The 266704-nt window shown below is 55.6% G+C and overlaps 2 protein-coding genes and 1 long non-coding RNA gene across 8 annotated transcripts; 1 reads left to right on the forward strand and 2 right to left on the reverse strand.

Moving 5' to 3' along the window:
- Nucleotides 1-16598: 16598 nt before the first annotated feature.
- On the forward strand, nt 16599-75949 carry PPP1R1A (protein phosphatase 1 regulatory inhibitor subunit 1A). 3 transcript variants are annotated; one of them, XM_075902083.2, is made up of 7 exons: nt 16599-16791; nt 46082-46142; nt 67348-67385; nt 67925-67988; nt 68436-68642; nt 73393-73520; nt 75039-75949. In XM_075902083.2, exons 1-6 carry the CDS (start codon nt 16711-16713, stop codon nt 73518-73520), a joined length of 579 nt encoding a protein of 192 aa, XP_075758198.2. In that variant the 5' UTR covers nt 16599-16710; the 3' UTR covers nt 75039-75949. The 3 variants fall into 3 exon arrangements, with proteins under 3 accessions (XP_075758198.2, XP_089630710.1, XP_089630709.1); XM_089774584.1 differs by lacking the exon at nt 16599-16791 and adding an exon at nt 16833-17048; XM_089774583.1 differs by lacking the exon at nt 16599-16791 and adding an exon at nt 39751-39879.
- A 9815-nt stretch (nt 75950-85764) lies between these two features.
- On the reverse strand, nt 85765-223014 carry PDE1B (phosphodiesterase 1B). 3 transcript variants are annotated; one of them, XM_006131134.5, is made up of 17 exons: nt 222915-223014; nt 220138-220216; nt 219281-219417; nt 110398-110511; nt 108503-108685; nt 107890-107956; nt 107193-107309; nt 105108-105248; nt 104373-104473; nt 102884-103009; nt 99194-99295; nt 98379-98499; nt 94074-94155; nt 93858-93978; nt 90106-90242; nt 89441-89559; nt 85765-87206 (listed from the first exon to the last, which is right to left on the reverse strand). In XM_006131134.5, the coding sequence occupies exons 3-16, from the start codon at nt 219403-219405 to the stop codon at nt 89462-89464; spliced, it is 1635 nt and encodes a 544-aa protein (XP_006131196.3). In that variant the 5' UTR covers nt 219406-219417; nt 220138-220216; nt 222915-223014; the 3' UTR covers nt 85765-87206; nt 89441-89461. The 3 variants fall into 3 exon arrangements, with proteins under 3 accessions (XP_006131196.3, XP_075758197.2, XP_006131197.3); XM_075902082.2 differs by lacking the exons at nt 220138-220216; nt 222915-223014 and adding an exon at nt 219521-219692; XM_006131135.5 differs by lacking the exons at nt 219281-219417; nt 220138-220216; nt 222915-223014 and adding an exon at nt 148446-148668 and having other exon boundaries at nt 85771-87206.
- Nucleotides 223015-247607: 24593 nt separating this feature from the next.
- On the reverse strand, nt 247608-257247 carry LOC112547133 (uncharacterized). 2 transcript variants are annotated; one of them, XR_012896764.2, is made up of 4 exons: nt 256714-257079; nt 253834-253976; nt 253275-253407; nt 247608-248265 (listed from the first exon to the last, which is right to left on the reverse strand). It is a non-coding gene; the product is annotated as an uncharacterized LOC112547133 (long non-coding RNA). The 2 variants fall into 2 exon arrangements; XR_012896765.2 differs by lacking the exon at nt 256714-257079 and adding an exon at nt 257119-257247 and having other exon boundaries at nt 247609-248265.
- Between the last annotated feature and the right edge of the window lie 9457 nt (nt 257248-266704).

The following is a 266704-nucleotide window of genomic DNA, read 5'->3' on the forward strand; positions in this document are numbered from 1 at the left end:
CATTGCAGGCTCGTACCCCATTCCTCCCTCACCTCCTTCCACTTACCCTTCCCTAGCCCCTCTTCTTGATGTACAAAATAAAGGAAAATTGTGTTCAAAAATGGAATCTGTCTTTATTGAACAAAACTGGGGGAGACTGGGAAAAGGAGGTGGGAGAGGGGAAGAGAGAGGCTGGGAGAGGGGAGGGCAACTAAAATGATCAGGGGTTGGGAACAGGTCCCATATGAAGAGAGGCTAAAGAGACTGGGACTTTTCAGCTTAGAAAAGAGGAGACGGAGGAGGTACAGGATAGAGGTCTCTAAAAGCAGGAGTTGGGTGGAGAGGGTGCATACAGAAAAGTTCTTCTTTAGTTCCCATAAAGAAGGACTAGAGGACACCAAAGGAAAGGAATGGGTAGCAGGCTTCAAACTAGTAACAGAAAGTTTTTCTTCACAAAGCAAAGAGTCAACCTGTGGAACTCCTTGCTGCAGGAGGCTGTGAAGGCTACAACTAGAACAGAGTTTAAAGGGAAGTGAGATCAAGTCATGGAGGTTGGGTCCATGGAGTGGTATTAGCCAGGGGGTAGGAATGGTGTCCCTGCCCAAGATTTGTGGAAGGCTGGAGAGGGATGGCACGAGACAAATGGCTTGGTTACTGTCTTCGGTCCATCCCCTTCAGGGTCCCTAGGGTTGGCCGCTGTCGGCAGACAGGCTACTGGGCTAGATGGACCTTTGGTCTGACCCAGTACGGCCATTGTAAGCTCAGGGCTCAGGGTCGGGGGTCTCAGTGGACCCCCTTGATTCTCTTGCACACCTGCTCCTGGGTGGCCAGGCTGGCAGCTCTCCTGCCCTAGACGGCCACTTTCCTGTGCCTAGTGCGGACGTCATGGACAAAGTCCACGACGTCCGCACTAGCCCAGGCAGGTGCCCACCTCTTGAGGTCCCAGGCAAGCTCCCAGGAGCCGCCAGCCTGGTCCCGGGAAGAGGGGAAGGGCTGGGGGGCATCGGGTTGGTGGCTCGATCCGTGCCAGGTGCAGGGTTTGCTGGCTGGGTGCTGGCAGGCTTGCACCTGGCATGGGCACCGTAGCCAGCCCGTGCCCCTTTAAGGGGTCCGGGGCCGGGAGGGGGGCAGTAGAGTTTCCCTGGTGTTGGCCAGAGTGGCCACCAGGGAAACCTGGGGAGGGCTAGCCTCCCACTAGTTTGAATTAAGGGTCTACACAGCCCTTAATTCGAACTAGTAAATTCGAACTAGGCTTAGTCCTCGTACAATGAGGTTTACCTAGTTCGAACTAAGCGCTCCGTTAGTTCGAATTAAATTCAAACTAACGGAGCGCTAGTGTAGTGCCTATGAAAGTTAGTTCGAACTAACTTTGTAGTGTAGACATACCCTCAGCTAGGAGAGCAACACTAGCTGACAGTTCAATTGAACTCCTGTGTGAAATAAACACAGAAACTGATAACTAGGGAAAAAAACCTCCTTGAGCACATATTGAATGTCATTCTTTTTCTTTCTGAATGGGGATTGGCTTTCTTTGGTTCCAGTCAATGAACCAAAGACTCTACAAATGGAAACTTTCTTAGTATACTTGAGCTTCTTAGCAAGTATGACCCACTTTTATCAGGCCATGTTAAGTGTGTTTGTGACTCATAAGAGCAGAAAACACATGCAAGAATACCAGAATACAAAATGAGTTTATTGAGCTGCGTGGGACACTCTTGAAGAGATACAACATGTGAAGTACTTTTCAATTATTATTGATGCAACTTCAGCCTCATATTGACTCAATTATTATTGATCCAACTCATAAAGAACAGGCGTCCTTGGCTATTCAATATATTAAAATTACAGGAAGTTCAAAGGTTTCAGTTGAAGAATGATTCATTTTGTTTGATAATTTCATGAAAAAAACTGGAAAAGAAATTGCCACTCATGTATTAGAAATTCTGGAAGGCTTCAAATTAAATGTTCAAGTCTGCATTGGCCAAGCCTATGACAATGGATCCAATATGGCTGGGAAGTACAATGGAATACAAACAGTCCTTCTTGAGCAAAATCCAAAGTATTTTCTCCAGTTGTGGTGCTGTAAAACTTAAAACAAAAGTTCAGTTTTCTCCACATTTCAGTTGTGTTGACATACCCTCCCAGACTTCTCTCAGGTACCCCTAAGGGTACTCAAACCATTAGTTGAGAAACACTGCTCTAGAGACACCGGGGACCACAGGACCAGGGGAGTGCAAAGGCAGCCCTCTCCTGGGATCCCACACCCAACGTCAGGGATCCGGATCGTTCTGTGTCAGTATTTGCCAGGTGGGTTGGATGCTCAATATTCAGCCTGACTGTGAGTCAACCGCAAACCATCTGCTTCGAACATTTGCTATACACATTGTGGCTATGTCTAGACTGGCATGATTTTCCGGAAATGCTTTTAACGGAAAAGTTTTCCATTAAAAGCATTTTCTGAAAAGAGCGTCTAGATTGGCAGGACGCTTTTCTGCAAAAGTACTTTTTGCGGAAAAGTGTCCGTGGCCAATCTAGACACGCTTTTCCGCAAAAAAGCCCTGATCGCCATTTTCGCGATCGGGGCTTTTTTGCGGAAAACAAATCTCTGCTGTCTACACTGGCCCTTTTGCACAAAAGTTTTTCGGAAAAAGACTTTTGCCCGAACGGGAGCAGCATAGTGTTTCCGCAAAAACACTGACAATCTTACATGAGATCGTCAGTGCTTTTGCAGAAATTCAAGCGGCCAGTGTAGACAGCTGGCAAGTTTTTCCGCAAAAGCGGCTGCTTTTCCGGAAAAAGTGGCCAGTCTAGACACAGCCTGTGTGATTGGCTCCCTAGGTCAGGCAGTTCTGTTCCTGACTGGATGGCTGGTAGTTTTGGAAATGGGGTAACAGCTATGGACAAATACTATTGATGAATGACAAACAGAATTGGCTGGGGTTATGGGTTCCACTGGTATGGAGCTGGTTTGCACCAGTGTGGAAGCTGTGTACACCAATAGACAAATGTGAGAACATGCTGCCTGGGGCCTACAGATCCCTGGTGCTGCCTTGCCTGGCAAAGAACATGAGCCTGTGAACTGTAGTGGAATCAAATGAGCTCCCAGGAACACAAGCCCACTTTACCTGGAACCTGACCCCTCTCCCTGTGACTCTTCCCCTTAAAACCTTACCCAGCACCCAGTCTTAGCGGGCACCCTCACTTCTCTCCCAGGCAGATTGATGGGGTCAGCATAAGTCCATGAAATGAAGGGAGCTGTGCCCATTCACACCCGCTGGGGAGCGGTCCCAATGTTTATGCACTTTATGGCATGTGGGCACAGAATCTGACATGTGAGCATCCTTTTCCTGGTGCTGGAGTTACCCTTGGATTTCTCCATTGTTATATCTGGAACAGAGCCCTGGCTGGTGTAACTCAGCCCTGCTCCAGTGACTCTAACAGAGCTGTGCAGGAGACAAAGCATTCCGTTCAGATATTGATCTTCCTTCATCAGTCTTTAACATCCTCCTCCATATCTGGGGCTTCTGCTTTGTCAGACAAGTCTATCTGGGACAGGGACCTGCAGTATGTCTGTGTGCAGCCCTGGGCACGTCGTGCTGTGGATAATAAAGAAGACAGACTCAAGGTTCATTTCCCCTCTGACATCTTTTCAGCTACCACCAGTTGCTGCTTGATCTATTTGGAGGATTCTGGCTCAACTTCCAGTCTGCTGCCACAGCCCCAGACAGCTGGAGATTAGCAGGAGTCGGTCATTTATCCACTGCAGGGCTTCTGCCCCTCTCATGCTGAAAAGCTGCCGTTAGTCACTTTAATTGGAGCCCAGTCTCTGCTTCCCGGGGGGGGGGGGGGGAGGGGATGACTAATGTGGGGGGAGATCAAATCTGAAAATCAAATGAAAATTTTCAGAGGAAGGTCCCTGAAGTCAAACTGAAATCCTGATTTGTCACCTGAATCACCAGTCTGCTTTATGCTGATCTGCACCCTGAGCCCCCACTGAAGGCGAGAGGAGCAGTGGGGACTCAGCGCCTTTGGAAACAGGCCAGGTACTTAGGCACCCCAGAGTGGATGTAGCTATCTGAGTTTGAAAATATGGATTATAAATCTTCACCCTTCTATAGTCACCTCTATTCAAGGGTCTTCTACAGCACGTTTATGTAGTAACCCTACAAAACATCTGTTCCTACACACATCTCTCTGAGGCTACATCTAGACTGCACCCCTCTGTCAACAGAGGGATGCAAATCAAGCACGTCGAAATTGCTAATGAAGCAGGGATTTAAATATCATTAGCATAAACATGGCCGCCGCTTTTTTTTTCTAAATTGAGCTTTTTCGAAAAAAAACAGCAGTCTAGACGCAGATCTGTTGAAAATAAACCGTTTCTCAACAGATCCTGTATTCCTCAAAAAATGAGGTTTACAGGTTCCTTCTAAAAAGGGTTTATTTTCAACAGATCTGCGTCTAGACTGTGGGGGTTTTTTTTCAAAAAAGCTCTGTTTTGAAAAAAAGTGGTGGCCATGTTTATGCTAATGAAGCAAAGAATATTTAAATCACTAGCAATTTCGACGTGCCTAAACTACATCTCTCTGTCGACAGAGAGGGGTAGTCTAGACATAGCCTGACTGTCTCCAAGGAACTGGATCTACCTTTCTTAGGTGTGTAGGAGTTTGTACTCTGCTCAGACTGTAGTACCTGAACACCCGTTATGTCTGCACAATACTTCACATTATGCATAGTTCAGCAGGGCCTTGGAGTCTGAGAGTCCCCTACCAATTTGCTCTAACTGTGAGTTCAGCTATGAGAAGTAAGTGAAATTTCAAGGCATATCACAATACCCTGTAACATAGGGGTGGGCGATAATTTTCAATGGGGACCACTCCAAGATGTTGGAATGTGGCCGAGGGCTGCACTCTTCCACGATATTAATGGAGGAGGTGCAAGGTCTAGGACAGTGGTCCCCAACCTTTTGGGGCTGCCGGGCGCCCAGGGGCGGGGCCACTCACACACTGGGAACCCGGGGGCGTGGTCACACATGCGCCCAGAGGCGGGGCCGCTCACACAGTGGGCACCCGGGGGTGTGGTCACACATGCGCCCAGAGGCGGGGCCGCTCACACACTGGGCACCCGGGGGCGTGGTCACACATGCGCCCAGAGGCGGGGCCGCTCACACAGTGGACACCCGGGGGCGTGGTCACACATGCGCCCAGAGGCGGGGCCGCTCACACACTGGGCACCCGGGGGCGTGGTCACACATGCGCCCAGAGGCGGGGCCGCTCACACAGTGGGCACCCAGGGGCATGGTCACACATGCACCCAGGGGCGGGGCCGCTCACACACTGGGCACCCGGGGGCGTGGTCACACATGCGCCCAGGGGCGGGGCCGCGCACACGCCTGGGGGCGGGGCCACCCATACGCTGTATGCCCGGAGCTGGCGCCACCCATGCGCTGCACTCCCGGGGCTGGCGCCACAACTGTGCTGCATGCTCAGGGATGGGGTTGCCCATATGCTGTGCGCTCAGGGCCAGAACAGCCCATGTCTCATGCTCCCAGGGGCGGGGCCGCCACCGCCCATGTGCTGCGTGCCCGGAGCTGGCGCCTGTGCTGCGCGCCTGGGGCCGGTGCCGCCCCTATGTCGCGCACCCTGGTCGGCGCCGCCCATACACTGCAAGCCCGGAGCCGGCACGGCCCTCGCGCCGCTCACCTGGGGGCGCGGCTGCCCATGTGCTGCGCTCCCGGGGCCGGCAGAGACCTCGCGCTGCTCACCCGGGGGTGGGGCCACGTAACCGCCGTGTGCCCGGGGCCAGCACCGTCCATGTGCAGCACGCCTGGGGGCGGGGCCGGCCCCGATCACTCGGCAGGCGCACAGAAATGGCCCAGAGGGCGCCATGGTGCCCACAGGCACCACGTTGGGGACCACTGGTCTAGGGAGAAGGCTGGTGCAGAAGAGACCTTGGGGAAAGAGATTGGGGTACAGGAGGGAGAGTGGGGTCTGGGAGGGAATTTGGGTGAAGAATGTTGTGACCTGGGGCACTGAACTGGAGTGCAGGGGTTTGGGTTGTGACCTAGGACAGGAAGGGGTTGTGACCTGGGGCGTGATGCTTTGTGTCCTGCCTGTTATTCAAATAGGCAGCTCCCGTTGTCTGCCAGTGGGACTGTGCTGGGGGTGGGGGCAGCGCCTGAATCCTTCCCCACACCCCGCGGGGCTCACAGTTATGAAAGAGAAACGGCCTGGCAGCCACTTTTCTGAGCAATGTGCGGGTAGGGCGAGGCCAGCAGGGAGTCTGCCTGGGGCTCCCCACAGCGTTCACGGACCAGATCCAGTGGCTCGGTGGGCCAAATCTAGCCCAGTGGCCATGCTTTGTCTAAGCCTGCAGTAACATCAACTATTGATGGGGAAAGGTGCAAACGCCAGGTGGCCAGACGGCATTGGCACAAACAAAAGGCCTGCCGGCGAAACTCACGTGCTCAGGTGTGGACTGGCAAACAGGCGTGTCGGACCGGACAGAAGTCAACGAATCAAAACTGGTGTGTCAGAAATGAAGCCTGGCTGGGGCACAGACTGACAAAGGGGTAGGCCAGTCCACCCACCACTCCCTTCTGGAAAGAGACCTGGCAGCTGGAGTGAGCTGCACCATCATTTCCTGAGACCCTGCTCTTTCATCGTCATGAGCCTGAGAGATGTTGTAGCCAGACCAGGCCGGAGAGCGGGAGCCGGATGACACTGCCACCTGCACTAGCTCCAGCTGACTTTGAGACTCCTCCTGGGAAAAGAACCAGGGATGTGGGGACAACAAAGAGCTTATGAACGCGGCATGTTTCAAAAGCTTCCCCGGTTCTTTCTTCTCTGGATCTTTGGGGAAAGGCTCAAAGGATTCGAATGGTGAATTTGCCAGGGCACTGAGCAGGCTGCCCCTGGACGTCAACACTCTTGAACACTGGACAGGAGGTTATGTTACCTCCTCCTCCAGCTAAATCCGTCCCACACCTCATGGGCTGTGGGGAGAACTCACATCGCTCTCAATATGTTTGTTTGTAGCAAGATACTCGCTACAATCCAGTCTCACGCTTCAGGCCTTCAGCTGCTCTCCCGCCAGAGGCAGGAAGGGATTTCTTCTCCAGGCCCAGCTGCTCAGGTGGATGCCAGAGCTGCTTTTGTTGCTGTTGGTGTTGTTGTTTTCATCTTCCTCTGTAGCATCAGGGACTGGCCCCAGCTGGGCGGAACGGGCCAGAGCCCTGAGCTGAGCCGGACATTCCTTCCTCTTATGCTCAGGGTCACTCCGAGAGTGGCCAGACTTGGGGTCAGGAAGAATTTCCCCCCAGATGAGCTTGGCAGGGACCCACCAGGGGGAAGTTCACCATCCTCCACAGCAGCAAATGTCTGGGCACATCCCAACTACTCCCCTCCCTGCCATTGCAGGGGCCTGAGGCATTGGTGACACCTAGGACTCTCCTTTGTTCTGCTTGGGGCACACAACAGTTTAATCTCCTGGGAACTGAAATGTTTTAGTTTTAACCCAAGTTATTAGGCTCTGGACAGGGGCAATGGGTGGACTGTAATGCCCTGTGTTGTACACGAGGTCAGACTAGGGACCCTTCTGGCCTGAAACTCTATGGCTATGTCTACACTTGCAGCTTCTTGTGCAAGAAAACGTCCACACTGCCACGTGCGAGCTGTGCTTTTGCGCAAGAGTGCCCATGGCAGTGTGGACGCTTTCTTGCGCAAGAAAGCTCTGGTGGCCATTTTAGCCATAGGGCTTTCTTGCGCAAGAAATCCCTGCTGAGCGTCCACACTGTCCTCTTGCGCAAGATCTCTTGCACAAGAGGGCTTACACCTGTCAAAAAAGAGCATAGCTCTTGCGCAAGGAGCCCTCTCTTACCACGCCGTACTGTAAATTTACTTGTGCAAGAGTGGGCGGGCAGTGTGGACGCTCTGCAGAACGACTGTACTTGCGCAAGAAGCCGCGAGTGTAGACATAGCCTATGAAACTATCCTATTAAACCCACTGTACAGACAAAGAAACTGAGGCACTGGGAAAGAAAGAGACTGGCCCAAGGCCACCTATTGCATCGGTGGTAGAGCTGGGACTATTCAAGGATCATGTCTAGACTCTGCCACGTTGAGATTGTGTTTATTCCCACAATTCCTACAAATGGGGCTCGCTTGTCTCCTCCAGTGTGCTGGCTGGGCAGGAGAGAGCCCAGCTCGGGACTCCGGCTGAATCCTCTATTCTTAGGCTACATCTACATTGCATCCCTCTTGTTCAAAAGCCTATGCAAATGAAGCGCGGATTAGCATATTGCCACACTTCATTTGTATAATAAATTAGGGGACATTTTTGCGCAAGAGGCTTTCGCTCAAAAAGGAGCCATCTACACAGCTCCTTTTTGCCCAAAAACACCCTCTTGCGCAAGAGCCGTGCTTCCTCATTTTTTCAGGAAGAACGGCTCTTGCGCAAGAGGGGGGGTTTGTGCAAAAAAGAGTTGTGTAGATGGCTCCTTTTTGCACAAAAGCCTCTTGTGCAAAAACGGCCCCTAATTAATTATGCAAATGAAGTGCAGCAATATGCTAATCTGAACTTCATTTGCATAGGCTTTTGTGCAAGAGGGATGCAATGTAGATGTAGCTGGTGTGGTAGGAGTAGGCACAAAGCAGAGGCAGCAGGTTCACCCTTCTGGGTGGCAGCGTGCCCTAGTGATAGAGATCTGGGCTCAGGAGACCTGCTTTCTCTTCCCTGTTCTGCCACTGGCTGGCTGTGTGACGCACTGCCCCCAGGGGGTTTCAGTTTCCTCATCTGTGAAATGGGATCAGTGACGTGGTCTCCTTTGTGAAGTGCTCTGTGATTTGCTGGTGACGCGCATGCGGGGGAACCAGCTGCCTTGCTTTGCACTGGAGAAATGACCCTTTGAGCCCCTCTCCAGGCCCCAGGGCAGAGACAAGAGTCCTCCCCTGTCTGGCCTGGTGGGAGCAATCCACAGTGATTAATGAGATGCCCGCCAGGCCTCCCTGTGGGGGGAGTGCCACACAGCTGCTCTCCTGGTTCCGGGCACAGATCAAAGCAGGGAGCAATCAGCAGCACAGCCTGGAGCGGCTTGTCAGACAGTCCCTTGCACATGCCAGGACACATGTTAAGTATCTCCCCCTCCCCTGGTCCCCAGCCAGCAATCTACCTCCCTTGGAAGGAACGTTCAAACTAAGCTGCAAAGCGGGAGCTGAAGGACGATGGCTCCAGGGGCTGCGCCCACAGAGGCTGCGGAGGAGGATGAGCGTGGGCATAAAATGGCAGGCGGGGCCTCCCTCGGTCCAGGTTAATTCCTAGATCTGCTGTGATCTCTGTGCCCAAGTCTCAGTGACCCCGTGTAAGGCAGAAATCATCTGCAGGGCCAGAGACTGGGCCCCGAGAGAGCTGCAGGGGCCGTGCCTGCGTAGCAGAGACAGACTGAACTGCTACAGGCCTGTGCTGGCGTGACGTCAGCCCGGGATGCCCCCTTACGGAGGACCCTGGCTGTGGGAAATGGGGCTCCTGTGAGGAAGGGGCACAAAGGAGCCTGAAGCGAGAGGGTGAAGGTACCATGGGCCTGAGTGATGCAGCAGCAGCGTGGCTGGGATCTCTGTAATGGTTAACACAGAGAGCTGCTCCCTTCTGGGCTGCCCTCCCTCCCCACAATGGAGGTGTGGAGCACACGGAGCCCGCTGGCCGCTCAGCTACGGCGCTGTTCTCTTCCTCCTGGAAGGGCGGCAGAAAAAGAGGCAGAGAAGGGCAGCGCTTGGATTCCCCAACCATGCAGCCGGCTGGGCGCTGGGCTCAGACCTGCTGCCAAGCAGAATGACTGGGGTACGGCCAGCAACCAGCACACCCGACAAGTAACACTAGAGGTGAAAGTCGGCTGGGCGCCCTGGCTGGGGTGCTCCCCTGCAGGAGGCGGTGGGCGCGCTCCCAGCCGGCCCCGGGGCTCTCCTGCAGGCTGCTGCACTAAGCAGCAGGCGGGTGACAGGGGCTGGGGGCGTCCCGCGCTGGTCTGGGACGGCGCCAGCCCTGAGCCCCTTCCCCAGAGCACCCTTTAGGGAGGGCTGGGGGCTGGAGCCCCACTGCCATTCCTACCAGCACTGCCTGTTGCTTGCTGTTCCCATCCAGTCACTGTCAGGGAGCCAGAGGAAAGCTCAGAGCGTCCCTGCCTTCCTCTCCCCCCTGGCTGGGGGCAGAGTGCCGAGGAGTGAGTGACCCATGCTCTGCACTTCCCTCTCACTCCCTGGGTGTGACAGAGGGGAACAAGCAGCACGATAGAAATGGGGGGGCATCAGCCCCCCACCCTCCCTAAAGGGTGTCCACACACCCCTGCACTCTCCTCACCCCCAGCCCCTGTCCTGATTCCTGCACCCCACAAACCCTAACCCTCTGCCCTGCCCTCCACACTCCCAGCCCCAGTTCTTTCACCTCTCCACACACCCCAATCCTCTGCCCTGAGCGCCCCCTACAGCTCCCAGCCTTGACTCCTGCACCCCCCGCCTCCTGCCCTGAGCTCCTCCTCAGATCCTCAACCCTGTCTCCTGCATCCCCCGCACCCCAACTCTCTGCCCTGATCCCCTCTCCACAGCCCCCAACCCTGTCTCCTGCACCCCCTCCCCACATCCCACCCCCTTCCCTGAGTCCTTTGCACCACACTCCACTCCACTCTTAATTTCTTACAGACTCTGTCATATCACACACACACCCCAATCCCCTGCCCGGGGGGTGCAATACAACAGTAGCTGTAAGAAATGTGAGTTACTTTCACCCCGGTTCACTCCTGAGACGTCAGCAACAAGGAGACCGACATTAAAACGGACTTTGGGCATGTCGAGCAGGGTGCCCCAAAACGGAGACACCCAAATCACCGACCACTTTTGAAAATATGGAGCCCAGTCTAGGCAGTGCCATCGCTGGCCAAAGGGCAGCGGCTCCGCCCGGCCTGGCAGCGCCAAGGACCATCACAGACCAGAGGGCAGAGCAAAGGGCAGTGGAGCCTTCTGAAAAGTGGGGGAGCCAGGCTTCCCCTGAAACCTTTGTGGCCCTGCCCCCTTCTCCTTGAAGACCTGCCCAGAGCAAATGGAGGGTCCCCGGCTCCCTATAGCTGTCCACGTGGCTCTTTCTCTAACCTAGCCCTGGTCAGGGGACAGGGCCTCCGAGCCACAGCCCAGCCACCACACAGGCAGCTCTGAGGTGCCATGGCGGGGTGTGCCGTAGTGGGGGTACCTGGCTGGTTTCTATGCTGCTGGCTCTGGGGTAATCCCACTGGCTGCCGTGGGTACCACGACCCAGCAAAACAGGATGAGTCACTATGCAAAGGGACCTCTCAACCGGTATGGCCAGACACCCCCCATGGAGAGGAACAAAGGAAGGTGGAATGCTGCCCTGGCTGGGGGGCAGGGCTGGAAGAGGGTTAGTTAGTTGCTGTCTGTGAGCATGGAGGAGACAGCCTAGGGAGAGGGGCTGGAGTTTAGGGGCCCAGTCTCCCCCCAACTCAAGGGGGCCTGAGGCATCCTAGCCCAGCTCTGTGACCAGATTCCATCTGTGCTGTGCTGTATCCTGGAGAGGCAATAAACTTCCTCTATTCCACTGGCTGGTGCGGTCTGTTTGTGCCATTTCGGGGTGCAGGAGACGGGGGACCCCCAACGCGCCGTCACACGGGGAGCCCAGGGAGCAGGGACGTGGGCCAGGTCTGCTTTCAGATCCCCCTACCCTGGACAGGCAGCGGGTACTGAAGTGAGGCTTATGAGCCTGTAATTGCTGAGATCGCCTCTGGAGCCTTTTAAAAATATCGGCATAGCATTAGCTGCCAGTCACCTGGTCCAGAGCCTGCGTACAGCAGCAGGTTGCATCCCACCGCTAGTAGTTCTGCACTTTCATTCTGCTGGCAGAGCTACAGCTAAGCATGGTAGCGCCCAGGGAAAGCAATCATATGTGTGCCCTCTAGAGGCAATGTGTGAGGTGGCACAGAGTCACCGCTTTCTGCCTTCCCTTACTCCTATTGGCTGCCCTGGCCCAGCCCTGTGGCTGCTGGCTTCTCGGTCACACAGCCTGAGCTGTGAGCTATGCCATGCAAGTCCAGTGCCCAGCCATGTGCCAGGCGTAGGCAGCTGCTGGCAGGGTGGACTCCTCTCGTCCACCAAGGGGAACCAACACCTTGAGAACCAAGCAACTCCGAGGAATACCACCGTTCATGTTCCCACAGAGAGGACACTGCTGGAGGGAGGAGGAGATGATAGGGACATTTAGGGGGTGCTGCAGGGGTGTCTATGCACAGGGAAGGATAGTTGGGGGGCTGGTGGGGTTACCTGATGCAGGAGTACCCAGGGGAGATGGGCTTCCAGTGCTGGGGGGATGGACTGACTTAATGCAGGAGCCCCAGATGCTACTGCTGAGGGGCACCAGCACCTGCTGCCCCCATTCTCCAATCCCCTTCTCTTACTCCTGCTCCATCCAAACCTCTTCCTTCTGCCTGCCTCTTCTCCCATCCCTCCAAGTCCCTTGTTACAGCCCCCCCTCGCCCACTCTATCCCCCCCTCCCCAGCACTCACCATTGTTCAGAAAACAGGATGGGCTCTATAGGGCACCCAGCACACAACACCACCTGCACTAGGACCCAGGAGGCAGCAGCCTGCTGCAGAGGCAGGAGAGGAGAAGCAACTCCAGATCATCTCTTGTGCTCCTACCTCTGGGAGTTGCTGGGGGAGGGGAGGAGGGAAAAGTCCCCCTCCCCTCAAAAAAACTACGCCATGGACTCTGGGGCTGGGTCCAAACCTGCAGAGGGAGGGACCGACGCCGGCTGGCCCAACCCTGCACTGCCCTGTACTGGGAGGCTGCCCTTCTCACCCCGCCCTAGTTACAGCCCTGCCATCTGGTCCCCTGGCTTATCACTGCACAAATGTATCAGTTTGCTGCAAAAGCTCCTCTACGGACACCCCAGTGTGGGACAGTGCGTCAGATCGGCCGTCTGAACAGCCCGGCTCGGGCGTGGAATCCTCCCTCACACCCCCTGCAGTGACGAGGGGTAGAAAGAATTCATGTCGTTTCTCCACAGCCGCCATGCCTTCTTTCAGTGCTGCTTTAGCACCTCAGCCATCTAGTGCCAGGCAAGGGGTTCTCTGCCACCGTGGGGCCTCCTTCCGTTCCTCCCTAGTGCACGTATCCGGGCTGAGTGCCTCTGGGCCTCGTCCTCTGGCTCCATCGACAGATTCAAGGAGCAGTGGGAGCTGTCCGGAGTTCTCTGCTCGGTATCCCCATCTGCTTCCCTCATTTTAAACCTGTGACCCGCACCCCCTGACCCTGTTTTGTCATTATTTGTCCCCCGACATTAGTTGGGCCCTGGGTCTAATCATCCCTCCTGCAAGGCTGGGGGAGGGGCTTTGAGAAACACCCCTAGGGTTTCAATTAGGCCCACCCTGTGCTTGGCAGGCTTCCTGTGTCGGATGGAATCAAAGAAACTGGTGTTCGTTTTTGTGCCCTTTGCTAGTTGCTGTTTCCTTTCTGCCTGCCTAATTATACTATTACACATTGACACACCAGAGCGGTGCACCTTTCTGTTTCCCTCAGTAAGCCTCTGACCTCCAGTTTTTAAAGGAAATCTTTTTCACTTTGTTTAGTTAGCCATGGTGGCTTTTTTTGGGGGGGTGGGGAGCCTCTGTTTGTTTTTTATTGGAGACATACATAATCTTTCAGCCTCTTTTTATGGTGTTTTTGAATAGCTTCCATGCAGCTTGCATGTATTTCATTCCTGTTATGGTCTCTTTTAATTCATGTTTAACTATCTTCCCCATTTTTGTGTAGTTCCTTTGTTTACTGTTAGAATCAAAGAATCATAGAATTATAGAATACTAGAACTGGACGGGACCTCCAGAGATCATTAAGTCCTATCTATCATCAAGACTATTTAGAAAAGCTGGACATGCAAAGGTTTCTAGGGCTGGATCCAATGCACCCAAGGGTGCTCAGAGAGTTCGCACATGGGACTGCAGAGCCATTGATCATTATCTCTGAAAACTTGTGGCGACTGGGGGAAGTCCTAGACAATGGGAAAAAGGCAAATGTAGTGCTCATCTTTAAAAAAGGGAAGAAGGACAATTCAGGGAACTACAGAGAGTAGTAGTCCCTGGAAAAATCATGGGGGGATCCCCAGGGAATACATTTTGAAACACTTGGAGCAGAGGAAGGTGATCAGGAACAGTCAATATGGATTCACCAAGGGCAAGTGATGCTTGACCAACCTGGCTGCCTTCTATGAGGAGATAACTGGCTCTGAGGATATAGAAAAAGCCGTGGATATGATATACCTTAACTTTAGCATAGCTTTTGATAAGAGTCTCCCACAGTATTCTTGCTAGCAAATTAACAGTGTGTGGATTGGCTAAATGGACTGTAAGGTGGCTAGAAACCTGGCTAGATTGCCAGGCTCAATGGGTAATGATCAACGGCTCAAAGACTAATTGGCAGCGAGCGGATCTCAAGTGGAATACACCAGGGGCCAGTTTTGGCCCAGAGTCTTGGAGCCAGTTTCATTCAGCTTCTTCATTAATGATCAGGATGATGGGCTTGTTTGCACCCTCAGCTAATTTGCAGATGACACTAAGTTAGGGGGAGAGGTAGGGAGAGAGTCCAGAGTGACCTGGACAAATTGGAGGATTGGGCCAAAAGAATTCTAATGAGGTTCATCAAGGACAAGGGCAGAGTCCTGCACTTGGGACGGAAGAATCCGAAGCATTGTCACAGGCTGGGGACCAACTGGCTAAGAGGCAGTTTGGCAGAAAAGGACCTGGGGATTAGTGTGGACAAGAAGCTGGATAGGAGTCAACAGTGTGCCCTGGTAGCCAAGAAGGCTAACGGCATATTGGGGTGCATTAGTAGGAGCATTGGCAGCAGATTGACAGAAGTGGTTATTCACCTCTATTTGGCACCGCTGAGGCCAGAACTGGAGTATCACATCCTGGTTTGAGACCCCCTGCTACCGAAAAGATGTTGACGAATTGGAGAGAGTCCAGTGGAGGCAACAAAAATGATTAGGGGGCTGGGACACAGGACTTGTGAGGGGAAGCTGAGGGAACTGGGCTTATTTAATCTTCAGAAGAGAAGAATGAAGGGGGACCTGAAACCAGGTGGCGACATGGTCCAAAGAGGAAGCAGCCAGGGTCATTTCACTGGTGGCAGATGGCAGAAAAAGGAGCAATGGTCTCAAGTTGCACTGCGGGAGGTCTAGGTTGGATAGTATGAAAAACTATTTCCCTAGGTGAAGCACTGGAATGGGTTACCTAGGGACGGGGCAGAATCTCCACCCGTAGAAGTTTGCTCATCTTGACAAAGCCCTGGCTGGGATGATTTAGTTGGGGCTGGTCCTGGTTTGAGCAAGGGGTTGTCTCTTCCACCCCTCATCTTCTATGATTGTGTGACATACCATGTGACTGGATAGCACTAGGACGCCGCGATGATGGGGGCTGCACTGTAGCTAGACTGGCCTGGATGAGGATGTCCCAGGATGCCAGCAGGACTCACCAATAATGGACTTTTCAGCTTGGTGCCCAAACCAAAATCTCCACCTCCCCCCAATAAATTTTGGTTGAAAGAGGTGAAAGAGGTGGTTTGTTCAACTTCAGACTAAGGGGTGTCCATTGTTTGTTTTGGACTGGGTGTATTTGGCCTTTGCTTTTTTCAATAATTTGGTGGAATTTCAAAACAAAATCTGACCCTTTGAAGGTAAAAAATCAGAGAAAAACACTGGCTGGATTTGATCCGACACAGCATTTTAAAAAATTGTCCCTAAACAGCACTTGACTTCTCAGGGCAGTCCTGGGGCTGCTGTTCCCGCTCCCCAGCTCTGTGGCTGCTGTCCTCCACCAGTTCTGGGGCTACTGCCCCCCAACTCTTGGGTTGCTGTTACCCTGATTTTGGGGTGCTGCCTGCCCAACTCTGGAGCTATTGCTACCCAAGCTCTGGAGCTGCTGTCACCCAACTCTGGGGTGTCTCCTAGCTCTGGAGCTATTGTCACACTGGCTCTGCTGCTGTCCAGCCCATTCTGGGGCTACTTTCCCTCTGGCTCCAGAGCTCTGTTCCCCGCTCTAGGGCTGCACCCCCCCCCCCCCGCAGCTGTCTCCCCCACACACACTCTGGGGCTGCTGCCCCCCAGCTCTGGGACTCCTGTCTCCCCTCCACACACACTCCGGGATTGCGGCCCTCCCCTGCTCTGGGACCTCTGGTGCTGCTGCCCCCCTGGCTCTGGGGCTGTGATACTACCCAGCTCTTGCCCCGCTGCAGGTCCCTGCTCTTCCTCCGCTAGGCCACCGCCTCCGCTGATGTATCCCGAGATGGGAAGAAGCGGAGGATGAACCGGTGGCGGTAGGGCCTGATCCTCCACCCTGCGCCACCTGGGAACGGGATCTGACCCGTCTGCTCCGGCCGACCCCTTACATCGCGCACCCACGCCGGGGTGATGAGCGCCCCCTCGGAGATGCTCCGCACCCTCTTCCCCCGCCCATCGCGCGGAGCGGCCCGTCCCTCGGGCGCTGCGGGGCCGGGAGGCGGAGGGTTAACGCTCCGGGAAGCGAGTGTCAGGGGGAGGGGGGAGGGGGGCGGCGGGCCGCGCCCGGCCAGCCAATAGGCACCGGCGGCTTCGCCAGCTCCCGGAGCAGGGCTGAGCGGAGTCTGGCAGGGGCGAGCGCGGGGCGCGTCCTCCGCTGCCTGCCTGTGTCCCCTGCGCGCCCGGCCATGGAGCCCAACAGCCCCCGCAAGATCCAGTTCACCGTCCCGCTGCTGGAGCCACATCTGGACCCCGAGGCGGCGGAGCAGGTGGGTCCGGAGCGGAGCTTTGTTCGGCGGGCGGCTTCGTGGCCAGGGGAGCCACCATGCGGGCAGCGGCCGCGGCAGGGCGCACGCACCGACCCCCTGCGCGGGGCTGCCAGCGCCCCCGCCCCGGCCGGGGACTCTCACCGGCCTGCCGCAGGGAAAGGCTGCCCGCCTGGGCCCCGGGCCCCGTAACTGGGGGCAGGAGGCTCCGGCTCCGAGTCGCGGTCTTGTGGGGGTCGCTGGGTGTTGGGGTGCTGGTGGTAAGGGGCGTCTGGGGTGCGGCGGGAGGCGGAGATGTTGGGCGGGGAGTGGGGGTTCGGGTGTATGGCGGGGTGTTGTGGGGGTGCGTGGGGCGGCGTAGTAGGGGTGTCTGGGGTGCTGTGCCGAGCGGGGGTGGTTCGGGGTGGTAGGGTGTGTCGGGTGGGGATGCTGCGGGGTGTGTGGGGGAGGTGTAGCGCGGGGTGGTAGGGATATATGGGGTACTGTGGGGGAGAGGAAACTGGGCGGGGAGTGGGGGTGCGGGTGTATAGCGAGGGCTGCGTGGGGCAGGGTGGTAGGGGTGTCTGGGATGCTGTGCCAGGCGGGTGAGGAGTGGTAGGGGTGCCTGGGGTGCGGTGCCGGGTGGGGTGTGTGCGAGGTGTTCGGGGTGTCGGGGGTGCCGTGCTGGTGCGGATTGTATGATGATCGGTGCAGGGTGGTAGGGGTGTCTGGGGTGCTGTGCCCGGTGTGTGGGGGGATGCGAAACGTGGGGGTGTACGTTGTCTGGCCGGGTGTTCGGAGCACTTGCCGCGCGTGGGGGTGGGGGTGGGCGCGGGGGGGGGGGTGTTAGGAGAGCTCCCCCTTCCTCGCCCCCCCCCCCATGACAGCTTCCCTCAAGTGCACCTTGTGAATTGTGACCGGTGCTTCCCTTTGGCTGCCCCAGCCTGGCCTGACCAGCAGCCCCGGCTGCTCCCAGCGCCCCCGCCCAGGGCTGTCCGGGACGCGGGGCGGTCTCACTCCAGCTCCGCAGAGCAGCCCTGGGCTGCCCACGCCAGTGAGCCCAGAGCGGGCGATGCCGAGCCACGGGCTAGCCGCTAGCGCAGCACAATGCGCCTGTGAACCGCGGGTCAGGGTCTAGACCGGAGTAACGCCGCCCACGTGGCGCTGCTCCCCCCCCTTCCCCCCCCGCTGGTGAAACTCCAGGGCTTGAGCCCTTTTCACTCTTGCTCAGCGGGGGCGGGCTCTGTGACCAGCCCCCTTGGGATTTCTGTGGGGAGTTGGTGGCAGAGGCAGGGCTGGCACAGCACCTCGTGGCACTGGCATGGCAATGGTACAGCCATGGCATGGCTCCAGCATGGCACGGCACGGCTGTGCCGACCTACGGGTCCAGCACCGAGGGGCAGAGAGGTGTAAGACCCTAGCTCATTCACAGGGCTAATGGCCTCACCCAGGCAGCTGTCCTGTGACTGCCTTACAGCAGCTTCTCAGCTCCCTTGGCCTGCAGTCCCCTTTTGGGAAGCAAGAGCCGCAGGGATTGTGTGTCAAGGGAATGAAATGGCAAAGGTCAGGCTGGGGCTAAGGTGCATTGGCAACGCTGGGATTGGAAAGTCTAGCACAGGCATAGCTGGAGGCAGTGGCCCAGGATCGGGAGGCACTAGCAGAGCTAGGGGTGTGGCAGTCGGGGACTGCAGGTTGAGGACCAGTAGCAGCGCTGTGCGTGGGATGTTCAAGGGCTAGAATAGCCGGGAGCTTCTGAGACTCCTGGTTGTGGAGAAAAAAGCTTGAAAATGTGACTTGAGCATAAGCAAAAGGCTTTGGAACCCAAAGCAACAAAACAGCAAGCAAGGGTCATTCAGTAAATAACCCAAACATGATTTCTAAGGCAGTCTCCCTCTTTGGAGACTTGGGTGGGGCCCTCTCTCCTGGGACTTGGAGGGGCAGAGGTGTGGGGCAAAGAGGGCTGCTCTGACCTCAGATCTGCAGGACATTTGAGAAGTTGCAGAGGCATCGCGGAGTCCAGCTGAGCAGTAGCTACCAGCCTGGGCCCCTCTAGTCCTGCCTTCCCTGTGGAGAGAGTGGAGATTTTTTCCCGGAGCTCCTTGCAGTGCAAGAGCTCTCCCTGTGCAGGGCTGAGCATCTTAATAGGTTCCAAGGCTGAAGCTCATGTGTCTTCCTCTTGGTTCTGGGAACGGCAGCCCCAGCGCTGCCCCTCTGTGGCCTCCTGTTTTCACCAGCAGGACCATACTGGGGAGCCCAAAGAAGTGGGAGCCCAAAGGCCAACACAGGCTGTCCCAGCACCAGGTGTCTTTCTATCCCTTCCCAGAGGCGTGAAAGGCTGTCAGGCCCCATCTGTGTCACTGCCACCCAGCTCCTTAGCAGAGAGGCTCTCCGGCAGAGCCCTGTAGCATCTTGCCCGCAGCAACTGGGTTGGGGGCTGGGAAACTGATGCAGGGGGTAAGGCACTAGGCAGAGCAGTGGAAATAGCACCATCCTCACCCACCCTCTTGTGCAGCTGCTTTGCTGAGCTAGGAATAGGTGCTTCCACCCTCCCACTCCTCCGCACCTTCTGGGCTGAGAGCCTTCCCCAGGAGGGTGAGAGCTGGAATTGAGAGTCGAAAGGACCAGTGTGATCAGAGTGTGAGCTCCTGCCTAGAACTTCCCTGAATTCGTTCCCAGTGAAAGCAGAACAGACCTTTTCTAACAGCATCCAGTTTTGATGTAAAAGTTGCCGGCGCTGGAGAACTCACAGCAGCTGGTGGGAAATTGTTCCAATGGTCCATCTCTGCTACAGATTTGTGCCTTTTTTCCCACTCTGGATTTGTCTATCTTCAGCTACCAGCCTTTACAGCCCGTTAGATCTTTGTCTGCTAGATTGGAGAGCCCATTATCAAACAGCTGCTCCCCAAGCAGGTGCTCACACACTGTGACTGAGTCACCTCTGTGAGTGGGTTTAGTGGGTTAGAGTGAGGTAAGTGGGAGGCAGGACGCTTGGGGTCTATTTCCAGCTCAGTGAGGTCTAGTGGGCTCAAGCAGGGAGGCCTGGAGTCAGGACTTGTGGCTTCTATTTCTGGCTTGGCCACAGGCTTTCTCTGTGATGCTGAGTGAGTCCCAGAGTGTACCCGTGCCTCAGTTTCCCTGTTTGTTGCTTGGGTTCAGTGACATCACAGTCAGAGCTCATAGATGTGAAACATCTGGCACTACTGCTTGTGCTGTACCACGGAGGTGTCTGTCTTGCGGGTGGCTGTGTCTGACAGTGTGGGCTTCCATGTGGAGTCAGCAGTACCGTGCCAGGTAACCCCGCCTCATGCATGTGTCTGTGCAAACTTCCCAGGCACTGTGCATTCATTCTGGGAAGTGCAGCATCTGAAAGCATCAGACAAGGGCAGGGCAGGGCGACGAAGCTGGTGTGATGCAAGGAGTCCAGCACCAAGTGGCCAGCCCCTTCGGGTGCCTGATTCCAGAGCCAGGGTCATCACAGGCCTATTCACAGCCCTTTGAAGATGTGAGACTCTCCTGGGGCTGCCGTCCCAGGCTCTCCTCGAAACCAGAATGACATCTCTAGCCCTCGTGGGCTATGAGATGCCCCCAAAAAGTGTGACCAGAGTGTTGCCAAAGCAGTGATGTCTGCCAGAGTGAGCAAAGACCCCGGCACAGTTGCTCTGTGCAAGCTGAGCCTGTTCATTCCCGAGAGTGTTGCCTCTGGAGCGTAATGATGGCGCTTACATGTCAGCATTGTTCATTGCTGGCCAAAGGGGGAGAATGATTTTGTTGTGGAAGGAGGTCCCTGGGCATCATGGGGGGATGGGACCTTTGTGGGCAAAGCCTGGGGCATCACCACGGCCTGAGTTCTCAGTTTGGCCCCCAGCTTCGAAGACTCGCGGCAGAGACTCCACTCAGGAACCTCCTGGGGTCCGTGGGGAGCTAGTCTACCTGGAAAGCCAAAGGCAAGGCGAGAGGCAGTGACTCGCTGCGGAGGAGGAGCTGGCACATGGACTCCCCCCACTGGTAACTTAGGTGCCAAGAGCCCAGCCCCCGTGTGAACAGCTCTTCTGATGAAGGAGCCTGGGTGCTGAGCTCCTCTTGCAGAACAGATGCAGCCCAGGCAGGAGCTCCCAGCCACCCACAGCTCCACTCTGAGCCTCCCCCTGGGGCTGGCAACACGCCCTCTCCCAGCTGGAACCCTGAGCTGCGTTCAGCCCACAGCCTCTGCCTGCTCTTGCTGACTGTGGTGAGAGAGGACGTGTAGCAGAACCAGGCTGAGACCTGTCACAACTCGCTTCAGGTCAGGGGCACCAAGCCACTGTGGAGGTGGAGGTCCTGGGCTGGGTTGGAACTGGTGCCTTAGAGAGGCCAGAAGTGGTCCAAGTGCTGTCGACTGGCTTTGTGATCTGTGGAGTGCGGGCCTCCTGAGGTGAACTGAGCCCACCGACATGGCTGAGTTGTGGCTTCCCTGTGTGGCTATTTAAGCAGCTGCCACTTTCCACCCCAGAGGTGGCTGCATCTTAGTGCCAGGTGCTGCAATTACTTGGGGGCAGAAGGCTGCAGAACCTGATCAGTCCCATTCTGGATGCCATCTCCATCTGCCTCCCCCAGCAAGGATTAATGAGACGCATTCCCTCCCAGTGTTTCGCTTAGTCCCATCTTGTCCTCCTTCCCCTGCTTAGTTCATTGTTTGGCCTTCTTTGTGTGTAACCAACCCTCAGATCTTTCCAGGTCACAGCGAGCTCCGCTCGGCTCCAGCCCAGAGGAACATTGTACAGGAAAAGGAGAAGTTCCTGTACAGAGCTCTAGTCAGGCAGCTTTTCCAGCCATGGAGGGGACAGTTCAGGGGAGAAGGCTAGAACAAGGGAAGTGGATGAGCCTTCTCTACTTGCTTGCCACTAGCATCTTGTAAGAGCTTCAATTTATTTCTGAGCCCCAGCCCTGCTTGGGGTAGTGCTGTCCACTGGCTAAAGCACAGGGTGAGACTGGGAAGATCTAACTTCTGTTCCCAGCTCTGCCACTGCATGGCTGTGTGACCATGAGCCCTTCCTCCTCTGTAGCATGGAGAGGACAAGCCATTGAAGTGCTTTGAGATCCACAGAGGGGCCTGTTCTGTAGGGGCTGAACAACACAGACAGGAGCAGTCTGTGGGGGATCGCTCTGAGAATGGGGTTAACACCCCAGGCTTGTGGGTATTTTGGGGGCCAAATAAACTAAAACTGCAACAGGAACCTCAGCTAGTGTTGCCAGATGGTTTCAACAAAAATACTGGACACGTTTGACATTACATCACAATCTACAGTACATCTTATTTAGAAAATACCGGACATTTCTATTTTCTTAATTTGTTTCCCGAACAGAAATCTCAACTACTGGATTGTCAGGTTCAAAATCAGACACCTGGCAACCCTAACCTCAGCTCCTCCCCCAATTCTTCCCCTCCCCCCATTTGGCATCAGATGGAGTTTGGGGTCTTGCTCTCTCTGGATGTTTTCACAGCCCTGTGTGCTCCCTGCTGCCATTTAGAGTCAGAGCACAAACCTCAAAAGGCTGCTTGTTTTCTGCAGCGTTTCCAGGGTGGGTGGGTTCTGGGTTCAGCTGCCAGGTAAGATGGGCTCATGAACGGCACGTTTGTGGCCAGGGAAGGGAAGCGTTTCAAAAACCTGCTCCCCTCTAAGCAGCATCCCTGGCTCTGTGTGTGCAGGCCTGTCTAACATGGGCTGCAAGGTATTTGGCACCCGGGAGCAGGCAGGGCCGACAAAGTTTTCAGAAGTGTCCAGCACACACCGAACTGTCCCAGTGGCACAGGGCACACGGGCCTAGGTATTGCTCCAGTCCGGGGGGGCAGCGGGCAGGGATTTTGAGGAGCAGCGGCGGAGCTGTGTGTGTTGGAGGGCAGCCTGGGTGGGGCGGGGGGCCTAGGCGGGGATTTTGAGGAGCAGCGGCGGAGCTGTGTGTGTTGAAGGGAGGCTGAGGCGGGGATAGCAGGGGCAGTGGTTTGGGAGAGAGAAGAGCAGCGGCGGAGCTGTGTGTGTTGGGGGGGGCGTAGGCGGGGATTTTGAGGAGCAGCGGCGGAGCTGGGTGTGTTGGAGGGCAGCCTGGGGGGGGGTGTAGGCGGGGATTTTGAGGAGCAGCGGCGGAGCTGTGTGTATTGAAGGGAGGCTGAGGCGGGGATAGCAGGGGCAGTGGTTTGGGAGAGAGAAGAGCAGCGGCGGAGCTGTGTGTGTTGGAGGGCAGCCTGAGTGGGGCGGGGGGCCTAGGTGGGGATTTTGAGGAGCAGCGGCGGAGCTGTGTGTGTTAGAGGGTAGCCTGGGGCTGAGGGAGCAGGGGGAAGTGGTGGGGATTGAGGGCATTACACAGCAGTGTGTGTCAGATGTGCCAGCACTGCACTACACCTGCCCTTCCCCAGCTCTGCTGGCCCCTCCCTTTTATGGAAATTAAATGCAGCAGGAATCAGGAGGGAGGTGAATGAATAGTTTGGAAGTGGCTCCAGAGAGAAACTCGTGTCCCCTCCCCACTCCTGGGCTCCGGGATTGCGCCCAGCCCCAGGTGCCCTGCGCTGAGTGAGCCAAGGAGGCAGTCAATGAACAGGCGATGGGTTCGGTTCCATTTGCCAGCCTCTGCACAGATGGGCAATTCCCCAGCTCCGCGCAGGAGACGTCTCATTTAGCAGGTGCCGCGCTGGGAGCAGACTCTGCGCAGGTGCACGTTTGCCAGCGCCGGAGCTGGGAGAGATCTCGCTGCACAGTGGGCGCGGTGCCAGCACCGGCAGCTCCCCTCCCCCAGGGTATTTTAGTTGCAGGTTTATTTTTATTTCACCTTTTTCTGAGTGGATTTGCTGCTGAGGGAGCTGAATGGGCTGGCCCTGAGCTTCCAGGCACTGCAGAGTGTCCTCATCCTTCAACTGCTGAACCTTCCAGTCCCAGGGCCGGGCCTGCGCCCACGTGCTCTGCCCTGGACTGGTGCCGAACCTTTCCTGGCTGAATATGCCTTCTGCCGCCATAGACCCTGCCTGGGCGTAGCACTGCCTGGGCTGCTGGCCTGCCCCCTCTGCACCTGCACTACCCCCCCCCCCCCCCCCGAGGCCTGGGCGGAACAGGCCCGCAAGGCCAAGGTCTGATACTGGTTGGGCCTGCAGTCCTTGTGGCCTCACTCCTTGGCCTCTCTGATGAGGGGCCCCCTGAGGACTAGTTCTGGGGGTCGGTGACACCTGGGAACTGCACTGAAACCCCAGGACTGTTCTCACAGGCTCAGTGAATGACCTCACCTAGGCAGGCCGGGGACAAACCTGGCCACATGGGCTGGGTTAAAACTGCTGCCTGACGGACCCAGGGGGTGGGGAATTCAACCCCCTGCACCATTTGCACTCAGCCCATCCTGCCCCAGCCCGAAGCGAGTTTCCTCCCCCCCCCCCCATCCCCTGCATTGCCCCAGTGCTCTCTGGCCTTGCCACTTTGCCCCGCCCCCCCGGCCAATCAGTGTCTGCTACGGGTCTAGGGGAGGCCACAGACGTGCTGTCCCCTCTGGGAAGCCATGGGATTCAGGCCTCCTTGGGAGCAGCGCCCAGACCCTCCTTCTTGCCAGTGCACCTGGTCCTGCAGGGCCTGTCACTAGCCTGGCCAGCCCTGTGCACTTGGGGTGGTGCAGCTTGGCTGGGTCCCTGAACCCCACATGCCTCTGAACAGCACCACTGGGTCCCCCCTGCACTGCTCCGCTCTTGCAGGGAGGCTGCCACCTCGTGCACTTTCCCTGGGCCCTCTCCAGTGTTGCCAGGCTGAGTCTGGCATGGCTGGGGGCCCAGGGCCACGACCTCCTCCCCTTCCCCCCGCCAGCAGCGCCATGGGGCCCTGCTTGGAGATTGCAGAGCATGGCTCCCGGCAGGGGTGTCTCCTCACCAATTCCATGCACCCCTGCAAGGAAGGGAGAGCCAAGGCCTCCAGAAGGGCCCGCTCTGATCCCAGCGAGGTGGGAGCTGGACCAGGCTGTACAGTGAGGCCCATGCCCTTTAAACTGAACAGCTCTCCAGAAATCCAGGGTGTTGGCCCCGGGCCCCAGCTGTGCCGGACTCAGCCCGGACACCCAGCCCTGGTGTCAGGGGAGAGAGGATCCTACTGAGTGAATCTGGTATCACCCTCTGGGCCAGAGCCCCATGTGCGGCAGGTCCCAGCCCAGGTCTCCCCATCCCCATGTCTCTTGGCCCTCCACCACCCTCCTGGCTGGGCAGCGGCCCTTCCCCTCCCCTCCCCACCTTGCTGCTGGCTATTACCCCCATCCCCGCCTGCAGCCCTGAGCTAGTGGCCTCCTGCCCTAGTGTAACCCTTTCCAGTCCTCAGTGCTGGGCTGACTCTCCCCTGGGGCTTTTTCCTTTATTACAACACCAGCAGCTGCTCATTAATCCCAAGCAGGTAACAGCTCCCCCTCCCCTTCCCCCGCGGCTGAGTGGTGGGGAAAGGCCCTGCCCTGGGCCTGCTGCAGTCAATGCCAATATGCCCAATGGACCCCCCCCTTCCTCCAAGGGAGGCATTTAACAGTCCCCCGTCCCCTGCCGGTTGCCAGGCAGCACTTAGCCCATGTGCCCAGCAGGGAAGGGGTAGCAGAGGCTCGGCTGCAGGGGGATGGGGAGCCGTGTACAGTGAGACCAGACTGCCCGGGAGAGGGTTTCTGGCTTGGTTTTGCGAGGCTTTGCAGTGCTCCTGGCAGCTGATCCCATGAGGCTGGGCCTAGCCCTCTGCTGCTTGCTGCTACGCTGGCTCCCGCTGCACTGCCTCACGGCTGGCGCGGGCCTGGTGCACGGGGGAGCTGAGTGCACAGGGTCGGTGTTGCTTCCCATCACCCCGTCCAGGACCGGTCTCCTGGCACTGGCCGCAGGTGGGGGGATCTCCCCCCGCTTGGGGCTTGGCTGGGCGGCCAGAGGGAGGGCTGGGGGAGGAACACCCAGCTGGCAGGTCTGTGTTTGGCGCCGCGCTCTGCTGAGGAAGGGCATTTGAATGTCTCCTGACGCTGAGAGCTGCTGAATCTGCAGCCCAGCTTAGCCTGCGCGTATTCTGTGTCTAGCCACGGCTGCTTTCTGCCTCTGGGCCCCATGGCGCCAGCGAATCTGTCCAGGGGCCCACCTGGCCTGGGGCCCCATCTCTTAGAGGCCCGACTAAAGCTGCCCCGTCCATAGAAACCCAGGCTCCGAGCTTTGAGGGGCCCAGCAGCAGCCACCTCGTCTGTCTCATGGACGGGATGGTCCCCATATCGATGTGAGCCCGGGGGTGGAGGGCAGCCTGGGGGGTTGCTTGGGGGCACAGGGCAATGGCAGGGGTCAGACCCCCTGTGCTCACCATGGCGCGGGAGCTACAGGACACGGGGTGACCCAGCAGCCTGCTCCACTCCACCGCCGTCACAGAGTACAGTGGGATGCAGAGTGACCCGTCTCTCCCCTCCCCTGAGCAATGCGGGGCTCGGGGGAGCAGCGTGGAGAGGCTGGGGCCAGGTGGGGCGCCCTGCTTCCCGCAGCTCCTGGCTCTGTGGTGAGAGTGAGGGGAGCAATCCCTGGTGCCGCGCCATGCCAGGCCCCCCAATAACTCCCCGGCTTATGTCTCTTGGAGGAAAGGGGTGCAGTGGGGGGAGAGGCCAGAGCAAGGCTGGGGCTGGAGCAGGGACAGGAAGGGAGTTGCTCCATGCCTGGGGAAGGGACGCTGTTGCCACAGACCCCCGCACCCTCTAGCGATGGCCCTGGTCATGACCACCCCTTGCTTCACAGGCAGGTGGAAGCAGGGACAACGTGGAGGGCTCGAGGGGTCACATGACCCCCAGAAGCATGGGCGGGAGGGGCTGGCCAGCAGCTGGCAGGGGCATTAGCGGGGCGGGGGGGCCTGGCACCTGCAGCAGGGGGCTGGCCCACCCACTCCCCGGCAGTGGCGGGGGAAGCAGAGCAACGTGGCCCAGCTCGCTCTGCTCTCCTGGTGGCCCCCCCCCAGAACCCCTCTGACCAGTCACCTCCGGGTGTAGGACAGGAAGGGGATCCTGGGATACCCTGGGCCAGGGACAGTTCCCGCCCAAGCCCTGTTAGCCAGGGTTTGACCTGTCTGAGGTACGGAGCCTGTTCTCAGGTGGATGCAGAGAAAGGTCCCTCTGAGCCTTGGGCCTCACTGGTGTGTGGCAGCGAGCACCACAGGAGAGGGACCGAAGGGACCTGCGGGGGATCTGCCTCGTGCTGTGCGGCCCCATCCCGCCTGGCAGCGCGGCTCCGGCCAGTAAATACTGCGATCCAGCTGCCCGCACACCTTCCGTTTCAGTCGGCTCTCGGTGAGGGGCCGGGGCAGGGGCTCGGGGCAGTGACCGGGGAGCGGGTTGCTCTGTGGTGGCTCCAGGAGCTTTGAGACGCGGCCGTGCAGTGGGAGCAGGCAGGCCCTGGTTGGGGGTCTAACAGAGATCGCCCTCCCCTGCTGCGGGAGCCAGCCTGGCATTGCAGCGGGGCCCGGTGCCAGTGCTGGGCTGCGGGGTGCTCAGGGCGTCGTGGGGTGGGCGTCACTCAGCATCACGAGAGCTGGGGTGTCTGCTGAGTCCTCCCCTAGCACAGATGGGCTTGCAGCCCTGGTGGCTTTCTGTGGCCTGATGCTTTGCCCTGACCCCCATAGCTCATTCAAACCTGCCATTGGTTGCCAGCCAGCTCCAGGATGTGCTCCCTGCAGCCAGAGGCGCCCTCACACACACATGAGCGCTGCCCCACGTGCACATGCATGGTCACACAGACACTGTGTTTTCACTAACACACCTTGGGTATGTCTACACTACAAAGTTAATTCGAACTAACGGATGTTAGTTCGAATTAACTTTGATAGCCGCTACACTAGCGCTCCGCTAGTTCGAACTTAATTCGAACTAGCGGAGCGCTTAATTCGAACTAGGTAAACCTCATTGTACGAGGACTAAGCCTAGTTTGAACGAACTAGTTCAAATTAAGGGGTGTGTAGCCCCTTAATTCGAACTAGTGGGAGGCTAGCCCTCCCCAGCTTTCCTTGCTGGCCACTCTGGCCAACACCAGGGAAACTCTATTGCCCCCCCTCCCAGCCCCGGACCCCTTAAAGGGGCACGGGCTGGCTACGGTGCCCGTGCCAGGTGCAAGCCTGCCAGCACCCAGCCAGCTGACCCTGCACCTGGCACGATTCGAGCCAGTCACCCGATGTCCCCCAGCCCTCCCCCTCTTCCTGGGACCGGGCTGGCAGCTCCCGGGAGCTTGCCCAGGACCGCAAGAGGCGGGCACCCGCCTGGTCCGGTGCAGACATTGTGGACCTCGTCCACGACCTCCGCACTAGGCACAGGAAAGCGGCCATCTAGGGCAGGAGAGCTGCGAGCCTGCCTACCCAGGAGCACGTTTGCATGAAAATCAAGGTGGTCCACTGAGACCCCCGACCCTGAGCCCTGAGCTTAGAATGGCCATACTGGGTCAGACCAAAGGTCCATCTAGCCCAGTAGCCTGTCTGCCGACAGCGGCCAACTCTAGGGACCCTGGAGGGGATGGACCAAAGACAGTGACCAAGCCATTTGTCTCGTGCCATCCCTCTCCAGCCTTCCACAAACTTTGGGCAGGGACACCACTCCTACCCTCTGGCTAATACCACTCCATGGACCCAACTCCAAGACTTTATCTAACTTCTCTTTAAACTCTGTTCTAGTTGTAGCCTTCACAGCCTCCTGCAGCAAGGAGTTCCACAGGTTGACTCTTTGCTTTGTGAAGAAGAACTTTCTGTTATTAGTTTGAAGCCTGCTACCTATTCCTTTCCTTTGGTGTCCTCTAGTCCTTCTATTATGGGAACTAATGAAGAACTTTTCTTTATGCACCCTCTCCACCCCACTCGTGCTTTTATAGACCTCTATCATATGCCCCCTCCATCTCTTCTTTTCTAAGCTGAAAAGTCCCAGTCTCTTTAGCCTCTTTTCATATGGGACCTGTTCCAAACCCCTCATCATTGTAGTTGCCCTCCCCTCTTCCACCCTCTCTCTTCCCCTCTCCCACCTCCTTTTCCCAGTCACCCCCAGTTTTGTTCAATAAAGAGAGATTCTATTTTTGAACACAATTGTCCTTTATTTTGTACATCAGGAAGGGGGGCTAGGGAGGGGTAAGTGGAAGGAGGTGAGGGAGGAATGGGGTACGAGCCCCCGATGGGGAGGACTGGGCTGGCTCTGCGGGCTTCTGGGGGTGGAAGCTCTCCTGCAGCCCCCCAATTGCCCCCTCTCCCTAGATGGCAGCCTGCGGCAAGTGCAACCGGTCTGATGGCCGAGTGCTATTATGTGTGGGTGCTCCGGGCAATCCAAGCCAGGACTGCCTTGCAAGCGGGGTACCCCTGAGAACTGTCTGTCCGGGGTGGGGGGCGGGTCCCTTTAAGCACAGCCCTCGGCTAGCCTGAGACAGCAGCTCCATGCTCTTAAGTCCTCATCTGATGCCCTGCCGGCACTGCTTCTGGCCATCCTTAAGACTGGTTCAGGGTTCACTCTGTGTGGACATGCTAGTTCGAATTAGCAAAACGCTAATTCGAACTAGTTTTTTAGTATGGATGCGCTAATTTGAATTAGCTTAGTTCGAATTAGCGCTGTAGTGTAGACGTACCCCTTGAGACACACACGTGTTGGCGGTCACACGTGCATGCACATGCACACAGACACGCACTTTGAGCAGTCTGTTGTGCCCATGGTTATTGTTCTCCATGGCAATGGTCAATCCATGGTGGAGATTGATCTAGAAACAGCAAAGAAAGGAAAGCGGCAAAACGCCCAGCGCCAGCACCTCTGGGGCAGAGGGCAAAGAGTCCTGACTCGGGGGCAGGGAGCAGCAGCAGCAATGGGGTAGTCTCCCCATCAGGGGTACCAAGGCCAGGTGTGCCGTTCCATGATTGGAGGCCCTGGCTCTGGCAAAGGAGTGTCATGTAGCAGTGAGAGCGGAGGGGCCTGGACTCATAGGTTCTATCTTTGGCTCTGTATGGGCAGTGGAGTCAAGTGGTTGCAGGGAGCGACTAGCTGTGTGATCTTGGGCAAGTCACTTCAGTACTCTGGGCTAAGGTTGCCAGGTGTCCGGTGTTGACCCAGACACTCTGTTATTTTCGCCTTTTGTCCGGTGAAAAAATTCGGAAAATACCGGACACCTGAAATGTCCGGTATTTTCACCTCCTGGCCGGGAAAAAAAATCAGAAAATACCGGACACACTTGGCTACTGGGCCCAGCCCCTGGCCTCCCCTCCCCCGGGCCTCTGACACCCCCAGACAGCCACCCCTGGACTCCCTGCTTACCTGCTTCCACATGGAAGCTGCTTTCTGGCTTGATCAAGAAAGCAAAATGGCTGCAGCTAAAAGCCTAAAGACCAAGGGGAAGCAATGCCTACCCTGGGTCTTAGTGCTCAACCACTCCCCTGTTCCTATCCCTATTCTGACTGTGCACGCACTCTGAAAGGGGCCATGCTGTTTTAATTTTTTTTTTCTCAACAACTTTGGTCTCTCCTGCCTTTTTTTCTCCCCTCAATAGAATTTTTTTCCCTGGTGTGTTTTTTTTTCCGGGGGGCGGCGGGGGTGGAGAGGGGTGTTTGGTATTTTTGGTTAAACCATCTGGCAACCCTACTCTGGACTTCCATTTCCCCATCTTGTCCCATGGAGATAATGACACTGATCATCTCCCAGGAGATGAGCGGGGCTAATTCACTGCTAGCTGTAAAGTGCTTTGAGATCACTGAACTTACAGCAATAAAGACGGTATCTCATAAGAACAGCCACAATGGGTCAGACCAGAGACCCATCCAGCCCAGTATCCTGTCTGCCGACAGTGGCCAATGCCAACGCCCCAGAGGGAATGAAGAGAGCAGAGAATCGTCAAGTGATCCGTCTCCTCTTGCCTGTTCCTAGTTACAGGCAAACAGAGGCTAGGGACACCATCCCTGCCCATCCTGGCTAATGGCCATTGATGGACGTATCCTCCATGAATGTATCTAGCTCTTTTTTGAACCCCAGTATAGTCTTGGCCTTCACAACATCCTCTGGCAAGTAGTTCCTGTTGCGTGAAGAAATATTTCCTTTTTCTCATCCCAAAGGCAACACTTTTAGCCTCTTCTGTTATAAACTATTTACAGATTTACTAAATGGGGAAATGAAACCAGAACATTATTTACAAGATTGAAGCAGGTAAATACACACACGTGAATTATAATCTTAAATTTCAAAAGGTAATAAAAGCTTCTATAATAAGCAAGTGCAGTATGTCCCTTAGGGCTATCCCAGGCTAAGCATCTGAGGATCCCTGGCTTATGCCTGGAAACTGAGGCTACGTCTAGACTACATGCTTCTGTCGCCAGAGGCATGTAGATTAGGCTACCAGACATAGGAAAATGAAGCGGCGATTTAAATAACCGCCGCTTCATTTAAATTTACATGGCTGCCGCGCTGAGCCGACAAACAGCTGATCAGCTGTTTGCCGGCTCAGCGCGATAGTCTGGATGTGCAGGTGTCGACATCAAAGGTATTTGTCGACCATCCAGGTAAACTTCATCCCAGGAGGCATACCTGGGTGGTCGACAAATATCTTTGATGTCGACACCCGCACATCCAGACTATCGCGCTGAGCCAACAAACAGCTGATCAGTTGTTTGTCGGCTCAGCGCGGCAGCCATGTAAATTTAAATGAAGCGGCGATTATTTAAATCACCGCTTCATTTTCCTATGTCTGGTAGCCTAATCTACATGCCTCTGGTGACAGAGGCATGTAGTCTAGATGTACCCTGAGTGTCCAGACAGCAGGGAAATATGGTTCCTCTTTGTTATGGTTTTATTCCTTTACTCCTTGGCTATGTCTAGATTGGCATGATTATCCGGAAATGCTTTTAACGGAAAGTTTTCCGTTAAAAGCATTTTCGGAAAAGAGCGTCTAGATTGGCATGGACACTTTTCCGCAAAAGCACTTTTTGCGGAAAAGCGTCTGTGCCAATCTAGACATGCTTTTCCGCAAAAAAAGCCCCGATCGCCATTTTTGCGATCGGGACTTTTTTGCGGAAAACAAAGGACTGGCCCCTGAAAAGGACTTTTGCCTGAACGGGAGCAGCATAGTATTTCCGCAAGAACACTGACAATCTTACATGAGATCGTCAGTGCTTTTCCGGAAATTCAAGTGGCCAGTGTAGACAGCTGGCAAGCTTTTCCGGAAAAGTGGCTGATTTTCTGGAAAAACTGGCCAGTCTAGACACAGCCCTTGTGCTTTGAGTTGCAAACCTAGCTGGTGAGAGGGATTCACCTCCGTCAGAGGGGTGAGAGAATAAACAACAAGGCCTTTTGTCTTCTTTAAGGTCTTGTGTCCATGGACTTTCTTTGTTGGGCAGGATGTGACACCTTCTTCTGGAGACCAGTATGTCACACTAGTTAATGGCTCTGATTTACGCAGTCCCAGAGGCTTATGCAAATGTGCAAATATTACCTTGCACTATGGGAGAAAGCTGCTGTGAGTGAGATTAGTGCAGGAGCAGCTCACAAGTATTCAATGGAGTCTAAGCACTAAACACATTCTTATACTGAATGCCCACTGTAACTGTGCAACACCCGGAGTCCAGCTCTGGGCATGGGGACCATGGCATGCCCTGGCACCTGGCCTGCCAGCGTTGTGGCTCTCACAGGGTTAAACAGCTGGACAACAATTGTGAATAAAACTCCATAATGGTGCTGGATGCAGGCACCATGTGCCACGAGCAGCAGAACTGGGTGTCGAGCTCCTGGGGCAGCTGTTGCAGCCTGTCTCCTGCACCCCTGTCTGCAGGGAGAGAAGATCTGCCCTCGAAACCAAAAAGCAAGAAGCAGGCGCTTGGCTGGCAGCACTAAGACAGTCCCATTGCCCCTCTTTCCGCCTCCAGGCCCCTGAAAAGGGAGATTCGGTTCCCAGCCCCCCAGCTATGTTCGTCTCCTGCAGGGGCAGTCGGGCTGGCATTGCTAGGTACCCTGCGTGTCATGGCCCCACTGCTGTCCCACAGAGCAGCCCCAGAGACGCCAGTGCATTACACCAGTGGGAACAAGACCAGAGCCTGACCCTGGGTCCCGCTCACACCATCCCTGCTCAGCAGAGCGGGGGGCCAGTCCCGCATGACCCCCCCCCACACACAATCCTTGGCTTTGCACTGGGGGGCGTCAGTCTGGCTGCGCAGACCTGGAGCAACCACTGTCACTGCCTTTTGTTCTGGGTTTTGTTCCTGTCCTCTCAGTGCCTCTGATCAAGCATCAGGTGCCAAGCGTGTGGCCGTGGGAGCTGCGGCGTGCCGCGATGGTGTCTGATGCCATGGCAGATGCAGCACGGGGAGCGCTAGGATCTGTCTGTGCTGTCAAGCCATCACCCCCCTCCCTCTAGCCAGCAGACAGGCTGGGCCAAATCTCCTCCTTGGTGACACCGCAGCCTCTGCACTGGGAGCGCAGACTGCTCCTGTTGCAAGATGCTCTGATGCCATGGTGACAGGGGCCCCATAGCGTCTCAGAGTGGAGAGAGGTAACTAGTGGTGTCCCCCAAGGGTCTGTCCTTGGACCAATCCTATTCATCTTATTTATACATGATCTGGAGAAAGGGTAAACAGTGAAGTGGCAAAATTTGCAGATGATACCAAACTGCTCAAGATAGCTAAGAGCAAAGCAGACTGTGAAGAGCTGCAAAAGGAACTCACAAAATGAGGTGATCAGGCAACAAAATGGCAAATGAATTTTAATGTTGATAAATGCAAAGTAATGCACATTGGAAAACATAATCCCAACTACACGTATAAAGTGATGGGGACTAATTCAGCTATAACTATTCAAGAGAAAGATCTTGGAGTCATTGTGGATAGTTCTCTGAAAACATCCATGCAATAGGCAGTGTCAGTCAAAAAAGCAAACAGAACATTAGGAATCATTACAAAGGGATAGAGAATAAAGCAGAGAATATTTTATTGCTTCCATATAAAACCATGGTACGCCCACATCTTGAATATTGCGTACAGATGTAGTCACCTCATCTCAAAAAAGATACATTGGCATTGGAAAAAGGTTCAGAAAAGGACAACAAAAATGATTAGGAGTTTGGAATGGGTCCCATATGAAGAGAGATTAGAAAGACTTGGACTTTTCATCTTAGAGAAAAGGAGACAAAGTGGGAAGATGACTATAAAATCACGACTAGTATGGAAAAAGTGAATAAGGAAAATGTATTTATTTGTTCTCATAATATAAGAACTAGGGCTCACCAAGTGAAATAAATAGGTAGCAGGTTTAAAACAAGAGGAAGTTTTTCTTCACGCAGTGCATAGTCATCCTGGGGAACTCCTTGCCAGAGGATGTTGTAAAGACTAGGACTTTAGCAGGGTTCAAAAAAGAGCTAGATACATTCATGGAAATTAAGTTCATCAATGGCTACTGGCCAGGATGGGTAGGAATGTGGGCATGTCTAGACTACATGGCTCCGTCAATGGAGCCATGTAGATGAGTTTACTAGACATAGGAAAATGAAGCGGCGATTTAAATAATCGCCACTTCATTTACGTCAAAATGGTCGCCGCGCTGTGCCGATCAGCTGTTTGGTGGCACAGCGGGGCAGTCTGGACGCGCCGTGGTCGACAAGGGAAGCCTTTGTCTACCGCTCCATTATGCCTTGTGAAATGAGGTTTACTGGAACAGTCCACAAAGGCTTCCTTTGTCGACCGCAGCACGTCCAGACTGCCCCGCTGTGCCGCCAAACAGCTGATCGGCACAGCGCGACGGCCATTTTGATATAAATGAAGCGGCGATTATTTAAATTGCCGCTTCATTTTCCTATGTCTAGTAAACTCATCTACATGGCTCCGTCGACGGAAATGGAGCCTGTTTGTCTGGAAATGGATAACAGGAGAGGGATCACGTTGTGTTCCCTCCCTCTGGGGCCTCTGCCATTGGCCACTGTCGACAAACAGGACACTGGGCTAGATGGACCTTTGAGCTGACCCGGTGTGGCCGTTCTTAGGTTCTTAACCTTGTTCCTGGGGGAGCCCAGTCTCTGCAAAGTCAAGTTTGCAGCCAGATCCCCTTTGGGTGCTAGTTGATCTTTGGAGTCCCTCTGGAGCTGGCCTTTGCCCTGCAGCCTGTTTCTCCTGCCACCTCTCCAAGCAGAGCAGAGCTGAGTGCCTGGGGCAGCTCTCCTGGGGGCAGGGGAAGAGATGCGGAGGGTGATGGAGGCCCAGGGCAGGACGGATCCTGCTGGCTGACAGAGCAGGCATAGTGTAGTGAGCCTGGGGACTGCTGGAGGCTGCAGAGAGCGTTCAGGCACTGCTGGGGAAGTGCTGGTCCTGGAAGTGAGGTGAGCAGTAAAACTCAGCCTGCAGGGGCCATCACTGCTCACTCCCCTGCCCAGTGCCCAGGCCATGTCCTCCCCCAGCTCCTCACACCACACCCAGGTGTGGGACCAGACCAGGAGGAGCTCTCCCCTGGCAAGGGGCTGCAGCATCTCTGAGGGCCAGGCAGGCAGGAGTTCCCATCCTTGTGCATGTCTCCCATGAGCCCGGAGTGGCAGAGGGGAGCAGTTCAGACCCTTTGGGCCTTGCAGGGCCTGGTCCCCAGTAGGGATGTAAAATCCCATTTAATCAGTTAACTGGTTACATGTTAGGTTTGACTGGTTACTCGTTTAGACAGGATCCTGGGTGGAGACCATTCCAGCCGGGCTGCCGAGGGGCTGCCGGCTCTCCTGGCCCTGCGCAGGGCTGCCCGCTCCAGGCCTGGCCTCATAGAGCAGCCCTCCACCTGCATTGGGCTGCAGGTGGGAGGTTGCTCCCAGGCCCCGGTTAACCATTACCCAGTAAGCATCACCTGGTAAGGTTAACCGGTTACCCATTCACATCCCTCGTCCCCACGGGGCCACATGTCCTCCTCTCCCACTGTGGGTGTGATCTCCCATCAGGACAGAGAGTGTCAAGAAGGGGGCTAGTTAGGTGATGGAACACAGAGACGTGCCCATTGCAAGCTGGAAGGAGACCTTCCAACCATGGCCCTCACACAGCTGATGAGCCTGGGGCGAGGGGCATGGCTCGGTGACAGCCGATATCGAGCAATTTAATCACTGGGGAAGAACCCATTTTTGTACCTTTTAAATCTCTGCTTAAAATTCAGATACTGGGTTTCTATGGCAACTAGTCCAACAAGAAGAAGCATGAAGGAGGCTAGTGGGGAGGCAGGGAGCATCCAGATGACTGCTGCATAAGGACCAGAGCTGCATAAGGACCAGACGTGTTTCCCTCGCCACCCCCTCCCTTGGTCTCACGAGCATCCCTTCAGGGCACTGAAGAGTAAAGGATTCTCCTGGAATTGGCATGTGGAGAGATTCCGGGTTAGGAGGCCAGGTGCTTAGCAAAGCAAGCTGTGCTGAGGAGGAGAGGGAAGGAGAGGATGAGTGCTTCAAGTGATGATCTGGGAGATCTTTCCTGGCACTAGCACCCTGGGTGGCAAGATTTGTAAGGGGTTCCGAAGGCCCTTAAAGATGCAGGGAGGTGCCTTGTGGGGAGCTAGGTGCATATGTGCATCTTTACAGGCCTAGCTACCTTTAATATCCAGCCCTCTATGCCTGTGGGCCTCAGTTCCCCCCCGTGTTCTGTGGATAACAGCCGTGTTCTGCCCCACAAGGGGTGTGAGGAGGGTAAGACATGAGGTACTGAGATACTCCAGTGATAGGCACCAAGGACATCTCATGGGTGCAGTGCAATCTAGCCCCGACCAAGCCTTACAAACCAAGGCATTTCCACCCCTTACTGGTTTGCAGTTGCTCCCTCAGGTTATTGTGCACAAAGTAGGTTCCTCTCGTCTCTCTCTGCTCAGCAGAGACTTTAAGTCTAACGTTTCCCTCTTCCCCTCCCGAAGGACTGCTTCCAGGAGGACTTGCCTAGAGCTCCACCTGGCCCAGTGCAGCATGCACCATCCCTGGAGAACCTCCTGGCCACCAAACTGGGATTAATTCTGTCCTTGGAGGTCAGACAGTGTTGGGTCTTGGGAGAGGGACTGGCCCTTTGGAGGGAGAATTGGGTATGGATCCAAGCTGACCCAGGGCTGTGATCAGGCAAAATTATAAGCAACATAAAGCAGGTTCTTATAATGGGAAATGCCAGGCAACCTTATCTATGCCTTTCAGCTTGTCCTGTAATAGCTTTCTGCTCCCCAGCCCCTCGCTACGCCATGAGCCCTGAGTTAGCTACTCGGACAACTCCAGCCCCGTTTTGCCTCTCAATGGCAAACCCGCATGGAGGACCATGTGCTTCAGCATCTCTCAGCTCACTGCCCTCCATGCCCCGCCATCTTTAATGGATGCCCTTCCAGCCGTGGAAGAGCCTGATGCACCCGACTCAGCAGTGCTGCTCTCGGGTGGGAAAAGAGACAGACTTACCAGTTTGCTCCATCAGCTGGCTGCAGCAGGCTCTGGCAATGCCATGTGAGCAGCTATCTGCTTAGGTCTTTAACACCATCTCGCCAGTGTGGAGAGAGCAGGAAGCTTGTGTCCATGGGGGCTCTGAGGAGACAGACACTTCCAGGCCCACACTGCACAGCCAGGAGGGGGAATCTGGGGGGCACGGAAGACAAGTCTGAGCAGGTTGTGTTTCCAGCGCTAACATGCCTGCGCCTCACCCCAGCGCATGCATTGGACTCATTAGCAACAATTTCAGTTTCACCCATTGCTCTTGTGGCCAGGTGTTTGGGTCTCCCCACACCGCACCCCCAGCTGGCAGGACAATGGCAGTGCACAGACCTCTGGGACCTTGCCAAGAAATCCCTCTGGGCTCTCTGGCCCTGGTCTGCAGCCTGGGTGTCCTTCCCAAAGACAGCTGAGCCAGCTGTCACTCCCTCACAGTCCTCCGAGCAGGAATCGCTGGGAAATTCTCTGGCTCGTATTCTGCAGGAGCTCAGACGAGATGATCATATCGAACCCTTCTCCCTTCTAGACCCGTGAGTCTCTAGGCTGTGTCTACACTTAGACAGCCACGGTTTTGCCATGGCAAGTGCATGTGGGAATGCTGCTTTGTCAGCAGGGATACTCTGCTCCCAAAGTGAAACCCACTCCTTGGCAGGGGAAGTCTTTTGTTGGCAAAAGTGCAGACAAAAAGCATTCACGTGCTGACGGCCTTGTTGCTAAAATCTGCGTAGTGTAGACACACCCGCGGAGGGTATGAATGCGCCTTGGCTCTTGACACAGAAATGCCACTGGGTCCCACTTGGCACAGGGCACACTATTGTTATGCTGATTGTGATGTATTTCTCTGCTGCTTTGTCTCCCTGTGCCTGACCAGGGACCACTCATCCCAGGCGGAGCTGACTGTGCTGCAGAGTGAATTTTGTACCCTCCCTACTCGGGATGCTGAGCCCAAATTAACTTCCCCACTATCTACCTCAAGTCAAGGGATCTGTAGCTTTTGCTGATTGCAGCATAAATATATGAGAACAGTGCATGCTGCGGGAGGGTTCAGTGGATTGGTGCTGGCCTTGGGGTCAGGACAGTTCAGTGGGCATGTCACTCCGTGTGTTTGGGTCTTAGTTCCCCCACCTGTAATGTGGGGCTCAGAAGAATCCTGTCCTGGCTCCCCGGGGAGGCGGAGATAACTGTATTACAGATGGTGAAGGGAAGAGGAGCAGCCATATCAAAATGCTCCCTCTCGCTCAGGTAACATTCTGGGTGGCTTGTGTGGTGACCTGGCTCTCCTTGCCTGTGGACACGGTCACAGCTGATCACTAGGCCCTGCAGACCCGGAGTGTTCATTGGTCCTGGAGACCCTCCTTGGCATTTCCAGGTGGTCTCATTGGAAAGAGCAGCTGGCCCCAGAGCCTCCGATCGTGCCCTACAGAAAGCAGGGGATGGCGTCTGCTGAAATCCGGGGGGATTTCTGCTCAGCGGAGCGGGATCGCTGTCAAAGCCACCTTCATTTCCCCACAGAAATGGACACTTTGATTTTATTGATTCCAGTTTCCAAGCTAGACTCCACAGTGAGCGGCGATCGGCCATGCTCAGGGCAAAGCGACAAGGCCAGCAGGTGCCAAAGTACCCTTGAGATCGCTCTCCCGGTTTGGCTGCAGCACAGCAGCTTTTCTTAAGCACCGAGGCCTACTTTCCTCCATCACCCTCCCATCGCTAGCAGGTCTGGCTCAGAGCTGGGATCCGGCGGCCCAGAGTTCCCTGAGAGCTGGGCGATGGCCCAGACTGGCTCTGATCGCTGGCAACACGAGCCCAGGTTGTTTGGTTTGCTGCAGAGAGTGAACGCCAGCCCCCCTGGAGAATCCAAAGGTCTCACTTGGCAGATTGGCGCCAGAGACAGATGCTGTGAGCTTGAGAAGCTCTCTGCACAAGGGGCAGCGATGGTGGATGAGAGAACCATCCCCACCTGGGCTATCGCTGCCAGGGATGGCCTAGCTCTCCCCATGTCGCCGTGGTGCTGCGTGAGAAAGCACAGGGTTTGGGGAACAGGAAGTGTAGGGATCTCATGGGGGTTGCCGGGGAACAGGCTGCATCAGGCATCGAGCAGGGAAGCCACAGGAGGGGCAAGAGGAGACGCAGCCCTGTGAGAGCAGCACGTGGACTCTCTTGTCCATGTTGCATTCCCCCAACCCTCACCCAGCCCTGCTCCCCACCTGTAGAACAGCTGGGCCCTGGGCCAGTCAGCTGCGGATTATCCCTGCAGACTTTAAGCGTCATGCTCCTGCCTTGTTCACATGGGCAGTTTGCTCCCTGTCCCGGGGTGTGAGTGCTCAGCTGACTTCACTCCTGTTTGACAGGGAAATGGCTTTGGGCGGCAGAAGGAAAGTGGCTGGGGACTAGTGAACACAGCTCTGTCCAGTTTCAGCTGTCACTGAACGGCTGAGGGGTGGGAAATGATTCTGTGCATGCCCGGGAGAGGAGGGGGGGGTCTGGCTCATTTCTGGGAGGCGCTACAAGGACTGCTCTTCTAACCCAGCTCTGTCTCGCTCTGCCAGGGACTCACTCGGCAGCCACCCTTTTGCTGGGTTTGCTCATCGCATGCTGCGACCTCATGCGGGGGATGGATGGCCCAGGCCCACGGGCCATGGAAATGGTTCAGAGCACAGGAGAGGAATCCTCTGCCACGTAAATCTTTCCCCCACCTCCCTTGGAAGCAGGAGGGACAGTGTGGCCAGAGGGTGTGTTGTTCGCCAGGACTCTGCCCTGCCTGGCAGCCAGACCGTGCTGAAGTCATTTGGCGCCGTCTGCCTGCAACTTTGCCAGTGAGACCCCCACACGGCTGGCAGCAAATCTGCCAGGGATCCCAGAGCAGCTCATGGCTGCTGGGGGCAGGTGGGGGTGCCTGTGCGTGTTGTATCAATGCGTTAGGCCCTGCAGTGCCAATGGGCCCTGCTCCACGTTCCCCACCGCTCTGATCGATACCGTGGCTCCTCCTGCTATTGATGGGAGGCAGGCAGCAAAGTGGGAGTAGCCGGGAAAGCAGGAGCAGCCTGGGCAGCTCGGGGCAGCGATGGGCGCAGCCACTGCTCAGTAACTCCTTCAAATCCCGTCTGCTCAGAGCAGCCCTGGCTGGAGTTACTGCCTGGCTCTTCCCTCCCAGCGTCAGCCTCTAACACACAGCAGGCCCGTCTTCACACAGGCTCCGTGTAGCATCCTCCTGCCTGAGGCTGCCGAGCCTGCCCGTGAGCCTCTTGGAGGCCTGTACAAACGTGGGGCAAGAATCATCCAGAAGCCAGAGAGATTCAAACTGCCGACTAGGCACAGGCATGGAGCCGGGAGGGCGATTAACCCTTGGAACAACTTGCCAAGGGAAGGGCTGGAGCATGGGCGGTGGGTGAGGGTAGGGCTGGGGGAGGCAATCCCACATCCTCACCCCCAGTCCTGCCCCTTCGACCGAGGCCCCGAGCTGAGCCATCCCCCCCCCCCAGCACGGGGAGGGCAGGCAGGCAGGAGGACGCACGGCCCCAGCCTCCCCAGCCTGGAGCACGAGGAGGGCGGGTGCCCAGTGGCAGCAACACTCTGCCCCCACCAGACAGGTGGACTGTGGGCAGGGCCAGGCTGGCTGTTTGGGAAGGCAAAGCCCTCCCCTGCCTAGTACTGTATAGCCGCCGCCCGTGGACTGGAATCGCTGCCTCCTGCTGGCTTCAGAGCCAGGCCAGAGGCCTTTCTGGGAGGGTTTCAGCTAGACACGAGTTACTGGAGTCAGGGTCACGGGGGGGCATGGAATCTGGCTTTAAATCCCACAAATTTACAGTCACCCCCGTTTGCCAGCAGGGGAAGCCAAGGGACAGACCCGGGGAAGTGACTTGCACAGAGCCAGACAGCACGACAGGGGTGTGACTGCTAGGCCAGGCTGCCCGGCGAGGGGGTGAGGTTCTGCATCCTGCCAGGCCCTGCGTGCCGCTGAGGGGCATGGCCCTGGCGCAGGGCTGAATGGACAAGCGCCAGCCCTGGGGTGCTGGGGCAGGCTGGCCCGGAAGTGGCAGCCCAGCTGTGGGAGGAACCGGGGCTGTAGGGGACTCTGCTGTGGCAATTCTGGGTGCTGCGGCTGCCCACAGGAAGCTTGGCCTGCCTCCAGCAGGGCTGCCAATCTTACTGCAGGGGCGGTCAAGGAAGAGGAGAGAGAAAGGTCCCTTCCCCTCCCTGTGGGCAGCACAAGATTAGCCCACCCAGGCTGTGCTTCTCCTCCAAACTGCATGGTGCTGGCTGTAGGCCCTGACGGGTTGACCACAACTTTTTAAACAGTGCACAAGATGCACCTTGGGGGGAGAAGAGCAAATGTTGGACGTGGGTGGTGAAACCCACTGTCCTAGGCATTGGCACTAAGAACAGTCCCTTTCCCCCTCCTCCTGCGGGAGCCAAGATCCCTTTGCAAAGATGTCTGCAGGGGGAACCTGCTCAATGCAGAGACCCACAGCTGAGATCAGGACCCTGCAGCATTTGTGCCGGCTGGTTGGCTGGGCATTTCCTGTGCTAGGCGCTGCCACTGTTCAAGGCAGACAGGGTTCAGACAGTTGCTCCATGGCACACATGAAGCACTGAGGCCCAGGTGCACTAAGCCCTGGGTCCACCAAGGTGTTTGGATTCCTAAGTTCCACTGGGAGCAGTCTGAAATCAGGTGACGTTAGGAACCGAAATGCTCCGTGGCCATGGGCCTACGGGATTTGCCCAGGGCCACACAAAGCAACTGGGGGGAGATCCAGGAATTGCGCCCAGAATTTCTGAGCCTCAATCCAACACCTTAAGTGCACAGCTGTACTCCTCTCCTAGTTAGCCACCCCCCTCCCGTAGTTGTCATGAGATTCAACCCAGGATTCCCACCTGGAGCCCTGCCAGCCAGCCAGCTGTCACCCTAACAGCACAGGTGGGCTCAGCTCTCTCTACGGTGCAGTGACCAGCCCACGGCTTTTGTGTGATCAATGGGCCCAGGTAGTTAATGGCTGTACCGTGCTTTGAACACAGCAAGCGCTCGGATTAAATGATTAATTAATTACCCTTGCTGAAGTGCTCTGGCAATGAAGAGTGCTATTAATAAGAGGCAGCCTCATTGGAGGAGGAAGGCTGGAGCTAAAGAGGACCACAAAAGAGCCCAGACATCGCCAAGTGTTTATCAGCACCGGGTATAATTAGCCCACGCACCTTATTATAGTCAATATTTTCCATGCTTGCCAGGAACTGTTTAAGGCATCGATTGTAAAGGACATCTGCATCCTGCTGAGCTGCTTGGAAGCTGCCGAGGCTCAAAGCCACCCAGCCACAGCGAAACGGATGGCGCTAGACCGGCATCAGGGAGCAGCTCCTTAGCTGGAGCGCCGCTGATTTGCACCCTTGCCTCCAGCTGCACCATTGCAAGACTCTCTGCATTCCCATTGCACCCCAGTGCCGGGTGCTGCCCATACACACCACCTGCCCCAAGGCGCTCCCGACCTAGCAGGCATGCAGAGGGCCGGGGGAAGAGAAGGCTCCTGATCTCCAAGCCCCAGCTGAGGCCCAGGATTATGTGATTAACTCAAGGTCACACCAGGAAGCTGTGGTGAGCTGGGAGCTGGGCCCCTTCTCCGCAGCCCCAACACCCTGCCTACAAGCATTCCTCATATCCGGCATTGCCTCCTGAGCCAGATTTCGGAGAGTCCTCAGCACCCGATGTGGGCCAGATGTTCAAAGAGGAACATACGGGTCCTAAACTCTAGCAGATAGAAAGCCCCAGCTCTTGTCTAGTGCTTTTCATCAGTAGGTTGCAAAGCACTTTACAGGGTGGTCAGGATCATTATCCCTATTTTACAGAGGGAGAAACTGAGGCACAGAGCAAGGAAGTGGACTTTCCCAAGGTCACTGAGCTATCCGTTTCTGCTGCCTCCTTATTTCTGTGGCCCAATGGATCTGCAAGCCTGCGGCCCTGGGCAGATGCAATGATTGTATCAGTTACGTGCAGTTCCCTTGTCACTTTAGGCAGCTTTTTCTTAAAGAGACAGTGTTCTTTACTGTCTGTGCCCTGGTCTGCATGACAGACTTTTCTGTCTGTCTGTCAGGACATGCCCCTGGATGACAGCGACACTCACCTCACTCCATGTAGGTAGCTACTTCACTAAGAGCTACACAGGCAGCGCTGCATTAGTGCTTCGACACCGCTGAAGCTCTGTAAGGGTACGTCTACACAGCACAGTTATTTCGGGATACCGGAGGTATTCCAAAATAGCTACCCACGTATTAACAAGCTGTTCCTTATTTTGAAATATTTTTCAAAATAACGGGTGCATTCCACGAGGGTTAAGGGATGTCGCAAAATAGTGTGTTATTTCAAAATCTGGCATTGTGTAAATGCACCAAATTTCAAAATAAGCTATTGTTTTAGTTGGGATTGGTCCCAGCTAAGCTGTGTTTTAGTCGGGATTGGTCCTGCCTTGGGCAGGGGGCTGGACTTAATGACCTCGTGAGGTTTCTCCCAGCTCTATGATTTCTCAGATATGCAATTTGCGTAGCACAAATTGCATATCTTATTCCGAGTTTAGAGTGCTGTGCAGATGCACCCTCACAATGGGCAAGCCCTGTGCTCCACGAGGAAACAGCAGTGTTGACTGGAAACCATATCCCCACCCTGTGAGAAGCTTAGAGCTATTCTGCTGCAATTTTCCTTTGAGAAATAGTTTTGCTTCTGGTGAAAAATGGGGAAAAAATTGATTTCAACTAAAATCTCTCAGCATTTGTATTTTTGACAAAACTCCACTTTTTGATGGAAATGGTAAAAACTGTTCAAAAATTCCATCAAAAGCCATTTTTCATCAAAATATTTATGGGAAAATTTCGACAGCTGTAGTCAATATTGCTGCATGTGTCATGTTAGAAATACCAATGCGGAGCAAGACTCTTCTTGTGGCTGAAGACAAAGGACCTAGACTCTGTATCCATGTTTGCCATCCTTTTTGTGTTTGTACGGTGCTTTGGGATCCTCACTTGGGATAATACAGAACCAGAATCCCAGACCAAACACTCACGACATTGCATCTTTATGGGTATATGAAATCCTCCCCCAGATACTGGTTTTGGGGCTCGAGCCATCTCTAATAAATTCAGTGCTAAATATCAGCCCACGTGTAACTGGCATGCAAGAGACAAGTGGCTGGGGGTAGCAAGGACAGGAGACCCTCAGCATTACGAACACCTCAGGAATGGAGGCTGTTTGTAACTTCGAAATGTTCATTACTTTGAACAAAACGTTCTTTCCAAAGTTCACAACTGAACATTGACTTAATACAGCTTTGAAGCAGAAGAAAAATGCTTTTAACTATGTTAATTTGAACAAAACAAACACCAAAACAGTTTCCTTACCTTGTCAAATCTCTCTTAAAGCTTTCCCTTTATTTTGTTAGCAGTTTATGCTGGACACAAGACTGTACTGTCCAGTGTTCCCTTTTCTCCCAGGCTGCCTGATTGTATAGTTCTGATTCCAAATGAGGTGTGTGATTGACAGGTCCGTCTCTAACTGCTGTACCATAGACAGGGAGCACCATAGAATCCTAGGGCTGGAAGAGACCTCAGGAGCCATCAAGTCCAACCCTGCTGCCCAAGGCAGGACCAACCCCAACTCAATCAACCCAGCCAGGGCCTTGTCAAACCGGGACTTAAAAACCTCTAGGGATGGAGATTCTACCACCTCCCCCATTCCAGTGCTTCCCCACCCTCCTAGGGAAATAGCTTTCCCTAATATCCAACCTAGACCTCCCCCACTGTAATTTGAGACCATTGCTCCTTGTTCTGTCATCCGTCATCACTGAGAACAGCCTCTCTCCATCCTCTTCGGAACCCCCCTTGAGGTAGTTAAAGGCTGCTGTCAAATCCCCCCTCACTCTTCTCTTCTGCAGACTAAATAAGCCCAAATCCCTCAGCCTCTCCTTGTAGGTCATGTGCTCCATCCTCCTAATCATTTTTGTTGCTCTCTGCTGGATTCTCTCCAGTGCGCCCACAACCTTTCTATAATGGAGGGCCCAGAACTGGACGCAATACTCCAGATGTGGCCTCACCAGTGCTGAATAAAGGGGAATAATCACTTCCTTAGATCTGCTGGCAATGCTCCTCCTGAGGATAGGACAAGAAGCAATGGGCTTAAACCACAGCAAGGGTGGTTTAGGTTGGACATTAGGAAAAACTTCCTAACTTTCAGGGTGGTTAAACACTGGAATAAGCTGCCTAGGGAGGTTGTTGAATCTCCATCTCTAGAGATATTTAAATGCAGGTTAGATAGACATCTGTCGGGGATGGTCTAGATGGTGCTTGGTCCTGCCGTGAGGGCAGGGGACTGGACTCGATGACCTCTCAAGGTCCCTTCCAGTTCTAGTGTTCTATGATTCTATGCCATTAGCCTTCTTGGCTACAAGGGCGCACTGTTGACTCGTATCCAGCTCCTCATTCACTGTCATCCCCAGGTCCTTTTCTGCCAAACTGCTGCTTAGCCAGTTAGTCCCCAGCCTGTAGCAGTGCTTGGGATTCTTCCATCTTAAGTCCTGTCCTTGTTGAACCTCATCAGATTTCTTTTGGCCCAAACCTCCAATTTGTCTAGGTCACCGTGGACCTATCCCTGCCCACAAACTTGCTGAGGGTGCAATCCATCTCCTCTTCCAGGTCATTAACAGAGACGACCAGGCCAAGCTCTGCTCTGAGCACTGTGCTGCCTGCCCTGCCCGCGCCTGGGACAGTGTGGGACCCGGCCCGCTGTGCACAGCAGAGTCACTGACAGAGGGACGCTATGAAACGAGGCAGGGGCTGGTTTCAAACCGCTTGCTGCACCTGGGCAGTGCCAGTCAGGCTCAGTCGCTGGGGTGCTGCCGCTTTGTTTTGTCTCCTGTTGCACGACTGAGCTGCTTTTTGTTCCCTCTCTCTGTCTAGATCCGGAGGCGCCGGCCAACTCCTGCCACCCTGGTTCTGAGCAGCGACCAGTCGTCCCCAGGTGAGATTCGTAGCCAGCGGATGATATTCAGGATTGGTCTCTCTCAGGGGATCCTGGGAAATGTGTTTCCCTTCTCAGATCTGGCCCTTAGTACAGGCCCCTATGCCAGGGCCCTCTCCTGACATACGGACTTTGATTGGCCTGGGTAGGTTTCTAGCCATGCCCAGTGGTCAATCTGTAGGCACCACTACCCCACAGTACAGCTCCACAGACTCTGGGAGGAAGGTGGTTTGCTCTCTCATTGGGGGGGATCTGTCCCTCACCTTCCAATGAATGAATATAAGCAAACAACACAGGGATGCAGAGGCAAGATTAGAAAGACAAAAGCACAAAACAAGCTAAATCTAGCTAGAGACGTAAAAGGTAACAAGAAGATGTTCTACAAGTATATTCAGAGCAAGAGGAAGACCGAGGAAAGAGTAGGCCCATTGCTCAGTAAAGAGGGAGAAACAGTAACAGGAAACTTAGAAATGGCAGAGGTGCTTAATGACTTGTTTCAGTTTTTGTCATGAAGATGAATGGTGACAGGATGCCTAAGAAAGTGAATGCTAATGGAAATGGGGTAGGTTTAAAAGTTAAAATAAAAGAACATGTTAACAATTACTTAGAAAAGTTAGATGTCTTTAAGTCATCAGGGCCTGAGGAAATGCATCCCAGAATACTCAGGGAGCTGATAAAGGAGGTATCTGAGCCTTTAGCTATCATCTTTGAAAAGTCATGGAATTCGAGAGAGATTCCAGAAAACTGGAAATGGGTAAATATAGTGCCCATCTGTAAAAAGGGAAATAAGAACAACCCAAGAAACTACAGACCAGTCAGTTTAACTTCTGTGCCAGGGAAGATAATGGAGCAAGTAATTAAGGAATTCATCTGCAAACATGTGGAAGATAATAAGGTGATACGTAACAGCCAGCATGGATATGTAAAGAACAAATCATGTCAAACCAATCTGATAGCTTTCTTTGATAGGACATCAAGTCTTGTGGATAAGGGAGAAGTGGTTGGATGTGGTATACCTAGACTTTAGTAAGGAATTTGACACGGTCTCGCATGACCTTCTTAAATAAATCAATGCATTAGGGAAATACAACTTAGATAAGGCTACTATAAGGTGAGTGCATAATGGGCTGGATATCCATTCTCAGAGAGTAGTTATTAACGGTTCACAATCATGCTGGAAGGGCATAACCAGTGGGGTTCTGCAGGAGTCCATTTTGGGAATGGTTCTGTTCAATATCTTCATCAGTGATTTAGATGATGGCATAGAGAGTGCGCTTATTAAGTTTGCAGATGATACCAAGGTGGCAGGGGTTGCAAGTGCTTTGGAGGATAGGGACAAAATTCAAAATGATCTGGACAAACTAGAGAAATGGTCTGCGGTAAACTGGATGAAGTTTAATAAGGACAAATGCAAAGTGCTCCACTTAGGAAGGAACATACAGTTTCACACATACAGAATGGGAAGTGACTGTTTAGGAAGGCAAGTATCAGAGGGGTAGCCGTATTAGTCCGTATTAGTCCTAATCTGCAAAAACAACGAGGAGTCCTGTGCACTTTATAGACTAACAGATTTATTGGAGCATAAGCTTTCGTGGATGCATCTGATGAAGTGGGCCTTTGCCCATGAAAGCTTATGCTCCAATAAATCTGTTAGTCTATAAGGTGCCACAGGACTCCTCGTTTAGGCAGGAGTACTGCTGAAAGGGATCTAGGGGTCATAGTGGACCACAAGCTAAATAGGAGTCAACAGTGTGACACTGTTGCAAAAAAAGCAAACGTGATTCTGGGCTGCATTAACAGGAGTGTTGTGAGCAAGACATGAGAAGTCATTCTTCCGCTCTACTCTGCACTGATTAGGCCTCAATTGGAGTAGTATGTCCAGTTCTGGGCACCATATTTCAAGAAAGATGTGGAGAAATTGGAGAAGGTCCAGCGAAGAGCAACAAGAATGATTAAAGGTCTAGAGAACATGAGTTATGAGCGAAGACTTGAAAGAATTGGGCTTGTTTAGTTTGGAAAAGAGAAGATTGAAAGGGGACATGATAGCGGTTTTCAAGTATCTGAAAGGGTGTTACAAGGCGGAGGGAAAAAAATTGTTCTCCTTGGCCTCTGAGGATAGATAGGACAAGAAGCTGTGGGCTTAAATTGCAGCAAGAGAGGTTTAGGTTGGACATTAGGAGAAATTTCCTGCCTGTCAGGGTGGTTAAACACTGGAATAAATTGCCTAGGGAGGTTGTGAAATCTCCATCACTGGAGATATTTAAGAGCAGGTTAGATAGACACCTGTCAGGAATGATGTAGACCAGAGCTAGTCAACTTTGGAAGCCCCGGGGGCCACAATGATACTCACAGCACATGCAGAGGGCCACAACTTAATTGTGGTTGCAGATACATGCAAATATATATGCAAATATATGCAAATAGCTTCTTTCACACTGACGGGCATGAATACAAAACACTTCCCACAATGCCCCAATGCTCCCAGCACCTCCTCCCAGAGGGCTAGAAATACCGACACCTGTACCCGTCTGTTCCAGCCAGCCCATCTGCTTGCGTCTTTCAGTGCTCACCCTGCCTGGGAGATTCCTCGCCATTGTGGAGTGCGTTCAAAGGATCCCACCTGCGGGCAGGAGTGGCTTAAGGAGAGCTGCGGCAGCTGGCACCCTAGGCGGAATGTTTAATCAGTCCCCCTGACTCCATAGCCCTCAATGGTGTGATGTCATCATTGGGCACCGTGTTAAACGCGGCGCCTAGACAACTGCTGAGGCTGCCCCTGCCTGCGGGACGCATGTGGACTCCCATGTAAACCCAAACCACACCGCGGGCCACAAATAAAACGTGTTGAGTAGCCCTGATCTGGGCGGTGCTTGGCCCTGCCGTGAGGGCAGGGGTCTGGACTTGATGACCTCTTGTGATTCTGTGATTCCCTTCTGCCTGCTTCTCCACCCCACCAGCACACCTTGCTCCAATCCAGGCCATGCTGCCTGTTCTGCTTCCAAGGCTGAAGCTATCACAGAGTCCCAGGGGGCTCAGTCCCCTACCTCACCCTGCCAGTCTTTTGTCTCCCTTGGACACAGCTGCCTCCGGCATCCAAGAGGCCCGGCATGCACCATCCTATCCCAGGAGCCCTTTGGCAGCTTCTCCCTGCACCAGGCAGCGGATGCCTGGTTGAACTCTGATCTATCTGTCTGTCTGCGAAAATGTCAAGGGAGCTACCTGTCCTCTGCTTGTACTTTACAAGGGCTGCATCTGACCTGCAACGTGCAGACTGAGAGCAGCCATGGGGAAAGGGGGTCAGGTTTGTACAAGTAGAAAGTTGGCCTCCCTAGCATTTCCTTTCCCCTGGGATGGGCTGGCTGTGTGCCCCAGATACAGGGAGCGAGTCAGCAGAGAGGCTGGCGCAAGCCAGGCCAGAAAGCAGCAGGACTGCCCTGCACAGGCCAAAGACAACACTTTCCAATGCGGAACCCACTGCTTGGCCCTGAATCCCATGTTGAGGCTCCAAAATACGTGGCCTGATTGTTCTGGCATCTTGTCTTCACAGTTCTTGTTGATCTAAGAGGGAGGGGTGAGCAGGGCTTTTTGTATCAGGCCACGGATTTGGACCAGGCTTGACTTAAGGGATTTTGCGACGCGCATCTGTTTTGACAACCATACAAGTTTACACAAAACTGTCTGAAAAATCGTTTATTTTGTTTTGATCCAGGGACTCTGCCCCCTGTGTTGCCAAGTTTCCCACAGTCATCACGGTTAGGAAGGTTTGGCCAGTGCTGCCATAGGTCGTTAGAGGTCAAGGCTGAGAACAGGGCCCCGTCACACAGGGCACTGCGCAGACAGGTGGTAGACGGTCTCTGCCCCCAGCTGTTCTCTGTCAGGCATGCATCACAGCGGTACCTGTAGTGTAGAAGCTGGAATGGGGATTTACCAGACTTATTTCATGTCAGCGACATCAAATCCAAGGGGAACAAGGTTAGGCCGTGCTTGAGTCCTAAAATCGGAGTGCCGGAGGAGAGATGGGTGTTCAATAAGCCGTGTTGTTCTGGAGCGTTTGGCATGACTCAGTTGCTAAGTTCTCAGCCTAGCTACACTGGCTGAATTCAAACCAGTGACCTGCAGGCAAAAGGTTCATTAGTAACACTTCAAGCTTATATTCCTGGGGCTACGTCTACATTGCACTCTCTTGCACAATAACATATGCAAATGAGGTGCAGCAATGAATATTGCCACGCCTCACTTGCATACTTAATGAGCCGCCATTTTGTGCAAGGGGCTTTTGCACAAGAAGGAGCAGTTTACATTGCTCCTTCTTGAGCAAAAACCCCCTCTGGTGCAAGAGCCGTTCTGCCTGAAAATAAGCGGCAGAAAGGCTCTTGCACAAGAGGGGTTTTTTGTAGACTGCTCCTTCTTGTGCAAAAGCCCCTTTGTGCAAAATGGCAGCTCATTAAGTATGCAAATGAGGGGTGGTGATATTCATCTCTGCGCCTAATTTGCATATGTTATTGCACAAGAGAGCGCAGTGTAGACATAGGCCCGGTGTCCACGGAGTAATCCTGCCCCATCATTGGTACTAGCTAGAGAGAGTCAGGGAAGGAGCAAACTCTGAGCTGTTTGCAACAGCTCCCTGAAGAAACTTTATTGCAAAGTCATCACCAACAGAGCATTGCTTCAAAGTCTGAACACTGCTCACTCCTCTGGAAAAGGAACTTGTAAGACTCTATAACAGCACCACTAACAACACAGACCTAGCTCTGGGTAAACTTTTTCAAACAATTCAAGAAAAAAATCAGTGTTAGATTGATCGGCTATTCATGAATTCAGGCTGAATTCAGCAAATAATTTCTGCGGTTAAAAAAATAAGATTTTTTGTTTAAAGTTGAAACTTTTGAAATTTTAAAAATGACATATTTTGAGTTTTAGTTTCAAAACAGTGATCTGTTTCAGACTGTGACTGAGAATAATTTTTTTTAAAATGGAAAAAAACACTGGGAAAAAAACTGAAATTTTTCTGGTTTGGATCAGCCCAAAACAATAGAAATTCGGAGTTTTTGGTTCAGCCACTGAAAGAAAAAATCAGTTATTTTTCCAACTCCATATAGATCACACTGTTACCATGTGTTCTGGATACTTGCCATAAACGTTCAGCCAGGTCAATTCCATCAAGTTATTTTTGATGGAAAATTGGATTTTTGACTAAATGATTTTGTTTCAATCAAAGAGTCTGCTTTCTGAGGAAAAACCAATTTTCTATCAAAAAACCCAAACACCTGAAAACAGAAATATATCAGTTCAGAGAGCCTGCTGCAGTGCCTCATGGGAGTTGTGCTTTGGTTTCCTCATCTCCCCATTCTCCTCTATGAGCTTGGCTGGACTACGTCTCCCAAGATACACAAGGACAATTCCATGATGCAACAGCCTCCCCTCGGCACTGAGAGATGCCCTTAGACCAGGCAGCCTGGCTTTTAGAGGGGAATGGGAGTTTGGAACACTCGGACTACAGCTCCCATGTGGCATTTCCGAATGGAAATACTTTGTTTCCTACCAAAAAGTTGAAATTTTCTGCAAAAAACCTTCATTTTCCAAACATCACTCCTAGATTTTCCTTTTCAGAACGTTTCAGAACTTGTAGTGTTCCCTGTGTCAGCACCTGCTGAATAGCTCCCTTCCTTTTGGATACGTGCAGGCCGTTAGCAAGTCTCCCCTCATATTAATAGCTCCAGGTGAGAGTGTTTTCTGTTGTTGGCCACTCTAGTACAACTCCCTTTGGCTTGTTCTTTGGGCCCTGCTCTGGGGAAGGCATCACCACTTGCTAATCACCACTTGGCAGAACAGCAGGGGGCGCTCTCATCCTCGTGTGTTCTATTGCTTGGGTTTGGGTTGCAGCTTTTCCCATTCCAATGCTCTGCTCTGTTTCATGCACTCAGGGGCCAGGAAAGCTCTGGCCTGTTTCTGGGAGCAGCCGTTGTCAGGATTTAGTTGCTGTTCCAACCAAGGCCCCTCTCCCTCCTCTCCACTGACAGATGAGCTGTGACATGCCGCTGGGACCCACAGCGAGCTGCAGTCTTTTAAAAACACTCCTGGGCGATCAAATATGAATGAGTTTGCAATGCCGCAACTGCTCACTTTCCCTCCAAGGGGCTGAGCAGAGCTTCCTGCCGACGGAGGGAAAGCAGCTAGGGACCAGCGACAGGCAGATTTTCAGATGCCAAGTCCCTCATTCCGGGTCTGGCTGGAGCCATTGATTTGAATCCAGGTTTCAATCATCCCGGAGGCATTTGGATCTGGGAATTTGGGTTGACCCGTTATAAACACCGAAGCCAGCCAGGTTCCTAGAGCTGCACGGACTACGTCTCTGTAAACAAAAACTAATTGAATGCGTGGCGCTGAGAGGAGCTGGCAGATGGATTGAGCTCATTTATGCCATAATTGGTTTGTCTTTCCTTCGCAACCATGATACCCTCTGATGCACACAATGCAGGTATTCTCCCTGCAGCCGGATTGCAGAGGGAAGGCTCCATGCTCTGTCTCTTACCCTGAAAGGAGTTGGCGGACACGCTCCATCAGCCAGAGTGAAATCTCCCTCTCCCAGAGATGGGAAGTGACAGCAGGAATGAAATGTTAATGATGGGAGGTTTTGCACAGAGTGAGTCCTGGCTGCCCTCCGTGATCCAGCTCAGAGGCTCTGCAGGGCTGGAGGCATCTTTGCAGCCTGCCACCCAGCTGTAGACAGAGGGATTAGCATCCGCAAGACACTTTGCACTGGACTGGTTGAGCCGCCCTCGTGACGGTGACTTTTTATGACGATGGCCTCCTTGGTCGCCACAATCTTTGTTTTCATTAAAAACATACGAAGGGCCAGATCCTGTGCTGATGGAACCTGAGCACAGCACCAGTGAAGTCACTTACCAGCAAGTGTAACAAATGCAGTGCCATTCCCCTGTGTGTGCACAGACTGGAGTAGTGGGGAGTGAACCTCCCCCATTCGTCTCACTGTGTGTTGACTTGGAAGCCTACTAATGACATGTAAAAGGAGGGGGACCATTCTATTATGAAGCTCTGTACATTGGCTGTCAAGGGGGTAGCACTTGGAGGGTGTTTGTGGACGGAACCTGGGAACATCTTAGGTGACAGCTTCTTACTACAGTGACCACAGTCACCTCAAGCACTCTTGTCTTTAGATTGTGTCTCATCCTATACTTAGACTGTGCCTTGCACACAGCATCCAAGCTCAGGGCCTCTGGGCTTAATCACATCTAAATAACAAATAATAATGACACATTAATGAGAAATTATGTTTTCTCCTTCAACTGCACTGTATGATGGAACCATGGAGGCTGGCTTTGATGGAGAGTAGGCATGCTTGATCTATTTGGGTTAGCTGCTTCTGTGGGAATTATGTTCTCTGTAGCAGCTGGCTAAGCCCTGTCTTTAGGAGAGTTAAATCAATTGTACTTTGTCTCACTGTCAGTATCTTAAGCAAAATGCAGGACAATGTAGCACTTTAAAGACTAACAAGATGGTTTATTAGATGATGAGCTTTCGTGGGCCAGACCCACTTCCTCAGACCCAGAAGTGGGTCTGGCCCACGAAAGCTCATCATCTAATAAACCATCTTGTTAGTCTTTAAAGTGCTACATTGTCCTGCATTTTGCTTCAGCTACCCCAGACTAACACGGCTACATTTCTATCACTGTCAGTATCTTGACTGTCATTAGCACTCAGTACTCCCAGGCATACGTGTGGTAACTGTCGTACTCCTGAGCAGGCAGGGGTTGGTCACAATGCTTGATTCTGAGCAAGATACTCACAAGATGTGTGTCCTGTAAGATCCTTTAAATCTTTGCCAGGTATGACACAGGTTAACTTAACTACTGTATGTCATACGCATCGCCACCTAGTGGCTGAGCTGTATGATACAGGAAAAACAAAAAAACAACAAATAGTTTAGTAGCACCTTATGATACAGTTCATCCTTCCATTACAACTCCCCCTTTAAGTTCTATACTCCTGCTATGTACAAAGTTTACACTACCCCACCATCTTTGAAGCTCATAGAATCATAGAGCTGGAAGACACCTCAGAAAGTCATCAAGTCTAGCCTCCTGCCCAAGGCAGGACCAATCCCAACTAAATCAACCCAGCCAGGGCTTTGTCAAGCCAAGACTTAAAAACCTCCAAGGAAGGAGATTTCACCACCTCCCTAGGTAACCCATCCCAGTACTTTACTACCCTCCTAGTGAAATAGTTTTTCCTAATATCCAACCTAGACCTCTCCGCTGTAACTTGAGACCATTGCGCCTTGTTCTGCCATCCATCACTACTGTGAACAGCCTCTCTCCATCCTCTTTGGAACATCCCTTCAGGAAATTGAAGGCTGTTATCAAATCCCCCCTCACTCTCCTCTTCTGCAGACTAAACAAACCCAAATCCTTCAGTCTCTCCTCATAGGTCATGCACTCCAGCCCCCTAATCATTTTGGTCACCCTCCACTGGACCCTCTCCAATGCGTCCACGTTCTTTCTATAGTGGGGGGCCCAGAACTGGACACAATACTCCAGGTATGGCCTCACCAGAGCCGAATAAAGGGGAAAAGAGCTCAGCGAGTATTAGTCTGGTACATCCCTCTGAATTGTAGTGATTTTCTAATTACACAGCCCAAACACGTTGTTACATGCGCAAGAGCCTCTTCTGAAAAAAATGGTGGCTCATTAGGTATGCAAATGAGGCTCATCTTGCTTATCTGGTTGTCCATTAATTGCAATGACTGGCTGACTTCAGTTTCAAATCCTCGGGTCTACTGTGTCATCTACCATCCATTGATCTTGCTGAGGAACAAACTGTAGATGCCAATAATTTCTACTGAACTCTCCACTGTCAGCCTTGATCACATATGAATTCTTTTTCTTTACAATATCTGGAGCTATTCATCCTTTTTCCTCATGGCTACGTCTAGACTGGCCCCTAATTCCAGAAGAGGCATGCAAAGCAGGTAAGTCAGAATAAAGCCCTTTTCCGGAGGATCTCTTATTTCTACCTGAAAGTAGGAATAAGAGATCCTCCGGAAAAGGGCTTTATTCCGGAGGATCGCGCCAGTCTAGACGCTTTTTTCCGGCTTTTCCCCAAGCCGGAAAAAAAGCGGCGGACATGTTTATTTAAATCCCGCGGGGGATATTTAAATCCCCCGCGGATTTCCCTATTCTGACTTACCTGCTTTGCATGCCTCTTCCGGAATTAGGGGCCAGTCTAGACGTAGCCCATAAGTCTGAGACAAATACAGTCACCAGGTTCTAGACCCAGCTGTTCTCTGAGTAACATCTATTGTCAAAGGGTACATCTAAACTACATGGCTCCGTCGATGGAGCCATGTAGATTAGTTTACATGAAAAAGGGAAATGAAGCTGCGATTTAAATAATCGCCGCTTCATTTAAATCAAAATGGCCGCTGCGTTGCACCGATCAGCTGAGTGTCGGCACGGCATGGCAGTTTAGACGGGCATCTGCTGACCCCAGAACCCTTCGTTGGCAAATCCTGTAAGCCTCATTTCACGAGGCATAAAGGATCTGCCGACAAAGGGTTCTAGGGTCGGCAGATCCTCGTCTAGACTGCCGTGCTGTGCCGACAATCAGCTGATCAGCACAGCGCGATGGCCATTTTGATTTAAATTAAGCGGTGATTATTTAAATCACAGCTTCATTTCCCTTTGCCGTCCTGCCTAATTTACATGGCTCCATCGACAGAGCCATGTAGTCTAGTCACATCCAAAGTGTTCATAGGCTCTTTTTGACTTTTTATCAGATTTGATCATTGTCTTCATGTTTGGCTACCTTCGCGATAGTTTCTGTTCCAAAGTTGGAACAATAGTTCTGACGATATTCAATGGCCGCTCTTGGGCTATGTCTACACTCGCGGCTTCTTGCGCGAGTAATATGCAAATGAGGCTAAGCGTGGAATATCGCTGAACCTCATTTTCATACCTAATGAGCCACCAGTTTTTTCAGAAGAGGCTCTTGCGCAAGAAGGAGCATCTACACTGCCTCTTCTTGCACAAGAAAAACCCTCTTTGTGCAATGCGGTTACACATATTACTTTTCAGGAAGAACGGCATTGCACAAGAGGGTTTTTCTTGCGCAAGAAGAGGCAGTGTAGATGCTCCTTCTTGTGCAAGAGCCTCTTCTGAAAAAAATGGTGGCTCATTAGGTATGAAAATGAGGTTCAGCGATATTCCACGCTTAGCCTCATTTGCATATTACTCGCGCAAGAAGCCGCGAGTGTAGACATAGCCTGGGTGTTGATCTGTACCTCAGAAGCGACCACATTTCATAAAACTGTGGGGATTGCTAGGGGATAATGGGGCTCCCGAGCTCATGGTTTTCCATCATATTAGGCAGGGACAACAGCCTCACCAGGCCCCTGTGCAAGGTGGGGCAGGGGGTTGCTCCGCTCCCACTAAAGGGTCGTGGTCTTAGGTTTAAGAGACGGGGCTGGGACTAGGCAGCCCTCTGCACCGCTCAGATAGTGACACGCTGCATCTCCCCCAGGCAACCCTTTGTAGTTATTTAAAGAGCCCCGGGCTCCAGTTGCCACTGCTACCAGGATCTCTGGGCTCTTTTATATCCGTTGGTCCTGGGGCAACTATCCCTTGTACACCCCCCTTCTCATTGGGCGTGATCACGTTAGACTGTGATTCTTACGGCGATCAGCTGTGCTTACCAGATAAACCATTGTGGGTGTCCAGTGAAGTGAGATGTTTGGCGAAGGCGTGTGTGTTTCCTTTGTGTGCTGCCCCAGCTCTGTGCAGACAGCTGGCCATAGAACCATAGAGCTGGAAGAGGCCTCAGAAGGTCATCAAGTCCAGCCCCCTGCTCTAGGCAGGACCAATCCCAACTAAATCAACCCGGCCAGGGCTTTGTCAAGCCGAGACTTAAACACCTCTAGGGATGGAGACTCCACTACTTCCCTAGGTAACCCATTCCAGTGCTTCACTACCCTCCTAGTGAAATAGTTTTTCCTAATATCCAACCTGGACCTCTCCCACCACAACTTGAGACCATTGCTCCTTGTTCTGCCATCTGTCACTACTGAGAACAGCCTCTCTCCATCCTCTTTGGAACTTCCCTTCAGGAAATTGAAGGCTGTTATCAAATCCCCCCTCACTCTTCACTTCTGCAGACTAAACAAACTGAAATCCTTCAGTCTCTCCTCCTAGGTCATGCGCTCCAGCCCCCTAATCATTTTGCTTGCCCTCCACTGGACCCTCTCCAATGCGTCCACGTTCTTACTATAGTGGGGGGCCCAGAACTGGACACAGTACTCCAGGTGTGGCCTCACCAGAGCCGAATAAAGGGGAATAATCACATAATCACATCTCTGGATCTGCTGCCAATGCTCCTCTTAATGCAACCTAATATGCCATTAGCCTTCTTGGCTACAAGGGCACACTGTTGACTCATATCCAGCTTCTCATCCACTGTAACCCCCAGGTCCTTTTCTGCAGAACTACTACTTAGCTGGTTGGTCCCCAGCCTGTAACAATGCCTGGGATTCTTCCGTCCCAAGTGCAGGACTCTGCACTTGTTCTTGTTGAACCTCATCAGATTTCTTGTGGCCCAATCCTCCAATTTGTCTAAGTCACTCTGGACCCTATCTCTGCCCTCAAGCATATCTACCTCTCCCCCTAGCTTAGTGTCATCTGTAGACTTGCTTAGGGTGCAATCCATCCCCACAACCAGGTCATTAATAAAGATATTGAACAAAACCGGTCCTAGAACCGAACCTTGGGGCACTCTGCTAGAAACCGACCGCCATCCTGACATCGAGCCATTGATCACTACCCGCTGGGCCCGGCCTTCTAGCCATCTTTCTATCCATCTTACCGTCCATTTATCCAATCCACGTTCCCTTAACTTGCTGGCAAGAATATTGTGGGAGACAGTATCAAAAGCCTTGCTAAAGTCAAGGTATATCACATCCACTGACTTTCCCATGTCCACAGAGCCAGTTACCTCATCATAGAAGCTAATCAGATTGGTCAGGCACGACTTGCTCTTTGTGAATCCATGCTGACTATTCCTGATCACTTTTCTCTCTTCCAAGTGCCTCAAAATGGATTCCTTAAGGATCCTTTCCATGATTTTTCCAGGAACCGAGGTAAGACTGACCAGCCTATAGTTCCCTAGATCGTCCTTCTTCCCTTCTCTGAAGATGGGCACTACATTTGCCTTTTTCCAGTCATCCAGGATCTCTCCTGATCACCACAACTTTTCAAAGATAATGGCCAAAGACTCCTCAATGACATTTGCCAACTCCCTCAGTACCCTCGGATGCACTAAGTCCGGACCCATGGATTTATGTACGTTTAGCTTTTCTAAATAGTTCCTAACCTGTTCTTTATTCACCAAGGGATATCCATCTTCATCCCATCTTACGTCACTTAGCGCATTAGTCCGGGAGCTGACCCTGTCCATGAATACAGAGGCAAAGAAAGCATTGAGTACTTCAGCTTTCCCCACATCATCTGTCACTAGGTTACCTCCTTCATCCAGTAGGGGCTGCACACCCTCTCTGATCACCTTCTTCCTGTTAACATGCCTGTAGAAACCTTTCTTGTTATCCTTCACATCCTTTGCCAGTCGCAATTCCAATTGCATTTTCACCTTCCTGATAACCCCCCGGCATTCTCGAGCTATACATTTATAACCCTCCCTGGTCATTTGTCCAAGTTTCCACTTTTTGTGCTTAAGTTCACCAAGGAATTCGCCTGTAATCCAATCCGGTCTCCTACCATGTTTGCCTCTCTTGCTACGCGTCGGGATGGTTTCTTTCTGTGCCTTCAATAAGGCTTCTTTAAAATACTGCCAGCTGTTCTGGACTCCTTTCCCCTTCATGTTAACATCCCAGGGGATTCTGCCCATCAAATCTCTGAGGGTATGTCTACACTACCCCGCTAGTTCGAACTAGGAGGGTAATGTAGGCATACCGCACTTGCAAATGAAGCCCGGGATTTGAATTTCCCGGGCTTCATTTGCATAAGCGGGGCGCCGCCATTTTTAAAACCCCGCTCGTTCGAACCCCGTGCAGTGCAGCTACACGCGGCACGAACTAGGTAGTTCGAACTAGGCTTCCTAGTAACTACCGTTACTCCTCATTCCTAGTTCGAACTAGCGGGGTAGTGTAGACATACCCCGAGGGAGTGGACGTCTGCTTTTCTGAAGTCCAAGGTGTGTATTTATTACTTTCTTTTCTTCCTTTGGTCAGGATCCTGAAATCTACCATCTCATGATCACTGCTTCCCAGGTTGTCACCCACCTCTACTTCCCCTATTAGTTCCTCCCTGTTTGGGAGCAGAAGGTCAAGCTGCGCACGGACCCTGGTCGGATCCTTCAGCACTTGTACCAAGAAGTTATCCCCAACATTCTCCAAAAACTTCCTGGATTGCCCGTGTACTGCCGTATTGGTTTCCCAACAGATGTCTAGGGGTATGTCTACACTACAGCACTAATTCGAACTAACTTAATTAGAATTAGTTAATTCGAACTAAGCTAATTCGAACTAATGCATCTAGACCTAAAAACTAGTTCGAATTAGCGTTTTGCTAATTCGAACTAGCATGTCCACACTGAGTGGACCCTGAACCGAGGTTAAGGATGGCCGGAAGCAGTGCCGGCAGGGCATCAGATTAGGACTTAGAGTGTGGAGCTGCTGTCTCAGACTAGCCAAGGGCTGTGCTTAAAGGGTCCCGACCTCCACCCCGGACAGACAGTTCTCAGGGGTTCCCCGCTCGCTTGTCTAACTCGATGAGGGACCGCAAAGCAGTCCTGTCTTAGAGTGCCCTGAATGCCCACACTCGGCACATCACAGCACTTGGCCATCAGCCCGGCTGCACTTGCCGCAGGCTGCCATCCGGGGGGGGGGGGGATCAATCGGGGGGCTGCAGCAGAGGAGCCCGCAGAGCCACCCCAGTCCTCCCCATCGGGGGTTCGTACCCCATTCCTCCCTCACCTCCTTCCACTTACCCCTCCCTAGCCCCCCTTCCTGATGTACAAAATAAAGGACACGTGTGTTCAAAAATAGAAACTCTCTTTATTGAACAAAACTCGGGGAGACTGGAAAAAGGAGGTGGGAGAGGGGAAGAGAGAGGGTGGGAGAGGGGAGGGCAACTAAAATGATCAAGGGTTTGGAACAGGTCCCATATTAAGAGAGGCTAAAGAGACTGGGACTTTTCAGCTTAGAAAAGAGGAGACTGAGGGGGCATATGATAGAGGTCTATAAAAGCACGAGTGGTGTGGAGAGGGTGCATAAAGAAAAGTTCTTCGTTAGTTCCCATAATAGAAGGACTAGAGGACACCAAAGGAAAGGAATGGGTAGCAGGCTTCAAACTAATAACAGAAAGTTCTTCTTCACAAAGCAGATGGTCAACCTGTGGAACTCCTTGCTGCAGGAGGCTGTGAAGGCTAGAACTAGAACAGAGTTTAAAGAGAAGTTAGATAAATTCATGGAGGCTGGGTCCATGGAGTGCTATTAGCCAGGGCATAGAAATGGTGTCCCTGGCCTCTGTTTTGGAAGGCTGGAGATGGATGGCACGAGACAAATGGCTTGGTCATTGTCTTCGGTCCATCCCCTCCAGGGTACCTAGTGTGGGACGCTGTCGGCAGACAGGCTACTGGGCTAGATGGACCTTTGGTCTGACCCAGTATGGCCATTGTAAGCTCAGGGCTCAGAGTCGGGGGTCTCAGTGGACCACCTTGATTTTCATGCACACCTGCTCCTGGGTGGCCAGACTGGCAGCTCTCCTGCCCTAGACGGCCACTTTCCTGTGCCTAGTGCGGAGGTCGTGGATGAGGTCCACGATGTCTGCACTAGACCAGGCGGGCGCCCGCCTCTTGCAGCTCTGGGGAGGCTCCTGGGAGCCGCCAGCCTGGTCCCGGGAAGAGTGGGAGGGCTGGGTGGCAGCGGGTGGCTGGTTCGTGCCATGCCAGGTGCAGGGTCTGCTGGCTGGGTGCTGGCAGGCTGGCACCTGGAACGGGCACCGTAGCCAGCCCGTGCCCCTTTAAGGGGTCCGGGGCTGGGAGGGGGAAAGACGAGTTTCCCTGGTGGTGCCCAGAGTGGCCACCAGGGAAAGCTGGAGAGGGCTAGCCTCCCACTAGTTCGAATTAAGTGGCTACACACCCCTTAATTCGAACTAGTTAATTTGAACTAGGCGTTAGTCCTCGTGGAATGAGGTTTACCTAGATCGAATTAAGCGCTCCGCTAGTTCGAATTAAGTTCAAACTAGCCGATCGCTAGTGTAGCGCCTATCACAGTTAATTTGAACTAACGTCTGTTAGTTTGAATTAACTTTGTAGTGTAGACATACCCAGGGTGATTAAAGTCCCCCACGAGAACCAGGGCCTGCAATCTGGAAGCTTCTCTCAGTTGTCCAAAGAAAGCCTCATCTACCTCATCCACCTGATTCGGTGACCTGTAGTAGACACCAACCACAACATCACTGCTGTTGTTTGCACCTCTAAACTTAACCCATAGACTCTCAGCAGGTGTTTCTCCCTCTATATGCTCGAGTTCTGAGCAATCATAGTGCTCTTTTACATATAGTGCAACTCCTCCTCCTTTTCTCCCCTGGCTGTTCTTCCTGAACAGTCTATACCCTTCCATGACAGCGCTCCAGTCATGCGAGTCACCCTGGACTTAACAAATCCTGCATCATAGCAGGAGTTTAGACTTGGTGCCCTTGATTCTAACTCTATGGCTGTATGGTTCTAATTGTGTGAGAGAGGTCAGTCTCCCCAAATCCCACCATAAGAGCTCGTTCACTTGTCTTTCTACAGCCCTGGCCAGTTTGGGCAACCCCACCTGGTAGAGGTACTAGTGTAGACAGGACTCAGCCCTCACCCAGACCTGCATCACAGTGGTTAAAAGGCTGTTTTCCCCTGACAATTAGCTTAATGTAAACACATCCAGGGAGTACCAGCCTGTAGTGTGTAGCATCTAATGTGAGGTAGCAGAGATTAAAAAAGCAAACAGAAAATTGGGAATCATTAAGAAAGAGATAGAGAATAAGACTGTGAATATCTTATTGCCTCTATATAAATCCATGATATGCCCACATCTTGAATACTGCAAGCAGATGTGGTCACCTCATCTCAAAAAAGATATCTTGGCATTGGAAAAAGTTCAGAAAAGGGCAACAAAAATTAGTAGGGGTATGGAATGGCTGCCATATGAGAAGAGAATAAGACTGGGACTTTTCAGCATAGACAAGACCAAGGGTGGATATGGTAGAGGTCTATACAATTGTAACCCTTCTGCCAGGCCGAGTAAATAGCAGCAAGGGCAGCAAGAGCGGGTTCAGTATCTAGGGGTCTCCTCCCAACAAGGTAATACAACACCGGCTCGAGCCCCCACCCAGTGACCTGGGAAATCTTACATACACCTCTGGGTGCCTCAAAAGAGGCAATTCTTCCCCTCTCGCAAGCACAGAGCCTCAGTATAGTAGCAAACCTTTAATAACATGAGGTAACCAACATCTGCATTAAATTGGGGAAACACCGGATTTATAGACCAAACACGAGCAAAGGCCCTCCACCCAGCCACAAATCCCCCCAAAGTCCCAAAAGTCCAACACCCCAAAAGTCTCTGCTCCGGGTCAGTGCTGCCCCAGGGTTCAAAAGTTCACCCGGCAGAGTTTCACCATCCCAACCTGGAGGGGGTAAGGATCGATGCACTTTACGTGGTCCCGGTGGTAGCTCCGCCTGTCGTCCAGTGAGCCGCCTTCCAGTGAGCCGCCTTCACTGTCCTTGCCAGTTGATGTTGTGAAGACCAAGACTTTAACAGGGTTCAAAAAAGAACTAGATAAATTCATGGCAGTTAGATCCATCAATGGCCATTAGCCAGGAGAGGTAGGAATGCTTACCCTAGCCTCTGTTTGTCAGAAGCTGGGATTAAGCAACAGGAGCAGGATCACTTGGATCAGGTCTAATTTGCTCAGACAAGTGGATTTGCCTCCCATCTCATGTTGTACTTTGCTCAGGTTAGCTCTGAGAACATCAAACAGCAGTGACAGAGGCCCCATTTTCTGAAAAATCAAAAAGGAGTTGTATGAAAAGTGGAAGCTAGGTCAAATTACAAGGGATGAGTATAAGCAAACAACACAGGTATGCAGGGGCAAGATTAGAAAGACAAAAGCACAAAACAAGCTAAATCTAGCTAGAGATGTAAAAGGTAACAAGAAGATGTTCTACAAGTATATTCAGAGCAAGAGGAAGACCTAGGAAAGGGTACGCCCATTGCTCAGTGAAGACGGAGAATCAATAACAGGAAACTTGGAAATGGCAGAGCTGCTTAACGACTTCTTTGTTTCGGTTTTTGTCAAGAAGATGGATGGTGACAGCATGCCTAACATAATGAATGCTAATGGAAATGGGGTAGGTTTAGAAGTTAAAATAAAAGAACAAGTTAAAAATTACTTAGAAAAGTTAGATGTCTTCAAGTCATCAGGGCCTGAGGAAATGCACCATAGAATACTCAGGAAGCTGATAAAGGAGGTATCTGAGCCATTAGCTATCATCTTTGAAAAGTCATGGTAGTCGGGAATGATTCCAGAAGACTGGAAAAGAGCAAATATCGTGCCCATCTGTAAAAAGGGAAATAAGAACAACCCAGGAAACTACAGAACAGTCAGTTTAATTTCTATGCCAGACAAGATGATGGAACAAGTAAATAAGGAATCAATCTGCAAACATCCGGAAGATAATAAGGTGACAGGTAACAGCCAGCATGGATTTGTAAATAACAACTCAAGTCAAACCAATCTGATAGCTTTCTTTGATGGGATATCAAGTGTCGTGGATAAGGGAGAAGCGGTGGAGGTGGCATACCTAGACTTTAGTAAGACATTTTACATAGTCTCGCATGACCTTATTATCAATAAACTAGGGAAATGCAACCTAGATGAGGCTACGATAAGGTGACTACATAACTGGCTGGATATCCATTTTCAGAGAGTAGTTATTAACAGTTCACAATCATGCTGGAAGGGCATAACTAGTGGGGTTCTGCAGGAGTCTGTTTTGGGAATGGTTCTATTCAATATCTTCATCAGTGATTTAGATGATGGCATAGAGAGTGTGCTTATTAAGTTTGCAGATGATACCAAGGTGGCAGGGGTTGCAAGTGCTTTGGAGGATAGGGACAAAATTCAAAATGATCTGGACAAACTAGAGAAATGGTCTGCGGTAAACAAGTTGAAGTTTAATAAGGACAAATGCAAAATACTCCACTTAGGAAGGAACAATCAGTTTCACACATACAGAATGGGAAGTGATTGTCTAGGAAGGAGTACTGCTGAAAGGGATTTAGGAGTCATAGTGGACCACAAATTAAACATGAGTCAACAGTGTGACACTGTTGCAAAAAATCAATCATGGTTCTAGGATGTATTAACAGGAGTGTTGTGAGGAAGACACAAGGTCTGTGTCTACACTGGGCCACTTATTCCGGAAAATCAGACGCTTTTCCAGAATAAGCTGCGAGCTGTCTACACTGGCCCTTGAATTTCCGGAAAAGCAACGACGCTCTACTGTACAAAATCAGCCGCTATTCCGGAAAAACTATTCTGCTCCCGCTCGGGCATAAGTCCTTATTCCAGAACACTGTTCCGGAAAAGGGCCAGTGTAGACAGCCCAATAGTCTTTTCCGGAAAAAAGCCCCGATCGCGAAAATGGTGATCGGGGCTCTTTTCTGGAAAAGCGCATCTACATTGGCCACAGATGCTTTTCTGGAAAAAGGGCTTTTCCAGAAAAGCAGCCTGCCAATGTAGACACTCTTTTTCCGGAAATACTTATAACGAAAACTATTCTGTTTTAAGCAGTTCCGGAAATTCATGCCAGTGTAGACACAGCCAAGAAGTCATTCTTCCACTGTACTCTGCACTGATTAGGCCTCAATGGGAGTATTGTGTCCAGTTCTGGGCACCACATTTCAAGAAAGATGTGGAGAAACTGGAAAGGGTCCAGAGAAGAGCAACAAAAATGATTAAAAGTCTGGAAAACATGGCGTATGAGGGAAGACTGAAAGAACTGGGCGTGTTTAGTTTAGAAAAGAGAAGACTGAGAGGGGACATGATAGCGGATTTCAAGTATCTAAAAGGGTATGACAAGGAGGAGAGAGAAAAATTGTTCTCCTTGGCCTCTGATGACAGGACAAGAAGCAATATTTTTAAGTTGCAGCATGGGATATTTAGGTTGGACAGTAGGAAAAACTTCCTACCTGTCAAGGTGGTTAAACAATGGAATAAATTGCCTAGGGAGGTTGTGGAATCTCCATCGTTGGAAATATTTAAGAGCAGGTTAGATAGACATCTGTCAGGGATGGTCTAGACAGTGCTTGGTCCTGCCGTGAGGGCAGGGGACTGGACTTGATGATACGATTCCATGATTCTAAGTCAGGTCTGCACTAGACAATTAGGTTGGTTTAACTACATCCATCCAGCTAGGTACCACCTCTTGAGGAGGAGGAGGGCTGTTCCTGTCACCATAGGTATGCAGCTGTGCTGCTGTAGCATTTTAAGTCTAGACAAGCCATGAGACCTTCATAGATTCTAAGTCCAGAAGGGGCCATTGTGATAATCTAGTTTGGCTTCCTGTTTGCCACAGACCAGAGACCTTCTGTGAATTAATCCTTGTTGGAATGAAAGGAGAACTTCTAGACAACAATCCAATCTGGATTTAAAAATTGCCTGTGATGGAGAATCCACCGTTGCTATAGTGGAGGCTGCAATACCACAATGTCATTCTTTCTTTCTCCCAGTGCTTCAGAGCAGTGTGAGGGGAGGGATGAGGGCTTGAAAGGAGAGAAAACCAACAGCTCTTCCATTGAGGCCCTCCTGAGGCCCACAAGCCTCTCAGTGGCTGAGGGAATTTGGTGGTCAGTGGAATTCTGGTTACCATGGCAACACCCTATTTTGTTTCCCAGGCAACTGCGATGCTACAGGTCGGGTACCCATTGCTGAGTGGGCAAGTGTTTTAAAACTGGGGGATTTTTTTAGTCTGTTGGAGCAGAAATTGTCATGGTGACAGCATTCCAGCCCAGTCCTGCGGGGGAGGTGGCAAGACACAGGCAGAGAGCCCACGGAATCTCCCTCTCTTTCTCTCTTATGTGCGTGCCTACGCACATGCACACGCACACGTACACACACACACACACACACACACACACACACACCTACCTTCCCTGCTTTGCAGCAGCCTGCTCTCCACATGCACTTAGCACACACCCCACACAGACCATCCCACAAATATACCCATTTTGTGAGCACTCTGTACAAAGAGCGTGCACACACTGACATACACGCACACGTGCTCTAGGAAGGAAAAGGGGCCACTCACCCAGGCTGCCCAGCAGGGACTGACAACAAAACCAACCCCACCAGGGAAAAACTGGGAACAGATAAACCCAGCAGGCTGGGCCTGACCCTGATCTCAGCCACGCTGCTGCAAATCATCAGCAACTGGAGCTGCCCCACTGCGGGTCAGGGTGAGTCTGGCAGCATCGGGCCTACTGTGCCGTGTGCCCAACACCAGCCTGGGGTGTGGTGCCCTGGCACAGAGACTCCATTGCTGTGCTGGGAGCTGGCTTGCTCCCTGGGAAATGCTAGTGCATTTCACCAGTGACAAACAGTGACTCCCGGGCAGGGCTAGGGCCTGACCCACTGCCCCCTGCCCAGTGCCAGGGGGGCACAGAGTGCCTCCATGCTGAATGGGAGGGGGGCGTTTTGCAGTGCTGGGAATGGCACATGAGAGACATGCTCAGTCGGGCCCAGCCTCTGGCTGCTCGAGTATCTGAGCAAATATCCCAGCCCCCTTGCGGACCAGGGCTGAGCCCCTGCCCTGCCCCCTCCCGCACTGGGAGGCTGCGATGATGTTGGTCCATGTTTCCAAAGCGTTTTGAGGTCCCCAGCTAGGGCTGCTCTGGACAGGCAGAGGGTGAGTGTGGGCAGCGGAAGGAGGGTTAACGCTTTGAACACCGTGTTCTAAAGCAGCTGCTGAGGATCCCCAGAGCTGGCTCTGCCCATGGGGATGAGAGACCCCCACCCCCCGCTTGTGCCAGCCTGCACTGGATGTGATCAGCTCCTGGTGCCTTCTCTCTGTTAACTTCTTGCTCCTCTTCTCCCTCCCCCACCCCACTCTTTTTCTCCTCGCTCCCCCCCCCCCCCAGAAATCGACGAGGACCGTCTCCCCAACCCACTGCTGAAGGTAGGTGCCTCTTGTCTCACGCACCCTCCTCTGGTGGGTTGGGAGGGGCTGGCAGGCAAGTGCCCGTCAGGCGAGCCCAGTGCAGCATGACTCCTACGGGCCTTGCATTTCCTGGCAGGCACATGCCTGAGTCTTGTGCTGGAGCAGCAGGGCAGAGCGGCTCCATCAGTGGGCTCAGCCTCGCCTCAGCCCAGGGCCCAGCGAGCCAAGGGGCTGCCATCCCCGGAGAACACAGGTGTAGGGAGCAAGCGGGGGAGTCTGAGTGTGGAGGAGCAGGTTTGGGGGTAGAGTTAGGGGGTGTGAATGAGCAAGTGGGGACGTGATGGGGAAGTGACTGCAAGGGCAGAGGCTCTGTAGATGGGGCCCTGTTCAGTGGGGGGACTGGAGTGGGGTGGGGGGCAATGTGCCCTGTTTTGTGCCTGTTGGATGCCAGCCCCTGCAAACAACCCAAGCAGCCCCAGTGCCTCCGGCTCGGGTGGCTGTAGGGTTCTTGTGCCGTCCAGTGTCCTGCGGTGACCTGGCCTTTCCTCCCTTTGCAGTCGGGGCTGTCCATGTCCCCCAGGCAGCGGAAGAAGGTCCCCCGCACGACGCCCACCATGAAAGGTACCGTGGCACGTCCTCCACTTCATGCCGGTCTGGGGAGCACGAGGACATGCAGCTGGTTGTCTCCAGGAAATGCTTCTGTCCTCTCCTGCTTCCTTCGCCCGCCCGTCCGCCCACTGTCTCGGTCTGTTCTCACATTCCCTCCAGTCGCATCCTTTCTCCTCTGAGCGGAGAGGATCGGCGCTGGACAGACATGCTAGGAATGGGCGTGGGTGGCAGTGCTGGGAACGGGCCCCAGGTTTGGGGGGATCTGCCCGGGGTGGCTCAGCCCTGGCGTCAGGCCTGGGAGCTATCAGGATAAGCTCTGAGCCATGGTGAACCAGCGCTGCCCGTACTGTGCCCCATTGGAGAGACACAGTGCAGGAGTCCATGGGTCTGATGACCCCCAGCGGCCAGGAGCTCCCCCTTTGGCCCCAAGGGCTCACCTGGCATTTCTCTCTCCCGCAGAACTGCAGATGATGGTGGAGCACCACCTGTGCAAGCAGGAGCGGGAGGAGGAGGATGCCAGCGTGGGGAGCCAGGACCCACACAGCCCCGGGTGCTGCCACCACGGTAACACAGACCCCAGTCACAGCCCTGGGGGGACCTGCCCCCATGTCCGGGCCAAGACCAGGCTGGAGTCTCCGGAGGGCAACCACACTGAGCCAGACGGGCGTGAGTATAACATAGACACGCCCTCACTGGACAGAGTCCTTCCCCTGCAGGGTGGGTCGGCTCCGGCCCCTCTATCTGCCCTGCTCTGTGCCAGGCCTGGTTCCACCTTTCTCCACTGACACCTTGTGCCTCACTCACACCAGTGCGAGGCTGGGGTAACGTGCAGCCCACTGTGCACACGCTGGTGTCAATGCCGCTGCCACAAGCAGACCAGGGGAGCTGGGTCCCAAGGCAGAACCTGCAGCTCATCCGGCCTCCAACCCCAACCTTGGGCCCCAGATCCTGGGACAGGCAGCAGCCTCTGGCTGTGGGGCATTCGGGGTAGAGTCCCGCCTGCTCTGGCCAATGTCTGCTCCCAGGAAGATCAGGCCTGTGACTGCTTAAATGTGGCATTGAACTTTGCTTGTGCCCCTGAGCTTGCAAGTTCCTGTCTCAGGTGCCATCACTGTGGTACCTAGATACCTCACCTGCTTTAAGGCAATTACCCTCCCAGCCCCATGGAGAGATGGGCGGGGCTCTCCACCCCACGCTACAGGAGGGGAACTGATGCACAAAAGGGTGCGACTCCCTTTAGCCATGAGGTCAGCTCATCTGGGACTGTCCCCTCCCCTCGTTTCCCCACCCTGTGCAGCAAGAAGGCAGCTACTGTAAATACTCCCGCAAAGCTCTCCTACAAAGCACACAGTTCTCAGCCCGGCTGAGCCCTCAGAGCCTTGGGAAGGAACAGCGGAGGGAGTAACCACAGTGCCCATTGCTCTGACAACAGCTTTCGCTTAGCAGCAGGGCTTTCAGTGTGGAAAGTCACCTGCGCACATCACACAATAACCTTAGTTCTGACCCACAAGCCCCAACCGCTGTGTGGAGCAAACCCCCTTTCTTCTGCCCCATACCCCATGCTGGCCTCACCCATGGTGCCCCGCTTCCTTGCCCCGGTGGGCTAAGTGAAGCCGTGTCTTGGAGAGGCTGTGGGAACGAGGTGGAGGGTGTAGGGCTTGGGTCTGATGGAGATAAGAAAGGATCTGCAGCAACTGTGAGAACACTGGCCTCTAGTGGACACAGGGGGAAGATGCAGCCACAGGGGGAAGATGCCAACGCAGCTGATCAATGGAGTGATGGACCCTGGCCACCAGGCTCAGGAATGGCTTGCCCATTTGGTGATTTGGGCAAGCGCATGGTAGAGCAGCTGGGAATCGGTGCCGTGATGCAGTTGGGGAAAAGGTGCGATCCCTTCCCTCCCTGATGAATCACTCACTGGAGCAGCCTTTTAAAAATACCTCCAAACCCCCTCATCAAATATGTACCAAGTCCTCCTGCTGGCAGCCTGCAAAGTGGGACACGCACATCGCTGACTCCAGCGCAACTGACGCAGCCAGATGAGAACCAGCTTCCCAGCTTCTCGCTCGCTCGCTCACTCATCTAAAAGTGCAAAACAGCTGCATGGAACACCACAGGCTCTCCTGCTGCAGGAGTGGGAGACAGAAAACCTGGATTCTCTCCCTGGCTCTGTGTGACTTTGAGCAGATTTCAGCCCCTCTCTATGCCTCAGTTTCCCCTTCTGTATGCCAGGGAGATGGTCATACCCTACTTGCCATGGAACTGACAGCTAATGTCTGCAAAGGACTTTGAGATCTGTGCGCTGCGGGGCTCTTTTTCTCTGTCTGTGCTTTCCTTATCTAGCTATTCTTCCATCAACAGCCTGGCTCGGGCTGTCAAGGAGGGGTGGAGACAGCTGCCCCAGGGTCTGGCAATTTAAAAGGGCCTGGGGGTCCTGGCCACCACTGCTGCTACTGCAATAGTGGCAGCAGATGGAGTGCTAGGCCCTTTAAATTGCCCCCGGAGCTCTGGGAGGTGCCCTCCAGGCAGGGCTGAAGGGCTGGCTGGGGGAAGCTTGCCCCAATCCTACCCCTTCTGCCTGAGGCTCTGCCCCTTGTGGGGGCACAGACCCACCCCCCCACACACCTTGCCCAGGGGCCTGGCAATTCTGTCGGTAGCATCATTGATGAATGACGGCATGTCTGTTAGTCATTTCAGTGTCCTCAGCTTCCCCTGTCCTTCCAGGGGGCGTGATGGGGATGCACACAGGCGCACGGGCTTTGCAAAGGAGTCCAAACCCAGTTTTTCTGTACTGCAGATAGCACAAGGATTACCTAGAGCGAGACAAATTAACAACACACCAGGAGGCATTTGCTCGCCTCAGTTCCACTGTGGCGCATTCTGGCTTCCCCAGATCATGACGTCTGCTTCTGCTTCTGATCTCTCTCTCCCTGACTGGTGAGAAACTTCTTCTCCCAAACCCCCTTTGCCAGATGACCTCCCCGTCGGCCTCACCGGCTGCGCCTTGAGCAACACAGGCCGTCCATCCGAAGGGGAAATTATCCACGTTTAACAACCCCCCTTCATTGGCGTGGTGCCGCTGGTCAGCTGCGTGTGGAGACAAGTGGCACCACAGAGGGCAAACACCCCCCACCTTTCACAGTGAGGCTGCAGCCTCGCAGCCGGATTCCCAGGGAGTTTCTGAAGTCAAACAGAACTCACAAGCTGTGCACAGGGAGACAAAGTGGGACCGCTCGGGGTTACGGACAGAGAGAAGCACAGTGCTGTCTTTCAGGCCTGGGGAAAGTACTCAGTGTCCCAGCTAGATACAAGGTGGAGCTGATTGTTTAGTGACAGTGAAGACAGATTTCAAGGGACCATTCAAGATGAAGTGCCATGGTGGGGCAGGCAGGAGGAAGGGGAAAAGCAGCTTCGATGAGAGAGTTGTCTGTGGGTTAGAGATTGTTGCAGTGAGCCATGAATCCAGTGTCTCATTCAGTCCATGGTATTTAGTGTCCAATGTAGTAAGTTGAGGGTCAATAACATGGAGTCAGCAGGCCTAAATAGAGGCCTGTAACATGAAAACAGCAACAGGCCTGCAATCTAATGAGCAAGACTTTGATTCAGTAACACAGGCGCCAAAAAAGAGGCCCTACTGATAACTGTAATTGTGTAAAGAGAAGCTAGATAGTTTCATGGAGGTTAGGTCCATAAAAGGCTATTAGCCAGGGGATAGAAGTGGTGTCCCTGGCCTCTGTTTGTCAGACACTGGGGAAGGATGACAGGAGACAAATCGCTTGATCATTGTCTTCGGTCCACCCTCTCTAGGGCACCTGGCATTGGCCACTGTCGGCAGACAGGCTACTGGGCTAGATGGACCTTTGGTCTGACCCAGTACGGCCGTTCTTATGTTCTTATGTGAGTTAGTTGTGAATGTGAATGTGAGCTCCCAGGGTCGTCCTTTGAAGGAGTTGGGCAGGTTTCCTTTGAGGATGGGGACTGAGAGGTCAGGTGTGGCGGGCTCACTCTCAGGCGCTGTGGTGGTTTTGTCTCATCATTTTCCTGGGTGAGTTCAAGGTGAATGTCTGGTTATCCGTATCACTGTTATGGGGCATTTAGCAGAGTGGATGGGGTGCCCCACATGTTGTAACAGGCACGTGCGAGGACCCATGGATCTTGAAAGGTGTGTTGTGAGGTTGTTGATCATCACAGTGGGGAAGACAAGGCTGTAGGTTTTGCATGAAGAGGCCTAGAGAACATGATCTATGAGGGAAGACTGAAAGAACTGGGCCTGTTTAGAAAAGAGAAGACTGAGAGGGGACATGAGAGCAGTTTTCTAGTCTCTAAAAGGGTGTTACAAGGAAGGAGAAATATTGTTCTCCTTGGCCTCGGAGGATAGGACAAGAAGCAATGAGCTTAAACTGTGGCAAGGGAGGTTTAGGTTGGACATCAGGAAAAACTTCCTGTCAGGGTGGTTAAACACTGGAATAAATTGCCTAGGGAGATTGTGGAATCTCCATCGCTGGAGATAGTTAAGAGCAGGTTGGACAGACACCTGTCAGGGATGATCTAGACGATGCTTGGTCCTGCCATGAGGGCAGGGGATTGGACTCGATGGTCTCTCGAGGTCCCTTCCAGTTCTAGGATTCAATGACAAAAATCTCGGTGTGGCTCCAAAGCTTGTCTCTTTCCCCAGCAAAGCTGGGACAATCAATGAGGTCCCTCTCCTCCCCCGACTCTCTCGTGCTGGGAACAACACTGCATCAGCTACACACGGCTTCCCTAAAGCAGCCCACAGGAATGTGTCCCTGCACCCTGCTCCTCCGCCGCTCGCCTGGGATTTCTAGCATTAAAGGCCTGGCCCTCACTTGAGCTAAAGGCCTGGCCCTCACTTGAGCTAAAGGGCTGTGGCTGGAAGTGGCTGTGGGTTTTTCCCTTCTTGAATGACCGAGGGGGGCTCAGAACACTGGTTGGGGGCCCCGCAGTGGTTCTGGCTGGGTGCCTGCATTTTCCCTTCCAATCTGCAATGCCCCATGAGGTCATGGGCAGCACTGAAATGCCCCCTAGCCTGTGTACGGGGACATGCTGGATAGGGGAGGTGCAAGTCCCCCGTCCTCTGTCTTGGCACCAGTGCCCAGCTGGGGGAGATCTGGCTCAGGGTGCTTGTGCGGGGCACCCAGAATCCCTTGGCACTCGTGAGAGCAGCGCTCGCCCCACCAAAAGTCACCACAAGCTCCACTCAGTCAGTCTCCGTGGCAGCCTCTCTCTGCTCGGGAAGAAGGTGGCCCTAGGGCAGGCTGCCACATGTCCTGCAGGGCGAAGGTCCCTGGAGCAGGCTGCATCGGGGGACGGCCTGTCCCAAGGTGCAAGCCCATGTTGGGAACACCCTGCAAGGGGAAGACCCTTACATAGGGCTCCTTGGGCCTGTTTTGTGCAGAGGACGAATCGACAGGGGCTTGTGCAAGAAGCGAAGGCGATGGAAGGCCAGGACGGTGCTCGGAGAAGCAGCACGTACACAGACGGCCAACGGATTCCTCAGGCAAGCCGGCTCCTGCCAGTGACTAGGTAGGAATCCCTGGGAGGTGGGAGCAGGTGGGGGGCAGGGATAGCTCTGTGGTTTGAGCATTGGCCTGTGACATCCATGGGTGTGCGTTCAATCCTTGGGGGAGGGGGCATTTAGGGATCTGGGGCAAATCTGTCAGGGATGGTACCTGCTCCTCCTACGAAAGCAGGGGACTGGACTGGACTTGACTCAATGACCTTTCAAGGTCCCTTCCAGCTCTATGAGCTAGGTATATCTCCATATATTAAGGTGACCTGAGCAGACACAAGCTACAACAGGGCGTGCTGCTTCCATGTGCAGAGAGGGGATGGTTTAGACAGACTAGTCGATCCATCTGACCCTTAAGTACCAACATGCTGATAAGAATTCCGAGAAAGGACACAGATGCTGGCAGCACAGGCAGAGCAGAAAGATGCTGACTTGATGGTGCAGCGGTGTTCCCTGTAAGCTGGGTGCTTGTGTGGCCACTCAGCAGAGATTCCAATCCTGCCCAGCTGATTAGCAAGTGCCTACAGCTGGGTTTCTTCTTTCTACTGCTGGTGCACATTCACACGTGCCCATGCACATCAAATTATTCTGCACATGGATGGAAATGATTAGAGGGAGCGTTGGTGTGGGGGGACAGGCGATGCACCAGGATCTTCAGGCTGTGAACAGACAGGCACTTGGAGCGGTGTGGCTCAGGGCGGAGCACAGTGGATAGAGAGGAGGAAAGGGAATGATCTTGGGAATCCCATGGGCCATGTGAGCCCAGGACATGGTAACGTGGCAGGGCTGGGCTGGACTGACTGCCCTGGGCTTGGGCTCACAGCTTCCCACCTGGCTGCAGCTGATGTTGCTCCCTGGACACAGGAACTTTGGACTGGCCATTTGGAAGCAGGAGTGAGAGTGAGCGCCCCGAGGGTCCCGTTCATAATGCATGTGGTCACTGGGAGTGCTGCTGCCCCAAGAAGCCACTTTTAAATCAACAAGGTTGTTTGGTTCCTCTCAGCTCCATGTGGTGCCTATGAGGGAGAAAGGGGACAGGTCCCACGGCTCATATGCCGCCCCCCACCCCCCGGACAGTCCCAACAGCCCTGAAGTCAAAATCTTAACTCAGTCTGGGTCTTGGGGCTCATCCTCTGGGCAGTAAGGGGAGGCATTATCTGACTCAGGCTGGATATCTCCCTATCACCCATGACAGCCTTAACTCTGCCCCTAGTGATGCCATCCTCCCTTCATCCCTTCTGCTCTGAAGTATGCACTGAATCACCCTATCAGCACAGCCAGTGCATGTCCCAACCCTCCCCATACTATGTGCTGGAGAAGCATTGTCCAGGGAACAGTTGTGCACACAGTGCAAAAATGGGCAGAGTTAAGGTTACAGGAGCCATGGCAATGGGAGGGCATGTGCCTGCAGGTGAAGGAGCAGCAGGATGAATTGGGAAGCAACATGGCTTTTCGTTCCCTTGCTTTTGTGAGTTCATAGAGTGGGTCCCATTCCCAACCCCAACATCTGTTGTGTATTGACCCTCCTGTAGGTGGCGTGCCATCCAGGTGTGAGTGGTGTTTCGAGGACAGAGGCAGGGCGACGCAGCAGGGAGGAAGGAAGAAGGAAGATCACTGAGTTTGGAGGGGGCACTTGATGATTGTTTTCTAAGATTTCAATGGCTGTTTGGGTGTTTGTGATTTTGGGTTTTTTTATTGATGTAGAGCAGGTGCCCTGGGGTGGGAAGGAGAGGCTGCAATCTGGCCCCAGGGCCCCACCAGCCCTTCCTGGCTCATGGCAGATGGAGCAGCCTGGCACACATGGGGCCTTTCACAGCAAGCACAATGATCCTGGGCAGGATTGGCAGGGCCGGGCACGGATTTGTAGTTCCATGCAGTGTCCAGAGAGCTCCTCCTTGCACTGCCCAGCACAGCACAGCACAGCACAGCACAGCACAGAGCCTCGCACTCTGCATGAGGCCACAGGGGGAATGAGGCAATGGCTGAGCCTTCTGTCAGGCTGCCCCCAGCCTCCCTCCCCAACCTGACACACCCTGTCAAGCATGTCCCAGTCCTGGGATAAAGACACCTTTGTGCTGGTGTGGACGAGCCCTGAGGAGCCCAGGGACACCCCTTTCTCCCCAGCCACACAGGAACCCCCTGCAGCAAAACCTCCGCACTTCCTCCTCTCCCTGGGTGCGCACAGGGCCTTTCGCCCTACCGGGCTCCTGCCGCCCTCAGCCAGGTCTCAGGACCGGTGGGGCCAAGCTGGGCCGGGCTCGGCTGACCCCAGGGCAAGCCTGGGAGGTGAGCATACATTGCCCCTGTGCGGCGGTGCAGGAGGCTGAGCCCTGCCCGGCGTGTCTGTCGTCACCTGCACTCAGCCCTCTGCAAATCACTGCCGCTTTGTCCGTCCAGAGCACCGAGCCTGTCATGTCAATCAATAAACTGATCTTCTCCTGTTGGTGCCTGCTGCTCATTGCACCCTGCGCTGGGGTGCAGTGCGGGGGGGACACTGGGCCCATCCTGCCCGGTCTCCCAGCTCTCCGATGCCAGAGGCTGCAAAGGAAGGGGGAAGAAGCCCGCTGCAGCAGGCAGAGGATAATCTGTGCAGGTCTCATCCTGCTCTTGAGTGGCCAGTGAAGCAGGAGGGTTAACCCTTCCCAAAGCCTGGCTGTTCTTGTGAGCCGCAGGAGTGTCCGGTCCCTCTGGAGTCGCACAGTCCAAGGACAGCAGGTGCCTGTGTTGCAGGGAGAGGTGGAAGCAAGTTGTCGCGTCGACTACTCAACTACTCGCTTCCCCCCCCCCCCGTCCTTGCTGCCCTTGCTGATACAGAGGCAGCAAGTGGGGGGAGGAAGCAGGAACTGGTACTGGGGGGAGCCAAATTAAAAGCTGGTTCCCCCAGCACTGTCTCCGCAGTGCTGCCTGCTCCTACAACCCTGCGTTGCTGCCTCTATTGGGAGGACAGGGGAGGCTGCTGGACCTGGCATGAGCCGGGTCCAGGAGCTACCCCCACTGTGCCTCTGCAGTTTAAATGTAGTAGGAGCTGCGCTGCCTGCATGCCCGGCTCTTGCTACATTTAAACGGCCGAGCCGCAGCAGCCTTCTCTTATCGACTAATCGTGTAGTTGAGAACACTTTTATCGACTACACGATTAGTGGATTAGCCCCTCTTAACATCCTCAGGTGCAGGGAGCTGCACAGGCCAAGCACATGCTGGGCAGTAAAGGGTTTGGTTAGTTTTGAAATTCCCGCCGTTCATTCCTGAGAAGGAGCGTGTTAAAAATAAAAGCCGGAGAAGCAAAGTGAGGCTCAGGGCTGCAGGGGCCGCTGTGTTCCTGGTCATTCTGCTCGCCTGGCCAGTCTGCAGGGGGGCTCAGCCTTAGTGGCTCTCCAGCTCCTTCCCAGATAGATGGCTATGTGAGGGGCGGTGCCGAGCAGCTGACAGGAGCGGGGACAGCGGCTGGGGGGGGAAGGCTGGAGGCCCCTGGGGAACCTGTCATGCCTGCTCCCTAGCCTCCCGCCCACATTCCAGCAGGCCCCCGGGCCATGAGGCACAGAGCAGTGCAGAGCCACCTGCATAGTGCGCTGGCTGGGGGGACATTCAGGGAGCCACTGGCTGAGGCCTGTGCCGTGTCTCAAAGTGCTTGTCGTTTCCCTCTAAAGGCCAGTCAGGTCCCACCCCCTGGCTGCAGGGGCGGGGGGCTGGCGGGAGGAAGGCCTGGCTGAGGATGTGCCCAGCCCCCAGCAGCCTGCACTGAGAATAACAGGAAGGCAAGGCCCCCTTGTCCTGGGGGAGGAGCCTCCATTGGTCTCACTGGGAGGGGTCCTCCATCCCGTGGTGCCGAGGCAAGGGAGCATTGTCTCTGCTGTTCTGGGCTCTCCGGCAGCCCCCTCCTCAGCACTGACCACCAGGCACAGACATGCCCCCGGCTCCCAGGGCCCTGCTCTCGGCCTGCCCCTCGCAGCTCCAGGGCACTAGTATCCCATGGAGGGGAGGCCCTGTCCCAGCTGTGACTCCATGGCAGCCAGGAGGCTTTCAGTGCAGCCAGCTCTGAGCTTGGTCCCAGGCCCAGCCAGAGCAGCTGCCAAGGGAACAGGGGCCTCAGCTGGCTGGAGAGGAGAGGCCTGGCCTAGACCACAATGGCACTCAGAAATGGCCAGGGGATCAGAGGCAAAGTCCTATGGTTAACGCCCTGTGTGATCCGTAAAAGAGATGTCTGACTGACCCCACAGCAGCCCCTGCCCTATCCACTAGGCACCACTCCCCTCCCAGGCTGGCAAATAGAGCCAAGGAGTCCTGAAGAGCTGCACTAGGCCGGACCAATGGCCCAGCCAGCTCAGTATCCTGGTGCCAGCGGTGACTCGTGCCAGGTGCCAGATGCTTCAGAGTCAATGAACAGAGCAGGGCAGTTTCGAGTGACCCATCCCATTGTCCAGTCCCACCTGCTGGCAGGCAGTGCTTCGGGGACACCCAGCACACCCTGACAACCTGGCCTAATAGCCCCTGATGCACCTACCCACCATGAATTTAAGTATTCTTTGAACCCAGTTATTCATGTGACCTTCACAACCTTCCCCTGGCAACGAATTCCAGGCTCCTTGGGTTCGTTTTATACCTGCTGCTTGTCAATTCCATTGGTGGACCCTTGGGTCTCGTGTTCTGTGAGAGGGTAAATGTCACTTTCCTGTTCACTGTCTCCGCTCCAGGCATGGTCTTATAGACCCCCCTTCGTCACCTCTTCCTCAAGCTGAACAGGCCCAGTCTGTTTAAGCCCTTCTCATACAGACATGGTTCCATACCCTTAATCCCTTTTTTTGCGCCTTGTTGTACTTGTCCCAGGTCTAACATCACTTTTTCAGCTGGGGCAACCCCAGTTGCACTCAGCGTGTGAATATCCACATGCCATGGATTAACAGGGTGGCACTATACTGTTTGCTGGTTTAGTCTCTCTCTTGCCTAATGATGCCCAACATGGTGTTTCTTTTCTGGCCCCTGCTGCCCATTGAGTGGCTGTTTTCAGAGGACTCCCCACAATGACTCGTGACTCTTCCATTAGTAACAGGGCATTTAGACCCTCCCCCATCACCTTCGGTGGAGTTGGGATGCTGGTTTCCAATGGGCGTTACTTTGCACTGACCATACTGACCGGCTTCTGCTCTTTTGTTGCCCAGTCACCCAGTCCTGTGAGCTCCTTGTAACTCTTCACAGTTGCTCATCTGGTGGGTAACGTTGTGTTGTCAGGGAGGTTTGCACCTTCCCTCTCCACCCCTACTTCCCAGGTCATTTATGGACCTGTGACCTACACGAGCCCCAGTACAGTTGCTTGGGGACCTGTTATTTCTCACTGTTCATTGGGATAGTGTTTCACTTTGCCCTTTGTTTCCTGCCTTTTAACCAGGTACTGAGCCATGTGGGTACGTTGCCTTGTTTGCCCCAATGGCTCACTTTGTTCAAGTGCCTTTGATGTGAGACCTTGGCAAAGGCGTTTAAGCACACGGTGATCACCTTTGTCCACATGCTTGTTGACACCCTCCAAAAATTCTAATGTTTTGAGGCAGGATTTCCCTTTACAAAAGCCATGTTGACTTTTCCCCAACATATTGTGTTCATCTGTGTGTCTGATAATCTTGTTCTTTAACTTCAACGCATCTGCCTGGTACTGAAGTTTGGCTTATTGGCCTGTAATTGTCTGGATTACTCTGGCATCTTTTTTAAAGATCAGCACAACAGTCGCTCCTTTCCAGTCAGCTGGGGCAGAGGCTGATGTACATACCTTGGGTAGCAGGGCTGTAATTTCTGGTTTGAGTTCCTTTGGAACTCTTGGGCAAATACCAGCTGGTCCTTGGGACTTATTACTGTTTATCAGTTTGTTCCAAAACCTTCTCTATTGACACCTCAGTCTGGGACTGTTCCTCAGAACTGTTCCTTGACAAGGAATGGCTCAGGTGTGGGAATCTCCCTCATAACTGCAGAGATGATTGATGCAAAGAATTCATTTAGCGTCACTGCAGCTGCCATGTTTACCTTGAGTGCACCTTGGAACAGCCAATGGCTTCACTGATTTTTGTTTTTTGTGGCAGACTTGCTGATTCTGATATACTTACAGAAACTGTTAGAAAAATCCTGCCCTTCTAACTAGATCCCACTCTGTTTCCCGAGCCAGGGTATGAACTAGACAGGGGTTGTTTTTTTCTAAAAAAACAAAATCAATCAATAAATCACTTTTTTCTCCCCTGTGAAGATTTTTTCTTTCTCTCAATTGGTCTGAGGACTTTAAAATTATTCCCATCGGCAGGGGAAAAACAACAGGAACCAGTTTTAATTCACTTTTGTTTTTTATTTGTCCTTCACGTAGTTCTTTTGCTTAGTTCCTTGGTTTCATTTTCACATGCGCAGAGTTTGGGTTCAGCGTTGGAATGTGGAGCTGTTCGAATAATAACCGGTTTCGAGAAACGAAGAGTAACTGCATGGTAGAAAATTACGCCCGAAGTACAAACACGTACAGAGAATACCCATGGCGGAGGTGAGCTCGGGTGTATTTACAGTGCAGGCGGGAGAGGTTAGCAGCTCAGGGCCACTGGGGCATGGCCACTAAGCGGTGACCAGATTAAAGGTCCTCACAGCTGAAAGAGCCCCAAGGAAGCCGGTTTGAGGAGGTCAGTCCTGGGGACGCTCCTGATAGGGAGCTGCTGATTCTGAGCCTGATTCTGTCTCACCTCATGCCTGGCCCTGCGAGGCGCTGAGCTCTGCTGGCTCCCAGTGCTCTCTGGCCAGGCCTCGTGTGGGTTTTCCATGGTGTGGGCAAGAGCAGGGTGTGGCCTGGAGTTGATACACGGGTGCTCTGAGAACAGGCAAATGGCTCTGCCTGGGCTGGGGGCTTTGTCCCTCTTTTGCTCTTCCTCCCTGGCGCCTTTGCCCGCCCACCTCCTGCAGAGCAGCCTCAGTTCCAAACCAGCCCGCACTCTGCAGCATCACTCGCCCTGTGTTACTGGGGTGGGGGTGACTCAATGCTGGCCATGGGGTGACTCTCCCAAAGCCACACAGCAAATCCTCCCCCTCCCCCGTTCGCTCCCAAAGCCTGGACTAGAACCTGTGTCTCGAGTCCCACTCTACTGTTCCACCCACTAGACATCACTCCTCTCCCAGAGCTGGAGGTAGTACCCAGGGGTCCTGACGCCCGGCCCCACTTCCTTCCCCATGCACCAGGAGCAAACGTGGTCCATCAGCCACAGCGTCCTTCCTAAGGGGAAGAGGGATTCTACAGGTGCCACTGAATGGCGCAGGGACTGGGCGTGGGAGCGCCCCATCCCCAGCTCTCAGAGAGAAGCCAGGAACTGCCCTCCTGAATACATGCATGTCTGTGGTCAGGGCACAGCACTGCTCCCTGCAGAGCCCAGTGACATCAGTGTCTCCAGCCAGCCCAGTGCAAAGGCCAGCCGGGCCGGCCCAGCGGAGAGGGCAGGCTCCTAGACAGCTGAGCATCCTGGGAAGGGGGGGGGGGGCAGCACTTGAAGACCCAGCATCCAGGGCCCCTAGTCTGACAGGCAAGTCATCCAGGGGGCATCAGAGCTTCTCCTCGGCTGAGCCAAAGACAAATCTGCTCCGGGAGCCCAGCTCTATAGGGGTCAGGTGCCCTGGGGGATAGTTGGGAGGTACCCTTATAAGAGGTATGACCCCTCCCCTCCCCTCCCCGCAAGCACCCAGCCCTTACAGCTGGTATACCTGCCCCCATCCCCTCCCCCAAGCACCCAGCCCTTACAGCTGGTATACCTGCCCCCAGCCCCTCCCCCAAGCACCCAGCCCTTATAGCTGGTATACCTGCCCCCATCCCCTCCCCCAAGCACCCAGCCCTTACAGCTGGTATACCTGCCCCCAGCCCCTCCCCCAAGCACCCAGCCCTTACAGCTGGTATACCTGCCCCCATCCCCTCCCCCAAGCACCCAGCCCTTACAGCTGGTATACCTGCCCCCATCCCCTCCCCCAAGCACCCAGCCCTTACAGCTGGTATACCTGCCCCCAGCCCCTCCCCCAAGCACCCAGCCCTTACAGCTGGTATACCTGCCCCCATCCCCTCCCCCAAGCACCCAGCCCTTACAGCTGGTATACCTGCCCCCATCCCCTCCCCCAAGCACCCAGCCCTTACAGCTGGTATACCTGCCCCCATCCCCTCCCCCAAGCACCCAGCCCTTACAGCTGGTATACCTGCCCCTATTCCCTCCCCCCAAGCACCCAGCCCTTACAGCTGGTATACCTGCCCCCATCCCCTCCCCCAAGCACCCAGCCATTACAGCTGGTATACCTGCCCACATCCCCTCCCCCAAGCACCCAGCCCTTACAGCTGGTATACCTGCCCCTATTCCCTCCCCACAAGCACCCAGCCCTTACAGCTGGTATACCTGCCCCCATCCCCTCCCCCAAGCACCCAGCCATTACAGCTGGTATACCTGCCCACATCCCCTCCCCCAAGCACCCAGCCCTTACAGCTGGTATACCTGCCCCCATCCCCTCCCCCAAGCACCCAGCCCTTACAGCTGGTATACCTGCCTCTATTCCCTCCCCACAAGCACCCAGCCCTTACAGCTGGTATACCTGCCTCTATTCCCTCCCCACAAGCACCCAGCCCTTACAGCTGGTATACCTGCCCCTATCCCCTCCCCGCAAGCACCCAGCCCTTACAGCTGGTATACCTGCCCCTATCCCCTCCCCGCAAGCACCCAGCCCTTACAGCTGGTATACCTGCCCCTATTCCCTCCCCACAAGCACCCAGCCCTTACAGCTGGTATACCTGCCCCCATCCCCTCCCCCAAGCACCCAGCCCTTACAGCTGGTATACCTGCCCCTATCCCCTCCCCACAAGCACCCAGCCCTTACAGCTGGTATACCTGCCCCTATCCCCTCCCTCAAGCACCCAGCCCTTACAGCTGGTATACCTGCCCACATCTCCTCCCCCAAGCACCCAGCCCTTACAGCTGGTATACCTGCCCCCATCCCCTCTCCCAAGCACCCAGCCCTTACAGCTGGTATACCTGCCCCCATCCCCTCCCCCAAGCACCCAGCCCTTACAGCTGGTATACCTGCCCCCATCCCCTCTCCCAAGCACCCAGCCCTTACAGCTGGTATACCTGCCCCCATCCCCTCCCCCAAGCACCCAGCCCTTACAGCTGGTATACCTGCCCACATCCCCTCCCCCAAGCACCCAGCCCTTACAGCTGGTATACCTGCCCCCATCCCCTCTCCCAAGCACCCAGCCCTTACAGCTGGTATACCTGCCTCAAACCCTCCGAATACCCAGCACTTAGTTCCAGTGTACTCCTCAAAGCATGCACCTCCCCCTCCTTCCCACATGCCCATATCCTATAGCAAGTACAATGCAGTGCACATGGCTCTCACTCCCTCCATGGGAGCACACCTCCTGGCCCTTCTAGCACGTGTACCTCCCACCCACCCCAGGCTCCTGGCCCTATAGCAAATGTACCTCCCAGCCACTCCCTGGGCTCTTAGCCCTTATAGCAAATGTACCTTCCAGCCATCTCCCGGGCTCCTGGCCCTTATAGCAAATGTTACCTCCCAGGCTCCTGAACCCTATAGCAAGTGTACCTCCCAGGTATCCCCTCAGGCTCCTGGTCCTCATAGCAAGTGACCTCCCAGCCTCACCCCCCACCTCCTTGGCTCCCAGCCTGTCGTGATACAGCCCCAGGCCCCACACTCTGGCCCCTATGCATGCAGCTTCCAGCCCCCAGCCCTGGGCAGTGAGCCCCTCTGGTGAGTGCCCTGTCAGCCCACTGAGCATGGCGCCCCCAGCATGCGCTGCAGGACAAACCCAGCAGGGTTCCCTGGATCTGAAGCTCAGGCAGCACCAGGGTGGAGCCCAGCGCCTCACTCACACACCCATTCCCCTCCTCCTGCCCCCATCTCAAAACACTTGTCAACCAGCACGGACATTAGCTTGGCAACCCCTGGGGCAGTGCCACGAACCAGAGGCAGCAGAGGAAACTGAGGCAGGAGGTACCTTGGTCACAAGCACCTTCCCAGTAGCAAAGGACTCACAGGACTTTCCCCATCCACGAGACCCTCCCCACGCCCAGCGCTGCAGCGAGGGCCCAGGAGTGCGGACGCCCAGCGCCCGGCCTGCACTACTACACATACGCTCTTTAAAATACAGATTTCTCCCCCTTTCCCCAGCTGCTCCTGGAGCCGGGCAAAGAACCCAGGTCCTAGCCCACAGCCACTGGCTCAGCAGCCAGTGAGGCGCCCTAGCTCTGGGCCAGCAGGGCTCTGAGAGGGTCGTCCGATGTCACACTGGCTGGAGCGGGCTCCCCCGGATCCCTCATCTAGACAAGGCCCAGGCCCCGGCCCCGGGAAGGTCAGCATTGGGCAGCTCCCAGACACCCCACTGCAGAGCCGGCCGGCAGAGTCCAGGGGGATTTACTGTTAGCTGTGGGGAGGGCTGGAGCGAGACATGGGCCATTGCCACCCCTCAGGTCTGACCTGCAGCCCCCGCTAGCTGAGCCCTGGGATCCCCCGACCTACCAGAGCCCCTCCCTCCCGCCTGCAGCCCCCGCTAGCTGAGCCCTGGGATCCCCCGACCTACCAGAGCCCCTCCCTCCCATCTGCAGCCCCCTCAAGCTGAGCCCTGGGATCCCCCCGACCTACCAGAGCCCCTCCCTCCCATCTGCAGCCCCCTCTAGCTGAGCCCTGGGATCCCCCTGACCTACCAGAGCCCCTCTCTCCTGCCTGCAGCCCCCTCAAGCTGAGCCCTGGGATCCCCCGGACCTACCAGAGCCCCTCCCTCCCGCCTGCAGCCCCCTCTAGCTGAGACCTGGGATCCCCCGGACCTACCAGAGCCCCTCCCTCCCGCATGCAGCCCTCGCTAGCTGAGCCCTGGGATCCCCCGACCTACCAGAGCCCCTCCCTCCCGCCTGCAGCCCCCGCTAGCTGAGCCCTGGGATCCCCCTGACCGACCAGAGCCCCTCTCTCCTGCCTGCAGCCCCCTCTAGCTGAGACCTGGGATCCCCCGGACCTACCAGAGCCCCTCCCTCCCGCATGCAGCCCCCGCTAGCTGAGCCCTGGGATCCCCCCGACCTACCAGAGCCCCTCTCTCCCGCCTGCAGCCCCCTCTAGCTGAGCCCTGGGATCCCCCCGACCTACCGGAGCCCCTCCCTCCTGCCTGCAGCCCCCTCTAGCTGAGACCTGGGATCCCCCCCCGACCTACCAGAGCCCCTCCCTCCCGCCTGCAGCCCCCGCTAGCTGAGCCCTGGGATCCCCCTGACCTACCGGAGCCCCTCCCTCCCGCCTGCAGCCCCCTCAAGCTGAGCCCTGGGATCCCCCGGACCTACCACAGCCCCTCCCGCCCGCCTGCAGCCCCCTCTAGCTGAGCCCTGGGATCCCCCTGACCTACCAGAGCCCCTCCCTCCCGCCTGCAGCCCCCGCTAGCTGAGCCCTGGGATCCCCCTGACCGACCAGAGCCCCTCTCTCCCGCCTGCAGCCCCCTCTAGCTGAGCCCTGGGATCCCCCCGACCTACCGGAGCCCCTCCCTCCTGCCTGCAGCCCCCTCTAGCTGAGACCTGGGATCCCCCCCCGACCTACCAGAGCCCCTCCCTCCCGCCTGCAGCCCCCGCTAGCTGAGCCCTGGGATCCCCCTGACCTACCGGAGCCCCTCCCTCCCGCCTGCAGCCCCCTCAAGCTGAGCCCTGGGATCCCCCGGACCTACCACAGCCCCTCCCGCCCGCCTGCAGCCCCCTCTAGCTGAGCCCTGGGATCCCCCTGACCTACCAGAGCCCCTCCCTCCCACTGCAGCCCCCTCTAGCTGAGCCCTGGGATCCCCCGGACCTACCAGAGCCCCTCCCTCCCACTGCAGCCCCCTCTAGCTGAGCCCTGGGATCCCCCGGACCTACCAGAGCCCCTCCCTCCCACTGCAGCCCCCTCTAGCTGAGCCCTGGGATCCCCCGGACCTACCAGAGCCCCTCCCTCCCACTGCAGCCCCCTCTAGCTGAGCCCTGGGATCCCCCGGACCTACCAGAGCCCCTCCCTCCCACTGCAGCCCCCTCTAGCTGAGCCCTGGGATCCCCCGGACCTACCAGAGCCCCTCCCTCCCACTGCAGCCCCCTCTAGCTGAGCCCTGGGATCCCCCGGACCTACCAGAGCCCCTCCCTCCCACTGCAGCCCCCTCTAGCTGAGCCCTGGGATCCCCCGGACCTACCAGAGCCCCTCCCTCCCGCCTGCAGCCCCCTCAAGCTGAGCCCTGGGATCCCCCCGACCTACCACAGCCCCTCCCGCCCGCCTGCAGCCCTCTCAAGCTGAGCCCTGGGATCCCCCCGACCTACCAGAGCCCCTCCCTCCCGCCTGCAGCCCTCTCAAGCTGAGCCCTGGGATCCCCCGACCTACCAGAGCCCCTCCCTCCCGCCTGCAGCCCCAGAGCACCCCCGGCTCTTCCAATGCTTGTCAGTCACCCCCTAATCTTCATTCCCTGTCCAGCCCCTCTAGGGTGCTCAGCCCCCAGCCCTGCCCCTCCCCCCAGCTGTGCCAATGCCCCGGAGCCTGCTGGCACCCAGGGACCTTGCTGACCCCTGCTGCAGCACATGGCACGGCAGCTTGGCGGGGGTAACGTGTGAGCTGAGGCTGCCAGAGTCAGTGCGTGTGTGAGCAGAGTGCAGGGTTCAAAACATGCCAGTGCTGCGGGGCACGAGGGAGGCTGTGGAGGTTGCCGAGTCCGGTGAGGAGCCAGGGCCTGGTTGGGAACCCTCGCTCCAGTCATGGGAACGGCCCAGGATGACACTGCTCTGTGATGGGGTAGGAGTGAACACCCTGCCTCCGCCCCTCCTCACGGCTGCCCTGCCACAGTGCACAGCCCCATGTGCAAGGTGACACCGAGCACCCGTGTCACACGGGGCTTGGCAGGGCCAGATTCCACACGACAGCTCCTTGGCGTGCAAAAGAGCACGGCCCTGCGGCTACCCGCCCACTCCAGCCCCATGACATCAGCCGGAGCCCCGGGCTCCTCGCGGGAAGGGCAGTGGCTGGGCCCTGACCCAATCAGACTGGAAGGGCGCCAGGGGGAGGGGTTTAGCGCACAGGAAGTGTCATGCCGTGGGGCCCACTTTGCCAGCCCGTGCCAGCTAGACCCAGATCCCACCTCTAGGCGCTTAGTAGGAGCCCAAAAGCTGTTCTGACAATGCGGGCTCAGGCCCTGGCACAGGAGCTGTTGGAACATACATGGAACCCCCTCCACCCAAATTCCATCTTTGGGAACCCCTTCCCCAGCCCAGCTTCAACCCCTTGAAGCTGCCTCTCCTCACTCACCCCTGGGCATCTGACACCTCGGGATGGCACAGAGCAAGTCCCATACAAAGAGGTGGGCAAGGCCCTGGCTCAGCAGCTCTGGGCGTTTACTGGCCGGGCAGTGAGATGCCACCGCTGGCCCCCACGGGAGGGGCAGGGCAGGAAGGCAGGCGGAACAGGGGCTGTTGTGCCTGGCTTGGCAGGGCGGGCCTGGCCTTTGCAGGGCTCTGGGGGGTGGCGAGGGAGGACGTGGACGGGCTCAGGTCATGTGCTTGGTGACATCTGGGTTTCCCTCGGCTCTCAGGTGACATTTAAGAATTCTATCTCGGCAATGGTTGTTCCCGCGCCCTCCGGCCGGGGCGGCTCCTCCTGCGATGGTGCTGATTTCGATGGCATCGAAGACTTTGGACTAAACTGCATCATTCAGTCGGAAAAGGGACCTGCTGGGCCAGAGCAGGAGAGTCAAGGCCTAGACAGCAGGATCTGCCTGCTCGCCAGGCCCTGCTGAGCCAGCGCCCACCCTGCACCGTGCCAGCCCCTGGGTGAGGGCACATAGGCGCATGGCTCCCTGTGGGCAGGGCAGTACGTCCCACCTCCCCCTCCTGCTCAGCCCAGCGCTGCCCGTCCCACCCCCCTGCACCGCACAGCAGCTGCCCATGCCGCTCCCGACAGTCTGAGCTGGGGGTGCCGGGGTGCACCCTCACACCTAGAGGACGGGGATAGAAGGGAGGCTGTCGCCGGAGCACCCAGCCACTGCTTGGCGGCTCTGCTGTGACAGCCACAAGGTCTGGGCTGAGATGCCCTACATGCCTCTGACAGCCCAAGAGCCAAGGCGGCGCCAACGTGTGGGCACTCACTGCTGGGGCAGGAATCGCTGTACCCCAGGCCAGTCACTGTGTGCACGGGGCAAGGGAGTCTTGCTGCTGGAGGTGCTGAGCCAGCCCAGAGAAGGGCTGCATCCCTGGCTGTGCCATGCCAGGAAGGGCCAGGCTCCCCTACGGGCTGTGAGCAGGGAGCCCTGGACAGAGCTGGCTCGCTGGGTGTGCTCTGAGCCTGCCAGCCTTGGCGCTTCCCTTTCCCTCGTCTGCCATTTACACTCAGGCAGAGCAGGAGTGGGATGCAACCCAGCCGGCGCACTGACAGGGGGTTCGCAGTGACCAGCGCCAGGTGCCAGCGCCAGGCCACGCCGACGGGGGGCTCGCGGTGACCGGGGCCAGCGCCAGGCTGCGCCGACAGGGGGCTCGCCGTGACCGGAGCCAGCGCCAGGTCGCGCTGACGGGGGGCTCGCCGTGACCGGAGCCAGCGCCAGGTCGCGCTGACGGGGGGCTCGCGGTGACCGGGGCCAGCGCCAGGCCGCGCTGACGGGGGGTTTGTGGTGACCGGGGCCAGCGCCAGGCCGCGCTGACGGGGGGTTTGTGGTGACCGGGGCCAGCGCCAGGCTGCGCTGACAGGGGGCTCGCGGTGACCGGGGCCAGCGCCAGGCTGCGCCGACGGGGGGCTCGCCGTGACCGGAGCCAGCGCCAGGTCGCGCTGACGGGGAGCTCGCGGTGACCGGAGCCAGCGCCAGGCCGCGCTGACGGGGAGCTCGCGGTGACCGGAGCCAGCGCCAGGCCGCGCCGACGGGGGGCTCGCGGTGACCGGGGCCAGCGCCAGGCTGCGCCGACGGGGGGCTCGCCATGACCGGAGCCAGCGCCAGGTCGTGCTGACGGGGGGCTCGCGGTGACCGGGGCCAGCGCCAGGCCGCGCTGACGGGGGGCTCGCGGTGACCGGGGCCAGCGCCAGGCTGCGCTGACGGGGGGCTCGCGGTGACTGGAGCCAGCGCCAGGTCGCGCTGACGGGGGGCTCGCGGTGACCGGGGCCAGCGCCAGGTCGTGCTGACGGGGGGCTCGCGGTGACCGGGGCCAGCGCCAGGCTGCGCTGACGGGGGGCTCGCGGTGACCGGGGCCAGCGCCAGGCCGCGCTGATGGGGGGCTCGCGGTGACTGGAGCCAGCGCCAGGCCGCGCTGACGGGGGGCTCGCGGTGACTGGAGCCAGCGCCAGGCCGCGCTGACGGGGGGTTCGTGGTGACTGGGGCCAGCGCCAGGCCGCGCTGACGGGGGGCTCGCGGTGACTGGGGCCAGCGCCAGGCCGCGCTGACGGGGGGTTCGTGGTGACTGGGGCCAGCGCCAGGTCGCGCTGACGGGGGGTTCGTGGTGACTGGGGCCAGCGCCAGGTCGCGCTGACGGGGGGCTCGCGGTGACTGGGGCCAGCGCCAGGCCGCGCTGACGGGGGGTTCGTGGTGACTGGGGCCAGCGCCAGGCCGCGCCGACGGGGGATTCGCGGTGACTGGGGCCAGCGCCAGGCCGCGCTGACGGGGGGTTCGTGGTGACTGGGGCCAGCGCCAGGCCGCGCCGACGGGGGATTCGCGGTGACTGGGGCCAGCGCCAGGCCGCGCTGACGGGGGGTTCGTGGTGACCGGAGCCAGCGCCAGGCCGCGCTGACGGGGGGCTCGCCGTGACCGGAGCCAGCGCCAGGTCGCGCTGACGGGGGGCTCGCGGTGACCGGGGCCAGCGCCAGGCCGCGCTGACGGGGGGCTCGCGGTGACCGGGGCCAGCGCCAGGCCGCGCTGACGGGGGGCTCGCGGTGACTGGCACCAGGCTGTACAGACTGCGGGATGGCAGAGACCGGAGCTCACCTAGATCCCTCGCTGACTGTGCTATTCCACATCGCCGTTCTGATTGTGCTGGTTCTCGGGTACCCGTGGCTCCTCCTCGCAGGGTGACAGCTCATCGATGGAAGTCTGGTTAGTGATCCCTGGGGAGACAGGGCATTTGGGGCACTGGGGACAGCTCACAAGATGGGCCTGCAGGGACCGTGCTCCGGATGGAGCTAGTGCAGGTGGGCCATTGGCTCCACAGCCCTTGCTTAGTGCCATCTGCATGCGGACGGAGCTGAGACCTGCCAACTCGTCTCATGCAGGGCCGTCCTGTAGCCTGTGTGGACTGAAGCGTCCAGCATTTCTCCATCTCACTCCACTTCCCTGCATTGGTCTGATTTGGAATGAAGTGACCAGCCTCTGCTCTCCCCTGCTCCCACGAGCACCCTCAGCCCGATGGGCCTGCCACTGCCACAGCTCAGAGCCCACTTGCCACCCACCGCCGGACCCTTCGTCTCATGCACCATGGCCCTTGCTGGGACCGGAGAGGGGGTCACACTGCCCTCAGGCTGTCCAAACCCACAGTCAGGGCAGGGGGCGGGGGTAGGGGGTGCAAGCCCCCTGAGGGTTTCTCAGACTGGACTGGTGGGGAAGGGTCTCTCCACAGAGGGCTCCCCCCCCAGCCTCCCATGCCCAGCACATACCACTGGCCGCTCGTTCTTTCCACTTCTGCTTGTTCTCCTGGATGTACTTGCTCCAGGTGGAGCGGAAGCTGGTGATGTCGGTGTTGATGTCGCCCAGCTCTGAATGCTCGTCCAGGGACGGCTGCCTCCATTGGGAGCTGCGGGGAAGCCAGAGGAGGCAGCGCCAGTGCAGTGTGGGAACCACTCAGCACCACACCAAGGCTGGGAGCCACAGCAGGTGGGATGGAGGGGCTGGGGCGAGGACCTGGAGGGCTTATCTCCTCCTCTCCAGCCTGTGCTCAGGGGAGCTGCCTGGAGTAACCAATAACCCTGAATGCACCTGTTCCCGGGCACCCCACAGCCCTCCTGGCACAGAGGGGAAACTGAGGCACAGGAGGCTATGTGACCTGTCCAGGTTTCACACACAGGAGGGAGACAAGACTCCTGCCTCACAGCTCCCGTCCCTTGCACTGAGCACTAGGCCCCATGGCCGCTCCGGAGCACCTGCTCAGTGTGGGTCTGACGTGAGACTGGCATCCAGCAGGGGGAGCAGGGGGAGCAGGAATGCTGCCAGCCCGAAGCCAGGCACTGCTGCCAGCGGGGAGGCTCTGCTGGCACTGACCCCGGTGAGGGGGTGGCCTGGAGCTAGCCCAGTGCTGAACAAGTCTGACCGGACCCACTGCTCCTTCCCAGGGCTCCCCGCAGCCCCACTGGTGTTACGCTCAGGGCCAGCAGGGGGCGCACTCAGATCGCACATGAGGCAGCTGGGAGCGGGAGCAGCAAACCACTTCCAGGGAGGGGTGGACTGTGCCTGTGATGGGGGGGGGGGCAGACACAGCCAGGCGAACGTCACACAAAACGTGTTCAGGCTTCATGGTGTCGTGTCCAGCGGCCGCCCCCACCACCAACCTCCTGGTCTTTGGCCACTTGTCCTGTGGCTAAGGATGCCTGGGCTCCGCCCCCCGCTCTGGGAGGGGAAGGGGCTCTAGCGTGCTGAAGCAGGGGGGGCTGAGAGCCTGGGCTCTGTCCCCACTTCTGCCACTTGTCTGGGGCCTGACCCAAAGTGCATTCAGGTGACTGGAACGACTCTGGATCAGGCCCCTGGGCTCACTGCCTCAGTTTCCCCTGGGGGAAGCGGTGATAATGATGAACATGAGCCAATAGGGAGGCTCGGTGACTTCATGTCTGTGAGGCTCAGGCACTGCAGCCTGGAGCCATCGGCAGGGTCCCAGCTGGGTCGCTCGCCTCCGGCTCTCCGGCTGCAGGGAAGCTGGCAGGCGCATACAGAGCAGCGGGGAAGCTCTGAAGTTGGGCTGTGACTCCCCGCTCCAAGTGAATCATTTACTGACTTTGCCCCAGGCCAGGCTTGCTCCTGATCCCTGCTCCCCAGCGCTGGGTGGAGATAAAAGGGCTTTGGAAGGGACACCTTGAAATTCCCCTTCTTCACACAGAGAGAAAGTAGGGTCGCCGGGAGCTCCTGCAGGGCCCAGCGGGGACACAGGCAGGGAGCGCACCTAGGAACCTGCCTTTCCTGTGGGGCAGGCCAGGGCCAGGGCAGACTGGGATGCAGCTCAGCCTGAACCAGCATTTTGGGGCGGTCTCCGGAGTGGCTAGTTTCCATATTCCTGAGGCTTGGGGGGCGGGGGGGAGACTTTCAAAGTCCTGTCTGGAGCAGAGATTGGCTCCTCACTGGCCTAAGCACGTGCTGGGTACTGCCAGGTGGAGTGTTCAGCCCGGTCCCAGAGCTCCAGCAGGGGACTGCGCCCCGGGAATCTCGGGAGGTAGGAAGGGCTCTGGGGGTGCTAGGGCTGGTGTGGGTACCGTCGCTGAGCTCAGGGAAATTCTGGGCCAGTGCTCTGAGCTGGGCACCGGCCAGATGCCCACTGGTAGGTCTCACTCACATGCTCAGGTCAAACCAGCAGGGACCTTGGGGTCAGGGGTTTGCCTTCCTCTGCAGCAGGGAGCAAGGATCACCTACTGAGATCCTCTGGGCAGGTCCCACTCATCAGACCCCGCCCTGTCAGGGCCCTGGGGCATTGGCAACATGTCGAACTCCCTGCTCTGTCCGTGGCCCACAACAGCTTAGCTCCCCATGCTCAGACTAAAGTCACCGGGCTCCAGAGGAGTGGCCGGCTGTTGGCCAATGCACCTGGCCTCCTGCACAGCACAGGCCAGTGAGCTGCCGGTCCATGCTGGCCTTAACCTATGGAGCAAGAGGAGACCCCGGCTCGGCTAACTCAGCTTTGCTAGGAGTGGCAGCATCTTCCACATGGGGAAACTGAGGCATTGGCAGGTAGGTTTTACCTGCAGCCACATCATCAGTAGCAGAGATGGGAGCAGGACACAGGTGTCCTGCTGTCCAGTCTCACAGGCTGCACTGCCTCCCAAGGCCCCAGGGCTCATCCAGCAGCACCAGCCTACATGGGGGTCTGGCTCCTCTGGGCAGCACTGGTGACTACCTCACTTTACCGCCTGGCCACCCTTTCAGTCCATGGACAGTGGGTGGCCCTGAGGACGGGGTCCGAGGACACAGGCCCATCTAGCCCACTGGGTGCCCCCCCTCCCTGGGAGGAGCTGGCCCAGCCCTGCAGACATCCCCTCCAAGCAGCTCAGAAACAAGCCGAACGCACAGCCGGAATGGAGACCCCAGCAGAAGTGCTGCAGTGCCATGGGACGTGGGCTCTCGGGGTGATCACTGCCTTTTCCTGGCATTCGCTACATTTAAGCCCCAGCCGGCTTGAGACTGTAGGAGACTGCTCCCAAGCTGGGGCCTCAGGCCAAGATGCAATTTCTGGGCAAGAGCAGGGACAGAGCCCCTGTGTGCCCCCCACTTCCCAGAACAGCCAGTGCCCCAGCGCTGGGCCCCCAGGGCTGTGGGAGACCTGCGCTGAATTGGGCTAAGCAGGAGCCTGTGTCCCCCATAGCCCCAGAGAGCGCCCCGGCATTGGGGTGCATCTCGCTTGCTCCCTGGGCTTTTGTCCAATAGGTTCAAAGGTCTCGCTTCTGGCCCAATACGGTACCCTGGGCAGTTTTCACACCCTGGAATTCTGGTTTTCTGGGCAGCCCCAGTTCGCCCCTCTCCCCCCGCCCCTTCCTGCGGAGAACACTTGGATCCCCCTCCCCATCCCCACTACAGGTACAATGAAGAGCTCCCTTCCCCCAGAGCAATGAGGGCTGCTGTGACAGCCTGGCCCTGGCCTGTGGGTTCTGCCCAGGGGTTTCAGGTCCTAGGTCCCAGCAGTGTCACCACCTCCTGAGGGAGGCCTGAGGCCCACCAGGCCCAGCTGGGGCCCAGAGCTGGTCAGCCAGCAACACTCCAGAGCCGGTGGCACTGGCTGGGAAGGAACCAGTGAGGTGCCTAGGCCGCCCCCACTGACCAGACTTCAGCCAGGACTCACAGCTGCTCTGCCCTGCGGTCAGAGGTGAGCCAGCACCTGCCCTTCCCTGGGGCTACACTCCCCCAAGGGGGAAATGGCACAAGATGCATGGGCTGGACTGGGCCTATGGGCTGTGTGCACAGCCGCAGAGCCTGGACTCCTGGGTTCCAATCCCAACTCTGCTATAGGCTTGCCATGTGATTACGAGCCAGGCCCTTCCCTGCCTCAGTTTCCCCAACTGCAATGTAGAGATAATGATATAATCTCTGTGCCCAGCAGCCACTGTAAGGCTCAGCTCCTTGCCCCTGAGTGTGCTGGGGGCCTACATGGGCCTGTGTGCTAGTAACACCCTCCTGAGCTTTCTAGCTGCTCTGCGCCACCCATGCCAGCACCCACCTGCTCTGCTGGCTGGAGGAGGACTTAGTCTTGGAACCTTCCTCCACCAGCGGGAGAACAATCTTCTCCGCCACGTCTGTCAGCACCGAGAACGTTGGCTCCACGATGAAATCAATGAAACCTGCGGAGGCAGAGGGATGGGGCGTTAGAGCACGACGCACCCAGTGCCCCAACATGAGGGCAAGGCCTGGCCCGACGGGCAGGGCAGCGACTCACCAATCTGGGACTGGGCCACCAGTGTGGACTTGCGATCACAGAGCGGAGAGAAGGGCAGGCCCAGCTCAGCCTCCTTGTCCCCCTGGGAGAAACAAGGCAAAGAGAACGGTTAACCCTGCCGAACGCCTGGGCCCCGGGGGGACACGAGCAGCCTGAGCGCAGGAGAGGGGTGCAATGGGTGACTGCTCTGAGCGTGGGACACACGAGCCAGACGCCTGGGCTCAGTTCTTGGCTGGTCAAAACACAGCCCTGGGGGCAGGACATGGCCTCGCTCTGCACCCATCTGCCTGCGTCGCCTGGAGCAAGGCTGGGTCACCCAGGGTCTGGAGCTGCAGATGCCAGCGGGGATGAGTCCCTAGTGATGCCCCCTGGCAGCGCAGTTACCACATGGCGGTCGTGCCCCACGGCAGTGCAAACACCATACAGCTGTTGCACCCGTAGTCGCACAGCACCGGAGTCAGCACTCGGGCCACACCCCATTGCTTCGTGTTATCACATGCCCCACAGACAATTCTGCCCCATGGCCATATGGAATAGGAACATAAGAACGGCCACATGGGTCAGGCTGAAAGTCCATCTGGCCAGTGCCCCATGTTTTGACAGTGGCCAGTGCCAGGTGCCCCAGAGGGAATGAACAGACCAGGGAATTGTCAAGTGACCCATCCCGTCACCCATTCCCAGCCTGACAGTCCTTTTCGAATCCTGTTATAGTCTTGGCCTTCACAACATCCTCAGGCATCCTCTGTCCCCGTCCACCACATGGCTGTCACAGGCCCCATGGCCGCATGCCATCGCACTCAGCAGTGACTGTTGTGTGCCCCGTGGCATCAGTCACCATGTGGCTGTTGCGTGCCCCGTGGCCACGTGCCATCGGAATCACCATGTGGTTGTTGCGTGCCCCGTGGCCACGTGCCATCAGAATCACCATGTGGCTGTTGCGTGCCCCGTGGCCACATGCCATCACAGTCACCATGTGGCTGTTGCGTGCCCCATGGCCACATGCCATCACAGTCACCATGTGGCTGTTGCGTGCCCCGTGGCCACATGCCATCACAGTCACCATGTGGCTGTTGCGTGCCCCGTGGCCACATGCCATCACAGTCACCATGTGGCTGTTGTGTGCCCCATGGCCACATGCCATCACAGTCACCATGTGGCTGTTGTGTGCCCCATGGCCACATGCCATCACAGTCACCATGTGGCTGTTGGGTGCGCACGTGCCATCGGAGTCACCATGTGGCTGTTGGAAGAGAATGATCTCAAAATCCATTCCAACCAGCCAGTGCCTTGTTTCACCCACCCCGGAGCCAGAGGCAGCAAGAGCAAGTGCAGTCAGTGCCAGGCTTGGGGCCATCATCTGCTGGCTCCCCTATCCCACCATGTGATCCAGGGCAAGCCCCTTCCCCTCAGTATGCCTCAGTTTCCTCATCAGTAAAATGGGGCTTGTGCTGTTTGCCTGGTTGGTGAGAAGCTAAGTTGGGTCTAACAGCAGTGGGAGGGTCAGGACTCCAGGGCTTGCTTCCCAGCTCCACTACAGGCTTTGAGCCACCTTCCTTCCTCTCCCAGGGCCCCGGCGCTACTTCTGGGCATCTCCAGCCCACAGCTCTTTGGCTGGGCTCTCTGCTGTCAGGGGGCTGGTTCAGAATCACGGCCCTAGCTCAGCAATGGCTCAGAAAGCGAGGTGGTACTCGAGAGCCACAGGGAAGCCTGTGCCCAACAGAGTGATCCTGGGGCAGGCCCACACTTGGGGGTGGACCAAGGAGGTCACAACGGGGTGGGAAGAGCTCCAGTGCCTCATCTGGGGTCACCTGTGTAAGCAAATTGACCATTCCTGGCCGAGAGGAGCCAGTTCAAGGGAGCTTTAGCAATGCTGTCCCACTCTCCGCATGCAGCCGGAGCCTGGCAGCAGGTCACACTGGAATCACTGGGGATCTCTCGCCACCTGAGGCAGGTTTCCAGGGTGAATGTTGTGGAGCTGCAGGCTCCTGGATCCCCTGAACTGCCTCTGGCCAAAGCCTGGAACCTCATGGGCTCGTTCAGCTTTCAAGGGAGCAGGGAAGAGGCCACATGACTCACTGTGAAAGAGCTAAAGGCGCTATTTAAGGGGATTTCGGGGGAGCCCCTGGATTTCATACTTGAGGTCTGCGTAACGCTGCATGCCCCAGCTCCACAGGCAGTTCTTAAATTCAACAGAGTTTGAGCTGCTTGCAGCTTTGCCTTTGGGGCAGGGAGTTTGTTATAAAAAGAGGGAGGCAGGTGATTAAGAATAACCAAAGGCTGGTCATTCAAGTAACTGAAGGATCCTTAGATCCTCATGAGAATATTGCCAGGTACTGCACTTACAAGACAGAACGGGAATGAGTGTCATGCTGCTGGGATTTGGACCAGTATTGTTAAACTTATAAATGTTCTGGAAAAAGGGGCAAACAGTGAGGTAGCAAAATTTGCAGATAGTACATAATTACTCAAAATAGTTAAGTCCAAAGCTGACTGCAAAGAGCTACAAAGAGATCTCACAAAACTGGGTGATTGGGCAACACAAGGGCAGATGGAATTCAGTGTTGATAAACGCAATGTAATGCACATGGGAAAATATAATCCCAACTATACATACAAAAATGATGGGGTCTAAATTAGCTGTTACCACTCAAGAAAGAAATCTTGGAATTATTGTGGATAGTTGCCTGAAAATATCTGCTCAATGTGCAGTGCAGTTGCTGTCTAAAAACTAAAAAGCTAAAAGAATATTGGGAATCATTAGAAAAGGAGTAGATAATAAAACAGAAAAATGTCATATTGCCTCTATATAAAGTCATGGTGTGCCCACACTGTGAATACTGCATGCATCTGAAAAAGATAGATTGGATTTGGAAAAGGTACAGGCAGGGCAACAGAAATGATGAGGGGTAAGGAACAGCTTCCATATGAGGAGAGATTAACTAGACTGGGACTTTTCAGCTTGGAAAATAAATGACTAAAGGGTCGGAGGATGTGTCAGATGTCTAGAAAATTATCAATAGTGTGGAAAAATGGAATCAGGGAACATTATTTATTCCTTCACTAACATAACACAAGAAGCTGACCCAATCACATTTAAAACAAGCAAAACAAATTATTTCTTAACAGTCAACCTGTGGAACTCTTTGCCAGGAGATGGTGAAAAGGTCCAAATTATAACAGGGTTCCAAAAAGGACAAAATAAGTTCAAGGAGGATAGGTCCATCCCAGGCTACTAGCCAGGGTGGGCAGAGATGGTGTCCCTAGCCTCTGTTTGCCCAAAGCTGGGACGGGCGACAGGGGATGGATCACTTGATGATTGCCTCTTCTGTTCATGGCTTCTGAAGCATCTGGCATTGGCCACTGATGGAAGACAGGATTCTGGGCTAGATGGACCATTGGTCTGACCCAGTAGGGCCATTCTGATGTTCTTATATAGCGCCCAAATGTATCTGCCTCCTGCTGTGACCCACTAGACCCCACTCCCCTTCCAGAGCTGAGATAAAGCCCAAGAGTCCTGACAGTCTCTCTCTCTCTCTCTCTCTCCCCGCAAAATTAGTAACAAAGTAAGACTATATATATTAACATTTTAAGGCTAACCAGCGTCCCTTAAGTGACTTGCCACAAGATGCCTGACCATGTTAATATTAGAGCTGAGTGGGTCTAATAGGGTATATCTACACTAGCCCCCTAGTTCAAACTAGGGTAGCTATTGTAGGCATTCGAACTTGCAAATGAAGCCCGGGATTTAAATATCCCGAGCTTCATCTGCATGTTCCCGGGCGGGCGCCATTTTTAAATCCCCTTAGTTTGAACTGACTGCTACACACGGCAGTCAGAAGTTAATCCGGACTAAGTCCTTAGTTCGGATTAACTGTTACTCCTCCTGCAATGAGGTGTTAAATCCCGGGTTTCATTTGCAAGTTCGAATGCCTACATTAGCCACCCCAGTTCGAACTAGGGGGCTAGTGCAGACATACCCGTATTTATTCCATTCTTTCTTTTATATAGAAATTAAAGACAGTGCTCCTGTCAGGTAATTGCTAAGTTATCTGCCAAAAACACTAGAGTTTTACAGTACCTAAGAGGTGATATCTGTGGGGGAGGGGGGGGGGGACAAATGGGATCAGTCCCCCTCAAATTGCTCCTTGGCTTGTACTGAGCATGCTCAATAACACTATTGAAGCTGCTGTCCTCAGTCTGCCCCAGTGCTCTCACTCTTCCCCCTCATCACAGGTCATCCTCCCCACAACCAAAATCTGAAACGATGCCATAGGCCTTGGGAAGTGGCTGGCCCTCCCACACTACCTGTCTGAAGAACTCCTCCATGAGAGCCTTGGTCCAGCAGCTGTGGACGCTCCATTGCTTGGTGGGGTGGCTGATGTCAGCTGCATGCAGCAGCAGCGACAGTGCTTTCGATTTATCGATCCTGCAGAGGGAGGCATGAGAGGCATAGACAGGTCGGCCCCAGGCGACCAAGAATTCACTGCATCCCCAGCCCGTTTTCCCAAGGGTTAAGTCTTCTCACTTAACCTTTTCTGCCTTTTTCTAGCCTGAATTTGCTGAGCTGCTGATTCAAGCCACTGGCTCCCACTCAGCCTTTGACAACAAAATTAAAGTGCTCTTCACTCTCAGAGATCTGCTCCCATGTAGGGATTACCAGACAGGAGAAGGTCAGCTCTCGCCCTGCTGTTTGATAAGCTAAGTAGATGGAGCTTCTTCAGTCTCGCCCTGGCAGGCAGCTTCTCCAGGCGCTGAATTGTTCTTGCGGCTCTTCGATTTGTCAGTGTGACACACACACACACACACACACTTGCAGGCATATGTAGACATACATGGGGGTGTGCATACACACAGAGCTGCACAATCAGAGCATACAGGCACGCAAACACACACACACACACCCCTCCTCCCAGCACATAGCCCACTCCCAAAATCCTTGTGCAACACTCACAATCCTGTCACCCACATCAGCTGCACACAAAGCCCCACATGCTCATAAACTTCCTACGTGCACAAAGCATCTTTCCCATACTCCCCGCCAACACTGCCTCTTGCTTCCCCTAGAAGTAGCACTTTGCCTGGAAAGACACCCCCACGCACACCCCCACCCCTTCACTCACCTCTCCAGCTGCTGCAGGGAGGTTTTCATGGACTTGACCTGCTGGAAGTGACAGGACATGTCTGTGGCCAGGACCATCTCAATCACCAGGGACCGCAGCTCCCTTCCCCATGTGGAGAAACAGATGCGTGGTCACTCCTGTCCCGCCAGGGACCTAGCCCGTCCCACCTGCCCCGCCCACTGCATCCCATAAGCTGGCTCCTTTGTGGCTGCACTGTCAGCACAACCCAATGGACCTGAGCTGGCCGCTGCTGCCAGGGGTCCCCATTCAGGGGTCCCCAGCCAGAGACGGCTCAGAAATACAGCTAGTGTCTCAGACAGTGAGTTTCCCACCCCAGATCCCATCCCGTGCAGGGGGCTGGATGTGCCCCGGGCCCTCCCTGCGTGAATCTCAGGGTACGTCTACACTACAGCGCTAATTCAAACTAACTTAGTTTGAATTAGTTAATTCGAACTAAGCTAATTCGAACTAGTGCATCCAGACTAAAAAACTAGTTCGAATTAGCATTTTGCTAATTCGAACTAGCATGTCCACATTGAGTGGACCCTGAACCGGGGTTAAGGATGGCCGGAAGCAGTGCCGGCAGGGCATCAGAGTAGGACTTAGAGCGTGGAGCTGCTACCTCAGGCTAGCCGAGGGCTGTGCTTAAAGGGACCCAACCCCCACCCCGGACAGACAGTTCTCAGGGGTGCCCCGCTTGCAAAGCAGTCCTGGCTTAGATTGCCCGGAGTACCCACACTGGGCACATCACAGCACTCGGCCATCAGACCGGCTGCACTTGCCGCAGGCTGCCATCTGGGGAGAGGGGGCAATTGGGGGGCTGCAGGAGAGCTTCCACCCCCAGAAGCCCGCAGCGCCAGCCCAGACCTCCCCATCGGGGGCTCGTACCCCATTCCTCCCTCACCTCCTTCCACTTACCCTTCCCTAGCCCCCCTTCCTGATGTACAAAATAAAGAAAACGTGTGTTCAAAAATAGAAACTCTCTTTATTGAACAAAACTCGGGGAGACTGGGAAAAAGAGGTGGGAGAGGGAAAGAGAGAGGGTGGAAGAGGGGAGGGTAACTAAAATGATCAGAGGTTTGGAATAGGTCCCATAAGAAGAGAGGCTAAAGAGACTGGGACTTCTCAGCTTAGAAAAGAGGAGACTGAGGGGGGATAGGATAGAGGTCTATAAAAGCATGAGTGGGGTGGAGAGGGTGCATAAAGAAAAGTTCTTCATTAGTTCCCATAATAGAAGGACTAGAGGACACCAAAGGAAAGGAATGGGTAGCAGGCTTCAAACTAGTAACGGAAAGTTCTTCTTCACAAAGCAAAGAGTCAACCTGTGGAACTCCTTGCTGCAGGAGGCTGTGAAGGCTAGAACTACAACAGAGTTTAAAGAGAAGTGAGATCAAGTCATGCAGGTTGGGTCCATGGAGTGGTATTAGCCAGGGGGTAGGAGTGGTGTCCCTGCCCAAAGTTTGTGGAAGGCTGGAGAAGGATGGCACGAGACAAATGGCTTGATCACTGTCTTCGGTCCATCCCCTCCAGGGTCCCTAGGGTTGGCTGCTGTTGGCAGACAGGCTACTGGGCTAGATGGACTTTTGGTCTGACCTAGGACGGCCATTCTAAGCTCAGGGTTCAGGGTCGGGGGTCTCAGTGGACCACCTTGATTTTCATGCACACCTGCTCCTGGGTGGCCAGGCTGGCAGCTCTCCTGCCCTAGACGGCCACTTTCCTGTGCCTAGTGCGGAGGTCATGGACGAGGTCCACGATGTCTGCACTAGACCAGGCGGGTGCCCACCTCTTGCAGTCCCGGGCAAGCTCCTGGGAGCCGCCAGCCTGGTCCCAGGAAGAGGGGGAGGGCTGGGGGGCATCGGGTGGCTGGCTCAAGCCGTGCCAGGTGCAGGGTCTGCTGGCTGGATGCTGGCAGGCTTGCACCTGGCACAGGCGTTGTATCCAGCCCATGCCCCTTTAAGGGGCCCGGGGCCGGGAGGGGGGCAATAGAGTTTCCCTAGTGTTGGCCTGAGTGGCCACCAGGGAAAGCTGGGGAGGGCTAGCCTCCCACTAGTTCGAATTAAGGGGCTACACAGCCCTTAATTCGAACTAGTAAGTTCGAACTAGGCGTAGTCCTCGTAAAATGAGGTTTAGAATCATAGAATCATAGAATAATAGGACTGGAAGGGACCTCGAGAGGTCATCGAGTCCAGCCCCCCGCCCTCAAGGCAGGACCAAGCTCCCTCTACACCATCCCTGACAGATGTCTATCTAACCTGTTCTTAAATATCTCCAGAGAGGGAGATTCCACCACCTCCCTTGGCAATTTATTCCAATATTTGACCACCCTGACAGTTAGGAATTTTTTCCTAATGTCCAATCTAAACCTCCCCTGCTGCACTTTAAGCCCATTACTCCTTGTCCTGTCCTCAGAAACCAAGAGGAACAAATTTTCTCCTTCCTCCTTGTGACACCCTTTTAGATATTTGAAAACCGCTATCACGTCCCCCCTTAATCTTCTTTTTTCCAAACTAAACAAGCCCAGTTCATGAAGCCTGGCTTCATAGGTCATGTTCTCTAAACCTTTAATCATTCTTGTCGCTCTTCTCTGTACCCTTTCCAATTTCTCCACATCTTTCTTGAAATGTGGCGCCCAGAACTGGACACAGTACTCCAGCTGAGGCCTAACTAGTGCAGAGTAGAGCGGCAGAATGACTTCACGAGTTTTGCTTACAACACACCTGTTGATACAACCTAGAATCATATTTGCTTTTTTTGCAACAGCATCACACTGTTGACTCATATTCAACTTGTGGTCCACTATGACCCCTACATCCCTTTCCGCCATGCTCCTTCCTAGACAGTCGCTTCCCATCTTGTATGTATGGAACTGATTGTTCCTTCCTAAGTGGAGCACTTTGCATTTCTCTTTATTAAACCTCATCCTGTTTACCTCTGACCATTTCTCTAACTTGCTAAGGTCATTTTGAATTATGTCCCTATCCTCCAAAGAAGTTGCAACCCCACCCAGTTTGGTGTCATCTGCAAACTTAATAAGTGTACTCTCTATCCCAATATCTACATCATTGATGAAGATATTGAACAGTACGGGTCCCAAAACAGACCCTTGAGGAACTCCACTTGTTATCCCTTTACCTAGTTCAAACTAAGCGCTCCGCTAGTTCAAATTAAGTTTGAACTAGCGGAGCGCTAGTGTAGCGCCTATCAAAGTTAATTCGAACTAACATCCGTTAGTTCAAATTAACTTTGTAGTGTAGACATACCCTCAGAGAGACAGACTCACAGCTTTAACCACTTCCACCAGCATGCTGGGGTGCTTTACAGTCACTTGGTGGGGAAAATCCCATCAGCAGCTCACCCCCGAGGCATTCTGGGGACTGCCTGTCAGTGCTGTGTCCATACTGTGCCAACACCACAGGGCCCGCTCCCAAGTGACACAGGAACACAACTGATCAATCAAACACGGAGGGGAGGAAAGTTCCCTCTCTGCCGCCATTTTGAGTTGAGCCCCTAGCAGAGCTGATGTCTGTATCAGCTGCCCAGTAGCGAGGGCGGACACAGATGATCATAGGCAGAGGCCTGCTCTCCAGATGGGCACCACGATCAGCCATTGATTGCAATACCCAGGCTGGCCAAAGTGAGGGGAGACGGGAGCAGGGGGTTCTGCCCTGGGCTGGCAGGGTGGGGCCTCACCCAAACTCATCCTTGGCCAGGTTGATGAAGATGTTCATTTCGTCGTCCTGCATCATGCGGAAGACGGCGCTGATGTGGTGGTTCTCCAGCACGGAGCGGTCGTTGTACAGGATGGCACAGTCAGACCTGGGAGCAGAGGAGCTCAGATTTGGGGCTGGGGAGAAGCTGCCCCAGGCTGGCAGCCGGTCCCTGTCACACCAGGCTGGCAGCCGCTCCCTGTCACACAACTGCATCTCTGAGGGATGAGTGAACCTGCAAAGCGTAGGCCAGATCGGGCCTGATTCTGCCCCAGAACCCAGGCTGGAGAAGGTCCAGTTCTTCACTGGAGTACAGGCCAGGCCCGATCCTCCACAGAGTGCAGGCCAGAGTGGGCCCAATCCTCCACAGGGCTCAGGCTGGAGAGTGCCTGATCCTCCCCCAGAACTACAGGCTAGAGCAGCTGAAACTCCTAAGTGCAGGCAAGAGCAGGCCCCATGCTCCTGGGGGCTGGAGTGGGCTGACCACCCCCCAGAGTGGGTCTGATCCCCGCAGGAGCAAAGGCTGCAGTGGGGCCGACCCAGCCCAAAGCGCAGGCTGGAGTGAGCCCGACCCTTCCTCACTGGAATGCAGACCAGGTCTGGGCCTTGCCAGGGCAGGAAGGCGGGCAGGACCAGAGCGATGGGGGAGGGTAATTCTCATGGTATCTGCTGCTCACCCACCACTGATGCAAACCCTTGCAGGGTGCCCAGCCCAGAGGTGTCCCCATCCTCACCCCATATCTACGCCCGGCCCACAGGCACCCTGCCCCTCTATTGCCCGGCCCACAGGCACCCTGGCCCTCCTCTATTGCCCGGCCCACAGGCACCCTGCCCCTCCTCTATTGCCTGGCCCAGAGGCACCCTACCCCTCCTCTATTGCCTGGCCCAGAGGCACCCTGCCCCTCCTCTATTGCCTGGCCCAGAGGCACCCTGCCCCTCCTCTATTGCCTGGCCCAGAGGCACCCTGCCCCTCCTCTATTGCCTGGCCCAGAGGCACCCTGCTCCTCCTCTATTGCCCGGCCCAGAGGCACCCTGCCCCTCCTCTATTGCCTGGCCCAGAGGCACCCTGCCCCTCCTCTATTGCCCGGCCCACAGGCACCCTGCCCCTCCTCTATTGCCTGGCCCACAGGCACCCTGCCCCTCCTCTATTGCCTGGCCCAGAGGCACCCTGCTCCTCCTCTATTGCCTGGCCCACAGGCACCCTGCCCCTCCTCTATTGCCTGGCCCAGAGGCACCCTGCCCCTCCTCTATTGCCTGGCCCAGAGGCACCCTGCCCCTCCTCTATTGCCTGGCCCAGAGGCACCCTACCCCTCCTCTATTGCCCGGCCCATAGGCACCCTGCCCCTCCCTGCTCCCTGGCCAATGGGCACCTTGCCCACCCCCAGTTCCTCAGTGAAGCCCAGCTCCTCCCCAGAGGCCCAAGGGATCCCGGGCTGAGCGGCCATGCCGTGAGTGGCTGCCTGGACACTCACTTGGTCTGAATGTGGAAGCTATTGGTGGTGCCTGTGTGCTCATAGTCATGGATGGCAGCTGCGAAGATGATGGCCAGGACCTCAATCTCCGTCAGACAGTGCTGGGGGGCAGAGACGCTGTTAGTGCCCAGGAGGGGGCCTGCCCGGCTCAGCCCCCTTGCCCATCCTGCCCCTGTTCCTGCATAACCTGCCGGGGGGATGTTGGCAGCAGCACTTTAATATAGTGACCCCCAAATGTACGTCCCTCCCGCCCTCCCAGGGGCCGTGGGCTGTGCTGGTAGGTGACGGGTGCAGGGGGTGGCAGGGCAGGGCCCACACAGGGAGCTAGGAGAAGGGCCCTCAGCTCCACTTACCCCATTTCTGTGAGGGTGGAGAGGCCGCTCCTAGGTACCAACATACCTGTTGCATGGAACTAGGCAGCACTTACGGGGCTTGGACCAAGACCCCCAAACTCTGGGGACGCGGGGCTGGATCTGACTCAGCCCCAGGCTGGGCCCTGACTCTAAAACTGGTTGAACCAAGCTCTGGATCCTCGAGCCCAAACGGAGCTTCCCCCTCCCCAGATGAGCCTAGGAGCGTGGGGAGATCCCCTGCCCATAGTGCCAGGGAGGAAGCAGTAGCCTGCCCTGATCTTCCCGCCTCCCCCCCTCAGCCACCAGCCAGCGAAGAGACCAGACCGTGACCCTCAGCACGAGCCCTGGGAAGGGGTCAGGGGCACAGCCAGTGTCCACGCACCACCATGCCAGTGCGCAGCAGGAAGCAGTGCACAGTCTGGGTCACGTCGGCCGCGTGGATCTGATTGTGGTAAGGGTTCTTGTATTTCCCGTAGCCGGCCTCCAGCGCATCCAGGAAGGTCATTAAAAACACAGTGGGGATCTGCAGAGCAAGGAGACCGGGGTCAGGCCGCAGCGCCGCGTGCAAGCCAGACACCTCCCGGGCACTGCGGCGGTATCGGCATGCCAGAGAGGGCCACTGGCTTGTCCTGGAGCCAGAAAGCTCAGCACGTAATAAGCCCTAGAGGCAGGACAGATGGGGAAATTGAGGCACAGAGACAGCTCAAGTGACTTGCTCAAGGCTGCCCAGGTGGGAAAAGGACCCTTTTAGACCTGTGCTCTGGCTTCTAGGCCACAGGCCGCTGACTGCCCTCAGAGCAAAGGCCTGCTCTCCCCTGTGGTTTGGGGGGTCTTGTCCTGTTTGCGGATGTCAGATTGGCTCAGGCCCCATCCAGCTGGTGCTGCTCCCACAGGTAAAGCCAGGTGTGTCTTTCAGCAGTACCAGCAAAGAGGCCAGGGAATGAAGAGCACCAGGCTCCCGGGGCCAGGCGGAGGCTCACAGTCCTGCCCTGCCTGTTTCACAACTGCCAGGGAGCAGCCTGGCCCAGGGACGGTGCCACATTGCCAGGGCCCTGCCACAGGCAGAGGCAGAGAAGAGACGGGGAGCGGAGGTGCTGTCTGCCAAGTCCCAACCCTGCTAGGGCGGGGGAGAGGAGACTCGCTCAGGGGGAGGGGCGAAGGAGAGCCTGCTCCAGAGACAGATGGTGCATGGAGACGACTGTGCTTCGCCCCCCCCCCCCTCACCCCGGCACAGCCTGGCGGGTGGATCCGGCCCGCGGATGCCCTGCCACTCCCCCTCCCCCTGGTCAATCAGAGCCTGGGGGTGGGAGGAGCACACAAAGTCTCTTGCTCCCTGCCCCCGCCCTGCAGCACTGCTCGCCCGATTGGCCGGGGTTGGGGGCAGCTTGTGAAGTCTCCTCCTGCACTACAAGGGGGCAGGTGCCTAGAGGGAAGCTCCAGCTCTTCAGAACAGCTGGCAGTTCCCTCTAGGCAGGGGAGGCTGGGGGCAAAGACTTCATGTGCTCCCCCACGCCCAGGCTAATCAGAGTCTATGGGTGGGGGAGCACGGAAGTGTCCTGGCCTCGCCCCCTCCACCAGAGGCCCCGCCCCTTCCAGGGCAGCCCGAGGCCACTTCAAAAATTAGTGAAGTGGCCCCTCATCTAAAATTATTAACCACCCTGAGCTAGAGAGTGAGGAGTCTCCTACAGCCTTAGCGAAGAGCTTTTAGCACATGCAGTGAGCATGGAGAAGTCCCAGGTTCGATCCTGCCCAAGGTCTGCAGGCATTACCCATGTTCATGCGTAGGTGAGTGCACACACATACCCACAGGCGTGCACCTAGGCCTTGGCGGAGCTGGGGAAATCAGCGTGACCGCTCCCATCAGCTGGCTCAGAGAACAGCTTAGGGGATTTCTCCTCTGTAAGGCTCAGCCCTTCCAACAACACTCAGAGCCAGCAGCCAACCCCCCAACCCCAAGAATGGGTCCAGAGCCGCTGTGACCTCACAGGGCTTGTTCAGGTGGCTGCTCTGCTGGCCACCCCTGTACACTATGTCCCTCAAACCTCCTCTCCAGCTGAGAGCTGGGCAAAGATCTGGACTTGAGATCCCAGTATCACCTGGTCCACTGGCCGTTGGATCTTCCAGCCCTCTGGGGCTGAGTGGGCAGGAAGCTGGTGGTGGGGCATGGTGTGGGGCAGGGGGCATGGGAGGAGCAGAGGGCTAGCAGGGGTTGTGGGGAAGATGGCAGAAGATGGGTGGGGGCATGGCAGACAGAGGAGACCGGGGGGGAAGTGAGGGGAAGGTGGCAGGTGGGGGGCGAGGGGAAGGTGACAGAGGGTCAGTGGGGGGCACGGAGGAGGAAGGAGACTGGGGAGAAGTGAGGAGAAGGTGGCAGGTGGGGGGCATGATGGCAGCAGGGGGCCGGTGGGGACTGGAGGTTGGGGGCAAGTGGCAGATGGGGGGTGAGGGGACGGTGGCAGGCGCTGACCTTGAAACGACTGTTGAGGTTGTGTCGGGTGAGCAGCTCGAAGACGATGGTGCGCAGGGCGTGGTCGTCCGTCACTCTGTTCAGTGAAAACACGTCAAAGCACCACAGGTCCAGGGTCTGCGGGGGGAAGGGCAGAGCGGGTGTCACACCCCCTCACTGAGCAGCGTGGCTGGAGAGGGGTGCACAGTCTGCTTCCGCGGCAGGACCCTGTTCCAGCCAGCAGAGTTACAGACAGAGGGAATTCCCCTTTGAAACAGCCTGTCTCCAGCTCAGGGCTGGGAATGGCTCAGAGGACAGTGCATGACCAAGGGGAGCAAGAGGGGAGGGGCACAGGTACCCCAGCTCAGGGAAGGAGGGGCTGACACCTAGGGTTGTGGGCGGCCCTGTCCCTCAGCCAGCCCTGCCCAGCCGATACAAACAGGCTCATGGCAGGCACGTCACAGGAGGAGGGGGCTGGGATGGGACACGGCAGAGCTGGGCCAGGAGACCCTCCCAAGCTACGGGCACTTTGGCTCTGCCAGGGCAGGGCAGAGTCGCCCTTGGCTCTGACAGCTGCAGGGCGACAAGGGCGAGTAGCAGAGAGGATGCCGGGCTGCAGCCTCTGCCCCCAGGGGAGCCATAGCGATGTCAGGAGCGCAGGCAGTGTCAAGGGCGTGGGGAGCAGCAGCAGCACACACACACACACACACCCTGTTACCTTTAGGCAGTTGATGACGGAGTTGGAGTAGTTGGGCCCCACGGCCGTGTACGTCCGGCGAAACATCCTACAAGAGGCGGGCAGGTGAGGCTGGGGCCGTGCTCCCCATTTGCCCCCAAAGGGCACTAGGGCAGGTGGCCAGCCCAGCCAAGCAGACCCATTGTCATGCAAGGGGACAGGGGTGTGACCCTGCCCAACCTGCCTGCAGACTCTCAGAGTGCTCAGCAGATACTCAACAGATGCATTCTTCACCCATGCACCCAGTGTGAGGAGCATCCCTGGGCATCATATGGGAAACTGAGGCACAGAGCGAGGCGGTGACTGAACTATCTCCTCCCAAATCCAGGAATGGAGCCAGGAATCTGGACTCCCAGCTCCCCCACTCTAACCTCGGGACACCATTCCTCTCGCAGAGCTGGGAAGAGAACCCAGGAGTCCCAGCTCGTTCCCCCTTGCTCAGATCCCAGTACCCTCCCAGATTCAGGAACAGAAATCACCGGTCCAGGCTCACAATCCCCTCTACCAGGCAAACTGCTCACTTCCGCCATGCCGACACAGCACCCTGCAAGCTCCCCCAGACAGTCCCCTGTGTCGTCCCCCCCCAGCTCCGAACCTCTCCACGAAGATGCCGGCTTGCACAGCATGGACGATGCTGCGGAACTTCGGCTTCTCCTCGGAGCGCCGGCCCTTGGCGCGGGTCTGCTGGGTGAAGGTGGAAGCCAGCCAGTCCCGCACCTCAGACGGCACCGCGTCCGACTTGATCTCCTGCAGCTCATCCTCTGTGTCCAGGATTTGCCTGAAATGGAAACTGCCGGTGAACCAGGAATGGACACACACCAGCCCCACGTGCCATCCCTGGACACGCCCCCATATGCTCCATCTGCATAGTGTCCCGGGCCCTATGAAAGCCATGGGCCCTCCGCCCACGTGCCCTGTCAGTATGGCATCCCAAGGTGATGCTCGCAGACCTCATCCCAGCTCATGCCGAAGCCCCACGTCTCAGCCGAAGACCGACAAACGCACGGCGGGCACCCGGCTGGCTCCCCTGTGTGTCGTACTGTTCAAACAGGTCAGGATTAGAAGAATGTGTTTAGACTTTGTGAAATGCTTGGGAGTGGCCGTCTGCATTCATCTCACTGGCAGCATCTGCCTCCCAGTTAGTGACTGGCCCTCTGGGACTGGGAGTAACAGGTCATGGTTAGGTCTGGTCTGTAATGGTAACGCGTCAGACCGCGGAGAAGCATTAAGGGGAGTGAGCCTAGTCTCCAGCAGGTGTTTTCTGCCCAGACACGGAGCCCCCCCCCCCCCCCCGCACACACAGCAGATGAACATCAAAGGACAAAAGACTGTTGATTGCTGCCCCCTCCCACACTGCCCCCAGGAAGAGGAGCCACACGAGTGAATTCCTCCCTATAGCTGAATTTACAGCTGGAAGCAGAAAGGGGAAATCAATCCAGAGCACTAACGAGGAGGAACCGTACCCGGGGTGGCAGATATAATAGACAGGGGAGGGCTTTGCCTTCCCAAACCACCAGGCATGGCCCCGCCCACACTCTGCCCCCAGGTCCTCCCCGTGATCTGGGGCCAGAGAGGCTGGGGCTGCGCTCTGCCCATCTTCCCCAGTGCTCTGGGGCTGGGGAGGCTGGAGCCGTGCCCTCCTCCCTTCCCGTGGTGCTGGGGGAGCAGGGGCAGAGTTGGGGGCAGGAGACTTGCCTCATGCAGCCCTACCTTCTCCCACTGCCCATGCTTTACACTGCTTGGACTTTGAGGGGCAAGGATTACTGGGCACAAGCAAAAGATCCCCAGTACTTAGCCTGGGTTCGCCCAAAGGACCGTGCTGAGTTTGCTTAGCATAGAAGAGCCTATTGCCTTTTGAAACGTAAGCGTGGGACTCACTTGAGTGTGAATGTTTACGTGACTCCACCTCGTAAATGACTCTAGTTCCTTCTCCTAGTTAATAAACCTGTTTACGATCCATTGCAGGGTTGGTTATAAGCGTTGTCTTTGGTGTGAACTGCGGTAAGTAAGTGACTGGCCCTCTGGGACTGGGAGTAACCTGACTACTGCCGTGATCCCTAGAGTAAGGGACCGTCTGCCACGAAGGAAGGCCGACTCACCTGGTGGCAGGACAGATCTGAGTGCCATGGGGGACTGTCTGCGACCCTGTGGCTGAGCTGTTACATTGCCTGAGGAGTCTAAGCTCTGAACTCGAGGCGGCTGTGCCCCGGTTCTTAGCCGTCTGCCTGGAGGCTGGTGCTCATTTTCTTGAGCCACTGAAGGACAGCTTGGCACCCAGCACCCTACAACCCCCCCCCCCCCACTGCCCAGGCAGGACACCACTCTGTTCCTATAAACACCCCTGTCAGCATGGCACCCCATTGCCTATGTACCCCCCACCCCTGTAAAGGGGCACCCCATCCCCTATACGCCTTCCCCCAGGAGGAGCCATCCCCAGTATAGCCCCTAGCATGCCCAGGGGCGCTACGGGGTAGGCATGCCCCAGCCTACCTGGTCTCATCGATGTAGACGGCCTCCAGCAGCGAGGCTGTGTACTCCAGGTTCTTCTTCAGCTCCTCGATGTTCACCTCGCCATTCTCCAGCTGCTTCACCATGTACCTCAACCTGCAAGACAGGACAGGCATGGGTCACCCCTGGCCTCTGCCAGCGTCCCCTGCAAGCCATAGGGGAGAAAGGCTGCATGGGTTCATCACAGCCGGTGCCCTACCCGGCCCAGTACACACCCTCTGTCACAGCTCCTCACTCACTGGCTCCTGCCAGCCTATACATGTCCCCCTCTGGGGGCAAGGGCAGCAAGAGCCCTGCTCCCTGGCTGGAGGGGAGGCCGGTGGAGCTGGTATCTGAGCCACACTGGCTCAAAGAAACCCATTGCCATGCACACCCAGAATCAGCAGTGGGGCTGATTGAACCTGCAGCTTCAACCCCAGGCCACAGCAAGCTGCAGGAGCTGCTCTGCCCGGGGGGGAAGGAGTGGGCAGCTCCCAGCTTGGAGACCTGTTGTCCTGCTCCTGCTCCAGCACAGCTGCATGTCTAGATGCTGCACAGATGCTCATTCCAGGACATCAAGGCCTGGGCTTTGCCCTGGGGCTAAGCACCGGTGCTGGGCTGAGAACCACCAGCTTTTCTCAGCCGGCTCTCCAACAGAGCAGCACTACAAGCTACTAGCAAACTGAGCTCCCTACACACGGCCAGTGACCCTCGGGGAGCCTGTAACCCACTGCAGGACCCATCTCCCACAGGCACTGCAGAGAACCCCGAATCAGGCAGAGATGAGGTGATCTGCCCCAATGAACGGCTCTTCCCCATCCCAACCAGTTAGAGATCAGCTAATGCCCTGAAACAGGAGGTTTCGCTCTTTCAAACGCTGTCTGCAGCAGCACAAAGCCTGGCAGTCTGGCTCAATGGGATTCTCCCCTTTAAATTCCCTAGAACTTGTTGCCATCTGCTAGAGCCAGCTGCCTTTCTGGGCTCTGATCAGTGCAGACAACACCCACACATGCACACGTGCGCTGAGAGACAGACAGCGAGCGCCCAAGGACTTCACTGTGTTCTCTCCTTTTGTTACTTTCTGCTGATGTAAAACAAAAATGATTCTAATTGGAAATACAAATGGCTCCAGCCTGAACTTTCGGGGTCGCCTGAAAGGGAGACCAAAGTTAACAGATTGGAAAATTCCTTTGCCCTGAATTTCGTTTACAATGGGAGCAGATGGGATCTTTGTTTTGGCAGGAGGTGGAAGCTTTGCCCAGACAGTCAAGAAGCGAGAATTTCAGCATTTGGGCTAGTGCAGTGGTTCCCAAACTGTGGGTCAGGACCCTCAAAGTGGGTCACGAGTTCATTTTAATGCGTCACCAGAGCTGGCATTGCTGCGGCTCTGGACAGAATGCTAAAGCTCAAACCCTACAACCCAAGCCGGAGCAGCTGAGTTTCGTGGGACCCATAGGATCATGGAGCCATTTTTGTTGTCAGAAGGGGGCCGCAGTACAATGAAGTCTCAGAATCGTTGGGCTAGCGCATGGGACTTGTGGAGGTGAAACCGACAAGAATGGGAGTGAGCTGCCTAAATACCTTTAAAAATCCAGGCCAAAGTGAGCCAGAACAAGACTGCAGCCTGGCCATCCCTCCAGCATTTATGAGTCAGCACTGAAAAATCACGAGACTGGCTTTAAAATTTTGAGATTTTAACGAAATTCAATGTCACGACTTTTTTTTTAGCTGCTGGTTGCCAACATGTAAGTACTCCTTAGGTCACAGTTTCAAGATTTTCTCCACAATCATGAGGGAGAGAAAAATAAAAATAAAAAAAAGTTGATAGTCTCACATGATCACTTGACTCCAGCAGCTGGAGACTTAAGGAGACAAAGAATAGCAGCAGACTTAGATAAAATCACTTGAGTTGGCAGAACTGAATTTGTTTCCCTTTCCCAGCTGACTGCATTGCAAAATGAAGCAAAGTTAATCAGCAGTGAAGTAAATTAGACTCATCAAATTCATCCAGTTTAATTATCTCAGGTTGAAATTGTTTTAAATAGGATTCCTATCCAACTAATTACACTCACAAACGTCAGATTCAGATCCTGGGGCCACCTAGTTAGAATGCCAGCTTAAATTTTCATGGATTTGGGGTGATTCAAGAGCTCCTTTATTTCCTAACCAAACCCCTTCTTGTTTCTATTACTCTGCAGCTTGATCTAATAGTCACGATCGAGGTATTTCCTTGAAGGGCAATGTGAGGAGTGAGGAAAAATAGGAACAGATCTTTATCTTTGCAGTAGCTCTTTAACTGCCTCCCCCCCCATGATGGATGGCAAGGAACCTCTCTCTGTCTCACACCCGCACACGCTCCCCCTACTTCCCGGAATTACTCCTCCTCAGATTAGGAGTTGTCACTCACCTGGAGTCTCTTTCAATCAAAGCTTTTTTCTTGTGCTAATTGACTTTCCCAAAGAGCCAGCTGCCTCTCTGGTTTGTATTTCATGGGCAGGGAGGGACCGGTTTGTGTGCTGCCAGTGGGAGCTGGAGTTGCCCACTGAAAGCAGTCCCAGCTCTGTGCTCACAAGTCAGTGGGTCTGCGCTCCCAGCGAGGCATCCTGCTGCTGGGACTGGCACGGTGAGGCTGCGGGCTCTTTGCCAGCTGCTCTCTAAACTGTGGGCTGTTCGGCTCTCTGCTGTAGCTGACGCTGCAGGGCGAAGGCTCCTGCAGTAGCAGGCCACGGATCGATGCTGTTACATGTAGGACAGCGAGGGGCCAAGCCAGACCCTGCCGCAGTTGCTGAGAAGTTGCTCCTTAGAGTGGGCCTCAGGAGCTAGAGAGCCACAGCTCCCCGGTGCTATGCACAGGTGAGCCTGGACGACTCTGCTTCTCCCATCAGAGCATCAGGCGGCATTTTGCTGCTCTAAGCTGCCATTCAGGAAGGTCAGCGGCCCCCAACCTAAAAGAGGTCCCCCTCACCCGCTCCACTCTGGGGTTACAGAGTCCCGCCTGGGCAGCACAAGTCACTCGCAGGGTCTATTCCAAACACACTGGCCAGGCCAGGTTCTCTGCTGAGCCGTGTGACTCTCCCCTTCACTCCGATCAAACACAAGCTGCGGAAGCCAGGGAGAAAGGCGAGCGGCTCGGGGCTGCATCCCAGCTCAGCAGGGCCAAGCACAGCCTAGAGCTGTCAACACATGTGGGCCAGGCCAGCTCCAGCAGCTCTGCCAATGCAGCTGGGTTGGAGCCCAGATGCTGGCAGGGTGATGCAGGGGGATCCGGTCGGGGCAGTGGCAGGGCGCCAGGTTTCAGGGCTGGCTGGGCAGGTACCGATGGAGATCTCCCGCGTGAAGGCCAGCGAGATGAGCAGCACCCACGGCGACGCAGGTGACCACCTTGTCCAGTACCAGCTCCGGCCACAGCCCTTGTACTTGGGCTCGGGACGGGGACAGCCTAAGGCCGGGCCTGCAGGCAGCCACACCGTCTGTCTCTGAGCTCAGGGAGGCCCCAGAGCAAAACTCCTCCCCTGCACTCCCCAAAGAGCCCCAGAAGGGGTAGGGCTGCCACCTGCCTGGTGTTGGCTCTGCCAGGCTGTCTGTGCTGTGCTTCGCTGTCACCTCTCGCTACCCCTGGGAGCCCAGCCGGCACCTGGGCCTCCCTGAGCTCAGCAGCGCCTCTTGGAGCAGGCAGGCGTGAGGAGTGGGCCTGGGTGGTGCAGACAGGAGCTCCTGGGAGGGGCTGGACTTAGCTTCAGTTGGTGCTAGGACCTTTGTGTCCAGACAGGGGTGGCCTGTGGCCATTTCTTCTGCCTCTTGGAGGTGGCAGCTCTAACCCAGGGTTCTGCTGGGGTTTGCCCCGTGGCCTGTTTCCTGCCATGGAACATGGGCTGTGTGGCTGCAGGCTGCCCCTGATCCCACAGGACCCCCACTGAACCAGGTCTGGGAGCAGCTCTGCCTCGGGGGCCCTATTCTAATCTGACCTTGTTTGCAGGGACGGCCAGCCGGAGGTGGTGGTGGGGGCGGGGCTTTGTGATGGGGGCTAAGAACTCTCTGGCTTGTTTCACCGGTGAGTGCCAAACAGCTGGACTCGGTGTGAATGGTGCCTGGCATACAAGCCGCGCCTGAGATGACGGGCCCCATTGGCCCAGGTACCTGGTGAATCGCGCACAGACGTGGCGCCGCAGCAAGCTGTGGCCCAACCACACCCCCGGCGCACGCTGGCCCCTGGTGCGATCCCCACGCTGAGCCCACCTGGCCTCACTCTGAGGCAAGGGAATGATCCCGGCAAGGGAGACGAGACCCGGCTCCCCTTCGAATGCAAGGCTGGGATCTGACTGAGCATCCCTCCTAATGCCATTTACATGATGAACAGCCTCTGAAGGCTTTTCAGTAGCTGGCAATTGGATTAACACCTCCATAGTCAGTCAGAAACCCGCTCTGCCCTGACAAGATGTGTGTGCGTGCATGTGCACACGCACACACGTGCACGCACACACACACACACGGGTGTGCGCATGCCTGCACACACACCCCCTCACGCAGCCATTTTGCTCTCCAGCCCCGTGGTGTCAGTGTGGAAGCGGTCAGGCAGACGAGTGCAAGGCGCGGGGAGGAAAACAGGCGGTGGGGCAGGAAGTGCCCAGGCTCTGCCGGCGAAGGGGGAGCGTTGCAAGCACCCAGCGCTGCTCCGTGCAGAATGACACGCCGGGGCTGGAATCCCACACGTTCCCCAGGGAGCCCGTGCTTGGGAGGGAGGGGGGCAGTTCCAGGCTGACAATAAAGCAACAATTTCACTGCCCTCTGCTCCTTCCCAACTTCCCTCCCGGCTCTGCAGAGCCCCCTTTCCCCCAGCACAGCATGGGGCTGGGAGTGGCACACCGTGGCCCTGCAGGCATCCCAGGGCAGCCCACAGCAGTGCTGGTCACAGCACAGGCAGAGCAGAGGTGGGAGAATCCTGTCTGGAGGCCAGAGCACAGGGGTGGCTAGACGGCAGAAGAGCCGGGTACCCCAGTGGTGAGACAGATATTTCTTAGAGAGCTGGGTATCTGCAGCTTCGTGCAAGTTGCGGGCAACTAGGAGCCAGTCTCCTCTCTAGCCTGGCTGTGTTGTACCTCCCTCGCTTGTGCCACTAACAGTCACAGTAATTACTGGAGTCCTTATTTTCATTCCACTCCACGGCACAGGCCTGACGGTCTCAATAGGCTCTCATGACACAGAAGCCCTGACTGAAAGCGACGGAGAAGTTCCCTTCCACCCACTGAGGATCACTTTTGAAAATCGGGCCCAGCGTGTCTTTCACCCACAGAGACCCACGGGTGTTTTTCCCACTCACGGCAGAAAATCTTTCACTCAGCCCTGAAGCCCGGCCTCCTCTGGGGGGGTCGTCAGCTGTTGAACAGCGCACTGCAATGCTGAGAGGAGGAGGAGGTGATGGCTCTGCATGATTTTCTAGGCCCCAGGCTGCTGGCAGGTGCGTGTGGTGATGGCTGTGCACACACAGGGAGGGGTCGCTGATCTCAATCAGCGAGGACACATTTTTTAAAGGCATTTAGTTGCCGACAGATGCCGGAGGCCTCCTAGCAGGTTTGTAGAGGTGCCCAGTTCACACTGAAATAAAAAACGCTTTTGGAAATCCTACTAGGTGTCACCTGCATCTTTAGACACCCAAACGCCTTTCAAACTCTGGCCTTGTGCTACACCCAGGGCCTTGCCTGAGGGAAAACGGGGAGACCTGTCTCGTTGCTTTGGGACCCACAGCAAGGCAAGGGGTTTGCCTGGTTCCTTGGCCACTCATCATGACAGCAATGGCTCCAAGAGGACAAGCCTGGGCTATAAGGAACGAGAGCTTTGCGGAGTCCCTGGGACCCGCCGGTAGGGTTGCCAGGTGTCTGGTATTCACCCGGACAGTCCAGTATTTGCGGGCTCCGTCCAGTAAAAAGACATTGGACATGCGAAATGTCCGGTATTTCCTGTTTCCCTCGGACAGTTGCCCAGTGGGGACAATGTTCCCCTGCCGCGTCTGGCGGGGGAGTGAGGAGCGCAGCAGAGTCATAGTGAAGGGGGGAATGAGGGGGACACTTGCCGGGCACCATGCTAGGGGGGTGCCGGGCTGGGAGTGGAGTGCATGCTGCTCTGGCCCACATGGGCAGCAGAGACCCAGCAGCTGGCCACATGATGCCTCCCTCTACACAATGTGAGCCAAGGCAGCCGGACCGGGCGGCAGGAGCGGTGACTATAAAAGTAAGATTTCCTTACCCGGCTCTCCCGTTCCTCTGGTGCCTGGCACTGCAGGGGGGATTTGATTGGGGCAGGGCGCTCCCGACACTGGAGATGTCTGGCTCAGGGGGAGGGGTAAATGCTCGGGGATGGGGGCATTTAGGGGGGCCTGGCTCTGGGGGAGAGATGAGTGCATTGGGGGCTAGTGTGAGGACCCAAACTGGAAGGACTGGAGCAACTTTTGCTTAACAATTTTGGTTTCCCCCCCTTTTTTTTCCTCGACAGAATTTTTTCCTGGTGTGGTTTTTTTTTGGGCAGGGGAGAGTTCAGTATTTTTGGTTAAACCATCTGCCAACCCTACCTGCCGGGCTGCATTTACGCAGCCACCTCCACATTTCTCTGCTTCCCCTCTACGGTCGGCCAGTCCATGTGCCAGCGCGTCCCGCACTGTGAAAACAGTGACCTCACTCAGCTGAAATACGTCTAGGCAAATTCTGATCCGGTGGAATCACCCTTGTGTGGGTGGGGGGTGTTTTCCCCTCACGCCCCACGGCTTAGAAGGGGCTGACTGACTGGATGCACTGCTCCTGGTAAGTATGTGGGCTTGCTAGACAGCCCTGGACCTGAGGCTGGGCCTCTGCAGAGTCAGGGCGAGGAGAGCAGAAAGGTGGACACAGGGGAGAGAGGCTGCAGAGACTCTTGGGGAGGAGAGGAAGGAGCAGGAAGAAGTCTGGGGGTGAGACCACAGGGGCAGTAGCTGATGAACGTAGGGTCCCTAGCAGAAACTCAATGTAGATGTAGCCCTGGGTTCCCCTCCCAGCCCGAGGCTGGTGCAAACAGGGTGGTGGATTTAGAAGGCTGCGTGATGTGGCTTATGTAGAGAAACTTTGACACCGAAGGTGGGGCGGGGGATTGCAGTGACTTGCTGCAGGGCCAAGCCACACAGAGGCACTGCCGCAGTGTGAGACTGGCACAAGGGGCGGAAAGCGAGGTCTCTGGATGAGCCCCAAGGAGGTGACACAGAGGTGAGTAAAGCAACCCCCAAGCCCTCTGGGTTACATGATGCCCAGGCTAAGATGTAGGGGCAGGGATGCTGGCTCGGAGGGAGCAGCAATCTCAGGGGCTTGTTTCTGTTGCTAGAGACAAAAGGGAAAATAGAAGGGTTGAGGGAAAAGGTCTCAAGCATTCCACTAATCTCCTAGGCTATGTCTAGACTGCAGGCTTCTTTCGAAAGAGACTCTTTCAAAAGATCGCGTCTAGACTGCAGGCGGATCTTTCGAAAGAGAAATCCGCTTTTTCGAAAGAGAGCACCCAGCGAGTCTGGATGCTCTCTTTCGAAGACGGCCTCTTTACATTGAAGAACGCCTTCTTTCGAAAGAGGAACTTTCGAAAGAAGGCGTTCTTCCTCGTAAATTGAGGTTTACCGCCATCGAAAGAAAAGCCGCATTCTTTTGAAATAATTTCGAAAGAACGCGGCTTGAGTCTGGACGCAGGGGAAGTTTTTTCGGGAAAAGGCTACTTTTCCCAAAAAAAACCCTGAGTCTGGACACGGCCCTAGCGTGCTCCAGAACTTTGTAGAATCTCGTGGAGCCTTCCAGAGTTTTTGAGAACGACATTTCCCTTCCTTTTACTTGCTTCTATGTGGCTTGAATGAAGTACAGATTTCCAGCTCTTGGTGTGCAAATGTATCTTATGTGACAGGGATCAATCAGGCATGCAAATCGTGCTTCGAAATGGTGAAGCGGGCGACAAATGCCATATACCAACTAAGGTGTTCCAAAGACTGTCGAATGGCGTGTGGTGTGTGGGGGGCGGGGAGGACACTGAAGATGCTCCTTGCCTGAAGCACTATATGGGGCCTGGGGCCAGCACTGCCTGCAGCTGCCACCTACAGGGGGCCGGGATCAGTTACCCCAATGAACAGAATCATGAGGATCCAGCTCGGCCCACAGAGGATTCACAAACTGGAGAAGCATCCAGGTCTCAAGAAACCTCCCCTGCAATGCAGACTCCCAGCAGGCAGCAGGGGCTCTCCAGGAACAGAGGGCAGCTCTGCGCGGCTTAACCAGGGCAACTGGCATTAAACAAGCTCTTAAGACCCTTACAGGAGCAAAGAGACGGGCTGCTTCATGCCAAGCAATTTTACTGCTTCCCTGCCAGACCCCAGAGCAGGAATCTCTGCCACCATCTAGAGAGCACCGAGGTGGAGAGCAGTGTCCCTCGATCAGAGATGCCAACGGAGCTAGAGGTCCCCAGTCTCTCCATGTTCTAGGCTTAGAAACTAGTCACAGGCATCACTGTCCCCCTCACAGAGCGTGAGATTGCTACCGGTTCTCACACAACCCGGACACATGGGCAGCGTCTGGCTGGGCTGCTCCAGGTCTGACTCCGACAGGTCCAGCACTAGATGCTGCAGAGGAAGGGGTGAGGACTTCATAGTGGCGGATGGGGATAATGTCTATAATGTTTAGCGACCTGCTGGAGCCCTAAAGCAGGAGACTTAACGGCTCTTCCAGGATGTTTGCCGTCCATAGTGAGGGTAGCCATGGATAGCTGTGTTACACTTGGCCCCTCTTTGCATAGTCACGTGTCAATGTCTGCACTGTCCTCCCAACCCCACCTCCAACCCCCTCTCTGCCAGGAGGCCTGATGTGGCTTACAGAGAGGGTGCGTCTAGACTGGCAAGATTTTGCACAAAAGCAGGTGCTTTTGTGCAAAAACTTGCCAGCTGTCTACACTGGCCGCTTGAATTTGCACAAGAGCACTGACGTTCTAATTCAGTGCTTCTTGTGCAAATACTTTGACGCTCCCACTCAGGGATAAGCCCTCTTGTGCAAGAATACTTGTGCAAGAGGGCCAGTGTAGATAGGCACCTTAATTTTTTGCGCAAGAAAGCCCGATGGCTAAAATGGCCATCGGAGCTTTCTTGCGCAAAAGCACATCTATACCGGGCACGGATGCTTTTGCACAAAAGCACTTTTTGCGCAAAAGCATCCGTGCCAATCTAGACGCTCTTTTGCGGAAATACTTTTAACAGAAAAACTTTTCCGTTAAAAGTATTTCTGCAAAATCATGCCAGTCTAGACGCAGTCAGAGAGACTCTGACCCCCCAGTGGGGAGAAACGCTAGTGACTTGCGAGAAGGCCAAGCTGCAGAGAGGAAGTGCCGCAGTGTGAGACTGGGACAAAGGGCGGCCAGTTGCAAGATGAGACATCAAACCATTGGAGAGCTGAAAATCTCGACAACAGCAGCTACCCAGCTGATATACTGTGACCCCTTATCTGTTATCCTCTCGTTCCCTTATGCTCCCCATCGGCCTCTCTGTAGCCAAAGGCTTTGTCTTATCTTGGAGGCGGGGGTGGGGAACCTTTTTTGAGCACTGACCCACAGAAAAATGAGGTGGGGGCCATGCACAAGCAAGAAACAAAAAAACCCTCCCTGACGTCGCCCCCAACTGAGAAGGGGAAAGACACTCCCCCCATTCCTCTCGCACACCAGCCTATTAGATTTTGTGTGCTCCAACCCCGCAGAGCGACTGCAGGGTGGCTAGAGCACCAGTATGGGTTCCCCAATTCTTGGGGGGAGGAGCCCTGAATCTCAGGGGCTGGATCCAGGCAAGCTGGAGGTTGCATCTGGCCCTCGGGCCTTAGGTTCCTCACCCCTGTCACAGAGGCAGGGGCCATGCCGGGGGGGGGGGGGGGGGGAGTCAAGGCTGATAGATTCTACCACTGTACAGAGGGCAAATAGGAATAATCCTACAAATGGATCTCGCTGTTCCAAGTGGTCTCTCGAGCACAGCTTGTGCCTTAAGCACATTTCAGAATCTGGTCTTGGCTCATCACACAGATCACGCGTGGGGTGTCTAAGGGGAACTCCAAGCCAGCTCAGCCTGTCTGAGAGAACATGATCTTGGTAACTAATTGACCATTCATTATCAGTGGGAAATAGGTCAATGGAGGGATGATAGGAGTTACTATAGAGAACTTTCTGGGTGTCTGGCTGGTGAGTCTTGCCCACATGCTCAGGGTTTAGCTGATCGCCATATTTGGGGTCGGGAAGGAATTTTCCTCCAGGGTAGATTGGCAGAGGCCCTGGAGGTTTTTCGCCTTCCTCTGTAGCATTGGGCACTGATCACAGCTGGAGGATTCTCTGCATCTTGGGGTCTTCAAACTATTTGAAGGCTTCAATATGTGAGATATAGGTGAGAGGATTATTCTAGCGGTGGGTGGGTGAGATTCTGTGGCCTGCACTGTGCAGGGGGTCAGACTAGATGATCATAATGGTCCCTTCTGACCTTACAGTCTATGAGTCTATGTCGATGGCACCTAACAAGGTGTACTCCAGTAGGAGAACCCAGCCCTGTACGAGATTCCCTAAGGGAATCTTGGCATCAGGCCACTGTGGCCAGAATACCTCTGTGCCATTTCCGAGCCAGGCAGGGAGGGCAAGACGCAAGCACGGAAGAGGGCTGTGTCTGAGCCGGCAGGATGTGGGATGCAGGGGGGCGAGGGACCCTGTGGGATTCTGAACTGGGAGGGGATGGGGGTGGTGGCGGGGAGGAGTGGAGACAATTGGGGATTGAGGGTGGATGGGAGGGAGCTGGGGTTGGGTGGGGTAAGAGCAGGTTTGGCGGGGCGGTTTGACTAGAAGTGAGCAGTGGGGGTGACAGCATAGACTCATAGACTCATAGACTCATAGACTTTAAGGTCAGAAGGGACCATTATGATCATCTAGTCTGACCCCCTGCACCGTGCAGGCCACAGAATCTCGCCCACCCCTCTTAGAATAATCCTCTCACCTATGTCTCAGATATTGAAGCCTTCCAATACTTTGAAGGCCCCAACATGCAGAGAGTCCTTCAGCTGTGATCTGTGCCCAATGCTACAGAGGAAGGCGAAAAACCTCCAGGGCCTCTGCCAATCTACCCTGGAGGAAAATTCCTTCCTGACCCCAAATATGGCGATCAGCTAAACCCTGAGCATGTGGGCAAGACTCACCAGCCAGACACCCAGAAAATTCCCTATAGCAACTCCTATCATCCCTCCATTGACCTATTTCCAACTGGAAATGAATGGTCAATTAGTTACCAAGATCATGTTATTTCATCCAACCATCCCCTTATCATAGAATCAGAACTGGAAGAGACCTCAGAAGGTCGTCTAGTCCAGCCCTCCGCTCTAGGCAGGACCAATCCCATCTAAATCAACCCGGCCAGGGCTTTGTCAAGCCGAGACTTAAACACCTCTAGGGATGGAGACTCCACTACTTCCCTAAGTAACCCATTCCAATGCTTCACTACCCTCCTAGTAAAATAGTTTTTCCTAATATCCAATCTGGACCTCTCCCACCACAACTTGAGACCATTGCTCCTTGTTCTGCCATCTGTCACTACTGAGAACAGCCTCTCTCCATCCTCTTTGGAACCTCCCTTCAGGAAGTTGAAGGCTGCTATCAAGTCCCCCCTCACTCTTCGCTTCTGCAGACTAAACAGACCCAAGTCCCTCAGCCTCTCAGCAGGGATCCATGTTCCTAGGACAAGCAAGTGTCCCAGTTTTCCTTTCTGAGGTGGGTGGGGGAAGCCCCCATTGCCCATCGTGCTCCTTGGGGCTATGTCTACACTATGGGTTTTTTCCAGGATACTGGAGGTATCTGGGAAAAACTCCACCGCATCCAGGGAACGCGTCTGCTCTTCCGCTTCTTTTTTGCAGAAGAGCAGACATGCTCTTTCGGAAGCCCTGTCTTCCTTCTCCCACGAAGAAAAAGGGCTCTTCCGAAAGAGGAGGCTTTTCCGAAATTTGGCTCAGTGTAGATGGGCCAAATTTCGGAAAAGCCTCTTCCAAAAAAACTATCGGGAAAAGGTACGCAAATTGCAGAGTGCCGTTTAGTTTACGTGCCTTTTTCCGATAGATCATTGTTGTGTAGACATAGCCTGAGAGACCAGGTGGGGGAGGCGATCTCTTTTATTACATCGATTCCTGTGGGTGAGAAGACAAGCGCTGGAGCTGCTCAGCTCTTCTTCGGGCTGCAAAAGGCGCCGAATGTCACAGCTAAAGACAAGGTGGAACTGATTGTTTAGCACAAGTGGGTAACATATTTCAAGAGACCATCCAAGGTCAAGTGGCCTGTTAAAGCTTCGCCGGTGGCAGGGGAGAGGGATACTAGTGAGTTACTGATTGTTACAAGCCATAAATCCAGTGTCTCTCATCAGGCCTGGATTTGTCGAATCCAGCAAAGTGATGAATTTGCTCCCAGCCTCTTAGGGGACTCTCCTCCAGGGCCAACAACAAGTCCCCAGATCCAAATACCTCTGGGTGGGGACAGCTCACCTCTGGAGCGGACGTAATGGCTCTCTGACCTCAAGGCCCTGTCTAATCCTGCCTACATTAACCCTCTACACAGGCAGAGGGGAGCCAATGTTAGAGGAGTGGGGAATGCATCAGCACCCCTGCCAGCCAGGCATCCATGCAGGTGAGTAAACAACCGAGGTGGTGTCCCACTGCTCCAGGCAGAAGGGGCGCAGGGGACGCTGCTTGAACGACCACATTTCAACTTGACAGCCCTGTGATCTAGACTCGCTGGCCTGCAAATATCCCTCCCTCACTGGCTGCCGAGTCAGCCTCCCCTCCTGGGCAATTTAAACAGCAACACTATAATCTCGCCCAACTATCTTTTCAATTAGCCGGGAAGGTGGCTGCTGAGAGGCAAAGCGGAGGGAGAGAGAAAGCAGCAGCATCCTTCAAAGCTGAGAGCAAGGGCAAACTCAAGGAGACACTTCGCAGAGGAGTGCTCTTGTCGCCAAGATGCCCTAGCCCCTTGCCCACCAAGGAGCCATGTAGCCAGCGCCCCCCGCCCCCCCAAACTCTGCATGTGCATCTGCAGGGCGGAGGCATTTCTGGGCTCCCAGGAAGCGCTCAGTGATTCTAGTCCCGGGAGGAGTTCAGTGTCACTCTGATCTGGCCAACCCTCGGACAGCCCGTTTCAAGGGAAATGTCAACAGGTCCAGAATTGCCTCATTCTGAACCAGACCCAGCCCAAATTCACAAGTTCTGGGGCAGAAAATGTTTTGTTTTGATCTTTTTTTTTCCCCCACAGAATATTTTGTCCGATTCAACAGGCTTTTGTGTCAACCGGTGAGTTCATCACAGCAGCATTTCCTGATGGAAAGCTGTCTCACCATCATGTTTCCAACATGCTCCCAGTGCAGCGAGCTGCCCACATGGGGCCCAATGCACCCATGTCCATAGGTGCCTCAAGGATGCAGAGAGGTGCCTGGGGGATTATCACAAATGCCTAGGTGAGTTGGGTGCTTGACTCCCAATGACTTTCCAAGGGAGTTAGGAACCTAACTAGATCAGAAGCATTTGTTAGAAACACAAAGTGCCTAAAACTATATCATTAGGTACCTACCTTCCTACTGTTCTGTTCCCTGACGGGACGCACTAATTTCCCTTATTCAGATCATCTCCCATCCTAAAGGCCCTGCTCCAAATCGGAATCTGTCACACAGCCCCTGCGCCAGAGCCCTCCCAGTCTGAACAGATGAAGCAAAGCACAGGACAGATTATTATCCCCATTTTACAGATGAGGCACTGAGGCAGAAAATGATTATGTGACTCATTTAAGCTGCCTCCGGCAAAACTGGGATTTGACTCCAGCTCAGCACTTTAACTAGCCCAGCTTCCTTCTCTGAGGCTATGTCTACACTACGGGGTTTTTCTGTGATATCCTGGAAAAGCTCCGCCGTGTCCAGGGAACGCGTCTGCTCCTCCGCTTTTTTTTGGTGAAAGAGCAGACATGCTCTTTTGAAAGCCCTGTCTTCCTCCTCCCACGAGGAAAAAGGGCTCTTCTGAAAGAGGAGGCTTTTCCAAAATTTGGCCCTGTGTAGACAGAACGCACTTTGTGTACTCTTTCCGATAATCACTGTAGTGTAGACGTAGCCTGAGTGACACACTCAGGCTTATGGTTTTGTTGTCAGTAAATGGATCTCATGGTGCCATGAAGCTGCTCTTGGCTCTGGGCCCCCATCAGAATTCAGCGACGTTCGTACGATCGGGAGTGTTCCCAGGCAGGAATAGGAAGGGGCCTGGATCCAGAGAGAGGGAAGTTCTCTTGCAAAGCTCTTTGTCAGTCACTTTTCTTGCCATTCATCGTGAGCTACCCAGGAGCCCTAGCGCCAGGGGTTTGATCACAGCTGCGGGTGCCTCGCACCACAGGACTGAACCAGTGCCTGCCTGCCTGCCTGACATGGAGCAAAACCCAGGCTCCTTTAGCTGTCTGCAGGCAGTCACAGCTCCCAGGCAGCCCATGTGAGACAGCCATGTTGCACCAGGGAGCCCTTGGGATTCGCAGGGTCAGACACTTGTCAAGTGTCTTGTGTCACAAACTTTTCTGTGGGGACTCGTGAGAGTACTGGAATTTTCAGGGCCAGAGGCTTGTGGAGCCTAGTGGTTCAAGCGCTGGCTTGAGTGTCTGGGCCTCGGGTTCTCTTTGCAGCTCCAGAAGAGCGTCAGTCCGCAAGGCCCCATAGACCAGACTGTGCCTCAGTTTTCCCAGGTGTAAAATGGGGGTGAAGATCCTCCCACGAGACACAAGGGAGTTGTCAGATCAAGTTCACTAACATCTCCAGGCCGGGACTGTGTGACAGCTGCTACAGCCCTACAGAGGGGTTTAAAACCGCCCCAGGAATCTGTCTGGACCTTGCCCGACTCCATGTTCCTCTCTCTCCTGCTCATACTGGACCCCTCACTCTGTGTCTATAAAATCCAGTGGATGGTGGCACAAGCCGTCCCCTCTGCAGCCTGTGGAACTGCCCCCTCCCCCCCCGTATAGACTCACTGTCGCTTCCCAAACTTCCAGAGCAAAGAAGCAGCCCTTTCCTCCCACCGCCAGCACCTCCTTGTGCAGCTCTGGCTCTGCTCTCTAGCCCTGCCAGGCCTGGGAAGAGCCAGTCTGCTGGGGACAGACTCTAGATACCAGGCCCCATTGCGTGGCAGGAGCCAGCCCCTCCTCTGGGGGGGCAAGGGCTGGCGTGCTAAAAGAAACAGGCCTCCTAAGGGTTAAATCTGAATTCTCTCTCCCACACTCCCCATCCCCATCAGTTGCTGCAGCAACTCACTCTGTGGATGGTGGGTTTGACTTGCAGGGTTACGATCTTCCCTCCCACGTGCCGAGTCTCCTGCTTACCCATCGCCATTTGTGCCAGTGTTGGGTGGAAGCCACTTTTTCCCCGCCTCCCTCATCCCTGCTGCACCACCCCACACCTGCCCTTTGAGGATTTAGATCCAGATCCATTCGCTGTTGCTTTGCGAACAGGAGCAACTGAACGCACATTGCTTTGGAGCGAGTTTTGTTCCTAAGCAGATGCGTTTTCTCTATTTTCTCCTCCACTGCTCCCTGCCAGGCCCCAGGAGCCTCCGACTGCAGCCACGGTTTTCCATCACTCTGCGGAACTGCTAGGCTATTAACCCTGGACCTGGAAAACGGCTGCAGCCTAATCAGAGCTAAGGATCCAGAACCAGACCGCCCCTCCCCAGAAGTCAGCTTGCTGCTTGGCTTGGCTTGGCTTGCAGGGGGTGGGTGGAATTGAGACCCAAATGGAAGCAGGTCGGAGGAAGATGGCCAGCTCTGACTGAATTCAGTGCATTTCCGTGAACATTTGTGCCACTCACTGACTAGCCCTCTGACCCACAGGACAGCTTCAGGCATGCGGAGGGTGTTGGAGCAATGTGTAGAGTGGTAAACCTTGTAAATAATGGAAACCACTTGGAGCCAGGGGGTGCGGCGGCACCTTTCATTCCAGCTCCCATGAATGCCTGTGCTGTTGTGCCCCACCTTCCCTGGTACTCCACCCCTCAGCCCTCTGGACTTGGGATGTGAACGACAAGTCAACACACTAATCGACTAGTCGCTTTCCCCCGCCCGCCTTGCTGCCTCTATCGGAAAGAGGGGGAAGGGAGGGAAGAGATGGGGGTGCATCCAAGCGGCAGTGTCATGTGAAGCCCGGGGTCTGCTGCTTTGAAACGCCGTGTGCAGCCCAGGGCCAGCTGGGGATTGGACTCCCAGTTGGCCTCGGGGCTGCACGCTGCGTTTCAAAGTGTCAGCGCCGCATGGAGCCTGGAGTCAGCTGGGGATTCTGAGTCACCAGCTGTGACGGACCGGACCGTGTCTGGGCACAGCTGAGGGCGTCCGCTCAGGGCGAATTGCTCAAATCCGGGGCTCCTTACAGCCCCCAGACTGGTGACCTCTCCAAACAGGCCACAAACCAGTCCCACAGAGCACTTCAGCAGCCTGCCTGAAGCCTCATGAGCAAAACCCCTCCGACACCCCAGCAATATCCGTGCCCCAGATGGCCCCGGGCCTATACACAGGTGGGGGGGGGGGGGTCCTAGCACCCAATCCCACCTACCCCGAACAAGTTCTGTCCGGTTCCAAGAAACCAGCCACAGATCCCTGGTCAATTTACCCTCTGGATCTTACCCACAAATCACGCTGGGCCAATCCTTTAGAATCTATATCTAAAGGTTTATTATCACAAGAAAGAAAAGCATGAGAGTAAGGTTGTTAAAGAATAGTACGTTACATGCACCGAATCTCCCAGTCCTCAATGCAGGCTCTAGCAGAGATGTTACAGCTGCTGGTTTAAAAGTTCTTGTTGCACATCCTAGCATCAGGATGGGTTCACAGGTCTTCTGGGCTCTTCGATCCCTGCAATGCTGCCTCTGGGATGAAGTGCTGAGCTGAGAACAAAATGGCATCGACCACATGGCCTCTTTATACCTCCTTCCTGGCCTCTTCTTGTATGCAGCAGGTCACCTGGTCCTTAGCCTCTCTCTGCTGGCTGCTCTTAGGTGTCCGCCCTCCTGCTTTAGGTGTGTCCTTGGCCTATTGAGTGCCATTGTCCCACAGGGCCTTGCTAATTAGCATGTCCACAGGCCCAGGCTCTGCCCAATGCTCAACCACATGCAGAGAAGTATTCAGTATCCACACAGACTACAGATTCCTAACTACACACACAGACATTATACAACCACATAAATAGCTTACATAGGATTATGAGATAATAAGCTTCTATTCAGCACCCCACATGGCCCCCTTTTATACCACTGTTGGGGCCAGCACCCCCACCTATGGGTGCAGCCATGATCTGGCTGCTTCCCTCAAATTCCAGTAACATGACACCAGCTGACCCTGGGCTGCACACGGCGTTTCAAAGCAGCAGACCCCGGGCTCCACGTGGCGCTGCCGCTTTGATGCACCCCATCTCTCCCCCCCCCCTCTTCCCTCTCTTTCTGATAGAGGCGCTGCCGCTTTGAAATGCCACAGGGAGTATCGGGCCAGCAGGGGCCTGCTTGAGTTCCCCGCTGGCCCCATGCTCCCCACAGCACTTTCGTCTTTGGGGCTGTTGCTACATTTCAAAAGCAGAGGCGCCCTTACTGACTAATCCAATAGTGATGCAAATTGCATTGACTATTCGATTAGCCAGTTAGTCTAAATTTAACAACCTTCCTCTGGACATTATTATTTAGTTGTTGTATTGCAGCAGGGTGACAAAGAGGGAATATTCTGTAATAGCTGTAGGATTCCTATGAATGCCTCGGTTTCCCTCTAGAAACCTCTGTGGGGATTGGGGTCTCACACAGCTTGCTGTTCACACAGCCCACAGGGCAGGAGAAAGCCAGGACCAGAGATTTTAACCACCACAGCATCCCAGGTGCTCATCCCCTCGCAGTGCTCTCCGTGCAGGGGACTCCCAACTTTTCAAAGTCCAGCCCCTCATGACTCCCCTCGGCTCACACGAGTCAGGCTCCCCAAACTCCTCAGCACTTTGACAGCCTTGACCAAGCGCACTGAAAACACTTGGTGGCCATTTTCCAAGATGGCGGATGCTAGGGTCATTGGAGCATAAGGGTGGGCACAGAAGATCCTGGGCTCATTGGAGTCCCTGGCGGGGAGGGGTAATAACATGCCTGACAGGAATCTTAATTGTGGGGGGACAAGAGGGCTCTAATTGCCCCCATCCTTTCCCTCTCCCATCACCTCTGGGTAGAATGGCCAGATGGTTTCAACAACAATACCGGCCACACTTGACATGACATCACAATCGACATTACATCTTAGTTAGAAATACCGGACGTTTCTATTTTCTCATTTCCATTTTCTCAATTTGTTTCCCGAACAGTAAGCTCAAGTACTGGACTGTCCGGTTCAAAACCGGACACCTGGCAACCCTACCTCTGGGCTGCACCACCTGCCCTTCCTGAGTCCCTCACCCCTCCTGCTAGGGGCAGCCATCAAGGTACCTCACGAATAGAGGACAGTTGCATTTAGTGCGTAGGGGGCTCAGGACAGGGGGATGTGGGGGGTTCAGGAGTCAGGGCAAGGGGTGGAGGGATGAGTATGTGGGGCAAGAGCACTATTTCTGGAGGGCAGGGAGGCTGCAGCCACACATACTGAGTCATTGCTGCTCTTCTTCTTCTGACTCTGAGGGAGCAAGGGGAAAGTTCCCAGCCTGCTGCATCCTCCTCTGCCCTTCCCTCTGCTGCTGGGAACAAGAGGAAGGCACAAGCTGAGCACTTTCCCCTTGCTCCTCGATAGGCAGGGGAAGAGGGAAAAAACACAAAACACATGGCTGCAGTCCCCCACCCCGCTCACCCCTACTCTCATGAAAGGGGGCCAGGGGAGTTTAGGGGCTGGAGGAGCCCTGGACACGGAGGGGACATACACACCCCAGCTAGCCCCTTTCACCTGTCTGGCTGCCTGCTGCTTAGCAAGGCAGCCTGCAGGAGAGCCCCGGGAGCCCAGCCCGGCTGGGAGCTGAGGCAGCGGAGTGCCCCAGCCGGAGCATCGCAGCAGGGCGCACCGGGTTCCTTTCACCTCTGCTCTCCTGTTCCGTATCAATAGAGGGCAGGGTAGCAAAAAACTGGAGTGTCCTCTATAAAAGAGGAAATTTGCCCTGCTAGCCAGGAGCCTCCCTCCACACACCCCTCTCCTGTGTCCCCTGGCCATGGGCATCCCCTTCGGTGGCATCTCTAATGTCCCCTCCTCCGCCAGGCCCCTCTGCCCTGTCAACTCCCTTGGGGCTGGTTCCCTGGGAGGTTCTGCCCTGTGAGTGACCCTCCCCCGCCATGGGGCAGGGGCCCGGTTCTGGTGTCATGGAGGGAGAAATGTAGCAGGCAAGGATCAGCGCTGCTGCGATGGGTCATGGAGTGAGCCCAGCCCAGGTCCAACCCAGCAGCCGCTACAGATGGGGGAGGAGGCCGCAAGGCTGGGAGACATGGTAGGGCAGTGGGTGGGGGGTGGAGCAAGATGTTGCCATGAGACAGAGACACAAGGAGGATGCAAGGGCCAGGAAACAGCCAGGAGATGCCCTAGGGCAGGGGTGGAAAACCTCAGGCCCGGGGGCTTGATGCAGCCCTCAGCTTGCCGGGATCTGGCCCCTGAGGCTCAGGGCTCCCCCCAGCACTGGGGAGCCCTAACCGCTGCCCCACTGCAGGGCTGGAGCACACAAAATCTACTAGCCTACACCCACCCAGCCCCCACCTCAGGGGTGTCCATTTCTCCTTCTCAGCCGGGGCCGCGTCAGTGAGAATTTTTTTAAATTTTTGCGGCCCCCGACTGATTGTTCTGTGGGTCAGCAGCCTCCAACCCAAAAAGGTTCCCCGACGGGTGCTCAGATACCGTGGGCCTGCGTGCTGAGGCCCAGGCTGGGGAGGGAAGCACCAGAAGTCTGAGGCTGGGGCAGCCGAATCAGAGCCCAGTCAGTCCCACGTAGTCAGTCATGCTATGGCCCCGCAAGCGCATGCAGCTCCTCATAGTGCTCTGCGGAAACTCGGGCAGGGAATTCATGATGGCAAAAGCTGCTCCAGTATTCCTGCGCGTGGCTCCTTTTAGCGGCTGTGCCACTCCCCCCACCCCCAGGAATTATGTAATTATGTAGATTACGTTATTCTCCCTGCTTTGCATAACAAATGATCGGTTGGTGCTACAGGGTGCTAAGGAGATCCTACAGGGCAAGAGACTGACCTGAAGCCCCCTCAGCACCCCTAAGTCGTATGAACATGCCCCTTCCCAAGGAACAGGCCATGTGAGCTAGTGGGTACAGCAGCAGAGCTGAGAGTTAACTCTCCAGACTGGGAGAAGGGTGGGATCTAGTGGTTAGTGTGGGGGTTGGGAGTCAGTACTCCTGGGTTCTCTCTTTGGCTCAGGAGGGAAGTGGGGTCTAATGGTTAGAATGGGGGCTTGGAGTCAGGATTGCAGGGGTCAGTCTCTTGCTAACTCACTGCAAATTCCATGGATTAGAAAAACAAAACCCCTGGGATCTGCACGAATCTTCTTGCCAGAGGCTGGCAATTAACAAAAGGGTGTGAGTGTGCAGGTAAGGGAACCTGTAGCATGGACTCACCCAGCCAAGAGCACCTAATGAGTCAGTGGCAGAACCAAGTACAGGACCCAGGAGTCCTGGCACCATGGACCGTAGTGATTATTGTCCACAGTGGGTGGGGAGCTGCTTCAGCCCCCACTGGTTAACTGGAATTGTTAAGCATCTCCCATTAAGGTTAGCTGGTACACCTTTCACATCCCTAATTAAAACTTCTTCAGAATTGCTAAACTCTACAGATGACAATTTCCTAGCCCACAATGAGTGGCCGCCAACGCGGGGGAATTCTGTTAGACCACATCTTGACAGTAAAGAGGAACTGATCACACGATATAAGGGCAGCATAGATACCAGTGATGGTGTCTTGATTACATTGCCTATGTGCAAACAGGATAAAGCCCAGACAACTGCCTGAGAAGAGCCATTTTCACAAGGCTGAGAACAATTATGAGCCGAATCAGCTGGGAGGAAGAATTTAATCAGAAAAATGAGATGCATACTTGGGAATTGTTTAAGCACATTTTACTAGCTGCCCCAAATGCCACAATCTTAGTCTCAGACGACGGCCGCACTTGTAATTAACCCAGGAACACTTCCCAAGGGCTGTGGTGGATTCTCCATTATCAGCAATGTTCAAATCAACTGGCTGCGGAACTAGTCTGGCCCATGCCAGGGCAGTTCTGTGGCCTCAGTCTCACAGGAGGGCAGATTATGAGATGACCACAGCGGTCCCTGCTGCTCTGAGCGTCCCTGCACAGCAGGCAGCCCCTTGCACCCTGAGCGCGGTCCCTGCCCCAGCTGGGGGCACTGAGGCACAAAGGGTTGAAGGGACTCACCCCAGAAAGTGGGTGGCAGAGACTGGCATAGGGCCCCCTTTCTCCCTTTCCCTCTGCCCGGCCTCAGTCCCACGCCCTGTTCTCTGGCAGCTGGCAGGGGTGTCAACTGCTGGGTCGGGCCACAGGCTGTTCTTTCTCCATGAAGACCTGCCAAGCCTGGCTGCTAGTGGCCAGCTGGAGGTGCCAAGGGCCCCAGGGTGAGCCGGCGGATGAAAGCAGCTAGAAGGAAGCTACCTGCTCGGGTGGCGTTTCCAACCTAGCATGACAGGGAAGAGCCAGCTCCTGGGACCAGGCGGGGTACCCAGCACAGGGTGAGCATGGGGCACAGAAAGGGAGGGTGGAGAGTAGGGAAGGCAGAGGCAATGGCTGGCTCAGGACAGTGGGAATGGGACACTATTATTTATATCTCAGCAGTGCCTCCAACCCGCCAGGATGGGGCCCTGCAGCACCCGAGCAGGATCCCGTCTCTGAGCCAGGAGTGACAGAACCTTCTGCCCCCCGAAGTCACCGGGCAGAGCCCGCTGCTCTGCAAGGGTGGGCGGGGGGGACGGGGACGACAGCCAAACAGGACAGACATCCCTGCAGATTGCTCTGGGCCTGCTAGGAAGGGTCAACCCCCCCGTCCTGGGCAGGGCTGTAGACTGGGAGGCAGCACGACAGCCTGTATGGTCCCTTCTGGCCGTGTAACGGAGCACGTGGGAGTTCAGGACTGGACACGGCCACAGCGGGATGCCAACAAAGCTGTGGGGGTGCTGGCTCCCCCCTGCCAGAGACAGAGAGACCCCATAGCTGGGGCAGGGTCCTTGGCCCCTCGCCAGCCTGCTCTGCCCCTTGCTGTAAGATCAGCCCTCCCCAAGGACCAATACTTAGCCTGTCCACACCGCACCACTGAAATCCCCACGAGCCACCCAGGCTGCTGCGCGGGGACGCAGCACACAGCTCCCTGGGGAGGTTACCTCCCCAGCTCGGTGGGGGCTCCAACCCAGTGGGGGGTGGGTATCCAGCCCTGCAGTGCTTCCCAGGACCACCCTGGCTCTGGCCATAACACCAGAGTTCCTGGGAACCACCTGGGACAAGATGCTGCAGCTTGGTCTCCAGGGGGCAGTGCCCCAGCCCCACGTGGACAGTGCACTCCAGCCAGGGGCCACTGGGGAGTTAGAGCTAAGGGGGAGGAGCAGTTCCCAAGGGCCAGGGGGAAGCAGCCAGGGGAAGGGAAGGTCACTGTGAAGTTTCATCCATGCATAGATTCCACAGAAGGGACCATTATGATGTGACCTCCTATCCAGCACAGGCTGGAGACCTGCCCCAAACAGTTCCTGGAGCAGAGCTTTTAGAACATGCAGGTTTAAAAACAGCCAAGGACGAAGGAACCAGCCACAACCCTTGGGAAGCCGCCCGATGGCTAATCACCGTCCCAGGTAAAAATGTGTGAATTGTTCTAGCTTCAACTTCCTTCCAGATGCTGGATCAGCTCGGAACTTTCTCTGCTACACCGAGGAGCCCTTTACTAAATATTTGTTCCCTTGTAGGTGCCTATGACATGGGTAGTCAATAGGCAGACCACAGGCCAAATCTGGACCTCAAAATACTTTTGAGTGGACCAAAACCATCTTTTTAAAAAATATATTACTAGATGGAGATGGTGCTGGGGGGAATCAGCTTTAAGCTGGCTCCCCCCAGCACCGGCTCCCACCCCAGCAGCAAGGGGTGGGAGAAGTGACTTGTTGAGTAGTGACTCGACTACCCAATAAGCCTACATCCCTAATCCCATTGTCCTGGCACAACCAAACCCTGATCTTGCTTTAAGTTATGATAACAGGAAGCTGCCTACCAAATGTGATGGTCCTAGCACTTATCATTTAGGAGGAGTTCTAGGACAGACAAACAGATGGTCAGACAGACAAACTCTCCCAACTATATAGTAGAGCATTATTTTTACTGTAGTGTGAAAAAATGTCTCTCTGGCATAAGAACATAAGAACATCCATACTGGGTCAGACCAAAGGTCCATCTAGCCCGGTATCCTATCTGCCAACAGTGGCCAATACCAGATACTCCAGAGGGAGGGAATATAACAGGTAATCATCACATGATCCCTCTTCTGTCATCCATTTCCAGACAAACAGAGGCTAGGGACACCATTCCTACCCATCCTGGCTAATAGCCATCAATGGACTTAATTTCCATGAATGTATCTAGCTCTTTTTTGAACCCTGTTACAGTCCTAGTTTTCACAACATCCTCTGGCAAGGAGTTCCACAGGTTGACTGTGCGCTGCATGAAGAAAAACTTCCTTTTGTTTGGTTTAAACCTGCTACCTATTAATTTTATTTGGTGACCCCCTCGTTCTTATATTGGGGGAATAACTTTTCCACACCAGTCATAATTTTATAGACCTCTATCATATCCTACCTTAGTCTCCTCTGTTCTAAACTGAAAAGTCCAAGCCTTTTTAATCTCTCTTCATATGGGACCCGTTCCAAACCCCTAATTATTTTTGTTGCCCTTTTTCTGAATCTTTTCCAATGCCAGTGGGGTTTGGACCTTGACAAAAAACACTTGACTAGTCCTGCTATACACTGTGTTCAAGTCACCCCTTACCCTTCTCTTTGTTAAACTAGTTGAAGCTCCTTAAATCTATCACTATAAAGCAGGTTTTTTAACCCTTTAATCATTCTCATGGTGTTGCCCTGGATTTGAAGGGTGTGTATGCCCCAAAACATGATTAAGCTACCTCCAACCATCCTATGTGCATTCACCCACTATCTGCTCTATATTTGAGAGTTTGTGAGACTGTCTGTTCGTAAGACAGTAGCCGGCTGCAGCAGGGCTCTGGATGTTGCCGGTCACCATCACAGGTGAAATGCTAGATGGGCAGCATGGCCCCCACCATTGCAGTGAGCCCCAAGGAGCTACCAGCAGCATGGCCCCCACTGCTGCAGCCAGTCCTGGGCAGCCACTATCTGGAAAGCATGGACCTGCTCCTGCACCCATACATCCTAACTCCCTCGCTTGGGCCTCTCCTCACCTCCAACCCTGACTCCTGCACCGTCCCACACCCATTGCCCCCTGCTCATAGCCCCTCCTTGAGGACCCGAGCGATACCAAATAAACATGCTAGTAAATTAATACGATAGAACACCACCTAGTTAAGGGTTAATTTGGAGACAGGCTTTTAGAGGCACGGACTAATCTAGTTGGCAGTTTCTGCTCATGAAAATGGGGGGAGGGGAAAGACAAGTAAAAAATTGAGTCTAAAAACCTCTGTGGATAAAAAGCCTTAAATTTAGATGATTAATGTTTATTAAACGTTTTTTAGAAATATAATGCAATCAGGTCCTTATAACCTGTGTGTTTTGTAAAAGTGAGTTATAAAAATTAGCTAATGGAATGTACTTGAAAGCAGCCCCATTGAAGCCATCTCAAGAGATATTTTTCCTTTTCTTCCCAGTGGACAAACACCTGGCCCCTGAAACTGCTGTGAATTACTCAGTACTCTTCCAGATATCAGGTTAATATCTGGGATGTTCTAGACCTATTGCTTAAATCTAATCAACTGCGGTGTTAAATAAGCGCAAGCTTCCTTGCATTTAACCCTTAATCAGACAGAATCACTGCCTTCCTGTTAATTTATTCCTAACACCATCTAAAGTAAAACCAGTGAATTGCTCCTGTTTGAGGTTCTGAAAACCCCGGGGGAACAGTGGCTCCTCTCCAAACCCTCCAAGGTGTCAACATCCTTCATGAATCGTGGACACCAGAACTGGGCCCAGGATTCCAAGCGTGGTGGCATCAGAGCCAAATAGAAAGATAAAGAACCTTTTTGCTCCTGCTTGAGAGTCCCATATTTATACATCCCAGGAACACAATAGCCCCTTTGTCCACTACGTCGCACTGGGAGCTCATGTTCACCTGGTCGATCCACCACTGCTTCCCAGGCCAGAGTCCCCTAGCCTGTCGCTACAGCCTGCATTCTTCCATCTACATTCAGCTGAATCAGAACAGATGGTTTGGTGCTCCCAGATGATCCAGATCTCTGGGAATCAGGGACCTGTCCTCTTCTTTATTTCCACTCTCCTGATCTTTGTGTCATTGGCACTGTCCTGAGCACTGTCAATGTCCCTGGAACGCCAGGGCTGAGGACCCCAGATGGAGGATGGGGCTGTTCGAGCACAGAGACCTTGGGGCATAACAAAGAGCTTTGGGGGTGAACGAATGTGTATGTGGGGGGAAAGTGTGAGAGAAGGAGTGGGCAATGTGTGTGCATCCATAGAGTGCGTGTTACCCACACACCTGGGCTACGTCTACACTGCAGGCTTCTTGCACAAGAAGCTTTTTGAGGAAGAGATCTTCCACAAAAACTTCTTGCGGAAAAGTGCGTCCACACTGCAAAAGTGCGTCACTTTTGCGCAGGAGAGCGTCCACACTGCATGGATGCTCTCTCAACAGAAAGCTCTGATTGCCAGTCACAGAATGGCCACCAGGACACCTGTGCTTTTTTCAATTGGCTCTTTTTGCGCACAAAACCCCATTGCCCTTCCACACACACCTTTTTGTGCAAGAGCTCTTGTGCAAAAAGGAGCTATTCCTCGTAGAAAGAGGATTATCTACACCGCAAAACCCCTCTGTTCTTTTGATTTACTGTATATTTTATTATGCAAAAACACGCTGAGGTGTGGATGCTCTGTGGATTTTTGCGCAAAAACTCTGAAGTGTAGACGTAGCCCTAGTGTGGGTCACTGTCCCATGCAGTGGCACCTAGACCACAGCAACAGATAAGAACAAAAGACCTCTACAGCATGGCCTGAGAGGCAGCTGACTTTCAGCTCAAAGGGTAGAGGCTCCTATACTAAGGTCCCAGGTTCAACTCTGCCTGGTGGTGATTACATGTGCAAGCAAAAAGGGCTTCGTGTGCCCTCCCTTGCATGGCTGGCTGATCAGGCCTAGCAGGCTGGTGTCATGTTGGTCTGAATCTGCAAAAACAAGGAGTCCTGGGGCACCCTGGAGACTCACAGATTTATTAGGGGCATCAGCTTTTGTGGCTCAACACCAAATGCTGTGGATGACCCACTTCTACCCTGGCTTGATTAGAACAAGAAGCAATGGGCTTGAATTGCAGCAAGGGAGGTTTAGATTAGACAGCAGGAAAAACTTCCTAACTGCCAGGGTGGTTAAACACTGGAATAAATTGCCTGAGGGACTGTGGAATCTCCATCGCTGGAACAAAAAACAGGACTGTGTAGCACTTTAAAGACTAACAAGATGGTTTAATAGGTGATGAGCTTTCGTGGGCCAGACCCACTTCCTCAGATCAAACAGTGGAAGAAAATTGTCACAACCATATATACCAAAGGATACAATTTAAAAAAATGAACACATATGAAAAGGACGAATCAAATTTTAGAACAGAAGGGGGATGGGGGGGAGGTAAATGTCTGTGAGCTAATGATATTAGAAGTGATAATTGGGAAAGCTATCTTTGTAATGGGTAAGATAATTAGCGTCTTTATTCAAATTTGAGTGTAAAGTGTCGAATTTAAGCATGAATGACAGTTCAGAGGATTCTCTTTCAAGTGAAGTCTTAAAAGGTCTTTGAAGCAGGATGCAGGTAATCAAGTCGTTGAAACAATGACCTTTCTGGTTGAAATGGCAAGAAACTGTTTTTTCTTTGTGATCCTGTCTAATATCTGTTTTGTGGGCATTGATCCTTTGGCGAAGTGTCTGAGACGTTTGTCCAATGTACATAGCAGACGGACACTGGAGATATTGAAGAGCAGGTGTGACGTAGAGGGGGTGTTGTCTGCTCTGTAACCCGGGGTCCCCCTGCGCTGTCATGTGTGATTCCCACTGTCTTATCCACATGTGTATTGGCCCAGACACCTAGTCCCTAAGCAGTTAGCAAAGCTCTTCCCAGGGGAGAGACAAAGGAAGGGAGGCGGAGACGAACACCCGACTGGGGGGCAGAGTCTGGGAGAGAGGCGGTTTCTGGCTAGAGAGCATGACGGGAACAGACTAAGCTGGGTGCTGAGGGTCGGGGGGGGCAATGGACTCCCTATCCCATGGGGTCTGAGGCATCCTGGCCCTGACTCCTGTAACCACATCAGGTCTATGCTGTGCTGTATCCTGGAGGAGCAATAAACCCCCTCTATTCTACTGGCTGGCGGAGTCTGTTCTTGCTGCTACGGGGCTGCAGGATTGGGGGACCCCGACACCCCGTCACAGCAGGTTAGACAAGACACCTGTCAGGGATGATCTAGACAGTGTCTGGTCCGGCAGGGGACTGGACTTGATGACCTCTCAAGGTCCCTTCCAATTCTAGTGTTCTAGGATTCTATGATTCATTAACAGAAGCAACTTCTTCCTTATACAGACCCCTGCTTTGGTAACTTCCACTGCACTCCATCTGACAAAGTGGGTTTTACCCACAAACACTGGTGCCCTAATAAGTCTGAGTCCCCAAGGTGCCACAGAACCCCTCGTTCTTTTTGGATCCACCCCACTGGCCTGCAGGCCCCGATACTGAACTCTGCAGAGCAGGGCCTGTCTCCCCGTGTGTCTGAGCAGGACAGGGCTGCGAGGTGCCCATGCATTGAGCCCTGCAGAACCCAAGAGTGGTTGCTTACAAGCTCCAGTTAGTGCCCATATTCAGCCACTGCAAGGCACGTCTCCCCTCTCAGCGCCTGCCAATTGGTTCCCGTCTGACACAGCCAGGAGAGCCCCGACAGGCTGCGTGGACACGCTGAGAAAAAGGAAGCATCTGACCACGAGACGATGCTTAATCTCCACTGAGCATCTCATTATGACTGCTGTGTTATGGTCAACTGCAGTTGGCCTCTGTGGGGCTGATGTCAGCCCCACTCTCAAGCACCCATACTGATTTCACTCCATTGTCCAGCTGACCCACCAGGGTCTGTGGCTGCCTGTTCCTTGCCTCTGAAGGCAGCAGGGACAATCAAGCAGCCTTGTGCAGAAGCAGGGGGCAGTGCAAGGCTGCGCTGGGTGCCCAGCCTAGGCAGTGCTGAGGCTGCCCGCTGCAATCCAGCCTGTGAACAGCTGCTCCTATCACCAACCTGCTTGCTGCCGCTGGGAAATGAGCTTGGGGGGTCTGAGTGCCGGTGCCCCCAGCTCCACACCCAGCCTTGGATTTTTGGCAGCTGCGGAGGACAAATGATTGACTGCGCCGTGGCAAATGGAGTGGGTCTCCCTGGGGCAGGGGGAAGGGCACTGGTGGGGGGGGCTGCCCCGAGGGGGGCACTTCAAGATACACAGGTGGCACCTTTCTCCCAGTGTTCTCCAAAAGGAAAGGCGATTCTGGAGGCAGATGGGAAATGTTAAAGCCAAACAACACGCCACCTCCTTGACAGATCGACACATCCAGGAGCAGACTGTAAAGCAAACGGTCTGAGATCTGCTGACTGCCCCTTGCTAAAGAGCCCCCCACCCCGAATATTTCTCTGCTATAGACATTCTTCAGTGCTGCCACAGCACTAGCTCTTACCACTGAGCTCAGGGCCCTTTCATGCTGGGCGCTTTGCACACACCGCAAGACAGGCCCTGCCCAGGCTGTGTCTAGACTGCAGGTTTCTCTCGGAAGAAGCTTTTCCAGAAGAGATCTTCTGCAAAAACTTCCGAAAGAGAGAATCCACACAGCAAAAGCACAGCAAAAAAGTGATCTGCATTTTTCAATTGACTGGACACTATCTCACGTTTATGTTGTGATTACTATGGACAGAGTGGCCACCAGGGCACCTGTGCTTTCCCCTGAAGGCTTTCGAAAAACCCCTCTTCCCCACTCACACACGCCTGTTTCCGAAAGAGGCTTCTTCCTTGTAAAAAGAGGTTTTTTTACCCCCCCTCTGTGCTTTCGACTTTCGAAAGAATGCAATTGCAGTGTGGACGTAAGTGTAGTTTTTCCAGAAAAATGGCTGTTTTCCTGGAGAAACTCTGCAGTGTAGACATACCCCCAGGGAGCTCAGCCCAGGCTGAGCTGTGACAGGGAACTGTCCACAGGCATCAGAATATGGGCTAAGCAAGGAGCAGGGAGTACACTTGGGAGCATCCCGTCTCCATCTCAGTCGCACAGCCACCGATACAAACCCACAGCCTAGTCCCTGCAACTCTCGGCAGGCTCCCCGGCTGGCAAAGCCCTGGCACCTGGAGCAGTGCGGAACCAGCGGCTCTGGGAACGGAAGCAGCCTCAGGACAGCCAAGGCTCCCTGAACAAACATGGCTCCTGCCCTTCCCCTGGAGGGGACGGCCTGGCTGCCAAGGAGCTCCCTGCACAGCCCAGGCTGCCGGACTGTGCTGCTCACTCCTGGCCATGGGAAAGGGGAGGGAAAGGAGGAAACGCCCCGCCCCAGAGACGGGAACCGCGCTGGGATTGGATTCCTCTCTTAGTGCCCTGGAAGAGAGTCCCAGGAGGCGAGTGCAGCCGCTCACGCTTGCACGCACGCGTCTGCAATCTCATCTTCCAGGCTGAGGGCTGGGCCCATGGAACAGTCAGACAGCGTCCCCAGCACCGTGTGCAGGGCAGCGTCCCCAACACCGTGCGCAGGACAGCGTCCCCAGCACCGTGCGCAGGGCAGCGTCTCCAGCACCGTGCGCAGGGCAGCGTCTCCAGCACCGTGTGCAGGGCAGCGTCCACAGCACCGTACGCAGGGCAGCGTCCCCAGCACCATGCGCAGGGCAGCGTCCCCAGCACCGTACGCAGGGTAGCATCCCCAGCACCGTGTGCAGGACAGCGTCCCCAGCACCATACGCAGGGCAGCGTCCCCAGCACCGTGCGCAGGACAGCGTCCCCAGCACCATACGCAGGGCAGCGTCCCCAGCACCGTGCGCAGGGCAGCGTCCCCAGCACCGTGCGCAGGGCAGTGTCCCCAGCACCGTGTGCAGGGCAGCGTCCCCAGCACCGTGCGCAGGGCAGCATCCCCAGCACCGTACGCAGGGCAGCGTCCCCAGCACCGTGCGCAGGGCAGCGTCCCCAGCACCGTGCGCAGGGCAGCGTCCCCAACACAGTGCGCAGGGCAGCGTCCCCAGCACCGTACGCAGGGCAGCGTCCCCAACACCGTGCGCAGGGCAGCGTCCCCAACACCGTGCGCAGGGCAGCATCCCCAGCACCGTACGCAGGGCAGCGTCCCCAACACCGTGCGCAGGGCAGCATCCCCAGCACCGTACGCAGGGCAGCGTCTCCAGCACCGTGCGCAGGGCAGCGTCCCCAGCACCGTGCACAGGACAGCGTCCCCAGCACCGTACGCAGGGCAGCGTCCCCAACACCGTGCGCAGGGCAGCATCCCCAACACCGTGCGCAGGGCAGCATCCCCAGCACCGTACGCAGGGCAGCGTCCCCAACACCGTGCGCAGGGCAGCGTCCCCAGCACCGTACGCAGGGCAGCGTCCCCAGCACCGTACGCAGGGCAGCGTCCCCAACACCGTGCGCAGGGCAGCGTCCCCAGCACCGTACGCAGGGCAGCGTCCGCAGCACCGTGCGCAGGGCAGTGTCCCCAGCACCGTGCGCAGGGCAGCGTCCCCAGCACCGTGGGCAGGGCAGCGTCCCCAGCACCGTACGCAGGGCAGCGTCCCCAGCACCATGCACAGGGCAGCATCCCCAACACCGTGCACAGGGCAGCGTCCCCAGCACCGTACGCAGGGCAGCGTCTCCAGCACCGTGCGCAGGGCAGCGTCCCCAGCACCGTGCGCAGGGCAGCGTCCCCAGCACCGTGGGCAGGGCAGCGTCCCCAGCACCGTACGCAGGGCAGCGTCCCCAGCACCATACGCAGGGCAGCGTCCCCAGCACCATACGCAGGGCAGCGTCCCCAGCACCGTGCGCAGGGCAGCGTCCCCAGCACCATACGCAGGGCAGCGTCCGCAGCACCGTGCGCAGGGCAGTGTCCCCAGCACCGTGCGCAGGGCAGCGTCCCCAGCACCGTGGGCAGGGCAGCGTCCCCAGCACCGTACGCAGGGCAGCGTCCCCAGCACCATACGCAGGGCAGCGTCCCCAGCACCATACGCAGGGCAGCGTCCCCAGCACCGTGCGCAGGACAGCGTCCCCAGCACCATACGCAGGGCAGCGTCCCCAGCACCGTGCGCAGGGCAGTGTCCCCAGCACCGTGCGCAGGGCAGCGTCCCCAGCACCGTGGGCAGGGCAGCGTCCCCAGCACCGTACGCAGGGCAGCGTCCCCAGCACCGTGCGCAGGGCAGCGTCCCCAGCACTGTACGCAGGACAGCGTCCCCAGCACCGTACGCAGGACAGCGTCCCCAGCACCGTACGCAGGACAGCGTCCCCAGCACCGTGCGCAGCGCAGCATCCCCAGCACCGTGCGCAGGGCAGCGTCCACAGCACTGTGCGCAGGGACAGCATCTCTCAGGGAGTGGCGGTTGCCGCTTTGGGTCTTTAGCACAGTAGGACATGTGCTCTGAGCCCCACTCCGCTCTCAGCCCGTGCCCCTGTCCGCCTCCCTGCCAGCCAGCTGGCCCCAGAATGCTCTGAGTCACAGAGCGCAGAGGACTCCAAGGGTGTGTCTAGACTATATGGCCCCGTCGACGGAGCAATGTAGATGAGTTTGCTAGATGTAGCACAATGAAGCGGCGATTTAAATAATCGCCACTTCATTTACATCAAAATGGCCACCGCGTTGTGCTGATCAGCTGTTTGTCAGCACAGCGCAGCAGTCTAGACGGGGATCAACCGACCCCAGCACCCTTTGTCGTCAGATCCTTTATGCCTCGTGAAACGTCTAGACTACCGCGCTGTGCCGACAAACAGCTGATTATTTAAATTGCCGCTTCATTTTGCTATGTCTAGTAAACTCATCTACATGGCTCCATCGACGGAGCCATGTAGTCTAGACACACCCCAAGATGAGAGTAGGATCAGGCTGAGCTGTGAAGCAAGGCAGGGATGTGAGCTGCTGCGAGTGAGCGTGGGTTGGATTCTGGAGTGAACGAGGGGATAGGACCTTGATTTACAGAAAGCAGGGTGCTGGGTTCAAATCTGCCCACCCTGGGAGCAGTATGACAGCCAACATAGGCTGCCTGAGGAATTAAGATAGCTCTTGCATTAGGAAGGCAGGATAAGGGTCTCTTTCCCCCACCCCCAAAGGTAGGATAGTGGGGTGGACTAGGAGATAGGCCATCTGCCTGAAGAGGGCAGTGTGGTAGGTTCAAATTCTGCCTACCTGCCCCTGGGACCAGTTACAAGCTCCACTGAATGTGCTGGGGAGACTCACAGGCTGTGTCTAGACTGCATCCCTTTTCCGTAAAAGGGATGCAAATTAGACACATCACAATGGCAAATGAAGCGGGGATTTAAATCTCCCCTGCTTCATTAGCATGAAAATGGCTGCTGCTTTTTTCCGGCTCGGAGCTTTGCCGGAAAAAAGCGCCAGTCTAGACGCGGATCTTTTGGAAAATAAACCCTTTTCCGAAAGATCCCTTATTCTTTTTTTTAAGAGGATTAAGGGATCTTTTGGAAAAGGCTTTATTTTCCGAAAGACCCCCGTCTAGACTGGCGCTTTTTTCCGGCAAAGCTCCGAGCCGGAAAAAAGCAGCAGCCATTTTCATGCTAATGAAGCGGGGGAAATTTAAATCCCCGCTTCATTTGCAATTGCGATAGGTCTAATTTGCATCCCTTTTATGGAAAAGGGATGCAGTCTGGACACAGCCACCTTGTTTACGCTAGGTATGTGAAGTGAGTGGAGTCCCAGCCAGAAGTTGAGCAATGCAGCCCCCCACAGGATGTGTGTTGAGAGAGAAGGCTAGCCTGGGGGTGTAGGTGTAATGCAAGGGGCCACGGTTCAAACCCTCGCTCCACCCACAACTTCTGTGATCAGGAAACGGCCCTAATCACCCTTCTTCCCCTTGCTGGTCATCTGCCTTGCTAGAGTGTGAGCCGTCTGGTGAAGGGTCTGTCTGTGCAGTCCCCTGATGCAGCAGGGCCCTGGGTTGCTGCAATGCCACAAATAACTCCAGGCTGCCTGCTTCAGAGCAGAGAGGGACTAAAGGGGGAAAGGAATGCAAGCTGCAAGCTGGTTTTGTGCCTGTCCTTTCCTCTCTCCTGACAGTGGTGGTGTAGCAGGGACCCATGAGAGTCCCAGCCCAGGAATGGGAACACTCTGAGGGTATGTCTACACTACCCCCCTAGTTCGAACTAATGTATGCATACTGAACTTGCTAATGAAGCCCGTGGAACGAGGAGTACAGCTAGTTCAGATTAGGAAGCCTAATCCGAACTATATAGTCCGTGCCGCGTGTAGCCGCGCGGCACGGGGTTCGCACTAGCCGGCTTTTAAAAATGGCGGCGCCGGCTTTATGCTAATGAAGCCCGGGAAATTCAAATCCTGGGCTTCATTAGCAAGTTCGGTATGCATACATTACCCCCCTAGTTCGAACTAGCGGGGTAGTGTAGACATACCCTGACTCAGCAGGAAACTCCTGCAGGTGGGAGGTTTGCAATGGGAGGAAAAGCTGCACTCACGTTACAGCCTCTTGGTACCTACTGGAGTTCCTGGCCCATGGCCCATGGCTGCAGTGTCCGGCAGCATGGAATTTGGAGAGCGACAGCTTTGCCATGGCCCCTCTGCCCCTGGCAGGGAGCAGGGCATCAGCTGTGCCTTGTCAGATGGTTTTTTAAGCTCTGCGGGCACAGAGCCATCTTCCTCGCTGGAATGACACCAGACTCCATTAGACCCAAACTCCGCCACCCAGGTACTGCCACAGCCCAATTCTGCTCCGGATCCCCCATGTAAACACTGACTCAGGTTTGCTTGGTTGGGGGGGGGGAGGGCAGTGTCCACACTGTAATGTAAGCTCAGAGATTGAATTCAGGCTCAATGTGCCTACACACAGAGTCCCAGGATCTCACAGGGGTGAAGGTTGCAAGCCCAAGGCTAGGCAGGATCCAGGGTTCAAGCCCTATTGCTTTGTAGTGTAGACACAGCCCCCTGGGAGTCCACCAACAGTATCCCACAGGCTTGCTTTCTTTGTCCTCTAGCCAGTCAAGTTTTGTGCCAGTCAAGTTTTCCCACGGTGGTCACACTGGGGAGAGTGCTAGAAGTCTGGGATATGGGCCCGGACCCACATAATGCAGTGTAGACACTGGAGACCCAGGTTGGGGCTAGGGGTTCCACAATTCCTTACCTGGAGTTACGGATGCGTTTAGATGCTCCAGTCCTAAGTTAACAAACCCAGAGTCTGCTAACTCGAGTCCCACTCACCCCAGGCTCCCAGCGCAGTGTAGTACATACAGCACAGTACATACCCAGCTCTGATTCTCCATTCACCAACAGGTGCCAGCCAGGGACTCAATGCACTCACACCGCAGTAAAATTACAGGGTCTTATTCCAACCCAGCTGGAACCAGCGGCAGCTCAGTGTAACTGTGGGGAGCTTCCTGCCAATTTGCCTGTATCTGTGTGTGTTTGAGGAGAGAGCTAAAGAGTCAAACCAGTCACGGTTCAGCTCAGCCCAGGGGTGGGCAATCATTTTAGACAGGGTGGGGGGGGCACTGGGGCGGGGCCAGGACACTTCCGTGCTTCCCTGCCCATAGACCCTGATGGGCCTGGGGGTGGGGGAAGTGTGTGACGTCCTCTCCCCCCCCCCCCCCCAGGAGAACACCTGGTGGTTCCCTCTAGGTGCCCACATCCCTAGCGGCGGGAGGAAACTTCACACGCTCCCCCCACCCCCAGGTCAATCAGGTCCTGGGGGCAGGGGGAAGCATGGGAAGTCTCTCGCTCCCTGCCCCTGCCCTACAAGGGGGTGCCACACAAGTCAACCCTGGCGGTTGACTGTAAGCGCTGTGTGCTCCTGGCGGGGGAGGAAACTTTGCCTGCTCCCCCGTCTCCAGGCCCTGATTGGCCTGGGGGTGGGGGAGCCACAGCGGGCCGGATAGACCTGCTTGGCAGGTCCCTTTTTGCCCATCCCTGGCTCAGCCCCAGCTCATCGGGAGGAGGGAGTTTGACTCTAATGCTCCAAGCTTCATCCAATTGTCTGCAGATTCAAGAAGGAACATTCCCCCCTCCCCCCAAAAGCAGAGATGTATTGGGGGGGGGGAAGGGTCTGCCCTCCTCTGCAGCATCTGGGAGCCAGCAGACAGGGTGGGCTCATGGTTGAGGTGGCACAGAGAATCCTTCGTCTTAGATGTTTAATTGGTGAACTTGGTTCACAGGCTCAGGATGCAACTGAGTGGCAGGTTTTGTGTCAGGAAGGACTTTTCCCCAGGTCAGACTGGCAGGGACCCTGGATTTTCTTCAACTGCTCTGCAGCATAGCGCAGGGACACCTGCTGGGACCCTCACCACTTACCCCAGTCAACTCCCTCCCTTGCCCGGCCTCAGCCCCAAGCGCCCCTCGGTCTTTCAGGTCTCTGAGGTGCTTGAGTCTAGCCCCTCACGGGGTGCTGGGGTGGCCTACAGCAGGCCAGCCCAACTAGTCTAATGGTCGTTGGGGCCACAGGCTCTCTCAATCTATGGAATCTCTCCCTGGGTCTTGTGTTTTCACAGAGCGTTTCAGTCACTTCTGTCCCCTGCACGTTTTCTCTCACCAAGCTCGGAGAAGATGCTGCACCCTGGCATCCCCCACCGAGCCCAGCCCTGCCCGGTACCTGCCCTCCCATCCCACCCACCTGCTCTGCCAGGAACAAGCCCTTCCTGGAAAGGTCACAGCAGCTCCCACGCCTGGTGTAGGGGAGGCTCTTGCTCCCCCGCCCGAGCCTCCGGCTGCAGACAGCTCAAGCGCTGGGATTAGCATTGACATGACGTTCCACTGCTGCGTTGCAGATCGATGGCCTCGCACAATGGCGCTAATGGGGCCATTTCGGAGCACGGCAGGGAACAGAAACCGCTTGCTAAAGACGCTTCCATCCCAAACTCAGCTCCGATGCCCCTCCCCATGGCTAAGTCCCCAAGAGGCCTGGTCTCAAAGCCAGGAGCTCAGCCTTGCACCAGGCAGAGCCCTCCTGTCTGCATGGCCATGGATGGACATGAGGTGCCCCAAACTGAGCCCTGAAAGTCAGGCCCTCCCTGCAGCTCAAGGCGGCAGAGCCCAGCCAGTGCGGAGGTCTAACTCCAGGCTGGCAAGGCTGCCCTTGCTGGGCTGTAACTTCACTGCTCAGGACCCCAGGCACCAGGCGCTGCACCAGCACCCCACAGAGAGGGCTGCTGTCCCCCTAGCACCATAGGCTACAAGATACACCTGGTGCAGACAGACAGGGGAGCACAGGGAAACAATGAACCACTGCCATGCCTGAGAGGGGCAGCCAACTCCAGCTAAAGGGGAAGAAATGGTGGCCCCACCCTGCCGGCGCAGACTCTCACAGAATTCCCTGCCTGGGCAGGGGGAGCACAGAACCGGGGAGCCAGCGGGGGCAGGAGGTGTGGGGTGCAGCAAGGGAGTATGGCCAGGGAATGGGGGAGCAAGGCAGCAGAATGGGGCGGCTGCCCCCTACTCCGAGCTAGCAGAACCTCACCACGCTGGCTGTGCCAGCCCCACCGGACCCTCCAAAAGGGAAACACTCAGATCCCCTTTTCTCGCCTAAGTCCCACCCAGGTTCATGGAGCTGCTGACACCGGCCCGGCTCTCAGCATGCTCCACACCACAGCTGTGCTGGCGAGAGCGTGCGAGGAGGCTGCCTCAGTGCAGCCCAGACCATGGGGGCAACTCCCCTGGGGACAAAGGGCTGGATCCTGATGGGCTGATCCCTGCACCCCTTGACTCCTATATGGGATTCTGTCCATGCAGACCCAGCCCTGGATCTGGCCCTTCCTGAGTAAATGGGTTTGTTGAGCTAGAGGCCAAGGCCAGCAAAACGCCCCATACCAAACCTCTGCCTGCTGCCGCCTGGACTCAGCGCATGGCGTTTGCATTCACTTCGTTTGGGAGCTGGAACAAAACTCAGAGCCGAAAATAGACTCTGTTATTTTGCTCTTTGCCCAAGTTCTTAGCTCTTGTCTGGTTTGCCCTGGTGCCTTTGTCAGCAAACAAGTCTGTGAGACCTCCCGCGAGTCGGTTTCTCACCAAGGACTCCAATGCGCTTTAGGGGGGAGTCAGCACTCCCGGCTTCCCCTCTGGATTTTTTGCCACCAGCCAGCTTGCTGACCTCAGGGGGCCACGTTGCCTTTCTGCGCCTTCCCTGCACAATGGCGAGCACCCCTCCGGCCTCAGAGCTACTGAAGTGCAAGCCCAGACCCCTAGCACTGACACGCAGCCCCCGCGGGGGTAGAACGCAGCAGCTGCTTAACAGCATCGCAATGCTGCACCGGGACGCTGGATGGAAAAATAGGAACAGGGAAAGGGTTAGGGCTTAGCCCCTGCAGTGACCCAGTGCCAGGGAACAGGGTGTCTGCTGAGCAAAGAGGAGCGTGGCTGGAGGTCTTTGTACCTCCATGCTCTGACTTTCCTGCCCCGGTCCAGTGCTCCTTACACTGGAGCATCAAAGCAAGATTTAAAGGCTGGTCAGCGCAGGACACCGTCCCTCTAAATAACCCTGGGGAATCAGCGCAGCCCAGGCGCCAGTGCCGCATGGAGCCCGCAGGCTGGGTTCAGGACCAGAAACTGCCTCCCCATGGCCAGAACCCCCGGGCTGGCGCTCCTGGCAGAGCAGAGCCGAGCTGCGTGAAAGCATGTGGGGAACTCCCCATGTCTTACCTTAGGATGGGCCCTTGCAAATGGATTCTCTGCACTGTCACGAACCGTGCCATGGAGCCCAAGGGCCAGCTAGGCTAGTGCTGGGGCAACACCCTGGGGGTCCCCCTCTCACAAATGGTGGAAATCCCAGGGGAGCCTGGGCCCCCTCTCTCCAGCACTGGCCAGGGCCGCGGGGAAGCTGTTTTCTTCAGAGGAACTAACTTTGGCAGCTGCAGTGGTGGCGTGGGAGTGTTGTGGCCAGGAGGGCGGGGGAAGGGGGCGGCCTCAGAGGGGAGTGATGAAGGAAATAACCCCACAGGAACTGTCAGGCGGCCGTGGAGGAAAATCTGCCGTGAAACAAGCAACCAGACCCCTCCCTTGCCTCCAACCCAGCCCAGTTCTGACTGTGAGTTTACTCCGCCGGAGCCCACAGAGCCCTGCCCGTGGCTCTAGGCTCGTAAAGAGCCACTTCCCAGCTCTTCTTGGGAGAACCCATCTGCAGGGCACTGCGCAGCAGCACGGGCTGCTCGGGGGACCGTCTGGAAATGCAGGAACTGCCATGGAGCTGGCCCTGCACCCCAGAAAGGAGCGGGGAGAAGGGTGTGTCCAACATCCCAGGGCTCAGCTTGCGGCGCTGCAGCAACGTGCCAAGCGGGGCCTCTCTCCTCAAAGTCCTTCCACTCCGAGTTTGCAGGCTGCCCGCTCTGCTGTCCCCTTGGGAAGCCGGGCGCTGCGAGGGGGCAGGGCCAGGCGTGGCCGCGCTATTCTAGGCAGATTGTGCGAGCTTTACAAATATAAACCAGAGCTCTCTGCTCTGCAGAATCTGGGCCAAGCTCAGCAGCAAGGCTGGGGCAGGACTGGATGCTCTGCTGGCCGGGTGCTGCCAGCCCAGTCACTGGGGGTGGAAGTGGGGCTCTAGCCCCTCCAGTGCATCAAAAGGGATGTGAACACTGGGGCGCCTGCGTCCCAACAACCGTCAATACGACGGTAGCCCCAGGGTCACTTTGGAAAATGGAAATTAGGTTCCTAAGTCACGTAGGGTATGTCTACACTACCCCCCTAGTTCGAACTAGGGGGGTAATGTATGCATACCGAACTTGCTAATGAAGCCCGGGATTTGAATTTCCCAGGCTTCATTAGCATAAAGCCGGCGCCGCCATTTTTAAAAGCCGGCTAGTGCGAACCCCGCGGCACAGGCTAGATAGTTCGGATTAGGCTTCTAATCTGAACTATTTGTACACCTCGTGGAGCAAGGTGTACAGATAGTTCGGATTAGGAAGCCTAATCCGAACTATCTAGCCCGTGCCACGTGTAGCCACGCGGCACGGGGTTCGCACTAGCCGGCTTTTAAAAATGGCGGCGCCGGCTTTATGCTAATGAAGCCCGGGAAATTCAAATCCCGGGCTTCATTAGCAAGTTCGGTATGCATACATTACCCCCCTAGTTCGAACTAGGGGGGTAGTGTAGACATACCACTAGATGGAAATGTAACCTGAGTCTCCAGCACACGCCGGTCCAAAGTCACTGATGGCTACGGGGCTGCCCAGATGGCACTCACCACAGCATTTACAAGGGAGCCCGACATGCATGTGAACAGCACATTTAAACTCCCATTGAATCACTGGGCCCAGAGGCAACTCCCCCATCGGTGGGCCTAGGTCTAGACAGTGCTTGGTCCTGCTGTGAGGGCAAGGGACTGGATGCGATGCCCTCTCGAGGTCCCTTTCACTGCTACGATTCTATGATTCCATGTTTCTTTTCTCCCTGATTGTCTAGTGCTCTGTGTCGGGGTTGGGACTCAGCCACATGAAGGACAGGACTTAAGCCACAAGCCAGCCTGGTCAGGGGCAGCCCGTCTATATAGATGAACTAGGCGGTCGTGTAGGGCACCAAGTTAAATGGGGCGCCAAATGGTGGTGCAGTATCATTGAGGGGTTTGGAGGTGGGGGCGCCGACTGCACGGTTCGCCTAGGGCACCAGTTGCTGGCAGCTAGTCTAGGGTCGCCCCGAGCCTGGTGGTCTCGGCAGAAACTTCACGGACCATTTGCTGTTGCTGTGGTGATGGAGCCCAGCCACTTTCTGCTCTGCCTCTCCATCGCAAGGGGTTGTAGCCTGGCTAATGTACATGGGCCCATTCCCAGAGGAGCAGGGACCTCCTGTGACTGTCAGGCCAGAGAACTTCCCCCCAGGCAAATCCTAGCACAGATTGGTTAGAAAAACATCCAGGCTGGATTTGAAAAGCTGATGATGGAGATGGCAGCAGAAGCCTTGGGGAATTGTTCCAATGATTAATTACTCTCAGTCAACAATTTACACCTTATTTCCAGTCTGAAATGTCTCGCTCCCACGTCCAGCCTTTGGACCACGCCCAGCTAGACTGCAAGTATGATGTATTTAATCTGCTTTGTATTTGAGAGAGTTGGTGCGCCTGTCCGTCCGTGGGCCCATCTGTCCGTGAGTCCGTTTGTTTAAGAACTCCTCCTCTTGGCCAAACATAAAGCCAGGGTTTGGTTATGCCAGGATAATGGGCTGTGCATGGGATGTGGTTGTTTCACATCAAATGGGAGGGGAGAGGTTGATAGCAGGGACAGTTATACTTCCAAGTGTCCTGCCCCGGAAGAAAAGCTGTGCATTCCCCACCACCCAGGCTGGTCCCTGGGGAGCAGCTGGCAGCCTGGCTCCCACTGCCCCTGGGTTGGCCTCAGGCAGCACAGCCCTGGGCAGGCCCCAGAAAGAAGCCAGCAGCCAAGCAGATCAGCCCTGGGCAGGCCAGTGGCCACTCCCACCTGAGTCCTTCCTCACTCTTGCATCCCCAGTCTCCTGCCCTAAGCCCCACACATCCCCAAGCCCCTGCCTTGACTCTTGCAGCCCCCACGCCCCCAGTCCCCTGCTCTGAAGGACCCGAGCAATGCCGGGAAAATCTTCTAGTAATTCCATATTGTGAAGTAATTGTTCCCCATGTCGGTACTTACGGACTGTGATGACTTCCTCTGAGTTAAGCCAAGTAGCTGAGCTAATCGATTCTTATAGGGCATCTAATCATCCTCATGGCTCTTCCCTCAACCCTCTCCAGCTTATCAACTTCCTGCTGCAGTTGCAGACAGCGGAGCTGGACACAGCGGTCCAGCAGCCATCACACAGAGCCAGCGATTCCCCTGTTTGTGAATCCCAGGGGTGCCTTAGTTCTTTCAGTCACAGCGTCACACGTGTCCAGCTGACAGCTCACCCTGATCCCCAAATCTTTCTCAGAGTCCCTGCTTTGCTGCAGAGTCCCCCGTCCTGTAATTGTGGCCTATAGTCTGTGCTCCTTGGTGTACACACCTACATTTCACCATATTAATACACATGCTGTACATGTGGGCAGCAGGAGGGCAATAGGCCAGGTGCCAAGCCCACAGAAGATTAATTCTGCTCTTTTTTTTGGTGGGTGCGTGAGCCCAGGAGCACCCCACTTTGTTGCTGGATGTATATGGATACACTTAGCCATATGAAAGCACAGTGTTTGCTTGCACCCTGCTTGCTCAGCAAACAGACTGCGCTGCACCAGTGACCTGCTCTCTTTATTATTCATCACTCCCCGATTTTTGTGTCATGTGCACACTTTGTCAGTGATGATCACATGTCACTTAAAGACATTTAATATGGGGGGGATGCAGGACCTGATCTCTATGGGACCCCTTTAGAAACACCCGTTCTCTGTTAAATCCCTGTTTACAATTACATTGTGAAACCTATCCATTAGCCAAGTTAATTTTACATAGTTCTGGGTGTTTTAATCAAAATGTCATGTGGCACCAAGCCAAACACACTACATCAACAGAATGAAATTTATCAGCCAAACTAGTAATCTCATCCAAAAAAAAAGATGTCAAGTTAGTTTGCCAGGATCTGTTTCCCATAAACTCATGTTGACTGGCATTAACTGTATTACTCACCTTTAACTCCTTATTATTTAAGTCCAGTGTCAGCTGCTTCGTGATCTTGCCCAGGATTGATGTGGCATTTACAGGCCTATAGTTACCCAGGCCATCCTATTTACCTTTTTAAAATCTTGGCACAACATCAGCCTTCTTCCAGTCTCCCAGAAATTCACTCGGGTCCCAACCTCCTGAAAATCAGAAGTCATTGGCCCAGCGTTCTCTTCAGCCAGCTCTTTTAAAACCTGTGGCTATAAGTAACCTGTACCTGCTATTTTTAAAATGTCCGACTTTAGTACCTACTATTTAACAGCTTCCTGAGATACTAGTGCAATGGAAAAAGTGTTGTCATATGATATGATCTCACAAAACTAAGTGATTGGGCAACAAACTGGCAAATGAAGTTTAATGTGGATAAGTGTAAAGCAATGCACATTGGAAAAAATAACCCCAACTATACATATAGTATGATGGGGGCTAATTTAGCTACGACAAATCAGGAAAGAGATCTTGGAGTTATTGTGGACAGTTCTTAGAAAACGTCCACACAGCGTGCAGCGGCAGTCAAAAAGGCAAATAGGATGTTAGGAATTATTAAGAAAGGGATAGAAAATAAGACACAGAATATCTTAGGGTATGTCTAAACTACAGAGTTAGTTCGAACTAACGGATGTTAGGTCGAACTAACTTTCATAGGCGCTACACTAGCGCTCCGCTAGTTCGAACTTAATTTGAACTAGCGGAGCGCTTAGTTCGAACTAGGAAAACCTCATTTTACGAGGATTAAGCCTAGTTCGAACTAGCTAGTTCGAATTAAGGGGTGTGTAGCCCCTTAATTTGAACTAGTGGGAGGCTAGCCCTCCCCAGCTTTCCCTGGTGGCCACTCTGGCCAACACCAGGGAAACTCTACTGCCCCCCTCCTGGCCCCGGACACCTTAAAGGGGCACGGGCTGGCTACGGTGCCCGTGCCAGGTGCAAGCCTGCCAGCACCCAGCAAGCAAACCCTGCACCTGGCACGGCTCGAGCCAGCCACCCGATGCCCCCCAGCCCTCCCCCTCTTCCCGGGACCAGGCTGGTGGCTCCCAGGAGCTTGCCCGGGACCGCAAGAGGCGGGCACCCGCCTGGTCTAGAGCGGACATCGTGGACCTCGTCCACGATCTCCGCACTAGGCACAGAAAAGTGGCCGTCTAGGGCAGGAGAGCTGCCAGCCTGGCCACCCAGGAGCAGGAGTGCATGAAAATCAAGGTGGTCCACTGAGACCCCCGACCCTGAGCCCTGAGCTTACAATGGCCGTCCTGGGTCAGACCAAAGGTCCATCTAGCCCAGTAGCCTGCCTGCCGACAGCGGCCAACACTAGGGACCCTGGAGGGGATGGACCGAAGACAGTGACCAAGCCATTTGTCTCGTGCCATCCCTCTCCAGCCTTCCACAAACTTTGGGCAGGGACACCACTCCTACCCCCTGGCTAACACCACTCCATGGACCCAACCTCCATGACTTGATCTCACTTCTCTTTAAACTCTGTTGTAGTTCTAGCCTTCACAGCCTCCTACAGCAAGGAGTTCCACAGGTTGACTCTTTGCTTTGTGAAGAACAACTTTCTGTTACTAGTTTGAAGCCTGCTATCCATTCCTTTCCTTTGGTGTCCGCTCGTCCTTCTATTATGGGAACTAATGAAGAACTTTTCTTGATGCACCCTCTCCACCCCACTCATGCTTTTATAGACCTCTATCCTATCCCCCCTCAGTCCCATCTTTTCTAAACTGAAAAGTCCCAGTCTCTTTAGCCTCTCTTCATATGGGACCTGTTCCAAACCCCTGATCATTTTAGTTGCCCTCCCCTCTCCCAGCCTCTCTCTTCCCCTCTCCCACCTCCTTTTCCCAGTCTCCCCGAGTTTTGTTCAATAAAGAGAGATTCTATTTTTGACCACACGTTTTCTTTATTTTGTACATCAGGAAGGGGGACTAGGGAAGGGTAAGTGGAAGGAGGTGAGGGAGGAATGGGGTACAAGCCCCCGATGGGGAGGACTGGGCTGGCTCTGCGGGCTTCTGGGGGTGGAAGCTCTCCTGCAGTCCCTCAATTGACCCCTCTCCCCAGATGGCAGCCTGCGGCAAGTGCAGCCGGTCTGATGGCCGAGTGCTGTGATGTGCCCAGTGTGGGCACTCAGGGCACTCCAAGCCAGGACTGGTTTGCAAGCGGGGCACCCCTGAGAACTGTCTGTCCGGGGTGGGGGTCGGGTCCCTTTAAGCACAGCCCTCGGCTAGCCTGAGGTAGCAGCTCCACGCTCTAAGTCCTACTCTGGTGCCCTGCCGGCACTGCTTCCGGCCATCCTTAACCCCGGTTCAGGGTCCACTCAATGTGGACATGCTAGTTCGAATTATCAAAACGCTAATTCGAACTAGTTTTTTAGTTGGATCCGTTAGTTCGAATTAGCGCTGTAGTGTAGACATACCCTTACTGCCCCTGTATAAAACTATGGTACGCCCACATTCAGGGCCGGCCCGAGCCATTTTGGCACCCCGGGCCCGGGAGTGCGGCACCGCCCCCAGGGCGCACGGCACATGTGCAGGTCGGCCATAGCCGCGGGCGCGCAGCCCAGGGCCTGTCCCCGAGGGGCATGGCTCATGCGCTGCCCAGCCCAGCCCGGCCATTGCTGCTGGCGTGGGCGCCGGGCTGTGCAGGGCTCTGCAGCCGTGGGGGTAAGGGGGCTGCTGGCCAGCGCTGCGGGGCCAGTGCTGTGGCATCCAGGCGCACGGCGCCTGATGGCAGCTATAAGGGATGCTGCGCGCCCCTTACGGCTGCCATCAGGTGCCCTACATCGGTTGGCGCCCCAGGCAGCTGCCCGGCTCACCCACCCCTCAGTCTGGCCCTGCCCACATCTTGGCTGTGTCTAGACTGCATTCCTTTTCCGTAAAAGGGATGCAATTAGACATATCGCAATTGCAAATGAAGCGGGGATTTAAATCTCCCCCGCTTCATTAGCATAAAAATGGCTGCCGCTTTTTTCCAGCTCGGAGCTTTGCTGGAAGAAAGCACCAGTCTAGACGCGGATCTTTTGGAAAATAAAGCCTTTTCCGAAAGATCCCTTATCCCCTCTTAAAATGACACCACGCATAGTCAACCTGTGGAACTCCTTGCCAGAGGAGGCTGTGAAAGCTAGTATAACAGAGTTTAAAGAGAAGCTAGATACATTCATGGAGGTTAGGTCCATAAAAGGCTATTAGCCAAGGGGTAGGAACGGTGTCCCTGGCCTCTGTTTGTCAGAGGCTGGAGATGGATGGCAGGAGACAAATCGCTTGATCATTGTCTTCGGTCCACCCTCTCTGGGGCACCTAGTGTTGGCCACTGTCGGCAGACAAGCTACTGACCCAGTACAGCCATTCTTATGATATAACGACATCATACCCCCCAATACACAACAGAAATATTTGTTAAATATTTCTGCTTTATCGCTGATAATTCTACCATTTCCATCTAATAATGGGCTGATACAATTGTCAGGGTTCTTATTGTTCCTAATGCAAGTAAAAAACCCAACTTTTTATTGTCCTTAACTCTGGGGACCATAGTTTTTTCCTTATGTCCATTTGATTCCCTTATCAATTTTCTACAATTCCTAGCTTCTGATTTATATTCACTATTATCAACATCCCCATTTATTCTGTATTATTTTTACAGCTATTTTCACTTCTCCTCTAAACCAAGTTGGTTTGTTAACCAATATGAACAGGGCTGGAGTGCTAACCCATGCCCTGAATGCTGCCAAAATTAGAAGCCTTTTCCTAGTCTGTGTCAGCCAGACCCTATGGTTCAGCTTCCTCAGGGAAGGAGGGCCCGTGTCAGGGAGGAGGAGAGCACCCATCATATGGGACATTCCTGGAAAAGGAGCGGTTCCAAGAAATGCCTCTCCCCCGTGCCCAGACATCTATGGAATGGCTATACGGGGCTCACTCCCTTGGGACAGGGGGGAGCTGCTGCAGTCAGCTCAAGGACACCCCTGGGAACTGGCTTGCAGTCCTGGCTTACTCAGAACGGCTCTGCTAAGAGGTTTGCAGTGGCCACTTCCTGTGGCAGAGGCTTTCAGAGCTTTCTCATGGATTGAGCTGACCTCAGAGCAGTGAGATCAGGGTCCATGTGCTGGTAGCATGGGCAAGGCAGCAGTGGGGGCTGGAACACCGTTCACAGTGGAGGCGGGGAGCTACTGTAAATCCTGTACATAATGGGGATCACGTCAAGCCAGGGTGTGCTACAGCACCTGGCACACCCCTAGTTCCAGCAGGGACAGCCAGAAACTCATCTGGACCGAGTGAGAGGCTGCATTTGAGGCATGTTCACTGGCTGCAGTTATCCCCAGTGCAGCTGCCCACATGCAGCTAAAACATTGTAAGTCCAGTGAACATGTGTGGAACTCTCTCTCTGCCATCTTAAGCATTAAGAACACAAAAACGGCTCTTGCCTGGGCCTGCCGTCTGACAGCTGCTTCAGAGGGAATGGACAGAGCAGAGCAATGTACTGAGTGGGCCACTCTCTGTTTTCCAGCCCCTGGCAGTCAGTGGGTTAGGGACACCCAGAGCGTGGAGCTGTGTCCCTGGCCATTTTGGCTAAAAGCCATTGGTGGGCCTATCCTCCATCAACTTCCCCAGCTCTTTTTGAACCCCGTTACACTGCTAGCCTTCCCCAACTCTCTTGGCAATGAGTTCCACCAGCTGATTGCGTGTTGTGTGCAGTAGTATTGTTTGTTTTAAATCTGCTGCATATTAATTTCACTGGGTGACTCCTGGTTCACGTGTAATGTGAAGGGATAAATAACGCTTCCTTATTTGCTTTCTCCATACCAGTCATGATTCTATAGACCTCTAGAATATCCTCCCCTTAGTCGTTTCTTTTCCAAGCTGAAAAGTCCCAACCTTTTAAATCTGTCCTCGAATAGAAGCTGTTCCATACCCCTAATTATTTTTGTTGTCCTCTCTGTACTTTTGAGGTGTGGGCGAACCACGGATTTACAGACTGTCATTATGATGGTTTCTGTCTAATTATCTCTTTCTTTCCTAATGGTTCCTAACATTCTGTTCACTTTTTGACTGCTGCTGCACATTGATGGATGTTTTCAGACAAGTATCCATGACGTCGTGAGTTTTATCGGCTAATTTAAACCCATCATGTTATATGCATCGTTGGATTCTGTTTTCCAGTGTGCATTACTTTGTATTTATCATCACAGAGTCTCATCTGCCTTTGTGTTGCCCAGTCACCCGGTTTTGTGAGATCCCATCGTAACTCTTCGAGTCCACTTGGGACTTGCCTCTTTGGCAGCAGCCTCACAGTGTGGACTGAGATTCAGTTTGTGAGTCACTCGATCACCCCACGGGAACATTTTCAAACATGTCCAAGTGACTCAAGGGGCAAAGTCCAATTTCCAATGCCAGGCTAAGGCCGCATCTACACAGGCAAGGGTTTGCCAGCTGAGCTGTATCAACAGCCTCTCAGCCACAACACGGCTTATACCAGTTCCTGGGTGTGACAAGGTGTGCCAGCAAGAGGGGTTATTTTATTTGCTGGTATAACTGTAATGGAGACGGGGCTTTTGCAGATGCAGCTGTATCATTGGGGGTGTTTTTGTCACCGCTGTAACTCACAGCATGACTGGCAGGGTGGACAAGGCCTTTCAATGTGTCTCCAGATTCGAAGGGCCCATGTTCCTTGAGAATAGGACTTGGGCCTGCTCATCGCTTGAACATTTTGCTAATCTAACCCTGGTGGCTGGGGAAGGTTCTTTTACTGCACTGGACTGGTGCAGCCGCAGGCTAACAGGGGATATGTCTACACTACAAAGTTAATTCGAACTAACACACGTTAGTTCGAATTAACTTTGATAGGCGCTACACATGCAAACCGCTAGTTCGAACTTAATTCGAACTAGCGGAGCGCTTAATTCGAACTAGGTAAACCTCATTCTACGAGGACTAAGCCTAGTTCGAATTAACTAGTTCGAATTAAGGGCTGTGTAGCCACTTCATTCGAACTAGTGGGAGGCTAGCCCTCCCCAGCTTGCCCTGGTGGCCACTCTGGGCACCACCAGGGAAACTCTTCTGCCCCCCTCCCGGCCCCGGAGCCCTTAAAGGGGCACGGGCTGGCTACGGTGCCTGTGCCAGGTGCAAGCCTGCCAGCACCCAGCCAGCAGACCCTGCACCTGGCATGGCTCGAGCCAGCCACCCGCTGCCACCCAGCCCTCCGCCTCTTCCCGGGACCAGGCTGGCGGCTCCCGGGAGCCTGCCCAGGTCCTCAAGAGGCGGGCACCCGCCTGGTCTTGTGCAGACATCGTGGACCTCATCCACGACCTCCGCACTAGGCACAGGAAAGTGGCCATCTAGGGCAGGAGAGCTGCCAGCCTGGCCACCCAGGAGCAGGTTGGCATGAAAATCAAGGTGGTCCAGTGAGACCCCCGACCCTGAGCCCTGAGCTTACAATGGCCATACTGGGTCAGACCAAAGGTCCATCTAGCCCAGTAGCCTGTCTGCCGACATTGGCCAACACTAGGGACCCTGGAGGGGATGGACCGAAGACAATGACCAAGCCATTTGTCTCGTGCCATCCATCTCCAGCCTTCCACAAACAGAGGCCAGGGACACCATTCCTACCCCCTGGCTAATAGCACTCCATGGACCCAACCTCCATCACTTTATCTCACTTCTCTTTAACCTCTGTTCTAGTTCTAGCCTTCACAGCCTCCTGTGGCAAGGAGTTCCACAGGTTGACTATTTGCTTTGTGAAGAACAACTTTCTGGGTATGTCTACACTACCCCGCTAGTTCGAACTAGCGGGGTAATGTATGCATACCGCACTTGCTAATGAAGCCCGGGATTTGAATTTCCTGGGCTTCATTAGCATAAGCGGGGAGCCGCCATTTTTAAATCCCCGCTGCTTCGAACCCCGTGTAGCGCGGCTACACGGGGCTCGAACTAGGTAGTTCGGACTAGGGTGCCTATTCCGAACTACCGGTACACCTCGTTTCACGAGGAGTAACGGTAGTTCGGAATAGGACCCTAGTCCGAACTACCTAGTTCGAGCCCCGTGTAGCCGCGCTACACGGGGTTCGAAGCAGCGGGGATTTAAAAATGGCGGCTCCCCGCTTATGCTAATGAAGCCCGGGAAATTCAAATCCCGGGCTTCATTAGCAAGTGCGGTATGCATACATTACCCCGCTAGTTCGAACTAGCGGGGTAGTGTAGACATACCCTCTGTTATTAGTTTGAAGCCTGCTACCCATTCATTTCATTTGGTGTCCTTTAGTCCTTCTATTATGGGAACAAATGAAGAACTTTTCTTTATGCACCCTCTCCACACCACTCATGCTTTTATAGACCTCTATCATATCCCCTCTCAGTCTCCTCTTTTCTAAGCTGAGAAGTCCCAGTCTCTTTAGCCTCTCTTCATATGGGACCTGTTCCAAACCCCTGATCATTTTAGTTGCCCTCCCCTCTCCCACCCTCTCTCTTCCCCTCTCCCACCTTCTTTTTCCAGTCTCCCTGAGTTTTGTTCAATAAAGAGAGTTTCTATTTTTAAACACACGTGTCCTTTATTTTGTACATAAGGATGGGGGGCTAGGGAGGGGTTAGTGGAAGGAGGTGAGGGAGGAATGGGGTACGAGCCCCCGATGGGGAGGACTGGGCTGGCTCTGCGGGCTCCTCGGGTGGAAACTCTCCTGCAGCCCCCCCGATTAACCCCCCCACGGAGGGCAGCCTGCGGCAAGTGCAGTCGGGCTGATGGCCGAGTGCTGTGATGTGCCCAGTGTGGGCACTCAGGGCTCTCCAAGCCAGGACTGCTTTGCAAGCAGGGAACCCCTGAGAACTGTCTGTCCGGGGTGGGGGTCGGGTCCCTTTAAGCACAGCCCTCGGCTGTGACAGCATCTCCATGCTCTAAGTCCTCCTCTGATGCCCTGCCGGCACTGCTTCCGGTCATCCTTAAGCCTGGTTCAGGGTCCACTTAATGTGGACATGCTAGTTCGAATGAGCAAAACGCTAATTCGAACTAGTTTTTTAGTCTGGATCCGTTAGTTCGAATTAGCTTAGTTCGAATTAACTAATTCGAACTAAGTAATTTCGAATTAGTGCTGTAGTGTAGACATACCCAGGAAGAGCCAGCCCAATAAATGCCCCTTACACCAAGGTAACTGGGAGAGAGGGTCGGGGGCTGGGCCACTTTAATTGAACCAGGATAATTAAAGCACTATAACAGGTGTCGCATGACCGCTAGCTGCATTGTATGCTAACGTGAAAGCTCCTTTCTCACTGAAGCCCTGGGTAAAGCAGCAAACATGCTCTGCCTTGGGGGGATATTTAAAAACTAATCAAGAGATTATTAAAAAATAAAGATAGAGTTCCAGAGGCAGTTTCCTGATGGCTCCTCCGGTCTGGTGCTCCCTGGCACGGCTCCGCCTCATTAGCACTAATAAGAATTGTCAGACGAGCACAATAAACTTGCAATGCTATTTAGTTAACTGCAGTTCAAACCTGACCGGTGACTAATAACATCACTCAGCAAAACTACACTGCAGCACCAAAGCCTGTGGCACAGAGGACTCGCCTGCCACCTGGCAGCAGAAACCCCTCCTGTCCCTTTGCTCTGAGTTCTCCGGGCACGACCCCGTGGTCCAAGCATGTCCCCTGGCAGGTTCGGAGCTTGCTCCGGAGCCTGGGTGCCTGGTTCAGCTGCAGAATGCAGGACTTGCACCGTTAGCTCAAGCTGCAGCAGCTTCTGGGGTTTGTTCTGCGGGATCCTGATTCAGCCCCACTCACAGGGCCACAGTAACGTGAGAATAATTAACCTGCATGGCAGAGTCTCCAGCCCAGGGGAGGAGGGGCGTTAACAAGACTGGATGATTTTCTAAAAGATCTTTAATTCGGCAAAGCCCCAGGGCTGGTGCTTGATGGGCAGTCAGCCGAGACAGTCCCAGTGCTCCCGTCTGCCACCAGAAGTGAGAAGATGGCAGTCACTGCAATACCCTTTACGGGACAGGGACCCCCCAATCTGTGCCTCATGTGGGCACAGGGGCTGAGCTCCACACAGGGACTCAGGCGCCTAAGTCTGACGTTCAGGCACACTAAGACCTAGGAGCGGCCCTAGACGAGCTGCTGGCAACTGGCGCCCTCGGCGAAACACGCGATCGGCACGCGATAGGCGCCCCCGCCTCCAAAGCCCTCAACGGCCGTTTATCTTGGCACCCGAGGCGACCGCCTAGTTCACCTGTATTGGCGGGTCGCCACTGCTAAGACCCTTGGAACCCCTGCTCAGCTGGCTCCTCAGTCCCCTCGGTGCCTCAGTTTCCATAAAGGGACCGACACCGCACTGCCTGGGTGCTTGAAGCCCTGGCTGCCAGCCAAGCAGCAGCAGGATGCACAACCTGCCCATCTCTCCTGCAGGGCCTGGTCTGGTGCGTGTGCTGAGCACTCCTGACCTGCACGAAACAGCCAGAGGAGACTAGGCAGGGCCTTTTGGCCCCCCGCCCAGTGGCAAAGGCAGGCCCTGGAGAGCTAGGCGCCCCTACTCTGCGAGTACTGAAAAATGGGGAGCAGCTGCAGCAGGGTAGATGGCGAGCCCCACTCCAGACCAGCCTTAGCCTGGTGTCCCAGCGCTCAGCTGCGCAATGGGAGACCCAAGTCCTTGCTCCAAATGAGTGGAGCAGGAATTTGAAAACAGCTTTCCCACTCACCAGGAGCGTGCCCAGCGCCTGGGCTGCCAGCCACAGAGGGGGCATCCGCACCCGACACGCGGGCCTAAGCACCCAGCCCCAAGCCAGAGCGAGGCACCGACAGCCCTTGGATGGGTGAGGGGGCCCTAAGCCCCACCTCTCGCCTGAGAGCTCAGCCCTGCGACGCGCTGCCTTCCCACAAGCCCCTTCTCAGGTGCCCACTGTGCACTAAGCCCTGCCCCACAGTGAGTCTCAGAGGCTCGGCCCGCTGAGTCAGGCTCATGCTGTGGGTCTAATGACAGGCGTGTGGCTTGCTGGGCCCAGGTTTGGAAACCTGCCGAAGGGCAGATCTCAGACCCCAGGCTCAGACCCCAGTCTAGCCCCACGGGGTGACTGTCAGCGCAAGAGGACAGAGCTCTATGGGTCTAGCCCCACGGGGTGACTGTCAGCACAAGGGGGCAGAGCCCTATGGGTCTAGCCCCACGGGGTGACTGTCAGCACAAGGGGGCAGAGCCCTATGGGTCTAGCCCCACGGGGTGACTGTCAGCACAAGGGGGCAGAGCCCTATGGGTCTAGCCCCACGGGGTGACTGTCAGCACAAGGGGGCAGAGCCCTATGGGTCTAGCCCCACGGGGTGACTGTCAGCACAAGGGGGCAGAGCCCTATGGGTCTAGCCTCACAGGGTAACTGTCAGCACAAGGGGGCAGAGCCCTATGGGTCTAGCCCCACAGGTGCCTGTGCAAGCAGTGGTGGCGGCAGCTCCCAGGCTAGATTACTGAGAAGCCTGCACATGGCAGAACAAAAAGCAACCTCAACAAGGAGCGGATTCTGGATTCCCGCCACCTCGTGGATATGCCCCTGCCGGGCCAGCTGTGGCTCCCAGCTCTGTGTAATTGGAATGGATTTCCCGGGAGCAGAGGTGCTGACAGGGCCAGGCGGGAACAGGGGCACTGCTCCCACCGTTTGCATTCCAGGACAGATGCGGGGGCTGACTTTCCTCGGGGGGCGGGTGGGATAGGGGCTGTGCTTGCTGTGACAGACCTTTGTACCCATCTGATGGAACTATCGTTTTGTTCCAGCGGAGACCAAACTGGGCTGCCTCGGCCTGTCCCGCAGTACTAATACCCCCTGAACGTGGGGACCACCTCCCCTCCCAAGCAGGGAGGCAAGTCCAGCCATGGCTCCAGTAACTAACGGGACTGAAGGATGGTTCCCCTCGGGGCTTCACTTTCCAATTCCACCAGTTCTGGACTCAAGCAGGAGGGGTCGCTGGGTGGACCCATGAGATGGAGGAAGGTCGCGGGGTGGGTGCTGTGGCCCGTGGGATGCAAGAGGGGTCGCGGGGTGGGTGCCGTGGCCCGTGGGATGCAGGAGGGGTCGCTGGGTGGGTGCCGTAGCCCGTGGGATGCAGGAGGGGTCGTTGGGTGGGTGCCGTACCCGTGGGATGCAGGAGGGGTCGCTGGGGGTATGTCTACACTACCCCGCTAGTTCGAACTAGCGGGGTAATGTATGCATACCGCACTTGCTAATGAAGCCCGGGATTTGAATTTCCCGGGCTTCATTAGCATAAGCGGGGAGCCGCCATTTTTAAATCCCCGCTGCTTCGAACCCCGTGTAGCGCGGCTACACGGGGCTCGAACTAGGTAGTTCGGACTAGGGTCCTATTCCGAACTACCGTTACTCCTCGTGAAACGAGGAGTACCGGTAGTTCGGAATAGGCACCCTAGTCCGAACTACCTAGTTCGAGCCCCGTGTAGCCGGGGGGATTTAAAAATGGCGGCTCCCCGCTTATGCTAATGAAGCCCGGGAAATTCAAATCCCGGGCTTCATTAGCAAGTGCGGTATGCATACATTACCCTCCTAGTTCGAACTAGGAGGGTAGTGTAGACATACCCTGGGTGGGTGCCGTGGCCCGTGGGATGCAGGAGGGGTCGCTGGGCGGGTGCCGTGGCCCGTGGGATGCAGGAGGGGTGGCTGGGTGGGTGCCGTAGCCCGTGGGATGCAGGAGGGGTGGCTGGGTGGGTGCCGTGGCCCGTGGGATGCAGGAGGGGTCGCTGTGTGGGTGCCGTAGACCGTGGGATGCAGGAGGGGTCGCTGGGTGAGTGCCGTAGCCCGTGGGATGCAGGAGGGGTCGCTAGGTGGGTGCCGTACCCGTGGGATGCAGGAGGGGTCGCTGGGTGGGTGCCGGGGCCTGTGGGATGCAGGAGGGGTCGCTGGGCGGGTGCCGTGGCCTGTGGGCTGCAGGAGGGGTCGCTGGGTGGGTGCTGTAGCCCGTGGGATGCAGGAATGGTCGCTGGGTGGGTGCCGTACCCGTGGGATGCAGGAGGGGTCGCTGGGTGGGTGCCGTGGCCCGTGGGATGCAGGAGGGGTCGCTGGGTGGGTGCCGTGGCCCGTGGGATGCAGGAGGGGTTGCTGGGTGGGTGCCGTAGACCGTGGGATGCAGGAGGGCTCGCTGGGTGGGTGCCATAGCCCGTGGGATGCAGGAGGGGTCGCTGGGTGGGTGCTGTAGCCCGTGGGATGCAGGAGGGGTGGCTGGGTGGGTGCCGTGGCCCGTGGGATGCAGGAGGGGTGGCTGGGTGGGTGCCGTGGCCCGTGGGATGCAGGAGGGGTGGCTGGGTGGGTGCCGTGGCCTGTGGGATGCAGGAGGGGTGGCTGGGTGGGTGCCGTGGCCCGTGGGATGCAGGAGGGGTGGCTGGGTGGGTGCCGTGGCCTGTGGGATGCAGGAGGGGTGGCTGGGTGGGTGCCGTGGCCCGTGGGATGCAGGAGGGGTGGCTGGGTGGGTGCCGTAATACGGCACCCACCCAGCCAACCCTCCTGCATCCTACAGGCCACGGCACCCACCCAGCCACCCCTCCTGCATTTTACGGCCCACCACGTGGCTCAGGGAGAATGGCAGAGGAACCAACCAGATGCTCAAGCGGGTAGGACCAAGAGCGCCAAAGCCAGGGCTTGAGCCATTCGGTCACACTGCAGCCGAGCTCTGGCTGGCTCTGCCCTGGGCTGACGCTGGTTTCTCCAGCCCTTCCCTTTCCTCGTCTCTTCAGCTGAGCTTTGTTCCCATAAACCCAGGGTGGTGCAAACCTGCTGTTTGCTGCCAGTGCCCATATCTCTGCTGGCACGTCGTGCACTCCCCCGCCTGCGTCTGGCCTGTCTGCACACAACATGCTTCTCTGCTCCCTCGCCCGTCTGTCCGGCCATGGCCGTCTCTTGCCTTATGCTTCGCCATGCCGCTCCGTGGGACGGGGACGGCCTCTCTGCTCCAGCTTGTGCAGCACCTGGCACAATCGGGCCCCGGGCCATGCCTGGGGTGCCTAAGAGCTACACATAAATAAACAGTGATGGGGGGGGGGGGGAAGTGACTCTCTCTCTCAGCTTCAGAAAACAAAGCTCCTACCGATTTCATTATCTGCACAGCTCGTTTCCCTGGGGCTCTGCAGAGAACCAGCCGCAGTTTGTCAGCACTGCCACTCGCAACCCAAGCCTGGGAAGTTACCATAGCTGACTCAGGGCTGTGGGGTTTCGGTCTGCCATGCAGACACACCCTCCCCACCCCGCCTGACTCTTCCCTGCACTACAATGCGACTCGTTCCCATAGACACCCCCTGCCAGCCAGCCTGTGCAGGCGGAAGACAGACTGGCAGGCAGATGGGAGCAGCCGAGACAGAGCTGCGGAATGTGCCGTGGGGCCGGCGGTACCCAGGCCTGGCCAGCTAACCAGGACAGGCAGAGAACAGGGCAGGAAAGCATCCGATAGGGCTAAAAAATTGCAACAGCCCTGGAGACTGGCACCAGCCCACAGAGCAGAGCCAGCCTCCCGCTACACTGCCTAAGGGGCCACTTGTCCAGTGGAACGCCCCATCCATCTCCTTCTGCAGGCTGCTCTGCTGCCAATCCCGGACGGGAAACGCCCCGAGGCCAGCTTGAAAATCACATTTTTTTTTAAAGTAATAAACAGGCTCTTCTCCTTTGCCTGGAGGGCTCTGAGCCTTTCAGGAGCTCGTCTTCAAACTGTTCTCGGCCCCCTGGCGGGCTGGAAAGGTTTTCAAAGCCCACTGACTGCAAGCCAGGCGTCCCCCTCGGGTGTGATTCCGAGGGCAAAGATCCTGAGCGGTGTGATAAAATCGTGAGACTTGGCACCTGGGAAAAGAGACCTCGGGGCCTGGAACATGAGCAAATGAGAATGAGGCTGCCACACACCCAGTGAACAGGAATGGATTTACTCCCCACTGAGAGATGGGGAAACTGAGGCAGGGCAAGAGAAAGGACTGTTTGACTTGGGAAAGAAGCAGTTGTCTCCTGTGACAACCACAATGCAGCACACATTGGTCTTTGGAGCTAAACAAATTAATAAAAACCAAACAGGCTTGTTCTGCGCCACACAGCAGCAGGCCGACCCCTCAGGAACCAAGACCCGGAGCTGCTTGTCACTTAACGCGACGGCACGTACCCGCTCCCAGATGGAGCTGACGGGACGATGGAGCTTAGCTGTTTGCCAAGGCGTGGGTATGTGGTGAGCAGCTCCAGGGGGAGCCCAGGACCCCTGCATTGGCTCTCCTCCCTGAGTGCGGCGCGGGGAGCCGAGCCCCAGGTATTTCACACCCAGACACAGACACTCCTCCCAGCCGGGTTCCCCCTGTGAAATCACAGCACGGCCCTCGTGAGCTGCAGCTGCCTTCCGGGAGGGGAGACCAAAGAGCAACACGGCACCTGGGCTGGGCACTAGCACAGGCTGGAGACAGGAGCACTCTGGGAGACGTCCACCCTGCAAACCCCGGAGCACAACTGGGGCCCTGAAGCATGGGAGGGGCCCTAGGAGAGGAAGAGCCACCCAGCTCCTGCATGGCAGTAGGAAGGATTCAATAACCCATGCCACAGCTCTCCTCCTCCCCCTAGCCAGGACAGAGCGGGGCTGCATCTTGCCCTGCTGACCAACAAGGAAAACCAGAGCCTGTTGCTGTTTGTGTCTGGACACCCCTGCTCTACAAAATGGCACCCCCTATTCGGCAGGATCTCGCACGCACCACTTCACGCCGGATGCTGCGCAAAAGGGCCTCTCTGCTGGCTGGGGTCCCGGAAGGAAATAAGGGTATGTCTACACTACAAAGTTAATTTGAACTAACGGACGTTAGTCTGAATTAACTTTGATAGGCGCTACACTAGCGCTCCACTAGTTCGAACTTAATTTGAACTAGCGGAGCGCTTAGTTCGAACTAGGTAAACCTCATTCTACGAGGACTAAGCCTAGTTCAAACTTAATAGTTCGAATTAAGGGCTGTGTAGCCCCTTAATTCGAACTAGTGGGAGGCTAGCCCTCCCCAGCTTTCCCTGGTGGCCACTCTGGCCAACACCAGGGAAACTCTATTGCCCCCTTCCCGGCCCCGGACCCCTTAAAGGGGCACGAGCTGGCTACGGTGCCCGTGCCAGGTGCAAGCCTGCCAGCACCCAGCTAGCAGACCCTGCACCTGGCACGGCTTGAGCCAGCCACCCAATGCCCCCCAGCCCTCCCCCTCTTCCCGGGACCAGGCTGGCGGCTCCCGGGAGCTTGCCCAAGACCGCAAGAGGCGGGCACCCGCCTGGTCTAGTGCGGACATTGTGGACCTCATCCACGACTTCCGCACTAGGCACAGGAAAGTGGCCGTCTAGGGCAGGAGAGCTGCCAGCCTGGCCACCCAGGAGCAGGTGTGCATGAAAATCAAGGGGGTCCACTGAGACCTCCGACCCTGAGCCCTGAGCTTACAATGGCCATCCTGGGTCAGACCAAAGGTCCATCTAGCCCAGTAGCCTGTCTGCCAACAGCGGCCAACCCTAGGGACCCTGGAGGGGATGGACCGAAGACAGTGACCAAGCCATTTGTCTCGTGCCATCCCTCTCCAGCCTTCCAAAAACTTTGGGCAGGGACACCACTCCTACCCCCTGGCTAATACCACTCCATGGACCCATCCTCCATCACTTGATCTCACTTCTCTTTAAACTCTGTTCTAGTTCTAGCCTTCACAGCCTCCTGCAGCAAGGAGTTCCACAGGTTGACTATTTGCTTTGTGAAGAACAACTTTCTGTTACTAGTTTGAAGCCTGCTACCCATTCCTTTCCTTTGGTGTCCTCTAGACCTTCTATTATGGGAACTAATGAAGAACTTTTTTTGATGCACCCTCTCCACCCCACTCGTGCTTTAATAGACCTCTATCCTATTCTCCCTCAGTCTCCTCTTTTCTAAACTGAAAAGTCCCAGTCTCTTTAGCCTCTCTTCATATAGGACCTCTTCCAAACCTCTGATCATTTTAGTTGCCCTCCCCTCTCCCACCCTCTCTCTTCCCCTCTCCCACCTCCTTTTCCCAGTCTCCCCCAGTTTTGTTCAATAAAGAGAGATTCTATTTTTGACCACACATTTTCTTTATTTTGTACATCAGGAAGTGGGGCTAGGGAAGGGTAAGTGGAAGGAGCTGAGGGAGGAATGGGGTACGAGCCCCTGATGGGGAGGACTGGGCTGGCTCTGCAGGCTTCTGGGGGTGGAAGCTCTCCTGAAGCCCCCCAATTGCCCCCTCTCCCCAGTTGGCAGCCTGCGTCAAGTGCAGCCGGTCTGATGGCCGAGTGCTGTGATGTGCCCAGTGTGGGCACTCAGGGCAATCCAAGACAGGACTGATTTGCAAGCGGGGCACCCCTGAGAACTGTCTGTCCGGGGTGGGGGCCGGGTCCCTTTAAGCACAGCCCTCGGCTAGCCTGAGGCAGCATCTCCACGCTCTAAGTCCTCATCTGATGCCCTGCCGGCACTGCTTCCGGCCATCCTTAAGCCTCGTTCAGGGTCCACTTAATGTGGACATGCTAGTTCGAATTAGCAAAACGCTAATTCAAACTAGTTTTTAGTCTGGATCCGTTAGTTTGAATTAGCTTAGTTCGAATTAACTAAGTTAGTTTGAATTAGCGCTGTAGTGTAGACATACCCTAATTCACTAACATGGGATTGTGCAGGCAAAGCATTTGGGAAGAGCTGTTATAAACCGAGCAAGTCACCCCTCACCAGGGCTGGGCACAGTACAGCCGGGGACCAGATCCGGCCCACCCAGCCCGCGGACCACCCTGCCGGGACGCTCACACACGCAGCTGCTGAGGTTTCAAGCACAGTCTGTGCTGCCAGGAGGGGGACGCTTCACAGGACCCTAGAATCCCAGGGCTGGAGGAGACCCCAGGAGCCATCAAGTCCAACCCCCTGCCCAAGGCAGGACCAATCCCAACTAAACCATCCCAGCCAGGGCTTTGTCAAACCGGGACTTAAACACCTCTAGGGATGGAGATTCCACCCCCTCCCTAGGGAACCCATCTCAGTGCTTCACGTGATCTCCCTGCTCCCAATCTCCCTGCTCTTATTGGCTGGAAACAACCAGCCAATAGGAGCCAAGAGATTGGCCTGGGGGAGGATGGGGCAGTGCAAGCCTCTTCCCCCTCCCGGAGCTGAGAGCCATGTGGAGGGAGCAGCCTGCAGTTTCAAGTGGGCTGGGGCTGCACCAGGCAGGGAGCCCAGCCTGCCTTGGGGGTGCAGCTGGCTGGGAGATTCTTAAGTAAGCACCACCCAACCAAAGCCTGCCACTGCACCCCTACCCCTCCTACACCCCAACTCCCTCCCCCAGGTCACCAGCCAAACCCTCTGCAGTCTGCACCCCCTTTTTTCCTTCTGCCAGGTCACAATTCCCTCCCAGACTTTGCACCCTGTCCTAGAGCCCCTCCCCCAGGCCAGAATCCTCTCTTGCACCCATACTCTGTCCCTGATCCGCCACCCCAGTGGTCCCCAACGCGGTGCCCACGGGTGCTATGGCACCCACCGGGGCATTTGTGCGCGCCCGCCGACAACCTGGGCCGGCCCCACCCCCGGCACGCGGCGCACTGGAGGCGCCGGCCCCAGGCGCGCAACACGCACCGGCGCCTGGTGAGCTGCGCTCGGGCAGCCCCAGCCCCGCAGCACATGCGGGCGCGCGGCGCCGGTGCTGGCCCCAGGCGCGCGGCTTGGGCAGCGGCGCCGGCCCCTGGACCCAAGGCACAAGGCGCTCGGGCGGCCCCAGCCCCGGCCCTGGGGCACATGCCGGCGCCGGGTGCAAGGGCATCCCCGCCCCTGCCGTGCCCCAGGACGCGTGGCCCCGCCCCGGGCGCCCGGCACATGAGTGGCCCCGCCCCCTGGCGCCCGGCCCATGAGTGGCCCCGCCCCCTGGCGCCCGGCGCATGAGTGGCCCCACCCCCCGGGCGCCCGGCACATGAGTGGCCCCGCCCCCGAGCGCCCGGCAGCCTCTAAAGGTTGGGGACCACTGCGCCACCCCAATCCCCTGACCCAGGTCACAACCCCCTCCTCCACTCAAACTCCCTCTCAGACCGCACACCGTCTCCTGCGCTCCACTCCCTTACCCTGTGTCCCTTCTGCACCCAACCTCCATCCTAGACCCCGCATCTCCTCTACAGAAAAGTGCAACGCTTGACCACTTTCCAAAATCTTGGTAGGGCTCCTCACCAGAACTTATTGCCCACCCCTGCCCTAACCGCTCCTGAATCCCACAATCTCTTTAGCCCTTTTGGCCCCACTGGGAGCTCATGTTGAGCTGATTATCCACCACAGCCCCCAAATCATTATCAGCGTCACTGCCTGTAGCCAGACACAAACCCCATCTTGTTTTTCCACGAACCCCATCTTGTTTTTCTCCCCCCCCAGAGAGCAAGAGAAAGGCAGTCAGCCTTTGATGCCCTGGGAACGCAGGTGTGGTGCCTGTCCCTGACTCTACCATAAACAGAAACCAGACAGTAAATGGGCTAGCTGACGACTGGGAGGCCTCCCGTCGCCGTGATGGCTAGTACCAGTAATTGACAAGCCTGCACTGTCTCGGGAGAGGAATCTTCGCCCATCACATACCAGAGGTGCCCATTGTCTGCATTTTCCCAGGTGTGAATTATGCTTTGCACCCTTCGTGGGAAACTTGGCATTCAAAGCCATTTTTTCTAATTGGCCACTTGAGACCAGGAAGAAGCCCATGTGACCCAAGGGGTATAAAGAGGGTTGAGTTGCCCGCCCAATTTGAGCTCCAATCACCTACACCTGCTGGCAGGTATTGATTGTCTCCCGAGGTCCGTGGGACGCCCAACCTCGCCCTACTTCTTCCCGAGGGATTGAGAGAAAGACGCTGGCCACACCAAGTCTGGAACACAGGGGTGAGAATTGTACCTGCAATGTGTTTTCTTTATGTGTACACTCTAATTGTCTCTCTGTTGTAAGTTAGTTACTTTATTATAGTTTTCTTAAAGTCAAACTGCTTCATTTCTATTGTAAATCACCTTTGGTAAGGTGATTTAGCTATAAACTTTGGGAACAAGTGGAGTGCCCATTCACTTATAATATATATATATATATATATATATACACTGAACCAAGTTTCTTTATTTCTTTTCTCTTTCTTTCTCCTATAAATAAGCCAGTGAGTGTCAAGCTTCTGACTTGAACCCGTGCTGCTGTACCCGAACCGAACACAAACAAAAGAACTTCAGCCGGTCATAAAGGGACAGTTATAGGAAGAGCTTGAGCGTTTGGATCTGTGTCACTCCCAGGTGACAGGGTTCACTGGGGCACTTCTCAGCCTTCCCTGGGCTGCCCGCTGCGAAGGAATTATGAATTCTAGCAGCTAAAATCTGAAGTGTGTACCTCTTCCTGTACACACTGGGGCGTCTGTTAGCCTGTTTGGCTACCCTCTGCGACGGGACCTCGGTCCTAGCAGTAAAGTCACGGACGTTAAACTATTTTTTCGGGGCGCCCTCCAGCCTCCTAGGCTGCCCGCTGCAACGAGACTTTGTGTCTCAGCAGTTGAAGACTTGGGTGTAACACACACGCACACACTGCCCTGACCGTCGGCTGACACTGCCTCCCAGGGTCAAGGCCCCCACCTGTATGTTGGGCTGCATCTGACACAGGCGACCACAGCCACACAGCTTCTGCAAACTCCCTAGCAGCAAGCGTCATCCCCACCTCTGGTGGCAGGTCCACTAAAGAGTAACAGCCTACTACTGATGCCATTCAATGGAGTTACCCTTCTGCTCAGACAGCCACAGTCTGTGATGCACAGGGGAACCACCCTAGGTTCCAAACACCGTAGGACTGGAAAAAAGTATTCAACCAATCCCTCCCCTTCCATCTCCATCCCAGATAAGTGCCCCTTTCCCAGTCTAGGGCTCTTGTGGGGTGCCTCATGGGAAAGCACCCCCGTATTCTCCCCACGTCCTGCCTTTGCTGGCTAGTCCTGCTGAAGCCTCCGCGCTGAGCACTCCAGAGAAGGAGGCCGGCTCTCTCCCGCTGAGCCCAGCGCAGGCTGCAAAGCAATTTGCAGTAAAACCCAGTCATCTGGAAAATAAATAAATAATAATGGCTCTTTGCATGGCGCTGATCGAAGGCTTAATGAGCTTGGCTTAGTGACAGGCACTGTCTGGGGGCTGACGAATCAGGTGTCAATAATCCAAGCTGGTGCCGTCACATGGCTGATAAAAATCATTCAATTAGCAGGAGAGCTGGCACCAAGATTAAGGCGACGATTTGGGAGCCAGTTAGTGGCTGTGGGGAGTCTCGTTGGTTAAAGCAGAGAAGAGGGAGTCAGGACTCCTGGGTGATTACCGGGGATGTACGGGGGGCTGGGCGTTACAGAACCTGGGCTGTGTGCTCAGCTGTGGAGGGGTCGAGTGCTTCCATCAGGAGGGTCTAGTCTCAGTTTGGCTCATAGGCACCGACTTCTCATTTTGCCATAGGGGACTCAACTGTCCCCTCCTCCCCCCACACTCCAAGCCCTGCCCCCACTCCACCCTTTTCCCCCAAAGCCTGGCCCCCACACCGTCTCTTCCTGGGAGCTCAGCAACAGTAATCCGAGATGGGTAAAAGTCCCATCACTATTCTGTGCCTCAGTTTCCCCATCCATAGACAGGGCTCACACGCTTGCCTCACTCAGCCAGGCCCGAGGTGCTCCAGGGCAGGACTTGCTGGTGTGCAACACCATGCCGTGGGCAGTGCTGGCCAGAGCCACGTGCAGGCTAGTAGTGAGCACATGGGCCGTGGGCAGTGCTGGGTGGGGGCACAGTCCCGTGCCGGCAGGTAGTGAGCACATGGGCTGTGGGCAGTGCTGGGCGGAGTCAGGGTCCCGTGCAGACAGGTGGTGAGCACACGGGCCATGGGGTGGGAAATGGAAGCAGGACAGGGAGAGGCTGAGACACGAGGGGATGTGCAAACATGTCCCCTCGATGGAGACGGCAGCAGCCAGCCTGCAGACGAGCCAGCTCTGACACCCAGAGTAGGGGCAGGCAGCGCTGACGGAAGAGCACAGGGCATAGGGGTCACAGCAGGGACGGCTCTGCCTCTGGCAGGCCCCACAGGGGATCTCTCTGCAGTGTCTCTTCCAAGCTCCAAGGCAGGATGGGCAGGAGGGCGGCACCCGTGACAGGGACATCGGATACCATGGTGCTTTATGGCAGGGCCCGTGCCTGCCCCATGTTGTGGGGAGCTGCCTTCTGGCTTTTACAGGGGAGAGACCGTAAATGGGGTGCAGGCTGGGGCAGAGCCCATCTCCCCACAGCAGAGCAGAGCCAGGGTTTGGCTGGAATGGAGAGAAAGGAGAATTTGTGTGGCGCGCGGTGTGCAGCAACAGGCTGGCATTGCAAATCAGACAGGGCGGCCCTGTGTGCAATCTAGCCTACGCCTGCGCTTGGAACTCTACCTGAACCCTACCAGCAGGACGGGCAGCAGCCTGTGCAGCCTGAGCCGAGGGGGAGGGGGCGAACTCATGTGGCTGGGAGATGCTTCAGAATGAAACACGTGGATTGCTCCAGAATCGTCTCCTTGTGACTATTTGTAGGTTTGGTATCAGTCAGCTCTTCTCAGGTCGATCTCTGGCGAGTGACGTCAAAGATGAAACATTTCCAGGAACCTGAAAGGGCATCTGGGGGAATTTTCTTTCAGGGAGAATTTTGAAATGTTCTGGGTTTGCTGCTAAACCAAAACAAATTTCCCAATCCCCCCGGAACAGGATTCTTGCATGAGTTCCACGTCAGCCCGGCCCTGGGCTTCCCTCCCACAGCTCGGTGGTGCTAAGGGCAATGCACACAGCCCCAAGGCTGCTGGACACGGGAGGTGTGTCCACATTGCACGCTAAGCCTGGGGCGACGGGACCCAGCCGTGCACGTGCCTCGGCATCCCTGCTGCAGTGTAAATCTTGCTGGACCTAGGTCTCACAGCCGGGCTAACGTGTCCTCACTGCGCTGACTCAGGCTTGCTCCTCAGTCTCAGCAGGACGTGGGCTCTGCCGCAGCCCACGCAGGGACCAGGATCCGGCTCAGACTGATGTGTGTGGGTGACTCGGAGGCCAGGCTCGGTGGGCAGTGCAGACATTAGAAAACGGACTTGGTGGATCTCGCTGGCTCTCTGTCTTGGCCCAGTGCCACCCTGTAACATTCATCACATGGGCTCTCTTGACTACAGCCAGGGAAGGGGCTGGTGAGTCTGGACTCAGAGGGGAACTGGCTCAGACCAGAACACCCTCCCTCGCACCCCTTCTGAGCTTTTGCTTCTCGGCCCAAACCAGCCCCGGCAGAGGCGTGAGAATCATTTTTCTTAAAACCAAAACAGGAAGTTGTGTCAATGTATTTAACCTCAAGAAAGTTGAAGTTCAGTTTAAATATGAGGTGGAGATGGGGCATGGAAGGGGGCTAGGGCTCGGAGAGAAGGGGGGAGGGGCAGGACTTAGGGGCACCAGCGGGGGGGGGGGGGAGAAGAGTGCTCAGGGATGAGCTATCAGGGAGCTGTGGGTCAGGACTTAGAGGCACCAGCGGGGGGGGAGAAGAGTGCTCAGGGATGAGCTATCAGGGAGTTGTGGGTCGGGACTGAGGGGCACCGGGGGAGGAGGGGGGGCCCAGAGAGTTGTGGGTCGGGACTGAGGGGCACCAGCGGAGGGGGGGTGCCCAGGGAGTTGTGGGTCGGGACTGAGGGACACCAGCAACACAACATGAAGGAAGCACACATCACTTCTGCCGGCATTTCACCCGTCTCATACCACTGGCGAGAGCTATTTTATATTTTTTATATTTTTACTTTTCAGAAACTTTCTCTTTCTTTTGCTTTCTGCCTGTAAATGTTGTTTTAGTTCTTTTTGTCACCTTCCATTAATAAAACACCTCAACTGAGCATGTATTAATCAAAACAGCATCAGTCCCGGCCTCTCCACACTGCGGGAGAAGCTGGGATTTAGACCCCACTTCTATACAGCCACGAGGCAGCCACCTCAAAATACTCAGCCAGCTCCTGAGAGTCCCCCAGTGGAAAGGTTCCCAGTACTGCCCCCCAGATAACTACATAGGACACCATGGGTCTTCCTAAGCACTACAGCCTCCCTCTCCAGTCTCCCCACCCCCTATCGCATCGCCAGGGAGCCTGCTTGGGCGCCTGTGTCCCCCTTATACATTCCCTCTCCCCCACTGAACCTCACTCTCCAAAATCCCCACTAGCCCCGAAACTCCTACGCACCCTCCTCCACTGAGCCCCAGCCTCCCCCCATCCCTCTTGGCCCTGCCCCTAGGAGAGACAAGGACCCAGGGAGTGAGGAGCATCGGATGGGTCCTGACCCCTGGAAGCTGGGAGCCGTTGGGGCAGGAGAGGCAGGTGGGTTGGGCAGGAAGCCCTGGGGTAGGAGTCCCTGTACCGCACTCATCCCACAGTCCCCAGGGGCTGGCTGGCCGGCCTGGCCTTCCTGCTCTGAGCATTGCAACAGCAGCATGGCTCAGGATTGGCCCAGTCCCACCTGAGTGGCCATACAGCCCTGGGCACCAAGTCGCGACACCCGAGGTGGGGACTCCACTGGGCAATCAGGCACCCGCCCTGCCCTCATTGCACTGGCAAGACCAGGCCAGCAGGTTCACTGCATCCCAGAGTCCCTCCGGGTCGCTGCTCAGAGCTGAGAGCAGCTCCCCCCAAACGCTGTCACACTTGGCACCTGCAGTCCCCAACTCCCCCTCATTGCTCCACCGGGGCAGCCAGTTAAACCAAATCCCTGCAGCCCCCAGGACGGCTGCCCCAAGTGAGGTTAGCGCCACTCTGCACTGGCTACACCCTGCAACACGGAGGAAGCGACCTGCCCCCAACACTGCCGCAGGCGTGGGGCACAAGAGCTGGGAAGGACCCAAGTTCAGTGCATGGGCCAAAATTTGCAGAAGGCCTGAGCATGTTTCCTTTAAAAACAACAAAACAAACCAACAAAACCAGCGGCCTGCTTGTCCCCGGAGGCGCTGAGGGCTTTGGGGCCATAGTTGTGGCTTGGTAAGCTTAATTGCAAGCCCTTTGCCCTATTTCATACACACGCTGGCTGCTCCAGTGCTGCAGGAACTCGGGAGTTAAAGATGATTGGGAAAGTGCGGGGGATGGAGGGGTAACAGCAGCCAGAAATAGGTGAGCGGGGGGGATTAAAAATCAAGTTTTTGATTTTTTGAAAACCCATTTGACATTCCGTTCTTGGCTGCTCTGTCGTGGGACACTGTGACTCACTAGAGAGCTAATAGCTTTCTAAGCACAATAGCAAAGAAAATGAGATCTGATTAATTGTGAGGGGAAGGCATTTTTTTCAGGCTGTTCATATTCTTATTCCCCCCCTTTATTGGTTACTTTGTTTTCATGAATAGCTATTAACGCAGCCCTCCAACACCCACTCAGGAGAAAACAATCTATAAAGTTCACAAAGAGACTTTCAGGGCAGGAGGGGACATTGCAATACTCATTAATACCTAGCACTCAGCTGAACGTCAGAGGATACTTGTCCAAAGTATCATTCTCCTCAGTCTGTATGGGGAAACTGAGGCAGGGACTCTGCTCACCTAGCCTGACTTTCCACACATGTCAGGGATTTCCATGCAAGGACTCATGCCTGGGAGACAGCCTGTATGGGAGAGGAATCCAGTCCTGACCCAAGGGCTCCAATTTGCTGGAATATTGCCCACAGCCGCTGGCAAGTTGCTCCCGGGGTTAATACCCTTGTAACCTCAGAGATGAGAAAGCTCAACACTGCTCCCCAGCAGCACTGCCCTTGTTACAGCTGTAAGAAAATGCTCAGAACCAGCCCATTTTAAACACCCCCCACCCCGTAGGCTCCTCCGCCCCAGACACACACACATGCACTAGGACCTGTCCCTGCTATGCTCCCGGGCAGCCCCAGTCAACCCACCTCTAACCCCTGGCATTGTCGCTAAAGTAACACAAAATTATCTGTCTTGTGGTAGCACCCTAGTCAGGACCCAGCGTGCCAAGCGCTGTCCATTACTGACTCGGAGTATCAGGGGAGTGGCCAGGGCCCCATGGCGCTGGATGTGTTCGGGCCACAGAGCTGGCAATGCCAGTAATGCAATGCTAAGCCAGGGGCCGTCTCATCTCCACAGGAGGCGCTGGGAGCTGCTGTTTGGGGGTGGAGGAGAGGCAAGGCTTAAGGAGCTGCTCTGGACACGGCAGGCCCTCGCCCCTGCTGGGCATGCACCCATGGCGGGAGGGCTGAAAGGGAGCAGCTGGGCTCAGGCTGGGCAGGACGCGCTGGAGAGGGGCTGCAGCCTTCTGCAGAGCAGCTGCTGGTACCCCAAGTACTGGGACAGGCCCATGCAGTCAAGCTGCCAGCGGCGCTCAAAGCCACAGCACAGAGCAGCAGAGCCGCGCTCCCGCCGCACTTCAAAGAGGTCCGGGCTCCAGCAGCAGTGGGGGCTGGGAGTTCCAGGCCCCACTGAAACATGAGGCCTGGGAGCAATTGCCCCTTCCCCACGCTCCGCTGGCAGGCCTGGAACAGGCCCATACACACCTGCCCCCAGGCTATGTATTGGGACCAGTATTTTGAAGGGCTCTGGGCTGGGCCCAGGTTCCTCTATCCCCAGCCACTGACTCCTGCCACTAGGCAAGGCAGCCCCAACTCTCACCACTTGGTGACAGAGCCCAAAGTCCAGCCGTTGCTGCTCAGCCAGATGCATCAACCAGGCTTGGTTCCCGATGGAGAAACTGCCATGGCCTGGATCAGGCTCTCCAGGGCAGGCCACAGGGAGACTGTGGACCAGATCTGGACGGTTGGAGGCTTTTGAATGGACCCAAACAGCTTTTTGTTCACTCGTTAGCATCACCTCTGTTATTTGTAATTATTTTCTCAAGAGTCTGGATCTTGATCATACCTGGACTTTGACAAAAAAAAATTGACTCGCCCCAGTTCTCACCATACCTGTGAACAGCTGCCCAGGGTGTGCGAGAGGTTTGCACAACTCTGGCTTGGAGCAGGATCTGTGCCAATGAACAGTCAGATAAGATCAAACCACATCTCAGCACGGGGAAGTGGCACATCAGACTAACATGGTACATGACCCCACCTAACGGCCTACGAGAAACAACAGGGTAACTTAGAGGGACCATATCCCGGGTGGCTGGCCTAAGATGTTACTGTCGATTTTCAATAAGTCTTGGACTGCTGGGGGAGAATGCTAATATCACAACAATTTTTAAAAAGGGTAAATGGGATGACGTGGGTCATAGGCCTGTCAGCACAACATCTATCCCAAGCAAGATAATGCAACAGTGATATGGGACTCAATTAGCACAGAATTAAAGGAGGGAAATGTAATTAACACAAAGCACCGTGGGTCCATGGAAAATAGATTCTGCATAATGAACTTATCTTTATATTGTAAGAGATTATAAGTTTGGTGGATAAAAGGCAGTGGTGTTGACATAATAGGCGTAGGCTCCTGTAAGGCATTTGATGTGGTGCCGCACGACATTTTGCTTAAAAGGAGAAGAATGGTACAAAACAAACATGGCCATGAAATGAACTAAAAACTGATCGTTCTTCAAATGCACCTGGAAATGGGGAATTGTCATCACGGATTCTGTTTCCAGTGGGATCAGTTCTTGGCCCTTTGCTATTTAACATTTCTTGATGAAATGGAAGAACATAAAAATCGTCACTTACAAGGTCTGCAAATGACACAAAAATGGGGTGAGAGATAAACAGTGAAGAGGACAGATCATTGACCCTCAGTGCTCTAGATCGACTTGTGAACTGAGCACGAGTGAGCCATGGCAGCTGTAATACAGATAGGTGTAAACAAGTACGTCGGGGAAGGAAGATTGGGAAAACTACTGGCAGGAAGGAGGCCTCTCGCCTGGGAAGCAAAGGCTGAAGAACACTCGGAGTCATGGTGGGTAGCCAGCTGCACACGAGCTCCTAATGCAACTCTGAACGACTGGGATCCTGGGATGGAGAAACAGGGGAATCTCAGGCAGGAGCAGAGAAGTTATTTTACCTCGGCTTTTGGCTCTGGTGTGAAGGCTGCTGGAATCCCGCATCCAGCCTTGCTAATTCAAGCAGGATGTTAGTAAATTGGAGCGAGTCCAGAGCAGTGCCACGAGAATGATTAAAGGATTAGAAATCAGGCCTTATAATGATAGACTCAATAGACTGAACTCAGAGAGTCTAAGAAAGAGAAGTTTCAGGTGTGACTTGATCACAGTCTGTAAATTTCTGCCTGGGGAATAAATGTTTAATGCTGGGCTCTGCGGCTTAGCAGAGTCTAACATGATCCACTGGCTGGAAGCTGAAGCTAGACACTTTTAGGGTGGCAGTGGGTGTACATTTTTAATGGTGGGAGTAATTAATCACTAGAACAATTTACCAAGGGCTGTGGTGGATTCTCCATCACTGACAATTTTTCAGTCCCAGCTGGAAGTTTTTTCTAAAAGCTCTGCTCTGGGGATTATTTTGCGGCAGATCTCCGCGGGGCTGGAGCACACAAAATCTACTAGGCTGGACCCCCCACCCCCAGGCCCTGGTGTTCAGGGGGAACATGGGGGCTACGTCTACACTGGCCCCTTTTCCGGAAGGGGCATGTTAATTTCAGAAGCCGTAATAGGGAAATCCGCGGGGGATTTAAATATCCCCCGCGGCATTTAAATAAAAATGTCCGCCGCTTTTTTCCGGCTTTTAAAAAAGCCGGAAAAGAGCGTCTACACTGGCCCCGATCCTCCGGAAAAAAAGCCCTTTTCCGGAGGATCTTATTCCTACTTCAAAGGTCATTTAAAAGCCGGAAAAAAGCGGCGGACATTTTTATTTAAATGCCGCGGGGGATATTTAAATCCCCCGCGGATTTCCCTATTACGGCTTCTGAAATTAACATGCCCCTTCCGGAAAAGGGGCCAGTGTAGACGTAGCCGGGGTGTCTTTCTCCTCAGTGGGGGGCCATGTCGAAGAGGCTTTAGGGGTTTCTTGCTTCTCACTTGTGTGCGGCCCCCAATTGATTTTTCTTTGGGTCAGTGGCCCCTGGCCCAAAAACATTCCCCACCCCCGGACTAGATTATCGCAGTTGCCCCTTTTGGCCTTGAAATCTACAAACCTGGCAAAGACGTGTGCACTCTGCTCACTAAGGGTTTGTCTAAGGAATGCACGCGAGGCATAAAGGATCTGACGACAAAGGGTGCTGGGGTAGGCTGATCCCCGTCTAGACTACTGCGCTGTGCCGACAATCAGCTGATCGGCACAGCGCGGCGGCCATTTTGATGTAAATGAAGTGGCGATTATTTAAATCGCCGCTTCATTTTCCTGTGTCTGGTAAACTCATCTACATTGCTCCGTCGACGGAGCCATGTAGTCTAGACACACCCTAAAGGTCCTTGTGCTAGGGGTTGATGCAGGCAGTTTGGGGGAAATCATGCTTCAGTTACTACTATTTTCTATCACAGTTTGGCAGGTGTCAGCACAGAACTCACCAGGACGACACATTGCCCCCGGACTGCACAGGCCTGGGAGAGCTGGGAAAAGCAGGAGACCACCAGGCGAGGTTTGAAGTTTCACCAGATTCATGGTGGGATCTCAACTTGCTTCATAAACATCAGTACTCCGTAAGGTCGGAACTAGCACCCTATTAGATGGGGAAACTGAGGCACAGAGAGAGGCCTAGAGACACATACCGTGCCAGAGCTGGTGACAGAAACCAGAAGTCCTCGCTCTAATCACCAGACCCTTCCCGCTGCTCTAGACCCCGTGGAGGCCTCTAGCTCATAGCTCATGTCCCCCAAGTAATGAGCTGTCCCTCCAGCGTGCTCATCTCCCGCCATCGCGTGCACTCCTGTGACGCCCTCGAAGGAACCATGTGAACATCAAGCCCCCTGGGGGGAAAGACAAACATGTTATGAAGATCCACTGAATGCCCTTTACATGTCCGTGTCATGGGCCCCTGGCAGGCTCTGAGGGGCAGAGCCCTCACAAACCAACACCTGTTTGGGCTCAGTCTCCAGTACAGCCGGATCAGCTCAGACAAGGGGGAATTTGTCTGGCAAAGTGCTGGGCTCCCTCGAACCAGGACCTGGGATAAGCAACATAGAAAGCTAACGGGGTGTGCCTCAGGGAAACAGCCCATCAGCTCTGAGCAGGGAGCCTGCGTTACCCCCACATGCAGCTTGTTGGCTCGGCTCAGCCTCCAAAGGAGTGGAAGGCAGCCCCTGGGGGAAGCAGAGAACATAAGAACAGCCATACTGGGTGTGACGGGGCACCGAGGCCCCACACTGGACCTTGGGAGGTAAGTGCCCTGTTGGCGCTGCTGGGGCACTCTTACCAGCGGTGCGCCAGCTGTTCTCACGCCGTGGCACGGCTGGGAGAGCACCGGCACGGCTGCGGAAAGGGGGAGGCGCCAAGCCCGTAGCAGGATGGCGTGGAGGGCGGAGATAGGCCGATGACATCAGGGCAATGTCCGGCCTGACGTCCGGGGCAGCGGGAGATTTAAAAGCCGCCCGGGCGGAGCAGGGGACGCGGGACGCAGGAGAAGAGGGCCCACGAGAGGGGCAGAAAAGGCCGGTGGAGGCGGAGTAGAAAGCAGGTGGTAAGGCTGGAGGGACCGACCTGACAAGGAACTGGAGAAAGAGGGAGGGGGAGAGAGGAAGTGGCCCAGGGCAGGGAGGTGAACCAAGCCCGTGGACTAACACGTTTAGGGTCACGACCCCGTTAACCGGACTAGGACTGCCGTGTGGTCCAAGTCCTTAGGGCCCTGGCCTGGGGCCCACAAGTGAGGGCGGGCCCGGGCCCCCCCTTCTCCCCCGTCTCTAGTGGAGGCAAACCATAGTGAGCCGCCTGTCAAGCGAGTTACGCCACCAGCTAAGGAGGAGCTGTTTGGCTGGACTTAAGGAGACAGTGCTGGACTCGGGGCCTCAGGTTCACCCACCCCGGGGGCACCGTCACACTGGGTCAGACCAAAGGTCCATCTAGCCCAATATCCTGTCTGTCGACAGTGGCCAATATCAGATACCCCATCCTGGCTAATAGCCATTCATGGACCTAACCTCCATGAATCTATCTAGCTCTTTTTTGAACCCTGTTAAAGTTCTAGCCTTCACTGCATCCTCTGGCAAGGAGTTCCACAGATTGACTGTGTGCTGCATGAAGAAAAACTTCCTTTTGTTTGTTTTAAACCTGCTACCTATGAATTTCATTTGCTGACCACCTAGTTCTTATATTGTGGGAATAAATAAATAGCTTTTCCTTAGTCACTTTTTCCATACCAGTCATGATTTTATAGACCTCAAGGGTCAGATGCTAAAGCATTTATCTGTCAGAGAAGAGCCCTGCACTGTTACTATAAAGCCAGGGCCTCCTCAGGACAGGGGGCGGGTCTGTTTTGAGAAAGGTTTTGAGCTCCAGATAGAAACAAAACACAAAACATGACAAAATTCACAAAGAAAAATTCGGGGAGGGGAATGTCATTGCGGGTTGTTCCATTTTTTTCCCGATTTATAGTTTTTAAACGTTGTAGAGTATGATAATAGTTTAATTTCAAAGACACCAAAACACAACATGTCTCCCTGCCTGGAACTTCCCCCGCCACCAATTTTCTTCCAAAATGAAACTCCAGCAAAACTGTCCCAATTTTGACAGAACTGCAGGTTCCAACAGAACATGGCTTCCTCCGCGTTGCCCACTGGCCCTACTGTGGACCCACGGAGCAGTTCCTCCGCTATACACCGACAGACGGGCGGGGGAAGGAGAGAGGGGGCCTTTGTCCAGCTCTGCCACATCCTGGGACCTTGGCCCCTCTGAGCTGTGTGCCTCACTTCCCCTCTGTAAAATGGGGTGGATACAGTCTGGCCAACATCAACCATCAGGATTGATGAGGCCGGCCCTCAACTGTCATGAGAGGTTTTTTTTTTAAGAATAAACTTTTGGGGTTTCCTCAACCCCCTTATGTTATCTAGCCCTGCCCGGGCCCCATTTCCAAGAAGAAGGCTGGAAAATTGTATTTTTGGTTTAGATGAAAGCAGAGATTCCCCTATAGTCACCGGACTCCAGCAGCTGGGGATTTAAGAAGGACTTAAGGACTCACAATAAAACCCTCCTTTCCCATTGCCAGCGGGCAGTGTTTTGTGTCTCCCCTGCACTCAGAGGTGTCTGCACCCCGCACTCCGCAGCGTTCAGAGCTCGGGCTGGCGGGTTCCAGGGTTCAGTGCTCAGCCAGGGCTGCAGAGCCAGCCTGGTCTCACAGCTGGGAGGGGCGGGGGGGCACTAGTTGCTTGTGGAGCTGCAGCCCTGCCCATTTGCAGGTGGCTGCAGACTTTCTGACTCCCCAGAGGAAGGTGACAATGCAGGAGACTCAGACCAACATCAGGAAGGGGCACTGCTGGCTGCACCTGCCTGCCACCCAACCGCTTTAATTACTTTGTAAAGGCCCCAACATGCCGCACGGAGATTAACTTGTTCTGGGCTGGTTAGTGCAGTCAGGGCTTCCTTTGCTTCTGCTCCCCCTCCTCCCCCCCCCCCCCCACACACACACTTTGAAGAGATAACAGGGCTTTGCACAGAGTAGCCGCTTATCTGCTTCTTGTCAAGCACAGGCTTGTTACAAATGAATGGGGAGGCGAGCAATAGAGCAGCGTCCCAACGCAGCCAGATAAGGGGAGCTATTCACGAATCCTGGCTCATGCCAGAACCATTCCTGCATGGGAGCAGGGAGGGGTGCGTGGCTCTGCCATGCCCTGATTGCGCAAGCCACAGCAAGCAGAGGGGTTATGGATTCCCACACCCGCAGCAGCCACATGCTCTGAGCTGTTACTTAAAAAAAGAATTCCGTTTTCTCCACATTTCAGTTGTTGACGTACCCCCAGATTTCTCTTGGGTGCTCCTGGGGGTTGAGGGGCACGGCCCTAGGCCACTCCAGGATCCATACCCCACCCTCCCACCTTTGAGAAAACAAACGAAAACAGCTAAGGAAGAACAAAAGTAAAGTCTGTGTGCGAGAGCAAGTGTGCAGTTTGTGTGCAGTTCTCCTGCATCAGCTGGGTCTCCCAGCACCGCAGCAGGGTGGTCTCTGTCCAAGATAAAGGTGCAGAACACAGAAATCCAACTCACCACACAGCCATGCAGCCTCTGCACTGCGGCCACTGGACAAACCCCCCGGCCATCAGAGCATTGCCAGCCTACCCATGCAGATCTCCAGGCACAATGGGCTTTGCCACTAGGAGCAGAGCAGACGCATGGGCTGGCACGGGGACCAGAGTGGAGGAGCAGGCTTATTCTGCATTAAGCGAGAGGAAGAGTCTGCAGCTGGGAGTCACATGCACCGTGTTGTGCAGGACGGGGGCAAGCCATGCATGTGACTCTGGGAAAGTAACAGCACCAGCTCTGCAGATCAAAGTCTGAACAGCACGTTCCTCTTTCCCTCCCCAAGCTGTGCACACTCCCCCCTCGTACCCTTCTCCAGCTGTGCCCACTCCCCCATATACCCTCCTCCAGCTGTGCACACTCCCCCCATATAGCCTCCTCCAGCTGTGCATACTCTCCCCCCATATACCCTCCTCCAGCTGTGCACACTCCCCCCTCATACCCTCCTCCAGCTGCGCACATTTCCCTCTCATACGCTCCTCCAGCTGTGCCCACTCCCCCCATATTGCCTCCTCCAGCTGTGCATACTCTCCCCCAGATACCCTCCTCTGGCTGTGCACATTTCCCTTCCCATTCCCTCCTCCAGCTGTGCCCACTCCCCCCATACCCTCCTCTGCCTTTCCCAGTTCTTTCTGGGCCACCTGACCTGGCAAGTGCCTGGGGCAGGGAAGCTCTGAAAGGCAGAAGGCAGCAGTTGGTGGTGAGTGCCAGGTGACCACGCACAGCTCACTGCCTGGCCGCTGCCAGAACCTCCCCCATCTGCCCCAGCCCGGCCAGGGCGCAGCAGCAGGGCAGGAGCCCAGCTGATGTTACATTAGAGACCCATTAGCAGGAGAATCGGTGCCCCTGGCCCCCACAGATACACTGAAGAGCGCCGGGCAGCGCCAGCTCAGCCCAGGAGAGCAGGTGCCGGACACACGTACCCTGCAGAGCAAGGGGACTGAGCTAGTCACAAGCCAGAGAGAACAGCAGCTGCGGGGACTGCAGGGGCCTCAGCTCCCTGAGCCCTGGGCAGTAGGTCAGAGCCAAACCCAGAGACCCCCCCATTAGACAAGACTCACAACCCCTCTCTAATCACAACCCACAGGCGCCCCAGCCCAAACCCCCTCCCTGCCCAGGGGCTACAGCCACCTTCTCCTGTACACAGAAGGGCACAGAGAAGAGGGGGACAGGGCTAGCGCTGGGGGATGGAAAGGAGCAGTCCTCCTCAGGAACGAGGGCCTGATCTCAGGCCCGACTACAGGCTTAGAGGCAAGGGGAGGATTTCTCCAGATGCCCACGCCCCCTTCTCCTCTCTGAGGCTATGTCTACACTCACGGCTTCTTGCGCAAGAACATCTTACGCAAGAAAATGTCCCCACTGCCATGTGCGCGCTGTGCTCTTGCGCAAGAAATCCCTGCTGAGCGTCCACACTGCCCTCTTGCGCAAGAGGGCTTGCACCTGTCAAAAAAGAGCGTAGCTCTTGCGCACGGAGCCCCCTCTTCCCACGCCGTGCTGTAAATGTCCTTGCGCAAGAGCAGGCGGGCGGTGTGGACGCTCTGCAGAGTCTTGCGCAAGATCGGCCGCACTTGCGCAAGAAGCCGCGAGTGTAGACATAGCCTGAGGGTTTCAAGCCTTCTGCTGGTTGGGGCGCGAGGGGCAGCTCTGGTTAACAGCAAGCCCAGGTCTTAGCTCAGCTGGGGTACTGTGTGTGGGGAGAGGGGTCTGGTTAGCTGTGAGCTCAGGCTGTTAGCTTAGTTGAGGGGGAGAGAGAGCAAGCACCGCGGGGGAGGGGGTTGGGGGGCCTGGCAATCTTCTCTGCACCTAGCCTGGGGGTCAGTGCCTGACAGTGGCCCCCTCAGCCAAGGCTGGGCTACCCCCACACGGGACAGGAGCAGGAAACCACAGAGCTCCCAGGGACCGGGAGAGGGTTAAGTCTGGACAGACGCCTGCGGGTGACAGGCAAAGCGGACTAAGGCCCCTTGCTCGCAGGCCTTAGGTTTCCTCTTGATTGACTGGTGTCCACAGAGTGAGTGTCGGCTCAGCGCCTGACAGCTCGGCCTCTGCCTCCGCTCCTCCAGCCCGGGGCGCCATGGAGACATGGGCTGCCTACAGCAGCAGGGTTCCTCCCGCCTCTGGGACCTGCGCCTCCCACCCACGGCCCACCTGCCCCACGAACAGGCCTCAGACAAGCAGGCGTCGGAGATAAAAGCATCCAATTGCTTGAAGAGGTGACGGGGGGTTGGCAGCAAACAGAGAGATTGCCAGGGCGCTGGTGTGCGGTGTCACAACGCTTACAAGGGCCCCGTGCGCCCGCTTCCTCTGCCGCGCGCACGCCTGTCACACGCACTCCATTAACCTGAGAGCCTAGTTCTCCGCCTGACAAACACGGCCCTGCCACCTTAAATCAGTCTCCCTGCGGCCTCCTAGAACAGGCGGAATTCACCTCAGCTAGTTCCCTTGGGATCTCTTGCAGCTCTAGCCCCCCGGGCCAGGAAAGGCCCTGATCAGCATCAGCAGGAAGGGAAGCAGCCCAGCTCCCGCGCTAGCTCAGGAATTCAGGAAACTTTTGGTCCATTTCAAGACCAGCCGCGTCCTTTTAACACGCTCCAGAGAACAAGGGCGGTTCCTAATCCTGGGCCCAGATGAACACACAGTAGCTGGGGAAATGCCGCACTTGGAGCTCTCCGCTCGCACAGCTGGTCAGCAGAGGCAGCCACAGCCTCGCACAGAAAGGGCGGTGCTTTTTCAACCTGTTTCTTGCTGACCCCCTCCCCGCTGTGACAGAGCCCCCGTGCCGCTCTAGGTTGGAACACACTGATCATCATCCACGGCCTGGCAGAGCCGTTCACTCCAATGTGCTCTGTACCCGCTACAGGGGACTCTAACTGGGAAGAATTAGCTCATCTCGGGGCCTTTCATCCAATACAGAACAACCCCAAGCTCTTCTCTGGCTCTTTCCAGCTGCAGAGCTCAAGAGCCCCATTGACTGATGGGGAAACTGAGGCACCAAGTGATGCAGGGAGTCCCCAAGGTGACCCAGGTCAGTGGCAAAGACAGGAATAGAAGCCAGGCCTCCCATCTGCCAGAGCAGTGTTTTCGCTGCCAGGTATCATTGCTTCTGTCGCAGCCTGGCACCTTTTCCCCGTGCAGCAGCAGGATGGCACCTACTCCCCCCTCCCAGGACCTGCAAATGGACTAACGGGCGCCGGATGCATTTCACCATCTGACCCTAATTACCATGTCGTTGCTGGCCCGGCCTTTCATGGCCGGTTGTGCTCAGCGCAGCCTGGAATAGCGCCACGCACAAGGGCGCTGCGGGCCGCCGGGCCACACTGTTTATCTCTGGGATTTTAATTTCCTGCATCGGCCTCACAGGGCAAAATATTTCTTTTGAGGCTTTAATACTTTAAAAAAATTATCCCTTTAAAGATTTATTAGGCAATTAGCGAGCTGGGAGAGAGACCCATTTCCTGTCAAATGCCAGATTAAGTTCCTCCAAAAGGAATACTAAGCAATTAATGTCAAGCAGGAAAATACCCGTGGGCCCTCCAGCTTTCACCAGCCACCCCACGGCTTTGGGACCTGCTGCAAAACTGCCTTGCCCAGGTCAGCACCCTGCCAGCCCTGTGGGTAGGATAAGGGGCAACCTGAAGGTAGGGCAGTAGAGTGGCTCCCAGTGTGACTTAGTAGCTATACTGCTATGGCATTTGCCTGGGGAGTGTAGGGTGGTAGGTTCTAGTCCCTCTGCTGACCTGGCAGGGCTCAGTGGCTAGGGCATTTGCCTGGGGAGTGTAGGGTGGTAGGTTCTAGTCCCTCCCCTGACCCAGCAGGGCTCAGTGGCTAGGGCATTTGCCTGGGGAACAAAGGGTGGTTGGTCCTTGCCCCTGAGTCCCATGTGGAAACTCACCAGCGGTGCAAAGTCTAAGGGGAGAAGCTACCCACCCCACCTGCTGTTCATGCTTTCCTTCCCCCACAACCTCTCTCAGTGCCCCCAAACCTACAGCCATATGCTATTCCCATCAGGGTATCTCAGTGCCCACACACAGCCCTTGCTCTACCACTCTGGGCCCCCCCCTCCCAGCTCTGCTGATACTGCCACTGCCCCTCCCACAGTGTCCACACGGCTTATCCATCCCTGGGCAGTGGAAGGGAGGTGCAGCCACCAGAGCACAAAACACCTCAATTTCCTGAAGCCATGTGTCAGCTCAGCCCTTCCTGTTGCTGGGGGCAATTGCCTGGGCAGCTTCAAGAGGCAGGAGGGAACCTGCATTCAATCTTGCTGCAACAGTGCACAGCCAAGCATGTCTTTCAGGCAGGGGCCAGGGCTCAGGAGAGCTGGACTCAGTTCCTGGCTCTGCCACCGATTCCCTGGGTATCCTTGGGCAAGGCCTTGCCCCCTTGCCCGTCAGAGCTGGGGGATAAGGCCCCTGCCTCTGGTTGGGCTGAGAGCTCCCCCAAGCCAGACCTGTCTCTCTCCCTCTGTCTGTGCAGGAGCATGATGGGGCCCTGAACCCAGCTGGGCCTCTCGACACCGCTGTGATAGACGCAATTAGCAGCTCAAACTGGGCTGGCGAGCTGGCATCGCCGCATTTACTGCATGTGCTGAGACCACCAAGCGCCATGGTCCCAGCCAGCCAAGAGCCAGGGCACGTTCCACGCAGTGCCTGCTCCCCTCCCCTCCCGTCCCCTGTGCCCATACCCTTTTCCCCCCCATGCACACGCACTCCCTAGTGGCGGCCCCACACCACAGTGCAGCAGGGATGGAGTATGGGATACACAAGGGGGCTACAGAAACATAAAGCATTCCCCTTGTGCGGGAGTCACATGGCAGAGACCAGGCCAGCCTGGCACCGCTCCTGCCCCATTCCCTTCCCACTGCCCACAGCAGCCTGCCAATGCCCAGATGCAACCTCAGCTCCATGCTGGCTGCCAAGGATAGAGGTAGCTGTCCAAGGTGCTAGCAGGAGTCTCCTTAACTTGTTCTGGCCCAGAGCAGAGCCGCAGGGCGGTTCCTCAAACAGATACACTGGAGTCTGGGCCACCCAGCTGCTGTGGTGTTGGGGGCGGTTCTGTGGGGCTGGTGTGGGGCTGCAGGTTTGTATTTGGGCAGGGTCTGGAGGCACCAAGCTGGGCTGGGCCCAGTCGCATCAGGCACTGCACAGAAGCAGTGAGACAGTCCCTGCCCCAGCGAGCTCCCGGGCTGGAGGCACCAGCCAGACACGGCGGCTCGCGATGCCTGGAGAAATGCAGTGACTCAGCCAAGGGCTCACAGAGGGCATCTGCAGCAGGGCTGCGAACTGAGCCTGGGTTCCCACATGCCAGGCTGGCGCCCTGGCAGCGAAGCCAGCACAGAAGCCTGCAGCTCCAGGACCGGAGGGAGATTAAGTGGCCCCTGCATCCCGAATGCCAGGGCCTAGGCTAGACTCCACCAGCTTGTATCTTCTCCACAGAGGGAATTTTGCTCTGAGAAGGATCGGAGCCGTTCAGTCCAATGGGCTGCGGGGTGACCCCGACTCCAGCCAGCTCCAGGCCCCCAGAGTAACTTTATGGACCCATGGAAGCCACTGCTGACACTGGAACACGATGGGTTGGAACGAGCTGGTCCCTTTGTCCAGACAGCTGTGTGTGAGTGACACTGTGTCTCACACACCCGCAGCATCACAGCACCATGCCTCCTCCAAGTCAGACCCCGCAGTCCTGGAGCCTCTCCCCCTTGGGATGTGCCAAGTGCTCACCCCCAAACATACACACCGGATCCCAAAAGGACTTGACTCTGCACCCGGGCAGGATTGGCCCTTCTTATGCAGAGCGGCTTCCTGCCCTGCAGGGCTCAAGGGCTGTAGCTCTTCCTAGGGGCAAACCCAGGGCTGGCATTTCCTAGCCTCTGGCAGGGGGGTGAGAAGAACAGCCTCAGAGCCAGCCCCTGCCTTTGGGCCTGCCCGCCCGCCACCTCTTGGGGCTATCAGCCCGGGTCAGAGCCGCTGATCCGCACCAGACCGCACATTGCCCTGGCCTGTGAAATTACTAGTGATTCCGACCCCTGCCTTCAGTTACCAGCCCCCCCCCACACACACACCCAGCTGCCATTTCAAGGCCCTGCCTCGCTCCCCCCTTGTTACATGGGGACTGGAGCCAGCAGGATCTGAGGCTTTCAGATTTCAAGCCAAGTCTACTGATCTGGAGGATTTGTAGGCAGCCAGTGCTGCCTTCCCCACAGCTCCTGGGAGTAGGCAGGTCATTAGACGCAGAGCGGCGTTAAGCACCGGCTTCATTCCCTCTGTCATCGGGAGCCCGGTGCCAAGGGAGCCTTTGAGGAGCTCTCAGAGTTTCCTTTTTCAAACACAGTGAAAGCAGCTCGCGCCGAACACGGAGGAGCTCGGACTTTCATCTGCCCCCAGCCGCAGAGCAGCCGCCCCAGAACAGCTCCGGCTGCAAACGCCTGCTTGAAACATGCTGCCGGCTCCCAGGGAGACAGAGCGCAGAGAAGAACATCTGTCTCCTGTGCCCTCTGGAGACAAGAGCAATGGCTCAGCTCAGGAATTAAAGAAGCAGAGCAGTGAGAATCAGTGCAAGGGGTGTCTTTAAACATGGTGGGCCAGGTGCCCCAAAACCACCCAGCCCTGCTGTGCTCAGGTGGGGGAGGGGAGCCACAATCATGCAGCAGATAATCCCCCTAACAGAGAGGATCCCCCTTGCAGAGCCAACTGCTGCTCCAGCCACACCCTTCATCTGTCACCGGAGAAGACACAACGGCACAGGGATCTCAGACTAGCAGCAGAAGATGGAGCAGCCCCTAGAAAGGTCTAGTTTACACTAGGACCATCGGAGACTATGGTTCCCCAAACTCACATGCTGATTTCTACTAAACAAGGCCCAGAGAGAATGTAAGCCGTAATATTAAATCTGTGGAACTCACTGCCTCAGGGTATTACAGAAGCCAAGAGCTTGACATGATGCTTAAAAAGGACTGGACTTTTATGGCTTCAATTCACCCAGGCCCTTGTGTAGCCACTGACATTAATGCAAAGCAGTTTTATAAATTAAAATAAATAAATAAATAAATAGAGATTGCCTATCTTCTAGAACTGGAAGGGACACTGTCATTGAGTCCAGTCCCCTGCCTTCACAGCAGGACCAAGTATGATCCATGACAAATTTTTGCCCCAAATCCTTAAACAGCCTCCACAAGGATTGAACTCATAACCCTGGGTTTAGCAGGCCACTGCTCAAACCACTGAGCTATCCCTCCCGCAATTTTATGTGCCTACATTAATAGAACCATTGAATTATAGACTACTCAGCCTGGAAGGCACCTCAAGAGGTCATCAAGTCCAGTCCCCTACACTCATGGCAAGACCAAGCACCATTAGATCATCCCTGACCAATGTTTATTTGACCAGAGCACCCAATACAGCACAGCCCAGTCTTGTCCATTTTCCCACTCTACCTTTTAGAAGGTATGTGCCAAATGATGTGCCTGCATAACCCACACCAATGCAGAAATAGTCTTTGTCTCTTTTTAGTAGCTAGATCAAAAGGAGAGGTTTATGAGGCTGCTACTGTGTCCTTACTTATATGTGTTCTATAGCTAACAATCAGGACCTATTTTGTAATGTGTAAATAGAATAAAGTCCAGACCAGTAATTTATGTACTTGGTGCTTTAAAAGGGACCATTTCACAAAACTGAGAATAATTATGAGCCAAATCAGCTGGGAGAAAAAATTTAATCAGAAAAATGAGAATGATCATTGGAAATTGGTTTAGAACACTTTATTAGATGCCCAAAAAGCCATGGACCCACAGCTGAGTAAGAAGGTTGAGCTAGAAATGGCAGAAAAATGATAAGGGAAACAAAAGGACACAGGGACTATTCTATTGCCAGTGGAGTTATGGATAATAAGGAAGAGTTTAAGTGTATTGTAAAGAAAAAGAATCCTAAGAATTGTATTTGCCCATTACTAGATGAAATGGTGGAATCATATATATAGTAGCCCAGTGTCTGAGAGTCTGTAACGCTGAAATGCTGGCTGTTCCCTCTCGGGTGCACTGTTGCTGAAATGCTGGCTGTTCCCTCTGAGCGGCCCGTGCTGCATGGGGAGTGCGGGGCCCAAATGGGGCTTGCTCCCGCACGGCAACCCGGCTGAGCGGCGCAGAAGTCAGCTGAATGCCATGGTGGAAGGCGAAGAGGGCGGGGCGGTGACGTGCAGCGTGACAGTGGCTCCAGGCCCCGCCCCCTAGCCGTGAACGTGACCACCCCGCCCCTCTTCGCCTTCCGCCGTAGCGCTCGGCTGACTTCTGCGCTGCTCAGCCAGGCTGCCACGTGGGAGCAAGCGGCGCAAGCGACCGTCTGGGATCCGCGCCCCCCATGCAGCACGGGGAGTGTGGAGCCCAAACGGCCATTTGGGCTCCACGGTCCCCCGAGTGAGAGGCAGGAGGGGGAGGAGAAGTGAAAGAGAGAGACAGAGAGAGAGAGAGGCAGGAGGCGGAGGAGAGCTGAGGGAGAGAAAGAGGGGGAGGCAGGGCGAGCAGGAGGGAGAGAGTTAGGGTATTTCTACACTACAAAGTTAATTCGAACTAACGGACGTTAGTTCAAATTAACTTTGATAGGCGCTACACTAGCGCTCCACTAGTTCGAACTTAATTCGAACTAGCGGAGCGCTTAGTTCGAACTAGGTAAACCTCATTCTACGAGGACTAAGCCTAGTTCAAACTTACTAGTTCGAATTAAGGGGTGTGTAGCCCCTTAATTCGAACTAGTGGGAGGCTAGCCCTCCCCAGCTTTCCCTGGTGGCCACTCTGGCCAACACCAGGGAAACTCTATTGCCCCCCTCCCGGCCCCGGACCCCTTAAAGGGGCACAGGCTGGCTACGATGCCCATGCCAGGTGCAAGCCTGCCAGCACCCAGCCAGCAGACCCTGCACCTGGCACGGCTCGAGCCAGCCACCCGATGCCCCCCAGCCCTCCCCCTCTTCCCGGGTCCAGGCTGGCGGCTCCCGGGAGTTTGCCCGGGACCGCAAGAAGCGGGCACCCGCCTGGTCCGGTGCAGACATCGTGGACCTCATCCACGACCTCCGCACTAGGCACAGGAAAGCGGCCGTCTAGGGCAGGAGAGCTGCCAGCCTGGCCACCCAGGAGCAGGTGTGCATGAAAATCAAGGGGGTCCACTGAGACCCCCGACCCTGAGCCCTGAGCTTACAATGGCCGTCCTGGGTCAGACCAAAGGTCCATCTAGCCCAGTAGCCTGTCTGACGACAGCAGCCAACACTAGGAACCCTAGAGGGGACAGACCGAAGACAGTGACCAAGCCATTTGTCTCGTGCCATCCCTCTCCAGCCTTCCACAAACTTTGGGCAGGGACACCACTCCTACCCCCTGGCTAATACCACTCCATGGACCCAACCTCCATGACTTGATCTCACTTCTCTTTAAACTCTGTTGTAGTTCTAGCCTTCACAGCCTCCTGCAGCAAGGAGTTCCACAGGATGACTCTTTGCTTTGTGAAGAACAACTTTCTGTTACTAGTTTGAAGCCTGCTACCCATTCCTTTCCTTTGGTGTCATCTAGACCTTCTATTATGGGAACTAACGAAGAACTTTTCTTGATGCACCCTCTCCACCCCACTCATGCTTTTATAGACCTCTATCATATCCCCCCTCCATCTCCTCTTTTCTAAGCTGAGAAGTCCCAGTCTCTTTAGCCTCTCTTCATATGGGACGTATTCCAAACCCCTCATCATTGTAGTTGCCCTCCCCTCTCTCTTCCCCTCTCCCACCTCCTTTTCCCAGTCTCCCCCAGTTTTGTTCAATAAAGAGAGATTCTATTTTTGACCACATGTTTTCTTTATTTTGTACATCACGAAGGGGGGCTAGGGAGGGGTAAGTGGAAGGAGGTGAGGGAGGAATGGGGTACGAGCCACCGATGGGGAGGACTGGGCTGGCTCTGTGGGCTTCTGGGGGTGGAAGCTCTCCTGCAGCCCCCCAATTGCCCCCTCTCCCCAGATGGCAGCCTGCGGCAAGTGCAGCCGGTCTGATGGCCGAGTGCTGTGATGTGCCCAGTGTGGACACTCAGGGCACTCCAAGCCAGGACTGCTTTGCAAGCGGGGAACCCCTGAGAACTGTCTGTCTGGGGTGGGGGTCGGGACCCTTGAAGCACAGCCCTCGGCTAGCCTGAGGCAGCAGCTCCACACTCTAAGTCCTCATCTGATGCCCTGCCGGCACTGCTTCCGGCCATCCTTAACCCCGGTTCAGGGTCCACTTAATGTGAACATGCTAGTTCGAATTAGCAAAACGCTAATTCGAACTAGTTTTTTAGTCTGGATCCGTTAGTTCGAATTAGCGCTGTAGTGTAGACATACCCAGAGAGAGCGAGAGACCGGAGGCTCAGGATAGAAGACGGACATGGAGGAGAGACCTGAAAATCCCGTCTTATGACGGGCTAATTGGCTAGTCATATATATAGTAGCCCAGTGTCTGTGCGTCTGTAACGCTGATGTACACAGCCACACCTCCTGGCCGTGTACGTCAGCGCCCCGCCACCCTTCCCCTTGCTCCGTGGTGGCAACCGAATATCCCTCCCACCCGCCAGCGCTGTGTCCCTCCCCCCTTCCTCCAGCTCCCCCCCATCCTCCCCTCCAGCCTCACAGCCCCCAATCCCCCCCACCCAGCTCTGCTTTCCACTCCCCTTCCAGCCAGCCCCGCCTTCCTGGTGCGCTGTGGCGCGCTGTGCCGCTCCCAGCTGAGCGGCACTCCCACCGAGCCCCGGCGGGGGGAGCAAGTGGCGGCACGCAGCCCTTTGGGGTCCATGCTCCCATGCGTGGGGAGCGCGGACCCCAAAGGGCTGCTTGCTACCGCTTGCTCCCCCGCCGGGGCCCAGCGGGAGTGCCACTCAGCTGGGAGCAGCGCAGCGCGCCATGGGGGGAAGGGAGAGGAAAGGGAAGGGGGGCGGGGCACCACGTAGGGAGAGGAAGGGGGCAAGGCTGGCCAGAAGGGGGGTGGGAAGCAGAGCTGGGGGGGGCTCGGGGGCTGTAGGGGAGGATGGGGGGGGGCCGGAGGAAGGGGGGAGGGAAGCAGCGCTGGCAGGAGGGTGTCCGGGGGGCTGTGGGGCTGGCCAGCAGGAAGAGGGGGTGGGAAGCAGAGCTCAGAGGGGGTCGGGAGCCATGGGGCTGGATGGGAGGAGGTGGGCAGGAAGCAGACCTGGCCAGGAGGTGCAGCCACTGGCCGCAGCCGGGCCCCAAAGGGCCGCTTGCCGCTGTTTGCTCCTCCGCCGGGGCGGGGCGGTGATGTACATGGCCAGGGGGCGGGGCCGTGTACGTCACCCCCCCCTTCCTCCTCCTGCCGTGGCGCTGAGTGGTGTATGTCACTGCCCCACCCCCCTTCATATTCCCCTTCACCTCCTGCCATGGTGCTCGGCTGATTCCTGCGCCACCCAGCCGGGTCACCGCGGGGGAGCCCAAACGGCCGCTTGCTCTGCTTGCTTCCCTGCAAAAGCCTGTCTGAGTGGCGCAGAAGTCAGCCAAGCGCCACGGCGGGAGGCGAAGGGGGACGGGGCGGTAACGTACACGGCCAGGGGGCGGGGCCTGGCCAAGCGTGCATCCCCGACGGAGACAGAGGAGAGCGGAGAGAGAGTGAGACGCAGGAGGGGGAGAAGAGAAAGAGAGAGACGGAGAGATAGGCAGAAGGCAGAGGAGAGCTGAGAGAGAGAGGGGGAAGCAGTAGGAGGAGGAGAGAGAGAGAAAGAGACACGGAGCGAGAGACCGGAGGCTCAGGAGAGAAAACCGACATGGAGGAGAGACCTGAAAATCCAGTCTGATGATGGGCTAATTGGCTAGTTATCAATAGTAATGCAAAAAAGGCAGAAGTAGTCAATAAATATTTCTGTTCTGTGCTTAGGTAAAACAGATGATGTGCTATATCATACGGTAACATTTTTCCATTCAACTAGTATCTCAGAAGGATGTTAAACATCAGCTATTAACTAAGGTTAGACATTTTTAAATCAGCGCGGCCAGATAACTTGTAGCCAGGAGTTTTTAGAGAGCTGGACGAGAAACTTATAGGACTATTAATGTTGATTTTCATTAAGTTTTGGAACTGTGGGGATGTCCCAGAAGACTGGAAGAAAGATAAATGTGGTGCCAGTATTTAAGAAGAACAAACGGGATGACTTGTCATTCTAAAATTGATCCCAGGCAAGATAATGGAGCAGCCAATATGGGACATAATAGAGAATTAAAGAAAGGTAATGTAATCAATGCCAATGAAGATGGGCTTATGGAAAATAGATCTTGTCAAATTAGCTTCATACCCTTTTTTTATGAGATTACAATTTTGGATGATAAGGATATTAATATATTAGACTTGTGCATGGTGTCCCAGGGGGCACTTCACATGTTTTGATTAAAATACACTAGAACAGAATAAAATTAACACGTCACACAGGAAATGGATTAATAGCTGGCTAACTGATGGGTCTCAAAATGTGACTGTGAACAGGAAATCATTATCAAACTGGTGTGTATCGTTGGGTCTCACAGAGACCATTTCTAGGCCCTATATTATTTAATATTTGCATCAAAACAGAGGAAGAAATATGCAAATGTTATCAGTGAAAGTTCTGTTAACACACAAGTTGTGAGAATAATAAACAGGGAAGAGGAAGGGTAACTTTGTGTGATCCAGATAACTTTATACGCAGGGTACAAGCAAGCCCCGTGTGTTTTAATATGAAAAACTTAAAAAACAATAAATAGTTTAGTAGCACTTTAAAGACTAACAAAACATGTCGATGGTATCATGAGCTTTCATGGGCAAAACCCACTTCTTCAGATGACGGAGTACAGAGTCCAGATCCAAGGATAAACAAGGGAATGGGGGGTGAAAAAGGGGAGGGAGGAAGGAAAAGAGAGACAGAGAGTAGATAAAGCTTTAAAAAAATTAGTCTAGTAGCACCCCAAAGACTAACAAAACATGTAGATGGTGAGTAGATAGTTCAAGTAGTTACAGGAGTCTGTTGAGAACCATCAGCACCTCCATTGTTTGGTTAGTTGGTTCAGTTATTAAAAGGTGGAAGATAGCCTGTGAGCCAGCCAGTATCCCTGTTTAGACCATTAGCATAAGAATTAAACTTGTGAATGAAGAGAAGGATTGGACCTTAACTGTGTATTTGGCTTGTGGAATTGGTCTGAAACAAAACGGTGATTGGAAATCCATTAATGAGCGTCCAGGCAGATTAAAGTGTTCTCCAACAGGCTTGTGTGTGTTACCTTTTCGGAGATCTGATTTGTGTCCATTAATTCTTTCCCCTCCTAGAGATTGTCCGATTTGGCCAATATACATCGCAAAGGGACATTGCTGGCATAGATCACATTAGTGGATGTGCAGTTAAATGAGCCTTTGATTTGGTAGCCGATGTCATTGGGTCCAGTGATGAAATCGTTAGCCTAGATGTGTGTGCAGAGTTGGCAGAGGGGTTGATTACAGGGATGGGTTCCAGGATGATGATGATGTGTTGCATGGTTACCAGAAAAAATTCGTTTGAGGTTAGGGGGTTGTCTGTAAGAGAGAATGGGCCTTTCCTCCAAGGCCTCTGAGAGTGAGGGGTCATGTTCCAGGATAGGTTGTAGACTGTTTATTTTAACATGGTTACTTGTCCATGTACCAGTCAATATGGTGTTGTACAGTCTCTCTTAGAAGAGAGACTGTCGGCCACACTTACAGGATGGGGCTCTCTCTTGGGAAGCACGGACCCAGAAAAAGATTTGGGGCTCATGGTGTATAATCAGCTGAACGTGAGCCATCCAGGACAACGCTGTGACCGAAAGGACTTTTGAGAAGCAAAGAGGTTATTCTGTCAGGCCCTGATGTGACCACTGCTGGAGTCCTGTGTCTAGCTCTGGTGCCCACAAGTCAAGAAAAATAATGGTAAACTGGAGGATTCAGAAAAGAGCCACAAAAACTATAAGATCAGACAACCTGCCTTCCAGTGACAGACCCCAGGAACTCTGTCTATTTAGCTTGACAGAGAAAAGGTGAAGGGGGAGACTTGACTGTAATCTGTAAGTTCCTACAAGAGGAACAAATATTTGACAATGGGAATCTAGCAAAGAAATGCACGACAGGAGCCTGTGGCTGGAAGCTGAAGCTAGACAAATTCAGACTGGAAATAGGGCATAAATGTTTTAACAGTGCGGGTAATTATATACTATATATTATACTCACCCCAGAACGATATTAGCCTTTTCCAAAACTGCATCACATTGTTGATCTTAATGTGCATATGAGTCAACAACAAGCAGGAAAGGCTAATCTCATTCTGGCATGTATCAACGGGAGTGTCGCATGGAAGACACAGGAGGTAACGGTCCTGCTCTGTATGGCTGTGATGAGGCCTCCACTGGAGTCCTGTATCCAACTCTGGGCCCCACTTCAGAAAAGACGGGGACAAACTGGCAAGTGTCCAGAGGACAGCAACAACCAGTATGAAGGGTTTTGAAAACCTGACCTAGCAAAGGGATGGTGAACCCCTTGTGCACATTAAGGGTGAAGGAACGACAGTGGAGGGGAGCTGCTAAGTCTTCAGCTACCGTGAGGGCTGTTACAAAGGACGGTGAGTGTGTTCTCCATGGTAAGCCGCCTCAGAGGGGCAGCATGTGAATGACCAGCATTCTCTTCCACCACAGAGCCACCCTCCCCATCTTGCTCCTGCAACAGCAACCCTCTCCCTGCCCTCCACCTTCTCATGCAGTGGCCTTAGGTCTCCCCAGTGGGCTGCAGCTGAACTCACTGGAGCAGGGGCGGCCTATGTGGGGGCAGAGGACACAAAGGCAGGTCCGTGGGCAAGGGGCTGTGATGGGCCCGATTTGGGACGTGGGCAGGGGAGGGGAAGACTGGACATTGGCAGGGCGTTGGGGTGGGCCCGAGGCAGGCAGGGGGCTCTCTCAGCCCTGGACCCAGACAGGGTGGGATTCAGCAGAGTCTGAAGCTGCCCCGCAGGGCATTTTTGACAGTCTACAAATCCCAGCCAGGCTCATCATCGGCTCCAGCCCCTCTGCGACTGGTACGTGGGGCCAGTGTTCCCAGTAAGCTGGGCACTGGTGGAGCTGCTCAGGAGAGATTCAAATACCACCCGGCTGATTAGCAGAACTCCCCCCAGCTAGGTCTTTGGTTTCCACTGGTGGTGCACATTCGCACATGCCTCAGTGCACATCAAATTATTCCACATATAGATGGAAAAGATGAGAGGGAACATCAGGCTAGTGCAGCTGCAGAGATGGAGGCAGGCAGGTAAGACATGCCCTGCCAGGTGCCGGGGTGTCATCTGCCATTTCTGGCATGGTCCTGTGGAGGAGGGGAGGGGGAATAAGAGTCAAGCAGCCAGCACAGTGGTCTTGATTCATGGACACCACCACAGGGCAGACTCAGGGAGGAGTCCTGACTTGACAGCTTTTCCAGTGCTGCTGGGGTGAGCAGCTTGTCCTGTCCATCAAATGCCCTGATTGACAGCTGCTGGTCAAAATAGTCTTGGAATAGATCCTCCCACTGCATCAAGAAGTCAGCCAATGCAGGGACATAGGCATCTGAAGCTGACCAATCACATCTAAAGCAGGAGCCCGAGTCTGGTGGTGTGGGCTGGGGGTGCTGGGGTTGGATGGAAGAGGCAGGAGAGTGTTCGTGGAAAGTTGCAATGCTGATGGCACGGCAGGAGGAAAGTAGCCCTTAACTGTACTCTGAGGCCAGGCAGCAACAGCAAATTCTCCTAGAGAGAGAGAGAGATGGCACGTAAGAAGTAACGGGGCTCTCCCCGAATCTATGGCTGTGCCTGGGAACAGTGGCTCAGAAATAGCCCAGGTGAAGTGCCAGCCACATGACAGCCTCAGCCTCCATCATCTGGTGAAATGAGTCATCCTGCACCTGGGAAACACGAGACTGTAGCAAATCTGTGGCCAAGCAGGACTTCACAGTTGTCATTTTGCTGCTCACCATGAACAATCAGAACTTTGCAGGAACAAAGCCAGGATCTTCCTGGTCCAAAAGCCCAGCCCCTTACCACTTGAGCTACAGGAGGATTCTCAGCAGCTGTCAATAGTACAGGGCTCATGACACGTGGTTGAACAGTTCTAATCCCGGCCCCTTACACACACCTGCCCACTGCAATACTAAACTTCCCCCAGCGGCTATGGAGCTCTTATACCTTTGGGAGAAACAAGCCCAGGCATTTCGAAACCCTGTGGACTGAGTCCCTTGGCAGCAGGGAGCTCTCTACTGACCTGTATGGATGAACAGGGGAAGTGCACCCTAGAGGAGCTTTGGAATCAGGGCTGGATTGAGTCTCCGTGCCGGCGGTTGGCAGCCGGCGGCCTGCAGGCCACACGTGGCCCATCAGAGGTTCTGTGTGCAGCGCACACAATGTTTTGGCAGGGTTGCCCAATTCCGCCCATTTTCACCTGCACCGTTTTTGCCCTGCCAGCTTTAAAGCACCATGCACGTTACACCAGGGCACGGGAAGCGAGGGGCGTGCGAATTGCACACGACACGGGCCGCCAGAGCCGGGCGTTCCCACTGCAGCGGTTCAGTCGGCTCATGCTGCACGTTCAAGGTGCGCAACCACAGCCAGCAACGCTACCCTATGGGAGGCCATCTTGGTTGTGACAATCTTGGGGCCCCCTGAGATGCAGGAGAGCCACTCATGCAGCTCACTCACTAGGCGAAGGGCAACCATCCGGAAGGGAGCTCTCTGCTGACATCTGCTGGTGAGCAGGGACCAGGACTCAGTGGTATTTCTGTCCTCTGATCCTTGGGTCCCCGGGCTCTGTGAGGTGCTGCTGCTTTGAAGTACCCCCTGTTCCCCCCTCGCCTTGCTGCCTCTATCTGATAGAAGCAGCAAGGGAGGGTGCAATTAGTCGACTATCCTGTCAACGATCCAATAAGCATCTGCTTATCGGATAGTCGATTAGTCCTTAACATCCCTAGTTTAAACATCCCTCGCGTCTCTTTCCAAGATTCTGTTTCGCTGCTGCCAGGGCTGCAAGTCTGCAGGGGCCGGTGATGCAGGTGTTAGGGGAGAGAGGTGGGAGATTCTAAGCCAGTCGCCCCTGAGCCTAATGCTACTTTAAGCAGGAATCAGGGCCACAAGGCACGGTGAAAATCCCCGTGCCTGGCAAAGGCTTTCCGAGCAGAGAGAACCAAAGAAGAGATGAAGTGTTCCCAAATCGCCATGGCGAAGGCGAGAGGAGGGCGTCTGTGTCAGCTGGATACACAGGTGCCACAGGGCAGGTCACTTCAATTGCTCCCTTCAGCACAGCGGGTAACTTACTGGAGAAGGGGCTCAGGCCACATTCATCTCCCTCCTTGTCACCACTCACACATGAGCCCTGTCCAAGCCCAGCACAACCCTGTGCTGTGGCAGGGTCTCAGGTCGGAAAAGCAAGAGGAACTCAGAAGCCACAGACCATAAGGAGCCAGCCGTCATATTAACTCGCTGCATGCCACAAACAGCAGCCGCTCGCCACACATTTCAGCCAAACCCCAAGAGCACAAAGCACTGCATGCCTGCAGCACAGCTAGGCCAACAGCTCTGCTCCTGTCCCCTCACGCTGCCTGCGGAACAGGAAGATTGAAAGTATCCATGACAGGTTTTGACAACTAATTTCCATGTTTGTTTTTTAGTTAAAACAATAAGGCATCCATGGCCAAGCAAGCATTACTCTGCACTTGCTGCTAGCACCAACAAAGCAATAGCTCTGCTCTTGTCTAGGGGGACCAGAACCCTCACGTGCCAAAATTCAGACCTCGTTCTTCCATGAAAAACTCTAAAAGGTGATAAAACATCAGAAACACCTTAGTATTTCAGAGGCCAGGTGGTTATTATTTTATTCTCTTTATAAATCTTTGGCTCTGGATTTGGCTGGGGGTTGTTAATTTAACTCAAGTATTTGAGAAACACTTAGGAGAAAAGAAGTCTTTGTTAAACTAAAGATTAAACCCACACTCCCCTGATTTTACACAGCCACAAGCCAAGACATCCAGCGAGTCCTCTAGCAAACCCAGGAGACACCAGTACCTTGTGTTTCTAAAGGAAGATGAACAAGGAGAAAACACCCACACGTGCATATGTACTTACTTGCCACTTCATGATGGAGAAACATGACAGGTGAGTTCCATATTATTATTCCACTCATTCGTATTCCTGTCGCTGCCAGCAGCCCCACCCACAGACCAGGTCCCGGGTGCTGCACAACCAGAACAGAGAGCTGCTCCCTGCACTGAAGGGTTCACATCTATAGGAACTGACCTTTCATTTTTCTCCATCCTGACACAGCCGGTCAGGGGCACACTTTCCATTTCCCACTGGCGCCTGCTCTCCCCTTTGGACCCTCAGGCTGGGCATTTCATTACTGCGATCTGATGCAGACCTCACACCCCTTCTCCTTCCTGCACTGTGGTGACAGTCCACTGGAAAGCAGCAGCCCTGACCCTACAGCCCTTGCGTCCACATGGAGCCCTGAGGGGATTCTGCATACGGGTGCACCCCACAGACATGAGCCGTAATCCTGCAGGAGCCTCCGAATCACATGGGAGGTCTCCCACGGACTTTGACAAAGCGTTGCTCTAACAGGGAAGACGCATTGGCCGGAAGTGTTGCCTTGCTTGATCATTTGTTCCCTCTCCAGCATGGGAGCTCTTATCCAGGATCCATTGTTCTGTACACACCCGTCTCCAAGCAGCGCCCGCTGCCAAGACTCCTACTGGAAAGGGAAAGCGGGGGAAACGTCCAATGAAGAGGGAGATGGAACATGTCCCCAAGGTCCTTCTCCTGCGCTTCCCAGGTACTGGGATGGTAGCTAAGGGTGTGAAAGGTTAACCAGGAGGTTAACCGGTTCTAGTTAACTGTTAATAAGGGGGGGGCTGGAGCAGTCCCCTGCCTGCCCACAGCAGGTAACTGCTCCTGCCCTGCCGAGGGCCCGCTACGGGCAGGAGCCGCTCTGACGTCCTGAGCGGCCTGTTCGTGAGGAGCCCAGGAGCCCCGCAAGCAGGGGCTGCTCTGGCTGACCCTTCCCCCTGCCCGTGTCCCCTTTAACCAGCTAACCAATTAAACAGGTTTTTACATCCCTAATAAAGCCTCAGCTCCAGGGTGGTGGGGTCTGGCAATGTCATGAGCCCCATTTTACAGAGGGGGAAGGGACCTGCCCGAAACTCCATCCCCGGCCCCTCTAGCTCCCTGGGGCCAATGGGAACCGGAGCAGGCTCGTCACTGAGCCTGAGACCCTGCAGAGCTAAGCACGGGACCCTGGCTGCCCATCTTGCTCTCCGACCACAACACTCCTGCTCAGAGGGGCCTGCACTTGTGGGGAAGGGTGGGGCAGTTTGGCTCCTGTTTGGCCCCCTGCTAGAAACACTCCCGAGGTGGTCCTGGCTGCGCTGGACGTACAGCCCCGAGCACAGACACCCAGGGCTGCACAGCAGGGGAGGGGCATCTCCACCAAGCCAGAGAATCAGCTGGGTGCCTGTGGGAGCAGCAGGTGCACAAGGCTCAGTGCCCAGCCAGACAGAGTCGGAGCAGCCAGGCAGGCCCAGCGGTAGTCCTTCGGGCAGCAATGGTGCTCACAGGCCCAAAGGAGATAGCACTGGGCTGGGACTCAGGAGATCTGCCTTCTAGTCCCAGCGCTGCTGCTCACTGGCTAGATGACCCTTCTCCGCTCTGTGCCTCAGTTTCTCTATCCATCCAAGGGGGCTAACCATTCCCTCCTCATTCGTGAGGCCCAGGGATGGAAAGCCGATATTGCACCTGTCCAAATAACACACTAGAACCTGCCACATCCCCATTCACACGGTCACCTGAGGTGCAAGCACCCACCGTTCCTGCTGCCCTGCGAGAGGTGGGGCGCTCTGCCAATTGGGCTTGGGGGTCTAGTGGCCATAGCATGAAGGCAGCACGCTCAGTGCTACTAATGCAGGTGCGCGGAGTCCCCAGACCTGCATCCGGGCCTGTAACACCTCTGGCTACAGCACACGTGGCCTCCCCAGTTCTTCTTTGCCCCGAATTGCAAGCAGCAGCTCAGACTGCAGAGCTGCAGAAAGCTCCCGGACGCGGCTCTGCTCTGCTGCCTGGAAATGATCCAAGAAGAGGCTCCGTCCCCTCGTGAGCACACGTGCTCTACCAGAGGGAAGGGGGGTTCCAATGGCCGCCTTGCAAACCCAGCTGGGGAGATGAGCTCTCGGCTCTCTGCCCACCAGACAGCAGGTCCACATGCCAGTCCAGGCCCAGCGCTTTCTGGGGACGGCACACAAGGAGGAAGAGTCTGGCTGCCCGAGCAGGGGTGCCCTGGCAGGGCTAACAGGAGGAAAAAGGGGAGGGAGCACCACAAGCACAGGTAGCAGCTCCAACTCTGGCACACGCTGGGCAAGCAGGGTCTCTGCACAAAGCGAACGGCCTTTCGCAGCACAACCCATGTCGGCCATCACGCGCCCCCTGCTCCTGCACCCAGTCATTTCTGTGTGCAGTCAATTCACGTTCTCCCGCCCATCACCAGCAGTGGCCCCAGCCCCTCTCACGAGCATCTCTGTCCTGCGGTGAGCTGGGGCTCCCACTCCGCGGAGTGCTGCTGCAACTCTGGAAAATTGTTGGCTGGCTGGAACCCAAACGGCTGGGGAAGCAGGGCTGGAGCCGATGAGCCTCCCATCTCAGAGTTGGGGAGAGAGTCGACGTTGCTGAAATGTTCAGTTCTGATGTTTTCTGAACCGAAAATCTGAGTGTTCTCGATTCAAAATGACATTTTGTTCTGAAATTTAAACGTATTAGACAAAAAAAAAGGGGAAAGGGGAGACCAAAACATTTCCAGTTACCCACGGGGATGCTTTCAGGGATTTTTTGGTTTGCAAATATTTTGAAGATTTAGACTTTTTGTCCCCGTTTGAGACACGCTGAACTCTCAAAAATATTTAAGGCGGGGCGGAGCCACTTCCCCCACCCCTGGTCACTGGTGACGGCCCAGCGACGGGTCTGAGATCTGCCCTGGCATAAGGCTACCAAAGAGCCAAACCCATTGGAGGGGCAAGTTTGCAGCAGGGTGGGGCGGGGTCACTGTGACTGGAAAGCCTGCAGGGATGCAGAAGGGTGTGGGCCGCCTGCCTGGGCTAGAGTGCAGTCTCTAGCGCAGATCCCAGCCACCCACCCACCCACACACGCGCGCCCTCCCTCCTCCAGCCCATGTTTAGATACAAACGATGCAAGAGAACACTTTCAAACTGCACCTCAGCACACACCACCCCCTCTGCTGCTAGCCAAGCCCAGCTCCTCTCCAGAGCAGCCACGGGTGTAGTGACCAGACAGGGTCCAGGTCAGGAATCACCTGTCCGAGCCACTGTCCCCTTCATGCTGTGCCTTTGTGCAACTGCCCAGAGAATGAGCACAGCACCCATAGCTAGGATTTGTGTCTCCTGCTGGTGTACATGCCTTGGTGCACAAACAAATTATTCCACACATGGATGGAAAAGATTAGGGGTAACACTGGCCCCAGCGCCTCCTCAGAGAATGTTTGCTAAGTCCAGCGGTTAGACCACAGAGCAGCCTCCCCAGACATAGGAGTGAACAAAGCAAGTGTGGGGAACTGTAGGCAAGGGGGCGCCCCAGACGGCCAGACCCCCTGGCAGCACAGGCCAGCAGACTGCTGGGCACTCAGGGCACATCCACACTAGGAAATTATTTCAAAATAACCAGTTTCAAAATGATAACTCCCAAAATAACTATTTAGAAATCACGTGTCCACACTATAGGGAGGCCTCAAAATTAAGCCGAGGCCGTGATTTCCTTAATGTGATGCAAGAGAACTACCTTGACTTAGAGCCCCAGGAAGCACTGGGGAGAAATTACTCGGACTGACTCTGGGGAGTCCTTTCTAAATAGCAGCAGTGGAGTGTTCACACAACTCTTATTTCAAAATAACTATTTTCAAATGAGCGTTAATCCTCGTGGAAAGCAGGAGTTGTTATTTTGAAATAACCAGGCCTTTATTTCAAAATAACGGGCATGGTCATGTGGACGCTCCACTTGTTATTTCGAAATAAAGGGAGTTATTTTGAAATAGCTCCCTAGCGTAGGCCAGGGCTTAGTGAGCAAACTGGCTTTGTCCTCCAAACAGCCGCATGGAAAGGAAGGAAAGAGACAAAGCGGCGGCCCATCGGGTCTGGCGCTCTGCTGCCCAACATCCCAGCTGGCCCAGCTCCACAGAATCCCCTCCATCCACTTTCCTCCCCAGCCGCCCAGAGAGCCGTAGTGGGAACATGGCACTGGGCAGGGGTTCCAGAGACGTTATCCCCAGGTGAGAGGTGGGGACACAGCCGGGGTCTGGCAGAGAGGCATCCCCCCTGCGGATCAGCAAAGCAGCCCACAGATGGTCGGGGTATCTGAAAGCTGGTGCGGGGGATGGGGGTACGCCAGGTGACACCCAGAGACAGGCCACTTGGGATGGAAGATCTGTCACATGTTCCCGTTGCTGGCACCTCAACAGTCACACTCCCCACGGAGAACTCTTCCCCCGCCAGTCAGAACAATGGAGCACTCCTCCCCCGCCACTCAGAACAATGGAGAACTCCTCCCCCGCCACTCAGAACAATGGAGAACTCCCCCTCCCCCGTCTCCCACTTCAGAACAATGGGAATGGAGCACTTTGGAAAGCCTGGCCCCGTCCAGCTTCTTTCCACCTGTGATCTCAAGCAGCAGGAAGAGGGCCGCCGGGAGGGTGGGGAGAGAGGTCATGGCCCTGAAGAGACGCCTCCAAGAGTCCCTGCACAGCCATGCCCAGGCCTGCCCCAGGAAAGGGTGAAAGGTCCATGGGAGCAGAGGTCTCAACCCTTTAGCTCTCGAGCCTCAGTTGCCAAGGCAGACAGCTTCTCCCTGCAGCCCCCCAGCTGGGCTGTCAAACCGCGGCACAGCCGGACACAACCGGTAGCAGCCATGGGCAACCTAGGCTAGTGAGTGGGCATCTCAGTGGGCTGCAAGACTGTCGCAAGCCAGACAGTTCCCCGGCACGGGGCAGTTAGTGTGTCAGTAGCATGTGCTGGCTAGTTCCACGAGGAGTACAGGTAATTCGGAATGGGAAGCCTAGTCCGAACTACCTAGTCCGTGCCATGTGTAGCTGCGGGCTCGGAGTCCAAACTAGCTGGGATTTAAAAATGGCGCCGCCCGGCAAGATGTAAATGAAGCCCGGGAAATTCAAATCCCGGGCTTCATTTGCAACTTCGGATGCCTACATTAACCACCCTAGTTCGAACTAGGGGGGTAGTGTAGACATATCCTTGGGGTTTGTGGGGTTATTACCTGGGGGGTCACAAGCTGCCAGCCCCTACCCCAAACCTCTCTTTACCTCCAGCCTTTACAGTGGGGTTAGATGTAAACAAAGTGTTTGACTCTATTAGGAGCGGCATTGGAGTCCCCAGGACAACACCTCGGTGACCAGACGCTCCCTTGGGCCGTAAGCATTTGTGGTCTAGGAGCCTCGCTAACAGCTCTGCCGGCAACGCCTGTACCAGCGCAGAGCGCGTCCCCGGCCCATGGCTAAGCCCAGGTCTCTGCTTGGGTGGGTCCCTGCCGGGTGCAGGGCTAACCTGGAACTCACAGCAGCTCTGCTGCTGCCCTTTGCAGGTGCAGAGAAAATATTTGTCAGTGCCAGGCTTGTAGGGGGAATCTCTCAGGCCTTCTGCCCAGAACGCGCCTTCGGAGCGCCACCTGGGCCCTGCACGCCACCACGCCACCTGGGCCCTGCAAACTCTGTCGCCAGAGAAGGGAGGTCGGGCCCACAGCCCTCGGGGAGGTGCCATTTGAACACGGCCCTTTTCCGATCCTGACTCACGGCCCAAGCCGTCCGGAGTCTGAGCATCGCCCTGAGCGCTGGGGAAATCAGCTTCCAGCAGGAAATACACGAAACGGTTCCCTCTTTGCAGGGGGGAAGGGAGGGTTAGAAAAGAAAGAAAACAGCCAAGTGCAGCACGTCAGCTGAAGCTGTCAGCCATGCAGAACGGAGGAGGCAGGCTCCTCGGAGATGGACAGCAAGGAGCCAGGCACCGGAGGGCAAGAGCGGTAAGTACCGTGCGGTGCAGGGGGAAGGAGCCGCACTGCCTTGCGGAACTGGGCGCAGACGTGCTGCCTGGGTTAGGGAAACAGATCGGGGAGGGGGCCAGCACCACTGTGTAGCCATGTCCCCTTGATGTCACTTATCTGATTTGCAGAGAGCTCCCCCATCCTACATATACCGGACCCTTTGCAAGCTATGGAGTCGCAAGGCAAACAGCAGACACACGGGAGCAAGTGTCAGTAAACAGCTGGTATTCCGCTCCCCCCCCCTCCAGTTCTGACAACAGGATCTCAGACAAGGCAACCCCACAGCGACCCCCTCGGTGGTGGCCAATAGAAGATCATGGCCTGACATACCAACGGCTTGTCTCCTCTAGGTGCCCCCCTCCCTAGGGGAAAGCAGCACAGTTTTCTAGCTTCAGTACAAGCCAGAGATTTCTTCCCACCCCCGAGAGCCAGGCATTTAAGCCCCCCTGTACGGCTGCTCCTGCACCAGCCTCTGCTTTGTAGTTCATGTTAGATCAGTAGGCGGGAAATGCTGAAACACAATCAGAAATTCTCCTCTCGTTTCAAAGGCAAGTGCAGATCACGAGCGCGGAAATTCATGCAAAGATTAAAAGGAAAAAATAATTCGCCTCCCAGCCGCCTGTGTTGTCACTCAGTTAACTTCAGTTTCTCTCTTTAAATATAGATATATAGCTGTCTCTCTGGTGGGGCGTGCTATGGTGTGCCTCAGCTCACAACGGGCTGCAGCCAAACCAGGCTAGTAGCTACAGCGAACGCTTCACTCATACAGCTCTGCCGGTGCCTACCCCCCGCAGCCCTGGACTCCCCACAACCCACCCCCCGCAGCCCTGGACCCCCCACAGCTCTGCCTGTATCCCTCAACCTCAACCCACAGCCCTGGTCTCCGCACATAGTTCTGACACCCCCAAGCCTCAGCTGGAAGCCCCCTGCTATCCAGCCCTAGGTTCCCCACACCCATAGCTCTGCCAGAGCCCCTCAATCCTGACCCCCAGCCTCTGCTGTCCTAACTCCCCACACACACACTACTTTGAGGATGCTGACTTCCAGCCTCCCATTCCTGGCCTCTTCTGAGCAGTCACTACGGGCTAGATTTTAGTTAACACCAGAGCTATCAGTCCAGTTCTTTTCATTGCTCATGTGACTTTCGGGCAGGCCACAGGTCTCTGCTCCCCACTCCATATCTTGCCTGTGAAATGAACGCTCAGTCGCCCAGAGACGTGGCTCAGTCCGGAGCAAGGGCTGCAGGCACAGGAGTGCTCTGTGCTCCTTGTGCCCGTCTCCAGATTTCCGCCCTGCGGGATGGCGTGGCAGGGCTCCCCTCGCCCCCAGAGCGGAATGAAGCAGCTGTCGGAAGAGGCGTTTTGAACTCCTGGTTCTGCTGGCTCCCAGCCCAATGCACCTTCTCCTAAGCAACAGGCTACTTTGTGGAGGCAGTTTTCAGTCTGTTGCTCCCTGCACGTGGCTCTGCAGCAGCAAACCCAAAGTCCAATCACTTTATTGGGGTTTGTTTGGAACATAAGAACAGCCACATTGGGTCAGACCAAAGGCCCATCTAGCCCAGTGTCCTGTTTCCAACAGCGGCCAATGCCAGGTGCCCCAGAATGAACAGAACAGGGAATAATCATGTGATCCCTCTCCTGTCACCCACCTCCAGAGAAACAGAAACTTGGGACACTATTCCTACCCATCCTGGCTAGTAGCCATTGCTGGACCTCACCTCCATGAATCCATCTAGCTCTTAGTGATCAGTTCCACTTGCCACTGTTCTACCCCCACCTTGCAAAGAGAGGAGCAAGAAACTGAAACACGTAACGTTTGGCCTTGGAAGGGCGGGGGAGGGGGGAGAAATCTCAGAAACCCAATTCCCCCAAACGTGCATCACAAACTCCACATCAAGCAGCTGCCAGACCCATCTCCGCAGATGCATTTTACAGAACTGCCACAATTCGGGTTTCAACAGAACCATTGTTGCAACCTTAACTACCAAGTGGCTACTTGCCACCCCCCACCCCACCCCCACTTTTAAAACAACCCCAGGACAGTTAACGTAGGACAGCGATACTCAGGGTATGCCTACACTATGCCGCTTTCAGCGACATGACCCCTCACTGGAAGTCAGGCAGTGTAAACACGGTTTGGCTGCACTTTTGCTGACAAAAAACGTCCAGACCCCATGAGCGGGGTTAGCACTGTTTACACGTGTACTTGCCATGGGGGAGAGGAAGGGGGAGTTAAGTTCCTGTTAATGACAAAAGTTTTGTCCCTCAATTGCCAGTGTAGACAAAGCCAGAAACTCACCAGTGGCTCTTTCATGTGTCTGCTGCGGCTCTTTGCTGATGGGATAAAACGCTGTGGCTATGTCTACACTGCAGGCTTCTTGCGCAGGAAGCCTTTTGCGCAAGAGCTTTTGTGCACAAACTTCTTGCACAAGAGCGTGTCCACACCTCAAAGCGCATTGCACAAGCGATGTGCTTTTCCTCAAGAGCGCATCCACACTGCATGGACGCTCTTGAGCAAGAAAGCTCTGATGGCCATTCTCAGAATGGTCATCAGAGCACTTGTGCTTTTCCCCATAGGGGTTTCTTGCACAAGAAACCCCTCTGGAGCGTCCACACTTGCCTTTTTGCGCAATAGCTGTAGCGCAAAAGGGAGTTATGCCTCATAGAAGGATGTTTACCTACACCGGCAAAAGCCCTCTCTGCTGTCATTTTACTGTTGATTTACTTGCGCAAAAGCGCATTTGAGGTGTGGATGCTCCACAGGTTTTTGCGCAAAAACAGCCATTTTTGCACAAAAACCTTGCAGTGTAGACATAGCCCCTGTGATCTAAGTTCTGAGCCAGTCCGGACACTTTTACTATGGGATTAACCAGTGAAGTTCTCAACTCGCACTTACTCGCTGCGAGACGAGGCTAGGTATGTAAAACCAATAGCACCACAGGACAGGAATTCACACGACAGTGACTCTTGGCTAAGGCTGGTCGCTAATTCGGCTCCATCCGTGATTTGGGAATTTCACGGATGCTGCCACCTAGAGGCTGCGATCTGCATTACCTCAAGGTGACAGGACCTGCTTGGCACTTAAAGCATTTGGCCTCTGCTGTTTCAGGAACCTACAGGTGAAAGCATGGTGGGGGGAGCCGGTACCCAGCGAGGCTGAGATGTTTTGTGTAATCCCATAGCTCTTTGGGGCAGGGACTGGGCCTCACCGTGTATCCGACAGTCCCGGAGCGAGACAGATGTTTGTTAATAACTCTGGCCCAATTCACCAAGGAGCCGTGACCTGCAGCGCTTCCGGCCCCAGGAGCTGCACCAGTGCCCCTGGAAATCCACACTGACAGGCAGGGCCGGGAGCCCATAGCCCACCAGCTCCCAAAGAGCACTGGGGAATCCGCCCCCAGGCTGAGTCCTTTGGAACACCTGGTCCATAGGCCACGAGGGCAGGACCACCACAAGTAGGTCACTCAGAGAACAGTTAACTCCACAGCTAGCAGAGGCCTCATGCCTGGCTGCTCCTGGGACGATCACCACAGGCAGAGGGGGGAGAGGCTGTTCCCAATGCATGGCCAGGCCTTTGGTAACTGGCCCCAGGCCCCAACGGGGATGGTTAGGACTCAGACCTGGGAAGCAAAGCAGCCACCAGCCTGATCCACATCCGCCGAATCCAGGCCAGGATCCAGGGAGACCAGGCAGGAGTCTGGAAACTACAGGGTGCCTGGGTGTCCGACATAGAACCCCCAACAGTGTAACTGCAGCCAAGTCCTGCCTCTGCAGACCAGCCGCTGCATCCTTCTAATAGCAGGGGGCAGAGCCGGTGCTAGTCTCCTTGTGCCCAGGCTAATTAAGACAGCACGGATCCTCTCTCTTGCAGACGGGGACTTCGCCAGGCTAGCAGGGATTAAAGAGGCGGTTACATTTGTCAATACACTAATTAAAAGAACAGGGAAATTATTGCAGACTTTGCAAGCCTCCTCCCCATGGGAGCTGCCCGTGCCACGGCTCGGTGCTACGCTGGCTCCCCCGAAAGAGGCGCCCGCCCCAGGCACATTACTGAACTTGTCTTGAGGCCAGTAGGGGCTGCTCTCAGGAGCTTTGGTGGGGTAGAAAGATACAGCCAGTGCAGCAAGAAACATCCCCATGCAAAGTGCTTAGTACGGCGCCACTCAGTAGAGCCGGCAGGCTGAGTGCACGTTACCTGGGAGGAATTCTAGGGTTAAAAACCCAGCAGCTGTTTGGGCTTTTTTAATTTGTTAAAAGCAGGTATTATATAGACACAAAGCCCACAACCCCTCAGGACACCAGCTGGGATCACACCTATTACCTTGCCCTCTAGAAGCACAAACTCAACTGACTGAGCTGACTCCATGATGTACCTTAAGGTCCTTTTGCCGAATGATTAATAAGCCCAAAGGAAGTTCATGGCTTCCTCACCTTTCCCAGTTCATCCCTGTGCTACACACAACAGCCCTGTGACACGTTACAGAGCCTCCTGCTGCTGGAGCCCACGCCAAGCTAAAGGAGAATCTCCATCAGCTGTGACAGTACGGGGCTTTTGACACACGGCTCCAATTCTGTTTGCTAAGGGGAAGCAGAGCGCACACAAGCTGCCATGCCATAGGCTCATTACAACAGACTCTTGGTTAGATGCTGTCACTAAATCCCGGGCATTTCCCTTTCAGGGGGCAATGCCATGCCAATGCAGCTAATAGCTAGGGAGGGGGTAAGACAAGGGAGAGAGACTCGATGTTAAAGCTACAAGCAATGACTGTGACCAGCCTGTGATGTGGCTGGGGGCAGGAGTCACTGGCTGGGATTCTCTGGAAGTCAGACTAGATCATCAGAATGGTCCCTTCTGGCCTTAAAATCTATTAGTCTGGTCCGACCTGCTGCACCGCACAAGCCGTACGATTTCACCTTGTAATTCCTGCTTTGAGGCACATGATGCCTGGCTGAGCCAGGGCAGAGCCTACAGAAAGGGACTCCAAGCGAGGGAGAATCTGCCACCTCCCTTGGTGAAACATTTCGCAGGCTAGCTCCCCTCCCTGTGACCGTGCAGCGGCTGTGCGAGAGATTGCCTAGCACTCCGAGTTGTGTTCCGCGGCCCCGCATCCCAGCCAGCAGCTGGGCTCCCGTTCTACGAGAGGCGACCGACCCGAACATCTCCTTCGTCGTATTCATTGAAATCAGTCTGAACCTGGAAATCTCTCACCCCCCACCACTGCAACCTGAACACCACTCCCACTCTGCCCCTCCCGGAGCGGGATCTCCCTGCTCTGCTCCTGGGCGGACAAGCCCTCTGTTCTCAGCAACACTGGCCTAGCCCCACACCCTCCCCACCACAGGGTAGGAGCACCCAGGAGAGCGCCTCTAGGGCCAGGCACCTGCACCAACTAGATCAGCTCCCTTCCAGCCGCCTCTGCCACGACAGGGAAGCAGCCCAGAGCCGTGGGGCCACAGAGCTCAGGGCAGCCACTCCCGTCTGGCCCGGGACTAAGGGCACCGCAAACGTGGCAGGCAGCCCTCTTGGGACTGGGAAGCTGCCTCAGGACCCCTGGAGCTACCGGGATGGTTCAAACACTGTCTTGGCTCCACGTACAAAACACAAGCCATAAGGGAAGTCAGTTAGGGGTGCCTCTACTGGAGTGCTTCGCCCCCGCCCCATCAAGAGTGTCTCAGTCTGCCTACACCTGGGCCCATTAACCAGCTGTTCACACGGGTGGGGCCCTGCATGTAGCTGCAGCCGCAAAAATGAGCTGCAGAGATCTGCATCTCCAGCCGCGGCTGTGGCTGCCTGCGGGTATAAAGCCGATATCCGCAGATTGGCAGGGCTCTCCACGCGGCACCCCGCTGTGCCCCTGAACAACTGGCCCTTTTCCCAAGCCACCTCTGCTTTACACACCACCCCCTCCCTCTCCTACTGTAAGCCCCCTGCCAGGGTTCAGCCCAGTTCCTTGTGGGGTAGGGGAGACAAGAACCTGGGCCCAAGCAGCACAACCAGGAAAGGTCTCAGACACCCACTTGCTGACCATCCTCCCGGCAGAAGAGAGCTCGAGGTCCCTGGCTGGCCTGGGTAGATTTAGCTTCAAAAGAAGCCGGGGGAAAGGAGGGAGAAGAATCAAAGGTGAGACACATTTAAAGACCAGCTGGGGGCACAGGGCAGAGCCGGGCCCTGAGAAAGTGAAAGACACTCTTAGTCTTAACACCGCCCCCCCCCCCCCCCGCGCAAAAATGAAATGGGGTCAGACTTTCCGAACCACAATTATTGTTCTGCTTGGGGGCTGAGAAGCAACAGAACACGTGGCAGCCTCCAGGGGACCGGTTTTTCCAGCAGTTCATCAGCCCCTGAGAAATGGGGGCTCAGACAGGGGGCACCACCTCCAGGGAGCATGGGAGAGTCACCTGCGCTGGGACACGCATGGCCCAGCGCGCAAGCAGGGGGGACAAACAGGAGCCCTGCTCCGAAACGCAGCCCCTACTAAATAACCCGGCACAGGAAGCCACGGGTCCCCGGCACTAGAGGAGAAACTTGTCGCCTCCAGTTCACTTCAAACTAGGGGTGTAAATCCTGGCTAATCAGCGAACCAGTTAAACACTAGGTTGAACGGTGAAGCCGTGGAGCGCGGGCCCCTGGCCACACGGGGGCTGCCGATGCGGGCCCACCCTACCTCCGCTGTGCCAGGTGCTCCCGGAGCCCTGCGGCAGACCGGAGGCTGCTCCCGGGTACCGTTTAATCAGTTTCCCGGTTCACATCCCTAATTCAAACCCAATCTCAGGGGACTCCGAACCCCAGTGATTTGCACCCAAAAGAAGTTCCCCTTGAACCCTCAGACACGGGACCTACTCACCGGGAGTCGGGCAGCCCAGTGAAACAGCAACACACACAAACACACACACACTCTCTCTCTCTTCCCCCCTCCACTTCATTTCTGCATCCTGGAGAATACAGGAGCAGGAGGAATTTTTCACAGCCTCCAGATAGTCAATGTAAGTTCTTGGCTAGCAGGGATACAGGGAATTTTAAACACACACACACGTGCATGCCCAGACCGGCTTTGAGAGCTGGTTGCATTGTAGGGGATGGGGTTAGGTGCAGCCTCTCCAGGAAGCTGAGCTCTGTGCTCCCCATGGAGCAGAGAAGGGACCACACCCCAGCCCTAAGCCTGGCACTTTCGGGGTGGCCAGGGTGCTCGGAGCTCATGGCTGACCCCTGAAGAGAAAAAGAGCTTCCTTCCCCCTCTGCAGCATGGCTCTATGAAACACCATCAGCAACAGAGCAGCCTAACCTTAGGGCCAAGATCCAAAACAGTCTCAGCAGGAGAGAGAAAGTCCCAAGAGGGAAACTGACCAAGACAGGGGCAATCAATTATTTTTTGTCGACACATTTGGACCTTGGCAAGGTGTAGTCAAGATCCAGACTCCCGAGAAAACAACAACATGAATAGCCATTACGATCATAAGTAAATAAAAGACTCCAGAGTCTGTTAAAAAATGGCTGCTCCTCTGGGCTTGGCCCACAGTCCACCTGTTGGCTACCCCTGGACGAGGAGGTGTGTTTCCGGGAGACTGTCCATACGGTTTCTCCAATCCCAATGATAACTTCTTCCCAGATTACAGTCTCACAGTGAGAGAACACCACCGCCCGGGTGAGGGTCATTGACAGGTGTTATAATTACTGAGACCCTCTCCGGAGGCTGTCTCTCTCGCATGAAGGTGACGGGTGCCAAAGGAAATGAAACCTGCGTCTGGCAAGTTGTTTGTTGGAAGCATATCCCGAGACAGGGCTCTTGGGACAGTGAAATTCCAACACATTTTAAAACCTTGTCATGAATAGCAATCAGCCACAGCACAGGCAGGTTTAATTACTTACGTTCTCTGAACGGTGACAATGCACAGGGACTAGCTACAGGAGTCCTGCAGCAGCGACAGGTCACCTTGTGGTAAAGATTTCCCGAACCTCTTAACTACGTCTACCCATTGCAAGTTGGAATTGTTACAATTACTGGCCCGGACCCGCAACTCCAACCCACCCATGCAGACCCAGGCGCTGGTGCCAATAACTGGGCTGCAGATGGAAGGGTGTAAGGACCGGGGCTAGCACTGATCTGACACCAGAGTCTGTGCCCCTTACGTGGTAATTCAGGCCTCTCTTCAGATTTCCCAAGTGCATGCGAATTCCCGGGAAATAGCCACCAAACATGCAGACAAATGATTATCAAGCTACAGTTTATTCCCACCACGTCACATACCACATGGTGTCGACAAGCTTGTAACCCTAAAAAAAACAGAATCGTCCCTTTCTGGGACACATCTTCAGGCGAGCAGCCAGGGTGCTAAAAATGCAGGGTCCACGACCAGTGTCAGTTACCCAGACACTCACAAGTAACACACAGCCTGAACGCAGCACCCCTGCCTGGGAAACCAGCCACAGGCAGCCCCTCTTTCCCTCCCATTTCACCAGCTCCCTCCGCAGCTGCCCCCTTTAGACGGTGGACCCTGAGCACCATGGAACAGAAAGAGGCTCAGGGTGTCGTAAAACAAACTCTGGCCATGACCCCACTTGAAGCAGCCCTGTCCTCTGATGCTCAGGGCAGGGCTGAGCTGCTCAACGAGGGTACCCAGGACTTGTGGGATGCCACTAATCACTCCGGAGCACAGGCAACGGCCAACACGCTTCCGGCTCAACTGTCTGGTTCATCTCACACAGCCAAGCATTCTGCACCCACGGACATTTCAGAGTCTCCCCGGGTCTCCTATGGGAACAGGAAATTCCTGCTTTGCCCTGGGCTTTTCTAGCCTTACTGTTCACTCACCCTTCCCAACCCATGTATTTTTATCCTGCCTTTTACTATTTTTCATGCATTTAAATCCCAAGAAAGCCGGGCGCTCGGGCCATGCAGGAAGTGTGTGCGCTCTCTCAGGTGTGCAGCGGGCTGGAGACAGACAACATGCCGCATCTCTTAAGCTCTCCCGGGCGTTCGCCTCTTTCATATAGGGGCTAACACGCTGCTCCACTCATTAAGGACATAGCTCTACCTCACCACAGCGCGCTTGCTGCATCAGGCAAAAATGATCTATTTGCTCAGCTGATGAACGACAAGAACACCTCATGCGTGAGCCTCACACACACAGCGCTGCACCCAAGCAGAGCTGGGCTTTCCAGGGTGCTCAGACCCCTTGGCACGGGCTGCCCAGGCGGGCACAAGGCTTTTCGGCAAGGGCGGTTAATTGCACAGGAGCCGCATCATAATTAGCCTTGGAATTTAGGGCTCGGCATCAGCTGACAATAGAGAACTGGATGCACTGACTCAATAGACCGGGCAAAGCACATGGCTCTGCAATCAATCAGGCAGTGGCATTGCCCCTTGTGTCTGTCAGCTCGCACACTGCCGAACACAGCCGTGCCAGTGCCCTCTCCCCTCCCCCTCCAAACACACACAGCTCAGTTTATTGCAGCACCCCCCCATACACCCCATGTTCACAGGTGCCCTTACATTAGGGAAGAAGACAAACCTTCCGCTCCTCCAAAAAAACCCACCCCCAAAATAAACTGTAGGGTGGGCACCAGGTGTGGGGGGAGGAAGGCTGGGTGCACGGAGGGTTGGTGGGGCCCAGAAACCCCAGAGGGAAGGGAAAGTGGACAGGAGTCCCTGAGGCACTGGGAAGCCAAGGAAGGAGCAGGAGGGGGATACAGAGGGTGAAGGGAGATGGGGGCATGAGGCAAAGGGATGCAGGTGACACTGGGCAGAGGGAAAGGTGTCTCCCGGGCGGGGGGGGGAGGTCAGGGGTCCAGGCAGAGGGAAGGGGTCCCTGAGGCAATGGGGGCAGGCAGGGGGAAGGAGTTTCTGGAGGGCAGTGTGGGGCAGGCAGAGGGAAGGGCCCCCAGAGCAGTGGGGGCAGGCTGAGGGAAGGGATCCCCCAGGCAGTGGGGGCAGGCTGAGGGAAGGGATCCCCCAGGCAGTGGGGGCAGGCTGAGGGAAGGGGTCCCCCAGGCAGTGGGGGCAGGCTGAGGGTAGGGGTCCCCCAGGCAGTGGGGGCAGGCTGAGGGAAGGGATCCCCCAGGCAGTGGGAGCAGGCTGAGGGAAGGGATCCCCCAGGCAGTGGGGGCAGGCTGAGGGAAGGGGTCCCCCAGGCAGTGGGGGCAGGCTGAGGGAAGGGGTCCCCCAGGCAGAGGGGGCAGGCTGAGGGAAGGGGTCCCCCAGGCAGTGGGGGCAGGCTGAGGGAAGGGATCCCCCAGGCAGTGGGGGCAGGCTGAGGGAAGGGATCCCCCAGGCAGTGGGGGCAGGCTGAGGGAAGGGGTCCCCCAGGCAGTGGGGGCAGGCTGAGGGAAGGGGTCCCCCAGGCAGTGGGGGCAGGCTGAGGGAAGGGATCCCCCAGGCAGTGGGGGCAGGCTGAGGGAAGGGGTCCCCCAGGCAGTGGGAGCAGGCTGAGGGAAGGGATCCCCCAGGCAGTGGGGGCAGGCTGAGGGAAGGGGTCCCCCAGGCAGTGGGGGCAGGCTGAGGGAAGGGGTCCCCCAGGCAGTGGGGGCAGGCTGAGGGAAGGGGACCCCCAGGCAGTGGGGGCAGGCTGAGGGAAGGGGTCCCCCAGGCAGTGGGGGCAGGCTGAGGGAAGGGGTCCCCCAGGCAGTGGGGGCAGGCTGAGGGAAGGGGTCCCCCAGGCAGTGGGGGCAGGCTGAGGGAAGGGGTCCCCCAGGCAGTGGGGGCAGGCTGAGGGAAGGGGTCCCCGCTCTGCCAGGCCGGGATTACTCACAGCGCCCGGAGCTTGACCCACATCTTCTTGCTGGGGGCGGACTTGAGCTCCAGCGGGGACGGGCAGCCCTCGGGCGACTCCAGCAGGTCCCGGTCCAGCTGCGGGGGGCTCTGCGGCGCGTCCATCTCTTGCTCCTTCTGCAGCGCGGGGGAGAGAGACCGTGAGCGCCGGCGGGCAGCTGCCGCCCCCCGCCCCGGCTCCCCGCGCCCCGCGCCGGTGGCCCCTGCGGCTGCCACTTACCCGGCCGGTGGGCGCCTGCCGCGCTCAGCCCTGACGATCCCGCAGCCAGGTGCCTGCGCAGGGGCCGGGGAAGCGGCGCCCGGAACGTGCGCGCCGCGGTCCCTCCCCGCTCGCCTGGTAATGGCCTCCCTCCGGAGCGCCTGGCGAGCCCCCCCTCCGCCAGCCGGGCTCCCCCGCCCCGCCCCGCCCGCTGGAGCGCCTCCCCCGCCGGAGATGCCGCTCGCTCAGCCTCTGGCAGCGCCAGGGCACCCCCATGCCCGGCCCAGCCCCGGCGCCTTCCCTTCTGCCGCCGCTTCGCCAGCCCGGCGCCGGGAGATGGAGCTAAAATGGCATCCGGGGGCCCCAGGTGCCAGGCTCGGGAAAGCGCGTTTACCCCCGAACCTGCTGCATGGCTCCCGGGCGCGTCTGCTGCTTGCGGCCGGCGCTGGCCCCACCCCGGCAACTTTACACGCGTGGGGCCAGCGTAGGGTGCGGGGCTGGGCTTTCCCCGTCTCGGATCGGGGCCATGGGCAGGTGCCTCCCTAGAGGGCTGGCGTCAGGCGCACGTGGGGGTGCGAAGGCCTCAGCCGGGGGTTGGGTGGAGCTGAGCCCTGCCACAGCTCGGGTCTCGAACCCACCTCCCCACAGGTCGTAGCTCCAGCGCGTAGCCTGAGGTGCTGACTTCACTGCCGACTTCTTCCCCGCGGAAAGCAGAATCTGCAAGAGAGCAAGTCCCATGGGCCTCTTATCCCTGCCTCACCCTGCGCCCCCCCAGCTCTCCAGCGGTGCTCTGGGGAGCATTGGCACGTGCTCAGGAACTCACTGGGGCCCTTTCGGCCAGGCTGGAGAAGGGAAGGTGACACAAGGCCCCTCTCTCCCCAGAAAGGGCAGCAGCGCATTTGGGTTCTGTTCAGCCAGTGGGCATGGGAAGGAGAAGCCAGAGAGAGCGCTGCTATGGGAAGAGACTGGTAAAAGGGGGATGTCTGGTTTAGCGAGGGGGCAAAGAAGACAGCAAATGCCTGGGGTCTAACCTAAGGAGGGATTAGCGAAGGTGAATTGCACCCACCTGGGTTAGGACAAGAAGGCGCTGGGGGCAGTGGAAAGGCAGAAAACACACACCAGGCAAAGGGAACTCCTTTGGCACAGAGCCTGCAGGAGCTCCCTGCCACAGGACTCAGGCCAAGAGCTCAGGACCTGGTTTGCCACTGATACAGATAATCCCATCTTCTGCACTTAAATTAGCCAGGGCAGTTTCCACTAGAGGGTCACACACTCAAAGAGCCCCTCAGGGGTGACAAGACCTCCCCTGCCCCTCATTCTGGTACCCACAATCTCAGATAACAGCCTGGGCATTAGCAGCATGTGCACACAGCTACTTTGCCAGGAGGTAGGTATGTGTGTTAATGATACAGGCTTCAGGGTTCTGCCAGACAGAGGAAGATTATTCACCTGTCTCTGTCAGCCCACATGGAAATTAAGATTGTAAGTTAACACCATGCGGTGCCACTTACATGCCAAGTCAGGGGAGTGAAGTCGGCTCGAAGGTGGCACAGTAGCAAAACCACTACAGCAGCGATGGGCATCTTGCAGCCCATTGGCGTTCTGCGTGTGGCCCACGAGACTGTGTTCGTGTGGCCCACACAGAGGGTCACCAGATTCCTCCGGTTTCTATCCATGCAGGTTTTTTCCAGACGGTGCTACTGAAGCGACACACACGTCAACCCAGGGCACAGGAAGTGAGGGGTCTGCTCATCACACACTAGGTTCAGTGTGAGAGCCGAGCGCTCCCGCTGCATCCAGTCACAGTGCTTCTGTGGTTCAGTTGCCCCGCCACACCCCGCACACAAGCCAACCTCTCGCCAATGGGGCCAAAGGGAAAATGGTTCCAGAATTGCCTTTCAGGAGTTTTTGCACCTTCCTTTGCAGCCTTGGATGCTGGGCACTGCCGGAGACAGGATCCTGGGGTAGATGGAGCCTGTGGCAATCCCCTCAGGCAGTGCCTATACCCCACTTTGCTCCACGCTGTGGACTTGAGTCTATTTCCAGGTGTCTCTGGGAAGGTGTTTCCATTCAGTTTACCTCATGCCCCGTGTGCCTCTGCTGTTTCCAGTTTCCCTTTTGCGTGTTCTCAGGAGCAGCATCCGTGTGTCAGCGAGTCCCCGTGTGAGACATTGCAGACAGACAATTCCCCAGCACAACGCAGAGCTGTGCATCACACAGCTGGAGCCATTGGGCTAGCCAGCGCGTGGCTAATGAGCCGACCCGGGAGGAGCCCCGTGCCCAAGGGAGTTCTAGCTGTGGGCTCAACAGGGCTCTGCCGCCATTTTGAATGGTCTTTTCTGGAATGGCTGGTTAGGCGTCTGTGACCAAGTTCGGGGGCTTCAGCCCCAGTGCCAGACCCGGACCTGAGGCAGCCCAGCCAAGCCAATGTGGGGAGCAAAGTTCAGTCTGTGGTGTCACAGCTGCTTGGCTGGCATCAATGGGCCTTGGAGCTGGCAGATCTGGCCCCCCATGTGCTTCCCTGTGGAGCGTAAGGACTCGACACCACCTCAGGTAGCTCTCACTGGGAGCAGGGCGCAGCCCAAGAGCAGGAGGCGTGGCTGGAGTATGACTGTGCTTCGGCTCCCATGGCTGTCGGCTCAGCCCCAGTCAAGGGGAAGTCAGAGCAGCCCTGAGCACAGGCCAGAACGGCAGAGGAGCAAAGACGCCACCTTGCCGTGCCCTCCCGCACTTCCCTGTCCTTCCTGCCTGGAGCAGAGGTGAATCAGCTCTCCCGTAGTACAGGCACCTGGCCTCTGGGTCATGCTCACACACTGATGGGCTTGGGAAGGAAATTTCCCCAGGTCAGATTGGCAGCAGTTTGGAGGCAGGGGGATGCACCTCCCACTGCAGCATGAAGTAGGGATACATTTCTGGGAACAGCTGGGTACCTCTCAGCTAATCATTTCCGAGCCACGGCAGGGCCTCGGGCAGTGGAGACAACTCAGCCTCAACTATTCTCAGCCTGTGATCCATCAGGACTGACAGTTGCAAGGCAGAGTCACAGGGCCAAAGAAAGACAGAAGGGCTCCATCGTCTGGGGGCTGAGTCCCTCCCCTAGGACACGGGACACCCAAACGTACATCCCGGCTCCTTTGCTGGAAAGTGAACTAGAGGAGAGTCGGAGATGGCTCCATGCCCTGCTATCCCCAGCCCAGTGGCTAAGTCCCTCTCCTGCCACGGGCGACCCAAATGCAAATCCCTTTTCCAACTCATTGGGGGGATTGAAGTGGGTCTCCCACAGCTCAGAAAAGTGCCAAAAACACTGAGCAAACGTCCTTCCCCACCAGTGCTCTGTCAGCCTGTCCCCCCACCCCCGCCTTCACTTCGTCACAAGCCTGCAACCAAAGGGGAGACCAACATTCATTCCACAGACCTGAAGAAGAGCCCTGTGTCCTTTGAAAGCTGGTCCCTCCCACGCCAGGAGTTTGTGCAGGAAAGACACTTCCTTAGCTGCCTGGTCTGTCTCCTAGCCTGGAGCCAGAGCACCAACAACAGCCCAGCCGACAACATCCTACACGCTGTGGCTGTTTCCTCAGAGCTGGCTCCTAACCCCCCTCCCTCCCCCCCCCGCTTCTAACTCTCCGCCTCCCCTCACAGGCAAAACTCATTTCTAATGGAGCTTGAAATTAGCATGGTCACTTCCACGCTTGTGCAGGGACATTATTAGCAGTGGCAGCTTGCTCTGCCAACCTCGCCTCCCTCCGCCGGCGGCACAGAAGCAGAGCCAAAGTAGCCTAGGTAAGGTCCAGAAGCGACCGGAGGCAAAGTCAGAGCACCTGGCTTCAGCAGTTAAAACCGAGGGGAACAAGTGACCCCCAGACTCCCAGGTGCCCTCATGCAGCACCAATGTCTCCTTGGACAAGGGCTATTTTTCTGTTCTGTGTGGTCAGTGTAAGGACAATATTCCTGCTCTCGTAGTGCACAGAACGATGCCTCCCACAGGGCAAGCCTCAGTTCCCACATGCTGGTTAGTGGTCACAGGACAGACCCCAGCCCGGCTCCGAAACCTCAGCCTGAGGGGCATTGGGCTTCGGACAACCAGCTACCTGCACATCAGGAAACCAAGGCAGAGCCAGAAGGAAAGGGCTCTGCATGTGAGACTGCCAAGCCCGGGCAAGGCGCTGTCAGTCCTGCAAGCCCCAGGGGAAATCAGGCTCCCCCACAGGGCTGGTGGCAGCAGGACATGGCCCCAGGGAACCCAGGAGATCTAAGCAGCCCATGTCTGCACTTTGCTGTCACCTGCTGTAACAGCCCCAGTTATCGGAGCATCTGCTCTTTCGAAGCAAGCACCTTGATTCTCCAGGGGAAAGCATGACAGAGGACACACATGAAGCACAGCTCCAGCCAGGGCTCTGCTCAGAGCCAGGCATGTAAACCCCATGCAAGGTTTTCCTGGGCTTACAAGTGTGGCACAACGCCGCCCATTGATGGGTCAGTCAGATTCCCGGAAGAGGTGTTTGGTGGAGCAAGGCCCCTCCTCCAGTGAGACTTTCCACAGCTCTTCTGGGCACAGCCTGGGAAAAGGGATGTTAAAAAGGAAGTTAATTGACTAGTCAAGTAGTCAGCGGAATTTCCATCGACTAATCGATAGGCACTTCCACGTTCCTCCTTTGAATGACTTCCTGCTGGGGCTCTTGTCCATTTCAAAGGAGGAATGTGGAACTCCGCATACAGCCCCTGCTTTGAAATGTACAAGAGTCCCCAGCGAGGGCTCTAGTGCATTTCAAAGCCATGGAGCCCAGGGTCAGCAGGGGACTCCTGGGAGTTCTGGGGAAATGCTGTGCAGAACCCGGGGCTAGCTGGGGAGTCCCCAGCTGACCCTGGGCTCCATGACACTTTGGCGTTTTAAAGGGGCAGCATCACACAGCTGATCCCCAGTTCAGCTGTGCGGTGCTGCCGCTTTGAAGTACCCCTCTCCCCCCCTTTGCTGCCTCTATATCATAGAGGCAGCAAGGAGGGGGAGGAACTGACTAGTCAACTAGTCCTTAACATCCCTACCGGGGAACACAGACAGTCCTGGCAGGTGGATTTTCCTTGGGCCAACTCACTGCTCAGTACTTCACCCAGGCGGGATGGGAGGCTCTGCCAGAAGCCAGAGCTGCCTGATTGTCAGGGCTGTTGCCAGCTGTTTGCACAGGAAGCGATTTTAGAGCTAGGTGACCTGTGGGTGTTTAGCTCCCAATGGGCTGGGAGTGGAACCTGTCACCTGAGGAGGGCGAGCCAGCGGAACTGGCCCAGGCAAGGTGAGAACAATGAGCCGCCCTGGAGACAGGCAGTGTTTACTGTCTGCCCTGGGCGCAGGCTGGCCACTGACAATAGGAAACCCGGGGAGGGAGGGGAGAGGGGCCCTTTGGCTAAGAGCGTGCGACTGTACAAGGAGGAGAAAAGGCCCAAACCAGTGACTCAGTCAATGGGGATGCAAAGGGGGTCCCCAGTCTCTGACCTGGATAAGTGCTGCACAAGCCAGCAAGTGCAAGAGAAGCCAGGAAGGGTACCTGTGAAGATGCACAGGGTACAGGTTGCAAGGGAGGGGGGGTTACCTCTTGTTTCCAAGTCCTCTCACTTGCTTCTGTTTGAATCTTATCTCCAGCTCTGCCCAATATGCTGCTGTTTGGCTTTCCTCTAACCCACCTGCCCCGTGCTGGGCAGGGAGTGACTGAGGTGAAACCAGTCAACCGGTGGAGGGGAGGCTGTTTCCACAGAGACAGCGGCTGTGTGTACAGTGTGGCAGTCTGGGAGGTAGAGGGAGCGGCACTTGGGGCATTGAGGTGGGGTGTGTCTGTCGGCAGCCTGCAGGAAGGAGCCTGTGGGGCCTGTAGCCAGTGGCGAGGAAGAGTTTCCCCTGGTGGGCACCGACAGACAGGACTCCTCTCCTGGTCAGAGTCCCAGCCAGGTTTTGCAAGACCAGCGCCCGAGCTGGGGCAGGAAGGGAGGGAGGGAATTTTCATTCACCGCCTCCCAGATATTTCGCAGGAAATCCACTTTGCTCCTGTTGTCCCCCAAGCCCGTGCTTGTCTGCCAGTGCCACACTGCTCAGCGCTGGCCTTCGAGTCCCCCAGCCCACGGATATGTCAGCTGACCTCAGCGAGGCCTCCCAAGCCACTGCAGGGCATGGCGGTCTCTGCCGCGCAGCAAACCGCGTCGCGAGTGTGGAGAGAGCCAGACACATTTGTGAGGGTGGCTGTGTGGGGGCGCGTCGGGGCCCCTCCCACCCTGCACCCCCGTCCGCAGCCAGAGCTGACTCTCCCCCAGCCAGTGGAGTAAAACGGGTTTATTGCTTCTCTGAGATACAGCACAGGCTCGATGCTGAGGAGGGAGCCAGGGCGGACAGCCTTAGCCCTGTCGGGAGGAAGGGGTCTGCAGGCCCATCTTGGACTTAGTCTGCTTCCTTCATGCTGCCCCCAGCTAAGACTGCCCCAACCCCCAGCAACTGGTCCCTCAGCGTGCGCACACAGAGAGAGAGAGAGAGCGTGCGCACACACACACACACACACACACACGCACACACACACACACACACACACACACACACACACACACACACACACACGCACAGAGTCTCTGCATCGGCCAGTAGGCGTCACACACAACACAACGCAGCAACCAGTGAATGCCAAACCAGAATGGATCCAGGGCCACAAGAGTGTACAGCCCCCCTCCCCCCCCCCCCCCCCCCCGCGCACTACGTCACAATCTGTAGGACAGGATTGCTGCTCCTGGAGTGGGGCAGGGCTCCCGGCTGGTTTATGGCTTATGTTCCTACCATTCATGCTTCAGGGCTTTGGCTGGCCACCTGCAGAGGTCAGGAAGGAATCCCCAATGTATTCAGGGTGGGATTTTTTCATCTCCTTCCTCTGAAGCATCGGGGATGGCCATGGCTGGAGGGGGTGGCACTGGGCAGGGAGGGCCAGAGCTCTGAGATGACACCGAGCGTTCTTCTGCCGCGGCGCTTGGCTGCCCGGTTCTTGCTCACGTGTGCCATTGCCACGTGTGGGGCCGGAAGGCTATGGCACTCTGCAACCCACAACAATGCCGTGTAACCCCCCCCCCCTCCACACACACACATTATTCACGAGTGGTTGTGAGATTTCATACCAAGCACGCCATGTGAGGAATCACACGAAAGGTGAGCCCCGCCGGCCTGTCCAAACGCACACATCAGCAGTGTGTAGGACGTTCGGAGTTGGTGCTGTCTGGTTGTTCATGAAATATGTTATAAGGCCGCTAGTGACATACAAAGGATCCGTGTCCGGGGGGGTGTTGAACTCACCACCCATTAATCAGCTGTTTGTCTCCACTATGTGGGCACCACACAATGGGAATTGCTCCATCACTGTGACTCAGCAAAGCCCAGCAGGACATGCCTGGGCTAGTGTGTGCCAGGGTCATGTGCCAAAGGGGCAATTAAGAAGATCTAAGCCATTCTCCTCCGCCATCCACACTGGAAGCAACTGGCATGCCAGGAAGATGAAGGTCATCTGAAGAGACAGGTCCAGACATCAGGAGGGAAGTCTTGTACATGAAGGTCTGTAGCATCCAGTGGGGCGGCGGGGGGGTGGGGGGGGGGCTGAATAGTGCTTGATTCATTCTTATTTAGTTTACAGCCTATAGACTGGGTGCTTATTTTCATTTTCTCTGAAAATCTTCTCTGTCCTTTTATGCCTCCCACTTAGAACCACTTCACATCTAGCTTCCTGTAGTTAATACATCTCTTTCTGTTTTACCTAAAGCACTGTGTTTGCTTTAAGTGCTTAGGGCAACTGCTCAGCATACAAAAGCTGGTGTCTGAGTTCTCCACATTGAGGGAGGGATGGACGGGGTTATAAACTGACACCGGCCAGGACAGTTCAGCTCAGAGTTTGGAGACTGGGGCTCTGGGAGGAATTGGCCGTAGCCTTTGTCTTGGTTCATAGGCGGGTGGGAGAAGTGTTCATGTAGCTGAGCTGAGTGTGTCCCTGCCCAGGCTGCCGACTTTGTAACTGCACAAAACCAAACACCTTGCTCTGTCCCTGCCCTACCCCTTCTCCAAGGCCCCGCCCTTTCTATGAGGCTCCACCCACCCTGCTCACTCCATCCCACTGCTCATGCTGTCCCTACAGCTCTCATTGGCCACAATTCCTGGCCAATGGGAGCTGTGGTGCTGGCACTTGGGGGGCAGCATGCTGAGCCTTCCTGGCTGCCCATGCATGTAGGGGCTGCAGGGACATGCAGGCCACTTCCAGGAGCCTCACAGAGCCAGGGTAGGCAGGGAGCCTGCCTTAGCCCTGCTGAGCCAGCTCCAACCAGACTTTTAGTAGCCCATTTAGCAGTCCTGACCAGAGCTGCCAGGGTCCATTTTTGACCAGGCATTCTGGTTGCAAGCCAGACACCTGGCACCCGAGGCCCTGCCTGTGGATGTCTGTGTATGCACAGGACCTGGGTGGGGTTGCAGCTTGTCACAACATCACAGCATGAGGGAGCCAAGTTAGAGCTCAGTGGTACCCAGGCTGCATCCTCACAAAGAATTTTTCCCCAGGTCAGATTGGCAGTGACTGTAGGGGGGGAAGGGTGACAGAGAGCAAAGGAGAAGGGGGGAGGGGAAGGGCAGGGCAGGTGAGAGGGCAGAAGGAAGGGGGGAGGGAGGAGAAGGGCAGGAGAGAGGGCAGAAGGAAGGGGGTGGGAAGGAGGGGCAGGGCAGTGACTTAGCTGTGGCAAGGTGTGAATACCAACTTAACTGAAGTGGAAACTGGAACTATTGCTGTTGAATTCTCGCTGTGGGACAGGGAATCTCTGGGCGGATGCTCCTGCCCCTGCAGACTGGCAGGCCCGGGCTGTAGGCTCACTTGCTCACCAGTGGGAAAAGGCACTTCCATAGAAATCCCAGGCCCTGCAAAAATGGTGCCCAGTCCATGGCCAGCAGTGAGCCAACAACCCAGTGGGGATACCGGGGCTGCAGGAGGAGCCACCTCCCAGCTGAGGTCCCATCTGTGTTACAATGTTCCAAGTGCCCGGGTCACATTCCCATAGGAAGAGCTACAGAAAACAGCTGCGCTGGGTCCCTGCCACCTGCACTCGCGGCAGAACCCAGGGCCCCGCTGTGTGGCTGCGGCACACGCCTGTATTAGCCTGCTGGCCAGAGAGAAGTAGCACAAGTGTTTCTACGTGCCAGGGAGCACCCTCAGGGCCACCCGCAGACACACCTGGAGGTGCAGAAAGTCAAGCGGGTGGGAGGCACGGGGCAGGGGAGGGAGAGGAAGGTGCTAGGTGGCATGGCCGCCAGCAAGCGAGAGGTGCTGGGGGCCAAGGGGAGATCTGAGGGGGGCTGCTGACATATCACTGTGGCTCTTTTGCAATGTACATTGGTAAAGTCTGGGGGTATGTCTACACTACCCCCCTAGTTCGAACTAGGGGGGTAATGTATGCATACCGAACTTGCTAATGAAGCCCGGGATTTGAATTTCCCGGGCTTCATTAGCATAAAGCTGGCTCCGCCATTTTTAAAAGCCGGCTTGTTCGAACCCCGTGCCGCGCGGCTACACGCGGCACGGGCTAGATAGTTCGAACTATGTAGCCATTCCGAACTATCTGTACACCTCGTTCCACCTCGTGGAGGTCTCTCGTTTTACAACAGGCTGCATAGAAAGCAGCAGAGTCCATAGGAGCCAAACTGTCATGCAGACAAAGTGGTCGTGGCCTGGGGCGCTCGGGGGTTTTCTGTCTGATTGGCAGGCAGGTGTACACAACTTGGGGTACACAAGACAAATCAGCCTCCTGACAGGGAAGGCTCAGAGTCACTGAGCTGGGGGTAGCTCTGAAAAAGCCGCCCAGCCGGTCTGGATCCAAGTGATGGTTCCTACAGTCAATGATCCTCATTGTTAAAAACTTGAACTTTAGTTCCAGCCTGAACGATGGGTCTTCACTGCCAGCCATTGGGTTTTGTTCGGCCTTGGAGAGATGAAAGAGCCTGCTGCTTTGAGAAAGGCTGCCCTGTGTGTGTCCTCATGGACTATGAGCAAGGCACCTCCTGCCCAGCCATTGGGGTAGTGTAAGTGGATGCGACTTCCGTTGTCTCTCGCCCTAAGGCAGGTTTTCCAGCCCTCCTAGACTCATAGACGGTGGGGCTGGAAGGGACCTCGGGGGCCACCTCGCCCAGGCCCCTCAGTTGAGGCAAGCCAAGGAAGCTTAGGCCACCCCCCAAATTGGTCTGGAAGTTCTTCTCTGAGCCCCTGGGTGGAGCGAACCCCCTGGGCCAGCCGCCCCTCAGGAGAGGGCATCAGAAAGCATGAGATGTTAAAAAATCCCACCTGGGGGATTGTTTATTTGCCTCTTTGTGTCTTTGGGAGCTGCCTTCTCCAGCTTTTCTCCCAGCCTTTGGGGCTAGCCACCTATTTTTACACAAATTAAAAGCCGAGGGTCCCTTGTAATCCCCAGAGTCCGGGATCTGGGACTTTCAGAAAACACCCAATACCAAGTAGTGAGCTGGCCTCAGTCTGTGTGGTGGAGTGAAGGGCGACTATTTTAGCTGGGGGTGGGGAGGGGGAGGCAAGAATAGGTTCAGGTCCCACCTGATGCAATGACATGAGCTCCCAAGATAGGAGCCTCTGCTTGTCTCTCCATCCGTGTTTTGCAGGAGGAGGCCACACTAGATCAATGTTCCCTCTAATCGCCATCCATGTATGGAATAAATTTTACTTGCACCAATATATGTGCAGATGTGCACCACTAGTAGAGAAACACAAAACCCAGCTGTGGATTCTCTGCTAATGAGCTGGGTGGCACTGGGATCTCTCCTGTGAACACTGCACTAGACTTCAAGTCCATGACTATATTAGCTGAAGAGTGGGGGGACCCACTGTCTGCTAGAGCAGGGAACTAGCTGACTCTCAGTGCTGTGAGCTTTGTACACGGCGTTGTGTCTTACAGGGAAGTGCCCAGATAAATTCACAGCCGAGTCTCCTGGCTGTTGGTGTGCTGCATCAGATGTTGCTAGCTAGTGCCCCGTGTGATACACAGAGTAGTCTGCATAACACGACAAGGTGAGGCAGCATGTTGAGGGGCCTGGGGCGAGCTCCACAGCCCCGGCATCAATTCCCAGCTCCGACACAGACTGCCTGGGTGACCATGGGCATGTCCCCTTGTTTCTCTGAGTTGTGCTGTCAGAGAGAACAGGCGGGAAGTGCTGGCCTGCCTGCAGATAGAGGAAGGGTACCATCAGAGACTGTGAGGTGCTCGGATGCCATGGTGACAGGGGCAGATAAGTAGCTAAGAGAGCTAGACAATCATTTCGGAAAGGTTTTTCTATCTAAGTAGGCCAGCTACAGCTGGCTGGTATTCAAAGGGCCTCCCGAGCCGACAGCAGGCAGCAGAGCCATGCGAGGGACAGAGCGTTGGCAGGACCAGTTGGATTAGCTCAGAGACGTTGCCGGGTCAGAAATGGCCTGTCATCTCTCAGCTCAGCAAAGGCAGCTCCTCAGTGCGCAGCCAGAGCCAGACCAGCAACCAAGGCGTGAGGCTGCCGAGGGGACGGGCTGGAGAACCGTGCAAACAGTGTCATGCCGTGGGACAGATGGGAGGGCTGCCCCTCCTTGGAACACGCTGGGCGCCGCCTCCCAAGAGAGATAGAGCCGAGTAGAGGAGGCGCAAATATGGACGACCAAAATAACACGGAGCCTCAAGAAAGAGCCTGGACTCAGGGGACTGAAGAGAGCAGCAAGGGGAGAGACAACATAGGTGTTACTGGGCCACCGTCTGCTGGGGGAAGGCCACGATTCCGAGCTGCCCAGAGCTCTCTCTCAGGGCCTGGGGAGGGATGCGAGTGATGCAAAGCTCTGTGCATCTTGCACAGACATTGCTCCAATAAGATACCTCGTCTCTCTTGTACCCGGGACCTACAGGGCTGCAGCAACACTGCAAACAACTATTGATTAGCAAAGGTATCTGGGTGGGTTTTCATCCCTTTTCATGACTTGCCGTCATGGGGGATGAATGGCAAGTGGGTAACAGCCAATACGTTACATGTGTCATAAACCAGTGGAACTCATTGCCACATGACATCATGGGAGGTCAAGCGCCCTGGAGGAAAAAACTTGGTGGGATACTAATCATGCAGCTTCTGAGCATGAGTCAAGCTTGCTCTGATGAGGGCTAGGAAGGGACTTTTCCTCTTGGTAAGTAATGCCATGGTTACCCACTTCTGAGGCCTCTGTGGGGAGCAGAGATTTCAGTGAGAATCTCCCTGGCATGGAGCTTCCCTGAGATGGGAGACCAGGGGGTGGGGCTTCCTTCTGCAGCATAGCCAGTGACTCTAGCCCAGGCCCCTTGCACTCTGCCATCCACAGGAAGCCTCCTCCCCCATGGCAGGATCCCGTGTCTCCGGTGCTGGAGCAGCAGGGACGCTCCAGCTGCCCTGCAGCCCCTGCCCAGCCACCTGTGAGCTGAGCACCATGGGGGCAGGGCAAGAGAGGTGCTCTTGGGAGGGGGGAATCCAGGGCATAGGGGTGTCCCCGCTACAGGACACATGACCTGGCCCCCTCCCTTTTGGCTTAGGAAGAATCCTTGCAGCTGGGGGGCGGGGCAGGAGACTGTGGACTCCGGCCCAAGGGTGCGAAATTGACGCCTTCTCCCCTACAGGCTGGGGGGGGAGCAATGGGTCTAGCGGGGGCAATGACAGTCACTGAGCCCAGCTATACACCTGGGCTGCAGACAGTGTCAGCCAGTCAAGGCAGCGCGTGTGGCGCCTACCCAGGGCTGCTCCCAGAGCTGTTGATGCTCCTGCTACTTTTCTTCCCCTCCAACCTGCAGGGACCAGCCCAGGGCCAGGAGAGGGAGACCGGCCCTGGGCATCCCAACAGCAGCGTCTATGGAATCCCACCCAAGTGCCCTGTGCAAAGCCATGCAAGGTCCTGGGTCACCCCAGTGTCCTGTGGACAAGGCTGGCCTGCAGCCCCTTTGTCCCCAGGCTTGCAGCCCAAGCTGGCAGGAGCGCGGTGCCCCACTGGGGATGGGAGGCAGGAAAAAAAGTGTCTTGTTTGCTCTGGAGTGGCTGGGCTCCTGGCTGGAGGAGACATGTTGAAAACGGGGCAGCTGCAGGCGCCCGGTGGCAGCAAGTGGCGGGAGGGGTGAGCTGCCGGACCACGGGGCTCGTCCAAGGGCTGCCGGTGCCCAGGCTGTGGCTGAATGAGAGCTAGCAAGCTGGACTCGCACACCCAGCTGTAATGCCCAGGGGACCAGGTGGCACGGAATGTGGCGCCCACACAGCCACTGGGCTGGGAGCTGGGTGGGACCAGAGGCTGAGGTCCCCAGTGGCCAAGCCCCCTGCTCCCTGCCCCACTCCCTTGGCTTGCAGAAGGGGCAGGGGTTTTAGACACTGGAGGGAACTAGACAGATGGCTTCTTCCTCCCTCTGCTGCTCCTTTGTAGCCTGCAGGTCTGGGATTTGCAGTGGGCTGGTGCCTCCGACTTTGCACTTAAAAAGGGGACGATCCCTCCAGCTGGAGCCAAGCTCACACAGGACATCTGGGGTTTGCCACCTGATTGAATGCTGAGCTCTGCCCCCCCCCATATCAGACCCCTTTAAACTGTCTCTGGCTGGACCCCCAAAATCACTGGTCTTGGCCCTGATTCTAACCACCCCAGGTGCGGCTCCTGCCCCTGTATGAGATGACCCCTCCGGTCAGTGCATGCCGGGATCCTGGGTAGACGGTTTTGACAAATTATTTGTCATGGTCCAGCTGGTATCTCTTGGGTTCCCAACCTTAGCCACAGGGTAGTATTAGTATGGCTGAGCTGTGTGTCATAGCCCCCGCACTGCAAACAGCTAATGGGTGTTCCTTAGCTGAGGTGGCAGAGGCCTGGCCTGAGGATCTGATTACCGAGCCCCGTGCTGCCACGTGACTTGCACATGGGCTTGTCGCAAGAGGAATAACTTGGGTATACACTGTAATTGATCCCTAGACTCAGTGCTTGTGTCTTCAAAGCAACGCACAGGCACTGGTGCTCCCAAGGCTGCTCCGCCCACGTGGTACCTCCGGCCCCCTTCCAGCTGGCCCCCTTCCAGGCTGCCGGGGCATCATGCTGGAGGGCAAGAGCCGAGAAATCAGAGCTGCCCTCTGCGGAACCACGTGCAGGAGACTCGGCAGCCTCCAGATGTTATTAATAAGTCCTTATGTAACATTGTAGGTGTGCACGGAGCCTTCCCAGCACGCAGCGATGCCGGGAGCTGCTGTTTGCAGGAGGTGCAGTGCTGGGGCGGGGGGGGGCTCCAATCTGACAGACTCTCCCAGGAGCACAGAGGGAGAGGTGGTGTAAATCCCGCCTGTGTCACTTCAGCTGGGTGCGAATGCCAGCCAAGCCAGCGGCCTGCTCGGGGACGTGTGCGGTTCGCTTTCTTTAGGGAAGGGGCTTTAGAATCCTAGAATCCTCAGACTGGAGGAGACCTCAGGAATCATCGAATCCACCCCCTGCCCAAAGCAGGACCAACCCCAACTCAATCGTCCCAGCCAGGGCTTTGTTAAGCCGGGACTTAAACACCTCTAGGGATGGAGATTCCACCCCCCTCTCTAGGGATGCGTCTACACAGCAGCGATATTTCGGAATAATGGACGTTATCCATTGTGAGCGTTTACACAGCGATTCCGCTATTTCAAAATAATATCGAAATAACGGGCGGCTTATTCCGACTTCTGTAACCCTCATCCCGCGAGGAATAAGGCCTATCCCCAGATAGGTTCTAGTGCGTGTGTAGAGCGGGCAGCTGGAGTTATTTCGAAATAAAGGGCCTCCAGGAAATCCCACTGGTGCCCTGCCGGCCACTCTGGCCACACTCATCACAACTCCATAGTTTCCTGTCCCCTGCAGCCAGGGCCGGACCGAGCCATTCCAGCGCCCCGGGCAGACAGCTTAATTGTGCCCCGGGTTGGGGGAGGGCGCACGTGCGGCCCCACCCCCACACTAGCGCGCGGAGCTGGCAGCAGCAGGATGCACGTGCCCAGCCCGGCCCGGCTACCACCGCTGGCGTGCAGCCTGGGGCAGTCCTAGGCGGGCCGAGCATGGCAGTGCAGGGCCCCATGGCTGTGGGGGGAAGGGCGCTGCTGGCCAGCACTGGGGGGGTTAACGCGGCCCCTGCCCTGGGCAGCCACTGCAGGGTGGCCGCTGGGAGCTGCTGCAGCCCAAGGTCTGGGCACCGGGCACACGGCGCCTGATGGCAGCTATAAGGGGTGCTGCGCGCCACTTACAGCTGCCATCAGGCGCCCCCCCATAAGTTGGTGTCCCGGGCAGCTGCCCAAATAGCCCATGCCTTAATCAGCTTTAAGGGCTGCAGGCAGAAGGGAAAGAGCTCGTGGCAGGAAGCTGGCCCTGACAGCTCTGAGCCACCCAGCATCTGCCACAGCCTTGAATTTGGGCCATAATGAGCAACTCCATTGCCCCCACCGAGCCCTGCACTGCTCCCAGGGAGCAGTCACACAGCTCCCAGGACCCCGCCAGGTGCCGAAAGAGGCGCGCACCTTCCTGGTGTGGTGCGGAGATCCTGGCCCCCATTGAGGTCTGGGGTGCAGGATCTCCGCACCAGACGCGGGAATGCAGCTGTCTATGGCCGCATGGCTGAGAGTTTGGCCACTAGGGGGCACAACCACACCCGGGAGCAGGTGCGGATGAAAGTTAAGAATTCAGCCAAGCATATGCCAGGGCGAGGGAGAGAAGATCCTGCACCAGGGCTGAACCCACGGCTGCCCCTATTACACGGACCTGCACCACATCCTGCACCACTGCCTTTCCCCCCGGTAGTGGACTCAGGGCTGGGGAAGGTCATCACCCCGCTGGGGGCAGAGCTGGTGGTGAGGAGGAGGAGGAGGAGGACCCTGACACAGCCAGTACGATCACTACGCTGACCCTGGAGCCGGTACCCCACAGCCTGGATGTGTCCCAGGCATCCTCCGAGGCCGGGGAAGGCACATCAGGTGAATGACCTTAGTTACTGACACACACAGGATGGGCAGCGGGTTGACGATCGTGCAGCATCAGGAGGCTGCACCAGAGCACACTGTGCTATTGTTCACAGGCTCTGGGGAGGCTGGCCACACTCCCAACATGGGGGGAAGCCCTCCCACCACAAGTCACCACTACGAGGCTGGGGACACGGCCACACACACACCGAGGAGTGCTGCACACGGCACACGGGCATGCCTGCACGCTCAAGGCAGCACCTGCTCCCGGGGACAGCGCAGCGAGGCGCAGGAGTGTCTGTCACTCACACACACCTCCCCCGCAACACCTTGCCCCCCCTCTCCTCCAGTGGGCAGGGATACAAGTTCTCTTCCCGTGGGATGCCACCACTGCTGGACCCGGCGTGTGCACAGCATGGAGGGAAGCCCAGCCACCCCATGGCTCCCTCTCCCGCCTGCAGGATCCCAGTGTGGCCAGCACCTTCCCATGCCTGCTTGTCCCCAGGACCTGGGGGTAGTGAGGCTCCTCCACCACCACCATCCCCCCCAGGACATCTGGGCCCCTGAAGGAAAGAGTCTGCTGTCCAGGCCACAGGTGGCCTTGCTCCAAGCACAGCGCCTTTGTCTGACCCAAGAACTGTTGGTCTCAGCTCACAGATGAGCAAGGCTTCAGGCACTGTGTCTCCAGGGATGACTGACCATCTCTCTGTTCTCCACAGCCAAACCAGCTGTGAGAGGGGGACGGGTGACACCACCCAGCACGTCATCCCCCTCCTGGGACAATAGCCTGAGAGCACCATACCTGCATGACCAGGGCCCCAGTGGTCTATCTCCCCATGCTGAACTCCTTCCCAATGGATCAGTAGGGGTACGTCTACACTACATGCCTCTGTCGGCAGAGGCATGTAGATTTGTTTATTCAGCAAAGGTAAATGAAGCCGCGATTTAAATGATCGCGGCTTCATTTACATTTACATGGCTGCCGCGCTGATCCGACAAACAGCTGATCAGCTGTTTGTCGGCTCGCCGCTAGTCTGGACGTTCCCCCTGTCGACATCAAAGCCCTTTGTCGGCAGCCCCAGTAAACCTCATTCCACGAGGAATAACGGGGCTGCTGACAAAGGGCTTTGATGTCGACAGGGGGAACGTCCAGACTAGCGGCGAGCCGACAAACAGCTGATCAGCTGTTTGTCGGATCAGCGCGGCAGCCATGTAAATGTAAATGAAGCCGCGATCATTTAAATCGCGGCTTCATTTACCTTTGCCTACAACCCTAATCTACATGCCTCTGCCGACAGAGGCATGTAGTATAGACACAGCCTAGTTGTCTGGCATGGCTAGCTTCCAAATAGTGATGGTGACCCGCTTCTTGAGGGACATGGCGGGTTTCATGGCAGGGGCGAGCCACTCACAGAGCCCCAGGAAGGTCTCTTTCTGCATGCAGAAATTCTGGAGCAGTAGCCTCCCCAAGAATTGAAATGGGGGGGTGTTTGAATTTACAGGGGGGGTGTCAGGGCCGATGAGGGGTGAGACCGTGCGGGTGAAAGTATGGCACCATAGTTCACAAAACGGGGGGGGGGGTAGGGAAATTTGGGGGGATATACACCCCCATAGGAGGGGTGTAGGGAAATCCCTGTTCTGGAGCCACTGCTGGTCACCCCACCGCTCCATGACGAGCCAGTCCCACCAGTCAGAACTGGTGGCCAGACTCCAGAAGCGGTGGTGCCCAGTTGGGTGCAGCTGCAAGAGCTGCACTCACAGAGAGATGATGAGGGTCTCTGCGATGAGCTGGGGGTTGCGTTCCTGCAGGGCCAGGAAGGCAGCCTGCAGAAACTGCAGCACGACAGAGAAGGGCCGTCAACTGCCCAGGGCCAGGTCCAGCTCCATGGCAGGAGAGCTGAGGTGTCCGCAAGGGAAACCACAGCAGGCAGAGAAAAGGCTTTGCTTTCCCTCAAGGAAGTAGGCAAAGGAGAAGAACCTGAGACACAGCTACACAGGGGAACCCTTTTAAGCTTGAGCCTCAGATAGCTTCAGGCAGCAGCTCCAGGGAGTAACTGAGTACTGATGCCCAGCCTGAAGTGGTTCCGGTGGCCTTAAATGTGATTCAGCATCCAATCAGTGTGGACGCTCTATTTTGAAATAGCTCAGCACCATTTCAATGAGCATTTGCTGTGTAGACGCGCTATTTCAGAATATTTCTTCCGGACTATTTCATTCCAAAATAAGCACGCAGGGTAGACGTGCCCTAGGGACCCCGTCCCCCTGCTTCACTGCCCTCCCCGTGAAATAGTTTTTCATAGTATCCATCCTAGACCTCCCCCACTGTAACCTGAGACCATTGCTCCTTGTTCTGCCATCCGTCACCACTGCGAACAGCCTCTCTCCATCTTCTTTGGAACCCCCCTTGAGGTAGTTAAAGGCTGCTGTTAAATCCCCCCTCACTCTTCTCTTCTGCAGACTAAACAAACCCAAATCCCTCAGCCTCTCCTAGTTCATGCGCTCCAGCCCCTGGATCATTTTTGTTGCCTCCACTACGCTCTCTCCAGTGCCTCCTCATTCTTTCCGTCAGCGGCGGATATAGGGGTCCCGCGCTTCAATAGGCCCCGCGCCAGCGCCGGTGTTTTTAGATGACATCACATCTCTCACCCACTTCCCTGGGGAGCCAGCCTCCCGCCACGTTTGTGCTAGGTTAAGAGCAAAGCTGAAGCGCAGACACAGCCCCCAGGGTCAGCTGCCTCTTTCTCTCTCTCAGCCTCAGGCTCCCCTCCCAGGTTGCCAGTTCAACTCGCAAGAGAGCACGAGGGGAGGAAGGAATCTCATGCGGAGCGCAAGAGAACACATCGCCTGCCCGTGTGCGGCTCGTCACAGCTACCCCGGGGCGGATGGCTGCTGGGATCTAGACCCACATCCCCCCTGACACACACACACGATCAGGCCACCTGAAGGCACCCGAATACAGGGATCACCCCTCCCCAGTTCGCTCTGACCCGCCCCGCCACTGCCCTGCGCGCCGCGCCTTTCGGAGAGTGGCAGCGCTGGAGGGGGTGTTGTGATTTAGCTCATCACCATGGCCGGGAGGGCGGGGGGCCAAGGAGCAGCAACCCGCCTATTTTTAAGCAGCAGAAAGCTCCCCAAGCGCCCATCCCGGCGGTTTTGGATTACCGGGGTTATAAACACGAGACACTGCCGAGGGGGGAGGGAGCCCCCGGTGCCCAGAGCGGAGCCCCAGGACATGGGGGGGGGGAGCAGTGACACTTACTGCAGCGTCTGTGCTCAGCCCTCAAAGCCCCAGCAGCCGGAAGCCAAGCGGCTGCAGCCACGTGGCGCTGCCATAGCCCGGCCAGGGCTGAGCCTGTGGAGCGAGCCCCCCTTGTGGCGGCCCCTTCCCCTCTGCTCCGCCGGGCAAACTTCTCCCAACTTCACTTCTCCCGGCCCTATTTTGCCCCCAGAAAGGCAGGCGGGCGGGATCCCTCCGCCGCCCTCTAACCTCGCCGGGCTAATGGGCAACCTGGAGAGAGGCCTGTCCTGGGGCAGGCTGCTGAGAGCCCCTGTCAGGTTAGCTTTGCTCTAGCAAGGGTTTCCTTCCCTGCTCCGGGGCGGATGCTTGTCCAAGCCCGCCTAGGATCACAAGATATGAGGGTCAAAACGGCAGCCTGGCTACTCTGTTTCAGCCAAAATTACAATATAATTCAATGAAAATTTGTAATTATTCATGCAGAATTTTGTTTAACAATGAATTACAATAGAATTAAAATAAAAATTATCCAACTCAATTAAGTTTCTATCAAATTTATCCAATTCACATTTAGTATAAAAATTGCCTTCGATCTGCGCATTTGACGCTTTTTTCTATTTTTTCTCCAAAGGGGGCCCCGCAAAATTGTGCTGCCCTGGGCCCCGCAAAACTCTCATCCGCCCCTGCTTTCCGTAATGGGGGGAGGGGTAGAATTGGGCCCAGTACTCCAGCTGTGGCCTCACCAGTGCTGAATGAAGGGGAATAATCTCTTCCCTAGAACTGCTGGCAATGCTCCGCCTGATGCTTTGTGTGTTATCAGGCAGCAATGTACCGGAAGCTGGGAATGGGCAAGAGGGGAGGGATCACTGATCTGTTCCCTCCCTCTGGGGCACCTAGCACTAGCCACTGCCAGAGGACAGGGCACTGGCCTGACCCCGTGTGGCTGTTGTTCGTGAGTGGCTCCAGAGCTGCTTCCTGAAGCAAGTCAATAGCGCTATCCCCATGTTCCAGCTGGGGACACTATCCCCATGGTCCAGCAGGCTTCTTCTGACCACGGCCTTCGCGTATAGCCCATCCAGCGACACAAAGCAGCTCACAGAAAATGTAGGCCTCTGTCACACTTTGAGAAAGCATAACTTGTAAGCGCACAATGCAGGTTTTGTGAATGGAATTTGACCTTACAGGCATCCTGAGACTCACAGGCATCATAAAATAGGGATGTAAGCATGACTAGATAGTGCCTAGCTGCACTTACAGATAAGCCTCATTTGACTGTAGCTTGACCAGTCTTAGGGGCAAGGGAAAAAGTAAACATAGGGTAATAAAACATAATTGTCTTACACTAACTATGCCCCATCTGGTCCTGTCCACAAGGGGATCACGCATACATGACGAAAATTCCTATAGGGCAGTATTGTCATACTACCTCATCACTAGCCTATTAGGCCCTGCCAAATGCAAACCCTAGCATGGCATTAGACACCGAATTTTTGTATAAAAGACCCTCTACCCCTTTGTTCGACGGAGGTTCCGTGTATTGAGGGCACGTATCTTTTTTTTGCCTGGCTAAAGGATTGATCACCCTGAGGCTGCCTCCCCACCCTTCGAGTCAAATATAGGGGTGCACGAGTCCTGAGCATGCTCCGAGATCTAGTGTGTCTTTGAGTTGTTATCGTTGCAGGATTTGTGAGTATTGCTTAAATTTATTAATTGGTGGTTTAGTTAATAGTTAAGCTGCATTAATTACATCCTATAACCCTGTGAAGTACAGGCAGTCCCCGGGTTACATGGATCCGACTTACATCGGATCCCTACTTACAAACAGGGTGAGGAAACCCCGCACTAGCTGCTTCCCCCCAGCAGACCAGAGAGACGTGAAGCTAGCGCCTCCCCTCCCCAGCAGACCAGGGAGATGCAGAGCGGCTTTTCTCAGCAGACACCTCAGCTTGAGAATAAAGGACTGAGGGAAGTGAGGTGTGGGAGAATAAAACTGAGCTCTGGAGAAATGTTTGGCTAGAGTTTCCCCTACAATATGTACCAGTTCCGACTTACATACAAATTCAACTTAAGAACAAACCTACAGTCCCTATCTTGTACGTAACCCGGGGACTGCCTGTATAAGTAAGTCATATTAATTGTATTGTATAGATAGTGTGATTTTGTGCTATGTGAAAGGGTTAAGTTTTAGCCCAGGTATAAGTGTTAGAAGAAAAACCCAGGAGTTGTCAACTTGTAACAGTAAAAAATCAATGACTAACTCCACCAGCTGTCCTAAAGTGACATTGGAGGGATTGGCTGTGGGTGGTTCTTTTATTATCATTATTTTGGCTTTGTTTTTTGTATTTTTTATTTGTATGCTGCGTTGTCTTAGGCGAATTAGGGATAGTGATTTGATATAAGTGAATTGCAATCAAAGAATTGTAATCAGCTGGGTATAATTGTGCCCAAGCTTTTCTAAGCTGTAAAAGTACTGAGCAATTGCTGGTTTAAACACCTATTTGGTAATTATTGGTTTTGACCACTTAATAAAAATCATTTGTTTCACCACCATCCAGTAGTTTTCACTGGGTAGTCGGCTTTAACCCTTGAGGCTCCCATCACATCACAGAACCAAAGTGTAACAGTGCACAGAGCAGGAAAGTGACTTGCCCTGGGTCACCCCACAAACCAGTGCACAGTCAGGACGACAGCCCAGGTCTCTTGAGCCCCTGCCTACTTCTCTATCCACTAGGAAACACTGCCACCAGCATGCAGCAGAGAAGCCTCCCTGGTGGAGCTGCAGAGACGCAGCGCTTACGTGTTTCAGAGGGTATGTCTTCACTACAGCATTATTTCGAGACAGTTCATTCGAAATAGCTTATTTTGAAATAACGCACCTACACACAAAATGCATTTCGAAATAACGTTTTTCTATTGCGAAATAGCACGTCCACACTGAGTGGACGTTGAATCGCATTTAAGGCTGGTTGGAACCAGTTCCAGCAGGGCATCAGGTCAGACGTTACCTTGTGACCAGGGTGGCCAGCAGAGCACCCTGGGAAGGGCTGGAGGTCCCCTATTTCAAAATAAGCATCTACACAGCGCTTATTTCAAAATAGCAGTTTCGAAATTGGAGCTATTCCTCATGGAATGAGGTTTACCAATTCCGAAATAAGCCCTCCGCTATTTCTAATTAATTTCAAAATAACGGAATGGCTGTGTAGCTGCTAGGAAAGTTATTTTGAAATAACTGCTGTTATTTCTCAATACCTTTGCTGTGTAGGCATACCCAGAGGGAATAAGAACATAAGAACAGCCACACTGGGTCAGTCCAAAGGTCCATCTGCCGACAGTGGCCAATGCCAGTTGCCACAGACGAAATGAACAGAACAGGGAATCGTTAAGTGATCCCTCCCCTGTTGCCCATTCCCGGCTTCTGGCAAACAGGGGTTAAGGGCATCATTCCTGCCCTTCCTGCCCAATAGCCATTGATGGACCTAACCTCCAAGGCTATGTCTACACAGCAACATTATTTCAAAATAACTAGTGTTATTTCGAAATAACATAGTCTACGTCTACACAGCCGGAAGTTATTTCAACATTATGTCAAATTACTGTCAAGCTGGAGGACTTCTTACTCCAACTCCTGTAACCCTCATTTTATGAGGAGTAATGGAAGTCGGAGGAAGAGTGCTCTACTTCAAAGTGAGCACCAAAAATCAAAATAAGCCATTACAAAATAAGCTATGCAATTGACATAACTCAATTTGTGTCGATTATTTCAAGTTAAGCCCTGCTGTGTAGATGCACTCCATGAATTTATCTAGTGCTTTCTTGAACTCTGTTATGGTCTTGAACTTCACAACATCCTCTGGCAAGGAGTTCCACAGATTGACTGTGTGTTGTGTGAAGAAACACTTCCTTTTGTTTGTTGCCCATTGAGTGGATGTTTTCAGAGAACTATCAACAATGACTCCGAGATCTCTCTCTGGAGTGGTAACAGCTAATTTAATCCCCATAATTTTATACATGTATGTGGAATTATGTTTTCCAATGTGCATTACTTCACATTTATCAATACTGAACTTCAACTGCTGGTTTGTTATCCAGTCACCTAGTTTTGTGAGATGCTTTTGAAGCTCTTTGCAGTCTTCTTTGGACTTAACTATCTTGAGGAGTTTTGTGTCCTCTGCAAATTTTGCCACCTCCCTTTTCCCCTTTCTCTAGATCCTTCATTGAACAGGGCTGATCCCAGTACAGATCTCTGGAGGACATCCCTCTCCATTCTGAAAACTGACCATTTATTCCTACCCTTTGTTTTCTGTCTTTTAACCAGTTACCAATCCATCAGAAGCCCTTCCCTCTTAACCCATAACAGAATTATGAGATCGGGGCTGTTAGCTCGTGGACTTGGCTTTGACACAATGGAGTGACCCCAAAGTCAAATCCCCACCCCCCATGGCTACACCTGGGGTAGACGATCTGAGTGGGGGTAGGGGAGAAAACTCCCCCAAAGCTCTTAGCGTCCTCCCGCTGGGGATGTCCAGTGTGAGGCTGGATCCTACCAGTTGGATGGTACCTGTCACAGCTCCCTGTTGACCATAAGGAAACTGGCTGATGGCGTATGTTGCATTCTCGTCCTTTTCCCTGCCTCGGGACGGAGTTGCTGTGCACTGCCAGCTGCTTCTCGTGAGTGTTATGGGACATGGTGCCTTCAGTTCCCCTGGGGTTCAAGTCCTACCCTGTACCTTGGGGTTCAGGTCCCAGACACTGGATTTTTTGCTTCATACTTGCATGTAGGGCCTCTGCACCCTGCAGTGCCAAGCAGCCATGCTGGGCCAGTCACTGCTCATGTCAGGGCAGGCCCACTGCCGGCCCATCCGATGGGCCGCACTGGCAGAGTGGGCTGCATGCAGGAGGAGCAGGAGCTAATGTGGGTAATGAACGTGCTGCCAGACAAAGCCGCTCCCGCAGCGGGGAGCACTGGCAAGCTCATTATTATTTAATAGCGTGATTGATGAGCTCGAAAATAGAAGCGGGCATCCGGCGAGGCCAGTAACGAGCTTCTCACCTTTCATTGTGGCACGAGCCAGTGACGGGCTGGGCAGAATGCACAGTAGTGCGCACTGGAGGGGAGAGAGGCAGCACGAGGCTGCTACTTGTGCAGTGGCTAGAAGGTCCCAGTGGGTCCTGGTGTGCGTGCCCTGGGCACCGGGAGAATCACTCTGCTCTGCCCCTTGTGTGCTTGCACTAGTGTCAGGGCTGCACGCAGGCTCTGTTGTCCTCCCTGAGAGTGCAAATTGCATCCCCATCAGGCTCTGAGCAGGGTGATCCACTCCCCACCCCACTCTGTGTCTCGCTCCCCAATAGCACGCCGGGCCCCTGGGTGTTACAGCTGCAATAGCCAGCAGCCAGGGCTCTGGGCTGAGCCCCTTGCCAGGCATCTGGCTCTGAAAAGGAGGGGATGAAAAATCCTGGCCATCAGGATCTGGAACCTGGTGCTGCTCCAGCAGCTTAAACAGGTGGAACTGGTCAGAATCCCTGCTGTACAGGGGTCCCCCCAGCCTGTGCACCAGCCCCGTTCCCAGCCCTTGCCATCCGGGGCAGGCAGGGCAGGCAGCAGGCATGGCTGCAGGGCACCACTCCTGTGATCTGCTTCCCAGGGCCCCAGGCAGCCCTGAAGCTGCACTGACTGACGCCATGGCCCGGCAGGTCCCCCGCGGCTCCAGAGTGGTGCGTCTGAGCCTCAGCCCCTGCCCCGGCCAAGGAGATGGCCCCTTGTGTCTGCCCAGAGCCCTGCCTAGCTCAGAGCAGACAGTCACCTCCCCGGCAGCTCCCTGACACAGTGCCTGCCGTTCCAGCCTTCGGTAGCGTGGCTATGGCCTGGGCGTGGGGCTCAGGATGCCTGGGTTCAATGCTGGGTCTGCCGTGTGGCCCTGGCCAATCTCGTCACTGGCTCTGGGCCTCAGCCCAGTCTGTGGGTGCCCGAGGGCACCGGCTGCCTCCCACTAGGGGCTCTCCTTCAGCCAAGGGGGGAGGGAGCTTTGGCCAGCCCCATGTATCTGTGCAGCCCCAGTCCAGCTCCAGCAGATGTAAAACAAACATTCTGTGACGGGCTCCCCCGGCTGACTCCAGCCAGGGAGCTGGATGGTGCCAGATGGGTGGCTGGAGCCCCCTAAGTTCCACTGGTCAGCCCCAAGGCCTGCTCCTTCCCTCACTGCCCCCTGCTGCTTTGCCTGGGCTCTGCCCTGCCGGGACCAGCCGTTTCTGGCTGGGGCGTTTCTGGCTGCATTCACCCAGCCCCGGGCTGCTGGGACAAACCCTACTGCAGGGCGGTGATGGCCGACCTAGAGAGAGGCGGGCAGGGGCCCGGCGAGGAGGAGATGCAGGTGCAGGCCCAGTGAGGGAGAGAGGAGGGCAGGGGCTGGGTGAGGGAGAGACACAGGCAGGGGTCGGTTGAGGAAGAGAGGGGGATGGGGGTCTGGCGAGGGAGGCAGGGGTGGGGGCTGGATTAGGGAGACACGGGCGGGGTTCCGGGAAGGGGGGGGGCAGGGGCTGGGTGAGGGAGGGGTCGAGGGAGGAAGAGAGGCAGGTGGGGGTCCAATGAGGGAGAGAGGGGGTGGGGGCCAGGCGAGGAGGGGGCTGGATTAGGGAGACACAACGGACGGGGGTCCAGGGAGAGAGAGGGGGGCCAGGGGTTGGCGAGAAGGAGAGAGGGGTGGGGGCCGGGCAAGGGAGAGTGGGGGTGGGGGCTGGATTAGGGAGACACCACGGGCGGGGGTCCAGGGAGAGAGAGGGGGGCCAGGGGTTGGCGAGAAGGAGAGAGGGGTGGGGGCCGGGCAAGGGAGAGCGGGGGTGGGGACTGGATTAGGGAGACACCACGGGCGGGGGTCCAGGGAGAGAGAGGGGGGCCAGGGGTTGGCGAGAAGGAGAGAGGGGTGGGGGCCAGGCGAGGGAGAGGCAGGGACACGACTTGGCAAACAACACAGCAAGACTAAACCCCAGGCACTCCGAGGTCGCTCACAGATCAGAGAAGAGGTGAAAAGTGTCACTATAGACTCATTGCATTCAAGCAGCACTTAGAGGCCACCACAGAGCACAGAGCCCCCGTGTTCCTTACCTGCCCCAAAGAGCCGAGGGGCCAGTCTGACCTGGGAAGGGTTGCTAGGCAGATGGGGAAAGAGGCCCAGGGAGACGGGATGGCTCTGGCCCTCGGGTCACACGAGGTCTGTAGCCGAGCCAGGAAGGAGCCCTGATTCCCTAAGTCCCTGCCCAGAAGCACAGCCCCCTGGCTGTTCCTCCTGCGTGAAGAGCCGCTGGAGCCACCGCGCTAGGCTCCAGAGGGGCCTCTCTGTCCCGCGGGGGAGTGGCCCAGCGGCAGCGCTCATGCCGTGCCAGGGAGACCTCCTGGCCTTGTCTAACAGTGCGAGCTGGCTGTGGGCGCGCCCTCTCTGCCGTGGCTTCCGTGGGCGGCGATGCCATCGGCCACTCCTCAGCCAGGGGCATGCTGCACCGGCAGCCACCGCCTCGGACCGCGTGTCAGGAAGGGACAGGTGGTCTGGGAGCAGGGGTCCCGGTTCAGCCAAGCGGGCCTGGCACTTAGCCCCCGGCGACACACGGGCTTAGTGGCACCCCTGTGCCGGGGGTCTCGCTGTATCGCGGCCTCGCGCAGGCCACGGTTCTGTGACAGCTGCTGCTGCACCTCGGCTCCAGCCTCTGCTCCAAACAGAGCACCTGAGGCGCTAAAGCACTGTCTGCCCGGGTGCCCCAGCAGTGCTGGGTCAGCCCATGAAGCTGCCTTGCTTCCAGCCACCTTGGAGCAGACCTCCCATCTCTCTAGCCCACAGCCAGCCTCCAGCAGTGGCTGATGCTGATGCTGAGCAGACGATGAAAAGGAACCCTCCTGTGTCTAGCCAGGGGCTCTCTCCAGTCCAGTCCCCCCCTCCCCCAGGCCCACCAATGGCTCGCTCTGAGCTGAAACTGCCCTGCTCCTTGTCTCAGCTTGGGGCAGCTGCCGAGGTTCGTACCAGCCTCAGGTTTGTCGGAACCCTGCACCCCCTGCCTCCAAGTGGAGCAGTCAGGCATGGAACCAGCAGCCGCGTACATTAGCTCCCTGCCCCAGAGGGGAAAGGTTGCTGTCTGCTGGTACTGGCAGGCCAGCGGACACCTGTTCAGCAACGTGACAGAGAGAATCCGGACGGTTCTGCTCCAGAGAAGATGCCGGGGGAGGGACTGGAACTTTGACTTTGAAGCGGCGAGCTAACGTGCCCCCAGCTCCCGGTGAGTCATTCTCCGAGCCGGTCACGGTGGATGTGCTCTGCCATCTCCATTCCAATCTGCCGGGCACAGAGCGCGCACGATGTGAGCAGAATGAAAGCTGAGGCCGCGTCGCAGAACGAAGCCACACAAACTGCCCGTTTCCCCCTCCCCATCTCGCCGTTCAGCTCAGCAGCCCTGGGCCTCGCTTCAGAGAAGAGGGGAACGCACAAGAAATCCTCGCCGAGGAGGAAAAGAAGAAAAGAACGAATGAACGAACATGCTTTACAACCAAGTCTCTCCAGTCCCCTCTGCTCGTCAGCAATAAGCAACGTTCCCCGGCTGTTTGTGGCTGTCAGTCTCCACCCCGAACTCTGCTCCCCACCTGCCTGCTTTGTCTTATCTCGTCTTCTACACAAACACAAGATGCCACTAACCAAAACTGCATTAAAAAGGGAATCTCTGACTTCAAAGGGCCGTGTTCCTGCTGCTCCAATTAGAGGGGAAAGCAATTCCTGGCTGAGGAGGCAGGAGGGAGACTTTGTGCTGCCAGATCCGTTCCAGCCCAGAGCGGGAGCAGGAGAGAGACATCTGTCCCTACTGAGCCCTTTGTAGGGCCTGGCCTTAGGGGAGCACAAGTCCCCTGCAGTTTGAATGTCAGTACTGTGCTGTGCACGGGCGTGTCCTCACTCCGTGGCCACACGCAGAAGTTAGGGACACTAGCTGAAGGAATGTTAGGCTGGCAGAATACCATTACAGAGGTTGGAATGTGCCCAAAGTGAATTCCGATTTTATTTTTTAAATTTGAGGCTGGCATTTTTCTGTTCAACGCTTTTTCTTTCTTTTTTTTAATACGCTGTTTTACTGCTTTTTAAGAAAAGACCACTGTGCCAAAAAAGGTGATTTTTCCCAAGAATTTAAAATGTTTCTTTCAAAACTTTCCCCTTTTTTTCCTAATTGTGCAGCTTTTTATTTGCCATTTTTCACCCACTGCCAATTTTGTCTAAATGTTGAATTTTTACAAAATTAAAAATGTTTTATTTCAGAATTTGGAAATTTAGTATTTTGAACGTGACCGTGGTTGGAAACCTCCCTTAAAATGTCTGGATTCAAACAATATTCTGAAAAACATACAAAATCCAAAAAAGCCTTCAGTCAACAAAACTGCTTGCAAAACTGTCATGGAAACTTGATTTGATTTTTCAGCCAGCTCTAATGCTGAGTTGATTCTTCCTGGGGTGGATGCCCCGTGTTCTCCGCTGAAGTAGAAATGTGCACCTGATGTTTTTGCTGAGAGCACTGAGGGAAGCCGCCGTGGAAACCAGCATTGATTTTCTGTTTGAAAGCAGAGAAAATTGTCATTCCGTTTAGTTCTGAGCTGTGGTGAAGGACATTCCACCACATGAAGTAATCCTAGCAGCTCTCACAAGCTAAATGGGCTGTTATGGGCAGGGGGCTGGACTTGATGACCTCCTTAGGTCTATTCCAGCTCCATGATTCTATGATTCTATGGAGATGGGAGACCTATAGTCAATAGACTGTACTCAGTAGGTGGCTCTCCCCGGTGTGAATCGGCTCAGAGCCACCACATTTGGGCGTGTGCTTTCTGCCTCCCTCTGTGGTTCAAACAGGATCCTTCTATAGATCCTGCCCTGGGCTCACTGCTACATTCTCAGCATTTCTCCGGGCTCATCGCTGTTTTGTTTAACTTGTGTTAAACAGCTACCGAGTTCCACCCAAGAGGTGGCTACAATTCAGGGCTGGTTCTATGTGAGCAGCATACAACCTGTCCCTGCAGTCCTTGCATGGTCAAAACTGCGATGGGAATTTCTGCTAGGACAACCAAGCTCTTAGCAGACGTTATAACAGCTCTTGCTCCACGTCACCGGACCACTGCTTAACTCTGACCCTGTAGGGCCCCTGGCATTGTGGGCCCTGGGCCATGGATGGCTGTTCCCTGTAAGCTGAGCGCTTGGGTGGCCACCCAGGAGAGATTCAAATGCTGCCCACCTGATTAGCAGAGCACCCACTGTGCCCACAGCCAGCAGCATGTGTTTCTACTGGTGGTGCACATCCACACATGCCTCAGTGCACAGAACAAAATTTATCCCAGACATAGATAGAGACAATTAGGAGGAACACTGATGGCTGGGACTGCTCACACTGCCACAACACACACCATAAATAATAATGCACCGAGCTGCTTTCTAGAGTTCAGTGCCGTCCCCAGCCCAGAGCGAGGCTGGCTTTGCCATATCTGAGCCTGTGAGCGGTGTAGCCGGCTACAGGTCACAAGGGACCATTGGGATCATCTGGTCTGACCCCCTGCACATTGCAGGCTACAGAACCTCAACCCTCTGCCCTGTAAGAGACCCCTAGTCTCTGTCTGAGTCACTGTCATCCTCAAATCAGGATTTAAGGGTTTGACGTTATAGAGACTGCACCATTTACACTAGCTGAAACCTGCCAGGGCCCCTTGCCCCTTGCTACAGAGGAAGGTGAAACCCCCCCCAGTGTCTCTGCCAGCCTGACTTTGGGGGGAAATTCCTTCTCCACCCCAGATGCAGCAATCAGTTGGACCCTGAGCATGTGGGCAAGACCCCACAGCCAGACACCTGAGAACAAATTCTCCGTGTAACTCCGAGCCCTCCCGCTCTGGGGTCCCATCTCCACCACCGGACATACTTGCTGCTTGCAGTCACAGCCTGCTGCCTGCCAGTGTCAGCAGTGCCACCACCCCACCCCCTCCAGAAACTTGGCAAGCTCAGATTTGCAGCCAGTTGGGTCTTGTGCCCCCACGGCTCCCCTTGGGAGGCTGTTCCCGACTGTCACTCCTCTGACGGGTCGAATGTCACGTCTCTGACGGGTCGAATGTCACGTCTCTGATGGGTCGAATGTCACGTTTCTGACGGGTCGAATGTCACGTCTCTGATGGGTCGAATGTCACGTTTCTGACGGGTCGAATGTCACGTCTCTGATGGGTCGAATGTCACTCCTCTGATGCCTTGAAACTTTCGGCTCCTTTCAAACCTAACTTTGTTGCTGGATCATTCATAGCCATTTGTTCTTGTTTTCACATGGGCATGTAAATAACTCCTCTCCCTCCCTGGTACGTGTCCCTCGGATGTACTTTTGAAGGAGCAGTTGTATCTCCCCTCAGCCTTCCTCTGGTGAGGCCAAACAAGCGAGCTCTTCGAGTCTCCTCTCCATAGGTAGCTTTCCCATTCCTCTGATCAGCCTAGTGCCTCACCTCGGCACCTGTGCCACTTTGAACACTTCTTTCTGAAACATGAGAGATCAGAGTTGGCCAAGAGTGCCAGAGGGTCTCCCCAGTGTCCAGGTGTACACTGGAACCAACATTTCCCTGTCGCTATGGAAACACCTCGCCTGACGCAGCCTAAGACCATGTTGGGCTTTTTCATGGTGTCACCACAATGGCAGCTCATAGTCACCCTGGGGTCAGCCCAGGTCTTTCTCCTTGTCTGTCATTTCTAATACATCCCCAGCTTATAGGGAACATTCTTGTGGCTAGTCCCTACTGCTACGTCTAGACTGGCATGATTTTCCGGAAACGCTTTTAACGGAAAAGTTAAAAGGGCCAGCTGTCTACACTGGCCCTTTTGCGCAAATGATTTGCGCAAAAGGACTTCTACCTGAACGGGAGCAGCATAGTATTTCCGCAAGAAGCCCTCATTTCTTACAGTAGGAAGTCAGTGCTTTAGCAGAAATTCAAGTGGCCAGTGTAGACAGCTGGCAAGTTTTTCTGGAAAAGCGGCTGATTTTCTGGAAAACTGGCCAGTCTAGACACAGCCTAAGTGTATGACTTTACACTTTGCCCTATTCCCATTCCCATTTGTATTATTTCAGTTTTCAAGGCCACCCTAACATTGTACAGTATTCCAGTCCTTTGTACTGGCAATACCCCCACCTTTGGGCCATCACACACTTTATTAGCCAACACCCACTTTTGGTGCCAAGATACAAATGCTAAAGAAGATCAGTCACAAAACCAATCCCGGAGGAATTTCACTAAAATAAGCTCCTACCAGCCTGACAGGTAGGACCCTTTCACCACTTCCGTATCCACCATCAGTTCTCCTCTTAACCCTATCTTCTACGATTCAACAAATAATTTTCCATGTGGGACAGCATCAAATGCCCTGCTGAAATCCAGGTAGATTCGATCTACTGCATACCCGTTGTCTAAAAAAATGAGTTCTCTTCTTGAAAACACTGATCCACTTGGCCTGGCATGAGCTACCTTTTATCAAACGTGGTGTTTTATCCCGACCCAATTCACTTCAATACCCTGAACTTTCTCTTTCAGCATTTGTTTCAAGACCTTGCATACAACAGAGCTCAAACTAACAGGCCTGGAGTTTCCCAGCTCATTTCCCCCCTCTTTCCTAGAAACAGGTCCTACGTTAGCCATTCTCCAGCCATGACCCCCCGCGTCACATGATCCTTCAAAACCCTTGCTATTGGGCTTGCAATTGCTTGTGCCTGTTTCTTGGGTGGAGATTGTCCCAGTCCCTCGAATTAGTTCTATGAAGCTGTTTTCTGCTTGACTCACCGTGCTTCGTGGTCCCACTACGTATTGCCTTGTTTTTATGTATTTATTTGGCTAATTTTCTTGGCAAGGTCCAGCCCTGCTGGGCTTTTGGCAGCTCTCACTTCTCCCCTGCACTTTCCACCCCCAAGAGGTCGCTTTCCCCTCACTGATCCTGCCCATCTGCCATTGCTGGGAGGCTCTCTGCTTTCCCTTAATTTGCTGTTCAGAAGCTTCCTCATACGGCTCTTCCCTAGGGGTTTGCCCAGGTAGGTCACACCGCGCAGCCGCTCCATCCCAGGCTCTGCCCCCTCCAGAATCTGAGCCACGTCTCCTGTTTCTATGTCTCCGTGCCTCGCGCCCGCTGCCTGCCGGCTCTGTGTTGACAGATGCTGCGCCTGCCCTGCCCGGATCCCTGCTGCTCGCTGTCTTGGCAGAGGCATGTCAAGGAAAACTGAACCTGTCAGAAAGCCCAGGTGATGCATGTTGTTTTGTGCGAATCCATTAACCTTTGCTCCAGCCTTTTAAAGCCCTGGCAGGGGAGCAGGGTCTCCCAGAGCGGAGCTCACTGTGCTCCTGATGCCTTGGCTGGGAGTCTCGGTGGCTGCTCTGGAGAGTTGAGTTGCTCACACTTAGCCTGTGCTGCTCCTGTGAAGCCCCGAGGCCATAAGCATCCTGCTGTCACATCGCGCAGGCTCCAAATCTGACCTCCCTCCCTGCGTCAAGCCGTGCCCTGCCCTGCCTTGCACAGTTCTGAGGGCTCCAAGCCATTTACACGCTGGCTCCCTTTACAGGCCAAACTCACGCCTGAGCTAACTCCGCTGACTTCGGGCCATCCCTGGGCTTGTCTTCCCACAGCGTGAGGGCCTGCTTCACTAGTGCCCGGGCAGGCAACCCGCAGCCCCCAGAATTTTTCCCAACCCCACCAAATAATGAGCTTGTAGCATTCCAGGAGTGGGGACCTTGCACAGTTCATTTAGTGCAAGGCAGGTGTGAAATGCTACTGTCACAGCTCCCCCTGCTGGCGGCTCACCAGATTGCTGTGAGGAGATCCCGGCACTAGGACCCCATGTCCACTCTGTATGTGCGGCTGTAGAGATAGGGATGCAGATGGCCCTGGCTCATTCCTGCCCATACAGATGCAGATACAAATTTTGTATCTGTGCAGGGTTCTACCCCTGTGCCCTAAGCTCCCCTGGGTCTCAGCAGACTCCAGCCCGCTCTGGCATATTTCCTGCCACTGATTGTCACAGAAATGGAGCTCGTCAGCCCACCTGCAGTAGGCCCGCAGGACCTGCGCTGACCCCCAAATAGCCCCTCTCCCAGAATCCCAATGGAGGGGGGAGCCGCACAAGCCTTTTGCTTCCCCTCTACCAGCCCTGAGGCTGCATGAGCAGCGCAGAACACACAGGTGTGTTGCACAGACACCTGACACCTGATTGCTCCTTCCTTGAGCACATGAAAAATACAGAGCTCTAGGAAAAATAATAATAATAATAATAATAATAATAAACGCTGCCCACATCTCCTCATCCCTCCAGCATCACTGGGCCCATCCAGAGTTCTGCGCCCGTGCATGGCTCATGTTCTGGAACATGGGGCCATCTCCCCGGCTCTCTCTTCCACGTTCTGTCCTTAAAAACAATTAGATGTCCTGTCGCACCTTAGAGACCAACAAAAAATATAGACAGTATCCTGAACTTCCGTGGCCACAACCCACTTCCTCAGAAGAGCAGAGTGGAGAGTAAAGGGGGGGGGCTCACAATTTATGACAGAAAAAGAAGGGGGGCCGTACCTGTCAATAGTAGTGCTGGTGCTAACGAGGCTAATTGAGTGGGCTGGAAGTGTCCCATACTTAGCTTTCGATGTCGGTTGGGTGTTGAGTGTAAGGAAATCTGGGTTCATAACGGCCCATCCAGTTCAGGTCTCTGTTCAAGCCAGGAGAGAGAGTGTCAAATTTGCAGATGAAGGCAGTGAGGAGTGACGGGGCTCAGGCTATGGGAGCCCAGCCTGAGATGCCTTGAAGGAGCTGAGCACCTGCCCTGGAAATTCGGCCCAGTATCCCCCAGGCACTCATTACCTCGGAAATGTTAGCCGTAGGCGAGTTGTTGGCATCAGAAGGCAGCTGCCAATGAGAATAACAGCCTGTGGTGCATACGGCCTTTGTGCCGGCCCGGCGGTGTCTTCACACAACGAATACTAACTATCCCTGCTCCTGCTTTCCAGCCCCCCCTCGCCTGAGCCTTACCAGGGAGGTTGGATTCCCGCCCCCAGCTCGCAGGCGGAGAAGCTGCAGGAAGAGGGTTTGTGGCTCAGATCAGTGCACTGCTACACGCCCAGGGCTGCACACTTACACTAGCCTGGGGAGTACGGGATAATCAGCAAAACGTGAGCTCCCAGGGCGATGCCGCGATGCCGTTCTGGGACCCAGGAAGCAGGGGAATCACACGTCTATTTCACCTCTGTCTTCGGCCCTCCTGGGGTGGCTGCTGGACTCCTGTCACGAGGGACATTGATCAGTTGGAGGATTCAAAGAAGAGCCACGAAGATGACAAAAGGGCCAGGAAACCTTCCTCAATGAGCTCAATCTGTTTAGTTTAACAAAAAGAAGGCTCCGGGGTAACTTGGTCGCAGTCTGTAGGTACCTGCCTGGGAACGGGATTTAGTAACAGGCTCCGAAGCCGAGCAGGGACAGGGGTCTAAGATCTGTGACTGAGATCATGAAACATGACAGGCATTTAACCAATGCAGTGACACCTGTCGCTCTGCAGCAAGCCTGTGTAACTCGCACCCCTAGTGTGGTTCACTGTCCCTTGCAGTGGCACTTAGACCGCTCACAGCGAGAGATAAGAACAAGGGAGCTCTACAGCCAAAGCTGAGAGCCAGCTGGCTTTATAGCTCAAGCTGTAGAGGCTTCTGTACTAAGCTCCACAGATCCCTGGCAGCTACACCAACAGCAGTAATTCTGTGAGGCCTGAACGGCCTCCCCCTTCACTAACCTCTAGGACAGCTGTGGTCCCCTAGGAAAGTGCAGCTGGGCTCACAGCACCCAGGAGAGCAGGGCTGCCCCTGGACCACACAATCTGCTGTCTCACTGCTGGCCTTTCCCCTTGACAGACTCCTTTCTACCATCACAAGAAGGTCTCTAGGCAGGGACCCGTCCCAAAAAAACACGAGAAACAACCTGGCCTGAGCAGAGATTTTAGACCCTCACAAAGGGGAAAGCCAGCAGCCTGGGTGTCACCTAGAGCAGTAGGGCAGTGGGCTGAGGGGCTGGTGGCAGGGGACCTCCACTGTTTCAGCAAATTCTCTTGTTTGGGACAGGTCAGGTCCAGAGAGTGCGGGACCTGAGAGGTGCAACCTGCATAACTGCCGAGATCTGCGCTAGCCTCTTGTACCACAGCACCACACCGGGAGCTCCTGTTCCACTGCTTGGCCCTGAATCCTGCTCCCAGACACAGGCCGCGTGGGGAGGCAAGGCCTGTGCTCCGTGGAGCCAGATGGGGCCTTGCCCTGCCTGTACTAATGTGCGTTCTGTTGGAAAGGTCCTAGCTGCTCAAGCGCTCCAGAGCATGCCGGGAGACGGCCCTGTCCTCCTCATCCTCTCCCACTCTGTCAATCTCTGCGTTGGCTGCCGGCTTAATCGGCCGTGATTGCATGTTGTTAGCCAGCTGCTGAGGGAAGGGCTGGAAGATTTTCAACACCACTGCGGGGGTTAGAGCGTTTCTTCTCCTTTTTTTTGCTTCCTTTGTAATGAAAGCTGGGAGTCTGCACCATCCCCGTGTGCCGCATGATCCCAGCAAGCAGGCCTGATTCCGCACACGGCTCAGGGGTTAGTGCTGCAGGCTCCCCCGGAGCAGCCGGTACATACAGAGCAGCTCCGTGGAGGCTGGTCACCCTTGTGCAAGGCAGGGAGCGGGAGAGGCAATGCGCCCCTCCTTTGGTGGGCATGGTGACTCACCGTGGGTGCCAGCGTTTGCACGGGGCCCGGAGGCCGTCACTCGCACAAGGAGCCGGAACTGGCCCTGACAAACCGTCTCTTGTTACTCATCAGACTGTCCCATCCCAGCTCATGCCCAGTCCCTGGATCCTGATAGGCGCTTTGTTTTCTACCCTGCTGGTGCAGTGTGAGCATCCAGGGCAAGTCCCTGTGGTGCCTGCAGTGCTCAGCACCATGGCGCAGAATTGGACCACCCATTGCCGCAACCACCTCCTCTCCTGCTGTAAAACCCAGTCAGCCCTGCAGAGCTGAAGAATCCAGGACCGGGAGTGTAGGAGACAAAGGGAAAGCCAGGGGAGAGGGGGAGGCTTGCTATGTAAACCAATGCCTGCCATTCGGAGGTGAAAATGTGTCTGCACTTGGCCTCTTCTTGTCTTGCTGCAGCCCCCAGCTGCCCTGCGTCAGCCAGTGTCGGCCCTGCAGCTGGCAATGGGAATGCAACAGAAATTCCCAGCTCCCAGTGCATGGCCATGTGACTGTATGGGGTGGGCTGGCAGGGAGGATGCTGCCAGCTGGGCGAGTAACACCGGCTGCTTTCACTCCAGCCCAGAGACTTTGTATTTCTTTATTTGCTGTTTTTATTTTCTGAGCCTCAATGAAAAAGGCAGGGTGGTGCATTGGTTATGGCAGCCATCTGAGATTTAGGAAGGCTGGGTTCAGCTCTGCTACTGACTTCCTCTATGACCTTGGGTAAGTCCCCAAGGCTCTGGACCTTGGTCTCTCTGCAGAGCTCCTTCTCAGATCCACTTAGCCCTGTAGGCACCTTAACATGCTCTGGGCTTGTACAACAAGCTCCTGGGTGCCAATGCTCACCCTGATTGGCTGGCTGCTTTAGCTGTACTGATGACTGCCTGGCTATTTTTTCTCTCCTCTTATTGGCTAGTCATTTATTCTCTGCTGGAGACTGGCTATTTTATTTTCTGGATCTGCTGATTTGCTGGCGGGGGGAGGAGGGAGAGAGGGACGGGTTAGGGTACTGACAATTTTTTCTGACCACCCCTCTGCCTAGCGGATTTATGGGCCCTAATCTATTTGGCACGCTGAGGGGCTGCCTTACTCCACATGCACCAAACGGCCCTCCCCTGGGGCAGGCGGTTGGGATGTAGATGGGGTTCTAGGTGCCGGCTCTGGGACAGCGTTTGGATGCAGGAGTGCTCAGGGCTAGGGAAGGCTGGAGGGGGTTCATGACTGGGGTAAGAGTTAGGGATGTGGGCTCCAGCGGGGCCCTGCTTACCTCAGGCGGCTCCTGTTTGGTGGTGCAGTGGGACTAAGGCAGGCTCACCCCTGCCCTGGCCCTGCACCACTCCCAAAAGCAGCCAGCAAACTCCCTCCCAAGGCCTGTTGTGCCCCCTCTGTGCTTTGTAGCGACGACGGGATACAGAGTGGGAGGGGGCAGGGCACCTTGACATCAGCACCCTCCTCTCCCTCCCCTGCCCTGCACAGGAAGTAGGAGGGTCCCCAGGGGGAGGGGTAGCTCCAAGGCAAAGAGCAGGAGATGAGCAGCAGTGGGGGGAGAGGCAGTCGAAGTGCCGGCACATGGTAGCCTCTTGGCCAAACCAGTCAGGATCACCTGCCAGAGGCGCCAAGATCTGCCAAGAGATCTCAATAGACGGGTTGGTGACCACTGGCCTACACTGACCTGACCGGGCACATGGACAGCCCCAGGCCAGCAGGGGGCGACTCTCCCACAGAGATGCTTCCCGGGGGGGGGGTGGTAACTATGCCGACGGGAGGCGCTCCCAGGAGCATCGTCTGTAAAGCACTCAGGTGCCCCGCGTTGCCATGGCGCCGTCAGTCGATGAAAACGGAACTTTGGCGTCGGTGGCGAGCCTGCGCGGGCCCCACGTCCAACCTGCCCACATGTCCAGGGAGCAGGGTGCCAGCTCTGCACCGTGAATCCAGCAGGGCCCTGGAGCAGGGACTGCAATGACCATTCCAACGCCCAGGTGCTGTGGGGACTGGCCCAGCATGGCCCCCAGCGCAGAGACGGCCTGCCCCGACTGACACCGTAGGAACAGTCCCCCAAGGGACACAGAAGCCATCACTGTGCTGGGGGGCTGGCAGCAGAGCTACATGGTGTAGACCAGGCCTTAGTTTCTGTGCAGGGCCATTCTGTGCTGGGGTCCCATCCATTGGATGGTTGGGGTGGTCACCATGGGCCCCCAAAAGCAGGGGGCCTATGGATAGGGTGGTTGTAGTTCTGTGACATACCCAGGTGCAATGCACACCAGTGGTGCTGTCACTCCCACCTTGCACCCAGGGGTGCTTTAAATCGCCTGGGCTACTCGCCAACAGCCAACATGCAGGTCATACCCTGAGTGCCTGTGAACACAGCCTGCCAGCCACGCAGGGGTTACCTGCTCTCCCCAGCCTTGGTTAGACAGCAGGGGGACCCAACACCCCCCACGCTCAGATGTTGCCCCAGGAATGGAGGCACTGACCTGACTGGCCCTTTCCTGGACAATGCAACTATTTCCAGTGTGCGATGCCCGTAAGGGAATGATATGCCAGTGTGTTAACTCAAACAGGGATCAGACACATTGGAGTAGATCAAACAGTAAAACAAGCAGATTAATGACAGAGAGATTTTAAGTGAATACAAGTAATGAGCCATAAAAGTCAGAAATGATTTCAAGAAAAGCAAGGTAAAACATTTACAGTACTAAAGTCTAATGTGATTAACTTTATTAGATGCAAGCGCAGCGTCCCACCACATGCTCCAACCAATTACTGACCAAACTCTCTGGTTAGCTTCCCTCCAGAGTCCAGCACCTGCGTCCTTTGTCTCTTCAGGTGCAGTGAAATGCAACGGGAGGGGGTGTCTTGGGGTATTTGTCCCTCCTTTGTATAGTTTCATTCAGCTCCCTTCTTGAAAAACATTTCCAGGTAGGCACTAGGGGTATGTCTACACTACAATGTTAGTTCAAACTAACCGACGTTAGTTTGAACTAACATTCATAGCCGCTACACTAGCGCTCCGCTAGTTCGAATTTGAATCGAACTAGCGGAGCGCTTAGTTCGAACTAGGAAAACCTCATTTTACGAGGACTAAGCCTAGTTCGAACTAGCTAGTTCGAATTAAGGGGTGTGTAGCCCCTTAATTCGAACTAGTGGGAGGCTAGCCCTCCCCAGCTTTTCCTGGTGGCCACTCTGGCCAACACCAGGGAAACTCTACTGCCCCCCTCCCGGCCCCGGAGCCCTTAAAGGGCCACGGGCTGGCTACACAGTTTGTGCCAGTTGCAAGGCTGCCAGCACCCAGCCAGCAGACCCTGCACCTGCCACAACATGAGCCAGCCACCCGAGGACACCCAGCCCTCCACTGCTCCCCAGGACCAGCCTGGTGGCTCCCAGGAGCCTGCCCGGGGGCGCAAAAGGTGGGCGCCCGCCTGGTCAAGTGCGGAGATCGTGGACGTCATCGAGGTTTGGGGGGAAGCCTCCAATGTCCACGATCTCCGCACTAGCCACAGGAACGCGGCCGTCTACGGACGCATGGCTGCCAGCCTGGCCGCCAGGGGCCACCAGCGCAGCCGGGAGCAGGTCCGCTGCAAAATTAAGGACTTGCGGCAGTCCTACTCCCGGGCCTGCCAGCCAGGGGCCGACCCGGAGGCCTGCCCCCACTTCCATGCCCTGGACCGCATCCTGGGGCCTCATGCCATCCCTGCCCCCCGGGACGTGATTGACCCCGGGGCAGAGGGACCGCTCCTGGAGACGGAGGAGGAGGAAGAGGGCTCTGAGAGCCAGGAGCCTGCCGCCAGCCTGCCCGGGACCCGGGATCCCCGAGGCACGCCACAGAGCCGTTCGCCTGTGTCGTCTGAGGCCGGGGAGGCGTCCACCTGTGAGTACCCTTGTGTTCCCCTTATGTGTATGGGGAGCTGGGGCGAGAGGGAGCCCCGGGACCGTGCGCCTGGGCCTTGCCCACCAAGGAGCAACAGCTGGGGATCCTGCAGGGGCCCTGGCCTTGCAGAGGGGAGCTGGGTTTCACACACCTGGGCCCCTGGGGTAATTGACCGCTGGTCTTCTTGCACCACAGCCGCAGCACCTGGGCCTGCAGGGCGCACCACCCCGCCTGCAGCAGCCGCCCGCGCCCGGGCAAGCAGGACAGCCAGGAACCAGGAGGACTACCAGAGGCAGCACCTCCGGTACCTGGATCAACAGCTCCGTCTCCAGGACCACTGGGTCCAGGAGGACCTGAGGCTGCGCCAGAGGAGTCTGGAGGCCCTGGAGGAGCAGGGCCGTGCCCTGCGAGGCCACTTCCAGAGCCTGCTCGACCGCTTCCCATTTCCTCCTCCTGCTGCTCCCCCTGCTCCCCCTGCTCCTCCTGCTCCCGCTCCCCCTCCCGCTCCTGCTTCCGCTCCTGCTTCCTCCACACCCCCTGTCCCTCCTGCCCCCCCCCCTCCACAACCATTTCCCACCGATGCCCCCGGACCCGCAGTGTGGCGAGACGGGAGACGGGACTCCCACCCCTGAGCTTTCCTTTCCTTTCCTCCCTTCCCTCCCCTTCCAGCTCCCTCGTCCCAGGTTTCCCCCTCCCCTCTCCAACCCTCATTCCTCCCTTCCCGCACCCAGTTATGTTCAATAAACAGACGTTTTTGTTTCAAAAACAGGTGTCTTTATTTTACAGTAGATAGGGAGGGGAAAGGGGAAGGGGGGTAGGGTGGAAGAAGGCCCCAGTGGGGCATGCAGGGAGAGGTCAGTCCTCCTCCTCCTCCACCAGGAAGCTCTCCCGCAGGGCTTCCCGGATCCGGACGGCCCCCCGCTGGGCTTCCCAGATGGCGGCGGTGCGGGGCTGACCGTAGTGTCCAGCCATGCGGTCAGCCTCAGCCATCCAGGCTGGCAGGAAAACCTCCCCCTTCCGCTCACACAAATTGTGGAGCACACAACATGCCGCCACCACGGGAGGGATGTTGTGCTCGGCCAGGTCCAGACGGGTGAGGAGGCATCGAAAGCGGGCTTTCAGTCGCCCGAAGGCCCCCTCCACCATGATGCGGGCCCTGGTCAGCCTGGCATTGAAGGCCTGGCAGGAGGGATTGAGGTGCCCCGTGTAGGGCTTCATGAGCCAGGGCTGCAGTGGGTAGGCGGCATCCCCCACCAGGCACACGGGCATGTCCATGTCCCCGACCCTGATGTGGCGGTCGGGGAAGAAGGTCCCGTCCTGCAGCCGCTGGCACACGGAGGAGTTGCGGTACACCCGGGCGTCGTGTGCTTTGCCGGACCAGCCCACATTAATGTCCGTGAACTGTCCCCGGTGGTCACACACAGCCTGCAGGATGACGGAGAAGTACCCCTTGCGGTTGACGTACCAGGACGCCTGGTGTTCCGGGGCACGGATGGGGATGTGCGTCCCGTCGATGGCCCCCCCGCAGTTGGGGAAGCTGAGGGCGCCGAATCCCCGGATGACGGCGTCCGGGTCGGCGAGGCGGACCACCCTGCGGAGCAGCACCCGGTTGATGGCCTTGACCACCTGCGGAGAGAGACACAGCAAAGCGCCAATCAGTGGGGCGCCCGGGTGGCTGGGAGCGTTCGTGCCCTGGCAGTGCCCCGCGCCCCACTCCCGGTAGCAACCCCCCTGGCGACATGTAGTACGGCCGGGACAGACCGACCCCTCCGGTGCGGGGTGCTTTCGCCTCCTCCCGCCCCCCCTTTGTCCCTGGGGCGGCCCATCCCCTCCTTGCAGCCCCCCTCCTCCCCGGCTCGGTGGCCGATGAGTGCCGTACCTGCATGAGCACCGCTCCGACGGTGGATCTCCCCACGCCGAACTGGTTCCCGACGGATCGGTAGCTGTCCGGCGTGGAGAGCTTCCAGAGGGCGATGGCCACCCGCTTCTGGAGGGGGATGGCGGGCCTCATGCAAGTGTCCCTTCTGCGCAGGGCAGGGGCGAGCCACTCGCAGAGCTCCAGGAAGGTGTCCCTCCTCATCCTGAAGTTCTGGGTCCACTGTCGGTCCTCCCAGCGCTCCAGGACGATGCGGTCCCACCAGTCGGTGCTGGTGTCCAGACGCCAGACGCGGCGGGGCACGCCGGTGCCGGGGCGCCGCCGCGGCTCCTCCACAGCCCCCAGGGCGGCCAGGCGGAGAGGCAGGGGGCTGACATGCACCAGGTGGTGCCAGGCAGCCTCGAGCCATTGCTGGCAGGCTTGCAGCAGCAAATCCAGAACATGCACCAGAAGGTGCAGGGCGAGCCGTGGCTCCATGTTGCCACCTGCGGCGGCCCCCCCGAAGGGAAGTACCGACACAGACGGGCACAGAGACCGACGCTTTGCTGTCCCTCGGCGAGGTAGGCAAGCAAGCAGGAAAAGCTGAGAACCGGCTGTCCAGGGGGGTTCCTTTAAGCACGAGCCTCAGATAGCCTCAGACAGCAGCCACACAAAGCAACTACTGACCTGATGCCCTGCCAGAATCGGTTTCAGCTGCCCTTAAATGCCCCCCTGCATCCAATCAGTGTGGACGCGCTAGTTCGAATTAGCAAAACGCTAATTCGAACTAGTTTTTAGTTCTAGATGCGCTAGTTCGAATTAGCTTAGTTCGAATTAACTAATTCGAACTAAGTTAGTTCGAATTAGCGCTGTAGTGTAGACGTACCCTAGGAGACAAAATGGTTTTGTTTTCCTACCTGCGTGAGAGCCCCAGGAGCACACGTTCTCTTGCCTACGACACGCCTGTTTGCTAAATTCTGTGTGGGCAGAGCTGTGGGGTATATGGGGCATGAGTTACTAACACCGCACAGGGGCTCTTATAACTTCACATACAATGTTGCCACACATCTCTCACCAGGACAGTAATGCCCAGCAAATTAGGAGTTTTCAATGATACCTCACAGAGCAGACATTAGTGCGACAGACAGTCCCCCGGGGTGCTTGGGCATGCCTTGCCACCAGGTGAGCTGGCTTTTGTGATGATGGTCCCATGCATGAAGAATCACAACCAGTCCCACAAGCTCGCAGCCACTTACCCCAGGTCGGTGGCCCTTTAGATCTCCCACCAAAAACAATGCTTTTAGTGAAGCCTGTATTCAACTACATACAGATTTACTGGGAAAGGAAATCAGATAACTATTTACAAGGTGAACAGGAAAACACACACACTCCATGTGCCCCATAGGGCTAAGCCAAGCAAAGCAGCTTGGGAATAGTCGCTTACGCTTAGAAATACCTGGGCCCCCGGAGGGCAAGCACCATAGAGATGCCAAGTTTCTTTTGTGTGGGGCTTTCATCTCCCTCCTGCCATGTGCTCTGAGCTGCTGGGAGGAACCCACTTGCAGGACTCATCTTCGCAGGGCGGAGGCAGAAGAACACGTCTTTTGTCCTCCTGTCAGGGCCCGTAGGGAAATTCCAGCCCCACAATAGGCCAGCTGGTTCTGATGGCCTTGCCTTTCAGGAAGGGCACAAAACCTTCTGTTCAAGCTCAGCCCTTCACAGGAGTTAACGTCTCTCTCCCAGCTAGTGAGTGACGCAGTTGCAGAGGCTCCCAGTGTGAATGCTCAAAAATTACCTTGCAGCGTGAGCTCCTGTCATAACCAGGAGGGCTGCTATCTGCTGTTCCTGCCCCCTCCTTGGAGCGTGAATCTTCCTTTGAGCTGGACATCTTGCCTTGATCGGAGGCTGTTTCTACTTCAGGGTGTCGCTTAGGAAGGGTTGGTTGCTTTAGGGCTACTTTGCCCAATCACAAAAGCACGCACTGGGCTGTTTCCCTGCCCTGTTCTAGCCTAGCTATCCAGTTGCCCCCAAAGCTAGAGAAAAACAAACTGGTTGGCTTGGACTGTCCGGCTTTAGCTTAACCTTCTGTGTACCTCTCCCCAAGGCAGCAACAGAAAACAAAAAGAAAAAAAACCCTCCAAAGCTTGCAACTACTACACTACCTGTATCCTTTTAAAATCCTGGGTTCTCAAAATGATCCCACCTCTGCCACCATGTCAAGGCTGTTCCCCACTCTGGCATGACTAATACAGAAGTGGGGGCCCACAAAAGCACCCCAAAACCTTATCTCTACAGGCTTTTGTACAAAAACTTCCCCCCCAAATCCTAATACCCGGACTTTGGAGACTATCCGCTGCCACCACCCAAGTAATTCCAAGGAAACCAGGGAAAGATCATTTGGAAAACCTCCTCCCTAAATCCTCAGGGGTATTTCAAGCTCTTTCCCCCCCAAAGAGCTTGAGAAAGAAAAGAGAAAACAAGCTGCAGTCTGTGATAGCTGCCCCTGAGTTAGACAAACAGACCTTCCAGGACACAAAAATGAACCAATACAGACTGGTTAATTAGAAAAAGAACATAAACTTTTATTAACAAAACAAAACTACCATTGCAAGCGTAGCTGAGGTGGCTAGGTGGTAAGAGCCACCAATTGATATACTCAGAGAAAATTCCCTGGGTTAGAAAGCTTCATTACAAAAGAAAGAGAAAAAATACTTTTAACAGCATAGACATCAGTTCCAAATCCCCAAACCAGAAAACAATAAAACCTGATGGGCTCACTAAACTTTGCCCTACTTACACATTCTAAGAGATCTTTTCTTGGAGAGAGACAGGGCTTCCCATCTCCCTGTTACTTGGAAGGAAATCCCTCTGACTCAAACAAAGGAGGGAAAAGATAAAAATTCCTTTGTCCCAGTTTGAAATCCCTACCTGCATTGCTGTTGGCTGATCAGATACCTGGCTAGGGACAGGAGACCTAGTTAACCCCTTAGTCCCCAGGTGCTGATCAGCTCTCCTGGTTATGACAGCTCCACATGCTCAAAGTGAGGTAACTGCTGCTGCGGCTCACAAGCATTCAGCAGAGTCTACACTAGGAGTGCACAATCATTTTTGCAGGGGGGCACATAATGAATTTTGGCAGTGGTCAAGAGCCAGTCCCCCTTCCCTGGAAGAGTCAGGGCCTTAGGGGAAGGGGTGGGGCCTCGGGCGGAAGGGGCTATTCCCTGTAGGCGCCCCATGGCAGGGAGAGGTGTTCCCTCACCCCTGGGCCAATCAGTGCCTGAGGGCACGGGAGCGTGAGAAGTCTCTCGTTCCCTCCCTGCCCCCACCCTGCCAGGAGCCTGCAGCGCCTAGACGGAACCGCCAGCCATGTTGAACAGCAAATGACTTCGTACGCTCCCCCACCCCCAGGTCTCGATTGGCCAGGAGGCAGGGATGTGACAGGATAGCCACAAGCCAGATCAAATGGCTTGGTGGCTGGATCTTTCCCACCCTTGGTCTACACCATAATCATCTCATCTGAGGAAGTGGGAAGTGCCCACAAAAGCGCCTGATACTGTAGGTATATTTGTTAGTCTCTCAGGTGCCACAGGACCACTCCTTGCTCATAAACCCACCTGCCAGCGCTAGCACAGGTGAGCCAGGTGAGCGTCAGCGAGGGGTTTGCCACTGTTCAGCGCAGACTTGGGGACCTTGGCACAAGCTGGTGCCTGCTTTGCCAGCATCCCGCTGACCACTTTTGGAAATGTGTCCCGACACCCCTGCCTCAGTTTCCCATCTGGAACTGGGGGCCAGCGTGACTGGGGCCGGGACACCTGTGCGGATGGGGCCATCGCCGTGTGGCATGGCTGGCGTTTGTGTGGGCCGGGCTGCAGATCAGGATAGTTTTTAATCAGACGGGTTTGTACAGCAGCGACTGCGCCAGAGCGGAGTGCTCAGCGGGGCCCAGAGACGACGGGAGAAACAAACACGTTAATTAATTAAAGCCAATAAATCTTGGAAGCGCTCGCCTGCCTCCCCATCGCCACCTGCCAGACAACAAACGAGGCTTTAATGAGCAGTGCAGCACTCCGCTCCCCATGGGACCCCGGCCTTGCGCAGCTGTGGGTGTGGGGGGGACCAGGCTGGGAGAGTGGGGGCTGTGGAGGAGGGATGTGAAGAGGCAGCTACAGGGAATGGGAGAGGCGCAGGTGAGGAAATATCCCTGTTTAATGGGCCGTTTGTGCGGCTGGGCCAGGTCCCCGAGCTCAGTGGCCCAGGAGGCGCTGCGAGCCCAACCGCAGCAGCAGTCCCGGGGGACGTTCGCACCAGGCCGATGCATCAGCTGGGAGAGGGCGCTGGTGTCAGCAGCGTTGCTGAGTGGTCTGGCCCAGACCAAAGGGTGTCAACATCGCTGGGGGCTCGTGCTGCAAGACACCCCTCCCCCATGAGGCCAGGGAACCGGTGGGGGAAACGCTGAATCCCCGATGCCCCGATACTGCCCCTGGCCTCCGATTCTGGGGCTTTCTGCCACAGTGGGATGCTCTGAAAGCCAAGCTGCTAACTGGAGCGGCAGTGACCAGGGTGGGGGCCTGGGAGCCAGGATGGGGGGTGTCTCTCCCCAGCTCAGTGGGGAAGTGGCTTCATGGATTAGAGCAAAGACGGCCGGGGCACCAGGACTCCTGGGTTCTGTTCCTCGCTTGGGGAAAGTCACTATATCTCTCTGGCCACCTGTAAAATGGGGAAATGATGCCAAAGGCCTTCCTGGCTGAAGCTGTCACACCTAGACCTGTAGAACCCCTCCTGGCGAGTGGGCTGGGAGTGGCTGGACAGCCAACACAGGATAAGGGACCCTTTGAAGGCAGGGAGTGGGAGGGCTGTTCTGGAGTGGATTAGGGGATAGGGCCTACACCGGGGGAGTGCAGAGTGCTGGGTTTAAGCCCCAGACAGCCACCACAGGCTGCCCCAGAGATGGAGCCAGCTCCTGCATGAGGAAGGTAGGATAAGGGGGACTTGCTGAAAGTCAGGCTGGGGGGATTCTGTAGTGACTTAGGGAAGTAGAGCATACACTGGGGGTGCATGGGGTGGTGAGTTCAAGTCCTGCCACTCCCTGGGCAGCTCAAGTCCATCACCCCTCCCACCCACCCTAGAAGCAAGCAGCCAGCCAACACAGGATAAGGGACCCCCTGGAGGTAGGTGTGGAGGGTTTTTGAATGGCTTAGGGCAGGGGTCTCCAAACTACGGCCCGCGGGCCGGATGCGGCCCGCGTGGCCCTCTCATCCGGCCCGTGGAGACCTTTTTGGATTCAAAGGCAGAAGAAGTGAGATTGTTTCAAAACCCATTTGAAGCAGATGTGGCCAGTTGCCCAGATGAACTGCAGCTGGAAGTCATTGAGTTGCAAGCAAATGACCTCCTTAGGGACAAGTTCAAAATAGGACTGGTGGGTTTTTACCAGTTTTTGCCCAAGGAAGACTTTCCTAATGTCAAAACTTTTGCATCAAGGTACCTTTCAATCTTTGGAACAACATACCTGTGTGAACAAACATTTTCAAGAATGAA

This window comes from Pelodiscus sinensis, chromosome 31 (genome assembly GCF_052426305.1).
Source record: "Pelodiscus sinensis isolate ZL-2025 chromosome 31, ASM5242630v1, whole genome shotgun sequence".
NCBI lineage: Eukaryota > Metazoa > Chordata > Testudines > Trionychidae > Pelodiscus > Pelodiscus sinensis.

Coding starts and splice junctions, on each gene's coding strand:
- PPP1R1A (XM_089774584.1), top strand. CDS start 16,848: ATGCGGGCAGCGGCCGCGGCAGGGCGCACGCACCGACCCCCTGCGCGG. Junction 46,143..67,347: donor CAGCGACCAGTCGTCCCCAG/GTGAGATTCGTA, acceptor CCCCCCCCCCAG/AAATCGACGAGGACCGTCTC. Junction 67,989..68,435: donor CACGACGCCCACCATGAAAG/GTACCGTGGCAC, acceptor TCTCTCCCGCAG/AACTGCAGATGATGGTGGAG.
- PDE1B (XM_006131134.5), bottom strand. CDS start 219,405: ATGGACGCGCCGCAGAGCCCCCCGCAGCTGGACCGGGACCTGCTGGAG. Junction 107,957..108,502: donor GCCGGCATCTTCGTGGAGAG/GTTCGGAGCTGG, acceptor CGCCTCTTGTAG/GATGTTTCGCCGGACGTACA. Junction 107,310..107,889: donor CCGTCATCAACTGCCTAAAG/GTAACAGGGTGT, acceptor TTCCCCCCGCAG/ACCCTGGACCTGTGGTGCTT.